This window comes from Rhinoderma darwinii, chromosome 3 (genome assembly GCF_050947455.1).
Source record: "Rhinoderma darwinii isolate aRhiDar2 chromosome 3, aRhiDar2.hap1, whole genome shotgun sequence".
Lineage (NCBI taxonomy): Eukaryota > Metazoa > Chordata > Amphibia > Anura > Rhinodermatidae > Rhinoderma > Rhinoderma darwinii.
The window spans coordinates 304,443,677-304,732,034 of NC_134689.1; the positions used below are offsets into that span (position 1 = coordinate 304,443,677).

The window sequence follows — 288,358 nt, forward strand, 5'->3', positions numbered from 1 at the left end:
AGTGCTTGAGTATTGTGACTTGTTCCAGTCTCCTGCTCCTGAGAACTGTCTTTGCCAGACTGTTCCTACTTCCTTGCTATTGACTACTACTCGTGTTCCACCCTCCAAGCACTGTTCCTGGGGACGTCTCACCGGGTTCTGCACTGTGCTCCGCTCGCTACTTCTGACCATAGGATTCCAGCAGTGTTCGCCAGTATCGTAACAGGATACTCAAGCCATTTCCATGGAATCCGCCAGAGAAGCAAGTTTGGAGGTTCGTGTGAACAATATGAACTGTTTGCTTACTAACATCTTTGCTGACATGCAAACTTTAAAGACTAAATATTTGGCGTTTGAAAATCAAACAACCCATGATGTTCAAGTTTATGGACAAGCTACACAGGGTTTACAAGGCATGGTGGCTCAGCAAGCAGAGCTGATCCGGGAACTTCAGAATCGAGTTGTGACCCCAGCCTCTTCATCTACCCTGCCGCTTCCACCATTCAGGTTTGGTGGGGATCGTGATAAATACCGTGGATTTATAAACCAATGCAAGTTATATTTTGGTGCACATCCTGCTCACTTCCCTACTGATAATTCAAAGGTGCTGTGTATTATTATGCTTCTGACACATAAGGCTGTAGCCTGGGCAAGCCCTCTTATTGAAACCAACGATGCTCGGCTTGATGACTTGGACGCCTTCCTAGCAGCCATGAGCCAAGTATTTGATGATCCTAACCGGTGTACTACAGCAGAAGCAGCGTTGATGGCTCTACGTCAGGGCAGACGCTCTGTTGCCGAATATGCCACAGATTTCAGACAGTGGGTGATGGATACTGAGTGGAATAATGCTGCAAAATTAACATTCTTTAAAAAAGGACTATCTAGTGCACTTAAGGACGAGTTAGCACGGGCTGAAGCTCCCACAGAGTTTGATGATTTTGTACACCATTGTATTCGAATAGACACTCGGCTGTCAGAGCGTCGACAAGAAAAATGGGGTTCTACCTGGTCCCGTAATAATAACTATTACTCGTCTGCTCCAGCTCCCACTCCTAGAGACTCTGAAACAAAGAATTACCAAGAACATCAAGCTGAACCTATGCAAATTGACAGTATACAAAAGCGTGAAAGTGCCGACAGAAGAGAACGAAGGTTTCGAGAAAATCAATGCTTCTATTGTGGTAAAACTGATCACTTCCTTATCAATTGTCCATGTCGTCAACGCAAGATGGTGGCGGTAGTAGCAGATCGTGACTTCTCTGATGTAGAATCTGTTTCTTCTGAACAAGTGCCACCAGTGCATGCACTCATTCATTCAGTCTCCTGCACAGCACCCAATATTAAAAAAGAACACAAAGACACTCATTGCTTTATTCCCATCAAGTTTAGAATTGATTCTCAATGGATATCCGCCTCTGCCATGGTGGACTCTGGAGCAAATGGGAACTTTATGGACATTTCTTTTGCTAATAAACATGGTGTAAAATTTCAAGAGAGACTGTCACCCATTCTTATGGAAACTGTAGACGGATCCCCTCTGAACTCAGGTCCAGTTGATCAAGAGACTGAACCATTGGAGATAATTATGAGACCTAATCATCATGAGGTTCTATCTTTCCTATTAATTTCATCCCCACATTTTCCAATTATTTTTGGACTACCATGGCTGCAGGCTCAGAACCCTACAATTGACTGGGAAACCAAAGAAGTGTCTTTTCCATCGGAGGTCCCCTCCTCAGAGTCTTTACCAGAACAATCTCACGAAAAGATTGAAGGGGAGCTTGAAGTATCTCCTAAATTACCTCCTCTATATGACGAATTTACTGATATATGTGACAAAGAGAATGCTAATAAACTTCCTCCACATCGACCTTACGATTGTCCGATTGAACTGTTGCCTGGAGCAGCTATACCTTTTGGATGCATCTACCCATTAGCAGAGCCGGAACTGAAGGCTCTTAAAGAATACATAGATGAAAATTTAGCTAAAGGTTTTATTCGTCCATCTTCATCGCCAGCAGGTGCACCTATATTTTTTGTTAAAAAGAAAGACGGCTCTTTGAGACCTTGCGTTGACTATAGAGAATTAAACAAAGTCACAATTAAAAACCGTTACCCTCTGCCATTGATTCGGGAGTTGCTGGATAGAGTTCGTCAAGCTAAAATATTCACCAAATTGGATCTTCGAGGTGCATATAATTTGGTTCGCATTAGACCAGGTGATGAATGGAAAATAGCATTTAGATCACGATATGGACATTATGAATATCTAGTGATGTCTTTTGGACTTTGCAATGCTCCTGCAACCTTTCAGCATTTTATTAACGATATCTTCAAGGACTTGTTGGATCAGTTCGTAGTCATCTATCTGGATGACATATTAATCTTTTCTAATTCTGCAGAAGAACATCAGAATCATGTGAGAATGGTGTTGGAGCGTCTGAAAGCATATCAACTCTATATCAAGTTGGAGAAATGTGAATTCCATCAAACGGAAATACAGTTCTTGGGTTATATCATTTCTCCCCTAGGGTTACACATGGATTCTAGCAAGATTCAAGCAATTAGAGACTGGCCAACTCCAAAAAATGTGAAAGAGGTCCAACGATTTGTAGGATTTGCTAATTTCTACAGACGTTTTATCAAGAATTTTTCGGGCATTATTACACCAATTACCCAATTAACAAAGAAAGGGATACCTTTTGTGTGGTCTCCTCAGACACAAGATGCTTTTTTCAATCTGAAAACAAAATTCACAACAGCCCCTATACTGGTTCATCCTAACCCTGAAAAAGCATTTATTGTTGAAGTGGATGCTTCAGACGGTGCAATAGGGGCTATTCTATCACAGAGAACTGGAGAGAAAGATTTGCTGCACCCTTGTGCTTACTTTTCTCGAAGTTTGACTTCTGCTGAAAAGAATTATGACGTGGGGAACAAGGAACTCCTAGCCATCATTGCTGCTTTCAAAGAATGGAGACATCATTTAGAAGGCACAGCTCAACAAATAGTGGTTCTAACTGATCATCGTAACCTTGAATTTGTTAGATCTGCCAAATGTTTGTCTCCCCGCCAAGCCCGGTGGAGTCTGTTTCTAAATCGTTTCAACTTTGTGATCTCTTACAGGCCTGGTTCCCGAAATGGTAAGGCCGATGTCTTATCTAGGTTGTTCTCCAATGACTCCTCCTCGACAGTACCACCAACAACTATTCTTTCCGAGTCCAATTTCCTGGGGGTGATCCATAGCAAGGACTTGCTTGATGAGATAAAGGAAGCCTATGAGACCGACCAAATTCTTTTGCACCCACCAGATGAAGTGTCCCTAACTTTCAAAAATCAAGTATGGACTAACAAGCACTGTATTTATGTTCCAGAAACTGTAAGATTAAACGTGCTAAAATTAATGCATGACTCTAAACTAGCAGGTCACAAGGGGATTCAGAAAACACAAGAATTTCTTTCCCGCTTCTTTTGGTGGCCCAATTATCAAAAAGATGTGAAGAAATATGTTTCTTCTTGCAACACCTGTGCCATGTACAAAACTCCTCGTACCTCACCCATGGGATTATTGCAGCCTCTGTCAATTCCATCTCGTCCTTGGGGATCTATCTCTATGGACTTTATTGTCGACTTACCAGTCTCCAAAGGGAAGAATTCCATCTTAGTAGTGGTTGATCGGCTCACTAAAGCAGCCCATTTTATTCCTTGCCCTGGACTACCTTCTGCTAAAGAGACTGCTGATCTTATAATTCAGAATGTGTTTCGTCTTCATGGAGTACCAGATGAAGTGGTTTCGGATCGCGGAGTACAATTCACATCAAGATTCTGGCGGAGTTTTTGCACAGCACTCGACATAAATGTCAGTTTGTCTTCTGCTTTTCATCCCCAGTCTAATGGTCAGACTGAGCGCACAAATCAAACGTTAGAACAGTATCTCCGATGCTACATCTGCCATTTACAGGATGACTGGGTCGATTTGCTTCCAATGGCGGAGTTCTCCTACAATAATTCTCAGAATGCCTCCACTAAACAAACACCGTTTTTTGCAAATTTGGGTTACCATCCCAGTATTCTTCCTAATCTTCCCAGAGAAACTTTTATTCCTGCAGTGACTGACAGAATACAATCACTTCAACAGAATCTGGAAATGCTAAAAATTACATTATCAATTGCCCAGGAGAAATATAAGGAAACAGCAGATAAATCTTGTAGACCTTCTCCAACCTTCAAAGTGGGAGATGAAGTATGGCTTTCCACCAAGAATCTCAAACTTCACTTACCTTCAGCAAAATTGGGCCAAAAATTTATTGGTCCTTTCAAGATTATTGGACAAGTAAACTCAGTGGCTTTTCGTCTCAAACTTCCCAGACCAATGAGAATACATCCAGTGTTCCATGTATCCCTACTGAAATCTGTTGTTCCAAATCCATTTCCGGGACGCCACCTGCCTCCCCCTGATCCTATCGAAGTTGATGGACAAGAACATTATACTGTTGAAAACATCCTGGACTCCAGGATATTCAGAAATCGGTTGCAATATCTAATAAAATGGCACGGATATGGCCCTGAGGATAATTCGTGGGAACCCGTAGGCAATCTCAATGCTCCTCGACTGGTTAGGGAATTTCACCAAAGATATCCAGATAAACCAAGTCAAACATCGTCCTGAGGCCGCTGTCGAAAGGAGGGAGTAATGTCAGGATTCTGTTGTTGTACTGCAAAATTACCACTAGTGGCCGCTGTTTTACACTTTGAAGAATTGTGCTGCACTTTTACTCCTTACCACTGGAGGCTGCTGTTTTGCCCTTAAACCTGCCCTTAACCAAGATGGCAAATGTTGCATCGTGTGCAACCACCTTGTTTCCTGTTTGGGCCTACTTCAGACCACATGGAATACCAAACAGTGCTTGAGTATTGTGACTTGTTCCAGTCTCCTGCTCCTGAGAACTGTCTTTGCCAGACTGTTCCTACTTCCTTGCTATTGACTACTACTCGTGTTCCACCCTCCAAGCACTGTTCCTGGGGACGTCTCACCGGGTTCTGCACTGTGCTCCGCTCGCTACTTCTGACCATAGGATTCCAGCAGTGTTCGCCAGTATCGTAACACCGAATGTGGCCTGTAGCCTATGGCAGAGCAGGTAGATACCTCCCTGCTCTGTCATAGTGTTCATTAGTATCTGCGTGCGAGGGAAGCAGATATTATTGAATGTGGCGTCGCTGTAGCAGACATAGCGCCTGCTAGCAGAGCCTCCGGGCACGGGGGGACCCATCCCAGCAGGCGGCAGAGGCCACCTCATGCTGCGAGCCTCGTGGCAGCCGCTATGGCTGCTACAGCAGTAGTTGCGCCACTGCCTTTATGACATTCCTGGATTTGTCACTCATTTATTTTGTCTTCCCTGGTTTCTGATTTTGGCCTGTCTTTGTAAATAACTTACATAATTTAAATACAACCATGTCTTAGCTTGCTGCACCCTGTCGCCAATTGAGGACAATCCTCAGGACCGTGATCTGGGGTCTCCCTGCAGTAACCTCGAAATCCCTGTATAAGGGTTCAAGGGTGAAAACCAGGGTGCCTTAGATTCTGCACCTTTGTTTAGCCAGTGCCAATCATATTGCAGATTAGAGAGTCCACTATCTGCATCACACTTACATACATGGAAAGAATAAAAGAAAAAGAACGGGTGCTTTCCAGGCGCTACTGATCGGAGTGATCATCCATAGGAGGTGTAATCCATATGTCTCAAGGATAGAGATGAGGTCAGTAATTGAAGGGTTTATTAGTGCAGGTATATTTAAAATATCACAACAGCAGACTGTTTAACAGCGGACAGCATAACCGCACCAGGTTAGCACCACTTGCACTCTGTTCACACCTGTATATTACAGTTTCATGCACTATTGTGCGCTTTGTTGTTTTTTTCTGCCATTTTCTAGCTACACTTACATACATGACACTTAAAGAGGCTCTGTCACCACATTATAAGTGGCCTATCTTGTACATAATGTGATCGGCGCTGTAATGCAGATTACAGCAGTGTTTTTTATTTAGAAAAACTATCATGTTTGACTGTGTTCTGACCTATTTTAGCTTTATGCTAATGAGTTTCTTAATGGACAACTGGGTGTGTTTTCCTTTTTGACCAATTGGGCGTTATGGAGAGAAGTGTATGACGCTGACCAATCAGCGCCATACACTTCTCTCCATTCATTTACACAGCACATAGTAATCTTACTAGATCACTATGTGCAGCCACACACACACACTTTAACGTTACTCAAGTGTCCTGACAGTGAATATACATTACCTCCAGCCAGGACATGATGTGTATTCAGAATACTGACACTTCGCTAACGTTTGTGTGAGATTTACAGCAAGGCAAGTGTAAATCTCGTTTTAAATGACAGTTTACAGCGTAATCTCGTGAAATTACGCCTGCCTTGCTGTAAATCTCAGACAAACGTTAGCGAAGTGTCAGGATTGTGAATAGACATCACGTCCTGGCTGGAGGTAATGTATATTCACTGTCAGAACACTTGAGTAACGTTAATGTGTGTGTATGTGGCTGCACATAGTGATCTTGTAAGATTACTATGTGCTGTGTAAATGAATGGAGAGAAGTGTATGACGCTGATTGGTCACTGATTGGTCAGCGTGATACACTTCTCTCCACAACGCCCACTTGGTCAAAAAGTAAAACACTCCCAGTTGTCCATTAAGCAACTCATTAGCATAAAGCTAATATAGGTCATAACTCCGTATAAAATTATCGTTTTTCTAAATAAAAAACATTGCTGTAATCTACATTACAGCGCCGATCACATTATGTACAAGATAGGCCACTTATAATGTGTTGGCAGAGCCTCTTTAACATTTGGAAGCAACTAAGGGTCAGAATTATGATGTCATATCACCAGTGGGTGCAAAAGTGCTAAACTCTTACTCCTCTTGGGCAGAGACTACATCAGATTGCTATTCCTTGGCGAATATTCCTATTCCACCAAATAGTTTTCTCCTCAACTCAGAGGCAAAAATACACACTCAGATTCTTAAAAAAGATGCATTGAAACCAGTTCCTATATCCCAGAGAAAATAAGGTATATACTCAAGAATATTTTCAGTAACAAAGCCAGGGGGGAAATGGAGACTCATCACAGATCTTATTATCCTCAACAGGTTTCTTGTGAAAAAGAACTTCAAATAGGCAATATTTTAGCAAAAATTGATCTTATGGACGCTTATCTCCATATTCCTATTTTGGCCTCACACAAGAAATTCCTGAGGATTGCAGTTCCAGGATCAATTCTTTACCTGCAATTCACCTGTCTCCCAGTCTGCATCTCTTCAGCTACCAGTGTTTACAAAGCTTGTCATCATCTGACACTTGTCAGCCCCCATGGGTGCTTTTACACAATAATAGTGTCCCCTGTGTGCCCCTCACAAAGTAATGGTGCCCTCTGTTTGTCACCCCTACAGTAATGGTGCCCCCGCAATTCCCCGTAGTTTACTTTGTGCCCACACACACAGTAAAAGTGAACCGCCTTTTTTCTGTCCCCCTCTTCATAATATTTAGAGATTCTCTAGTGACTGGTATAGTGCCAAGGGACTCTTGCAGGGCAAATGTGGTGCCTATTTTCAAAAAGGGCTCTAGGCCATCCCCAGGTAATTATAGACCAGTAAGCTTAACATCCATCATGGGGAAAATGTTTGAGGGGCTATTGATGGATTATGTGACAAAAAATACAATTAGAAGTGACAGCCAGCACGGTTTTACTAAGGCCAGAAGTTGTCAAACCAACCTGATTTCTTTTTATGAAGAGGTAAGCAGAAGCCTAGACAGAGGGGCCGCTGTGGATATAGTGTTTTTGGACTTTCCAAAGGCATTTGACACTGTCCCTCATAGACGTATAATGGGTAAATTAAGGACTATAGGTTTAGAAAGTATAGTTTGTAATTGGATTGAAAATTGGCTCAAGGACCATATCCAGAGAGTTGTGGTCAATAATTCCTACTCTGAATGGTCCCCGGTTATAAGTGGTGTACCCCAGGGTTCAGTGCTGGGACCACTATTATTCAACTTATTTCTGAAAGCTATAGAGGATGGGATTAATAGCACTATTTCTATTTTTGCAGATGACACCAAGTTATTTAGTAATGTTCAGTCTATGGAAGATGTTTGTGAATTGCAAGTGGATTTAAACAAACTAAGTGTTTGGGCGTCAACTTGGCAAATTAAGTTTAATGTAGATAAATGTAAAGTTATGCATCTGGGTACCTACAACCTGCATGCATCGTATGTCCTAGGGGGAGCTACACTGGGGGACTCACTTGTTGAACTATAATTGTACCTGTGTCTATAGGACACAGGTACAATTAGAAGCAATGAATGACCGGGCACGTTCCGTGCCCGGCCATTCAGCGCCTTTCGACGAGTGAAGCAACTGGTACCTTTTGTACCAGTGAAGCTTCCGTCGATGAAAGGCGCTGACTGACAGGGAAAGTCATCCTGCCCAGCCAATCATCGCCTTTCATAGATGCTGCGTTCAGCCCCCAGGAGACCTGCGCAGAAGAGAGCAGGTCTCCATGGCTGCCAGACGGCGTGGGAGCGGGATTAAGGTGAGTTGAAATATTATTTTTTTTAAATTGTAATGAAAGTGTGGCTGTGGCATTTATCTACGCGGGGGGACTTTATCTATGGGGGGGGGGACTTTATCTACAAGCGGGGGCATTTATCTGCGGGGGGACTTTATCTACACTGGGGGGCTTTATCTACGGAGGGGGGACTTTATCTACACGGGGGGGACTTTATCTACACGGGGGGGGACTTTGTCTACACGGGGGGGCCTTTATCTACAAGCGGGGCCTTTATCTACAAGGGGGGGCCTTTATCCACGGGGGGACTTTATCTACACCGGGGGGGCTTTATCTATGGAGGGGGGGCTTTATCTACACGGAGGGGCTTTATCTATGGGGGGACTTTATCTACGGGGGGGCTTTATCTACACGCGGGGGGCTTTATCTACGGGGGGGGTGTCTATCTACAGGGGGGGCTATCTATGGAGCACCATATACAGGGAACAGGGGTGGGCTATAGCTACAGGGGGGGCTATATAGTATATAGCCCCCTGTAGATATATATCACCCCTGTATATAGCCCACCCCTGTAGATATAGCCCACCCCTGTAGATATAGCCCATCCCTGTAGATATAGTCCACCCCTGGATATAGCCCCCCTGTAGATATAGCCCCCCCTGTAGATATAGCCCCCCTGTAGATATAGCCCACCCCTGGATATAGCCCCCCTGTAGATATAGCCCCCCTGTAGATATAGCCCCCCTGTAGATATAGCCTCCCTGTAGATATAGTCCCCCTGTATATATAGCCCACCCCTGTATATAGCCCCCCTGTAGATATAGCCCCCTGTAGATATAGCCCCCCTGTAGATATAGCCCACCCCTGTAGATATAGACCCCCAGTAGATATAGTCCACCTGTATATAGTCCCCCTGTAGATAGAGCCCACCCCTGTATATAGTCCCCCTGTAGATATAGCCCACCCCTGTATATAGTATCCCACAAATAGCTCCCCCTACAGTGCTCCACAGAAAGCCCACCCGTGTATATAGCCCCCCTGTACATATAGTCCACCCCTGTATATAGTGCTCCACAGATAGCCCACCCCTGTATACAGGGGTGGGCTATCTGTGGAGCACTATATACAGGGGTGGACTATATGTAGAGCACTATATACAGGGGGGACTATATGTGGAGCACTATATACAGGGGTGGGCTATATCTACAGGGGGGCTACATACAGGGGTGGGCTATATACAGGGGTGGGCTATCTGTAGAGCACTATATACAGGGGTGGGCTATATCTACAGGGGGCTATATACAGGGGTGGGGTATCTGTAGAGCACTATAGGGGGAGTTATTTGTGGGACACTATATACAGGGGTGGGCTATATCTACAGGGGGGCTATATACAGGGGTTGGGTATCTGTAGAGCACTATAGGGGGAGTTATTTGTGGGACACTATATACAGGGGTGGGCTATATCTACAGGGGGACTATATACAGGGGTGGGCTATATCTACAGGGGGACTATATCTACAGGGGGACTATATACAGGGGTGGGCTATCTACAGGGGGACCATATATACAGGGGGACCATATCTACAGGGGTGGGCTATATCTACAGGGGTGGGCTATATCTACAGGGGTGGGCTATATATACAGGGGGCTATATACTATATAGCCCCCCTGTAGCTATAGCCCACTCCTGTATATGGTGCTCCATAGATAGCCCACCCCAGTATATAGCCCCCCTGTAGATATAGTCCCCCTGTATATAGCCCACCCCTGTAGATATAGCCCCCCTGTAGATATAGTTCCCCTGTATATAGCCCACCTGTACATAGCCCACCCCCTGTAGATATAGTCCCCCTGTATATAGCCCACGCCCTGTAGATATAGTCCCCCTGTATATAGCCCACCCCCTGTAGATATAGTCCACCTGTATATAGCCCAGCCCTGTAGATATAGTCCCCCTGTATATAGCCCAGCCCTGTAGATATAGTCCCCCTGTATATAGCCCACCCCCTGTAGATATAGCCCCCCTGTAGATATAGTCCCCCTGTATATAGCCCACCCCTGTAGATATAGCCCCCTGTAGATATAGTCCCCCTGTAGATATAGTCCCCCTGTATATAGCCCCCTGTAGATATAGTCCCCCTGTATATAGCCCACCCCTGTAGATATAGCCCCCTGTAGATATAGTCACACTATATACAGGGGTGGACTATATGTAGAGCACTATATACAGGGGGGGGACTATATGCGGAGCACTATATACAGGGGTGGGCTATATCTACAGGGGGGCTACATACAGGGGTGGGCTATATCTACAGGGGGGGCTATATACAGGGGTGGGCTATCTGTAGAGCACTATATACAGGGGTGGGCTATATCTACAGGGGGGCTATATACAGGGGTGGGGTATCTGTAGAGCACTATAGGGGGAGTTATTTGTGGGACACTATATACAGGGGTGGGCTATATGGGCACACTATCTATAGGGGGCACAGTGTGTGTGTGGGACACGGTGTATGGTGCTATTATAATTAGAGGTGCAGTGTATGTCACTATTATATTTAGGGGCGTATACGGTGTGTGGTATAATGAGAACTTTATATTTATTTATAGGTGCAGAAATGTTGGAAAAGTGAGAAGCTGAAGACATCTGAGCGGCAAACTGCAGAAATGGGCTGTGACCGGGAGAATTCATCATAGAGGTCTGGACCGGATGGAGAAAAATAACTAGAATCTGAGACGTCACCGGTGAGTCACTTAATGTAAATGTTTATTCTGCCTCTAATCAGCACTGTAGTCACTGTATGATATGCAGTGAGATGATGGGTGGTGTGATTATGATATGATTTATTTTTTATGAAACAGCATCTCCCAGCATATCCTTACCATTGTTCGGGCCATGCTGGGAGCTGTAGTTTTACGCAGTACAAACCAGTACAGCAGGGGTTGCACTAAATTGAGCTGTATTTGTGCTGGTGCTGTATATATGTACTGAGCTTGGTTCTGGTGTTGTGTATAGAACCATATTGCTTGTAAAATGTACAAATGTTTTTATGCTCGCGTTACATAAAAATAGATGTGGAAAATAAATGACACGTCGATTGGTAGAGAAAACAAACACGGCGGGGAAGGAGATGTCGGGAAAGAGGTTGGGGGGGGGGGGGCGCCAAACTGAATCCTTGCCCCGGGTGCTGGAGAACCTAGCTACGCCTCTGGAGAAGGATCTGGGTGTACTTGTAAATCATAAACTAAATAACAGCATGCAATGTCAATCAGCTGCTTCAAAGGTCAGCAAGATATTGTTGTGTATTAAAAGAGGCATGGACTCGCGGGACAGGGATGTAATATTACCACTTTACAAAGCATTAGTGAGGCCTCATCTAGAATATGCAGTTCAGTTCTGGGCTCCAGTTCATAGAAAGGATGCCCTGGAGTTGTAAAAAATACAAAGAAAAGCAACAAGGCTAATAAGGGGCATGGAGAATCTAAGTTATGAGGAAAGATTAAAAGAATTAAACCTATTTAGCCTTGAAAAAAGACGACTAAGGGGGGGACATGATTAACTTATATAAATATATTAATGGCAAATACAAAAAAATATGGTGAAATCCTGTTCCATGTAAAACTCCTTAAAAAAAAAAGGGTGCACTCCCTATATCTGGAAAAAAAAGTTTCAACCTGCAGAGGCGACAAGCCTTCTTTACTGTGAGAACTGTGAATCTATGGAATAGCCTACCGCAGGAGCTGGTCACAGCAGGGACAGTAGATGGCTTTAATAAAGGCTTAGATCATTTCCTAGAACAAAGAAATATTAGCTCCTATGTGTAGAAATGTTTCCCTTCCCTTTTCCCATCCTTTGGTTGAACTTGTTGGATATGTGTATTTTTCCAACCGTACTAACTATGTAACTATGTAACCCCAGTATTGCTGCTCTTTATTGCCCTTCAAGAAGTAATTGCGCCCCCTACTCAGTAATGCTGCCCTCGAATAACCGCTTCCCAGAGCACCTGCACCCTTCCCTCCGCCCCCCCCCCCTTCACTAGCTATGCCTCTGAGGTTAAATGTTATCCAATACTAACATGTCTAGAAAACAAAAAAAGCTAAGGACTGTGAACCAGCATGCCTTACAATCCTACACTCTCCCCGGTATCATCTCCTCTCTACTACTAGACATCTTACATACCTCCCTAGAATGATGTTCTAAATCTGCCTTCACCTGACAAGGGACCAGTTACTCATTCCTACTCTTTTTGTATGTACCCTGTATTCTTTATATATTTTAAACTTGGGCAGGTTACTTTCTCTCCTAAAGTTAGTTTACACTGTGCTTGCATGTGTACTGACATACTGTGACGTTTATGCTGCACTGTGTTGTGTGTTTGTTTTAAAGGTATTATTATCCGTAAATGTTTTACAGTATTATTATTAAGTTCATTAATTAAAATAATAATCCATTTTTTCCGTTTCCAGCATGCCCTCTTTTTGCTCCACTTATCAGCGAAAAATTGTACTCAGAACTTACACACAAGTGTAGAATTCTTAAAGGAGCTATCAGCTTTTTACGAAAGCCGTTGACTGTGTATTATATGAGTCCAGCAGCAGAATGGTTAAATGTAGAAAAGAAGAGAGCGGAGTTATCCTTTGATGGTAACACAACCCCTACAGTGCATTCATAGAATGAAGTGATAAAAGAGTTAATTAAACCCCTGTTTTGTATTGTTTTTTTTTTTATACTCTGCTGATTTAAGTCAGGGAACCATTTCCTTCCCACATTATCACATGAATAGAGACAGGGCTGTGCTACTCTGAACTAGTCAAACTGTCCACTCAAGCAAACAATTTGGCAAGCAAATTGACATAATTACATGGAGCAGAAGGGTGGGGGAAAGTGCCCTCCCTTCTCTTCTCCTAGAGGTCCAATTTGTCTACCGAGGCTTGTTCCAACCCCTGCCGAGTTATTTAGCCCTTTTGTGAACTTCAATGCCAGGTACTGATTGGCGACCTTATGCCCTTTTCAAGGGCTGTAAGTGATTGGCTTCCCTAATCTGATTAGAATGTACAGAGGATTGATCATAAGCAGCTTTCACACATACACATGCACACACGCACACGCACATGCAAACTTTGCTTGCTCTCTTGCACTTAGGCAGTGGAGCTCTTGTTTTAACCAAAGAGCAAGTGATCTGAGTAGGTCTTCTCAGTTTAAGTAGCTCTGTGGTAGGCTTTTCAATAGATGGAGTATGATCTAAGCCCACCTGCTTGCTTATTAGCCACAGGATTAAAGCCCTTGCCTCCCCCTCTCATCCTTTTACAGCTCAGTATGGAAGCTATCTTTTATATGTGAATTTGTCAACCTCTTTTCTGCTTCTTGCCCTGTGCCACAAGGGATTATAAATAAGGCCAATCCCAATGACTACTTAAACATGAGCCACAAGGCTTGAGCCTTCCCTCACATGGGAACTTGCCTTGTAGTGGTTATGGTCAATTGCTATGTCTCCTCCTACCCAATTTGTATATCTTAATCCTTTAGTGCCTTTAGCCTCCAGTCTGATCCTCTATTTTTCCCACACTTCCTCCCTAGCCTGCAAGTGACTAAGACTTCTGATATTCTATACAATTGCCCTCTCTACTGATCACTACTCTCCTGGTAAGGAATTGCTACAAGCAGACCTTAGGAATCGAAGTGCTCTTTTGATACAGACAGAGAGGTTTAAAGGCTATGTAAATGAAAGGCTAAATTATTTTTTTTTAAAATAATAAAAAGGTGTATAAGTGTGTTTTGTGTAACGTTATAAATACGTTTTATATAAAATAATTTTTACTTTTCTAGATACAACTGCTCTGTAATCTCTATACAGAGCAGCTGTATCGTTCGCTATTCACTGAATCCGTCAGTCCCACGGATCTGCTAGGTTCAGGGACAGCGGGTTCTGCATGTCTGTGACACGCAGGATCCACCTGTAAACTATCACATCTAAGTTCATAACTTAGATGTAATAGATTACAGGTGGATCCTGCGTGTCAGAGACACGCAGGACCCGCAGACACTGAACACTAAATGTCTGATTCTAAGAAGAGATTTTTTTCATCTCAAATAATAAATCAATATTACTCGATTTTCCCACATCATTACCACCTACATGGACAATAAGAACATCTGGCTCAGGATACATAATTAACAGAACTTGATCAATCAAACCATTTGATTTCTGGCCCCTCAAACCAATCCAATACAGTCTAAACAAAACTAAGTGTAGTGACAGGTTCGTATTATAGCATCTCTTAGCTGCTCTCTGTTCAGCCCAGTAAATGAAAGAATGGCCAATGATCCATACTGTATGACTTGTAAAAACTAAAACAAATGTTAGACAACTAATAAAGACAGTCTGACATATCTTTGAAAACATTTAGAATTCCAAATGACCCAACTTCTTAATCAACTGAGGGGCTAAACCAAGCCTATAAGATTCTGTGGCTGCAGCAATTCTAAAAGAATGTGTAGAAAAATGTAGCCCCAATGCACTCGTTAAGTACCATCCTAAACGCAAATTGCGTCACGCATAAACCCATAGCATGCACAAAAAATACCTATTAATTAATCGAACTGAACACACTGGGCAAGTTGGAATTTTCCTTAGCTGTAACCATGTCCCTTTACCTAGTTGATCTGTTTTAGATCTAGCAATGAAAATAAGCATATGATTCTTAAAAACATTTTAACATGACAAAAAGGCAAACCAGAGGTTCACCGCTTATTATGTGTAAAAGTTCACTGATACGCAAATAACAAACACTGCAAAAAACAAAACTGCTATAAACTGTAGTTTTAATAATCTTACTCATGGGTAGCTTAAACTCACAGGCTGTGAAATAACTATATCTAAATACTCAATACGAGGGGTGGGGTACATAGTTTTATCATGCGTTAGTGGTACCCTAAAATCTGCACAGGTATCAATAAAGTAATTCAACAACTGCAAACAAGCAGGGGACTTATAGGGACCTATAAACCAAAAAAAAATCATCCAAATAATGTATAACACCACCTTTCATAACCTTAACTGCAACAAAAAGGGTAGTTGCAGATGAGGATGTTGTAGATGATAGGTTTAAAATTATGTGTGATAAATTCTCAGAAAGAAATTACTCCAAACCAATGCTTACAAGAGCTCTAAATAAGGTTAAAGGACTTGAACGATGTACTTTACTTAAAGAAACAAACAAAACAAAAATAATTCCATTTGTGTTAATTTATGCCCCAATCTTTGGCAAGATTTCCAATATTCTGAGGGAACATTGGGCTGTCTTGAAAAAACACATTTCCTGACACCATAGAATTTAAAAAAACACCTATGATGTCCTATAGAAGACCCACCAACCTGAGAGATTGGTCAGGGCCGATATAGGCTAAAAAAAGACCAAAAAGAATGTGACTAAGGCGGGATTCACACGACCGGGTCGTTCCCGAGCCCGAGTGTCGGCCGGTAAAATCGGCCATTTTGCCCGGCCGGTTTGCATAAAGTTATGCATCCGTGCCGGGCCGGGCAGATCCGGACAGTGACATCAGCGGCAGCTCCTGAAGGGGAATCCCCATGTGTTCGGGGATTCCGCTTCAGGAGTTTCCCCTGATATCACTGCCCAGATATGGACAGAGACATCAAGCGCTCTGTCCAGGAGCGGAATCCCCGAAAACACGGGGATTCCGCTCCTTCAAGGAGCTAAAGTGCTGCTAGCACATAGCAGAGCGGGGAGATACCTCCCCGCTCTGCTATAGTGGCGTCGCTACAGTAGTAGCAGCCGCAGCAGCAGCAGCTGCTGCTACTACTACTAGCGGCGCCATGGAAGGTGTCGCCGAGCCAGGGTGCTTTTAACAAGCAGGGGAAGGGAGCCAGCGCAGCGCTCCCTTCCACCTGCTGTACACCCCGGCCCTGCAACACAGTGTACAGCGATGCCATTCGTCAGAATGGCATCAACTCCTCCTCCTCACATGCACTCTGCGCTGTGAGGAGGAGGAGATAGAGCGTAAGCGCCGGGAAACCCGGCCATCACTCGGAACACATTCCGGTGATGGCCGTGTAATACCCGGCCCCATAGACTTGTATGGGAGCCGGGCGGCCGGGTGCCCGGGCAAAGATAGAGCATGTCCTATTTTTTGACGGCCGGATTTTCCGGCCGTCAAAAAATCGGTCGTGTGAATAGCCCCATTAGGGGTCTATCATTCCTAATGCAGCCGGGTGCCGGCCGATTTATGAACGGCCGGCACCCGGCCGGGAAACCCTGCCGTGTGAATGAGGCCTAAAAAAAGGATGTTTTCCTTGTCTTGAATGTTGCAACTGCAACAGTCTGATCAGGGGCAACACTTTTCTGCATCCCAGAACAGGCAAATTATACAACATTAAATATCACTATAGATGCCAGTCGAGCTATGTCATATATTGTATTCAGTGTCATGTGGCTTACTTTATGTTGGTGAAACGACACAGGAATGTAGAACACGACTGAACCAACATAAGTATATGATCAGAAGTCTAAACAATGATTTGCCATTTCCAGATCACTTTACGAAACATAAACATAACGTCTCACAGTTGCGCTTCAGAATTATAGATGGGGTCCAACCAATGAGGAGTGGTGGTGACAGAGAAAAGGCCCTTGAGAAACGAAAGCTTAAAGAGGCTCTGTCACCACATTATAAGTGCCCTATCTTCTACATAATGTGATCGGCACTGTAATGTAGACAACAGCAGTGTTTTTCATTTAGAAAAACAATCATTTTTGACGGAATTATGACCTATTTTAGCTTTATGCTAATGACTTTCTTAATGGACAACTGGGCGCGTTTTACTTTTTGACCAAGTGGGCGTTGTGGGGAGAATTGTATGACGCTGACCAATCAGCGTCATACACTTCTCCCCATTCATTTACACACCACATAGTGATCTAGCTAGATCACTATGTGCAGCCACATACACACACATTAACGTTACTCAAGTGTCCTGACATTGAATAGAGATCAATACCAACCAGGACGTGATGTCTATTCACAATCCCGACACTTCGCTAACGTTTGTGTGAGATTTACAGCAAGGAAAACGTAATCTTGCGAGATTACGCTGTAAAATGTCATTTAAAACGAGATTACGCTTGCCTTGCTGTAAATCTAACACAAACGTTACTGAAGTTTCAGTATTCTGAATAGACATCACGTCCTGACTGGTAGGCTCCTGGCGACATCATCATCTGAATATTTGATTTAAATGGATTTTCCCATGAGAGACATTTATGACATATCTACAGGATATGTCATATATGTCAGATAGATGCGGGTCCCACCTCTGGGAGCCGCACCTATCTGTAGAACAGTGCCCCCTAAACCCTGTTCTATCTTTGTCTATCACTAACTCCCGGCCACTTCCTGACTTTATGGTCGGGAGTTACGAAAACTGCGTAGCTCGCTGAGCTACGCTATTTCCGTAACTCCCATAGTAGTGAATAGCAGTTACGGAAGCAGTGTAGCATGCAAGCTACACTGTTTCCGTAACAGCCATTCAGTTCTATGGGGCTTACGAAAACAGCATAGCTCAGCAGGGTCGGAAATCAGCCGACACACAAAGAGGTGGAACGGGGTTTATGGGACCCATTCTAGAGATAGGTGCGGGTCCCAGAGGTGGGACCCGCAACTATCTGACATTTATTACATATTGTCGCGACGTGGGGTGTGGACCCACTAGGCCGTACCGCGTAGCGGAGTAGCAGCTGGCCAACAATGTACAAAACAATGTCTACAGTTCAGAACGGGTACCTGAGGCAATGTAGACAGTGGCGGAAGCAGGACTTGACTTTCACAGGAGGTAACGCCGCGGATGCAGCGGGAAGGCACAACTTGACTTTCACAGCAGTTAACGCTGTGGATGCAGCGGGAAGGCACAACTTGACTTTCACTTGTAGATACAATAGCACGGGATACAGTGTACAGGCAGCAGGAACGGGTAACACTGGGAACTGGAAAACACTGGGAGACCTTTTGCAAGACAAACTAGGGTATGCAACAACTGTAATGAATCGGGCTAGGGAGACGGACAGGTGAGCCCTAATCTACCCGCAACTCAGTCCCTGCCTACTTGCACGGCCCGTCCTAAGTGACGGCGTACAACTGGACTACGATCCCTACGCTCAGTAAGTGCAAGACAGACAACACAAGATAAGGGCACACAGAAGCAAGGGGGGGTAGGGGCAGTTGCCCACGGAGACACCATGAGCAACAGACAGTGGTGAACGAGCCGAATCAAACCAGGGGAGTACGTAGTAGCAAAATCAGAGCGGGAGAATAGTCAGGCAAGTCAGGGTCAAGTAAGTAACAGCGGTCAATCGGGTGAATAGCAGGAATCGCAGACCCAGGAAACAAGACAATCACAGGCAAGGAGCATGCTGCAAGTGAGGGTATAAATAGACCAAGGGCGGGAGCTAGAACCGTCAGGCCAGGCTGTGATAGGTTCTCCCTCTCCTCAGCCTGCAAGCCTGAGTGGTAACAGATCGCGTCAATCTAGAAGACCTTGGAGCTGATGAGGGCTGATTAACACCGGGCGTCGACACAGAACCTGTGTCTGGCAAACCCTTTACAGTACTCCCCCCTTTTATGAGGGGCCACTGGACCCTTCCTAGGTGGGCCTGGCTTGTTGGGGAACCAAAGATGAAACTTCCTGAGAAATATACCGACGTGAACATCCCGGGCGGGTACCCAAGTCCTCTCCTCAGGCCAGTATCCTCTCCAATGGACCAGGTACTGGAGGGAGCCTTGGACCATCCTGCTGTCCACAATCTTGGCTACCTCGAATTCTACCCCATCCGGAGTAAGAACAGGGACCGGAGGTTTCCTCGATGAAGCCAAGGACGGGGAGCAGCTTTTCAAGAGGGAGGCATGGAACACGTTGTGTATCTGAAAAGATGGGGGCAACTCCAGCCAGAAGGAGACAGGGTTGAGGACCTCAATGATTTTGTATGGCCCTATATACCGGGGAGCAAATTTCTTGGACGGAACTTTAAGGCGCTCATTTTTAGAAGACAGCCACACCAGATCCCCGACCACAAATAAGGGGTTAGTTGAACGTCTTTTATCTGCTTGAGTCTTTTGGATGTTCTGGAATGCCTCAAGGTTCTTCTGAACCTGGGCCCAGACTGTGCACAGTTCCCGATGAACGACATCTACCTCGGGATTGTTGGAACCACCAGGTGAAACGGAGGAGAACCGTGGATTAAACCCAAAATTACAGAAGAAGGGGGAGACCCCCGACGAGTTACTGACCAGGTTATTAAGGGAAAATTCGTCGAGGGGAATGAGGGAGACCCAATCATTTTGACAGTCTGAGATAAAACACCTTAAGTATTGTTCTAGAGACTGATTAGTCCTCTCAGTTTGGCCATTAGTTTCAGGATGGAAGGCCGAGGAGAAGGACAGATCAATCTCCAACTTCTTACAGAAGGCTCTCCAAAACAATGAAACAAATTGTACCCCTCTGTCAGAAACAATATTGACAGGAACCCCATGGAGATGCAGGATGTGTTTGACAAACAAGATAGCTAACATCTTGGCATTGGGTAGTTTCTTGAGGGGTACAAAGTGGGACATCTTGCTGAAGCGGTCTACTACAACACACACCACCGACTTGACTTGGGATGGAGGCAGATCGGTGATAAAATCCATGGAGATATGGGTCCAAGGTCTCTGGGGAATGGGCAAAGAACATAGTAAGCCCGCAGGTCGGGACCTGGGAGTGTTGGTCCTAGCACAAGTTTCACAATTGGCAACGTAGGCCTTAACGTCTTTAAGCAACGCAGGCCACCAATAGGTTCTAGAAATTAGGTGCTTGGTACCCAGGATGCTTGGATGGCCAGATAGTGCAGAGTCATGATTCTCCCTGAGTACCCTTAGCCGGAATTGCAGGGGAACAAACAGCTTGTTCTCAGGAGGATATGATTATACCTGGGGGCAAAACACAAGCAGGATCCTCCTCAGGAGGAGGGCTGGCCATGAAGCTACGCGATAGTGCATCAGCTATAATATTTTTAGACCCAGCCCTATAGGTGACCACAAAGTTGACTCTAGTAAAAAACAACGCCCATCGAGCTTGTCTCGGGTTTAGCCTCCGGGCAGATTCTAGGAAAAACAGATTGTTGTGGTTGGTAAGGACAATTACCTGGTGCCTAGCCCCCTCCAGGAAGTGGCGGCACTCTTCAAATGCCCATTTAATGGCTAAGAGTTTGCGGTTGCCAACGTCATAGTTACTCTCAGTGGGGGAGAACTTCCTGGAGAAGTAGGCACAAGGACGGAGATGGGTAAGACCCCTGGTACCCTGGGACAAGACAGCACCCACTCCCACCTCGGAGGCGTCAACCTCCACGATGAATGGCTCCATTTGGTTAGGCTGAATCAGCACTGGGGCAGAGACAAAGCACCTCTTAAGGACCTCAAAAGCCTGAACCGCCTCCGGAGGCCAGTGGAGGAGATCAGCACCCTTGCGAGTAAGGTCCGTAAGAGGCTCAGCGATGACCGAGAAGTTAGCAATAAATCTCCTGTAATAATTAGCGAACCCCAGGAAGCACTGTAAAGCCTTCAGGGAGGCAGGTTGGACCCATTCCGCCACAGCCTGAACCTTGGCAGGGTCCATGCGGAATTTGTTAGGAGTGAGAATTTGACCCAAAAATTGTATCTCTTGCACCCCAAACACACATTTTTCAGTTTTAGCAAAGAGTTTGTTTTCCGTAAGGGCCTGGAGCACCTTCCTGACATGCTCAATGTGGGAGGACCAGTCCTTGGAAAACACAAGTATATCATCAAGGTACACTACAAGAAATACCCCCAGGTAGTCTCTTAAAACTTCATTTATGAAATTCTGGAAACCCGTGAGAGCACTACACAACCCAAAAGGCATGACGAGGTATTCGAAATGACCTTCGGGCGTGTTAAACGCAGTCTTCCATTTATCCCCTTCCCTGATTCGGTTAAGGTTATAAGCCCCCCGAAGATCAAACTTAGAGAACCATTGGGCCCCCTGAACCTGATTGAAGAGATCAGGAATCAAAGGAAGGGGATATTGGTTCCTTACAGTGACCTTATTCAAGTTTCGGTAATCGATGCATGGCCTAAGACCACCATCCTTCTTCCCTACGAAGAAGAAGCCAGCACTTACCGGATAAGTAGAGGGGCGGATTTAACCCTTGGCCAGGCTTTCCTGGATATATTCTCTCATGGCCTCACGTTCAGGACAAGAGAGATTAAATATCCTACCCTTAGGGAGTTTAGCTCCTGGTACCAAATCGATTGCACAATTGTACTCTCTATGAGGAGGTAACTCTTCGGAGGCTTTTTTATAAAAAACATCAGCGAAGTCCTGAATAAACTCAGGTAGAGTGTTCACCTCCTCAGCGAGAGAAACCAAATTAATAGAAAAACAGGAAGCCATGCATTCATTACCCCATTTAGTAAGATCCCCAGTATTCCAGTTAAACGTGGGATTATTAATCTGCAACCAAGGAAGGCCTAAAACCAAATCGGACGATAATCCCTGCATCACCAACACAGAACACTGCTCCAAATGTATGGAGCCAACCATGAGTTCAAATACAGGGGTATGCTGTGTAAAATAACCATTAGCGAGTGGAGTGGAGTCGATACCCACTACCGGGACAGGTTTAGGCAAATTAATTAAAGGCATAGCTAGAGACATAGCAAATTCCACAGACATAATATTAGCAGAAGACACTGAGTCCACGAAGGCACTGCCAGAGGCAGACCTACCACCAAAAGAGACATGAAAGGGAAGCAAATTTTATTAGGCTTCATATTTACGGGAAATACCTGTGCGCCCAAGCGACCTCCCCGATGGTCACTTAGAAGCGGAAGTTTTCCGGCTGCTTATTCTTATGCCTAGGTCAGTCGTTCACTTGATGCTTGTCATCCCCACAGTAGAAGCAGAGACCATTCTTCCTGCGGAACTCTCTACGTTGTTGGGGAGACACGGAGGCCCCGAGTTGCATAGGTTCATCCGAGTTTTCCGTGGAAGAACGAAGCAACGGAACCTCGGGAGCCATCATAGGGGAGTCAGAGGAAAAGGTACAAAAAAGTTTGAGTCGTTGTTCCCTGTTACGTCGATCAAGACGTACCGCTAAAGCCATAACCTGATCTAGAGAGTCCGAAAAGGGATAACTAACTAACAGGTCTTTCAGGGAGTTCGACAGACCCAATCTAAACTGACACCTCAGGGCAGGGTCATTTCACCGAGAAGCTACACACCACTTCTTAAAATCACAACAGTACTCCTCAACGGGTCTCTTACCCTGACGTAAGGTCACCAGCTGACTCTCGGCAAAGGCAGTCTAGTCAGTCTCGTCATAGATGAGCCCGAGAGCGGAAAAAAAATAATCAACAGACGAAAGTTCAGGGGCATCAGGAGCCAAGGAGAAGGCCCATCCCTGGGGGCCGTCCTGGAGCCGGGACATAATTATACCCACTCGCTGGTTCTCAGAACATGAGGAGTGGGGCCTTAAACGGAAATAGAGCCTACAACTCTCTCGGAAGGAGAAAAAAGTCTTCCGGTCCCCTTAGAACCGGTCAGGCAACTAGAGGTGGGGTTCTAGAGGTGAGGTGGGGGCACAACCAGGGTAGCATCATGCTGGTTGCACCTCTGAGCCAGGTCTTGGACCTGTAGGGAAATACCCTGCATTTGCTGAGCCAGGGCCTCAAGGGGGTCCATAGTGTGTTAGGGACCAGGGTAGAAAAGGTATTTGGGCCTGTGATTATGTAAGCACGGGGTAAGGAGACAAACAGGTGAGCCCTAATCTACCCGCCACTCAGTCCCTGCCTCCTTGCACGGCCCGACCTAGGCGACGGCGTACAACTGGGCGTGGGTCCCTACACTCAATAAGTGCACGACAGACCAACAGACAAGGGTACACAGAAGCTAAGGGAAATGAGGCAGTTGCCCACGGCAACACCATGAGCAACAAGAGTAGTGAACAAGCTGAGTAAAACCAGGAGTGTACGAGGTACCAAACGCAGAGCAGGAGAGTAGTCAGTAAAGCCAGGGTCAATATGAAGCAGAGGACAATAGTACAAGCAGGAGCAGCAGAGCCAGGAAACCAGACAGAATCACAGGCAAAGGAGGAGCAGGAAATGAAGGTATAAATAGACAGAGGGCGGGAGCTAGCTCCTTCTGGCCAGGCTGTGACAGGTTCTCCCACTCCTCAGCCTCCCAGCCTGAGTGGTAGCAGATCGAGTCACTCTAACAGACCTAGGCACAGATGCAGGCTGATTAACCACGGGCGTCAACAAAGAAGCTGTGTTAGGCAAAACCATTACAGGGTAGTAATCTGTGTTTTGACTACAGCAACCCTCGTTCTGTTTGATGGTTCTTCTCCAAGACTTAAGTATCTTCTTGGATATTCAGGGAACAGATAACACATTTTATCTCCTGCATGATTTCTTGATTATTTTTTTTCTCTGTGATTTAGCTTGTTCTAAAAAAAAATTGTGAAAAAAAGGATAAAACTCACAAGAATTTCCGATCACAAGAAAATACGAAGTTTCTGCCTGGTTCCAATTCTATTTGAATGCTACATGAAAGGTATTTAAGGCAGTGGAACCCTGTTGCAGATTTTACAGTGCTCCAAGTCAGAAAATTGTAGGTACAACTCCTACCTGGCTTGGAAATGTAGCCATGATTGTATAGTGGTAAGTTTTCTGCATTGCATCTGCAGAAACCCTGTTATAAATCTGATCACTGCATTTCCACTTAATTTTCTCAACGGTTCTTCCCCAAGGTTGTAGAATCTTCTTGAATTTTCAGAAAATTTAAAAAAAACACATTTCATCTACTTCGTGGTTTCTTGTTCTCTTTTGCTTTAGAAGGCAATTGCTGCTTCAGTAGACAGTGGCGCAATAGAAATCACATCTGACAATGGATCAGAAGATTGTAGCTGGTTTGTAGAACATTGCCATGATTGTATAGTGGTTAGTACTCTGTGTTGAGGTTGTGACAACCCTGGTTCAAATCTGGGTCATGGCAATTACTCTTTGCTTATAATTTTTGATGGTTCTTCCCCAATCTTTAAGAATCTCCTTGGATTTTCAGGGAAGAGACAACATATTTTATCTACTGCATGATTTCTTGTTCTCTTTGCTCTAGATGACTCCAAATATGTGCTTTATCTCGTTCTAAAAGTTTGTTGTTAAAAAAAAGGCAAAAACCCACATGAATTATGGATCACATAAAAATATTTAGTCTCTGGATTTAGATTGGGTAGGTACTCCACATCAGAAGATTGTAGGGTGGACATCTTGTCACTTTGGGTGCATGGACCCACTGGGCCGTACCACCTTGACCGTATAGCAGCTGGCCAACAGGGTACAAGTCAAAGTCAATAGTTCGGATAGGTGTACCTGTGGTACCTCTGACAGTAGCGAAGCTAGGCTCGGATAGGACCTTGGCAGCAGGCAAACACTAAGCGTGGTGTAAACAGGAAGGCGTAGTACACAGCACGACTCGACTCCAACTCTAAACGACACTAGATTCTGGATAGCACGGGACACAAGCAACAGGTAGCATGAACGGGAACACTGGGAACTAGGAAACACTAAGGGACCATTTTTAGAGAAGAACATAGGTAAACGACAACAATGCTCAGGCAATGCAGGAACGGACAGGGCCCTTCTTATAGTCCAGGGTGCTCATGGACTAATTTGGTTATTTTATTCATTTGCGCGCACTGGCCCTTTAAGAGTGGGCATGGCAGAGTGAATTGGAAGTGAGCGCTGGCGTCTCCTAAGGAGGAGATGCGGGCCAGCGCTCACTAATCCATGGCTGCAGCCATCAGGAGGTGGGTAAACCTGACAGCCCACGGCCATGGGTATTACACTTCTGCTTGGCTAAATGTTTATTCTTTAAGATTTTAGCAAAATATAATAAATTTTTACTAATAAATAGGGATTACATAAGTATAATAACTAGCACAATTCTTCAGCAATAAAAATTAAAAAAAAAAAAAAAAATGCTTCCACATACCTTTTGTATTTATTTAGTATTTTAATCTCATCTTGATTATTTCAGGAGAACATGCGGACAGAATGTGTGCGGGTTGACATTTTAACATTGTGCTCTATCATATAACTAAATTTTATGGTTCATTACTTATATTAATAATTTCAGTAACTATTCTGCCCTCACATGAACCTAAACTAAATGATCTATGCCAAGATGGAGAAGATCCAAAAACATAAAGAGCACAGCATTTATCTAAAGATTCTGTCAAATTTGTATGAAATCACGTGTAAGGGTTTAAACATGAAAACTAAATATAAAGTGAATCTCTGGGTAAATTTTCATAATATAGACCTACAAGGGTCATGTAAGATACCAGAGTTTCTTTCACTCTGCTACCTTTTTTTTGTCAGTGCTCTGCAGCTGTTGGATGAAGCTGTACCCCTCAGACTTTTTGCTCTTCATGTACTCTACTCGTAATACTAACACTTGGCAACCACCAAGGTAGCAGTTCTGAACTAACCAACTCAATGAACTAATACTGCTAAATCTGCTGTCATTTTCTCTTGACTTTTGCCTCTCTGGAATCCTTTACTTGATTGACTGATTGCTCTTAATTTATTTGCTTACTATAAAAGTGTGGCCATTGCACTTCCTGATTGCTATACTATGGAACATACTGCCCGTAGTCTAGTTAATTTCTGCCTTACTCTACAAACTGTTGCTGCTCATTTATGTACCAAACTTGAATGGTTTCCTGACCACGTCTCTGCCTCATGCTGCAATCTGTTGCCGCTTTTCCGTGCACCGAAACTGGACTGTTGCTTAACTACTCTCGCTATTTTCACACCCTGCCAGATTGTTTCTGCTCAATAGTTTGGCAACCAGGAAGTGTGAGGGCCACACTTTTATTGTAAGTAAAAAGCGTGATAACAATCAGGACATCAAGGCAAAAAATCTAGAGGTAAAAGTCAAGAGAAACTAGACAACAATTTTAGCAGTGGATCTGGCCAGCAGCATCGGTTAGTCCAGTGAGAAGATCTGCTGACTGAGACACAGGAGTTTTTTTTGGTTCACATCCTGACACCTATAGTGCACAAAAGCACCTTAGAAACTTGCATCAGAGGGACCAGAGTGAAAAAATTAACAACCCTAGTATGTTATGTGACCCTAGTATATTTATTTGATAAATTCTTAACTTTTTTTTTATTTCATACAAATTTGAAAAACTCTTCAGATTATTGTTGTGGTCTTGATGTTATTGTATCTTCTGTACAGCCCAGTAACATGCAGCCATTTTGTTATTTACTGTGGTCTTTTTTCACTCTGGTTCTTCAAAGGTGAGGTGCTCTGCACACTATATACCTTGTAAACCATTAAAGGACCAGAGTAAAAAAAAGTAACTGGAAAATTCTGGAAGGATCCGGAAAGTTATTTCAACATAGAAGATCCATGGAATTTCACTTTAAATATCTAAAACAAAGCTCATGCGAAACATCCAGACATATATTTCACCCATTGATATTACTTTCCATTTATATATAGTAAAAGTAAACATTTTGTTTGCCATTTTCTAAATCATTATGGCGATAAATTGCCATGGTGATAGTAGCCTCTAACTTCTAGAATACATATAGTAACAGCGCATATAGGGAACACCATATCTTTACTATATAAAACTGAGGAACAAATATAAACACAATGTGATTAAAAAAAAACTAATTAAATCATTATAGTGATAAATTGTCACTATGAGATACCATTTTTTTCACTTTTTCCTGAAGTTTACTTTTAAATTCAACATTCTATTAGAATGATGTTATAAATGAAGATATTAGTGACCTCACAATAACCTGTGATGATGTAGTGTCGACATCTGTAAAGCATTATTCTTATTGGGTATTGTTAATGTGTTCACATGCTTCACTATACGCACTGTTCAGAGCATTAATTGTTTTATCCTCCAATTCATGTTTTCTACACTAAATGTTGTAATTTTTTTATTCTATTTAACCTGTGAACATTTTTAGCAGTACCAGACGAAATAAATGTCTTTTGTTGGTCATAGAAAAAGTATATGATAGTCAGAGAACATAACATAAGAATCAATATTATTATATAATAATCAGCAATTTATTATACTGGTGTCTTCTTATATGGCATTTGTCCCCCTCAGGAACCAGGTCCTGGTTGTGACTGCTACTTCTACACTCTCTATAGCCCCCTACACCCTAGATTCAAGGGTGTAGGGGGGTGGTGATATGTGGTGGTGAAGTCAATCGTATTTGAAATTCTAGTATCTCTTGGAAAGAAAGAGATGAAGGCTGATTTTTCATCCATTTTTTTATAGCTTAGTATAAGCTTTGAGTTGGACAATGGAAAGATATGTTGAGGATTTTATTCAGCAAGTTCACTATTTACTTTCAAAATCTAGTGGCAATGGGGTAAGACCACCAAATGCTTAGGGAGTTCCCACTGTCAGGCATCCGCTAAAGCAGGAGTCCTCAACTGGCAGACCGTGGACTCCAGTTGACCACACCAGTGGCGTCGCTAGCACCGGGCATCCAGACAGAAGCCTGGATTTTTTTGTCCGATGTCCCGGATCCTTGGCAACTGCCACATTCAATTGTATCTGCGTCCTCATGGCGGAGTAGGAAACTATCAGCTCCCTGCTCCATCATTCACCAGTCTACAGGCGATGTTAGGCCTGCAGCCCTTTAAGACAGTGGGACAGGATCCCTGCACAGGCTGGCACAATGACGTCACTGCATCGCGCCCTACACAAGGATCCCGTCTCGGCGTCTCATAGGCTGCAGGCCTAACATGGCTGAGAAGGCCTGTAGACCAGTTCCATTCATCATGGGAATGGGGCTAGGTAAGTGCAAGTTGGTTTCATTTATTTGGGGGGCACTATCTACAGGAGGCACTGTCGCACTATCTACAGGGACACTGTGGCACTATAAACATTTAGATTTTTTTTTTAACCCTTTAGGCATTTCACAAGAATTTAAAGCAAAGTAGAGGTGAAATTTACAAATTTCATTTTTTATGCAAAAAATCCTTTTTATTATTTTTTTTCTGTAAAACAGAAGGTTTTACCGAAGAAACACAACTCAATATTTATTGCCCAGATTCTGCGGTTTTTAGAAATATCCCACATGTGGCCCTATTGTGCTAATGGACTGAAGCACCGGCCTCCGAAGCACAGGACCACCTAGAGATTATGGAGCCTTCTTTTTATTAGAATATATTTTAGGCACCATGTCTGGTTTGAAGAGGTCTTCTGGGGCCAAAACTGTAGAAACCCCCCAAAAGTGACCCCATTTGGCAAACTACACCCCTCAAGGAATTTATCGAGGAGTATAGTGAGGATTTAGACCCCACAGGTTTTTGCTTCATTTAGTGGAATTAGGCGGTGAAATTTAAAATCACGTATTTTTCTGTTAAAACTTCGCATATTTTTCATTTTTACAAGGAATAAAGTAGCCCCCCAACATTTGAAAAGCAATTTCTCCCGATTACGTCAATACGCTATATGTGGTAATAAACTGCTGGTTGGACAAACGGCAGGGCTCAGAAAAGCAGGAGTACTATTTGGCATGTAGATTTTGCTTGATTGGTTACTGGGCACCATGAAAAAATGAAAAAGAGATTTACTAAAAGTTTCGCTCACCTCATAACCACCACGCTATGGTTGCGTTTTCCAATGCATTTTTCATTATACTTGACTGATGCAAATGGATGTGTAGTTAATCCGAATGCTGCAGGTGCTTGTAGATGCAACTAAACTAGTCCTGTGTCGACTGCAGGCAATTGAAGCAATAATGGTGTGTAGAAAAGGCGGATCCAGCACTCAAATATTAAAAGTTCCAAATTTTATTTAGGTCATGTTAAAAACAAGGATAAAACAAAGAATCCCGGGACCACGCTTACGCGTTTCAGACCGCTAGGGTTCTTAATCATAGCCTTTTCTACACACCATTATTGCTTGTGGGCACCATGTCGCATTTGCAGAGCTTCTGAGGTACCAGTACTGGGGAAAAACCTTAAAACCTTTAAAGTGAGGCCATTTTGGAAACCAGACCCCTTGAGGAATTCATTGTAGTTTTCATGGGTTGCATGCAACTTTTTGATCCGTTTTAAACAGCAATTTTACTATTGTTTGTTATTCCTCTTGTTACAGCCTTCACCGTGCGATATAAATGGCATATTCACTTTATTGTGCAGGTTGATACGATTACGGTGATAACATATGTTTATAGTTTTTTATGACTTATGCCGTTTGCACAATAACATAATTTTTTTAAATAATCATTTACTTTTTGTGTTGCATATTCTAAGAGCCATAACTTTTTTATTTTTCCATCAAGAAAGCTGTGTGAGGGGCTTGTTTTTTTGTGTAACAAACTGTAGTTTTGATCAGTGCCATTTTATGGGTACATGTGACTTTTTGATCTCTTTTTATTCCATTTTTTGGGAGGTGAAGTGACCAAAAAATTGTGGTTCGGGTATGGCTTATTATTATTTTCTTTTATGGCAATAAATAACTAAATACTTTTGTTAGTCAGGCCGTTACGGACGCGGCGATACCAATTATGTATAGTTTATTTTATTTATTTATTTTTTTAATAATAAAGGACTGATAAGCGAAAAAGGGTGATTTTTACGTTTATTTTTTTATTTTTACACAACTTTTATAAACTTTTTTATTTTGTCCCACTAGGGGACTTAAAGGCAGGAGGCCTTGATCGCAATTCTAATACACTGCACTACATGTGTAGTGCAGTGTATTAGAGCAGTCAGTTACTCACTGACAGCAAGCATAGTAGGCAAGGACCTACTAGGCTTCCGTAAATAGCAGACCATAGCGACCATCAACAGCCCGAGATTGTGATGCAGGACCGCCGATGGGGTTGTAACCCCTTAGAAGCCGCGATCGCTATTGAACGCGGCTTCGAAGGGGTTAATCGGCGGGGACCACTGCGACCGGGCTCTGCACACTGAGCTGTGATAGCCTGGCGGTGTGCTAAATCAGGTCAGTACTATTACTGAGGTGAGCGCGAACAATGCGCTCAGCCCGACGTAATAGTACTGAGCTGAGCGAGAAGAGGCTACTCACAATCAAATTTCTATGACTATATTTCGGAAACAAACAGCTAACAAATAGTCTTTTGTACTTCTCGAGTTTTCACCCGGACCATCTCACTTGTGGCATTCCAGCCAGATAGTTTATGAGAGTGAGACAATATTTTAGTCAATTTAAGGATTTCAAGGACCATGCACGCAGTCTAACAGTACGGTTCAAGGAGCGGGGTATTCACATCGAGTTATCTCCAAAGACTATAAGAGAGCAAGTGAAGGGGATAGGACTGAGCTCCTTCAACCAAATGTACGATCATCTGATCCTAAGCTACACTTTATTACACCATTCAACAATCAATGGCAGTATATTAGTTTCCTTTTGAAGTCTCACTGGCAAATTCAACAGTCGGATCCAAGTATAAAATCCATAATCCCGGGAAATCCACTACTCACAGTTAAACAGGCTACAAATCTGCGAGTTAAGCTTGTGAGAAGTCACTTTACACGACTCACAACTAAGTTGGGTAGGGGATCACAGTTTATAGGAGCTTTTCCAACAACACACTATCCATTTCCTAAAAGTGGTGAGAAGATTAAATTTAGGCATTATGTCAACTGTAATACCCGTTGGGTCATTTATGTTATTGCCTGTCCTAGTCAGAAGATCTATGCTGGCCAAACCTCTCAGGAATTACGGATACATAAACATGTCTCCACAATTATGTTGGCACAGCAGGATGAGTTGGAGGAGAAAGCTTTGACGTCAGTAGCGGCGCATTTCTTCCGCTTTCATACAGGTAAGCCGTGGGGCATGCAGGTCTTTGGACTTGAAAAAAGTCAAACAAACATTCGGGGAGGTGATTATTGCAATCTACTCCTACGTATGGAATCAAAGTGGATTTAAAACCTCAACAAACTTAGACCACATGGTTAAATGAGGAACTGCTTTTTACAGGCTTTTTGGGCTAGGCACCTTAATGAGGACACTTGATTAGTGTAAAAATACCAATACATGTACCTAGTATCGAACTATTCATATTTTTTCTTATTTGTAGTTACCAGTTCTGTACAATCACCTTTTCCCTTTTGATTGTAGTTACTAGTAGCTTCTACATATATTTTTTTCTTTTGAACACTCATATGGGTTTCTGTCATTTTTTTGTATATGGTTAAACACAATGGCTAGAATAAGTGTTCTTATTTCACATTGGATATCCAGTAATGTATTTCTGGATTCACATATTCTATGTATGATTGTGTTCCTATGAAAGACAATGTTTATCTCATTAAGAAAGTTGAGTATTGTGCTGTGGATTTTTTGGATGGTGTTGTTTTGCCCTGATATATGGTTTGGTTTTACATAATTTTTGCATCCCCCCTTTTTGTTTTTTTACATTCTTGATCCATTTTGCATGCATACGTTAATTATTTTATATTTTCTAGGTTTGTTGCTAATTATACTTCTTGGGTTTTTGGAGGACATATAGTGAAGTGAAGGAATCTGGTGACCTGGTCCAAAAGCTCCGATCAGCTGATGACAGCAGCATACTCTGACTATATCCCCATATCCACGTGGCCTCCTCTATATCTCAAGATTTACAACCTTCTTAGTATTATCATTTTTTTTCCGTTCGGATGAAAAAGGAGTTCCTTACTGACTTCACGGATGTGGCATAAATGGGAAACATAACTTGGGTCCCGTCCCAGTATATACTTTGCTCGGCCAGTTGACTTGGACTATTCAAGATACTACCATGGTTGGACTTACTTGGACCCCTTTGAGATATTTTCTGCTGGATTTTCTTCTGAACATTCATATTGTGGACTCATTTGGAGTCATTTTGACTGCATTTACTTGAATTTACCTTGTTAGACATATATTGCTGATATTTATTTCCATTTACACCTATTTCCATCTCTATTTGAGTTCTTAAGCCTTCTTTAAGAAGGCATTCTGGGGAGTTATTAGCCCCATAAATTACACACAGTCATTGCTACATACTTATGTTGCTACTACCTGGTCACATCTATACTCGGACCAGTGACTGTTTTTTTTCCTCCATCCCCATCCCCCCTCCTTTTCCTTCCCCCCTTTCTTTTTTGTTTTCTCATATGCAATCAGATCCTCTGATATGTAATCTCTTCATTGATAGGCTTTAAGTGTTATAGATAGGTGGCAATACATGTTTCAGCTTTATACTTCATTTATGTGTCAAGTCGTCCATTAAAATTGGAACAAAGTTTATGACACTTGTGTGTTAGCCTGTTTCCCTTCTTTAAAGTGAAATTGCTGATATTTTTATCGTTCAATCAAACATGCATGGTGCAGAGATAATGGGCAGTGGCATAAATAGCGCTGTAGCAGCCATAGTGGCTGCTACGGGGCCTGTGGAATAAGGGGGCATGTGCCGCCCACCAGCACGGGCCCCCCATGCCTGGTGGTGCCACTTGCAGCTGCTATAGTGATAGCGACGCCACAGTCAATAGTATCTGCGTCCTTAGGACGCAGATAGTATTGAACACTATGGCAGAACAGGGAGGTATCTCCCTGCTCTGCCGTTTATTATGCTACAGGGCACATTTGACCTGCAGCCTATCAGGCGCAGGGACAGGATCCTTGCGCAGACCGGCGTGATGACGACACTGGATCACGCCGGCCTACGCAAGGATCCCGTCGGCATTGATGCTTTGAAGCAGCTGTTCGTCACGGGAACGGGGCCTAGGTAAGTATAAAGTATTTTTGTTTTATTTGGGGGCGCTATGGCACTATCTACAGTGGGGGGAGCTGTATGGCACTAGCTACAGTGGGGAGCTGTATTGCCCTACCTACAAGGGGGAGGTGGGGGGCACTATGTATAAGGGGGCTGTATGGCACTGTCTACAAGTGGGAGGAGGGGCACTATCTGCAAGGGGTGTGACACTGTCTACAGGGGCGCTGTATGGCAGAATCTACAGGGGGGGCTGTATGGCAGAATCTACAGGAGGTCTGTATTGCACAATCTACCGGGGTGCACTATATACAAGTAGGGGCTGTGTGTGGCACCCAGGGGAGGGCAGGTCAAAACTTTGCTATGGGGCCCAATCTTTCCTAGTTACGCCCCTGGTAGTGGACTTGTTTTTTGGTTCTGGGGACTCATGCTATGCTTTGACTCGCTCATTCAATACGGTCGCCAATTATATTGTTCCTGATACCGACCATCATATACCATATTGGGCATTCAATTTTCATATTCTTATATTTGGAAAGTTTAGGTGCTGGGGATTTGTAGCTCAGGTTGTCGCCTTTATATTTTCGCCGCTTATGATTGTATATCACATATTGTTGTGACATTTTTCTTATTCTACATATTCACTCCTCTAGATGTCGCATACTCTAATGAATGCCAACATTGTTGCATGTCATATATGTTGGCTTTTTGGCCTACTTAGGTATATATTTTTGCCTTACTATTGAGATTGCTGCGGATGTACTAAACTGTTCTTGGCATCTTCTGCTATAAGCATCATGTTACTATAGCAACCGGTATTCTGTATTCTCTTTACGCGTGTGCCGATCATTTGCTTTCTGGCGTCTGCGTACTAAGGTTCTTTGTTGTGTTCATCTGCGCATGTACCAGCCACAGGTTCTGAGCTTGCCACATATCACTAGTTGTTGCCATGAGTAAAAGGGACAATTATCAGAGTTGCAAAAAGTGATGATTATTGGCTTTCGGGCCAAGGGATGCAGTATTTCTCAAACAGCGCAGTTTGTGAACTGTTCGCATGCTGCTGTGGTGAAAGTGTATTATGAGTGGACAAATGGCACCATTGGGAATAATCGACGTGGAAACTGCGGAGCACCACGTGCCATTGATGTGAGAGCTGAACATTGGCTACAAAGGTGCGTGAGGGCTGAACGACATGCTACAGTGGACAGATCACTGTGAAAATCAAACAGAGGGTTACCAGACGTGTGTCTAAAACAGTTCAGCGCATCCTACTGCGTATGGGGCTCCAAAGCAGACAGACGGTCACTGCTCCTATGCGAATAAAGGTGCATCGGAAAAAAAGGCTTCAATTTGCACGGCAGTATTGGAATTGAACCACCGATGATTGGCAAAGCGTTGCCTTCTCCGATGAGTCACATTTTCTGCTTCTTCGAATGGATGGACGTTGGCGTGTCAGGCGAGAAACATCAGAGAACTAACCCCCTGCAACCATTGCTGGAAGAACACAAGCTGTTGGCCGCAGCGTTATGGTCTGGGAAATGTTTTCATGGCATTCTCTGGGACCACTTATCCATGTGGAAGGAACTCTGAACCGATATGGGTATGAATCCATCGTTTCAGATCACGTCCACCCATATATGCTGTTTGTCTTCGCTGGGGAAGATGGAATCTTCCAACAAGACAATACGAAATGTCACACGGCTAGAAATGTCTGACAGTGGTTGGAAGAGCACGACCAAGACTTCCAAGTACTTCCCTGGTCCCTAATTCGCCAGACTTGAACCCAATTAATAAATTTCCGTGGGGATTAACACAGGAACGGCACAATGCAGAGTTAGATTTTGTTTCTAATATACTTTGTGTTTTAAATAATCTTTCCCATCAACAATATTTGCCACCTCATCGATCAGACATTTATAACCTATCTACAGGATGTTTATGGGAATCCCTATTTAATTTAACACCTCTGCTTGCTTTAAATAAATGGGAACATCAAGAGGCTGAAAACTTGTAAAGACCTAATTGTTTTGACAGCTGAATTTTCTACAATTGTATCTAGTTTGGGCATCCCTAGGATATGCCCTACGTACTGGTTGCAAAGCCCTTTTAATTTCCATAATGCTGACACATTGAAGGTTATTGAAATAAATAGTAAATTTTGAGTCAATATTTCTGAAATTTGTCTATCCCACAGTTTTGTTTGCATGATGCAATACAAATGGTTGCTGAAACTGCAATAAAAAGGTTAGGCAACCATAAGCAAAATGTAAAAATCACACAGTGGAGTAATAACAAACACATTTATTCATGTTCATGTGATGCTCATTTAAAACAACGAAAACCATCATTTCATGTCGAGCACAGTTGTTGGAGGGAAGACAGTTGTCAGCCGGTGGTGGCTGTGTGATTGGATAAAGATGAAGCTGAACAGCAGCAACATTTGCCATGTATCCTAGACACAGACGTATGTACAATATGAACTGAGAGAATATTTCACATTTATTCCTGAATCTGTGGTAGTGTTGAGTGTACTTATATTTAATCATGTCACAGAAAATTCTGCAAGTACATTGGGCACTAATATATACAAAGTTTATATACCTTTATTCATTGAAACTAATGGGCAAAATTGTATTTTGGTAAGTCTCCTTTAAAGAGTTATTCTGATCTTATAAAGTAATGGCATATCCCAAGGATATACCATAAATTTATGACCAGTGGGGGTCTGATCTCTGGGACCCTACTGATCCTGAGAATTACTGGGATGAAGCTCCCTTCTAGGTTTTCCGTGCACAGCGGCTCTCCCGGGCACCAGGCTGAGCAAGTAACTTTAGCCGTCTTCATTCACTTAAATAGGGTCATGCTACTGCAACCTCTGAACACCCTATAGCTATGCCCCTACCGCCACTATGGCATGCCACTCGAGGTTCGTGACTACCATATATCTTAATATAAAATAACTGTGGTGCAGTAATATTTAGACATTGTATAGCACTGCTATTCGATTATTGCTGTTATTAGATTGCTGTTATTTGCTCACTCTATGTTGGCATTTTTTGAGCACTTTGTGGTGGTACTTATGCATTGTGCGTCACTGATACTTACGCACTGTGTTGTCTTTTTACATTGGGCAACGTACAGTATGACACTGTTTTTAGGCACCACCCTTTGTGACACTAATTATTTAGCACTGAATGGTATCGTTATTTGTACTCTGTATGGCAGTACACAATTTGGGGTGGCACCAACAGAAGGTATCGCAAAGGGCACCGTGTAACCTAAGGCCGGGACTGGAGCCACAGCTATACAAATAATTTATTTTTTTAATATGAAGTCCATATACCTTTACTTTGGATGTTAATGCTTAAGAATTCAAAGAATGTACCTGTAATTTTTTATAAATCCGGCTATTGGGATTTCATGTGAATAGTTATTATTATAAACTAGATATGATAAATCAGGGATTATTGAATATTACTGCTACCTAAAGAATTTTCTATTTTTATTCAGCTTTAAAGTTTAGGACATTTGGGAATTTATTTATATATTCTATCAAATAATCAGTCACTGGTTTGCTAAGTTAGTTTTATCTATAATGGATGTCTACTTTCATATATTTGTAATCAGGTCGATAAAAATCACCTAAAATGCAATACCAGGTACTACCAGCAGATGACACAGATCTCTCCATTCACATTGTAAAATGAGGCTCAGTACATAAAATACAATTTTTGTCTGATTCATTTAACTAAAGTGGCTCAACCATTTTCTGAAACACAATAATAGTTTGACACATGCGATGAATCCGTCATAGCGTTGCGGCTTTCGTTACAAACGGAAACCACAAAGCAGATGTGAACAGTGCCTATATCAAATAGAAAAATAACCACAATAAAAGTTGGTGCACAAACAAGACACACTTCCGTTATACCTTGACATGGATTAAAATTATTAGATTTTATCGTTTTCCTTCATTTGCTCAGGAATATGAGCGATATAATGTTTGCCAGCTTCCATGTCTTCACTATCGTCTGTAGGAAGCTATGGAGATAGAGGAACAATAAAAATGAGTAAGGAACTTAGTTGAAAATAGGACAACAACTCAATACTGCGCTTGATTAAGAAAAAAATCACGTATTTTCGAAAGTCAAATACATGACAATGTGAATAATCTGTCCAGGAAAGGTGAACTCCATTTATTATTACTATGTCTAGGGTACGAAAACGAATGGTTTCGACCATAGGTGTAACTTAAAGCTCCTGGGTCCAAATGCAAAAGAACCTCGGCCCTCCTATGGAGCATAGAAACATTTTGGAGATCCTTAGGCTCCATCGCCCAGGTGTGATTACAACATTTGCAACACCTTATAGCTATGCCCGTGGTTCCGATACAAAGAAATTTGTTCCATTGGTCATAAAAGGTATAGGAAATGCTGTATTACATTTGTAGTAATGTACAGGAGACATAATTGTCCCATTGCAATAATTCCCATCATATATCATAGTAAAGAACATTCGGATCAGAGGAAAATTGTCTATGGCCTGTTTACCTGCAATTTCTTAAATACAAGGTCATCCCCGGTCCTTAACCCAGGCAGTGGCGGATTATCATTAAGGCGTTTCGGGCGGTTGCCCGGGGCCCAAGGCTCCCAGGGGGCCCATGACCGCACGAACCCCCTCATGCCAAGTGGCGTCGCTAGCACCGGAGGGAGCCCCGGTGCCAGGACCGCACCTGTCAGGCGAGGGGAGCTTCGCTTCTACTTAGCAGCCGTGGTCTGTGCTGCTTTAGAAGCTCCCCCTCCAGCCCCCCTTCCCTGCTCTAAACATCTCTCCTCTGCTGCTAGCTGTCGGGACATGGGGGAGGGGAGACTGTCGGCGGGCTCTGTGCTGTGAGCAGGAGAAGAGCTGCAGTGAAGACATAAAAGGTAAGTGCATGTGTGTTTAATGTCCATATTCATGTATGTTTAATATCCATATTCATGTGTGTTTAATGTCCATATTCATGTATGTTTAATATCCATATTCATGTATGTTTAATGTCCATATTCATGTATGTTTAATGTCCATATTCATGTATGTTTAATGTCCATATTCATGTGTGTTTAATGTCCATATTCATGTGTTTACAAGGTGTACTTTGTGTATAATGTGCATACTCGTGTGTACTTTGTGTACTATGCATACTTTGTGTATAATGTGCCTACTTTGTGTACTTTGTGCATAATGTGTGTACTTTGTGTACTGTGCGTACTTTGTGCATAATGTGCGTACTTTGTACTGTGCGTACTTTGTGCATAATGTGTGTACTGTGCGTACTTTGTGCATAATGTGTGTACTGTGCGTACTTTGTGCGTACTTTGTATATAATGTGCGTACTTTGTGCATAATGTGCGTACTTTGTGCATAATGTGGTACTTTGTGTACTGTGCGTACTTTGTGCATAATGTGCCTACTTTGTGTACTTTGTGCATAATGTGCGTACTTTGTGCATAATGTGCCTACTTTGTGTACTTTGTGCATAATGTGCGTACTTTGTGCATAATGTGCGTACTTTGAGCATAATGTGGTACTTTGTGCATAATGTGCGTACTTTGTGCACTGTGTGTACTTTGTGCATAATGTGCCTACTTTGTGTACTTTGTGCATAATGTGCCTACTTTGTGCATAATGTGCGTACTTTGTGCATAATGTGCGTACTTTGTGCATAATGTGGTACTTTGTGCATAATGTGCGTACTTTGTGCATAATGTGGTACTTTGTGCATAATGTGCGTACTTTGTGTACTGTGTGTACTTTGTGCATAATGTGCCTACTTTGTGTACTTTGTGCATAATGTGCCTACTTTGTGCATAATGTGCGTACTTTGTGCATAATGTGCGTACTTTGTGCATAATGTGGTACTTTGTGCATAATGTGCGTACTTTGTGTACTGTGTGTACTTTGTGCATAATGTGCCTACTTTGTGTACTAGTGTTTAGGTAGTGTTAGAAATAGTTACGGCGCGGCAGGGTGGTGGTGGAGAAGGGGGGCCCAAGTTTGGGTAACAGCCCAGGGCCCATGGTCTTCTTAATCCGCCACTGAACCCAGGGGCTAACATACTACTTATGTCGGTGCTATTTTTCTGACGTTTTATTGAGGTTGTCAATTATTTTACTAAAAGTTAGTTTATGCCAACAAAAAAATAATATTAATGAATCAAGTGAAACATGACTTGTGTACTTGCCATTATTCTGTATTTGCGTTTAACTTTTTGCCACCTAGAAGATTTTTCGGATGGAATTTCCGCTGCGTAAAGAAGCGCTCATACTTTCCCCCTCCCTCCTTTGACGTCCACTCCGGCCTCCTACAATGATGTTGCAGGCCATGTGACGCTGCAGCCTGTGATTGGCTGCAGCAGTTACATGGGATGAAGCATCATCCCAGGAGGTCGGACTGCAGGAAGTCATTCTGGGTAAGTATGATTTTTTAATTTTTCCGGAGTTGCAATGGGGAAAACCCGCAACAGAAAATCAACAAAAACGCAGCATAAATTGACATGCTGCGGAATTAAATTTTGCACCGCAGGTCAATTTATTAACGTTTACGCTGCGTGGGTATGAGATCTTCTAAATCTCATCCACTTTGCTGCTACTGTAAATCCTGAGGAATTTCCGCACAGAATGCCATTGCGTAAATTCCGCAGCATTACGCTATGTGGGAACCCGGACGTAAGGAGCAAAGTTGTACAACAACCTTTATATAGTTCGGGGAATGTTCTTAGGGTAAGTTCACACTACCATTAGTATACGTTTATCTATCTTCCGTCGGAGGAAGAGAGGATCGAAAGATTAAACGAAAAGCAACGGTTCTGCTAGAATTACCATTCATTTCAATGGTAATTCTTTTGTTTCAGTTGCTTTCCGTTTGTCTCCGTTCACTAGGTTTCTGGTTTTTTTTATGGAAGCAAAAGTGCAGTCTGCAGAACTACACTATAGAGGTAAACGTATACTAACGCTAGTGTGAACTTAGCTTATTCTGCTGGACTACGGGAATTTCATACATAATATTTAGGCCCCATGCACACGGACGTATTTTTGCGGCCACCATTTACCCGCAAATCCGCGGGTGAATTGCGGCTCCATTCATTTCAATGGGCCCATGCACACGACCGTAGTTTCCACGGTCCGTGCGCTGCCCGGGAGCCTTGACCGCAAAAAGATAGGACATGTCTTACTACGGCCGCATTTTGTGGTCGAGGCTCATTGAAATGAATGCACACGGCAGTGTGCACGGCCCATGAGGCCTTATTATTTCAGAAATTGGACAAAGAGAAAATATTGATCTGGCTGCTGCAGGATTTCAAAACTCATTCGATAAATCAGATTAATTTAATCAATTTGCTTTTTACTGTGGTTATTGCACATTATACATTATACAGTAGTTCTCAACAGTAAAAGTAATCTCACCTCCCAGTACACCGCATCATCAAAGCAGTTCTCATCTGATGGATCCCCCCAAAATGGTAACTTCAGGATGAGTCCTAAATGAGTTAAAGGGAATGTGTCATCAAAAAATGACCTATTGTTTTAAGCAAGTTTTATGTTAAACATACTATTTTAAGAATTTCGGGTAATTATATTTTTAATTTTCTTTGTCATTACCTATATTAAAAAAGTGATTCTAAAATCTTGCAGTTTTCACACTGGCCACTGAGCCACACACAAAATTAAAAACTTATGAATATACGGAGCTGTTTTCAAGGGAAAATAGCTCCTGATTTTCAGATGTTTTTTAATCAAACTCACGTTTTTCAGGCGTTTTTGACGGCCGTTTTTGGACCTGTTTTTCTATAGAGTCAATGCAAAACGGCTCCAAAAACGGCTGAAGAAGTGACATGCACTTCTTTTTTGCGGCCATTTTTTTACGCGGCCGTTTTGAAAAATGGCCGCGTAAACAACGCCCCGTCGGAACAGAACGCAGTGGGCAGATGTTTGAAAGGCGTTCTGCTTCCGATTTTTCTGCCATTTTTCGGGACGTTTACGGCCCGAAAAACTGCTGAAAACACTCCGTGTGAACATACCATAAGTATTTCAGCCAGCTTAATTCCATATTAGCACTGAACTGAGGGCAGAGAATGACCAATAAGACTTGGAAACACTAAATTTTCCTTTGCTCTGTTGCTTAAAGAGGATCTGTTACTAGTTTAGTAATGCCCAATCTCCTAGCTAGTAATGCCCAATCGCATACCTAGGCCATACTATACAAGTCTCTGACGTTGTCCTATCAGCATGAAGCTGCTTCACACACAGCGTGAGAGACTGAGGCTGGAGGGAAGGGGATCACTTCAAATAGCCATATCTCAGACAGTGGTTCTGGTGGCATATGAAAGATGAGATTTTAATCTTTCATATGGCACCAGGATTGCAGTTCTAGCTGTGAAACAACCGGAGGTATCACCAGTTGAAAACACAGTCGGGAATGGAAGTTGTGTTCTATATGATCACCTGTGTTGCTGGGCTGGGAAGAGGAGAACTGTATGATTGATCAGCTTCATACAGAAAACTTTACACTGCCCAAAAGGGGCGTAACTAGGAAAGACAGTGTCCCAAAGAAAACATTTGACTGGGTCCCCCCCTAGGTGCCACACACAGCCCGCTTATAGATAGTGCCCACTTTAGATTGTGCCATACAGCCCCCCTGTATACAGTGTCACAACCCACTTGAAGATAGCGCCCCCCACCTCCCCCTTGTAGATTGTGCCATACAGCCCTCCTGTAGATATCGCCATAAAGCTCCCCCTGTATATAGTGCCACACAGCCCCCATCCCTTGTATATAGTGCCACACAGCCCCTCCCTGTAGATAGTGCCACACACAGACCCTTGTAGATTGTGTCACACAGCCCCCTGTAGATAGCGCCACAGCGCCTTTCCCTCGTAAATAGTGCCATACAGCCCCCCTAGTAGATAGTGCCACACAACCCCCCCATTAGTGCCACACAGCTCCCCCTTGTGTATAGTGCCACACAGCCCCCTTGTATATAGTGCCACCCTGCTCCCCCTTGTATATAGTGCCACCCTGTTCCCCCTTGTATATATTACCACCCTGCTCCCCCCTTGTATATAGTGCCACCCTGCTCCCCCTTATATATAGTGCCACCCTACTCCCCCCTTGTATAGTGCCACCCTGCTCCCCCTCTTTGTATATAGTGCCACCCTGTTCACACTTGTATATAGTGCCACCCTGCTCCCCCTTGTATATAGTGCCACCCTGTTCCCCTTTGTATATAGTGCCACCGTGCTCCCCCCCTTGTATATAGTGCCACCCTGTCCCCCTCATATATAGTGCCACCCTGCTCTCCCCTTGTATATAGTGCCTCACAGACCCCCCCCCCCCCCGAAAATTATATTGTACTTACATTGCCCCGTTCCTGCGATGAACAGGCTGGTCGGGAAACATGCGCGGACTAGCGTGATGCATTGACGTCATCATGCCGGCCTGTGCAGGGAGTCTTCCCAGCGACCTTATAGGCTGCAGGCCTAAAGTGGCCTGCAGCCTCATGGCCGATTCTAGCTTTTCTGCTGCCTGAGGCGAAAATTTAAATGGCGCCCCCAGATTTTGATTGACATCCCCTTGGCTATTCTACATCACTACCAGCCTCCTCAAACTCTTTTGGAGGCGCCGTTGCCTAGTACTCCCCTGGCATGCGCAATGCAGTGATGAAGCCGGGCAGAATATACCTCTCTACACGGTGCGTGCCCAAGTAGTACAAGGCAATGGCGCATCCGAGATAGTTGTATCAGCCAGGGGGATGTCAATCAGGCATGGAAAGGTGAGTTTGGAGGCAGGACTATGCGACTCTTCAGTATAGTGGCACCGCCCCCTGACCCTTTAATGGGTAATTAGCATACTGTGTCCGCTGTTTTAAAAGTTGATTTTATAGATTTTGCTGCATCTGAAAAAAACATACAGGGGAATGTTTGGAAATACTGTATTGTCAGGTCATGTATTACCGCATGGTGGCGGTTCAATTGGTTAAAACTACCTGACAGGTTCCCATTAAGCATACAATAAATTGAAAACAACTCCATCTGCCCTTGTTATTATAAATATATCCTATATAATTACAACACCAAAACCAAGCTCTAAGGCCGGGTTTACACGAGCGTGTGCGTTTTGCGCACGCAAAAAACGCGGCGTTTTGCGTGCGTAAAAGGCACTTAACAGCTGTGTGTGTCATCCCCGTATGATGTGCGGCTGCGTGATTTTCGCGCAGCCGCCATCATTATGACACTCCGTTTGGATGTTTGTAAACAGAAAAGCACGTGGTGCTTTTCTGTTTACATTCATAGTTTGACAGCTGTTGCGTGAATCACGCTCGTCCCACGGAAGTGCTTCCATGTGGCATGCGGGATTTTCACGCACCCATTGACTTCAATGGGTGCGTGATGCGCGAACAACGCACAAATGTAGGACATGTTGTGAGTTTTTCGCAACGGACTCACGTTGCGCAAAAATCACGGACTGTCTGCACTGCCCCATAGACTAACATAGGTCCGTACGACACGCACGAAAATCACGCGCGTTGCACGGACGTATTACACGTTTGTCTAAACAAGCCCTTACATATACAGCTCCAGAACCAAGCTCATACATATATACAGCACCAGAACCAACTTCAGTACATATATACAGCCCCAGAACAAAGCTTAGTACATAAATACATCACCAGAACCAAGCTCAGTATATATATACGGCTCCATAACCAAGCTCAGTACATTTATACAGCACCAGAACCAAGCTCATTACATATATACAACACCAGAACAAAGCTCAGTACATATATACAACACCAGAACAAAGCTCAGTACATAATACAGCCCCAGAACAAATCTCAGTACATATATACAGCACCAGAACTAAGCTCAGTACATAAATACAGCACCAGAAAAAAGTTCAGTACATATATACAGCAACAGACCCAAGCTCAGTACATATATACAATACCAGAACCAAGCTCAGTACATACATACAGCACGAGAACCAAGCTCAGTACATAAATACAGCACCAGAACAAAGCTCAGTACATCTATACAGCACCAGAACAAATACAGCTCAATTTAGTGCAACCTCTGCCATATAGGTGTGTATGGCGTAAAACTACAGCTCCCAGCATGGCCCGAACAATGGTAAGGATATGATGGGAGATGCGGTTTCACAAAAATATCATATTATAATCAAACCACCCATCATCTCACTGCAGATCATACAGCGACTACATTACTGATTAGAGGCAGAATAACCTTTTACATTAAGTGATTCACCGGTGACGTCTCAGATTCTAGTTATTTTTCTCTTTTCTTCTCCATCCAGTCCAGACCTCTAGGATGACTTCTCCCGGTCACAACCCATTTCTGCATTTTTCCGCTCAGATGACTCCAGCTTCTCACTTTTAAAACATTTCTGCACCTATAAATGAAGATAAAATTCTCAACGCCCTTAACTATAATAGTACCACACACTGTGTCCCAAACACCGTGCCCCCTCTAGATAGTGCCCCCATAGCTCCCCTGTAGATTGTGCCCCACATAGAAGCCCCTGTAGATAGTGCCCCACATATGGACTTCAGAGCTGCAAGGAAATAGTGCTAACCACTGAGCCACCATGCTGCCCTACATAAAGCTCCCCCTATAGATAGTGCTCCACATAAAGCCCACCTCTGTAGATAGTGCCTCACATATAGCTGACCCTGTATATAGTGCCCTACATATAGCCCACCTGTAGAGAGTGCCCCACAGGTAACCCATCCCGGTATATAGTGTCCCACATATAGCCCTCCCCTGCAGATAGTACCCTACAAATATCTCCCACTATAGATATTGCTCCACATATAGCCCACCCCTGTTGATAGTGCCCTACATATAGCTCCCCCTGTAGATAGTGCTTCACATCCCCACATATAGACCCCCCTGAAGATAGAGCCCCCCCTGTAGATAATGCCGCTCACACTTTTATTACAATAAAACTAAAAAACTTTGCTCACATGATCCCGTTCCCGCACCGTCTGGTGGCAATGCAGACCTGCTCTCTTCTGAGCAGGTCTGTTCGGGCTGAATGACGGAAGCGGCGTGATGATGTCATCGCGCCACTAGCATCGTTGAAAGGCGCTGATTGGCAGGGCAGAATGACTTGCCCCGCCAATCAGCGCCTTTCACTAACGGAATCATCATCGCGCCGCTAGCGTAGTTGAAAGGTGAGTCATTTTGCAAGTCATTTTGCCCTGCCAATCAGCGTCAATGTAAGGCGCTGAATGGTCGGGCCTGGAACGTGCCCGTCCATTCAGCGCTAATTCATGCAATTGTGGCTGCGTGCTATAGACGCAGGTACAATAAGTGCAAGAGGGGCTGGCGGCGGCTGGTTTCAGTGGCGCCACCTCACTGGGGCCCCCTCCGGTGCTAGCGATGCCACCGGGCATGAGGGGGCCCATGCCGCACGGTCCAAAAAAATGTTAGGGCCGGGCGGCGCGGGCCCCATAGTGGTGTCGCTACCGATGTAGCAGCCATAATGGCTAGCGGCTCCACCAGGCATGGGTGGCCCGTGTCGGCGGGTGGCACGGACCTCCTCATGCCGCGGGCCCCATAGCAGCTGCTATGGCTGCTACAGCGGTAGTTATGCCACGGCCGCCCAGAGAGAAAATACTGAGTAACTTCCCATTTGGCAAGTATAACTAAATTACCATCTTTAGAAAAATGCTCATAACTTTGCAAATAATAAACGTTTTTAAAAATAAATTACACTGTAGTTATCAGAATCATAGTGCCTTTTAGATTAGTTAGGAGATGGGGAATTAATAAACTAGTGTCAGATCCTCTTTGAGGCCGGATTCCCACGAGCGCTGCGCATCCGTGCTCAGCGCTGCAGGACGCGATGTCACGCATCCCCCATAGTTGAGAGTCTATGGAGGGATGCGTGATGCGTGAAAAGATAGGTCATGTCCTATTTTCTCACGGACCCTTCACACGGTCCGTTGAAACAACGGCTGTGTGAACGGCCATATTGAATAACATACGCTGTTTCAACGGCCATCCCACGGACTTTTAACACGTTCGTGTGAATCCGGCCTAAGACTCAATTTGAGTCCGTTTTGTAGCTTACTTTTACCTCTTATAAATATTACTTTCATTTTACACATCAGTTACATTAAGATATTTCTAGGTGCGGCACAAACTGCTATAAAGGATTTTTTTAAACGTTTTATGTAAGTAAATAAAAATTTACTAAAAATTTCTGAAACTTTATAATATAGTTTGGGTTTCTCTTTTCAAGATCTCTATTTGCTGTCAGTGAACGGGAACATTCTTGCTTACACCCAGAGGCTTTTCCCTCTATATAATAGCATAGTAGCATACCTAGGCATACAGTAGGCATACAGTAAAAAAAAAAACATATGCTGTTCGGTATACTTTTGGGATCCTGTGGTCATCAGGACGTTTTCCCGATGTATACATCTAACAGAAGACTCTGACGTGATTTGAATAGTGCCTCAAAGTCCGGCTTTATTGTTTGAACAAACTGGCCCATTGACATTTAAAGTTCCTATCTAAATGATCTGGAAGCTTTATATGGTTTATATAGGATTATTGGAATGTGAGTTCTTTCTTACCTACTACAGTACCACCCACGAAGGCAAAGGCCAGGGACACGAAAATCCCGGCTGCCTGATATCCTCCTTGTATGCTGGGAGTTCTGTCCGCATATTCTCCTACAAATCCGAACATCTCTATCAAGCTAAATGAGAAAATATTGTCATTACATTGTAACCAAATTGCATTAATGTGATAAATCCATCAAAAGTGAGATAATGGCAAATTCACAAGCGTACACACACTGAGGCACATTTCTAAAAAGTCAAAGTCAGGCGCAGATGTATAACAGTGTGATGCAATTACAATATATTGATGTACTGTACACTTCCCAAAAATCATAAAAGTAGTAAAGCACATAAATGAAATAAAAAGCACATAAAATACATCTTAAAGTGTTCAAGTGGTCACGTATTGTCAATTTCCTTAACTTTTGGTTACTATGGTTATCTATGATTTCTGCACATTTGCTATTATTGCTATAATTTGGCTGCTGGGCTGATTTCCGGTATTTTTTTTTTTTACAGTAATAACAGCTTTATATATATAAGATGTATATATCTGTTCTTCACAGAAGTACATTATGGTTCCTTGCAGTCGCTTTGGGAAAGGCTTTTCTGATCTTGTAGAGCTAGATCAGATCCCACCCTGTTCTAAATGTACACCTCATGCTTAAACCGCAATGTGAACGCCGTAAAAAAAATACGCAAAAAGTTACGATGGAATTGCTTTTTTTTCTATCCCTTCCCTAAAAAATTTTAATAAAAGTTAATTTAAAAAGTCCCATGTACCCCAAAATGGTACAAATAAAAACTACATCTTGGCCCTCAAAAAACAAACCCACATATGACTATATCAGCAAAAAAATATAAAAAAGTTATGTCTCTTTGAATGAGACGATGAAAAAACGACTAATTACTTGGTTATATAGGGCAGTAATTAAAGGGTTAAATATGCTCCTTTGAAACCAGGCTTATGGATTGTGCGTCTGTTTTCATTATTTTGCATTGCCCCTATTTGGACACTAGATGGTGCAATCCCATAACAAGGCAGAAGATATAACACTACCATATGGACTCTCTTTAACCACTGATTTGACAGAATTGATGCATAAAATAACTCAATAACTTTATCGGGTTCTATAAGAAAAACTAATCCTGACTGAACAGGAGAAAACGAATGCAAACGGGTATGAATGCAGAATATACACACCGATGAACCACCTGCCTAATATTGTGTAGGTTCTTGCATGTGCCTCCATAACAGCTCTGACCCATCGAGGCATGAACTACATAAGAACCCTGAAGTTGTCCAGTGATATCCGACATCAAGACGTTAGAAGCAGAGCCTTTAAAGAGGCTCTGTTACCAGTTTATAACTTCCCTATCTCCTACCTAATCTAATAGGTGCTTTGATGCTGATAACTACTGTGTTTTTTGTTTAAAAAAAACCTTTTATTATTTCCGAAGTTATTTTAATTTTTAGATTTATGCTAATTTTCTCTTAATGGCCAACTGGGTGTTTTTTTTCTTTTCACCATGTAGGCGTTGTATAGAAAACTGTATGACGCTGACCAATCAGCATCGTACACTTCTCTTCAGTCCAGTCCAGTGTGATTCACAGAATCACGAGATCACACTGTGATGTCACTTACTCCTGCAGGTCCTTCACCGGAGCGATTTTATCCAAAGAAATTGTCGGGTTTTATTTTAGTTGGTAAGTTTTTAGTGGGGCCTGTGCTACCATGAACAATGGTCTTTTATTAGGGGTGTCATCTCAAAGAAAAAAGTATACAGAATACTGGTTAATGTGTTTAATGTGGTCAGTAAACGTGCACAGAACATGAATAAACATGTGGGAGGGACTGAAGGTAGAGGCAGAGATTGGGACACCATTCCTTATAAATTCTTTATTTGGGAGACTTGCAATATGGAAGGGTGGCACAAAGGTTTATAGAGTGACCTTACCAAGACTTGGGGACCTCAACTGCCGAGTCCCACCAGGTCCAGTTTGAATCATGATACCCGACAAGGGAGCACTAAAATAAACATGCCTCCCCAAATTCTTGAGGGGAAAACCATGACAGTGCGGAATACCGCAGGGGAAGAAGCTCAGCAAGACATTTGCCCCTGAAGCTGCACCATGTGTTAAGTAAACATTCCACCCTTTCTTCTTTAGATTACGGTTCCGCAGGTCCTTGTTTGTGGACTGGACTCTACTATTGGCAGTAGCTGCCAGACAGTAGACCACCCAAAGAGTAAGCAACAGTAGTATCATACCACATGTTGCGCGCAGCTACTTTTTGAGCTCACTCTTTCACAGTATACTTTTTGCCTGGTTGCAGTAACCTTAGTCATGGCCAACGTTAGGAGGGAGAAAAAGGGCAATTGCCCAGGGTCCCTATCCCCAAAGGGGCCATCTGACTTCAGCACCAACACTGCTGTTTAGCTGCCCGCCTGTCCTTACATGGAAGTAAGCAGGCAGGCGGGAAGCTACATCAGATTGCGAAAGAAAAGCAGCATCAGAAAGGCCCACTGCAGGATCCTCCAGTGGGCCAAGGTGCCGAGCTGCAGCTCTCTCAAGCCACGGGGCAGAGAACCATTGGTCCACTGCCCCCTTGTAGGCCACAGGCTGTTTTAAGTCCTGAGGCCTACTAGAGGTCGGGAGGACGTCAGAGTCCCAGCGCTGGTGACACAATGATGTTACGACGCCGGTGAGTCACGACGCCGGTGACGCAATGACGTCACGACGCTGGGCTACAGAAATGGGCCTATCCGCTCATTATGGGAGCGGGGTTAGGTGAGGGTTCATTAGCCCCAGTACCCCTGAGGACGCTACATATGTAGCGAAACATGTCGGGGGGATTTTTTGAATTTTAAAACGTGCTCTGTTGCTAGATTCATCTTCACTCAGTGTTTATTGTAGCTCAGCGTTCGGCAGCCGCTGGCTTCTCATGTACCTGTCATCTAGTGCGTAGCACCACTCACAATACAAGCATAGCTTTATAGTGACACTACCCTAGCAGCACACATGGTCATTTTATTCATCTATGTGGTTTGTTTAGATGCTTTCATAGCCTAATAAAGATAGTAATCATTGTTATGGTAGTTGGGAAATAGGTTTTTTTCTGCCACTAGGCATCCAGTCATTATATGTTATTAAAGTGCCCGCCAACTCCCAGGGTCTCCTTTTTGTAATTGTGTTTTTTTTTTTATTAGCGCAAAGGGGGCTTATCTACTGTATGGAGGACACAAGGGGGCCTAACTACTACATGGAGGGCACAAGGGGTCTAACTATTATATGGAGTGCAGAATGGGGTCTAACTACTATAAGGAGTGCACAATGCGGCCTAACTATTATATGGAGGGCTCAAGAGCTAATAACTACTATATGGAGGGCACAAGGGAGGCCTAACAAATATATGGAGGGAACAAGGGAGCCGAAGTACTATATGGAGGGCACAAGGGGGGTCTAACAAATATATGGAGGGCACGAAGGGGCCTAACTAGTATATGGAGGGTACAAACGGGCCTAATTACTATATGAAGGGCACAAAGGGAGCCTTACTACTATGTATGGGATAAGGGGGAACAAAGTACTACATGGAGGGCACAGGGGGGATCTAATACATATATGGAGGGCACAAGAAGGCCTAACTACTATATGGAGAGCACAAAAGGGCCTAACTACTATATGGAGGGCACAAAAGGAGCCTAACTACTATATGGGAAAACCAAAGGGCTCTAACTACTATATGGTGATACAAAGGAGGCCTAACTACTATATAGAGGCACAAATTCGGACCTAACTACTATATAGGGGCACAAAGGGGGCCTAACTACTATATAGGGGAACCAAGGGGGTATGACAGCTATATAGGAGCACAAAGGGGGACCTAACGGATATGGGAATACAAAGGGGTCCTAAATACTTTTTAGGGGCAAAAAGGGTTCCTCCCTCTCTGCACATTCACCAATTTAGGCTGCCGGGCAATGGAACAGCATCTGTAATGCGATCTGTTCTTACTGCTGCTCCCTCGCTTTACCCCACAGATACTCAGGAGCAGGTGCAGATATGATGACACTTGCACACACAAGAAGGGACACATACACACTACACCACAAGACACAAGGGAACATAGGAACCAGCCATGAGAAAAGAAGATGAGGGGTTTATGTCCCCCTCCTACAAACACACAAAATGATGGCACATCCTAAATCATGTTATCAATGACACAATTTGCATATAGCAGACAATACTGTATTATGTATTATGACATTTTACACGAATTCCCTGCATCTGGGAAATATTTTCCTGTACCTAGTCTAATTTATATGTTACATATAAACTTAATATCCAAACAATATACCGCAAAGATCTTCCACATGTGGCTTCCCCACAATAGTCTGTAAAAATGTTGGGGATTTTTGTATATGTGGTCCAGCACAAATTCAGGTTACTAACTTTGCTCAGCATGGCTCCACTCCCCTTCTCAGTCCCCGGGATAACCTCCTTCTTAATATAAATCCCCAGGTTGACCCCTATTCTTCTTATTCCCCAGTATGACTCCCCTCTCTTCAGTCCCTAGCATAGACTCCCTTCTCATTCTACCAAACATGGAAACTTCCTTAGCAGGTAGAGGCAGGCTGGGCTGCAGCTTATAGCAAGAGAAGAGTTTCAAATCGTGGCAGCTGCCTCTCCTCCATTGGCTCCCTCCTGTCCTCAGCTAAAGCTTGCTTTTAATTTAATGGCACACAGTAGCGCGAAGAAGGGTCAATCAAGTGACACATTCGTTTTTTACAGAGGGGGTCCAAGCAAAAAAACTGTATAAAAAGGGTGGTCAACATTCTGAATGAAAGGTGGTCTAACTGATTGGTCACTTTCAGTTGCATAAGATTGGTGCTTTATTACCTAATAGGTGCAACCGTAAACATATCTTCAAAATGCTACAGCCCAATAATGATCTGAATATTTGGGCATCACTAATCATAATTCTTCAACAGAAAAACACGCCTGCTACCCAAAGTAACCAATCAGAGCTCAGTTTTCTTTTTAAGTAGTGCAGTTTAAGAAATTAAAGCAGAGTTCCAATTGGTTGCTACGGGTAACAAGGCCAGTTTCTCTGTTAAAGTGTTTAGATAAATCAGGACAAATTTGTTTCCAGGGTTTGGACAAACAAAGTAATTTTTTCAGTTAATTAATGTTTTTATTACATCTCACCCTGCCTCTGTGTAAACACCGATGGTAGCGGAAGCTGCTGTTACTGCTCCGACAATCCCTCCAATTATTCCTGGCATCCCATGGAGATTGTGGATTCCGCAGGTGTCATGGAGGATAAGTTTGGATGATAAAAGTGGCTGCAAAGTATGAAGGTAAAGCTTTAAAATATCATAAACTTTTAACAGTAAACAATAGTACATTTGAGATTATTAAAAAAAAAATAAAAAAAAATAATCATGTTTCTGCATTAAAATGTTCAATCAGTAAGTATTCATTCTTAGGTTTACAATTTACAGAGAACCGGTCAGCCCTCCTGGTATGTGTGTTATAAATTAATGCATTTCCCATAGATTATCAATTCTAAAGAATAATTTTCTTAGAACTCTGTTTTGCGCTATACCTCTATTATTACTCCTGGAAATGTATGAAAAAATGTACAACTGGGTGTACCATTTCCCATGTCAATGGAGAGTGTCCCTAAACACTCTTAGGGCAGATACAGACGCGCAAAAAACATTTGACAGCTGCGTGTGACATCCGTGTATGATGCGCGGCTGCGTGATTTTCGCGCAGCCGCCATCATAGAGATGAGGCTAGTCGACGCCCGTCACTGTCCAAGGTGCTGAAAGAGCTAACTCTTTCAGCACCCTCGACAGTGAATGCCGAACACAATATCTAAAAACCTGTTGAAAAAAAAGAAAAAGTTCGTACTTACCGAGAACTTCCCGGCCGTTGCCTTGGTGACGCGTCCTTGGTGATGCGCCTCTCGACATCGGGCCCCACCTCCCTGGATGACGTGCCAGTCCATGTGACTGCTGCAGCCTGTGCTTGGCCTGTGATTGGCTGGAGCTGTCACTTGGACTGAATTGTCATCCCGGGAGGTCAGACTGGAGGAAGAAGCCGGGAGTTATCGGTAAGTCAGAACTTTGTTTTTTTTTCTACAGGTTCATGTATATTGGGATCGGAAGTCACTGTACATGGTGCTGAAACAGTATAACTCTTTCAGCACCATGGACAGTGACTATCTCCTGACGTCGCGTACCGATAATTTTTTTGCCAAGTTCGGCCAAAACGAGTTCGGCCGAACCCGGTGAAGCTCGGTTCGCTTGTCCGGCTTCGCTCATCGCAAAGACACTCCGTTTGGATGTTCGGAAACAGAAAAGCACGTGGTGCTTTTCTGTTTACATTCATCCTTTTGACAGTTGCTGCGCTGTTTCAGTCGGTTCGCACGGAAGTGCTTCCGTGCGACCTGCGTGGTTTTCACGCACCCATTGACTTCAATGGGTGCGTGATGCGCGAAATACGCAGAGTTATTGAACCTTTCGCGATTTTTGCGCAGCAGACAAACGCTGCGCAAAAAGCACGGACTGTCTGTACTGCCCCATAGACTTGTATTGGTCCATGCGTGCCGCGTGAAAACCACGCGGCCCGCACGGACCGAATACACGCTCATGTGAATCCCCCCTAACACTGTCTAATCTGTGCTGACAAGTAGGGACACACCCCATCGACAAGGGGAATGGTAACACCCAGTTATTAATTTATTTATACATTTCCAGGAGGAATAACAGTGCAAAGTCACATGCAAAGTTCTAAAAAAAAGTTACAGCATTGTTATTTCATGGGGAAAGCAAGTATCAACTAAAGCAAAGCAGACTTGTCAGGAGAGTGTCAGATCCTCTTTAATTAACTGCTTCCATACTGCTCCATTGTTACATAGGGCTTCATTGTTTGATGCACAACTTATGCTTCGTTCACATCTGGGTCAGGGCTCCGTTCCGTCGTTCTGTCTGAGCTTTCCGTCGAAAAGGAGCCCTGACTGACACAAACTGAAATCGTAGCTTTCCGTTTCCATCACCATTGATTTCAACGGTGACGGATCCGGTGCCAATGGTTTCAGTTTGTCTCCGTTGTGCAAGTGTTCCGTCGTTTTGACCAGATGAATAGTATAGTCGACTACGGTATTACATAAATCCACAAAACACAGATCAGTAATACAGCTGTAAGCATGACTCTTAGACTTTGAAAAACATTGTTTTTGTCCATGATACAGAAATTCACTGTCCTCATTGTAAAATGGAAAATACCCAATCTTATAACTTACGGAAAGGTAGGCAAATCCAAGTGTGGAAACTATTCCACATATAAATCCAACTATCAGTGATCCGTATGGTGTCAGAAACATTTCGGCTGCTGTTCCAACTGCTACCCCTCCAGCCAAGGTTGCATTCTGGATATGAACCTGTGAGGAAAGTCATTTATAAATGAGTCTGTATTTTGCTACAAAGAAATACATAGATACAAGACATAATGTAGTAGCAAATCCATTTCAACAATACATAAAAGAAATAATGAACGCATCGTCTAGTAACATAAAATTATGCAGTAACAGCTATGCTATTTTACATGTCCCTACTCCCATATTGCTGCATATCTCGGAAAATTTGTTGTTCAAACTCTGGGTGATTATCCCAGTAAGAGCTGCAGAAACAGCCATGTTGGTTGTCACCCAACTCCGTCTCTTCATTGACAGGATAGTTAGAGAGACTCTGTCACCACATTATAAGTGCCCTGTCTCCTACATAAGGAGATGGGCGCTATAATGTAGGTGACAGCAGTGGTTTTTATTTAGAAAAACTATCAATTTTTACCACGTTAGGAGCGATTTTAGCTTTATGCTAATTACTTTCTTAATGCCCAACTGGGCGTGTTTTTACTTTAGACCAAGTGGGCGTTGTGGAGAGAAGTGAATGACGCTGACCAATCAGTGACCAATCAGCGTCATACACTTCTCCCCATTCATTTAGTCAGCGCATAGTGACACTGCGTTATTCACTATAAAGTGTTTAGACAGTGAATAGACATTCCTTCCAGCCAGGACGGAATGTCTGTTCACAATACCGATACTTCGGTAACGTTTCTATGGTACTTACAGCACAGCAAGCGTAATCTCGCGAGATCACGCTGTAAATGACAGGTTACAGGGAGATTACGCTTTGCTCTGCTGTAAGTACCACAGAAACGTTACGGAAGTGCCGGGATTGTGAATAGACATCTCGTCCTGGCTGGAAGGAATGTCTATTCACTGTCTAAACACTTCAGTAACGTTAATGTGTCAGTATAAGACAGCACATAGTGAACAACGCAGTGTCACTATGCGCTGACTAAATGAATGGAGAGAACTGCATGACGCTGATTGGTCACTGATTGGTCAGCGTCATACACTCCTCTGTACAACGCCCACTTGGTCTAAAGTAAAAACACGCCCACTTGGGCATTAAGAAAGTAATTAGCATAAAGCTAAAATCGCTCCTAATGTGGTGAAAATAGATCGTTTTTCTAAATAAAAAGCACTGCTGTCACCTACATTACAGCGCCGATCTCCTTATGTTGGAGATAGGGCACTTATAATGTGGTGACAGAGTCTCTTTAAGGTGTAGCTAAACATTTGACAAACTTCTGACATGTCAGAAGTTTGGATTGGTGGGGGTCCGAGCACTGAGACCCCCACCAATCACTAGAACGAAGCAGCTGAACTGCTCGTGTGAGCGCTCAGCTGCTTTGTGTCTGTTTGGCTTTTTCCGGAAATAAATGTATCGTGTACGGACGCAATAGAAAGCCTATGAGCCCGTACTCCGATACATCTGCTTTCCAGAAAGAGCTGAACAGAGACGAAGCAGCTGAGCGCTCACACGCTCAGCAATTTAGCTGCTTCGTTCTAGCGATTGGTGGGGGTCTCAGTGCTCGGACCCCCACCAATCCAAACTTCTGACATGTCACTATGACATGTCAGAAGTTTGTCAAATGTTTAACTACACTTTAAGTGTATGAGTGGACAAGGAAACAGAACAATCAATCTATCTATCTATCTATCTATCTATCTATCTATCTATCTATCTATCTATCTATCTATCTATCTATCTATCTATATATATATATATATATATATATATATATATATATATAAAAAGAAACCATAGGACAAAAGAACAGCACCAGGGCTTCAATGAAGATGAAACACGGTTGTTTTATTCACCTCACTTGAGCAATGTTTTGAGAAAGGTTCTGAGGTGAACCAAAACACCGCCCACTTGAGGTGAATAAAACAACCGTGTTTCATCTTCATTGAAGCCCTGGTGCTGTTCCTTTGTCCTATGGTTTCTTCTACATTCAAGTTGGGAAATTGATTCATCCTCTGGTAACGTGCACATGGCCTAATTTTTTGTGGTGTTGGAGTGCGGTGTTCATCTGTGTTTGGACTGTATATTTGCCCTGGTCAACTCTAAATTCTTTAATTGTACTTCTCTCTACGAGGTGGCTTGCCACACAAAAAGAATTAGACCACTTACTGCTGAAGTGGATAAAATTGTATATTATGATCAGAAGATCATCAGGAGCTTCATAGTTTCCATTGCCAAACAACTGTACACTGAGATCAATGTGTGCAACACCATGCATTCAGGGGCATAGCAAGAGGCTTATGTGCGCCGCTGCAAAACTCCTTCTTGGGCCCCCCAACTTCTATTCATGGCCGACGGCCATTTATATATAAATAAAATCAGAGACAGCATACCTATAGGACAACTAAAGCTCCGCCATTACATAGGATGAGATACAGCGGCTCAGCAGACATTATCACACATGAGAGGGTTAGACAAAGCAGCCCAGCAGGCAGTATCATACATTATAGGCTTACAGAGCCCAACAGACAGTATCAAACATAGTAGACTTAGATACAGGTCCCAGTAGACAGTATTGCAAATGGTAGGCTAAGATACAGGGCCCAGCAGACAGTATCACACATGGTAGGTTTAGATACAGGTTACAACAGACAGTATCACACTTGGTAGGCTTAGATACAGGATCCAGCATACAATACCACACATCATGTGTGATGTGATACTGTCTGCTGTTATACAAAAACAGGGAAAAAAGACACAATACAGTGCTTTAATATCCATGTTTGGAATTAGACAACTAATTATTTATAGACTTTTGTGAAAAAAGCATGGTACTTAGGGTGTATTTACACAAATACAACAACCTCGTTATGACAGCATTGTGTGAATTAACCCTAAGGCCTCATGCCCACGACCGTAGCCATGTGCACAGACGTGATTTTCGGGTCGGCCGGCCGCGGAGTGTCATTATTTTCTATGAGCCTGGACCGCACAACACGGCCGTAATAAGACATGTCCGTTCTTTCTGCGGTCCAGGCTCCTGGGCCATAAACGGATTGTGGAAACCGTCGTGTGCATGGGCCTATGGAAATTAATGGGGCTGCAATTCTCCCGTGAATTGCGGCCGCAAAAGCATGTTCGTGTGCATGGGGCCTAAGAGTCAAGTGTAACAAAAACTCATGCAGAACATATCAAACTCCAATGCCCTTGTTCTATTACATTCTTTATGTAAAAAGTTAGAATAGGAAAAGGCAGATTTCCTAATATATAAGTTTCATAGAAAGGTCATTTGTGTTGTTGCCAAGTCATGTAGAGTAGAGGTTAGAAGTGAACCCCTTAAACCTGAACCAAAATAAATCACAGTTTGTGTTCCCGACATGTCAACACAGTATGAATGGGTGTAGAACATTAGAGCATCATAAGCAAGAGTCATTATTTGCCCCAACTCACAGATTGGCTTTCGATTTCCCAGGTTTATTGCTAGTGTTGATTTAGTTTGAGCGTTTTTTCATCATAACTTTTTTTTTTTTTTTGCTTCGGACATATATGGCCATTTTAGTAGAAATATTACAAGTTTCAAATTTATCTTTATTAAAATGCTGACGACTGTCTTACTTCTTACATCTGCCCCCGAATGGCTATGACAGTATTGCAGCCATGGCTTAGCCTCTAAATGGCTCCCCCATTCCTTTCAGAGACCCATACAGAATCACATGACCACTTAAAGGGAATGTGTCGCTAGAAAAACAGTTGGTGTATAAGTGATTAAACATTGTTCTAATTTTTTTATTTTTTTCACGAGTCAGGAAATATTATAAATTAGATTCTAATTTATAATATTTCCCAGCGCTGGTCACTAGATGGAGCAATTCCCAAAATTGCAGCATTGCATGTGGTAAAGCAACCACATTGCTTTATGCTGCAAAATTTGAGAAAACTCACTCGCTCTAGTGAGCTCTCAGAATCCCCCCTCCTTTATCCTGGCTAGTGCCGGGAGTAACGAGGGGATTGAACGGTCTAACCTCCTACACTGTGTGTCGCCATTTTTTGAGCTAACACACAGTGTAGTAGGTTAACATACAGTAGTAAACACACAGTAAAACACGTACATACATAGAACTAACTTACCTGCTCCTGCCGCCGCTGCTCCCTCCGGTCCGTCCGCTCCGTCTGCTACCTCCGCTCCAAGTGCACAAGTCCGGAAGCCGCGACCGGAAGTAGTAATCTTACTGTCCGGCCGCGACTTCCGGTCCACAAGAAAATGGCGCCGGACGTTGCACAGTTCTATTTGGACTGTGTGGGAGCGGCGCATGCGCCGTTCCCACACAGACGGCGTACAGCATAGTGGATGGAACGGGCTCCGTTCGCATTCACTATGGGACTGTATGTGCCGTATTCCATGTCTGTATGTGTCGTTAATTGACACATACAGAGATGGGAAAAAAAATGGCAGCCCCCATGGACAAGAAAAAGTGAAAAAATAAAAAAAAGTTAAACACAAACACACAAATAAATAAAAAAATGTTTAATAAAACACTAAAAGCAAATTGGTCTAAAAATTATTTTTTTGTGACACTGGTCCTTTAATCTAATACCCTGCTCTGTACAATGTAGCGAAGGGGATGAGCCATGTGGGGGCTAAGATATTAAAATCAGATTAATGATAGCGCGGCAGCTAAGACCTGCCTTGTCATATGCATGCATCAGCTTCCACCTCTCCACTGAAACAGCAAACACGAGCAGTGACAGTCAGTGTTGCAATGTATTAGAGGATTGCAAATTCAAGTCCCCTAGTGGGAAAAAAAAAAGTTTGAACAAAGTTTATTGGAAAAAAAAAATCCAAAGTAAAAAAAAATATTTCCCCATTCAATAAAAAAAGGCTTTTATTGTGGAGCAATAGTAAAAGAGAAAAAAAACTATACTCATTTGGTATCGTTTTAAGGGCATGACCACACATGGCGGAATTCCTCCGCAACTGTCCGCATCAATGCCGCACCTAATCCGGGTTGCGGATTACGGCTGCGGATCTGCACAAAATGTGCAGAAAATTGATGCGGACTAGCTGCTGCGGACTGCGGGAAAAGTGCTTCCCTTCTCCCTATCAGTGCAGGATAGAGAGAAGGGACAGCACTTTCCCTAGTGAAAGTAAAAGAAATTCATACTTACCGCCCGTTGTCTTTATGACGCGTCCCTCCTTCGGCATCCAGCCCGACCTCCCTGGATGACGCGCCAGTCCATGTGACCGCTGCAGCCTGTGCTTGGCCTGTGATTGGCTGCAGCCGTCACTTACACTGAAACGTCATCCTGGGAGGCCGGACTGGAGACAGAAACAGGGAGTTCTCGGTAAGTACGAACTTCATTTTTTTTTACAGATACATGTATATTGGGATCGGTAGTCACTGTCCCGGGTGCAGAAACAGTTACTGCCGATCGCTTAACTCTTTCAGCACCCTGGACAGTGACTATTTACAGACGTCTCCTAGCAACGCTCCCGTCATTACGGGAGCCCCATTGACTTCCTCAGTCTGGCTGTAGACCTAGAAATACATAGGTCCAGCCAGAATGAAGAAATGTCAAGTTAAAAAAGCAAGACGCATCCGCAGCACACATGACATGTGCATGACAGCTGCGGACTTCATTGCGGAACTTTGAATCTCCATTGAAGTCAATGGAGAAATTCCGCCATGAGTCCGCCACTGCTCCGCAACAGACAGAGCATGCTGCGGACACCAAATTCCGCTCCGCAGCCTATGCTCCGCAGCGGAATTGTACGCATCGTGTAAACGAACACTGCTAAATTAAAGTGAAAGTCAATGGAGAAACGGCTCCGCTGCGGATTAACGCTGCGGAGTGTCCGCAGCGGAATTTAAGTGAAATTCCGCCATGTGTGAACCCGCCCTAAATCGGCAATACCAACGTTTTTTTCTATCCGAAAAAAAATAAAAGTTATTCAATAAATGATATGTAATCCAAAATGTTGCCATTAAAAAATAAAAATACAACTCATCCCACAAAAAAAGAGAAAATGGAAAAAAAAATTGCTCATGGAATGCGGTGATAAACTAAAAAATATCACTGCGTCCCGAATGGCCAAAAAAGGTATGGTCCTTCCAGGGTTGAGGTCAGTTTAAAAACATTTAATCATAGGGCATAGTTGATGATGTTAAAAGCCAAATTACTAACTTATTATAAGTCATGCATTATTAGGCTCATTGACCAAAGATGGGACTTACCATTTCTAATTTACCCTTTTTGTTTACCACACTGGAAATGGCAACAGTTGTGAGAACACAGGCCGCCAAAGAACAGTATGTGTTAATAGCAGCCCTATGCTGGGCATCTCCATGATTCGATAACGCTGAATTAAAGCTGGGCCAAAACATCCAAAGAAACAGGGTTCCTGTATTGACATAAATGATGCAAGTCATAACAAGTCACTGAATTTCTTTTCGTCCTGTCTTGAATCGAGGCCAAGTTAAAATGCTGCCTGCATTGGTCCGGCTGCAAGCAGAAGCGCACCAAACACAGAGAATTCCCTATGGCTACTACAAAAAGGGTAACCATCAGGAATCTGAATGATCTGTGGCCACCCTTACAGCCCTCCTGCCTAAAATCAGAAAAACCGCCACTAATGACAGTGTATTAGAGAACTACACATAATGCATTTCAGTCTTCTTACCACTATATTGGAGGAACAATTTATAGGGATTGTCCAGGTTGTAAATAAAAAAACATGGCTACTTTCTTCCAAAAACAGAACCACACCTGTCACTACACTTCTATAAATGGTTGATTCACAATGGAAGACTTCTTAATTATTATCTTAGTCTTAATTTGTCCTGCTCATTTCATATGTAATAAAATGGCTGTGCCCAAAGTTCACATCCAAGTAAAGTCGATAGGTGTGTGGAAGTTAAGGGTCAAATAGATAAGTGAGGCATGTAAGTGAATTGTCTTTACTTAGTTTATACCTGCTTGAATCTGCTAGTTAAATAGTAAACTCACACAGGAAATGTTTCTATTCTCTGAGTGTAGGAAATCAAGAAAATGTGAAATTTGTTAGGGTCTGTTCACATCAGTGTTCGGTTTCCGTCAGAAACACCTTTCCGTCGGATGAACCCATCAACGAAAAGGCAGACTGAAACCATAGCTTTTGTTTGCATTACCTTCGATTTCAATAGTAATGCTTCTGTTGCTAATGGTTTCCATTTTTCTCCGTTCCGTAAGGTTTACGTTTTTTTTTTACAGAATCAATAGCGCGTCGATGAAATCAATGGTAATGCAAATGGAAGCTATGGTTTTGGTTTGCCTTTCCGTTGATGGGTTTCTCCGACAGAAAGATCAGGCGGAACACATCAACTGAAACGCTGATGTGAACAGGCCCTTAATGACAAAACATTGTGAACTTTTTTCCCCTTCCACATGAAATATTAAAAAATATCTGAAGATATCATATGGAAAAAAATAAACTCACCAATCATAGAAAACAGATCAGCGTGATACTCTGATCCTTCCTTGTCGTTGTCTTTTTTAAGATTTGGACGGGCTAAGATCCAAGTGACTGTCAGTCCAAAATATGCCCCGAATGTGTGAATTGTCATGGAGCCACCAGCATCAATGACCTATGTTTTGATACAGAACTGACAGGTTAACTTTACAGGCTAGCCTATAAGATATGATGAGATTCCAGAAACATATTAGGACTACGAAGGACTTATTACAAAATATTAAAGGCTGACCAGTTTCAGACCACTAGAGTTCTTTTTGTAGCAGAGGGTCAAAGAAGCATAGTGGGAAAAATGGCAGCCTTGGTCTACCCCAGCCACTGCCCTATACACATGGATGGTCAGTTTGAATTGCCCATATTACCATTGCTGTAGTTCTTCACTGGTGGTGTCCACACCAATAAAGTTACTACTATGTCCTATGCTGCCCACCATTCTTGGCATTCACTTGAAGCTTTATGTTGCTGGCTTCAGCAGGGAGCTGATATTGTCGGCTGACTAGAGCACCTATCAGCTTATAAACTGTATCAACCTAGATACCGGCACTTTTCTGATTTCACCTCCTTGTCTACAAAGACCAAAAGCTGCTCCAAAATCACTAATAGGACTTGTTCACACAGCCCAGATTTGCTGAAGATTTTGCTTGCATTTTTTAAGTCAAAACCAGAATTGGATCCAAGAGAGCAGACCTTTCTTTATATACTTCTTCTGTTTATGCTCCGTTCCTGGTTTTGGCTTGAAAAATACTGGAAAAGTTTGCAGCAAATCTGCACTGTGTGAACAAGGCCAAATAGTTTGCTAATAACTATATATCAGCCTTAGGGTATGTTCACACGCACAATTAAAAACGGCTGAAAATTACGGAGCTGTTTTCAAGGAAAAACAGCCTTTGATTTCCAGCCGTTTTTTAAGCAGAAAATGTTTTTTGATGCTTTTTTCTAGCCATTTTTGGAGCTGTGTTTCAATTGTCCCTATGAAAAACAGCTCCGATAGACGGCTCAATAAGTGACATGCTCCTTCTTTTTACACAGCATTTTTTTTTCGTGCCGTTTTTCAAAACAGCGGCGTAAAAAAACCGCCCCGTCTGAACTAAACGCCATTTTTTCCCATTGATTTGGGAAGCTATTTGTCGGCGTTTAACTAGCGTTTTTAAAGGCACATTTAGAGACGTTTACGCCCCGAAATAAGCCTGAAGACACTGCGTGTGAACATACCCTTAGGGTATGCCTGGCACCCAAGGCTTGTGACCACCACAAATCAATATGAACTATATAGCAGAATCACTTAGACATTGTATATGTATATTATTGTATAATATATTATTATACAGTATGTTGTTAGATTACTTTATATATGGAACTGTTATTTAGTCACTGTATTTTGTAAATATTTGAGTACTGTATGGGGGTATTAACTTAGGTATTTTGAGGCACTGTATAGTGTATCATTTTTGCAGTGTATGAGTTATATTTGCAAATGTATGGAACTGTTATTTAGGCACTATCCTGTATGACAATAATAATTAGTCACCGAATGGTATAGTTATTTGTACCCTGTATGAAAGGATACCATATGGGGGCACCAACAGAAGTTACTACAAAGGGCACCATCCAATCTAATACTGGTCCTGCTATATATTACAAAGTTCCTTCATTTTTACTCCTCCACAATTGGCCAAAGTATCCCAAAATGGAAATTCACTTTAAATCTATGCAACAAATGCTTGAAAAAAATAATTAAATTCCTGTTTAAGTTAAACATGACATCGATTTTCCAGTTTGTAGGCATGTATTTGTTTAAAACATGTTTATGTAGAGATAATCCAACCTCTTATTATGTAACAATTTTATAGTGTTTAATAATTGATTCCAATTTATCATAGGTGTGAAAACTAAATTAATTGCACAAAATTAAAGTTTTATTATCGATAGGTGTAAACTATTACAAATATTACAGATGCTTGACAAGGTGTCAGAAGTGATTTATTTGTACAGGATCAACTCCCAGTCCTTAATAAAAAGAAAATTATTTAAATGAGATGCCAGCATCTAACAATTTGCTCATCTTTCCTCCACCTAAATGACACTCTGCAGTTTGGTGCTGTAATTATTTTTTATGAGACTAGGCCTGTTTTTATCTATTTCAACAGTACAATTTCCATCACCAATAATCATGAGAGATATTGTACCGTTGAAATAGGTAATAAGGGCTCTTGCACACGACAGTGTGTGCCGCCCGAATCCCCTCCGTAATCTGTGGAAAGATAGGACATGTTCTATCTTTCCACAGATTGGAGAGTCGGGTCTGTTTTCATAGACCTGATTCACCCACTGAAGTGAACGGGTCCGTGAAAACTATCGGGTGCTACTCGGATGCCGTGAAAACTATCGGGTTCTACTCGGATAACGTGAAAACAGCCCAAGTGGCACTCGGTCGTGTGCAAGAGCCCTAAGTGGCTCACTATGCCTGTTCATGTGTAATGGTTAATTTCCTGTGTGGTGGCGCTGCTGGGAATTAAACGCTTGCCGTCAGATTCTCCCACAGATTGCAACTGCATGCAGTGTTGTTCTATCTGGATGTGGATGCTGGACCGGTGCACAAAGTCCACAACTTTGTCATCAGTTGTGTCTAGCTCAGGCATAACTCAACTGGCCAGACGCAACTCATGTACATATGTGAACCTGGCCTTAGAGCTAAACTTTCAGATGACTTCTCTTACTGTGAGGTGTAGATAACCTGCTGTCTTTTTCCAAAGGCAAAAACTAGAATTATTAAATCAGCTAAGATTAAGAATTGAGAAGACATGATGTATCAGTACAAAATAAGTAAAGAAAAGTATTTGAAAAATTACTCAACATTTAAAGTAGATTTATATTGGGAAATGTTTTTTAAAGTGGCTGAAGCAGGATTTATAACAAATCAATTTATGAAATAGAGGCTTTAGGTTTACATACATAGAAAAGGGAAATTAAACTTGTATCTTACATGAAGCTTTTCTAGAAGAATGAATTCATTCACAGCGAAGAGGGTCACTTGAAAGAGAGTCATTAGCAGCAGTTGCACAGGGCTAATCTTCCCCAGAACTCCTCCAAATGCAATGCACACAGATCCCACACAGAAGTCGGCATTGATTAGACTGAAAGAGAATACATACAAATGATGAATACAAAGCTCTGAACACAATGGCCCACATCACTAATGCTGTCTAATAATTAGACAGCGAACACTTAGACCAACATTTTAACTCGTTCTCACAAGCCAAACCTATTTCTAGCATTAAAATTGCACCACATGGCTCCAAACTGCGCCAATGTTCCCTAAAATTAGTGCATTTCTCTACACGTTCTAGACCCAGACACAGTAGTAAATCTGCCCTATTAATGTTTAATAGCGAACATATTATTTGCATTTCTGCATTTAACACACTTAGGGCCTGTTCACATCAGTGTTGGCTTTCCTTTCCGGGGGGTTCCGTCGGGTGTACCCCGCAAAGGAAAGTCAAACTGAAACCACAGCTTCCGTTTCCATCACCATTGATATCAATGGTGATGGAAACATTGCTAATGGTTTCCGTTCGTCACCATTCCGGCAGGTTTCCGTTTTAATGACGGAATCAATAGCGGAGTCGAAAAAACGTAAACCTGCCAGAATGGTGACGAATGGAAACCATTAGCAATGTTTCCGTCACCATTGATATCAATGGTGACAGAAACGGAGGCTGTGGTTTCAGTTGGACTTTCCGTTGCGGGGTTCACCCGACGGAAACCTCGGACGGAACCCCGTAACGGAAAGCGAACGGTGATGTGAACAGGCCCTTAAACAGTAGTAGTTTAATAACTTTATAATTATCAGAACTTATGCAAAAGAAAAATGGAGTAGTTGCCTCTAGCAACCAATCAGGTTCAAGCGCTCATTTTTCAGAGGCCTTTTCGAAAATAAAAGAAGAAATCTAATTGGTTTCTATGGGCAACTACTCCACTTTTCTTTTGCTGTAATTTTCATAAATCTCCCACTTTTTCAGTTTCCCTTTGAGCATTCTGAAGGGTGTGTGTTTCGGTTGCCCAGCAACTATTTGACTTGCTGTCTTGGTGACCACCAGTTCAGTACACGGTAGCTATAGTTCTGTACAAGAAATCATGCTTCTTGAGGACACACACATAGAAAGTGCTAGAGCAAGATTGTAAGCTATATGCTATATGTGTACTAAGAGGGTTTGAAATACCCTGCAGCTGCTCTCTTTTATTACCTGAATTGCTCTCACTCACAAAGGGAGCAGTTCAGTCCTCAGGGAATTTCTCTAAGAGGACATTTCTAATTAGCTATAACAACTACGCCTGTTTTGCCTATATTGCATATACAGCATATAGTTAAGTAACATTTAATCTTCTATATATGGACACATAACAAGTTTAAACTTGACATTGTAACCATTGTAATCTCTGCTGCACCTGAGAGTTAACTGTAAACAAAAAGGAGTATCCTTTCATCCTTCAGGTATATTATTTGCGTTTGTGATGAATAAGTATATGCTAATATCCATAATCATGAATTTCTTACATTGTGTAATAAAATGCCTATTAATCCTGTGATAATATCATTATCATCTTCCTGGGTTAAGAACTGGTTCAAAGATCTTTAGTACAACAACAATGCTATTGACCTTTAGAACTAGTAGTAGGTGTCCTGGGGGAGAAAAGTGACCTTTCAGGATGTTACTGGTGACCTGGGGGCAGCTGACATAAACACAGGTACGTACTACTCCACAAGTTGAAGTTGTCAAAGGTAAAGGTTTTCACACGGTGTTGTGCAATTAGTGGAACAGAGGGCAAAGTATTTTTACATTACATAAACAACAGTTTTTTCTCCTCTGTTTTTACCAAAATTATTTTACTGTCCCCGTATCTTGAAGGGGATGTCTATTTTTTTAAAAAAAATTTTTGTAATTCATTGAATAGGAATTCATACCGTTTTCTAATATATATGTACAAGAAATTCTGCTCCAATACCTTTCTTATAAGGGCACGTTCAGACGTGGCAGAGTTTTTCCGCTGCAAATGGTGCAGATTTTGGGCAATTACGTAACGAATCTGCACCAACATTTGCATATTTGACAGGTAATTCAGACGTTGCTGAAAACACAGCGGACTTGCCACAGATTTCAGTTTTTGCATTGCAAAGGCTGAAATCCGCAGTGAAATTCCGCTTCTTCTCCGCAACAGTCAGTGCATGCTGCGGAGGGAAAATTCCGCCCCTGCAGCCTATGGTCCGCAGCGGAGTTTTCCGCAACGTCTCAACTAACTTGCCTCAAAATGTATAGAAACAAATGTCCAAATGTCAAAAACGTCCGCTGGAGAATTCCACAGCAATTTCGCCACGTCTTAACGTGCCCTAACAGTAGAGTTGGCCCCCGTCTCTTCACAGTAGAGTGATAGATTCAACAGATTAGTCCTCTTTAATGCATCCATGAGCTAACTAAATATGACATCAGTCATGTGACAACCCCCATACACACATCATGTGACTACTAGCATTCAATTAACAACAGGGTCACCTGACATACATGTGTTGGGACACATCCATGGAGTAAGTGCATAGGAATAATGAAAAGCAACTATTTCACTGTGCGTATATTTACTTGTATAACATTGCTGTCTATCTCTAGGTCATGTTGTTATGTTGTTAACATAGTTAAAAAGTAACTCGTTTCATAAATCCTTTCACATGTCATAGTGACATATTAGAAATTTTGATCAGTGGGGATTCGGGTGCTGAGACCCCCACAAATCATTAAACCGAAGAGGAAGAAGCACCCAGCCAAGTGCAGTGCCCCATCTGCTGTAATATGATAACTTTGTCTCTTTTCGACTTAACTTGGTAAGACAGAGTTAGCTGAAGATGGGCTGATAGACTTTCTATATGCCCGTCTTCTGCTTACCGCTCCCCTTCGAGAAGAGTCGACGTGAGCCAAAGTTGTCTCATTACAGCTACTGGGGGCGGGGGGGGGGGGGGGAGGATTAATTCTGCTCAGAGCCCAATGCCAGCAGCACAGATTAGCAGCAGCACCAGTGGGAACAGAGAGAAGTAAAAAAAGATGAGAATTTTATTATTATATGAGAGAAACACTACAAATTACTTTAAAACAACATTAACAGCATTTCTGTACATTGGTTTGGAAATGATCTGCGGGATAACCCCTTAAATGTATCTAAAGGACTGTTATGTATAAATACAACTTGACGTTTCCTTTGAGTTCGAGATAGAGGACTGTCTAGGGTGTGATTTAAACTGGACGCCAACTGTACATAAATTCTTGAACAGTCAAAAAAAATTTCGACACTTTTTCCCCAATGTTCGTAAACAAATATATGTGTACTTGATTTTTTTTTTTTAGGCTTGTCGGCCTTGTACAGGTTATTGTAATTATTATCATGTTACAGTTCACAGTATGTGTAGCTCATGTGTTCATATCAGTATTTGATCTATAAACATATATTACTTCTTTATTATTCATTACAATTTTTCAATTTTGTCCATGAACAATGTTGGCTGTCTTTGATTTTTTAATAAATTGTCCAGAAAAAAAAACAAAAAAAGAAAAATCAGGTTGGTCATCCTGCACAAACCCTCATGGTGAACTGTCTATACCAGAATGGCAAGCCACATTTGCCTGCTGTCTCTAGGTTAGGCTAGATCTTGGCCCTTGGTTGCTGTTTGGCCAGGTTGCTGTATCTGGAGACTATAATAATATTTGTGAATAAATGACTGGCCCTTATACCAACTTGGATTGTGGTATTGATGCATTTTTTTTTTATTAAAGAATGTGGCAATCTATGATCTGCAGTGGCTAGCCAAAATATTCCCCCCCCCCCCCCTTTTCATGTTTTGTTGCATTACAACCTGGAATTCAAATGGATTTTAAATTTTATTTTATGCAATGGACTTGGCAAAACAGTCAAAATTGGAGTAAAATGGAAAAAATACCTTGTTTAAAAATATTAATAATAATAACGAACAACTGAAAGTTGTGAGTGCATATATATATATTTCCCTCTTTGCAATGAAACCCCTAAATAAGGTCTGGTCAAGCCAATTAACTTTGGAAGTCACATAATTAGTTGAATAAGTTCCCCCTGTGTGCAATCAAAGTGTCACATGATCTGTCACATGATAGTATAAATACACCTGTTCTGAAAGGTGAGTCAAGGTCAGAGACAAAATTGTGGAGAAGTATAATAGATTATCATTTTTTTTCCAAACTTTGAACATATCACAGTGTACCAATAAATCCAATATAACAAAATGAACAGAATATGGCACAACTACAAACCTGACAAGAGAAGGCCGCCAAAAGTGTTTTTGATATTTGCGAGCGTTTTTTGAAGTGCATTTTGAAGCATTTTTGCAGCATATTTTAAGGCGTATTATCGAAGCGGTTTTTGTAGTGTCAATGGAAAATCAGCTTGTAAAACGCTTCAAGAAGTGACTTGTCACTTCTTTTTTACGAGGCGTATATTTTTGCGAGGCATTTTTTTAATTTAGCAGCTTAAAAATATGCCCCATCTGAACTTCACAGTGTATTTCCCATTGAAATTTATGTAAAACTGTGTGCAGGCATATTTCAAGTGTATTTTGCAGCATAATACAAGTGTTTTACACTCCGAAATATGCCTTAAAATAATCAGTGTGAACATACCCTTAGAATGAGTCCTTAGCTGACATGTTGAAGCAGTCAGTCTGACTTGGTTATTTACTAAAGGCAGTTAATTATTAGGTTATTCAGCTTTGTACTTTATACATTGTTGGAGTTGCAACATGCACGTGTAAAACACAAATTAATTAAAATTGTGAAACTAGATGAGTCTATGATGAGGTGACTCATTAGGGATTAGCTGAAAGGCTTGCACTAATAGGAGGTCATTGAGATAGTAACCTTTCTGTTCTCAAAAAAGTGACATTATTTCTTGTCATAGTGATGTTTGGGCCTCACCATTGGTCTAAGTCCATGCCAGAATTAAAAATGTATCTAAATTTATCTTTCATATGTCTCCTGAACCGAGTATAACATTAACGGGTTTGTCCACTCCCGAAAAATTGATGGCCTATCGTCAGGATAATTTAGTCAACATTTTTCAGTGAAATGAAAAAAAAAATACCTTGTATAATAATAATAATAATAGAAAAAACAGAGAAGTTGTGAGTGAATATTTATTTGCCCCCTAACCCCTAAATAAGGTCTGGTCAAACCATCAGTGGTTGAATAATGTCTACCCTGTGTGCAATCAAAGTGTCACATGATCTGTCACATGATGTCAGTATAAATACACCGATTCCGAAAGGCCCCTGATCTGCAACTCCACTAAGCAAGAAACATAAGGATGAAGGAGCTCCCCAAACAGGTGAGAGACAAAGCTGTGACGTAGTATTGATTAGGGTTCGGTTACAAAAAAATATCCCGAACTCTGAACATCCCATGGAGTACTATTAAATACATGACAGAAGATTCTGTGATCAGATGAGACAAAAAGTACATTTTTTGTCCATCACAGTGAATGCTATGTCTGGTGCAACCCCAACACTTCCCATCATGGTGGTGGCAGCATCATGCTGTGGGATTCTTTTCATCGGTAGAGGTTCACCTTTGAGCAGGTTAATAACCCTAAACATACTGCTAAAATCACACTGGAGTTGTTTTTATGGGAAACATTTAACCCGTTAGGGACCGCCAATACACCTTTTAACGGTGGCCACTAACAGGCTTTATTCTGATGAATATGCTTTTTTACCGGCACTGCATCAGGATAAGTAAATAGAGCAGGGAGCCGTCAAATCTCCCTGCTCTCAGCCGCCAGAGGCAGCAGAGGGCTGGTGGCGTCCCTGCTGTGCCGTGTGAGATCGATATTAGTATCGATCTCACCCGTTTAACCCCTCAGATGCGGTGCACAATAGCGTGCACCGCATCTGAGTGGTTTTGGAGAGAGGGAGGGAGCTCCCTCTCATCCCACTGACACCCGGCGATAAGATCGCCAAGTGTCTGTGTCTCCAATGGCAGCCTGGGGCCTAATAAAAGCCCCCAGGTCTGCCTGGAGCGAATGCCTGCTAGATCATGCCGGAGGCATGACCTAGCAGTTGCCTGTCCGTTTTAAACGGACAGGCAGTAATACACTGCAATACAAAAGTATTGCAGTGTATTATAATAGCGATCGGAGAATCGCATATTAAAGTCCCCTAGTGGGACTAGTAAAAAAGTAAAAAAAAAGTTTAATAAAGTTAATTAAAAACAAAATATGAAAAAAAATGAAAAACACATTATCGCCGCATCCGTAACGACCCCGACTATAAATCTATTACATTATTTAACCCGCACGGTGAACGCCGTAAAAAATGTAATAAAAAACTATGGAAAAATTGCTGTTTTCTGTGAATCCTGACTTAAAAAAAATGTGATAAAAAGTGAGCAAAAAGTCGCATCTACTCCAAAATGGTACCAATAAAAACGACAAGTCTTCCCGCAAAAAAAAAAAAGCCCTCATACAACTGCATCGGCGGAACAGTAAAAAAGTTATGGTTCTTCAAATATGGAGACACAAAAACAAATAATTCTGAAAAAAAAGTGTTTTTACTGTGTAAAAGTAGTAAAACATACAAAAACTATACATATTTGGTATCGTTGCAATCGTAACAACCCGCTGAATAAAGTCATTGTGTTATTTATACCACAAGGTAAACAGTGTAGATTTAAGACGCGAAAAAGAGTGGCGAAATTTCAGGTTTTTTCCTATTCCCCCCCCCAAAAAAAGTTTATAAAAGTTAAAGAGGCTCTGTCACCAGATTTTCAAACCCCTATCTCGTATTGCAGCAGATCGGCGCTGCAATGTAGATTACAGTAAAGTTTTGTTTTTTTTCAAAAACGAGCATTTTTGGCCAAGTTATGAGCATTTTTATATTTATGCAAATGAGCCTTTCTTAAAGGAACAGTGTCATCACAAATAATTTTTTTATATGTTAAAGATGTTAGTGCTTTAATAAAAACGTTTATTTTCATTTGTGTGTTTGTGTTTTACTGTTTCTTATTTTTACACTTTTTTCTTCCCTATGGGGGCTGCCATTTTTTGTTCCATTTCTGTGTGTGTCGATTAACGACACACACAGACATGGAGTACGGCAGCCACAGTCCCATAGGGACTGTGAACGGCTCCCGTCCCATTGACTGCCGTGTACGGCGTCTGTGTGGGAACTGCGCATGCGCCGCTCCCACACAGTCCTATTCGAAATTGGCGCCGTCCGGCGCCATTTTCCTGTGGACCGGAAGTCGCGGCCGGACAGTAATATTACTACTTCCGGTCGCGGCTTCCGGACTTGTGCACATGGAACAGCGGCAGCAAAGGGAGCGGACGGGCCGGAGGGAGCCGCGGCGGCAGGAGCAGGTAAGAGATTTCAATGTATGTTAGTGTTTGTGTGTGTTTACTACTGTATGTAAACCTACTACACTGTGGGTTACCTCAAAAAATGGCGACACACAGTGTAGGAGGTTAAACCTTTCAAACCCCTCGTTTATCCCGGCACTAGCCAGGATAAAGGAGGGGGGGATGCTGAGAGCTCACTAGAGCGAGGGCTTTTAACCCAATGTTGCAATGCTGCAATTTTGGGAACTAGCTCCATCTAGTGACCAAAAATGGGTAGTATTATAAATTAGAATTAATTTATAATATTTCCTGACTATTTCCTGACTCGTGAAAAAAATAAAAAAAATTTGAACCATGTTTAATCACCCACACACTAAATGTTTAATTTTTTAAAAAAAAACATGTTTTTCTGGCAACACATTCCCTTTAAGTACAACTGGGCGTGTTTAAAGTTATGTCCAACTGGGTGTGTATTGTGTGTGTACATCTGGGCGTTTTTACTTGTTTTACTAGCTGGGCGTTGTGAATAGAAGTGTATGATGCTGACGAATCAGCATCATCCACTTCTCTTCGTTACCACCCAGCTTCTGGCAGTTCACAGACACACAGCGTGTTCTCGAGAGATCACGCTGTGACGTCACTTCCTGCCCCAGGTCCTGCATCGTGTCGGACGAGCGAGGACACATCGGCACCAGGCGACAGAGGCTACAGTTGATTCTGCAACAGAATCGGCGTTTGCAGGTAAGTCGATGTAGCCTCTGTCGCCTGGTGCCGATGTGTCCTCGCTCGTCCGACACGATGCAGGACCTGGGGCAGGAAGTGACGTCACAGCGTGATCTCTCGAGAACACGCTGTGTGTCTGTGCACTGCCAGAAGCTGGGTGTTAACGAAGAGAAGTGGATGATGCTGATTCGTCAGCATCATACACTTCCATTCACAACGCCCAGCTAGTAAAACAAGTAAACACACCCAGATGTACACACACAATACACGTCCACTTGGACTTAATCTTAAACACGCCCAGTTGTACTTAAGAAAAGCTCATTTGCATAAATATAAAAATGCTCATAACTTGGCCAAAAATGCTCGTTTTTGAAAAAAAAACAACGTTACTGTAATCTACATTGCAGCGCCGATCTGCTGCAATACGAGATAGGGGTTTGAAAATCTGGTGACAGAGCCTCTTTAATCAATAAATAATATGTACCTCAAAAGGGTGCTATTAAAAAATACAACTTGTCCCGCAAAAAACAAGACCTTATATAGCTATGTCGACCCAAAAATAAAAAAGTTATAGCTCTTGGAATGCGACGATGGAAAACCGTAAAAAATGGCTTGGTCATTACGTTTTAAAATAGGCTGGTCATTAAGGGGTTAAAGGTCTTGGCACTGCCTAGTCAAAGCCCAGACCTCAATACAATTGAGAACTTGTGGCATGACTTGAAGACTGCTGCAACCTATCTAACTTGAAGGATTTGAGCAGTTTTTCCTGCAAGAATGGGCAAAAATCCCAGTGTCTAGATGTGCTAAACTAATAGAGACATATCCCTAGAAACTTGCATCTGTAGTTGCAGCAAAAGGTGACCCCACAAAGTATTGCATTTCTCGGGGTGAATACGCACATTAAGGTTTTCTGTTTTTTTGTCGTAATTATTGTTTACGTCACAGTAGAAAATATTTTGCTCCTTCAAAGTGGTTGCCATGTTCTGTAAATCAAATTGTACAAACCCCCCAAAAATATATTCTAATTCAAGGTTGTAATGCAAGAAAACAGAATAATCACCAAGGGGATGAATACATTCAAAAGGCACTGTAAAACATAACATCCTGTCTGCCTGCAGCCACCACTAGAGGTTGATTAGAAGATCACTGCGTATGTATTATTATTAAGTAAAATGTATAAATAGTACGCAGCAAGATTCAAAGCTCCCCCTAGTGGTGACTGCAGACAGCCAGAATGTTATCTTTTAAATCTATGTTTAAGCAGGGGACTTGTAACTAAAAAGTTTTAACCACCATATTGAAAATATTTAGATAGAAAAAAACAAAACAGTGTTTAAAGATGGACATTTACTTCAATATCAGATTGACCTCATATTTACCTTTATCAATGGTGGAAAATGTACTACATACTCCCTGATTTATTTTAAGAGCCAATCACTATTCCATAGACTTAAATAGAAAATGACCAAAAAAGATAGTCGCAAGCAATACATTTTTTTGCACACTGGCTCTCCAGCTCCTAGGATTTGTTCAGCCTTAACATCGATGTTTTAGACCAATGAGTATACATATAACATATCTTACTCTAACCTTCTGCCATTTTGAAAACCAGCATCATGAATGCCACTTAAAAAGGAAGGAAGTCATCAGGAACGTGACCTAAATATTACCCATAGTGTAATGAAAAAAAGTTAGTGGACAAACAAAGATGACACAGGATCTGGGTCATGCTCACTTAGTTATTGAAGAATTTGAAGGCTCTAGGGTGCCATATGTTGTGCTGTATCACCCAAACAATAGATTTTTGGCTGGACACAATGGAGCTTTGTCTTTTGGCATTGCATTTAATGTTGGAAAAATCTTCTTACAAAGAACTTTGTCACTATTTCCCTAAGTTGACATAGTATTGTAATACTGCAAATCTTAGAAACCACATTGTTAACCCTTTTTCCCTGCATGCATTCTGGGCCTTAATGACCAAGCAATTTTTTTCTTTTTTCCATTCACAGTGCAATAACTTTTTTATTTTCCCATCAACATGGCTGTATGAGGACTTGTTTTTTTGCAGGATGAGTTTTTTTTTTTAATGCCACAATTTTGGGGTATATAGAATTTTTGATGAACTTTTATTAACTTTTTTTGCTGGGTATATAAATAAAAAGCAATTTAGCCATTGTTCTATGCATTTTAAATTTATCTCGTTCAACATGCGGCCTAAATATCATGTTACCTTTATTCTATGGGTTGGTACAATTACGATGATACCAAATATGCATAGTTTTTTTTATGTCTTTTACTACTTTTGCAGAATAAAAACCCTTTTGAACTAAAATAAATTTATTTAGCATCGCCGCTTTCCAAGAGCCATAGCTTTTTAATCTTTCCGTCGATGTCGCCATATGAGGGCTTGTTTTTTGCGGGACTTCATTGCTACCATTTTGGGGTACATGGGACTTATTGATAAGCCTTTATTATTATTTTTTGGGAGGGGATGAAAAAAAATAGCAATTTTGACGTTGTTTTTTTGCGTTTTTTTTTTTACGCCATTCGCCTTGCGGTTTAAATAATATGCAACCTTGCGGCGATAGCATATATGTATAGTTTTAATTAATTTTTTACACTTTTACTAAATAAAACCACTTTTTATGAAAAAAAAAATGGTTTTATTTTTTTTCTGTATACCATTATTAATAATTTTTATTTCACATTAATTCTTTTTTCAGTCCCACAAGGGATCTCACTGTGTGATCTTTTGATCGCCTATATAATGCTTTGGTATACTTAGTATAAAACTGACAGGCAATCAATTAGGCTGTGCCTCTGGCACGGCCTAATAGGCATTTAGGCAGGGCAGGAATGGGGTCTTTTGTTCAGCCCCCGGCTGCCATGGCAACACATTGAAGGCACGCAATCGCACTTGCGAGCCGCCGAATGGTGACTGAGGGAGCTCCCTCCTTCTGTAAACTACTCAGATGCAGCGGTCGCTAATGACCATGGCATCTGAGGTTGTTAAACAGTCACGATCAAAGGAAAGTTCGATCACTACCATTAGAGCAGGAGCCCGGCTGTCAGGAGACAGCCGAGCACCCGCTCCAGCCTGCACAGGACACCCACGCAGGACTTTGTTTAGGCCGCCGTAAAAAGGCGGCAGCAACCTAGAATAAAGCCGCAGATACAACTTATCACGGTGGTAATTAAACCGCCGTGATAAGTTGTATCTGTGGTCATTAAGGGGTTAAAAAGTGCACATGAAGTTATCCGATTGAAACATTGGATAATATGGGAAAACTATCATGGAATAACTGTGGAAGGATTAAAAATCAAAATGGATTTTACTATAAGTGGTTGCATGGCATCCTTTCTATTTGAGATTTTATAGTTGTATTTAAGTTATTGCAACATAGTAATGTAATGATTGAATCAACGTAACGAAGTGCTTCCTGAGTGGTGGCTGCATTATTAACTTTACATATTCAGCTCATTTCAAAATCTTCATCTTTATATGCTATTGATGCCCCTGTGTCCAGCTCAAAATTTCAATTTCTGATATGCACTTATTTAAACGATAATATCTTTGTAACCGCTTTGAATATCACAACTATTTTTACTTTGTTTTTACAAGACTTATGAGGCTTTCATTTTGTAGATTAGTTTAACAAATTCCATGTTTTGAATCTTTATTATGAGCAGACAAATCACGAAAAATTATTACTTTTTGTATATTTTTTATATACAGTATATTTCTCTATAGTATATATATATATATATATATATATATATACATACATACAGTATATACACACACTGTCACCCTGGATCGCTGTGAGCGGATAAGAGGGCTATAAGGCTATATTCACACGACTTTTAAAGAAAGGGCAGTTGACAATGGATCAACTGTCAGTTTTTCAATGTGTCTCAAAATTTGAATCCATTTCCCAGCCACCTGACCGTTTTTCATCGACATTTGTCATCCATTTTTTATGGACGTTAAAAAAAATTATGAATTTAATTTGTTAGAGGTTTTTTTGTCGCAGCCAGTGCCCACATTGATAGTGCCCACTGTAAATAGTGCCACAGTGCCCACATAGTGCCACAGTTCCCACTGTAGATAGTGCCCACTTAGTGCCACACACAGTGCCCATGTAGATAGCACCACAGTGTCCCCTGTAGGTAGTGCCCTCATAATGCAACAGTGCCCATATAAATAGTGCCACACCTCCTGTATATGGCACCCCCCTGTAGACAGCAGCACACCTCCTGTAGATAGTTCCATCCCCTGAAGATAGCACCACCCCCCTGCAGAAATCGCATCCTCCTGCAGATAGCACCTCCCCCTGCAGATTGCACCACCCCCCTGTAGATAGTGCCACCACCCTGTAGATAGCAACGTCCCCTCTGTAGATAGCACCACCCCCTGCATATTTGGCTACTTCTCCTGTAGATAGTGCCCCTTCCCCTGTATGTATCAGCACCCCCTCTCATAATTGTCACCCCCTTCCTGTAAATAGCAACAATGTAGCTCCCTGTAGGAGAAGAATCCATCTGGCTGGGGATTCCGCTCCTAGAGGGAGCCCCTGATGTCTCTGTCCATATATGGACAATGACGTTAGGGGCCAACTCTAGAAGCGGAATCCCCTGCCTCAGCGTGGACAGCACTGTGGCCGGGGATCCGATTCCGCTCCAGGAATAGCCCCTGATGTCACTGTCCATATATGGATAGTGAAGCCAGGGGCTTCTCCAGTAGTAGAATACCCGGCACAGAGCGATCTGACACCGGGGATTCCGCTCCTAGAGAGAGCCGCTGACGTCACTGTGAATATATGGAAAGTCACGCCAAGGGCTTCTCCAGTAGTGGAATTCCCGGTCAGAGTGTAGGCCGGGGATTCCGCTCCCAGAGAGAGCCTCTGAAGTCACTGTCCAAATGGACAGTGATGTCAGGGGCAATCTCTAGAAGTGGAATCCCTGGCACAGAGCGATCTGACACCGGGGATTCCGCTCCTAGAGAGAGCTGCTGACATCACTGTCCATAAATGGATAGTGACGCCAGGGGCTTCTCTAGTAGCGGAATCCCCAGTCAGAGTGTAGGCCGGGGATTCCGCTCCTAGAGAGAGCCCCTGACGGTGGACAGTGACATCAGGGGCTATCTCTACAAGCAAAATCCCCGGCACGGAGCGATCTGACACTGGGTATTCCGCTCCTAGTGGGAGTTTAGGTGGCGCTATCAACAGGGGGGGGATTGCTATCTACAGGGGGGGGCACTATTTACAGCAAGGATGGAGAGACATCGGGAGCTCCTTCTAGGCTGGGGATTCCGCTCCTAGAGGGAGCTTAGGTAGCGCTATCGGCAGGGAATTTTGCGCTATCTGCAGGGGATTGTGTGTGGCGCTATCAACAGCGGGGGTGTAGTCTGTGGCTCTTAAAGCCCCGGCAGACATGAGAGGGCTGTCAATGTTTATACACGTAGCAACTGCACGGGGCATCGACAGTTGGAACGTATATAGCCGTATGGCAGTCGTGAAGGGGTTAAAGGGTACCTGAGTTTTGATGAGTTCAGTAAAATCATGCAGAGACCTCATTGGGCCGTCATTCTGTACCTGTGTAACCCTTTATGAGCGTTGTATCATTGTTTATTCCGGTGCAATTTGCCCTGTTCTGTCTGCACCCCAACTTGTGTTCCTCTCTGGGGCTTGGGTCCTGGACCAAACTTACAAATCTGTCAGTAACACATTGCCACAGACTAATGCCTTACTAATCGCGGGTGGTGGGGTCACTACAAATAGCCATATCTCAGGCTGTGTACTACCTAGACCTGCATTCTGGTGGCATATAAAAACAAATATTCTTATCTTTCCTATGGCATCAGGATCGCAGTTCCAGCTGTGACACAACTGGAAATATCAGCAGTTCAAAATGCAGTCGGAAATTTAAGCTGTAGACTATATGCATATACAGTTCCCATTCGAGACTGTGTCTTTAACTGGTGATATCTCCGGTTGTTTCACAGCTAGAACTGCGATCCTGGTGGCATATGAAAGATAAGAAAATCATCTGTTCTAGGTGAAATCTGGCTATTTGAAGTGAGCCCTTCCATCCAGCCTCAGTCTCTCACAGTGTGCCGATATTTTCCGTCTCTGCATCCTTGCAGCTAAAGACGGAAAATAGTGAGCAATAGTGAGTGAGTTAGCAATAGTAATAGCAATAGTAATAGCAATAGTGAGTTAGCAATAGTGAGTGGACAGCAAGTTACAAAGAAGAGAGACCCCTAGTGGCAGGGATTTCAAACAGGTTTTATCGAGTAAAAAACGTAAACATTTTTAATCATAGTGATTTGCAGATTTGTTCAGGATGATGGATCAAATATACTATGATTTCAGACTAAGTTGTTCCAAAAGTTAGTGGCCATTTAAGCAAAGCAAAGAAACTATGAAATTATGTATTTCAATCAGTAAAGTTAATCGCAGCCAAAAACTAAAACTGGGAAACCTAACTCCACCCTATGCAAGCTTCCAATACAGGCCCTTTCAAGATCAGGTGTGTGGGGCAGGGGTGTTATTGTCTGTGCAGTAAGCCAGTGGTCCCAGTGTAAAAAAGCATATCAGCCTAGACTAGGTACAATTTTCTATGCCTGGAAGTCATAGCAGTAATCAACCTTTTAATCTTATTTTTTATGGGTAGAGTTCTGTATTAATCTATAACATGCCACTAAGTATTTAGGCAAGGGAAGCAAACGGCAAAAATATGAAAGAAACACGTATAGCATTGACTAAAGTTAATAAATCCATGTATATGGTGTCCTAATTGTACTCAAACACGTTACCCCATAAGATTTCTGGCATTGTTCAGTAGCATGCACTGCATTCTCCAACGAGTCTACACTATGTTGGGGATATGGCTACACTACTGTGCCACACATACAAGTATTAGCAAAGGTGCTGTAAGCAATATACTGCAATAACACTGTTTGCACATCCGACCCTGTGGTTACGTTTAGAGGTTGTTTGACAAAGTGGCACTTGGATGGATTTTATCAACGAATCTCGGACGCCAATGTCCCTCAATTGTGAAGTAACTGAAGTTGGATAATATTACAAGTCAATGATCCAAAATATGCTTAAAAATAAACCTTGAACAAGTTAAAGAAATGAAAAATAAAGCTTTTCGAATGGCCTTTATAGTCCCTAAAAAAAACAAAGAACAGAGCTATAGGAGATGCAGGGGTAGGATTCGCACCAGGGATCTGATGCATGAGGGGGCCCAGACACCCCAATGCCACATAAAAAGACTAATATTATATCACTAATTCTCTGCCAGGGAATATTTCTGAAATCTGAGGGGTATGAGTCAATAGAAAAGAAAAGGTAAGACTGAAATTAAGCAACATGTTCCTTTTCGTGACAAGATAATGTAGTCTCTGTGTTCCAAAGAAGGTTGAAAGAGTGCAGAACTGACTTGTGGACAAGAGGGCATAGCAAGGATCATGATAACTCAGGTTTTACTGTCCCAACTTTGGGATAACGAGATGTAGAGGTAATCTGATTGTTCTAATACACGTAGTCCTGTATATTTATATATAGATATGAAACTCAAACTGAAAACACGACTGTGCCCAGGGAAAATGACTACGTGTTACACTGCGCCTTCAGCAAATGATAAAAATCAACATCATTAGGAGATAACATTTTAATATGAATGGAACTGACTTTTGCTTCTGCTGTGGATAAAGAATTTACATGACCTCAGAAAAATGTATTACCTGTAAATTCTGGGTTGCTGTAAACCTGAATATCTCAATCTGCTGTGCTTTTGCCTAAAATGAATGTCCACCTGAAATGACATTCCTCCTTTGCATAAGTGCTCCCTGAAGATATGCATGGTAAAGCAGATGTAAAATTCACTGTACTCTTGCATCTCTCTGTGGTCTGTTTATGCTTCTATCTAAATTTTAACTTGCAATTGCTTATTGGTTGATTATTGTCTGGGGTCTTAATGCCACAACTCAGGGTCAGTGCCAGGATGTGCCCCTTTAGAGAAAAAATGTACCTGAACATTCCTTAAGTGGCATAATTATAGAGATCTCTGCGCTCGCAGTTGTGACTAGAACCCATAGTCTAGGGGGCACACAGGCCCCAATGCCACATCAGGCCCTTCAAAGCGGGGCACAGAATGTCCAAATGCTAACTGGCATCAGGATCCTATGTGCTGGGCCTTGTAGGGAAGCTGGAAGCATACATTTTTAAAATCAGACAACTTTTTATTGAATTACACCACAAAATACACCTGACACATACAGGAAAGAAAATCCATATCCAACAATACACAATACATTCATGACAGTCCGTAACCCTTGTCATATTACATAGAGTCTATACTCCTTATACCACTGAAGAGTACCATTCCCTTCCATGAATTCTCATTTAAGAATCTTTTAGAAACATCATTCCCCCCACCATCTCACATATCTAGTACATTAATATGATTAATCCATGTGCCATAGCTGTATACAATAAAACACATATTCCCATGAACCCCTTATCCCCACCCCCCAAAGCCAACACCCCCCCTGTCCCACCCCGACTGCAGTACTTAACACCCTCTCATTCTCTCTAAGCCGATTATCTTGCCACATTATCGTCCATATTATATGCATTCAGTAAAGGACCTCATGAGACCCCTGCCGGTCCACCAAGGCCATGACTTTGCACCGATTTGCCCCATTGTTTGTCATAATTGTGTAATGCCCCGCGTTTAGGTATATTCGTTTTTCTAATGATACCGTATGATTGACATAACTCACTAGTTCAGGTAGGCCCGGAGGATCCCTTTGTAACCAATATTTGGCAATCAACTGTCTTGCATGATATAACACTTTTTTAAGAGCCATCAGTTCAGCTCGATCTCCCCCTCCCCACCCATACATCCCAGAAGATAAACCTTAGTATCTAACGGAAGATCCCTCCCATACACCCTGAAGAACATACCCCTAACCTCGCCCCAATACCCGTTTAGCGCTGAGCAATCCCAAAACATATGTTTCAAATCAGCCCCATCAGTCGAGCATCTAGGACACTCCATTGATGACCTAAGCCGCATTTGCCGTAACACCTTAGGCGTCCTATACACCCTATGTATCAAAAACAGTTGCGATCGACTATGCGCTATACTAATGGATAACTCTTTTGGAGACTCCAATATTTCTCCCCATTCTTCCGTAGTTAGGGCCCCAACATCACCTTCCCATTTTCCTTTTACCTCTGCGATAGGATCCCCCAAGAATTTGGTGAGCAAAGTGCAATATACTAAAGATATAATACCCTTTGTACCTCTAGCTCCCAGCACCTGTTCCACAACCCCCAAGGGGGAGCAACTCAAGTCCACCGTCCTAGCCTGTGCTTGAGCGGCATGCCACAATTGTAAGTAAAGATAGAAAAGTCTATGTGGAAGCTCAAACCCCTCCTGCAATTGAGAAAATGACTTCAAAATCTCTCCGTCATAAAGCTGACAAACCAATGTAACCCCTTTTTGCTCCCACTCCTGAAAGCCATCCAGAGTAGCAAATTCCCACAGATACGGGTTGTTCCAAATTGGCATATAATTTGAGCATCCTGCAACTCACAACAAATTTTTGCATTTGCATCATATCTTATGTAAAAGTAACAAAGTCGGTTTACCAGCCCCGCCTCCCTCCTCAGTTTATGTGACTCCAATGCTTCCAGCAAATCAGTTTGTTGGCCTAGATAAAATAACAATTTACCACATGAATCCCACCGGTCCCTTTCTTTCCAACCCTTAAGGTGTTGCATTTGAGCCGCTAAATAATATACCCATGCATTCGGTAGAGCTAATCCTCCCTGTTCTATCAGCAATTGCAGTTTTTCTAATTTGATCCTAGGGAACCCCTTTTTCCATACCAAATCTCTAAACAAATTATGTATCCTCCTGAACCAATACTTAGGCAACCACACTGGGGCATTATGCACAACATAAAGAATCTGAGGCATAAGAACCATTTTTATCAGATTTGCGCGGCCCAAAGCCGACAACGGTAGTCCAAGCCACAGCTTAACCTTATCCTTCAATCTCCCCACCAGGGGCTGCACATTCAGAGCTATAAATTCCTGTACTCTTGCCGATACCCAAATTCCCGGGTATTTAAGTTCCTTCACACAAGGTATATTCACTCCTCCCACCACCAGCGGTTTAACCAGTGACGTGATCGGTAACAATGCGGACTTATTCCAATTCTTTAATTCTTTAATTCTCAACCCCGAGAATTTACCAAAACACTCAAGGACATTCATTCATAACCTCAGGCAACGATTTTTCCACACCCCCCAAAAACAACAAAACGTCATCTGCGTATAAGTCTATACGTTCCTCCAACTCTCCAAACTTGAAACCTTCTATATTCAGATGCTGTCTTACCACATTAGCCAATGGCTCTATTGGCCAATGGCCAACATGAACAACAACGGGGAGAGTGGGCACCCCTGACGCGTCCCCCTCCCCAGAGAAAATGTCTCAGACATCATTCCATTAGCCCGTATCCTAGCTACCGGTTCATGATAAAATAATTTCACCCTCTTGATAAAGTTTCTTCCAAATCTGAACCGAGCCAGAACATAGGAACCCCCACTCCACACTATCAAACGCCTTAGCGGCATCCAACGATAAAACAGCTTGAGAGTGAGATCCCCCAGAAGCAGCCTGTATGTTCAAGAACAACCTACGCAGATTAACTGCCGTGGATTTAGATGCCACGAAAACCGACTGATCCGGCGAGACAACGGTAGTCACTACTTTTGTCAGTCTACTAGCTAAAATTTTCGCTAAGATTTTGATGTCAGGTGTTAACAGAGAAATTGGTCTATAAGAGTCAGGTTGCACCAGATCTTTCCCTTCTTTAGGGAGAACCACTATTGCAACTTCATACATCGTCCCTGGCAAGTGTCCCCTCTCAAAACTATCCTGATACACCTCAAGCAAACGGGGCAGAAGCTCATCTCCATATGATTTGTATAGTTCAGTAGGTATACCATCCATCCCCGGAGCTTTTTCGTTTGCCATAGACCTCACCGCCTGCTGTACTTCCTCAAGAGTCAGTGGTTCCTCCAACATTTCCCTCTCCTCCTCCTGCAATGTAACCCATGTCATTTCTGCTAAATACTCCCCCAACAGATCCTCTGAGTAATCTACCCTGGAACGGTACAGCTCCACATAAAAGGATTTCAATATGCTAAGTATATCACAGGTTTCACTAACCATCCTCCCATTACTATCTTGTAAGTTATGACTGAACGCCCCTTCACGCGGAGGTCTAGCTATAATAGCCAGAAGTCTACCAGTCATCTCCCACTCTTCATAGTACCGTTGTTGTAAAAAGAGCCTTTTATTAGCAGCTTGATCTAGCATATATTCCCGTAATAATTTTTGAGCTTCCTTCCACTGATCTAACGTGTCCACAGTATTATGCACAATGCGGCTTTCCTCCGTAACTGTCACCCTCTGTGTCAATTCCACACCCAGTTGTCTAGACTTGTTCTTGATAGCCGTGATCTCTTGTATGTACACACCTCTCATATATGCCTTCATAGCATCCCATAAGACACCTGTGGGAACCGTACCCACATTAAATTCAAAATATTTCTTTAGAAGCGGGACTATTTTTTCTCCTCCCACCAAGTTTATCCAAAACAGATTTAACCGCCAATTCATTCTCACCCCTCCCAGGTGCGGACTAGTTCTAATTTTAAGTAACATCGGGGAATGGTCAGATAATGACCTAAGTAGATACTCCACTCCCTCCACACACGGAACACCCAGGCAATTGCTGAACATCAAATCTATTCTAGACAGCGAACCATGACACGCAAGAATATTGACTAGTAGAGGGCCATTTTGCGCGCCAGACGGAAGCATACATTTTTAAATGTACTTATACGTATAAGTTCTAAATACTCAAAAACTACTTAATGTAACGTCTATGGCCGCGGCCCGTTGTTCTGACTTACGCTCTGACGGGTGCGGCCATGGACATGTGAGTTTTCGGCGGCATCTCCCTCCTAGGAGACGCCGGCACTCACTTCCTGCTTCAGAGATTGTCTCCCGCAGGGCGCGCGCGCGCTTGCGCGTGCATGGCCTTAAAGGGCCAGTGCGCGCACAATTGCAGGAGATCTACAATCATTCCAAAATGCTGCAGGACTATAAAAAGAGCTCTTCCCTCTTGATCATTGCCTGAGCGTTGTTTTATACCAAAAGTTTGTCTTGCAAATGGTCTCCTAGTGTTTTCCAGTTCCCAGTGTTACCCGTTCCTGCTGCCTGTACCCTGTATCCAGTGCTACCTTGCCTCTGTGCCATCTGGAGTTGAAGTCGAGCTTTGTCTTCTGCTGCATCTACTGTGTTACACCCACCGGGTGTCTGCCTGCTGCCGTAGCCTTATCTTAAGCCTGAATCACCGCTACTGTCTACATTGCCACAGGTACCCATTGCATTTGATTTCGGAACTGTTTGATCGCATACGGGGGGTAAAAAATTTTTCTAAACTAGACCTGCGAGGGCCTACAATCTAATCCGGATTCGTCAGGGTGACGAGTGGAAGAATACACGTGATGGGCACTACGAATACCTGGTCATGCCCTTCGGCCTGTGTAACGCCCCGGCGGTGTTTCAAGAATTTGTCAATTACATTTTTCGTGATCTCCTCTGTGTCTGTGTTGTAGTGTATCCCGATGACATTTTGATTTTTTTCCCCAGATCCTGTAACTCATCAGAGTCATGTCCACCAGGGTTTGCTTCGATTAAGGGATAATCATCTTTATGCCAAGCTGGAGAAGTGCATGTTTGAAAAAGAAGTCTCTACCCTTCCTGGGCTATATCATCTCCGATCAGGGCCTCAAAATGGACTCTGAGAAGGTAAAGGCTGTCCTGGAATGGCCATGCCCCCAAGGCTTAAGGGCCATACAACGCTTGGCATTCGCCAACTTCTACCGGCTGTTCATTCCCAACTTCTCTTCATTGGCGGTTCCCATCTCTACCCTCACCAAAAAGGGCATGAATGCCAAGGAGTAGACTCCAGAGGCAGAAGCCGCATTTAAAACCTTAAAAAAGGCCTTCACGTCAGCCTCTATTCTTCATCACCCTGATGTATCCCTACAGTTTTCGTCAGAGGTAGACGCTTCCTCTGTTGGTGCTGGTGCACTTTTGTTACAGAGAGGTTCGAAAGGCAAGGCTGTTGTAAAGGATCTGCCAGGCACAACTTCTGTGTATACGCCCATGGGTAATCAGTCTGCACCTGGTTCTATGTCTCTGAGACTGACTCCATCTTCCACCACTCAGGATGGCAGGCTTAGGAGTGGGAGAGCCTATCGCAGCCTGGCCAGACGGAGCTAGCTCCCGCCCTCTGTCTATTTATACCTGCCTTTCCTGTTCCTCCTTTGCTTGTGATTCTTCTCGTGTGGTTTCCTGGCTTTGCTGCAGCTTCTAGCTATTTGACCTTGCTTTATACTGACCCTGGCTTACTGACTACTCTCCTGCTCTGCGTTTGGTACCTCGTACACTCCTGGTTTGACTCGGCTCGTTCACCTCTCTTGTTGCTCACGGTGTTGCCATGGGCAACTGCCCCATTTCCCTTTGCTTGTGTCCCCTTGTCTGTTTGTCTGTCATGCACCTACTGAGCGTAGGGACCGTCGCCCAGTTGTACCCCGTCGCCTAGGGCGGGTCGTTGCAAGTAGGCAGGGACTGAGTGGTGGGTAGATAAGGGCTCACTGTCTGTTTCCCTACCCCCTGTCATTACATATGTGGTATGTGGCTACTATTCTAAACTGTTTTCTCCCGCAGAGCGCAACTGATTGGGGAACGGTAGTTTACTGGCCATCAAGCTGGCCCTGCAGGAGTGGAGACACCTACTAGAAGGTGCTGCTCATCCTATCCTAGTCTTCACGGACCACAAGAACCTGACCTATCTTCAGACGGCTCAGCGGCTGAATCCTCGTCAAGCCAGGTGGTCGCTGTTCTTTGCTTGGTTCCGGTTCGAACTCCACTACTGACCTGCCGACAAGAATGTGAGGGCCGATGCCTTGTCTAGGTTGTTTGCGTCAGAGGACACTGTGGAGTCCCCACAGAATATTATTGATCCTTCCTGCATCTTCTTTGTCAATCCTCTGCAAGTTATAGACATTCCCCTGGGAAGGACTTTTGTACGTCTGGCAGACAGAGGAAGAATCCTTAGTGGGGTCACAGTTCCAAGCTGGCAGGTCACGCGGGTGCCCGTAAGACCCGAGAACTAATTACCCATCAGTTCTGGTGGCCCACGCTGCCCAAAGACATCATGGACTTTGTTCTCTCCTTTACGGTATGCGCAGCAAATAAAGTTGCTCACTCCAGACCAGCTGGTCTGCTCCAGCCACTGCCTGTGCCCGATGCCCCCTGGCAACATATTGCAATGGACTTTGTCACAGATCTGCCTCTCTCTGCTAGATGCAGTGTGATCTGGGTGGTGGTGGATCGATTTTTCAAAATGGCTCATTTTGTTCCCCTGACTGGCCTACCTTCTGCTGCTCGACTGGCCGATCTCTTCATTCAACACATCTTCCGTCTGCACGGCTTGCCTCTGCATATTTTCTCGGATCGAGGGGACCAGTTCACCTCAAAGTTCTGGAAAGAACTCTGCGGTATCCTCGGTGTAAAGTTGGACTTTTCCTCCGCCTACCATCCCCAGTCTAATGGTCAAGTCGAGAGGGTTAACCAGATTATGGAGAACTATCTGCGGCACTTTGTCTCCAGGCGGCATGATGACTGGGTGCAGCTGCTCCCGTGGGCTGAGTTCTCCTATAATAACCATACTAGTGAGTCTACCATGTCCAGTCCGTACTTCATCGTCTACAGCCAACATCCTCGAATACCTCTTCCTGTCTCTACTATGTCCCAGATGCCTGCAGCCGACTCTACCTTCAGGGATTTTCTGTAGATATGGCAACAGACCCGATCTTCTATTCTGCTGGCGGCAGACCGCATGAAGAGAAAGGCAGACACTAGAAGATGAGGGCCTCCCCAGTTTCTTCCAGGTACGAAGGTCTGGCAGTCTTCCAGGAATATTCGGCTGAGGGTGCCGTCTTGCAAATTTGCTCCCAGGTTCCTCGGACCCTTCGAGATTCTACTACAAATTAAGCCTGTGTCTTACAAACTTCGGCTAACTCCTACCCTCAAGATCCCTAACTCCTTCCATGTCTCCCTGCTGAAGCCATGGTTCTGAACCGCTTACTCCAGGACTCCTAGTTCCGCAGTGGCTCCTGGTGGCTAGTCAGGGATTTTTGAGTAAGGGAAATCCTGGCCACCAAGAAAGCGGGAGGAAGGATGTTTTATCTGGTGGATTGGAGGGGATTTGGTCCAGAAGTGAGGTCTTGGGAGCCAGAGGAGAGTATTGATGCTCCTATCCTCGTGAAGAAGTTTCTGTCCCGCTCTGGCCCCAAGAAGAGGGGGTGTAAGAGGGGGGATACTGTAACGCCTATGGACATGTGAGTTCTCGGCGGTATCTCCCTCCTAGGAGACACCGGCACTCACTTCCTGCTTCAGAGACTGTCTCCTGCAGGGCGCGCGCGCCTGCGCGTCCACGGCCTTAAAGGGCCAGTCCGCACACAATTGCAGGAGATCTGCAATCAGTCCAGAATGCTGCTGGACTATAAAAAGGGCTCTGCCATCTTGATCATTGCCTGAGCGTTGTTGTATACCTAAAGTTTGTCTTGCAAATGGTTTCCTAGTGTTTTCCAGTTTCCAGTGTTACCTGTTCCTGCTGCCTGTTGCCTGTATCCTGTGCTATCGTGCCTCTGTGCCGTCTAGAGTTGAAGTCGAGCTGTGTCTTCCGCTGCATCTACTGTGTTACACCCACCGGGTGTCTGCCTGCTGCCGGAGCCTTATCTTAAGCCTGAATCACCGCTACTGTCTACATTGCCACAGGTACCCTTTCTGGACTATAGGGATTGTATTGTACCTGCTTGGCCAGCTGCCTATCCGCTACGCGGTACGGCCCAGTGAGTCCACACCCCGCACCGTGACACTTAATATTTACTAATAAGTCACAAATATGTCAGATCCACTTTAATACAAAACAAATACAACCTGAGTAAACAAAGTGCCTTAAAGGTTATTTACACCTTTGTAAGCAATTTTTTTTATTAAATGAATATATTTTGGGTGTTTAAGCAACTTTAAATATCACTTTTGTTAAAAAATGTTTTTACTTTTTAAGATATAGCTTTTATATATCCTGTATGCAGAGAAGATGTATTGTTCTGTCTCAGCAGATTCCGTCGGTTCAGCTGAACTGACAGCTTGGCTGAAAGTGGGTCCTGAGTATCTCTGACACATAAGACCCAGCTAATGATCATATCTAAGTTCATAACAGATGGATGCTGCATTACTATGACTCACGCAACCTCAATGTTTCCTTATGAGGTAAAAAGTCTAGCGTGACTTGCCAGGATCTTGAGCATTCCAACCATGTTGGAATTCTTGTAGTTGTTGCAAGATTTTTTTTCTCCAAAGGGAAACCATGAGGTTGCTCAAGAGTCACGGTAAGGCTGTTATTTTCACCATCCACCAAAAGTCAACGAGCAGCCCTAGCCTAAATGAAATGATCAAGCTATATTGTGTGTTTACTTAAAGAGGCTCTGTCACCAGATTTTGCAACCCCTATCTGCTATTGCAGCAGATAGGCGCTGCAATGTAGATTACAGTAACGTTTTTATTTTTAAAAAACAAGCATTTTTGGCCAAGTTATGACCATTTTTGTAGTTATGCAAATGAGGCTTGCAAAAGTCCAAGTGGGTGTGTTTAAAAGTAAAAGTCCAAGTGGGCGTGTATTAGGTGCGTACATCGGGGCGTTTTTAATACTTTTACTAGCTGGGCGCTCTGATGAGAAGTATCATCCACTTCTCTTCAGAACGCCCAGCTTCTGGCAGTGCAGACACAGCGTGTTCTCGAGAGATCATGCTGTGACGTCACTCACAGGTCCTGCATCGTGTCAGACGAGCGAGGACACCGGCACCAGAGGCTTCAGTTGATTCTGCAGCAGCATCGGCGTTAGCAGGTAAGTCGATGTAGCTACTTACCTGCAAACGCTGATGCTGCTGCAGAATCAACTGTAGCCTCTGGTGCCGATGTGGTCGACACGATGCAGGACCTGTGAGTGACGTCACAGATCTGCACTGCCAGAAGCTGGGCGTTCTGAAGAGAAGTGGATGATACTTCTCATCAGAGCGCCCAGCTAGTAAAAGTATTAAAAACGCCCCGATGTACGCACATAATACACGCCCACTTGGACTTTTACTTTTAAACACACCCACTTGGACTTTTGCAAGCCTCATTTGCATAACTACAAAAATGGTCATAACTTGGCCAAAAATGCTCGTTTTTTAAAAATAAAAACGTTACTGTAATCTACATTGCAGCGCCGATCTGCTGCAATAGCAGATAGGGGTTGCAAAATCTGGTGACAGAGCCTCTTTAAGTTAATTTTGTCTTACAGTAAATAATGTTTACAAATGTGAAACAGTTAAAGGATCTATCCAGGATTAGAATTTTTTTTACATTTTGTCCCAGAAAGAGCAGCACACTATAGGCTGTCTTTGCTAATGCAGCTTAGCTTAACTGCATTAACCCCTTAAGGACACAGCCTGTTTTGGCCTTCAGGACACAGCCAATTTTTTCAAATCTGACATGTTTCACTTTATGTGGTAATAACTTCGGAATGCTTTTACCTATCCAAGCGATTCTGAGATTGTTTTCTCGTGACACATTGGACTTTATGTTACTTGCAAAATTTGCTCGATATATTAAGTATTTAATTGTGAAAAACACCAAAATTTAGCGGAAAATTGCAAAAATTTGCATTTTTCTAAATTTATATGTATCTGCTTGTAAGACAGATAGTAATACCACACAAAATTGTTGCTAATTAACATCACCCATATGTCTACTTTAGATTGGCATTGTTTTTAGAACATCTATGACATCACAAGGATTAGAACTTTAGCAGCAATTTCTCACATTTTCAAGAAAATTTTGAAAGGCTATTTTTACAGGGACCAGTTCAGTTGTGAAGTGGATTATAGGGCCTTATATATTAGAAACCCTTTATAAGTCATCTTATTTTAAAAACGTCACCCCTCAAAGTATTCAAAACAGCATTTAGAAAGTTTCTTAACCCTTTAGATGTTTCCCAGGAATTAAGGCAAAGTAGATGTGACATTTTAAAATGTCTTTTTTTTCTGTTGCAGAAATTCATTTTTCATCTATTTTTTTTGTAACACAGAAAGTTTTACCAGAGAAACGCAAATCAATATCTATTGCCCAGGTTCTTAAGTTTTTAGAAATACCCCACATGTGGCCCTAGTGCACTTATTGACTGAAGCACAGGCCTCAGAAACAAAGGTACACCTAGAGGATTTTGGGGCCTCCTTTTTATTAGAAAATATTTTAGGCACCATGTCAGGTCTGAAAGGCTCTTGCGGCGCCAAAACAGTGAAAATCCCCCAAAAGTGACCCCATTTTGGAAACTATACCCCTTGAGGAAATTATCTAGGGGTATAGTGAGAATTTTGATCCTGCAGGTTTTTTGCATAAATTATTGGAAGTAGGCCGTGAAAATGAAAATCTACATTCTTTCAAAGAAAATGTAGGTTTAGCTAATTTTTTCTAATTTCCACAAGGACTAAAAGGAGAAAATGCACCACTACTTTTGTAAAGCAATTTCTCCCGAGTAAAACAATATCCCACATGTGGTCATAAAAGGCTGTTTGTACACACGGCAGGGCTTAGAAGGGAAAGAGCTCAAATTTAGCAGAAATGGTTTGCGGAGACCATGTCGCATTTGCAATGCCCCTAAGGGACTAAAACAGTGAATTCACCAAAAAAGTGACTCCATTTAGAAAATTACACCCCTTGAAAAATCTATCTAGGGGTGTAGTGAGCATTTTCAACCCACAGGGGTTTCATAGATTTTATTAGAATTGGGAAGTGAAGATAAAAAAAATCCTTTTTTTCCAATAAGATGTAGCTTTAGCTCAAAATTTTTCATTTTCTCAACAAATAAAGGAATAAAAGAACCCCAATATTTGTAAAGCAACTTTTCTGGAGTACGGCAATACCCCATTTGTGGTCATTAACTGCTGTTTGGGCACACGGCAAGGATCAGAAGAGAAGGAGCGCCATTTGGCTTTTGGAGCACAGATTTTGCTGGATTGGTTTCTTGACACCATGTCACTTTTGCAAAGCTCCTAAGGTACCAGTACAGTGGAAACTCCCCAAAAGTGACTCCATTCACGAAACTACACCCCTTGAGGAATTCATCTAGGGGTGTAGTGAGCATTTTGACCCCACAGATGTTTCATAAATTTTATTAGAATTGGGCAGTGAAAATAAAAAAAATCATTTTTCTTCATTAAGACGTAGTTTTAGCTGAAAATGTTTCATTTTCTCAACAAATAAATAAAAAAAAGCACCCCAACACTTGTAAAGCAACTTCTCCTGTGTACGGCAATACCACATATGTGGTCATAAACTGCTGTTTGGGCACAGAGTAGGGCTCAGAAGGGAAGGAGCGCCATTTGGCTTTTGGAGTACAGATTTTGCTGGATTGGTTTCTGGGCGCTATGTTGCATTTGCAAAGTCCCTGTGGGACCAAAACAGTGGATCCCCCCCAGAAGTGCCCACATTTTGGAAACTACACCCCTCAAGGTATTCACCTAGGGGTGTACTGTGCATATTAACCCCACAGGTGATTGGCAGAAATTGGTGCGCACTCGATGTTGCAGAGTGAAAAGTGGGATTTTTTTCCATAGATATGCCAATATGTGGCGCCCAGCTTGTGCCACTGGAGACACACACCCCAAAAATTGTTAAAAGGGTTCTCCCGGGTTTGCCGATGCCATATATGTGGAAGTAAACTGCTGTTTGGGCACACTGTAGGGTTCAGAAGGGAGGTAGCGCCATTTGGCTTTTGGAGCGTGGATTTTGCTTGTAGTAGTTTTGTTTGGAGTCTTACTGGTGTTTCCTTTTATAATGTGGGGGTAAATGTAAGCCGGGCGGAGTATATAAGGGGCATAGTCAGGTGGTATAATAATGGGGTAAAAAAAAACAATAAAATAATCCATAGATGTGTGTTACGCTGTGAAACAATCCTCTCTGCACAGGCCGGTGTCGCACTAATAAATGGTCTTTACTTATTCCCCTTTTGGTCCACACTAGGGATCTTTGCAGTTTCAGGAATTTTGCTGGGAAGTGTTGTCCTGGTATAATACGGGCACCCTTACAGCAGATATGTTTGAGCCCTCCCCTTCCAATTTCCCTAATTTTAGGGGCCTTGGTAATTCGCCACTTGAAATAGAAGAAACGTTCCCCTCGGGCCGTCACAACTGCATATTTTTATTTCCTGGCTTATTGGAGCCTTAACTAATTTTATTTTTTCATAGACGTAGTGGTATGACGGCTGTTTTTTTTGCGGGACGAGCTGGAGTTTTTATTGGTACCATTTTGGGGTACATCCGACTTTTTGATCACTTGTTATCCTTTTTTTTTGGGAGGCAACGTGACCAAAAAACAGCAATTCTGGCATATTTGTTAAATACTTTTTATACAGCGTTCACCATGCGTTATAAATTACATGTTACCTTTATTTTGCGGGTCAGTCAATTCTGGCGATACCTAATTTATAGCACTTTTTATGTTTTACAACTTTTTGCACAATAAAATAACTTTTCTGTCGCCAAGTTGTGAGAGCCATAACGGTTTTAATTTTTTAGTCGACAGAGCTGTATGAGGGCTTGTTTTTAGCGAGACGAGTTATAGTTTTTATAGACACCATTTTTGGGTACATGCAACTTTTTGATCACTTTAAATTTCAATTTTTGGAAGACAAAGTGACCAAAAAATAGCAATTATGTCAGTATTTTTTAGTTTTTTTTTACGGCGTTCACTGTGCGGAATAAATAACATAATATTTATATAGTTAAGGTCGTTACGTTTGCAGCGATACCAAATATGTATGGCTTTATTATTTTCTTCAATAATAAATGACTTGATAAGGGAAAAAGGGCGATTGTGTTTTGTGCTATTATTTGAAACTTTTATTGTATTTTTTACAACTCTTATTTTTACTTTTTTTACACTTTTTTTTTTACACTTTTATTTGGTCCCACTAGGGGACTTGAATGGCCAACTGTTTGTTTGATGTTCTAATACATTGCACTACCTATGTAGTGCAATGTATTGGATTTGTCAGTTGTTCACTGACAGCAAGCCGAACAGGCTCCGCCTCTGGGCGGGGCCTAATCAGCTTACGTAATGGCAGACAGGAGTCAATTGTTAGGGCTCCTGTTGCCATAGTAAGGCTGCCGATTTGCTACAAACCTCTAGGATCCAGCGTTCACAATGGATCGCTGCATCGAAGGGGTTAATGCCAGGAATCGGAGCTAGCTCTGGTTCCTGGTGATAGATCGGGGTGTCCGCTGTAACATACAGCGGACACCGACTGCTGATGACGCCGGCTCAGCTTCTGAGCCGGAAGCTGAGCCGGCGCCATCTTGCCGATGGTATCGGAAGCCTCCTGGGCCCCAACGACAACGGGGCATAGGAGGATTCCCTTACTGGCAGACCGGGAGGTAAACATTAGCCCTCCGATCGCCTTTGCAGCCACCGGCAACCCAGCAATCACGTTGCTGGGGTGCCGGTGGCTATAAACTCCTCACATGCTGCGATCTCTATTGAACGCAGCATGTGAGGGGTTAATCGGTCGGATCGGAGGCTAGCTCTGGTCCTGTCTGATACCCCACGGTGCCAGCTGTAACATACAGCTGTCACCCGGCGGTGATGTCGCTGGCTCAGCTCCTGAGCCAGCTCCATCTGTTTCACGTACAGTTACGTGGAGTTGCGGGAAAAGACCATCTCCCATGACGAAACTGTACGTGAAATGGCGGGAAGGGGTTAATAGACACAGCCCATGGAAAAGAGTGGCACCGTTTCTGGGGAAAAAGAAGCAAAGCTTTTTTTCTTTTCCTGGACAAGCTCTTTGTAAGAAATATGCAAAAATGGAAGATGGGGAAATATTTTTCACAGCAATTGTGCATAGCACATCATTGGAGAGCTGATCATTTTTGGAGTTTAGACAATTTGCAGTCTGCCTCCTTTTACTACTATTTCGTGTAGGCGCAATAAAAAATATATTTCTGTTCTCAAACTCTTATTTTTGGGGCTGTTTCTGCACCATGATAAATCTGAGGAGCCAGATTACATCATTAGATTAACCTGCAGTCCTGTGTAGAACCCACATTGATAAAACATGGAACTTCGAAGGGGGTCTGGCAGGGCATGTGGTCTGGGTGCTGGGTGCCAGGAAAGTGGCAACAAGACCCTCTGCCTTGACCAAGATAGTTAGATACAGGGCTAGTGTCACGATCTGTGGGTATGTAGACCCACTGGGCCGTACCGCCGTAGTAGCCGGCCAACAGAGTACCAAGTCAATATATAACTAGTCCAAACACAAGGGTACCTGTAGTGGTTTAGACAGTAGCAACGCCTAGGCACAGATGGGACCTTGACCGCAGACACCAGACGTGGTGTAACACAGCAGGTGGAACTGGTGGCGCAACACGACTCCAACAGGTTTAAGGCAAAATAACAAATATCACAGGATACAGGGTACAGGTAGCAGGGCACGGTAACAACGGGAACAGGATAACACTAAGGGACACTTTACAAGACTAACATAGGAAAACACAACAACGCTCAGGCAATGAGCAAAGGGGCCTTCTTATAGTCCAGGGTGATCATGGGCTACTTAATGATAATTCCCATGTGCGCACGCTGGCCCTTTAAGGCCGGACACGAGCGTGCGCCAGTGGACCGGAGCGGAAGTGAGCGCTGTCGTCTCCTGGGGAGGAGATGTGGGCCAGTGCTCACAGATCCATGGCTGCGGCCGTTGGGGGTTGAGTAATTTCAACGGCCCGCGGCCATGGACGCTACAGAAAGTACAGTTATTTGATTCTTTGCCCTTCAGGTGAAGGAAAGCCTAACTATAACTCTGATAGAGCTATTACAAGTAGTATTGTCAAAAGACAAACTCAGCTTTACTACATCTGTCTCTCAGAAATTAAAGCTATATAATAAAATGCACAGAATGCATCATAATAGATCCAACAGAAACCACCAATAAAATAAATTCTTGTACCTAAATATTGTGTTTATACAAAACATATCCTGTACCCTACTGTTCATTCAGCCTGCTGAAAATAATTAACTGAACCCAATGAAGACTGAACTTGTACACTAGAAATCAAAGTCAAAAACTCATGTATTATAGTGTAAAATGTTTATATTTCTGTAAAACAAGCAAGGTCACACTAGGAATTCTCGTTAAAGTTAGTGATTAATCCAGGCGACCCCTGCAAACAGATTACAATGTTTTCGTATCGCACGTTGTGCAATTTCAACGAAGTTTAAAACTTTTGTTTTATGGTTGTTTACAATATTTAGGAAGTGAGATGTGAAAGGAAACAATGAATGGAATGGGTTCAGCTCTTGTTTAGACAAAATATGGAATTAACTTGCGGAGGTCTTTTAATATACTGTTCATGCAGTTGAAGTTGACATCCTGAAGACTTCAATCTACTGATGTACATTGTACCATAGGAGCTGCTATGTTGAGGTTTACAAGTACTGTAAACGGTGTGTGTGTGTGTGTGTGTGTGTGTGTGTGTGTGTGTGTGTGTGTATATATATATATATCTGTATATATTTATATATGTATATATATGTATATATATATATATATATATATATATATATACATACACACACACACACACACACACACACACAGTTAAGTCCAGAATGATTTGGACAGTGACACAAGTTTTGGCATTTTAGCTGCTTACCAAAACATATTGAGTATACAGTTATATAGCAGACTCTCAGCTTTAATTTGAGGTACTCACATCCTAATTTGAGGAAGGATTTAGGAACAACAGCTCTTTAATATGTAGCTGCCTCTTTTTCAAGGGACCAAAAGTAATTGGACAATTATCTCAAAAGCTATATAATGGGCTGTATGGGCTATTCCCGCTTTAATCCATCATGAATTAAGCAGGTAAAAGGTCTGGAGTTGATTCCAGGTGTGGCATTTGCATTTGGAAGCGGTTACTCTTAACCCACAACATGAGGTCAATGGAGCTCTCAATGCAAGTGAAACAGACCATCGTTAGGCTGAACAAAAATGAAGACATTCATCAGAGAGATAGCACAAATGTTAGGAGTTGCCAAAAGAGCGTACTGGTGATCTCGTGAACCCCAAAAGGTCTGGACGTCCACAGAAGACAACAGTGGTGGATGATAGCACAATCCTTTCCATGGTGAGGGAAAACCCCTTCACAATATCTACCCAAGTGAAGTACACTCTCCTAAAGAGAAGACTTCATGAGAGAAAAAACAGAGAGTTCACCACAAGGTGCAAACCATTAATCAGCCTCAAAAATAGAAAGGCCAGATTAGACTTTGAAAAACAACATCTAAAAAGCCAGCCCAGTTCTGGAACAGCATTCTTTGGACAGATGAAACTAAGATCAACCTGTACCATAATGATGGGAGGAAGGAAGTATGGAGAAGGCTTGGAACGGCTCATGATCCGAAGCACACCACATACTCTGGAGGAGGCAGTGTCATGGCATGGGCATGCATGGCTGCCAAAGGCACTGGGTCACCAGTGTTTATTGATGATGTGACTGAAGACAGAAGCAGCCGGCTGAATTCCGAAGTGTTCAGGGATTTACTTTCTGCTCAGATTCAACCAAATGCAGCAAAGTTGATTGTAGACGTTGCTTCACAGTACAGATGGACAATGACCCAAAACATGCTGCGAAAGCAACCCTGGAGTTTTTTTTAAGGCAAATGAGTGGAATATTCTGCAATGGCCAAGTCAATCACCAGATCTCAAGCCAATCGACCTGCATTTCACTTGCTTAAGACAAAACTTAAGGCAGAAAGACCCACAAACAAGCAACAACTGAAGACAGCTGCAGTAAAGGCCTAGCAAAGCATCGCAAAGGAGGAAACCCAGCGTTTGGTGATGTCCATGGGTTCCAGACTTCAGGCAGTCATTGCCTGCAAAGGATTCTCTACAAAGTATTTAAAAAAACAACATTTTATTTATGGTAATGTTAATTTGTCCAATTACTTTTGAGCCCCTGAAATGAGGAGGCTGTGTAGAAAAAATGGTTGCAATTCCTAAACGTTTCACAGGATATTTTTGTTCAACCCCTTGAATTAAACCTGAAAGTCTACACTTCAATTGCATCTCAGTTGTTTCATTTCAAATCCAATGTGGTGGCATACAGAGCCCAAATCTTGACGTTTTATCAATTCTTTTCAAACAGGATATTCTTTAACCCCTTCCCGCTCCTTGACGTACTATTACGTCATGGCAGCTGTATCGTTCGCGCTCCATGCCGTAATAGTACGTCACGGGAGTAACGGCCGTTTCGGCCGTCCTCCCGACACATACAGGAGCTGTGACGCTGCTGTCTTGTTCAGCAGCTGTCACAGCTCCTACAGCGGGGACCGATCGCTGTGTCCCCGCTGATTAACCCCTTAAAAGCCGCGTTCTATAGAGATCGCGGCTTTTTAGGGGTTAAGCTGCCATCGCCGGCCTGCTACGCGATAGCGGCCGGCGATGGTGACTATGGCAACCGGACACCAAACAATGGCGTCCGGCTATGCCATAGACGGAAGCCTAGTGGGTCCTGACAACGTCAGGACCCACTATGCTTGCTGTCAGTGAGTAGCTGACAGTTCTAATACACTGCACTACGCATGTAGTGCAGTGTATTAGAATAGCGATCAGGGCCTCCTGCCCTCATGTCCCCTAGTGGGACAAAGTAATAAAGTAAAAAAAAAGTTAAAAAAAGATGTGTAAAAATAAGAAAATAAAAGTTTTAAAAGTAATAAAAGTAAAAGTCCCACTTTTTCCCTTATCAGTCCTTTATTATTAATAAAAATATATAAACAAACAAATAAACTATACATAATTGGTATCGCTGCGTCCGTAACGGCCTGAACTACAAAATTATTTTGTTATTTATCCCGCACGGTGAACGCCGTAAAAAAAAATATTAATAAACCGTACCACAATCACAATTGTTTGGTCACTTCACCTCCCAAAAAATGGAATAAAAAGAGATCAAAAAGTCGCATGTACCTAAAAATGGTACTGATGGAAAATACAGTTCGTTACGCAAAAAATAAGTCCTCGCACGGCTTTATTGATTGAAAAATAAAAACGTTATGGCTCTTAGAATAAGGTAACACAAAAAGTGAATGATTGTTTACAAAACGTATTTTATTGTGCAAACGCCATAAGACATAAAAAAAACCTATAAACATCTGGTATCGCCGTAATCGTATCGCCCCGCAGAATAAAGTTAATATATCATTTATAGCGCACGGTGAACGCTGTAAAAAAAAAAGTATACAAAAACAATAGTAGAATTGCTGTTTATTAGTCACCACGCCACCTAAAAATGGAATAAAAACTGATCAAAAAGCCGCATGCACCCCAAGAAAACTACAATGGATTCCTCAAGAGGTCTAGTTTCCAAATTGGGGTCACTTTTGGGGGGTTTCCAATGTTTTGGCACCACAAGACCTCTTCAAACCGGACATGGTGCCTAATAAAAAAGAGGGCTCAAAATCCGCTAGGTGCTCCTTTGCTTCGGAGGCCGGTGCTTCAGTCCATTACCGCCCGAGGGCCACATGTGGGATATTTCTCAAAACTGCAGAATCTGGGCAATAAGTATTAATTTGTGTTTCTCTGATAAATCCTTTTGTGTTATAAAAAAAATGGTATAAAAAGAGTAAATTTCACCTCTACTTTGCTCTAAATTTCTGTGAAACACCTAAAGGGTTCATAAACTTTCTAAATGCTGTTGTGAATACTTTGAGGGGTCTAGTTTCTAAAATGGGGTGTTTGATAGGGGTTTCTAATATATGGGCCCCTCAAAGCAACTTCAGAAATGAACTGGAACCTAAAAAAATAAATAAATGAGGCAATACTTCGCTTCTTACATTATACTGATAATGAGCCGTGCCCACTCCGAGATGACCCCAGTTTTGACCGTTTGTATAAACGGAGACCCCTATTAGACCGTTCCAGTGCCCGGTTTTCCCAAGCATACACCCCCGAGAAGTGTTTTTCTATTGATGAGTCCCTGGTACATTTTAAAGGGAGGGTTCAATTCCGCCAGTACCTGCCAGGTAAGAGGGCAAGGTATGGCGTGAAGATGTATAAGCTGTGCGAGAGTGCATCAGGGTATACCTACAGGTTTAGGATATATGAAGGAAAGGCCACCCCCAAACCAGACTGCATCCTGGACTACAATAGGTACATGGGAGGGATGGACTTGTCAAATCAAGTCCTGAAGCCCTACAGCGCCATGCGGTGTGGTATAAGAAGCTGGCCGGGCACATCATACAGATGGCTTTGTACAATGCGTATGTGCTACGTCGATGTGCAGGCCAGAGGGGAACTTTCCTGGAATTTCAAGATCTAATCTTTAGGGACCAGGAAGGGGGGGCACCCAGTACTTCTGGAAGCGAGGCCACACGCATCGTACCAGGGCAACACTTTCCAGGAGAAGGTCCCCAAACCGGTGGAAAGGGAAAGAGTCAAAAGAGGTGCAGAGTCTGCTATAAGAGGGGGATAAGGAAGAACACAATATACCAATGTGACACGTGTCCCGAAAAACCAGGGCTCTGTATAAAAGATTGTTTTAAAATGTATCATACATCCCTTGATTTTTAATTTACCCTGATGCACTCCGCACAGCTTACCCCCCTCATCTTTCCCTTCTGAGCCCTGCCGTATGCCCAGGCAGCTGATAACAGCCACATGTAGGGTATTGTCGTACCCAGGAGAACCCACATTACAATTTAAGGGGTGTATATCTCCGGTGGCGCATGCTGGGCACACTATATTGGACACTGAAATGGCATATACATATATAAAATTGCAAATCTCACACTGCACCATCTGCTGCGCATTATCTTTTACACAGTACCTGTGGGGTCAAAATGCTCACTACACCTCTAGATGAATGTCTTAAGGGGTGTAGTTTTTAAAATGGGGTCACTTCTCGGGGGTTTCAACTGTACTGGTACCTCAGGGGCTTCTGCACACATGACTTAGCACCAGAAAAGCTCCAGTAGGCCAAATGGTGGTCCTTTCCTTCTGAGCCCTCCCATGGGCCCAAAGGGCAGTTTATCACCACAAGTGGGGTATTGCCGCACTAAGGACAAATTGGGCAACAAAATGGGGTATGTTGTTCCTTGTGAAAATAAGAAATTTTGATCAAAAATGACATCTTATTGGAAAAAATATCATTTTTTTCATTTCACAGCCCAATTCAAATAGGTGCTGTGAAAAAACTGTGCGGTCAAAATGATAACAAAAACCATAAATGAATTCCTTGAGGGGTGGTTTCCAAAATGGGGTCACTTCTGGTGGGTTTCCATTGGTTTGATACCTCCGGGGCTCTGCAAATGCAACATGGCACCCGAAAACCAATCCAGCAAAATCTGGACTCCAACAAACACATAGCGCTCCTTTCCGTCTGAGCCCTCCCATGGGCCCAAACGGCAGTTTATCACCACAAATGGGGTATTGCCGAACTAAGGACAAATTGGGCAACAAAATGGGGTATGTTGTTCCTTGTGAAAATAAGAAATTTTGATCAAAAATGACATCTTATTGGAAAAAATATAATTTTTTTCATTTCACAGCCCAATTCAAATAGGTGCTGTGAAAAACCTGTGCGGTCAAAATGATAACAAAAACCATAAATGAATTCCTTGAGGGGTGTAGTTTCCAAAATGGGGTCACTTCTGGTGGGTTTCCATTGCTTTGATACCTCTGGGGCTCTGCAAATGCGACATGGCACCCGAAAACCAATCCAGCAAAATCTGGACTCCAACAAACACATAGCGCTCCTTTCCTTCTGAGCCCTCCCATGGGCCCAAACGGCAGTTTATCACCACAAATGGGGTATTGCCGCACTAAGGACAAATTGGGCAACAAAATGGGGTATGTTGTTCCCTGTGAAAATAAGAAAATTTGATCAAAAATGACATTTTATTGGAAAAAATATCATTTTTTTCATTTCACAGCCCAATTCAAATAGGTGCTGTGAAAAAACTGTGCGGTCAAAATGATAACAAAAACCATAAATGAATTCCTTGAGGGGTGTAATTTCCAAAATGGGGTCACTTCTGGTGGGTTTCCATTGTTTTGATACCTCAACGCCTCTTCAAACCTGGCATGCTGCCTAAAATATATTCTAATAAAAAAGAGGCCTCAAAATGCACTAGGTGCTTCTTTGCTTCTAGGGCTTGTGTTTTAGTCCACGAGCGCACTAGAGACACATGTGGGACATTTCTAAAAACTGCAGAATCTGGACAATACATATTTAGTAGTGTTTCTCTGGTAAAACCTTCTCTGTTACTAAAAAAAAATTGAATAAAATTGAAATTCAGCAGAAAAAATGAAATTTGCAAATTTCATTTCCACTTTGCTTTAATTCCTGTGAAATGCCTGAAGGGTTAAAAAACTTTCTATATGCTGTTTTGAATACTTTGAGGGGTCTAGTTTTTAAAATGGGGTGTTTTATGGGGGTTTCTAATACATAGGCCCCTCAAATCCACTTCAGAACTGAACTGGCACCTTCAAAAAAAGGCTTTTGAAATTTTCTTAAGAATATGAGAAATTGCTGTTTATGTTCTAAACCTTGTAACGTCCAAGAAAAATAAAATAATGTTCAAAAAACGATGCCAATCTAAAGTAGACATATGGGAAATGTGAACTAGTAACTATTTTGGGTGGTATAACCGTCTGTTTTTCAAGCAGATGCATTTAAATTCTGAAAAATGCTATTTTTTGTAAATTTTCTCTAAATTTTGCAATTTTTCACAAATAAAGACTGAATATATCGACCAAATTTTACCACGAACATGAAGCCCAAAGTGTCACGAGAAAACAATCTCAGAATCGCTTGGATAGGTTTAAGCATTCCGACGTTATTACCACATAAAGTGAAATATGTCAGATTTGAAAAATGGGCTCTGAGCCTTAAGGCCCAAACTAGGCTGCGTCCTTAAGGGGTTAATATGCCCTATGAGAGTCATGTAAATCTGGTTGAAAAGAGTCCCCCCCCCCCCCAACAGGGGGCTGGTTTCCTAGCATCTGCTATGACTGCTATTCTATGCTATGACCAACCTATCTAATCATAGAGACAAGGCTAAACCTAGAATCTATTCTGAGAGGTAATAAATGATGAAGTTGATGGACAAAAAGAGAAGTGTCAACAATGCTAAACTATGTCTGTGGATAGATAGAACAGAATTAATGTCAATATAGTAAGAGAAGAAGAGACCCTCAGGCCTGGTCACCTTGTTACACTGATATGAATCTTGCCACCTTCAAATGTGTGGAGCCATCCCTGCATAAGAAGAGCCCATTGTATTCCAAATGCCGCCAGCAAGAAGTTGAAGGCAACACTGCCAAAGCCATATTTCTTCAGGAAAGTCATAAGGAAGCCAAAGCCAACGAAGATCATGACATGAACATCTTGGAAACCTACAAATAAAGAACAATATATTTTTTTTTTTATCATTTTACATATTGGTAGACAAAGGATATTGGTAGACATGCAAGAAATTCAGATATGGGAGAGAAAAAGCACTATGTCATATTTACGTAATGGCTGCAAATGTGGTATACAGTACTAAACAATATGGATTTACAACTTCTTGCTTTCTTCATGTAACAATTCAATCAGGTCACACATTTTAATGTCATTGTATAAAGCATGCCAAAGAGATCCACTAAGTCATGGAGCCCACACAAGAAACTTTAGTCACAAGTAAAATTCTGGATAGGCTTACTTCTCTTTGATGTTACTAGCACTTGATGACTAAAAATCTACTCTTAAAGGGAACCTGACTCCAGCATTTCACCTATTGAACGTTACTTCTCCCTCACTGGCCGCTGCTATAAAAAGTTCATTGCCATTATCCCCTCTCCTAAACTCCTCCTCCGACTGTAAATAACGGTCTGCAAACATTTTGCGCCTTTTATCGTAATAATCTGGTGTCCTGTTGTATGAACATACCAGAATAGGACATCAATGCGCAACCTCAGGATTTTGTGTGGCGAGAAGCTGTCAATCAAAAGTAAGGAGGGGGGGTAAACTCGGAAAGACTTGAGGAATGGAGATATGACTCTTTTAAAACGAAGATTTGACTCTTTTCAAACGAAGATCTGACTCTTTTCTGCTCATTAGCATACGGTGTGGGAACACTAAAAAACTGAATACTAAAGCTACAGAGCCGACTAAGAAGACAATTATAGGTTATATAGTAATGATTTTTCACCCACTACCACCAGGTATTGCTGGTTTAAGGGCATGACCACACGTGGCGGATTTCCTCCGCAACTGTCCGCATCAATGCCGCACAGAATCTGCGTTGCAGATTCTGCTGCGGATCTGCACAAAATGTGCAGTACATTGATGCGGACTAGCTGCTGCGGACTGCGGGAAAAGTGCTTCCCTTCTCCCTATCAGTGCAGGATAGAGAGAAGGGACAGCACTTTCCCTTGTGAAAGTCAAAGAAATTCATACTTACCGCCCGTTGTCTTGGTGACGCGTCCCTCCTTCGGCATCCAGCCCGACCTCCCTGGATGACGCGGCAGTCCATGTGACCGCTGCAGCCTGTTATTAGCCTGTGATTGGCTGCAGCCGTCACTTAGACTGAAACGTCATCCTGGGAGGCCGGGCTGGAGACAGAAGCAGGGAGTTCTCGGTAAGTAGGAACTTCTATTTTTTTTACAGATAGCTGTATATTGGGATCGGTAGTCACTGTCCCGGGTGCAGAAACAGTTACTGCCGATCGCTTAACTCTTTCAGCACCCTGGACAGTGACTATTTACTGACGTCTCCTAGCAACGCTCCCGTAATTACGGGAGCCCCATTGACTTCCTCAGTCTGGCTGTAGACCTAGAAATACATAGGTCCAGCCAGAATGAAGAAATGTCAAGTTAAAAAAGCAAGACGCATCCGCAGCACACATAACATGTGCATGACAGCTGCGGACTTCATTGCGGAAATTAGAATCTCCATTGAAGTCAATGGAGAAATTCCGCGATGAGTCCGCCACTGCTCCGCAACAGACAGAGCATGCTGCGGACACCAAATTCTGCTCCGCAGCCTATGCTCCGCAGCGGAATTTTACGCCTCGTCTAAACGAACACTGATAAATTAAAGTGTAAGTCAATGGACAAACGGCTCCGCTGCGGATTAACGCTGCGGAGTGTCCGCAGCGGAATTTAAGTGAAATTCCGCCACGTGTGAACCCAGCCTAATAGTTGAAATGCTGGTGACAGGTTCCCTTTAAGGAAAAAAAAATCACTTGAAAGTTATAGGAATTGCTTACTGAATACTTAAAGGGTTTGTATGAGATTAAAAACACATGGCTGCTTCCTTCCAGAAAGAAATAACTGCAATACCACGGGAACAAAAGTCATATTTAAAACAAACCTCTTTAAATTATTGAAATTCAGTTGTTCACCGAAAACTAAATATAGGTGGTTATTATGATTTACTCTTGTAGTTGAGAAGTTAATTTGCATTAATACACACTAGAAGTATGGATAGTATTTGGACAGTGACACAATTTTCCAAATTTAGCATCTGTACACCAGCACAATGGATTTTAAACAAACCATTGAAGATGTGATAAGGTGTAGACTTTCAGCTTTAATTCAAACAAAAATATTGTATTAACCCCTTCAGGACCCAGCCTGTTTTGGCCTTGTGGACACAAATGATTTTTTTCAAATCTGACGTGTCACTTTATGTGGTAATAACTCCGGAATGCTTTTACCTATCCAAGCGATTCTGAGATTGTTTTATCGTGACATATTGTACTTTATGTTAGGGAAAAAATTTGGTCGATAAATTCAATATTTGTTTGTGAAAAACTTCAAAGATTAGCAAAAATTAGCATTTTTCTAAATTTAAATGTATCTGCTTGTAAAACAGATAGTAATACCACACAAAATAGTTACTAGTTAAAATCCCCCATATGTCTACTTTATGTTTGCATTGTTTTTTTTCACGTCCTTTTATTTTTCCGGGACGTTACAAGGCTTAGAACTTTAGCAGCAATTTCTCATATTTTCATGAAAGTTTCAAAAGGCTATTTTTTCAGGGACCAGTTCAGTTAGAAGTTAGAGTAGAGGTGAAATTTACAAATTTCATTTGTTTTGCCAAAATTTATTTGTAATAAAAAAAATTCTGTAACACAGAAGTTTTTACCAGAGAAACGCAACTCAGTATTTATTGCCCAGATTCTGCTGTTTTTCGAAATATCCAACATGTGGCCCTAGTGTTTTAATGGACTGAAGCACCGGCCTCAGAAGCAAAGGAGCACCTAGTGGATTTTGGGGCCTCCTTTTTTTTGGAATATATTTTAGGCACCATGTCAGGTTTGAAGAGGTCTTGTGGTACCTAAACAGTCGAAACCCCCCAAAAGTGACACATTTTGGAAACTACACCCCTCAAGGCATTTTTCTAGGGGTTTAGTTAGCATTTTGATCCCACAGTTTTTTGGCAGAATTTAATGGAATTAGTCTGTGAAGATGAAAATCACCTTTTTTTCTGTGGAAACATAGAATTTTTTACTTTTTACAAGGAATAAAGGATAAAAAGCACCCCAACATTTGTAAAGCAATTTTTTCCCGATTATGGCAATACCCCATATGTGGTAATAAACTGCTGTTTGGTCCCACTGCAGGGCTCAGAAGGGTAGGAGCGCCTTTTGGATTTTGGAGCGCAGATTTTGCTGGATTGGTTTTCATAGCCATGTCGGGTTTGCAACGCCCCGGAGGGACCAAAACAGTAGAACCCCCCAAAAAGTGACCCTATTTTGGAAACTACACCCCTCAAGGAATTTTTCTAGGGGTATAGTGAGCATTTTGAGCACACAGGTGGTAGAATTTTGTGGAATTTAGTGGAATTAGGCCGTGAAAATGAATATCAACATTTTTGTCCACTAAAATGTTGAGTTTTTAATTTTCACAAGGGATAAAAGAGGAAAAGCACCCCAGCATTTGTAAAGCAATTTCTCCAGATTTCGGCAATACCCCATATGTGGCCATAAATGTTGTTTTATTAGAAATTTATTAACCCTTTCAGGACTGATCCTTTTTTGTTTTTTCATTTTCGTTTTTTCGCCCACCTTCCAAGAGCCAACATCTTTTTTTATTTTTCTGTCAATAGAGCGGTGTGAGGGCTTATTTTTTGTGAAAAGAGTTGTAGTTTCTATTAACACCATTTAAAGTACCATAAAATGTACTGGGAAACTGAAAAAAAATAATTTGCGGGCTGAAATTGGAAAAAACTGTGATTCCTCCATTGTTTTTGGGGTTGTGTTTTTAAGTCTTTCACAGTGCGGTAAAAATGACAACTTTAGTTTTATTCTGCGTCTCAATGCGATTACGGTGATACCAAATTTATATAGTTTTTTTTATATTTTACTACTTTTACAAAGAAAAGACTATTTGTTAAAAAAATAAATTGTTTTGTATCATCACATTCTGACATCCAGAACTTTTTTATTTTTTGGCGATTGAGCGCTGTGGGGGCTTATTTTTGGCGGAGGAGCTGTAACTTTTATAGGTACCATTTTATGGTACATACATCTTCCTGATCACTTTTTATGACATCTTTTTTAGAGCTGAGGTGACCAAAAAGCTGCGATTTTGGCGTTTTAAATTCCTTATTTCTTACAGCGTTCACCGTGCACAATAAATTACATTTTACTTTATTCTGCGGGTCGGTACGATTACAGCGATACCATATGTATATAGGTTTTTTTAAGTTTTGCAGCGTTTGCACAATAAAATGACACTTTTATAGAACATTTTTATTAACTTTTTTTTTACTTTTTACACTTTCTGTTTTTTGACCTGCCAGAGGCTGGTCCTCATAGGCTTCCATACATGGCAGACCCGGAGGCCGTTGCCTGGCCTCCGGATGCCAGCAGAAGCATCAGCAACCCCCACAATTGCATGGGGGCTGCTGATGTGCTACAAACCCCCTAAATGTGGTGATCGCAATCGACAGCTGACCTCCCAGTTCCCAATGCACACCTTGTTGCCGACAGTGTGCATCGGGAACGACACAGTGACTTCCTGTCGCTCTTCCGTCCATGGCAGACACGGAGGCTATTGTTTGGCTTCCATTTGCCATGCTAACTATCAGCAAACCCCGCGATTTTGGGCCAGGGTCTGCCGATATGCTAGAAACCCCTAAAATTCGGCAATTGCAACCGATCGCCGAATTTAAGAGGTTCATTTGCCGAAATCAGCGGCAAAGGACCGCTGGCTGGCAAGAGTGGAGTGTCAGCTGTTGGCGACAGCTGATCTCCCAGTTCCCGGTGCACACTGTCGCCGACAGTGTGCATCGGAAACAACTCAGTAACTATACGTCCTCATGCGGGAAGTAACCTCCCGCAACGACGTATAGTTACTTACTCGTGCGGGTAGGGGTTAACAGTTTAGGAATTACAGCCATTGTTTACATAGTTGATAAGGTTGAAAAAGACACAGGTCCATCTAGTCCAGGGGTCTCAAGCACGCGGCCCGCAGGCCACATGCGGCCCCTGGGGCTGTCATCTACAGCCCGCGGGACACAGAGCCGCTAGTATCGGCTCTGCTCCGAGACTCTGGAATTCCCTGACATCGCTGTCCACATATGAACAGCGATGTCTCGGGCTTCCCCAGAGCCAGAGTCCCGGGCAGAGCGCTAGTATCAGCTCTGCTCCGAGACTCTGTGGAATTCCCTGACATCGCTGTCAACATATGGACAGTGTGTCAGGGTCTTCCCCAGAGAGGAGTCCCGGGCAGAGCGCTAGTATCCCTATATGGACAGAGGCCCGGAGCAGAGCCGATACTAGCGCTCTGCCCGGGACTCCGCTCTGGGGAAGACCCTGACACACTGTCCATATATGGGCAGCGATGTCAGGGAATTCCACAGTGTATTAGGGTCTTCCCACAGAGCGGAGTCCCGGGCAGAGCGCTAGTATCGGCTCTGCTCCAGGACTCTGTGGAATTCCCTGACATTGCTGTCCATGTTTGGACACACGATGTCTGGGGCTTCCCCAGAGCCGGAGTCCCGTGCAGAGCGCTAGTATAGGCTCTGCTCCGGGACTCTGTGGAATTCCCTGACATCGCTGTCCATATATGGACAGTGTGTTAGGGTCTTCCCCAGAGCGGAGTCCCGTGCAGAGCGATAGTATAGGCTCTCCTCTGGGACTCTGGGGAAGCCTCTGACATCGCTGTCCATACATCGACTATGATGTCAGGGGCCTCCCCAGAACAGGAGTCCCAGTGATGTCAGGAGCACAGCTGGAGTCCCAGGAAGAGCCTACTAGCGCTCTGCCCGGGACTCCAGCTCTGGGGTTGCCCCTGACATCTCTGTCCATATATGGACAGTGATGTCAGGAGCAGAGCTGGAATCCCAGGCAGAGTGCTAGAATCGGCTCTGCTCTGGGACTCCAGCTCTGGGCAAGCCCCTGACATCACTGTGGCAGCATCTGCGAAGAGCACTGTGGCAGCATCTGCGAAGGGCACTGTGGCAGCATCTGCGGAGGGCACTGTGGCAGCATCTACGGAGGGCACTGTGGCAGCATCTACGGAGGGCACAGTGGCAGCATCTATGGAGGGCACTGTGGCAGCTTCTACAGTGGGCACTGTGACAGCATCTACAGAGGGCACTGTGGCAGCATCTACAGAGGGCACTGCGGCAGTATGTACAGAGGGCACCGTGGCAGTATGTACAGAGGACACTGTGGCAGTATGTACAGAGGACACTGTGGCATTATCTAGGGGTGTGTGGCATTATCTACAGAGGGCACTGTGGGAGCATCTACAGAGGGCACTGTGGCATTATCTACAAGTGGGTGTGTGGCAGTATCTGCAGAGGACACTGGCATTATCTAGGGGTGTGTTGAATTATCTACAGAGGGCACTGTGACATTATCTACAGAGGGCACTGTGGCCTTAGCTACAGAGGGCACTGTGACCTTATCTAGGGGCGTGTTGCATTATCTACAGAGGACACTGTGGCAGCATCTACAGAGGGCACTGTGGCAGCATCTACAGAGGGCACTGTGGCAGCATCTACAGAGGGCACTGTGGCAGCATCTACAGAGGGCACAGCGGCAGCATCTACAGAGGGCACTGCGGCACTATCTAAAAAGGGACTGCCCAATCTTGACATGTGTGCTAACTGAGACGCCGGACTGCATTTAGCGACACTTAAACTAGAAAGCTGGATTGTTGAAATAAGCACGTGGAGAAATATCTCAAATTTTAAACCTAGCGGTATTATTATAGTAATGTAGTATTATTATTATATTAATATAGTGTTATAGTAGTTCAAATAACTAATTGATTAACAATAATTTTGTATTGTATGAAATGTGAAAGTAATGCATCCCGTCAACTTCACATTTTTCTATATGCGGCCCACTTACCCGACCGAGTTCAAGACCCCTGATCTAGTCCAACCTATAATCCTACCGTGTTAATCCAGAGGAAGGCAAAACCCCCATGAGGTTGATGCCAATTTCCTCATTAGGGGAAAATTCCTCCCTGACTCCAAATATGGCAATCAGAATAAATCCCTGGATCAAGTCCTATCTCTAGTCTAGTACCCATAACTTGTAATATTATATTTTTTAAGAAAGGCATCCAGGCCCTCCTTGAATTTGCTCAATTAACCAATAATCACGACATTCTTTGGCAGAGGGTTTCAAAGTCTCACTACTCTTACTGTAAAGAATGCCCTTCTATGATTATGGTGAGACCTTTTTTTCTCATGCGTAGAGGATGCCCCCTTGTCCTTGTTACAAGCCTAGGTGGTAAAATATCATTAGAAGGATCTCTGTGCTGTCCAATTATATATTTGTACATTGTAATTAGATCGCCCCTAAGCCATCTTTTTTTCTAAACTAAATAGCCCCAAGTTTGATAACCTTTTTTTGATACTACAATAAACCCATTCCCTTAATTACCTTGGTCACCCTTCTTTGCACCCGCTCTAATTCAGCCATGTCCTTATACACAGGTGCCCAAAATTGCACAAAATATTCCATATATGGTCTGACTAGTGATTTAAATAGAGGCAAAACTATATTCTTGTCATGAGCATCTATGCCTCTTTTGATGCATTCCATGATTTTATTTACCTTGGCAGCAGCTGCCTGGCACTGGTTGCTAAGAGTGAACAGCAACACAGATTCCCAGCCGGTCTCCCGAGCTGATTCTTGTGAGGCCTTAAGCTGTGTTATGTCTGTAATCTCATGAGGCTAAGCACATTTAGCTTACATATAACCCCTCCATTTTCACAGGTTCAAAAGTAATTGGACAATTGATTGATAAGCAATTTCATGGCCGGATGTGGCTTGTCCCCTCCAAAGTGATCCATGAGAATGGAGCGCTGGTGCGTATACTCTGTCTGCACTCCATTAATTTCTATGCGACTTTCAGGACTGCTGTCTCCAGCAGCTATATAGAAATTCATGGAGCACTTTTCGAGAATGAGCACCACAGCACAGTGTGATTGTGCAGTGAAAGAAGCTGGGCTGGAACAATGAGAAGTGTATGACGCTGATTGGTCACTGATTGGTCAGCGACATACACTCCTCTGTACAACGTCCAGTTGGTAAAAAGTAAAAACACGCCCAGTTGGTCATAAAGAAACGAATTAGCATAAATCTAAAATTGCTCATAACTTGCTAAAAAATTATCGTTTTTCAAAATAAAAACCACTGTTGTTATCTACATTACAGCGCCGATCAGATTATGTAGGAGATAGGGCACTTATAATCTGGTGACAGAGCCTCTTTAAGGCGGCTGCAGTAAAGGCAAAGCATTTCAAGGGAGGAAACTCAGCATGTGGTGATATCCATGGATTTCAGACTTCAGGCAGTCATTTACTGTAAAGAATTTGCATTCCATTTGTAAAAATAATCCTTATATTTATAATGATGTTAGTTTGTCCTATTACTTTTGAGCTTGTGAAAATGGAGGGACTATGTACAAAATGGCTGCAATTCCTAAATGTTTTTTTAAGCTCCTTTGTGTTAGTGCTTTTAACTTGGGAATGTGCTTACAGTTGTAATGTACATACAGTTTCAAAATTGGCCCCGTCTCCCAAAGCTGCCATGGGGCACATGACTGGTGACATCACACTCTGCCCACTGTGGTCCCTGCTGTTCTCTCGTTTGTCTGCTTATCAAACGACAGAACAGCAGGGACCGTGCATGCGCATTCCTGGCTGTATAACAGAACAGCCCATACACGACACATCACTAGTGATGTGTCGTATACCAGGAAGAAAATTTGATAATTTGACAGCATAATAGGTATACGGCTGATAAACACAGCGGGCAGAGAGTGACGTCACCAGTCATGTGCCCCATGGCAGCATCGGGAAACGGGGCCAATTTTGAAGCCAATTACAAATGTAAGCACATTCCCAAGTTAAAAGCACTAACACATAAAAGTTTTAACTCGGAAAAACCCTTTTAAAGCTGAAAGTCTACACTTCAATCACATCTTTATTGCTTTGTTTCAAATCCTTTGTGGTGGTGTTCAGAAACTAAATCATGCAAATTGTGTCACTGTCCAAATACTTCTGGACCTGACTGCATGTTATATTACAGTTTACTGAAGAGGTTTCCTTATTATGATCCCACAAATCTAGAAAATCAAGAATCCAGAAAGTGTCCTCAGAATGCCAAATTATTAAATTTAAATCTGAGATTTCTATAATAAATATCCCAATACTGGGTCAGATATACAAATTGTGCATGTGAACCTGTGTACATGCAAAATGGCCAAAATGGATTGTTATGTAAACTTTGTACAACTGTATGACATACGGGAAATTTACAATCTACTCAAGCTACATGTAACCCCCAAGGTTAACTGAAGGGGACAATGCAACTTAATGCTTTCTCACTCTTATTTCTGATAATAATCAAGCATATTTGGGTTAAGAACAACATAAGTAGTTAGATATTAAATCATTAAACCCAATTCAATTACACCTATGACCCTGTACACAGAGTAACCGGTCAGTCACAGTTAAAAAGTGGCACAAAAGTCGAATTAATGAAAAAAGGAATAAAATCCAAGGTAAAAGGTAAAAAAAATAATAATGCTTCTACATCATGTGTTACGTGAATTATTTATCATAATTATTAATTGTTAAAATCAATTACATTAATGGATCAGTGGGAGAGCCAAAGCGATTCTAAGTAGCACTGACTTGAATAAGGGGAAAAACATCCACTGCCGGACAATCTCTATACTTTTAGGTAGTTAAAGTGGCTGTAGGAATCCAATAGCTGGGACCCCATGATCTCAAGAAAAGACTGTTTTTGATCCTAACCTAGTACTTGGTATCAAGAGGAAGGTAGCCACATGTACAGTCACTGCCCTAATGACTTAAATGGATAAAAGCTACAGAAATCTACTAGCGCTATCGGTTGTAAGTTTTCTTAGTTTCCAATAATTTTTTTTTCCTACCATCAAATTTCATAGCATATTATGTCCCCAATTTCTGATTGGTGTGGGCCTAACATCTGGGACCCCCACAGATTCTTAGAACAAAGGGGCAATGGTGTTTATTAAAGTTCTGGGTGAAGTCCAGCAGCGCCTTTTGGATTTATTCTAAAGTCAGAGGGAGTGAGGGGGTCAGTGATGTAAGGAGCATCCCCAGAGACGGAGTCCTGGTGCAAAGCTGCTTGTAGCGCTCTGCCAGGGAATCCTTCTCTTCCTCTGACATCACTGTCCAGTGATGTCAGGGGCTTCCTCAGATACGGAGTCCCGGAGCAGAGCCGCTAGCGCTCTGCCTGGGACTCCCTCTGACATCAATGTCCATATATGGACAGTGATGTCAGGGACTTCCCCAGAGACGGAGTCCCGGAGCAGAGTCGCTAGCGCTCTGCCTGGGGCTCCTTCTCTCCTCCCGACATCACTGCCCATGTATGCCATGACAATGGCAGCGACAGCACCCGGTGGCCGAGTGGGACCCCCCAAGGGTAGTGGGCCCCGACACTTACCTGCGTTCGCCGGTTGCTGACGCCGGGCCCTGCCTTATGGATTAAATCCTTGATCTAAGACGATTGGTATATGTGGCTTAGTGTATAAGGGGCATAATGTTATTTAATTTATGTTCAATAATAAATAAATCTGTGGCAAATTTTACTCCAAAAAAGACTTGGTGTTAAGACATTATTGTATATAGTGTGATATTCTTCATATGTTAACCTGTAAGGACGGTTTTGCGTTGCTATTGCTCAATTCGACTATATGTATTATTTCTAATTGTTATTCCGATCTGGCTCATTCTTGTTAATGTACTGTGGTTGGTTTCAACTCCCTCACATATAATACTGAGAACGATGATGCACTTGGCACCACTCCATCTTGACAGATTAATGTGCTTTTCACATGTAAAAATAAAGAGGTCAGAACCAGTTTGTGACAAGTACATACTTATTCAAAGTAGCATTTGCCTTAAATGAATAAAAGTTCAGTATGTATGTACAATATATCATGTATTCAATAATTTGTTTATTGTTTCTTTCACAGAGGGTCTTATTCACCATTACTGGGGCTATTCTAAACTTTATATAAGCCCATAGTTTAATGCCATTTTAAAGAAGGGAACTGGGGCAATCCTATAATACAATACTAAAACAACCTGCAGTCTGTATTCTGCTGACTGGTCTGCAATGCAAAGTGTGGGATTCGTGAGACTATAATTGGAATACTCATGCAACCGTAGGGAGCATTGTAAGTATTAATATTATATTGTTTTTTTTAGGCAGTTCTGGAATCTATTATTTAAAATTGCTTCAAACTGGAGTTTTACTTTAAACACGTATTGAAGTAGTCATACTTGTATATTGATGGTTTATATATTTAGTGTAATTTTAAAATTATTATTTTCTATTCGAGAAACATTTTGAAAAATGTTAAGACTGTTTACAGCAGGTTATAAAATTGGTTGGTTATCTGGGTATATTACGATATTAGCATTTGTACAATGTATGTCAGTATTATTTGAGCATTGAATGGCTGTATATGTGGGCACTATACTCCTATTAGCCTGTTTTTTTTCTGAGATCTCCCCTTTCGGTTTATGTTCCTCAAAGAGAAATAATTTGGCTGGAGCCTCCAAAGACTTTTACTTAGGCCTGAATGTATGGTGACCTGATCTACACAGGGTGCAGGCTGTTTTTACATCTGCATCGGAGACTCCGTTAGGAGCCTCAGTTGCAGATTCCATCATTTTTCCCAGATAAAATAATGCAGCATGCAGTGCTATTTTATCCGGCAAAATGCTAAACACCATGATGGAAACCGGACGGAAAGCATTATAGTCATGGTTTCTGTCATGCGACGGATACGGTGCTTCTGGTATTTTCGTTGCTCTGCTCATATCACGCAACAGAACAACAGAAACAATGAACGCAGATGTGAACAGACCCTTATCTATATGGCAGGCTATCGTAAAGTTGAGCTGACATTGTAGTCATGCAGCTTAGACATATAGGGTATACTGTTGTGTAACGTAGACCTTGAAGTGTAGCTAAGCGTTTGACAAACTTCTGACATGTCATAGTGACATGTCAGAAGTTTGGATTGGTGGGGGTCCGAGCATGGAGACCCCCACCAATCGCTAGAACGAAGCAGCTGAAGCTCTCATGTGACCGCTCAGCCGCTTCGTGTCTGTTCGGCTTTTTCCGGAAATAAATGTATCGTGTACGGACTCAATAGAAAGTCTATGAGCCTGTACTCCGATACATCGGCTTTCCGGACCCCCACCAATCCAAACTTCTGACATGTCAGAAGTTTGTCAAACGTTTAGCTACACTTTAACACATCAGCTCTTATTGTAAGGTACGTGTCTTATTGTAAAGTATGTGTCTGACCCCTGCTAATCATATCCTTAGGCCATACATCCTCTTCTTGAATGCTTTGTGTAGCTGGTGAAACCAATCACTCTTCTTGTTGCATACACATTATAGGCTTTTGTTACCCACTAATCTCAGCTTTTAGTTAATGCTGCTGATATTAATACTTGTATTGTATACGCCTCAGGAAGTAAAATCCACTCAGCATATATCATGTGATAAGCCAGGTTACACTGCTGTTTTTTTGGGAGAAGATATTAATAAATGGTAAAAAAAAAAATGTCTGCTTACCTCCCTATCTGCTAGCTAAAAAAAATAAAGGGCTCAGTCAAGTCTGGCAGCCTGGTTGCTAGGGATTAACCCAGAGTCGTGGCTAGACATCCTTCACATGGGGCCAAGGGCCTTTTTAGACTGTCAGCCTGTACCTGCCAAATAGTCGGTCTCAGAAAAGTAGCAATTTTGCTGAGCTAATTGCAGGTTCTGGAATAGTATGTACACAGTCTGTGCTTTTCTGAAAATGCATTCGTGGACACAGCTATGGCTTTATTATAAATTATGAAAGGATGTGGCCTTTAAACAGCCGCGCCAACTGTCAAGCACCATATTTTACTTTCAGCTCCCAGTTGCCAAATACATACGGCTGCCAAAAATATCTACCCCCTCCTCCACCAGAAATTGTCAGAGCTACCAAGCAGGGGCAAACATACCACTGGTGCAACCTGTGTAGCTGCTCACGGGCCCAGTAGGTAAGGGGGCGCACTGTCATCTTAATCAACATTCTGTTAGACTGCATGTAAATGCCTGAGGTAATAGACTTCATGGTTAACAATAAGGGTATGTGCACACACACTAATTACGTCCGTAATTGACGGACGTATTTCGGCCGCAAGTACCGGACTGAACACAGTGCAGGGAGCCGGGCTCCTAGCATCATACTTATGTACGATGCTAGGAGACCCTGCCTCGCTGCAGGACAACTGTCCCGTACTGAAAACATGATTACAGTACGGGACAGTTGTCCTGCAGCGAGGCAGGGACTCCTAGCATCGTACATAAGTATGATGCTAGGAGCCCGGCTCCCTGCACTGTGTTCGGTCCGGTACTTGCGGCCGAAATACGTCCGGCAATTACGGACGTAATTAGTGTGTGTGCACATACCCTAAGGGTATGTTCACACGTAAACTCAAAAACGTCTCAAAATACGGAGCTGTTTTCAAGAGAAAACAGCTCCTGATTTTCAGACTTTTTTTGTGCCACTCGCGTTTTTCGCAGCATTTTTCGTGGCGTTTTTATGGTCGTTTTTGGAGCTTTTGTCAATAGTCTATGGAAAACAGCTCCAAAAACGTCCCAAGAAGTGTCCTGCACTTCTTTTTCGCGGCCATTTTTTTACACGTAAAAAAAGCGCTGCGAAAAAACGCTCCGTCAGAACAGAACGCCGTTTTCCCATTGAAAGGCGTTCTGCTTCTGATTTTTCGGCCATTTTTGGGGCGTTTACGGCCAAAAATAGAGAGACGTAGACGTAGACATGGATTGCTAGAGAGACATAAGTGGGTGATGTATGATGTGATATTGGAGAGTAAGGTACCCATAAACTGCACTTGCACAGGGGCACTTAGCTGTCCGTGTTCGCCCCTGCTACTAAGGTTGTGTTAAACAACACCTGAGCTCTGCTTGCACATCCCTCATGCCTTAACACTGATAGCGATTAATAGCTCACGTGCTAATATTTGGACTCTAAGGGTAAGTGCACACATGCGGATACACAGCGTAAAAGTACACAGCATATTTGTCCTGGAAGCCACAGGAAATTCTACCCCAAAAAAAAGGGCGCAGCTTTTCGGACGTAATCTCCGCTGGAGAAATATTGCTAGAAAAAAAAAAAGTTCATACTTACCCTGTTTTCCTTTGTCATAACGTCGCCTCCCTCTGTTCTAAGTACAACCCGGGCCTCCTAGGATGATGCTGCAGTCCATGTGACTGCTGCTGCCTTTGATTGGCTACAGCAATCACATGGGATGAAACATCATCCCAGGAGGCCTGGCTGCACTCAGAACAGAGGATTGTATTGCTATGACAACGGCCGGGAGTAAGTATAAACCGTTTTAATATTTTTAAACCAAAAAAGCTTTTTTTTCTCATTTTGTGATTTTTTGGGTTTTACCTCCCCATTGAATTCAGTGGGGAAAACCCACAACAGAGAAGTAGCGATTTTGCAGCATTAATTGACACGCTGCGGGACCAAAGAGGCGCACCGCAGGTCAATTTATGAATGGTTTCTCTGCGGAAAATCTGCAGTATTTACGTTATACATGTCCCTGCCCAAAATGTTGTTGTTGCTTTTTTAAACTAATCAGTATTAACCATGTCACAATCACTGGAATCCATAAACAGATTCCATCAAAGTCTTAGTTATGTGGTCAAGTCATAAGAAGAACTTTTCAAAAATACCTTTAAAAAATAAACACAATATAGACTTTTATGAAAAGGTGTTTCGTTCTATGTTCTTTTCCTCACATCCTATACATGGTAGAAGTTTTCTGTATTATTCTACATTGCCTGAGATCTCATCTGAACAGTTTAAACTTAAAGTTGGGAAAAGACTTCATAAATATACTTACTTGCATACCTATAGTAATAATCATTTTCATTGTCACTGGAGATGTCATGAAGAGCCATGTATTCTCTCCAGTGGGGATCAGATTGAAAATCATACCGCACAAAGACTCCAAACAAAACTATCATAGCGATCTCGAACGAGAGGCAGATGATTGGCAGTTTCCATCGCATGCAGGTATTTTTTATCATAGTGGAGGTTTAGTGGTAAGATGTCCTTCCATTCAAAACTTGTGAAATCGTATCACAGCTCTCAATTTTGTAAAGGATCCCTTTTTATATATATAGTGTATTTCTATGGGTGTGACTGCTTTGGATTTTCATCATCCATGTTACACACCTTACTATGAATAGGGAGGAGAGTGGAGACATGCCTTATAGGTTTGGTACGATATATAGACAATTAACAGGTCATTTAAGTATAATAAGGGAGTTGACTTACATTTTGTGCAAAGATGCAACAAGATAATCCTAATTTAATTTACAGTATGTCTAGAGTTGCCAAGAGTGCAGCAATATGTATGGAACCAGAGTTACTACATATTTAATTCCAACTACATGAGTATTCACATAAGTTCAAATATTTACCAATGAAAAGGTATAGCTCAAAATACATGGTCATGAATGGTATCTGGCAGCTGGATCATTTACTAATGAAAAAAAAACAGGCCAGTCCCACTGCTAATCTTTTGTAATACCTTTTCATATCCACTTTTGGGGCATGTTTAGCTAATATCAGGGTCTCCCCATAGGAACATATGCGCTGAATCCAAAACTGACCCTAAACAATAGCATGTAAACAAGAGAGAAAGACATGACTTGTGATTTAGATAGACACAATAGAAGCATACACATGTAGTAGTTTTTATTTGGCCATTTAACCGTTTTTCTTTTGTGTATCGTGATAACAGTTAAAGGCTATGTACACCTTTGAAATCATATTTTTTTTAAATAAAAATGTCAGTGTGATTGGTGCAACTTTCAAAATACTTTTTATTAAAAATTACACTACCGTTCAAAAGTTTAGGGTCACTTAGAAAATTCCTTATTTTTGAAAGGAAAGAACAGTTTTTTCAATGAAGATAACATTAAATTAATCAGAAATACACTCTATACATTGTTAATGTGGTAAATGACTATTCTAGCTGCAAACGTCTGGTTTTTAATGCAATATCTACATAGGTGTATAGAGGCCCATTTCTAGCAACCATCACTCCAGTGTTTTAATGGTACATTGTGTTTGCTAACTGTGTTAGAAGGCTAATGGATGATTAGAAAACACTTGAAAACCCTTGTGCAATTATGTTAGCACTGCTGTAAACAGTTTTGCTGTTTAGAGGAGCTATAAAACTGACCTTCCTTTGAGCTAGTTGAGAATCTGGAGCATTACTTTTGTTGGTTCGATTAAACTCTCCAAATGGCTAGAAAAAGAAAGCTTTCATGTGAAACTCGACAGTCTATTCTTGTTCTTAGAAATGAAGGCTATTCCATGCGAGAAATTGCCAACAAACTGAAGATTTCTTACAACGGTGTGTACTACTCCCTTCAGAGGACAGCACAAACAGGCTCTAACCATAGTAGAAATTGAAGTGGGAGGCCCCGCTGCACAACTGAGCAACAAGACAAGTACATTAGAGTCTCTAGTTTGAGAAATAGACACCTCACAGGTCCTCAACTGGCAGCTTCATTAAATAGTACCCGCAAAACGCCAGTGTCAACGTCTACAGTGAAGAGGCGACTCCGGGATGCTGGCCTTCAGGGCAGAGTGGCAAAGGAAAAGCCATATCTGAGACTGGCTAATAAAAGGAAAAGATTAATATGGGCAAAAGCACACAGACATTGGACAGAGGAAGATTGGAAAAAAGTGTTATGGACAGACGAATCGAAGTTTGAGATGTTTGGATCACACAGAAGAACATTTGTGGACGCAGAATAACTGAAAAGATGCTGGAAGAGTGCCTGACGCCATTTGTCAAGCATGGTGGAGGTAATGTGATGGTCTGGGGTTGCTTTGGTGCTCGTAAAGTGGGAGATTTGTACAAGGTAAAAGGGATTTTGAATAAGGAAGGCTATCACTCCATTTTGCAACGCCATGCCATACCCTGTGGACAGCGCTTGATTGGAGCCAATTTCATCCTACAACAGAACAATGACCCAAAGCACACCTCCAAATTATGCAAGAACTATTTAGGGAAGAAGCAGGCAGCTGGTATTCTATCTGTAATGGAGTGGCCAGCGCAGTCACCAGATCTCAACCCCATAGAGCTGTTGTGGGAGCAGCTTGACCGTATGGTACGCAAGAAGTGCCCATCAAGCCAATCCAACTTGTGGGAGGGGCTTCTGGAAGCATGGGGTGAAATTTCTTCCGATTTACCTCAGCAAATTAACAGCTAGAATGCCAAAGGTCTGCAATGCTGTAATTGCTGCAAATGAAGCATTCTTTGACGAAAGCAAAGTTTGAAGGAGAAAATTATTATTTCAAATAAAAATCATTATTTCTAACATTGTCAATGTCTTGACTATATTTTCTAGTCATTTTGCAACTCATTTGATAAATATAAGTGTGAGTTTTCATGGAAAACACAAAATTGTCTGAGTTACCCCAAACTTTTGAACGGTAGTGTATATTTACTTTTTGAGATACAGCTGTTTTTTTATACTGTATACAGAGCAGCGGTATCTAGCGCTGAAACCTGAATCCGTTAGGTCAGTGGGACTGACGGGTTCAGTGTCAGCAGTTCCTGCATGTCTCTGACACCCAGGATCAAGCTGCTATCGATCACATCTAAGTTCATAACTTAGATATGATCGATTACATGTGGATCCTGCCAGGGCCGCTCAAGATGCTTGAGAAAGGCAGTTGCATCTGCCGAAACGTCGCTTATGGAATAGAGCTCATCACTTGATTTTTTCACTTGGAGATCCAGGAGTGCTGCCTATCTATCTGTGTGGATATATATGATTCTTGTGTACATATGAGACTGTCTGCATGAGAGATCCTACATGAGAGATCCTACATAGAAGGTAAGTGTATGTATGAGTGTGTAAATATGTGTATGAAAGTGTAAATGTATGTGTGTGTGTGTGTGTGTGTGTGTGTGTGTGTCTTTCATGAGACAACTCCTTGAAGTCAGTTTAAGGGATACCATGGACATGCGAGAGTGTGCAGAACTTTTAAATAACACATATAAGTAAGTGATTTATTTTTCTGCTGCCTGCAGCTATCCTATCTTATTTTTGTAACAATCGGATCCCAGAATACTCCTTTAAGACAGAAAACGGTAGAGGCCAACAGACAACTATCCCACAAAACAATGGAGAGAACACATAAATAAATACAGTTTTAAGGCCGAAGTGCTTTTATTTTTTCCTTCCTTTCTTTATCTACTGTTGTGCGAATCACGCGCGACACACGGAAGTGCTTCCGTGTGCCGTGTGCGATTTTCACGCACCCATTGACTTCAATGGGTGCGTGATGCGCGAAAAACAGCCAAGTATAGGACATGCCGTGAGTTTTACGCAGTGGACATACGCTGCGTGAAAATCACGGACTGTCTGAACGGCCCCATTCACTAACATAGGTCCGTGCGACGCGCGTGATTTTCACGCGCGTAACACGGACGTAAAACACGTTCGTGTGAATAAGGCCTAAGAGTCAGAAAAATACAGGTCCCTCTAGTGGTACACAACGTAGGCCAGGCCAGATAATGATTACATTTGGCACTAGGAAGATAAATACTGTATGTACACTATTTTTTGGGTGGTAACTTACTGAAGTGGTTAAAAGTGCCATTGAGACAAATGGGACTTTATAAAATCTTGGTCTCCCAATGCATCTAAAAACTATGTGTTATTTAGGGCAAGCTATGTTTTTTTTTTGTACAAAATCCAATAAATGCCGAATGCCCAAAGTCAGTTGATATTTGTCCTTAGCCTCCCACAAGTCCTGGAGTTGGTTCATCTGGAGGGGTCACTGACTGCTCCACTCTACCAAACAGAACACTTCCCCAGAGCTGATCTCTGCTGAGAGAGACCAATACCAGGAGAGAAAGAACATGTATCAACTTACAGAGGTGATGCAGCGAAGTCGGGGAATTCATTGTTTATGACAGACACTGGTTATGGGGGCACTTTGTCTGGTATTGTTAATAAGGGCATTATTTATGGGGGGCACTCTCTGTATGGAGCACAGTTTATAAGAACATTGTCTGTGGTTCATTGTATGGGAGCACACTCTGACAGACACTATTTAGGAAGTCACTCTGAGGCTGGGTTCACACGACCTATTTTCAGGCGTAAACGAGGCCACGTAATTGGCGTAACAGGCGTAAACGAGGGCACTTCTTTGCCACGTAATTTGAACTCAATGAAGCACAGCTCAAGATTTACGAGCGTCTCAGACGGCTCGCAAAATGCGAGGAGGAGCATTTACGTATGAAACGAGGCAGCTGTTAACAGTCTGTCTTTTCACACGTAAATGCCTCTCATCGTGTGAACATACCCTGACTGTCACTGTTAATGAGGGTACTGTTTATGGTGATGCATTCTAGATGGCAGTGTTTATGGGGCACTCTCTTGCTGGCATTTTAATTTGGGCACTCTGGACGGCACTGTTGATGGGGGCATTCCCTGGCTCGCACTGTGGCACTGTTTAGATGTTTACCTTGGCTCTATTAATGGGGTCACTCTTGTTGTATTTACGGGGGCATATCCATCATTTGCATCTGGAATCTTCATGAACATTTTTCTTAAATGTTTGCATATGTGCTTTAGTTATATGTATATACTAGATGCATGCTTACTGGTACTTTGTGATCCTAAAGAAGACTCATGGTTGGAATAGGGCATAATCCGTCATCAACTATTCTCTCCAACATGGGTGTTTCATATTCTCCCACCTTACATTATAGCAACAGGAAATTAATTATTACCATACTAGTATGATAATATTGAATTCACTATTCCTAGTCTGTATTATATATACCTCTAATGTAACTACAGTTGATCAGGGGTACTCTTCTGGATAAATGATGTTAATGGGATATAGTAGCATGAAAACATTATGATGCTAAGATAAAAGTAGATAAAGGCAGAACAGACATCACTTTGCTAATGTATTAGACCCTAAAGCCACATGTTACACATTTATCTTTCCACTTGTTTACAGCTTACACATACCTGTAGATCACAGCATTTCACAATTTTTTAAACTGCTGCAGGAACAAATTAATCATCAATCACCAAAAATAAAAAGGTCACTACTTTGGAATTTTTTTTAAAATATTTTGTTTCATAACTCACAACTGAGCTGGTTTAAACAGTTCATAACCATAGGCGATCATCTAAAAACGAATGTTTCTAGAAGAAATCTAAGTGCAGTCGATTCTGAAAGAGACTTCAAAGGGAACCGTCAATAGCGCATTAGGACATCTACACAAACACAGCGTTAAGCTATTTTTTTTGACTGTTTTTTTCTGCATCTTTTAGGCTTTTCTTTTAGTGCTAAATTGCTGTGGTCAAGGGCGGACACACCATATGTTAAACCTGTGCAGCTGCACAAGGGTTCTGAAGTCAAAGGAGTTCCCTCCTACTGTAAAAAAAATAATAGTGCTCCCTGTTAGACCTATCTATTTATTCCTATCCGTGTCACAATTATTGATGGATAAAAACATAACGGAGGGGGGGGGGGTTTCTGGAAAGCCATGAATGAGGTGGACAATGGCCAGCACCACACTGCAATCAAATTAGCAACTGGAAAACAAGTGGCCCATATACTGTTCTGCACAGGGGCCCTGTGTTGTCAGTGTCGACGCCAGCTAATGTTAGTTGATGGTGTTTAGTAAAATATGAGAATGTCTACAAACTGAGCATTTTTTACCAAAATGCAGCATTAATAAGGTATGGCTTTTTCTTAAACTTTTTCTATGTAAAAAACAAACAAACCTGGTAAAACACTTAAAACTGTAGGCATTTTAATACGCAGGAAAAAAAACCCTGTGTAAAGTATGTGACCAATTTATTATGATCAGCAGGACATTTTATGAACATTAAAGGAAGACTTAGTTCAAGACACAATGGGTAAAGTATGTGATATCACAAACTTTGAATGTGGCATAATTATAGGGTTGCCAAACCTTCAGTCCATAAAAAAAGAAGACTTTTGGCCAGTGTCCATAGTAAATTATTAGTCCATGATTTTTTCTTTTAGCCAGAGGAGCCTGTGCGGATTATTGCTATGTCATGTGGCACTATCTACTAGGGAGGGATGTGTGGCACTATCTACAGGGGGCAGTGTGTGGCACTATCTACAGGGGTGGTGTGTGGCACTATATAAAGGGGACTGTATGTGGCACTATCTACACGGAGATTGTGTGTGGCACCATACAGGGAAAGGGGTGACGCTATGTACAGGGGGCACTCTCTAGAGGTGTCTTTCATTAGAGCACCCATACATAACTTTGCTTGCTCGTCGAAGAACAGGAGGCGTCGCAAAATCATCCCACACCACTTGAGCCCATATTTGAGGTTTCATGTAGCTAAAAACCGTTATGCCCCTTCCACACGCCTCAGATTGGAGCTAGGTGCTTGAAAATTTTATCACTTGCAGATTTTAGCGACACCTGCTACTTCCTCAATTTGCATAACCTTATGCCTTGCCCTTCTTGATGTTGCAATTTCAATGTTGAGGAGCGTATATTACTTATAATCTTTATGATTCATTTTAGCTACCTGTGAGAAAATACTAATTCCGGTTAAACTTTCTTGTAAAGTTGTGCCCCAGCATGCTGTAATTAAATTATATATTAATTCAATATCTTACCATATATTAAAATAGTTTTCACCAGTAATCTGCCCTTCATTTTAATATAATTTTGCATTTCTAGCTATCAGTGCATGCATTTGGAATTCTTACCACAGCGCAAATGTGTCTTTTTGTGCACTAATTCAAATAAATGAAGTTGAGAAGGTGGAGAATTGGATAGCGAATGACACTTTTCCTTAGCCTTCAAAATGGCCGACAATAGTTGCAGTTTCTTATTACAGCTTATATTAGGAAGAACAGCTCTGAAGCACAAATCACTGCTCTAACAAGTGACATACTAGACTAGTAGAAGTACATTTAAGAGCACAAATCAGTTATATAATTTGGACAGAAGCTCTGTCACCAAATATAACCCCCTCCCGACCTTTGACGTATACTTATGTCATAGCCGTAAAGAGGGAGTATGGAGATCCATACTACGTAGATGTCGGCTGTATGTTGCATCCAACACTTTACTGTAACAGGCGAGACCCCACTCGTTTAACCCCTTAGATGCAAGATCAATAGAATCCGTAGCATCCAAGCTGTAAGGGTATGTTCACACGGCCTATTTACGGACGTAATTCGGGCGTTTTTGCCCCGAATTACGTCTGAAAATAGCGCCTCAATAGCGCTGACAAACATCTGCCCATTGAAAGCAATGGGCAGACGTTTGTCTGTTCACACGAGGCGTATATTTACGCGCCGCTGTCAAATGACGGCGCGTAAATAGACGCCCGAGTAGAAGAAGTGACCTGTCACTTCTTTGGCCGTATTTGGAGCCGCTATTCATTGACTCCAATGAATAGCAGCGCTAATTACGGCCGTATTTGACGCGGCGTTCAAGCGCCTGCACATGCCGGTACGGCTGAATTTACGGGGATGTTTTCAGGCTGAAACATCCCCGTAATTTCAGCCGTTACGGACCCCCGCCGTGTGAACATACCCTAAGAAAGAAGGGAGCAGCCACTTCCGACATCCCAACGGCCCCATTCTATGCGATCACGGGGTGCTGATGGTTGTCATGGTAGCCTGGAGTCCTAATGAAGGCCCCCAGGTCTGCCATCTTTGTACTTCTACTAAGCCCTGACTCCGGCACGGCTTAATTTTTTTCATCACGGCAAACGCCGTAAAAAAAAAAAATTCAATTGCCAGGATTGATGTTTTTTCGTCACCCCCATCTCCCACAAAAATGGAATAAAATTGATCAAAATAATAATAAACTACAGCTCACCCTGCAAAAAATAAGCCCTCATACTGCTCGATCGATGGAAAAATAAAAAAAGCTCTATTAGACCATTTCAGTGCCCGGTTTTCCCAAGCATACACCCCCGAGAAGTGTATTTCTATTGATGAGTCCTTGGTACATTTTAAAGGGAGGCTTCAATTCTGCCAGTACCTGCCGAGTAAGAGGGCAAGATATGGCGTGGAGATGTAGAAGCTGTGCGAGAGTGCATCAGGGTATACCTACAAATTTAGGATATATGAAGGGAAGGACACCAGTATTCAGCCCCCAGAATGCCCCCCTTACTGGGAGTTAATGCAAAAATTGTGTGGGATTTGCTGCACCGACTGCTGGACCAGGGTTACCACCCCTACCTGGATAATTTTTATACCGGCGTCCCAGTCGTCAAGTGCCTCGCTTCCAGAAGTACTGCGGCATGCGGCACTGCTAGAAGAAATCTGGGAGGCCTCCCTAAGACTCTGCTTGGGCAAACACTCAGAAGGGGTGAGAGCATGGCACATTCTAGCAGCAACATATTGTGTGTCAAGTACAAGGACAAGAGAGATGCCACACCAGTACCCATGTACCTGTACGAGGTACCAGTACAGAGACCCCCAAACCAGACTGCATCCTGGACTACAATAGGTACATGGGAGGGGTGGACTTGTCATGTCAAGTCCTGAAGCCCTACAGCGCCATGTGGTGTGGTATAAGAAGCTGGCCGTGCACATCATACAGATGGCATTGTACAATGCGTACGTGCTACGTCGATGTGCAGGCCAGACGGGAACTTTCTTGGAATTTCAAGAGGTGGTTATCAAGAACTTAATCTTTAGGGACCAGGAAGAGGTAGCACCCAGTACTTCTGGAAGCGAGGCCACACGCATCGTACCAGGGCAACACTTTCCAGGAGAAGTTCCCCAAACTGGCAAGAAGGGAAAAAGTCAAAAGAGGTGCAAAGTCTGCTATAAAGGGGGATAAGGAAGGACACAATATATCAATGTGACACGTGTCCCGAAAAACCAGGGTTCTGTATGAAAATGTTTTAACATTTATCATACATCCCTTGATTTTTAATCTACCCCCTGATGAACTCCGCACAGCTTATCCCCTTCATCTTTCCCTTCTGAGCCCTACTGTGTGCCTAGGCAGCTGATAACAGCCACATGTAGGGTATTGCCGTACCCAGGAGAACCCACATTACAATTTATAGGGTGTATATCTCCGGTGGCGCATGCTGGGCACCATATATTTGACACTGAAATGGCATATATATATAGAAAATTGCAAATCTCACTCTGCACCATCTGCTGCGCTTTATCTTTTACACAGTACCTGTGGGGTCAAAATGCTCACTACACCTCTAGATGAATGCCTTAAGGGGTGTAGGTTTTAAAATGGGGTCGCTTCTTGGGGGTTTCCAATGCTTTGATACCTCTGGGGCTCCGCAAAGGCAATATGGCACCCGAAAACCAATCCAGTAAAATCTGGACACCAAAGAACAAATAGCGCTCCTTTCCTTCTGAGACATCCCATCGTGTAGCAGGCCGGCGATGGTAGCTTAACCCCTAAAAAGCCGAGATCGCTATTGAACACGGCTTTTAAGGGGTTAATCAGTGGGGACATAGCGATCGATCCCCGGTAAAGGAGCTGCGGCAACCTCTGTACAAGACAGCAGCTGTCACAGCTCCTGTATGTGTCGGGAAGACAGCCGAAATGGCCGTTACTCCCGTGACGTACTATTCCGTCATGGAGCGCGAACGGGATGGTTTTCATGACGGAATAGTACGTCACTGAGTGTTAAGGGGTTAAAAAAAAAAGGCTTTTGAAATTTTCTTAAAAATATGAAGTACAGTAAAAAATAGTGTAGTACCGTGTTAGCCAGAAACAATATGCAATGTTTAAATACATTTGTTTCAAAAAAGACAAAAGTATAGTAGGTATGATACCTTTATTGGCTAACCATAAAAATTATATATGCGGCTTTCATAGCACAGAGGCTCCTTCTTCAGGCAGTTTACAAATGAATGACTTAGAAAAAAGCACAACATTTAGATGTTACACAAAGACAATTAGTACATTAGGTGATATATCATTAAGATAAGCCGGGGCAATAAAACAGAGGTTATTTTCATCTTCACAGACTAATTCCAACATATTCTGCAAAAAAACTGTGGGGTCAAAATGCTAACTATACCCCTAGAAAAATGCCTTGAGGGGTGTAGTTTCCCAAATGGGGTCACTTTTGGGGGGTTTCGACTGTTTAGGTACAACAAGACCTCTTCAAACCTGACAAGGTGCCTAAAATATATTCCTAAAACAAAGGAGGCCCCAAAATCCACTAGGTGCTCCTTTGCTTCTGAGGCCTGTGTTTCAGTCCATTAGGACACTAGGGCCACATGTTGGATATTTCTAAAAACTTCAGAATCTGAGCAATAAATATTGAGTTGCATTTCTCTAGTAAAACCTTCTCTGTTACAGATTTTTTTTTATTACAAATGAATTTCGGCAAAAAAAATGAAATTTGAAAATGTCACTTCTACTTTGCCTTAATTCCTGTGAAACGCCTGAAGGGTTAAAATACTTTCTGAATGTGGTTTTGAATACCTTGAGGGGTGCAGTTTTCAAAATGGGGTTATTTATGGGGACTTTCTAATATAGAAGGCCCTCAAAGCCACTTCAGAACTGAACTGGTCCCTGAAAAAATGGCCTATTGAAATTTTCTTGAAAATATGAGAAATTGCTGCTAAAGTTCTAAGCCTTGTAAAGTCCTAGAAAAATAAAACTATGTGAAAAAAAAAACCGATGCAAACATAAAGTAGACATATGGAGGATGTTAACTAGTAACTATTTTGTGTGGTATTACTATCTGTTTTACAAGCAAATACATTTAAATTTAGAAAAATGCTAATTTTTGCTAAAATTTTAAGTTTTTCACAAATAAATATTGATTATATCGACCAAATTTTTTCACTAACATAAAGTACAATATGTCACGAGAAAACAATCTCAGAATCGCTTGGATAGGCAAAAACATTCCAGAGTTATTGCCACATAAAGTGACACATGTCAGATTTGAAAAAATCATCTGTGTCCTAAAGGGGTTAAACCAGGTATTGGTACGTTTGGCAGGGTGGGCAGGTGCCGAGTCCTGCTGGAAAATGAAATCAGTATCTCCATAAAGCTTGTCAGCAGATTGAAGCATGAAGTGATGTAAAATGTCCTGGTAGACGGCTGCGTTGACTCTGGATTTGATGTAACACAGTGGACAGAAACCAGCAGATAACATGGCTCCCCAAACCATCACTGACTGTGGAAACTTCACACTGGACTGCAAGCAACTTGGATTGATGCCTCTCCACTCGTCCTCCAGACTCTGGGACCTTGATTTCCAAATGAAATGCAAAATTTACTTTCATCTGAAAACAGGACTTTGGACCAACAGACCAGTCCTTTTAACCCTTTCAAGACCGAGCTCATTTTGGCCTTCATGACCAGCCCCATTTTCTCAAATCTGACATGTGTCAATTTATGTGTTAATAACTCTGGAATGCTTTTGCCTATCCAAGCGATTCTGAGATTGTTTTCTCGTGACATATTGTACTTTGTGTTAAGGGGTTAAAAAAAAAAGGCTTTTGAAATTTTCTTAAAAATATGAAGTACAGTAAAAAATAGTGTAGTACCGTGTTAGCCAGAAACAATATGCAATGTTTAAATACATTTGTTTCAAAAAAGACAAAAGTATAATAGGTATGATACCTTTATTGGCTAACCATAAAAGTTCTATATGCGGCTTTCAGAGAGCAGAGGCTCCTTCTTCAGGCAGTTTAAAATGAATGACTTAGAAAAAAGCACAACATTTAGATGTTACACAAAGACAATTAGTACATGAGGTGATACATCATTAAGATAAGCCGCTGCAGATACGCAGCAAAAGTGGCAACACTGGGCTCTCTGTTGTGGGTTTTGCATCTCCTTTGAATTCAATGGCGAAAACCTGCAACGGAAAATCAACAAAAACGTAGCATAAATTAACATGCTGCGGAGTTAAATTCCGCACTACAGGTCAATTTATTAACGTCTATGCTGCAGTCTTTTTCCACAGCGTGGGCATGAGATTTTCTGAATCTCATCCACTTTGCTGCTACTGTAAATTCTGCAGAATTTCCGCACAGAATTCCGTTGCGGAAATTCTGCAGTGTTTACGCTACGTGGGAACCTGGCCCTATACCAAGTAGACACCTGCCTAGAGCAGCCTAATACCAAGGGGGCAATAGAGGGGTGTTCCATTAATATAAAATACATACATTAGGGATGCAGATAACAGTTTAAAGTGCATTCATGTACAGTGCCATCATACAGCTCTAACTTCAGTATGCTATGTTTTCATACCCATATTTAGAATCCTGACCACTATATGAGGTTATCAATTACACTGACATCAGCAACACTTTTATTAATCTTCACGAAAGTTAAAGGATTATTCCCATCTCAGACATTTATGGCATATCCACAGGACTGCACCTATATTGAGAATGGTGGTCATCTGACAGCGGCGGCTGGCCGTCAATTCCAGGTGAGACTTTCTGTTCTATGAGAGTTACGGAAACAGCCGAGCAGTGTTTGGATATGCCTGTTGATATGCCATTAATGTCTGAGATGGGAATAACAATTTAAAGAGGACCTGTCAGCTCTCCTTACATGTCTGTTTTAGTAAATAATGGTAAATAGTTCTGGAGCATGGGCTTGGGAGGTTCCCCTGTTATTCCTCTTGGAAATGTATGAATACATTGGCAACTGGGTGTTATCATGTCCCTACACACGCTGACACTGTAGGAACTTTACATTATTGGCAGGGAGAATAACAATTCCTACATATATTTCCAGGAGAAATGGCACAACATAGAGTTCTAAGAAAAGATACTCCAGAATATTATTTTAATGTGGAAAAAAATTATTTACCAAAAGAGATGCTCGGAGAGTTGACACGTGACAGCCACTAGAGGGAAGTTCGGCTTGGGCTCACGGGCTGAGCGTGACAATACTCAACGGGTGTCGACTGTATGTAACAGTCAACACTTCACTGCAATGGGTGGGATCAGAAATAGCTTAGATCCCGCCCATTTAACCACCATGATGCCGGCAATCGTGGTGGGCCAATGGTTGTTAGGGCAGCCTAATAAGGGCCCCCAGGTCTGCTATCTTTGTGCTCCTATTTTAGCCCCGCCAAGCCGGGAAAAAATACAAAATACATCAATACATAAGCATTGCAGTATATAGTGCAAGTGATCCAATGATCGCTAGTTCAAGTAATTCACATAATTGGTATAACGGTGTCCATAAAAGTCTGAACTATTCTAAGGTAACGTTATTTAATCCGCACTGTGAATGCTGAGCAGGAGCATTTCCAGCACCACGGAGCATCATAGGAAAGGTGGGAGGAAGAGATGGATGGGGTGGCGAAAGAAAAGTGGCGGGTGCGGCAGTGTAAGAGTACTGTTTATTTGTGTGTTATACATGTTTGCTGACTCTATTACACACTTTAGCCTGCATTTTGTGTACTTTTTGCTCTGAGAGGACCACCCCCATAATGGACTATTTTTCTGTGCAATTTTGGGTGGTCAGCACAAAGAGCTTTCACTGTATAAAGGAAAGAAAAACCTTCATGTAGAGGGGTGGTGTGTCATTTCAGTCTGCCTAGGGCAGCAGAAAACTGAGATTACCCCTGTCTTTACCACCAAAGATAAAAGATTAAGGCCTCATGCACACGAACGTGCTATTGAGGCTGCAATTCCCCCCGAAAATCCATGGGAGAATTGCGGCCCCATTTATTCCTATGGGGCCATGCACACGACCATGGTTTTCACGGTCCGTGCATGGCCCATGAGCCTGCACCGCAGAAAGAATGGGCAAGCCTTATTACGGCCGTGTTCTGTGGTCCGGGCTCATTGGAAATAATGGCCGCAGCCATGTGCACAGCCCGCGATTTGCGTGCGGCTCACGGCTGTCTCTCCGTGGCCGGCCGGCCGGCCGACCCGAAAATCACAGCCGTGCACATGGCTACGGTCGTGTGCATGAGGCCTATGCTTTTTATTTCAAGACACAGCATTCTTCTGGTGTTTTTCCTATAGGCTTTTCTACAGTACTTGAAACACTCCAGGAAACGAAAATGACACAAATAAAAAAACTGCTACTAAAACGCATGTAAAAACACCATAAAAAAAACACATGTTACATTTACATGTAAAGGAAGCCAAATAGTGACATAATTCAATGACCTTTGCTGATATCTGACAAAACAGAAATGCTAATCCCTGTTTAGTGACACAGGAAGGACAGTTTAATAAAGTTTATAATAAATAAATAAAAATCCCAAGTAAAAAAATTAAAAACACACTTTTTCCACTTACAAAATGCTCCATTATGAAAAAAACGAAAGAAATTACACATATTTGGTATCGCCATGTCCATAACAACCCCAAACTATAAAGCTATTACATTATTTAACACGAACTGTGAACGCCGTAAAAAAATAAGAGAAAAACAATGCCAGAATTACTCTTTTCTGTTCATCCTGCCTTTAAAAAGCCGCATGTACTCCAAATTGGTACTAAATTGGTACCAATAAAAGTCATCCTGCAAAAAAAAAAAAAAAAGCCATCATACCGCTGCATTGGCAGAAAAATAAAAAGTTGTGGCTCCTAAAGTATGGTGACACAATCACAAATAATTTTGAAATAAGTCTATAAAAGTAGTAAAACATAGAAAAAAACTATATGAATTTGGTATCATAACGACCGGCTGAATAAAGTTATTATATTATTAATACCACACGGTAAACAGTGTAAATTTAGGATGCAAAAAAGTGTGGCGAAATTGCTGTTTTTTTTCTATCCCCCCCAAGAAACAAGTTAATCAATAAATTTTATGTACCCCAAAATGGTGCTATTAAAAAATAAAACTTGTCCCGCAAAAAAACAAGACCTTATACAGCTATGTCGACGCAAAAATAAAGAAGTTATAGCTCTTTGAATGCGACAATGGAAAAACGTAAAAAATTGCTTGGTCATTAAGGCCTAAAATAGACTGGTCACTAAGTGGTTAATGAATCCAGCCTTTCCAGTCCATTATTGATTAACATTGCTGACATACCATTGCTTACCTGGGCAGATTTACCATTCAAGCATCTGGAAAAGCTGGGTGACAGACCCGTTGGGAACTGTACCCAGCCTTCTAAGAAGCAGATATAACTTAGGAACAAGTTATTCAAATTTTTAACAACTTTAAGCGCAAGCAAATGGAGTTATGTTTTTTTGTTTGTTTTTTTTAAAGAAATTTTAGGCGGAGAGGTCACATCTTAAGTTCACCTGCAAATAATTATAAAGTGAAAGATAAAGGTAAACTGCACTACAATGTATATTTAAGGAAACTTGCCGAGACTAGTATATATCCAGAAACGCATACGCCACCTACTCCTCCCTTAGCTGAGAAATGACGGCTTTACTCTTTCTTGAAGGAAAGCAAACAATAAATCATGACATTTTGCAATGCTATTAGTGGCTGGGAATGTGCTGTCAGCAGAAGGTAATCTGTTTGTTTCTGTATGAACACTCACTAATGGATGAGGTAGTACAGGCTACACGTGTGACAGAACTGTTGCTATTTCACAAGGTACAAAGGGTCTGCAGAAAAAGTTTACAACTTTTTCTATCACTGGAAGGCCTGGTTTACACGAGCGTGTGCGTTTTGCGCGCGTAAAAAACGCAGCGTATTGCGCGCGTTGCCATTGCGTTTGGCATGCGTATACGCTGCGTTTCTGCGTTTTTAACGCGCGCGCTACCTGCGTTTAAAACGCACGTAAAAAACGCAGGGGTAGTTAATGCGAGGCCAGCCTACAAATAGGCAGGCTGGCCCAACCCCTGCTTGAGGGTGAACAGGTTGTGCGCCTTATTGCAGCCTCTGCTGAAACCCCAGTGTGTGTTTAAACAGTTGACACGTGTTTTGCCTTGCAAGCCACATTTATGCCTTCTCAGTCGCTGGCACGTGTGCTGCTTGCGTGGATGATTTTGCGTCGTTTTGGCGAACAGCGAGCCATGCTGCACCAGCGGCGTAGAAGAAGTCAGATTTGGGTTCATCCACTTGTGGCCCAACGAACCTCCTAAGGGCACTTTCATACTCTCTATGAGGACATACGGCATCACCCCGTAAAATTTCGAGTTTTCTGCCGCATGTCTGTGTCCACCTTTGATCTTCTGCTTGCGCAGATTCGCCCTGGAATCACCTACCAGAATACCAACATGAGACGCTGCATTTCCCCTGAAGAACGCCTGCTTGTGACCTTGAGGTATGTGTGCAGTTGCAATTACTTTTTTGAGGACGCTGTATGTTTTACAAGTCCGCCCTAACATGTGTTGTTTATTGTTTCGGTTTTATCTTGCCTTTAGATTTCTGGCCACAGGCAATAGTTACCATTCGTTACATTTTGAATTTCTTTTGGGAGTGACCACCATTTCCTTCATTGTGACATCCACCTGTGTTGTTCTGTGGCAGAGATTAAAGACCACGGTCATGCCTCAGCCCACGACAGAACAGTGGCTTCGAATTTCGGACGGATTTCTTCGAGCAACTCAATTTCCGAATTGTATTGGTACCCTAGACGGCAAGCACATTCGTGTGAAGAAGCCCCCACGCAGTGGCTCGCGATACTATAACTACAAACAGTTTTTTTCCATCGTGTTGTTGGCCTTGGCGGACAGTAATTATTGTTTCACGATTGTAGACATAGGCTCGTATGGAAGCTCTGCTGATGCCCACATATTCCGTTCATCCAGAATGGGTAAACTACTTTGGAATAATCAACTGGCGGTGCCGGAACCTTCCATCCTCCCTGGCTCCAGCGGCCCACCAATCCCATATGTCATAGTTGCAGATGAGGGGTTTGCCCTGACAAGGCAAGTAATGCGGCCTTTTTGCAAGAAGGGGCTTGGATGATCGTCGACGCATGTTCAATTTCCGTCTATGCCAAGCTTGAAGATGTGTGGAATGTGCCTTTGGCATTATGTCTAACAGGTGGCGGGTGTTTCTGTCTACAATGCAATTGTCACCGCAGAATGTGACACGTGTCATACAAGCATGTGTAGTTCTGCATAACTTCTTCCGCATTCATGATGCAACGTTTCATGCGGGAATATATACTAACACATGCACCCACCAGCAACACTGTCCCGGCAATTCCACTAGGGAGATCTCTCACATCCGGACTCCGAGTGCGGGAAAGTTTGGCTGCATATTTTGAGAGCCCATCAGGAGCCGCACCATGGCCGCTTGATGACATTTAAAGGCTCGCATATTTCTTTGTTTATTGTGTCCACAGGTCCTAAGTGGCCAGTGTTTGTTGTTTTCGGTTAGGGGCTTGTAGTGTTAGGAACTTGCAATACATGAGGACCCTTGACGTGGGTTGCGAGCTTACATCTGTTGGGGTTTGTACTTGCCATTTGCCAGTCCTGAAACTGTTTGCATGAGAATGAATTATGTTCGCCAAATTTAAATTCTCCTCCAATCGCGACTGTCCTTTCTGTGGCTATTGCCACAAGACAGCACGCCAACATTCACATCTGTTCGAAACAATGGCAAACCCCTACAGATGAACTAATACCTCATTGAACATGTGCAATTATTTTGGGCCAAGCCCAGCAGTGTGTGAGTGTACAGTAATATACATTGTAGGTAATCATTTTGGTGAGTGGGTATTAAAAATAACACGACGCAATTGCAACAATAAACACCTTCGTTTTAATGTTTAATGCACAACAAAAACGGGGTGCAAAAGAACCAAACAAAAACAATTAAACGGCACACCAACATGGTGCAAAACATATGTGGGCAGACAATGTAGGCCTTAAAAAATGACCGTTGGTCGGCTCAGCACACAGCCACTTTTATAAGTGGTGGTATTGGTGGCCCGGGGAAGAATAAGCGGGCATTTCAGCACCACTATTTTGGCCATGGAGCTGCTGAAGATGTTCCTCTCCAGCATAGTGGTGCTGATGATGGGCCTGGTAACTGGGTCCAGGTAAAGGGGGAGCGAAGGGTTCTGGACCTCTGCTGTATTGCGGCAACTGGTGCTCGCGGGCAGGCAGAGGACCAGGGGAAAAACGGGCAGGCCCAGGTCGATAAGGGTGTGGCCGAGCGCTGGGGGTGGGTGGTATGTGGCAGTATAATTTGTGGTTGTGGGGGGTGTGGCGCTATCGATGAGGGAAATAATGGCAGAGTGGAGGTCTGCCACCCTATCCACTGGTACCCTCCGCAGCAGTGGCACTATTCCCCTCGCAAAAAAATCCTGGCCGTCTGCGTCGGCCACTCGATGCAGGAGTTGTAGGACCCGAGAATCCACCTGGGCCCCAGCGGATGGCTGATGACTGCGTCGGCGTCTGGCTTGTGGTTCGGGGGGGGGGGGGGTTTCTGCCGGAGAGAGTTCGGCAGGGGCGAACTCTACTGGGGCCGGGTCCTGGGGTGTTGGGTCCGAGGTTAGGGGCACCACTCGACTGCTGGGAGGATGCGGCAGGGACTCGGGATGCTCACTCTCCTCCTCCGTGTCGTTCAAATTGTCTGTAGTTCTGTAATCGAAAAACATAATGAGCAACCAATAGTCATCATTGCACAAAAATGCTTTAGGGCGACCATGACATGTGCAAACAAACATTTACACAGGCAATAGCACATTTACTTACAATCGCATCTCCATGATATCCTTCAGGAACATGAGCTGCTTTGAGTAGATATAGGGACGTTTTTGTGAAGCCCGATCCCCACTTCGGCCTCTGTCGCCCATCTCATGCTGGAATTGGTCCCGGCAGCTCCGCCAGCGAGTTTTAATATCCTGGACTGTGGGATGAACACTAAAAACATGGTCACACATTGTGGTAACACACAAACAAATCGGCCCTCAAATACATGACGGGCCCTACACAGCAAAGTACATTCTACACGGTGATGCGGCAGCGACACAAAACGAAAGTTGGCCATTTAGCAAAAGACCAAGACAGGGACACACTACTTCAATAGGGGTGACATTGCATCGTTTATAAAGGCATGTACTCACCCATTCTAGTGCGACCGCGGGTCCTGCTTCTCTCCCATTCAGTGCTGAACAGCGCCTGGGCTATATGGTCCCATGCGTCCTCCTTTGCCTAGCGGTGTCCCATATTTCGGCCCTCTCCTGGACAAGGCAGATCAGTCTCTCCACGTCCATCCCACGCGGCATGCCTGCAGTTGTCTGGGTGGAGTTTTCACTGTGGTAAATTCGCAGAGGAAACTCAAGCACTTCCTGGTTTGTGCTTGTTTGGTCCAGTTTTATAAAGTCATTTGCATGGACGGGAAAAACGCGCATCCAACGCAGGTGCTTCCGTGTGGCATGCGTGATTTTCACGCACCCATTGACTTCAATGGGTGCCTGATGCGCGAACGACGCACGAATAAAGGACATGTCGTGAGTTTTACGCAACGCACTCGCGCTGCGCAAAATTCACGCAATGTCTGCACTGCCCCATAGACTAATATAGGTGGGTACGACACGCGTGAAAAGCACGCGCGTATCACGCTTGTGTAAATGATGCCGAACAATCATCACATGTAACAGATTACCATAGTAAATGTAGTATCATGCACTGATTTTTTTAAGGGGTATTTTATAGTAGGACTTGGAAGGGTTCAGCTCTTTATATATTGCATTTATCTGTTTTATGTGCTGTATAATAGCATTATGTATCCAGAGCACATGGGCTCAGTATAAGGAAACCTGTGTAAGGCCTCATGCACACTTCAGTTTTTTCCTTCAGGGTGCTATCCGTTTTTGTCACTGATAGCACCCTGAACCCATTCATTGCAATGGCCCCATGCACACTTCCGTTATTTAAACTGATCCGTTGTTCCGTTCCGTGCAAAGTAGAGCATGTCCTACTTTGCTCAGTGATTCAGTGACCGTGTGGCCCATAGAAGTCAATGGGTCAGTGAAAAAAACGGATGGCACGCTGAAGGCTTCCGTGTGCTGTCCGTTTTTGACTGATCCATTGCCATAGCAACGGCTGGGTGGGACAAAGTTCACAGATTCACAGTCTACAGTAGCCAGTCAGTTCTGAAGATGGATGTGGAAAGAATGATAGCATTGGTGCAGGATCACCCAGAACTGTGGGATACGCGCACAGAATGCTACCACGACCATTATAAAAAGGACGCCGCGTGGGAGGAGCTTGCCAAGGAGCTTTTGACACGCAGATGGCAGAAGGGAACTAGTGCCCAGCGTCACAAAATAAGTAAGTAAGGCCTCATGCACTCTTCCATCACCGTTTTACCGGCCGTTTTTGATGGATCCGTGTGTCTGTTTTTGTTTCCGTGTGCACTCCGTTTCCGTTCCGTGTTTCCGTTTAAAAAACGGATGTGAACTTCACTTGAACCTGTCACATGTCCCAGGAAACACCAATAGAAAGGTTACAAGAAGTTTTTGGTGCTGTTTTCTTAGCTTTCAGAGCATAGAGAACAGTTTGAGATTACTCTGCTTGGCTTACTTTGGATTTACGGGTCGTAATTACGACCCGAAATAGCGGGCCCATAGACTTCTGTTAGCCACGGGTACCTTCCCGTTTTCTCACGGGAAGGTGCACGAGCCGTTAAAAAGCTAGAACATGTTCTATTTTTTTATTTTACGGGCCGTGCTCCTATACTTTATAATGGGAGCACGGCTCGGAAAAACGACCGGCTGCCCGTGGCCAGCCGTGCTCATCTCCTGAAATACTCTGTGCTGCCTTAAACTCTGTGGACAGGTCAGGATCCTGTTTCTTTTAAATGCTGCTGGGGAACACGCTCGATCCACGATATAAGGGTGGATTCACACGAACGTGTATTGGGTCCGTGCGGGCCGCGTGGTTTTGACGCGCCACGCACAGACCAATACAAGTCTAAGGGGCAGTACAGACAGTCCGTGCTTTTTGCGCAGCGTTTGTCCGCTGCGCAAAAACCGCGACATGGTCAATATCTCCGCGTATTTCGCGGATCACGCACCCATTGAAGTCAATGGGTGCGTGAAAACCACGCAGGTCGCACGGAAGCACTTCCGTGCGAACTGCCTGTTTCGCGCACCAGCTGTCAAAAGGATGAATGTAAACAGAAAAGCACCACGTGCTTTTCTGTTTACAAACATCCAAACGGTCTGTCTTTGAGATGAGCGAACCCGGACAACCGAACCGAACTTCACCGGGTTCGGCCGAACTCGTTTTTGCCGAACCCGGCAAAAAAAATTCCGGTACTCGACGTCAGGAGATAGTCACTGTCCAGGGTGCTGAAAGAGTTAAACTGTTTCAGCACCCTGGACAGTGACTTCCGATCCCAATATACATGAACGTGTAAAAAAAAAAGAAGTTCTGACTTACCGATAACTCCCGGCTTCTTCCTCCAGTCTGACCTCCCGGGATGACAATTCAGTCCAAGTGACAGCTCCAGCCAATCACAGGCCAAGCACAGGCTGCAGCGGTCACATGGACTGCGGCGTCATCCAGGGAGGTGAGGCCAGATGTCAAGAGAGGCGCGTCACCAAGGCAACGGCCGGGAGGGAAGTTCTCGGTAAGTACGAACTTTTTCTTTTTTTTTTTACAGGTTTCTCGATATTGTGATCGGCATTCACTGTCGAGGGTGCTGAAAGAGTTAACTGACGATTAGTTAACTCTTTCAGCACCCTGGACAGTGACTGACGTCGACTAGACTCATCTCTATGAAGGCGGCTGCGTGAAAATCACGCAGCCGCGCATCATACACGGATGACACACGGAGCTGTCAAGTGTTTTTTGCGCGCGCAAAACGCCGCGTTTTTTGCGCGCAAAAACGCAACGTTCGTCTGAATAAGCCCTAAGGCTGCGCTACAGTGCAGCATTTAAAAGAAACAGGATCCTGACCTGTCCACAGAGTTTAAGGCAGCACAGAGTATTTCAGGAGAGGAGCGTGTGATTGGCTGCAGAGGCCGCAGCAGCCTGTGATTGGCTGCAGAGGCCGCAGCAGCCTGTGATTGGCTGCAGAGGCGGTCACGTGACGAGCGTGACCGCCACTACAGCCTGTGATTGGCTGCAGCGAGCGGTGACATGGATGAAACAGGAGGAATGTAAGTATGAACGTATTTATATATTTTTTTTATTACATTAAAATTTTATTTTCCGCGCGCCGAGCATGGTACTGTCAAGGTTGCTGAAAGAGTTAGTGCAGCCCATTAACTCTATCAGCACCCTGGACAGTACCATGCTCGAAGCACGGAAATTACAGGTTCGGTCCAAATCTAACTTTTTCGTGAAATTCGGCGAACTAGCCGAACCGAACTTTTCATAAGTTCGCTCATCTCTACTAGAAATAATACAGAATACAACTGTGCAAGGTCTACGCTACCCTCTGACACACTTGAAACTGCGCAAAGTCTATACCGGTCAGAATTTTGGGATTGCAAAGCACATGTTATAAGACAGCAGGTCAATGCGAAAATAACATTACTGTGGGTGTGTAAAGTTTACCTACTGAGAATTACATACAATGGAACAAAAGAAAAGCATGCTCAGAAAACAAGCAGTGCAATGTGTGCATTAATATGTCTTTTACCAGTTTATTAAATAGCAAGCTATGAAGGAAGCATGATATGTGTATGGGGAATAGGTTACTAGCTTTGTAGTATTTATGTGGCCACAGCTCATACAGATGTAGCAGGTGCGATTTTTTAAATGTTTAGGACTGCATCATTGGTGTGTTGTGATAACTTTATAGAGATGTCTCAGTAGGTTTACCTGCAGCGCTACATAAAGCCACAGAGAAGCTTAAAGAGGCTCTGTCACCAGATTTTGCAACCCCTATCTGCTATTGCAGCAGATCGGCGCTGCAATGTAGATAAGAGTAACGTTTTTATTTTTTTAAAACGAGCATTTTTGGCCAAGTTATAGCCATTTTTGTATTTATGCAAATGTGGCTTGCTAAAGTCCAACTGGGCGTGTTTAAAGTAAAAGTCCAACTGGGCGTGTATTATGTGTGTTACATCGGGCGTTTTTACTTCTTTTACTAGCTGGGCGTTCTCACAAGAAGTATCATCCACTTCTCTTCAGAACGCCCAGCTTCTGGCAGTGCAGACACAGCGTGTTCTCGAGAGATCACGCTGTGTCGTCACTCACTTCCTGCCCCAGGTCCCGCATCGTGTCGGACGAGCGAGGACACATCGGCACCAGAGGCTACAGTTGATTCTGCAGCAGCATCGGCGTTTGCAGGTAAGTCGATGTAGCTACTTACCTGCAAACGCTGATGCTGCTGCAGAATCAACTGTAGCCTCTGGTGCCGATGTGGCCGACACGATGCAGGACCTGGGGCAGGAAGTGAGTGACGTCACAGCGTGATCTCTCTAGAACACGCTGTGTGTCTGCACTGCCAGAAGCTGGGTGTAAACGAACAGAAGTGGATGATGCTGATTCGTCAGCATCATACACTCCCATTCCTAACGCCCAGCTAGTAAAAGAAGTAAAAACGCCCCGATGTACGCACATAATACACGCCCAGTTGTACTTTTACTGTAAACACGCCCAGTTGTACTTTTGCAAGCCTCATTTGCATAAATACAAAAATGGTCATAACTTGGACAAAAATGCTCGTTTTTTTTTTCAAAAAAACGGTACTCTTATCTACATTGCAGCGCCTATCTGCTGCAATAGCAGATAGGGGTTGCAAAATCTGGTGACAGAGCCTCTTTAATATATTGACAGCAAAGGGTCCCTGTGCAGGAAATTTGGATAGATAGATAGATAGATAGATAGATAGATAGATAGATAGATAGATAGATAGATAGATAGATAGATAGATAGATAGATAGACACACACCAGACATGAGATTTGGGGGATTGCAAGATCAGTGGTCTGTAGATTATTATCACGCTGCAGACTGCAAAAGAGTACGCTACTGATGAGACACAGCCACAATACATAACTACTACATCCACTGACTCACAGGTGACGTCTTCTCTGATTGTTGACGTTCTTCCTTTTCTTCTCCATCCAGCCCACCCGACTACTATGTGGCTGACACTTTTGTATGAGCATTATGAGATGATTATTTTTTAGGCACTGCTTTATTGATGGCACATTATTATGGGTACTACTATTTAGCTGGCACTACTGGGTTGACAGTATTGTTGTGTCGGCACAGCTACTTGTCTGACACTTTGTTATGGGGATGGCCACTGTTTGTGTCAACTGCTATCCTGCTGCCTTTAATGGGAAGGTGAGGATGTCTTCTTCAGCTCGGGCAAGAGAAGAGAGGGAGAGGAGATGGAGCCAGCGGGCCGACAGACAGTATTGAGCTCCGCACAAACCTCACGACGCTGGCCAGATTTAGGACCTTGTGTGCCGGGCCAGGGGGATCACTATGTAAGCGGCCATCAGAGATCTGCCCACTATGGCAGATAGTTAGTCTGGGCTTCTCTTCTCACTCATACTGATGTAGACGGTCATTGGTTGATGAGCGCTTTAAGGAAAGAGGCGCTCAATGTGGACATTGTTCTGCTGGATTAAGAGGTGACCTTAGCAGACAATAAGTCTGCATGGCACGCCCCCATACAAGGTTAAGGAGCATTCAATTTTTTTCTGCTTACTACTTATTTTTTTATCCCTTGCCCCTGATGGTTAATAATGCTATTAAACATGACTTGTATTTGTATCTTCCCAGTATGAGATCTGTCAATTAACACGATCACATCTAGTGTAAATATTATTTGGTGACACATGGTAGTATAGTAATTGAGCAAGTACCAGATTGTGTAAACCTTGTAGAATACTGATCATCAGGGGCGTTGCTAGGGTCTTAAACAATCAGGGGCACAAGACCCGAGACATATATTTACCACCACCCCCACTGAAAAAAAAAGACTAATGACTAATACGTCCGTGCAACGCGCATGCTTTTCACGCGCATCGCACGGACCTATGCGTAAAACTTACGACAGGTCCTATATTTCTGCGTTTTTCGCGCATCACGCACCCATTGAAGTCAATGGGTGCGTGAAAATCACGCATGCCACACGGAGGCACCTCCGTGGGACGTGCGTGATTCGTGCAACAGCAGTCAAACTATGATTGCAAACAGAAAAGCACCACGTGCTTTTCTGTTTACAAACATACAAACAGAGTGTCATAATGATGGCGGCTGTGCAAAAAGCACTCAGCCGCGCACCATATGATCATGACACACGGAGCTGTCAGGTACCTTTTGTGCGCGCAAAACGCCGCGTTTTTTGCGCGCGCAAAATGCACACACTCGTGTAAATCCTCCCTAAGGCTCCTATAGCTACACCACTGGATAGAATTGGATACATTGTCTCAGCAGACAGTATTATACATGATAGGCTTAGGGTATGTTCTACGTTAGCGTATGTTCTACATTATTATAATAATACTACATTACTATAACAATACTACATTACTATAATAACAGCGCTAGGTTTAAATTTACTGGAAATTTGCGAGTTTACTCCACGAGTATTTTAACAATCCAGTTTTCCAGTTTAAGTGTCACTAAATGCAGTCCGGCGGCTCAGTTGGCAGACACAAGAATGTCAAAATTTGGCAGCCCCTCCTTAGATAGTACCACAATGCCCTTGTAGATAGTGCCACAGTGCCCTCTTTAGATAATGCCACCGTGCCCTCTTTAGCTAGTGCCACAGTGCCCTCTGGAGATAATGGCACACACACCCCCTTGTATATAGTGGCACATACACCCCCCCCTATAGATAGTGCCACACACACACAGACACCCCTGTAGATAGCTCCATTGGGACTCCCTCTAGGAGTGGAATCCCCAGCCAGAGCATTTTCAATGCATTGGCCTGGGATTCCTCTGCTGGAGGAGCCCCTGACGTCACTGCCCATAGACAGTGACCTCAGGGGATACTCATGGACTGGAATGTGATGTCAGGGGCAACCCCAGAGTAGGACTACCGAGCTAGTGATACTAGCTCTGCTCTGGGACTCCAGTTCTGCTCCGGACATCCCTGTCCATATATGGACAGTGATGTCAGGGGTTCCCCTAGTGCCGGAGTCCCAGAGCGGAGTGCTACTTGCACTCTGCCTGGGACTCCAGCTCTGCTCCTAACATCACAGTCCATATATGGACAGTGACATCAGGAGTTCCCCTAGTGCCGGAGTTCCAGAGCAGAGTGCTACTAGCACTCTGCCTGGGACTCTGGTTCTGCTCCTGACATCACTGTCCATATATGGACAGTGATTTCAGGGGCTTCCCCAGAGCAGGAGTCTCGGAGCAGAGCACTAGTATAGTCTCTGCTCTGGGACTATATGGACACTGACTTCAGTGGCTCCTCCAGCAGAGGAATCGCCGGCCAAAGCATCCTAGAGTGAGCCCCAATAGAGCTATCTACAGGGAGGGAAGGTGTAGCACTATCAAACCCGCTGGGGTGTGCACTATCTACAGGGGGCTGTGTGACGGCATGAAGGTGCGCCGGCCCGCTCCTCTTTCAGATTGCCGTCTCCTCTTTCTAGGGAGCTACGGTACGCCACGAGCCATAGATGACAGCCTCAGGGGCCGCATGCGGCCCGCATATTTGAGACCCTTGGTTTAAATATAAAAATTGAGGCATACTGAGACTGAATATTAATATTTTTCAGTATGCTTCAATTTTTATTAATCAGCTAGTTGATGTACATTTATTATGCCCTCATTTTTATTAGCTGTGCATAGGCAGGGGCTAGGCATAGGTTACACAAAAAAATATAACCTAACCTACCAAGCAAGTAGAACTCTCCTGTCCTATCCCTGTCCAGAAATGTGCTGCCTGTTAGCCGGGAGGGACACTTGCTCCTCTCTGTGCTGATGGCTGACTGACATCACGTGCCTACACTCCCTGTCTCACTGCACTATGGAGCGCTGCGCCAGAAAGGAGGAGTCAAGCCAGGTACCCACTTCGCTTGCTGCCGCAAGCCGGAGGCAACAGTGCGTTAAGGAAAAAACTATTAAAAAAAAATGTTTTTCTCTTAAAGAGGCTCTGTCACCAGATTTTGCAGCCCCTATCTGCTATTGCACCAGATAGGCGCTGCAATGTAGATGACAGTAACGTTTTTATTTTAAAAAAACGAGCATTTTTGGCCAAGTTATGACCATTTTCGTATTTATGCAAATGAGGCTTGCAAAAGTACAACTGGGCGTGTTGAAAAGTAAAAGTACAACTGGGCGTGTATTATGTGCGTACATCGGGGCGTGTTTACTACTTTTACTAGCTGGGCGTTGTGTATAGAAGTGTCATCCACTTCTCTTCACAACGCCCAGCTTCTGGCAGTGCAGCACTGTGACGTCACTCACAGGTCCTGCATCGTGTCGGCACCAGAGGCTACAGTTGATTCTGCAGCAGCATCAGCATTTGCAGGTAAGTAGCTACATCGACTTACCTGCAAACGCCGATGCTGCTGCAGAATCATCTGTAGCCTCTGGTGCCGACACGATGCAGGACCTGTGAGTGACGTCACAGTGCTGCACTGCCAGAAGCTGGGCGTTGTGAAGAGAAGTGGATGACACTTCTATACACAACGCCCAGCTAGTAAAAGTAGTAAACACGCCCCGATGTACGCACATAATACACGCCCAGTTGTACTTTTACTTTTCAACACGCCCAGTTGTACTTTTGCAAGCCTCATTTGCATAAATACGAAAATGGTCATAACTTGGCCAAAAATGCTTGTTTTTTAAAAATAAAAACGTTACTGTAATCTACATTGCAGCGCCTATCTGCTGCAATAGCAGATAGGGGCTGCAAAATCTGGTGACAGAGCCTCTTTAAGGCGCTTGTCAGCGGTTCAGGGCAGTCGAGTTTTTATCCAGGGCACAAGCCCCGGTTCTAAATGCCTAGCAACACCACTGCTGATCATGTAGGGGAACAAACACAATGTATGTTGTATATACTGTAGATAATGTACACTTCTAGATAGTTACTGATGATACACAGTGAAAAATATATGGTCTTGAGTCAATGGCTAGTTGTAGCTGGTAGATACATAATTGTGCCCCTGATATTCCTGTCATAATGTATAAACCCCATAAGAGAAAGAATCATCAGTGAATTTAGGACTTCTCAGCTTTAGAAGAATTATATTAATGATAATAGGTGACAAACTGTTAAAAAGCTATTAGAAAACTGTGCCTTATTTTTCTATATGGGAGGGGGGGGGGTTACTAAGCAAAACAAGCTTTTTTATTCTAGCTACTGCCAATGAATGTAAAACTACTTGGGATAACAAAATATGAAAAAGCCTAAAATCTATCTTTATAGTACTGCCCAAATACAATGTAGTAACACAGCTAATGTGTATATGGCGGGTTGTATGTTGCCTATGACATTTATTTCCAGAACTCTTTTTTTACCCCCTGATATGATGATATAAACAGGAACTTAACTGCTACAAAAATGTAAGCTTAGAGCTGAGCAAATTTGTGCAAATTTGATTCACTAGTGTGTCGTCAATAAGCAAACGTTCTCTTATAGAGCTCTATTCCCCTATATAACGCAATGGAGGCTGAGATATAGATCTATATTTTCGCTTTCCAGCCTTAATTGTTTCAAATCCAAGAAATGTCTCCATATGGAGTCGTGGTATTGACTCCACACTGATTCACAAACAATAAAATCACGTAGTTCTTATGCATTCCAAACCCAGACTTGTGTCTCTATCAATGTGTCTTGTTTTTTATTCTAGAAATACTTTAGAAATGACATTTCCTTTGGCATTGTACTGTAGAAAATCTTGTTTCCAAGACTGTGAAATAGTTTTAAACAAATTATTTCAAGATATGCAATACCAGGTACTAAACAATTGTTATACATGAGTAAGAAGCCAAGAAATGACCTCTGAGATGTACTTACTGGGATACCTGTAGTAGAAATTATTTTCAATATTACTGCTGATATTTTGTTGTTTTTTCTCCTCACTCCAATGGGGATCGGCTTCGATATCATACCGAACAAAAACTCCAAACAATATTATCATAGCAATTTCCCAAAGAAAGCAAATTAAGGGCAGTTTCCATCGCATGTAGCTGTTCTTTGTCATCTTGGATGTGTAATATGTTACAAGAGAATACTTGCTTATTATATCTGTTTGTCCATTCAGCTCTTATATTTTTTCAAATGTAGACTCAGGTTTTATGTGTTTGTATAGTAGAACTTAGGGGTGGGAAAATTGTGCTTTAACAAGACAGACCACTCCTGAGGTACAGGTGGAGCTACAATAATTTCTGTGGCAGCTCTCATAGTACTCCTGTCTGTCAGAAACTTTTTAAGATGAATACTAGTCAAGAACAAGTGAGAGGCTGCAGTTAGTTACTCATTGCCTTGTAAAGGTTGGATTCACACACAGCGTTTTGCTGCGTTTTGTGTGTGTGTGTGTGTGTGTGTGTGTGTTTGTGGGGGGGGGGGGGGGGTTAAAGCTGTTTTTTGCAGCATTTTTTGTTGAAGTTTTATAGTCTGTAGTAAAAAAAAACGCATGTTACATTTCAATACTGATAACCTTTTTTTAACCCCTTCAGGACTGAGCCTGTTTTGGCCTTGTGGACGCAGGCGATTTTTTCAAATCTGACATGTGTCACTTTATGTGGTAATAGCTTGGGAATGCTTTTACCTATCCAAGCGATTCTGAGATTGTTTTCTCGTGACATATTGTACTTTACGTCTGTGAAAAAATTTGGTCGATAAATTCAGTATTTATTTATAAAAAACACCAAAATGTAGAGAAAATTTGCAAAAAATTGCATTTTTCTAAATTTGAATGTATCTGCTTGTAAAACAGACAGTAATACCACACACAATAGTTACTAGTTAACATTCCCCATATGTCTACTTTATGTTTGCATCGTTTTTTGAACGTCCTTTTATTTTTCTAGGACGTTACGAGGCTTTGATCTTTAGCAGCAATTTCTCACATTTTCAAGAAATTTCCAAAACCTATTTTCTCATGGACCAGTTCAGTTCTGAAGTAGCTTTGAGGGCCTTATATATTAGAAACTCCCCATAAATCACCCCATTTTAAAAACTTCACCCCTCAAAGTATTCAAAATAGCATTCAGAAAGTTTCTTAACCCTTTAGGCGTTTCACAGGAATTAAAGCAATGTAGAGGTGTGATTTACAAATGTAATTTTTTTTGCAGAAATTAATTTGTAATAGAAAAATTTCTGTAACACAGAAGGTTTTACCCGAGAAACGCAACTCAATATTTATTGCCCAGATTCTGCAGTTTTTACAAATATCCCACATGTGGCACTAGTGTCCTAATGGACTGAAACACCGGCCTCCGAAGCAAAGGAGCACCTAGTGGATTTTGAAGCCTCCTTTTTATTACAATATATTTTAAGCTCTAAGGGCGGGTTCACACATGGCGGAATTTCACTTAAATTCCGCTGCGGACACTCCGCAGCGTTAATCCGCAGCGGAGCCGTTTCTCCATTGACTTTCACTTTAATTTAGCAGTGTTCGTTTACACGATGCGTACAATTCCGCTGCGGAGCATAGGCTGCGGAGCGGAATTTGGTGTCCGCAGCATGCTCTGTCTGTTGCGGAGCAGTGGCGGACTGGTTGCGGACTCATGGCGGAATTTCTCCATTGACTTCAATGGAGAGTCAAAATTCCGCAATGAAGTCCGCAGATCTTATGTGTGCTGCGGAGCGTATTGTTTTTACTACCATGACATTTCTTCATTCTGGCTGGACCTATGTATTTCTAGGTCTACAGCCAGACTGAGGAAGTCAATGGGGCTCCCGTAATGACGGGAGCGTTGCTAGGAGACGTCTGTAAATAGTCACTGTCCAGGGTGCTGAAAGAGTTACGCGATCGGCAGTAACTGTTTCTGCACCCGGGACAGTGACTACCGATCTCAATATACATGTATCTGTAAAAAAAAATATAAGTTCATACTTACCGAGAACTCCCTGCGTCTGTCTCCAGTCCGGCCTCCCAGGATGACGTTTCAGTGTAAGTGACGGCTGCAGCCAATCACAGGCCAAGCACAGGCTGCAGCGGTCACATGGACTGGAGCGTCATCCAGGGAGGTCGGGCTGGATGCCGAAAGAGGGACGCGTCACCAAGACAACGGCCGGTAAGTATGAATTTCTTTGACTTTCACTAGGGAAAGTGCTGTCCCTTCTCTCTATCCTGCACTGAATAGGGAGAAGAGAAGCACTTTTCCTGCAGTCCGCAGCAGCCAGTCCGCATCAATTTTCTGCACATTTTGTGCAGATCCGCTGCAGAATCTGCAACGCAGATTCTGTGCGGCATTGATGCGGACAGTTGCGGAGGAATTCCGCCATGTGTGGTCATGCCCTAAGTCTGGTTTGAAGAGGTCTTGTGGTACCTAAACAGTGGAAACCCCCAAAAAGTGACCCCATTTTGGAAACTAGACCCCTCAAGGAATTTATCTAGTTGTATAGTGAGCATTTTAACCCCACCGGTTTTTTGCTGAATTTATTGGCGTTAGTCTGTGAAAATGAAAATCTACATTTCTTCTGAAGAAACATAGACATTTTTAATTTTTGCAAGGAATAAAGGAGAAAAAGCACCCCAACATTTGTAAAGAAATTTATCCTGATTACGGCAATACCCCATATGTGGTCATAAACTTATATTTGAACGCATTACAGCCCTCAGAAGGGAAGGAGCGCCATTTGGGTTTTGGAGCTCAAATTTTGCTATAATGGTTTTCGGTGCCATGTCCCATTTGCAACGCCCTGGAGGGACCAAAACAGCAGAAACCCCCCAAAAGTGACCCCATTCACTATCAGAATCCAAGAGAGCAAATGCCTCTTCAGTGGTATATAACTTGCGTGCCATTTTTTACGTTTTTTTTTTTACTTATTTTTTGTAACAGTTTTAATAAAAGTAACAAAGAAAAAGTCCACTAATCCATTGATCAATAAATTTATTAACAACCCTAAGGCCCTGTTCACACAGAGTTTTTTTACGAGTTTTTCGGCGCGGAAACCGCTCCGCAAAACTCGTCAAAAACCGCCCAAAAATGTCTCCCATTGATTTCAATGGGAGTTGGACGAGCTTTTTTACCGTGAGCAAAAAAAACGCATCGCGGTAAAAAGAAGCGACATGACCTATCTTGAGGCGGTTTCCGCCTCCAAAACCCCACTTCAATCAGTCAGAAGGGTAAAAAATACACCTCGACGAGTGTTTTGGCAAGTTTTTGTCAAACCACTGTGCAAAAAACGTCTGGAGCAGTTTTTGCAAGAGGAATTTTTCTCCTGCAAAAAACTCCGTGTGAACACAGCCTAACAATGAATCAATGTATTTAGAATTTACATACAATTTAATTTTTTGACGTGTAAAATATATGAAGAGATTTATATAAGTATATGTGTGTATACGTATATATTACATGTACGTATATATCTATATGATGTTATAGATATATAACATCCCTAATTATTAATTTTTAGTATTAACAAATTTGAAATATATGTCTATATATAATATATATATTACGTGTGTGTGGGTGTGTGTGTGTGTGTGTGTATATATATATATATATATATATATATATAATATAGACGTGTGTATGTATATTTATATATATATATATATATATATATACATACACACACAGTATAAGCCCTAATTGATTACTAACTGATTAATTGTCCTAGTCTGAGTACTATCTACCTGAACTATAACTAGCTGCCTACACTAAACTATCTATGTGGAGGTGTTTTTGTGTGTTTTTACAGTCGGTGTGTCTTTATAGGAGACACACAGCAGCTGCTCGGCACAGCTTCTTCTCCCCCACTGTCTCAGAACGATCTGACAGGGAGGGAGGAGAAACATTGTAAGGAACAGCACAGAAAGTTTGTTGCTGCAACAAACTTTGCTGTGAACACCATGATAGCTTTATCATGGTGATCACGTCATCAGGACCGACACCAATCCGGTCCTGATGTCTTCTCTCAGCACTTAGGCTGCTACGGTAGTAGCAGCGTGTGCTGAGAGATTCAGAGCACAGGGAGAGCGCTGTGCACTCTGTTCCGGCACCACGTGAATTAACGGGCTGCAGGAGAAAAGCCCAGCACGGCAGCCCGTTAATCTACGTGGGCTGGTCGTGAAGGGGTTAAAGCATTTTTTCATGTATTTTAAAATTGCCAGAAAGTTCGGTGGGAGAAAGAAGCCTATGAGCGGGTTCCCACATAGAGTAAACGCTGCGGCATTTCCGCAACGGAATTATGTGCGGAAGTTCCACAGCATTTACAGTAGCAGCAAAGTGGATGAGATGTAGAAAATCTCATGCCCATGCTGCGGAAAAAAAAAAAGCAGCGTGAACGTTAATAAATTGACCTGCGGTTTGGAATTTAATTCCGCAACATGTCAATTTATGCTGCGTCTTTGTTGATTTTCTGTTGCGGGTTTTCCCCATGAATTCAATGGGGATGCAAAACCCGCAACAGAAAGCCAAGTGTTGCGACTTTTGCGGCGGATTAGCATAGATTACGCCGTAAAAATCAAACTCTGGAAAAAAAAAAAAAAAAACGTCAACGTAGGAGACTGCACTCCGCGCAGAGAGGACGGAGGGGGTAAGTATGAGCACTCTCTTCTGCAGCGGAGATTTCGTTCGAAAAACCGCACCACAATGTGGAATGTACAGCGGGTTCCAGGTTGGACACACTACGTGATTTTTACGCAGTGTATCCGACCCGTGGGAAACTAGCCTAAGTGTACGTTCCCAAACACAATATATGCCGCTAAATTTCTTCAACAGAAAATCTGCAGTGGAATCGAAAAAAAATGCAGATAAATCTTGTCACAGAAATACGCAGCAGATAGGATGAATTTGCTGCGCATATTGCTACAGAAAAGCTGCATTTTTTCCTCAGTTTTTTGACTTGTGTATTTTATTGTTAAATATTGATTATAGCAAAGTATATGCGCACCAGCGGATTTGCAGCATTTTTACTGCATTTCCGGTGTGTTTCCGCTGTACAAACAGCACCAAAATAAATCGATTGCTGGATTTGTGCTTTTCATTCAAGTTTATGGGCCAAACACGCAGCATCTTCGCATAGAGTACGCAGCATAAATTGTAGCAGAATTTAAACACTTTCTGCACAACTTCTCTGCGTGGATGAGATTTGCAAGATCTCATTCAGGCGAAATTCACACGAACATGTGCGTTTTGTGCGTGCAAAAAATGCAGCGTTTTGCGTGCGTTGCAGTTCCGTGTAGCATCAGTGAATGGTGCGTGGCTACGTGATTTTCACGCATATGCCATCCTTATAACACGTGGTTTGGATGCTTAGAAACTGCAATGAATGTGGTGCTTTTTTTTTCCCTTCAATTATTTAACAACTGTAGCGCGAATGACGCGCGACACACGGAAGTGGTTCCGTGTGCTGTGCACAATTTTCACGCACCCATTGACTTCAATGGGTGCGTGGTGCACGAAAAATGCTCAAGTGTAGGACATGTCGTGAGTTTTACGCAGCGGACACACGCTGCGTGAAAATCACGGAACGTCTGAACGGCCCCATTGACTTACATCGGTCTGTGCGATGCGCGTGATTTTCACGCGCGTATCACGGACATTAAATACGCTTGAGTAAATAAGGCCTCACTTTGCTGCTACTGTAAATGCTGAGTCATTTCCGCACAGAATTCCGTTGTGGAAATTCCGCAGCTTTTACGCTATGTGAGAACCCAGCCTCAAGGTTTGGTCACACGCAACAGATTTTGCTGCAGTAAATCCTGTGACTGAAAATCAGTTCTATTCATTTGAATGGAACTTGCAGAAATCCATGCACCTGCTGCAGAAACAACCCCATTCAGATGAATGAAACAGATTTTCAGTGCCTTAAATTGTTGCAACAAAATCTGTCACGTGTGTTTTGCACCCTAAACTGACTATTTATTGCTGCGAAAAAATATAACTAAATACCATGTGCACTGCATAAAAGTCATAAATATATCACAATTATTTATGATCGAATGTGTCTGAGGTCACCAGACCTTTCTACTTCAGAAAAATGCAATATATTCAGTAAATGCAATATAAACCTTTATTAAAGTACACTATATGGACAAAAGTGTTGGGACACCTACACATTACACCTACAGCATAACATCCCATTCTAAATCCATAGGCATTAATATGAAGTCGGTTCCGCATTTGCAGCTAAAACAGCTACGACCCTTCTGGGAAGGCTTCTACAAGATTTTGGAGTATGTCTATGGGAATTTTTGCTTATTCATCCAGAAGAGAATTTGTGAGGTCAGGCACATCCGTTGGACGAGTGGGCCTGGCTCATAATCTCCATTCTAGTTCATCCCACAGGCTTTTGATGGGGTTAAGGTCAGGGCTGTGTGCGGGCGAGTCATGTTCTTCCACACCAAACTCACCCAACCATGACTTTATGAACCTCGCTTTGTGCACTGGGGCACAGACATGTTGGAACAGAAAAGATCCTTCCTCAAACTGTTCTCACAAAGTTGGAAGCATACAATTGTTCATAATGTCGTGGTATGCTGAAGCAAAAAGATTTTCCTTTACTGTAACTAAGGGGCCTAGGCAAACCCCTTAAGAAACAACCCAATAGCATTACCCCTCCCCCACCAAACTTTACAGTTGGCACAATGCAGTCCGGCAGTTAACATTCTGGCATTTGCCAAACCCAGACTCGGCCATCAGACTGCCAGATAGAGAAGAGTGATTCATCACTCTACAGAACAAGTTTCTATTGCTCCAGAGTTCAGTAGCAGCGTGCTTTACACCACTCCATCCACCGCTTAGCATTGTGCACACTGGCGTAGCTATAGGGGTCGCAGCCGTCGCAATTGCGACCGGGCCCCAAAGCCAGGGGGCCCACAGCCCCCCGCACCACATCAATAAAAAGTTACTATAGTAACTCGGGCCGCGTGCCCCTGTTACTATAGTAACAGACTGTACTTACCTTCCTGGTTCCGGATCGCAGCGGAGGTCCTGACGTCAAGCGCTGTGCGCAGCGCATGACGTCACAGCGCTATGCGCCGCGCACAACATCGAGAGGACAGGACTTCCGCCGCGGCTGAAGAGGAAGGTAAGATTAGTAGCCCTGACTGCTAAAGCAGACTGGCGGGGTCCGACTCCCGGGACCCGCCAATCAGCTGTTTTGAAGGGGCCGCAGCACTCGTACGAGAGCTGCTTCCCCTTCATTCCGGTCACTTCATTCCGGTCACACTGTGAATCGGTGTCGGCGATTCACAGTGTGAGAGAGTAGTGAAATGAAGGGGAAGCAGCTATCGTACGAGTGCTGCGGCCCCTTCAAAACAGCTGATTGGCGGGTCCCAGGAGACGGACCCCGACACATCAGCTATTGATGGCCTGTCCTGAGGATAGGCCATCAATGTTTAGGGACTGCACAACCCCTTTAAAGAGGCTCTGTCACCAGATTTTGCAACCCCTATCTGCTATTGCAGCAGATAGGCGCTGCAATGTAGATTACAGTAACGTTTTTATTTTTAAAAAACGAGCATTTTTGGCCAAGTTATGACCATTTTTGTAATTATGCAAACGAGGCTTGCAAAAGTCCAAGTGGGTGTGTTTAAAAGTAAAAGTCCAAGTGGGCGTGTATTAGGTGCGTACATCGGGGCGTTTTTAATACTTTTACTAGCTGGGCGCTGTGAAGAGAAGTAACATCCTCTTCTCTTCAGAACGCCCAGCTTGTGACAGTGCAGATCTGTGACGTCACTCACAGGTCCTGCATCGTGACGGCCACATCGGCAGCAGAGGCTACAGTTGATTCTGCAGCAGCATCAGCGTTTGCAGGTAAGATCGACTTACCTGCAAACGCTGTTGCTGCTGCAGAATCAACTGTAGCCTCTGCTGCCGATGTGGCCGTCACGATGCAGGACCTGTGAGTGACGTCACAGATCTGCACTGTCACAAGCTGGGCGTTCTGAAGAGAAGAGGATGTTACTTCTCTTCACAGCGCCCAGCTAGTAAAAGTATTAAAAACGCCCCGATGTACGCACATAATACACGCCCACTTGGACTTTTGCAAGCCTCATTTGCATAATTACAAAAATGGTCATAACTTGGCCAAAAATGATCGTTTTTTTAAAATAAAAACGTTACTGTAATCTACATTGCAGCGCCTATCTGCTGCAATAGCAGATGGGGTTGCAAAATCTGGTGACAGAGCCTCTTTAAGCCTACGATGTAGCAGGCTTAGAGGGCCCATGAGACAGGATCACAGATTGTGTGATCCTGTCTGCTGGGCCCTGTATCTAAGCCAATCACATGGTAGGCTTAGATACAGGGCCCATGTGTGATCCTGTCTGATGGGCCCTGTATATAAGCCTACCACACTGTAGGTTTATATACAGGGCCCCAGCACAAAGTAATCTTATACTGTATAAGATTACTGTCTGCTGGACTCTGTATCTAAGCCTACCTTGTGGTAGGCTTAGATACAGGGTCCCACAGACAGTATCACACATGGGCCCTGTATCTAAGCCTAACACATGTGTTACTAATCGTTTTTTTGTGTGTTTTCTTACAGGTTCGGTCGTTGGACTACGTCGGATTCCAGCACTACTTCGATGACGGCTTTTTTTTTATTCTCAATAAAATGGTTAATGAGGGTTGTGTGTTTTTTTTATTTTATTTCAATAAAATATTTTTTCTATGTCTTTGTGTTTTTTTTTAAACTATATTACTACCGCCTTAGTAATGGCCGCCGGCTGATTGACAGCATCCATTGCTAAGGCGGGGCTTAGTGTTAGCCGGTGCAAAGGCTAACACTAACCCCCATTATTACCCCGGTACCCACCGCCACCAGGGGTGCTGGGAAGAGCCGGGTACGATCCAGTACCTGACCATCTGTAGTGATGGTCGGCCACTGGGGCGGCCGCAGGCTGGTATTATCAGGAGGGGAAAGGCCAAAAACAGTGGCCCTTCCCGCCCTGGTAATGCTAGGCTGCTGCTGCTTTATTGTATCTGGCTGGTTATGAAAAATTGGGGGGACCCCACGTCATTTAAAAAAATAAAAATAATAATTGGAAAGAACGATGTGGGGTCCCCCCTAATTTTCATAACCAGCCAGATACAACACAGCAGCAGCAGGCAGCATTACCTGGGTGGTAGGTGCCACTGTTTTTGGCCTTCCCCAGCCTAATACTACCAGACTGCGGCCGCCCCGATGTCTGACCTTCACTACAGATGGTCGGGTACTGGTTCGTACCCGGCTCTTCCCAGTACCCCTGGTGGCAGTCGGTACCGGAGTAATAATGGGGGTTAGTGTTGGCCTTTGCACCGGCTAACATTAAGCCCCGCCTTAGTAATGGAGGTTGTCAATCAGCCAGCGGCCATTACTAAGGCGGTGATAATAAAGTTTAAAAAGATACAAGCACATAGAAAAAATATTTTATTTAAATAAAAAAACACAACCCTCATTAACCATTTTATTGAGAATAAAAAAACGCTGTCATTGAAGTCGTCCTCGTATCCGAAGTAGTCCAACAACCGAACCTGTAAAAAAAACACAAACACACAAAAATAATCAGTAACACATAAAGAAGCAAAATTATTATTCTTACCTTTCCTGGGTCCAGCACTGGAGCCGCAATGTCAGCGAGCTGAGCCACTGTATCTAATCCTATCATGTGTGATACTGTCTGCTGGGCCCTATATCTAATCCAATCATGTGTGATACTGTCTGCTGAGCCACTGTATCTAATCCTATCATGTGTGATACTGCCTTCAGAGCCACTGTATCTAATCCTATCATGTGTGATACTGTCTGCTGAGTCATTGTATCTAATCCTATCATGTGTGATACTGTCTGCTGGGCCACTGCATCTAATCCCATCATGTGTGATACTGTCTGCTGGGCCACTGCATCTAATCCTATCATGTGTGATACTGTCTGCTGAGCCAATGTATCTAATCCTATCCATAGTTTATAGGGTCGTAGTGCTATAGATATGCTGTCTGCTATACACACATTTTTTTTTGGGCGGACACATATGTATTGGGGCTATTTCCCCTGACATTTTAAGCCCTGAGGGTATGTTCACATGGCAGCCTCCGTTACGGCTGAAGTTACGGTGCTGTTTTCAAGAGAAAACAGCCCCGTAATTTCAGCCGTAATGGCATGTGCAGGCGTCTTTTGCTGCGTCCATTACGGACATAATTGGAGCTGTTTTTCCATGGAGTCCATGGAAAACGGCTCCATTTACGTCTGAAGAAGTGACAGGCACTTCTTTGACGCGAGCGTCTTTTTTACGCGCCGCCTTTGGACAGCGGCGCGTAAAAAAAATGACCGTTGGCAAAGTAAATCGTAAGACCCATTCTAATAAATGGGCAGATGTTTGCCGACGCTTTTGAGCCGCATTTTCGGACGTAATTCGGGGCTAAAATGCCCGAATTATGTCCGTAAATAGTGTGTGTGAACCCAGCCTTAGTGACGCCCCCGGCTGCTAGTGCAGCATTGTTGGGTCACTTAGGAGACCCAGCGATGCAGCTGAAGTTGAGAAGTTTGCGGGGGGGGGGGGGGGGGGGGCAATAAGAACTTTTGCATCGGGGCCCATGAGCCTTTAGCTACGCCCCTGATTGTGCATGTTGATGTAAGGATTGCATGCTGCTGCTCGGCCATGAAAATTCATGCCATGAAACTCCCGACGCACAGTTTTTGTGCTACTGTTAATGCTAGAGGAGGATTGAAACTCTGCAGTCATTGAGTCAGCAGAGCATTGGCGACTGTTAAGCACTCAGAACCCCTGCTCCGTAACTTTAAGTGGTCTGCCACTTCGTGGTTGAGTTGCTGTGGTTCCTATATGCTTCCACTTTGTAATAATACCACTCACAGTTGATCATGGAATATCTTGGCAGGGAAGAAATATCCCTAAGGCCGGATTCAAACGAACGTGTGCGTTTGCGCGCGCAAAAAATGCTGCGTTTTGCACGCGCAAAAGGCACTTGACAAATTCTCTGTGTCATAACCATATGATGCGCGGCTGCATGCTTTTCGCGCAGCCGCCATCATTATGACACTCCGCTTGGATGTTTGTAAACAGAGAAGCACGTGGTGCTTTTCTGTTTTCATTCATCCTTTTCACAGCTGTTGCGCGAATCACGCTTGTCCCACGGAAGTGCTTCCGTGTGGCATGCGTGGTTTTCACACACCCATTGACTTCAATGGGTGCGTGATGCGCGAAAAACTCTCAAAGAATGGACATGCCGTGTCTTTGACACAGGGGACCGACTCTGCGTAAAAATCACGCACATGTCTGCACAGCCCCATAGACTAATATAAGTCCGTGCGACGCGCATGAAAATCACGCGCGTTGCACGGACGTATATCCCGTTCGTTTGAATAAGCCCTAACTGACTTGTTGCAATGGTGACATCCTATTACGGTATCACGCTGTAATTCAGCAAACTCTTTAGAACGACCCATTCTTTCACAAACGTTTGTAGACGCAGACTGCATGGCTAGGTGTTGGATTTTATACACCTGTAGCAATGGGACTGAATGAAACACCTGAATTAAATGATTAAGGCCTCATTCACACGGCAGGGTTTCCCGGCCGGGTGCCGGCCGTTCATAAATCGGCCGGCACCCGGCTGCATTAGGAATGATAGACCCCTAATGGGGCTATTCACACGACCGATTTTTTGACGGCCGGGAAATCCGGCCGTCAAAAAATAGGACATGCTCTATCTTTGCCCGGGCACCCGGCCGCCCGGCTCCCATAGAAGTCTATGGGGCCGGGTATTACACGGCCATCACCGGAATGTGTTCCGAGTGATGGCCGTTTTTCCCGGCGCTTGCGCTCTATCTCCTCCTCCTCACAGCGCAGAGTGCATGTGAGGAGGAGGAGTTGATGCCATTCTGACGAATGGCATCGCTGTACACTGTGTTGCAGGGCCGGGGTGTACAGCAGGTGGAGGGAGCGCTGCGCTGGCTCCCTTCCCCTGCTTGTTAAAAGCACCCTGGCTCGGCGACACCTTCGATGGCGCCGCTAGTAGCAGCAGCTGCTGCTGCGGCTGCGGCTGCTACTACTGCAGCGACGCCACTATAGCAGAGCAGGGAGGTATCTCCCCGCTCTGCTATGTGCTAGCCGCACTTAAGCTCCTTAAAGGAGCGGAATCCCCGTGTGTTCGGGGATTCCGCTCCTGGACAGAGCGCTTGATGTCTCTGTCCATATCTGGGCAGTGACATCAGGGGAAACTCCTGAAGCGGAATCCCCGAACACATGGGGATTCCCGTTCAGGAGCTGCCGCTGATGTCACTGTCCGGATCTGCCCGGCCCGGCACGGATGCATAACTTTATGCAAACCGGCCGGGCAGAATGGCCGGTTTTACCGGCCGGCACTCGGGCTCGGGAACGACCCGGTCGTGTGAATCCCGCCTAAGCGGTGTGTCCGAATACTTTTGTCCTTATAGTGCATATACTCCACAAAAGTTGGCCTTAGGGCTGAACACAGATTAATTTAGTTAAGATATGCCTCCAGTGCATCTGGTACCTGCCAACACCCTTTTAAAAAGAAAAAAGGTAGTATATCTTAGAACCTGTTGCGTGTTTAAAAAAGCATGTGGGCTACTTGTCATAATTGGCATTTAAGGGTGTGGGATTGGGGCTTAGTTCCTAGAATGGATGAAAAATGTGTGTGAACAGTCTTGATGGTTACTAGTCATTAAACTGAAAAAAAAAGTGGCATTCTCCATTGGGTTCAGTATTTACGGAGGTATTTTCCCCAGAAGCATTGCTTTTAGGGGAGAATATTTTGCCCTCATTAGATTATTTCCTTTAAAAAAGCATTTTTAAAAAAAAATTCCAATCACTGATATCTTACTCCTTTAGGCCCAGTTCATACTGAGTTTTTTTGCGCTGTTTTTGATGCGGAAACCACGTCGAAAATCGCGTCAATAAAACGCTCGTGGGGAAACAAAGCGTCATGCTCTTTCTTCCCGCGGTTCCGTCTCTGATCTCCCATTCTAATGAATGGGAGGAAGAGAAAGCGTTTTTTTGCTGTGCTTTTTGCCAGCGGCGCTCAATGGCTGTGGCCGAAAAACGCTGCAAAAAACTCTGCAAAATGCAGGCAGGTCAAAATCTGCCTCAGATTTTTCTGCCTGCAAAAAACTCAGTGTGAACATACTCTAAGTGTCCTATTGAGCTGATTTCCTGGAAATTATTCGTAGGAGCGAATGAGTCTAAGAGGTGTGTCTATCTCTAAATGAGTCTAAAGGCTAGAGCTTCAGTGATGTCCTTGACCAATCACATTGACTGTTACACAGAATTGATTGGGCCAATCAGCTGTAAGCGTGTAGAGGAAGTTGTCAAATTATCTATTATAAAAAGAAGCAACTTCAAATAAATATTCATTAGGGGTTCCGTATTATTAGAATACCTAATTGAACAGTTTTTAAATTCATAGGCTGTCCTTATGATTAAGATACACAGATTACATTTTCTGCAGCAATTCCATTGTGTGTGGACAAGCCCCCTCAGAGAAAATGCTGAAGGGGCCCATCCTTTGCTCATAGGGGCTTGTGGGATCTCACAGGCCAGATCTCCATGATCAATATGTTATGGCAGATACATGTAATACATCACAAATATTTTTCAGACTATAAGACGCACCCAGGTTTTAGACAACAGCAAATCGGAAAAAAATAATTTCATATTTTACTACTTTTAGGCCTCATTTACACGAACGTGATATACGTCCGTGTGACTCGCGTGCTTTTCACGCGGGTCGCACGGACCTATACAAGTCTATGGGGGCATGCAGACAGTCCGTGAGTTTTGCTCAGCGTGAGTGCGCTGATAAAAACTCACGACATGTTCTAAATTTCTGCGTTTTTCGCGCATCACGCACCCATTGAAGTCAATGGGTGCGTGAAAACCATGCAGGTCGCACGGAAGCACTTCCGTGCGAACTGCGTGATTCGCGCAAGAGCTGTCAAACTCTGAATGTAAACAGAAAAGCACCACGTGCTTTTCTGTTTACTAACATCCAAACGGAGTGTCTTAGAGATGAGCGAACCGTCCGAACCGAACTTCACCGGGTTCGGCCGAACTCGTTTTGACCGAACCCGGCAAAAAATGTTCCGGTACGCGACGTCAGGAGACAGTCACTGTCCAGGGTGCTGAAAGAGTTAAACTGGTTCAGCACCCTGGACAGTGACTTCCGATCACAATATAAATGAACGTGTAAAAAAAAAAAGAAGTTCTGACTTACCGATAACTCCCAGCTTCTTCCTCCAGTCTGACCTTCCGGGATGACGATTCAGTCCAAGTGACAGCTGCAGCCAATCACAGGCCAAGCACAGGCTGCAGCGGTCACATGGACTGCCGCATCATCCAGGGAGGTGGGGCCGGATGTCAAGAGAGGGACGCGTCACCAAGGCAACGGCCGGGAGACCGGACTGGAGGAAGCAGGAAGTTCTTGGTAAGTATGAACGTCTTTTTTTTATTCACAGGTTGATGTATATTGTGATCGGAATTCACTGTCGAGGGTGCTGAAAGAGTTACTGCCGATCAGTTAACTCTTTCAGCACCCTGGACAGTGACTGACGTCGACTAGCCTCATCTCTATGATGGCGGCTGCGTGAAAATCACGCAGCCGCGCATCATACACTGATGACAGACGGAGCTGTCAAGTGCCTTTTGCGCACACAAAAGGCTGCGTTTTTTTGCGTGCGCAAAACGCACACGCTCGTGTAAATGAGGCCTTACAACGAAAAAAGTATTTGTTCAAAAATAATTTGTTCTGTTTCACCACATTCTGAGAGCCATAACTTTTTTAAAAATTTTTCACCGATTGAGCGGTGTAAGGGATTATTTTATGCGGGCCGAGTTGTAGTTTTTATTGGCACCATTTTTTGGTACATACAATTTTTTTATCTCGTTTTATTACATTTTTTTAAATGCTAAGGTGACCAAAAAACGATTCTGATGTTTTAAAAAACATTTTTTACGCCGTTCACCGTGCCAGTTAAATAATGGTATATTGTAATAGATCAGACTTTTACGGATGCAGCGATACCAATTTTTTTTATTTTTTACATTGTGCTTGGGGAAAAATTGGGAAAAGGTTTTTTTTTTAATTTTTCATTTACACGCCTGAAAATTTATCTAACTTTTTATTAGTTCCCTAGGGGACTTTGAACCAGCGGCCACATGGTTACATGTGGTGTTACTGAAACAGCATAACTCACTGAGCTACGCTGTTTCCATAGCTCTCATAGTAGTGAATGGCAGTTACGGCTGCAGCGTAGCATGCGAGCTACGCTGTTTCCGTAACTACTGTTCAGTTCTATGGGAGTTACGGAACCAGCGTAGCTCAGCATTACGCTGTTTCAGTGACTCGACATGGAATCATGTGGCCGGGAGAGCACGGAAAGCTAGAACGGGGTTTAGGGGGCCCCCGTTTTAGAGATAGGTGCGGGTCCCAGAGGTGGGACCCACATCTATCTGACATTTATGAAATATCCTGTGGATATGTCATAAATGTCCTTCATGGAAAAACCCCCATAAACGCCGTGGTCGCTATTGATCGCGGCATTTAGCTGGTTAAAGGGGTTTGCCATAAAACACATGTATCCCCTATCCACAGGATAGGGGATACATGTGTGAGGGGATACATGTGTGATCGCTGGGGGTCTGACCGCTGGGACCCCCAGTGATAAGGAGAACGGGGGACCGAAAGTCACCCAGAGTACTACATGAGAAGCTTGGACTTCCGGGTTTTGTGTCTGGCTTATTTGTTCGGCAGCTCCATAGAAATCAATGGAGAGCACAGAAGAATCCCATTCATGTCTATGGAGCTGCCGAACACAGAACCCAGAAGTCCAAGCTTCTCATGTAGCGCTCTTGGTCCTGTTCTCCTTATCGCTGGGGTCCCATCAGTCAGACCCCAGCGATCACACATGTATCCCCTATCCTGTGGGTAGGGGATACTGGTGTTTCATGGCACAATCCCCTTAAACGACCAGGAACAGCGCAATCGCTGCTCCTGGCCGTTAGAGCAGGGTGTCAGCTGTAAAACACAGCTAACACCTGCAGTGTATCGAGTGGGCTCATTGCGTGAGCCCGCTCCATACATCATCCTCCCCCCACTCCATGTACTGACGGATAAGATGCAGGGACTTTTTAGCAAGATTTATTCTCGCTAAAAACTACGTCTTAGTCAGAAAAATTTGGTATATTGGTGGAAAAACCCCTTTAGGTGTATTTTTAAGGATATTATTGAATGTTATGCGCACCTACTCCATTTACATGACTAAGTTAATAGTTAATAATTATATTTAATTTAATATTATTATATTTAATATCATATTATATACTTTATTTATTTTAATGTATTAAGTTCTAAATGTAAAATGTTTGCCGATTTATTTGAACTTGAGCTGGGCTAACATGTGCGACTCTTGATGGGGGTCAAACTTCACAGTAATTGGTGGTGAAGCATATTTTTTAAACATTGTTTGGTCTATAGACTAAATAAACACCAGAAAGAGGAATGTTACCTGTAATGGATGACTGAAACAGGTGATAGATAAACTACGGTATATGTAATGGCATGACATAACGTGTTCTGTAACATATTTGCCGATACTGTATTTCATATACAAATTTTATGCAAAGTAAATTTGATTCATTTGGAGAAGTGTTGAAGACTAGTTTAATACAAAGAAAGCCGGTAACACGGCGATACGCATGGGGTCCTTGTTCCCTCTTGGAGCCACAGTCATGAACCCATTCCCTATCTTCTTATAACCTTTGTGAGATTGTATACATTGTCATATTTGTCTCCACTTGTTCTTCTTGTATTTGAAGGATATTTATATAGTTTTTGAGCTTACAGGTTTATCTGTTTAGGAGGTCAAATCTTTGTTATTTTTGGGCACGTGTTCATATATACAGTATATTTTTGTGATCCATAATTCATGACTCATTATAACCTGTCCCTCTCAAGAGTGATTTGTCTTTGAGCCTTTCCAGGGGCCAGGACTAGGGTCCAGGGTATGGTTGTGTTCTTTAAATGTTCTTAAATTTGTTTGTCTTTTTAAGTATAATTTAATGTCGCAATAAAGTGATTTCATTCATACTAGAGGTGCAGTCTGTTATATGTGTTTTCCTGTTCTATATTCTTGCTTTGTTCCTATACATGTCAAGGGGGCAGTATCTACAGAGGGCACTATCTATAAGGGGGACTGCGTGTGGCACCTAGGGGGGCCAGTCTTTTGTAGTTACGACCCTAAATAGTGCCCCTCCACACGTATACGTACATGATAGCCCATTCTGAAAAGCCGCCAAAATGCCAGGTACACTTTAAGAACGGGGTTGTTGTTCTCATAGTGTCATGTGGTTTGATGTATTACAAGTTTTATTGATAGGTTGGGAGGTGTTATGTACAGAACGACTGTTACAGTGAAGGAAATAAGTATTTGATCCCTTGCTGATTTTGTAAGTTTGCCCACTGTCAAAGACATGAACAGTCTTGAATTTTTTAGGCTAGGTTAATTTTACCAGTGAGAGATAGATTATATATATATATATATATATATATATATATATATATATATAAAAAAACAAAAAAAAAAAACAGAAAATCACATAGTCAAAATTATATATATTTATTTGCATTGTGCACAGACAAATAAGTATTTGATCCCCTACCAACCATTAAGAGTTCAGCCTCCTCCAGACCAGTTACACGCTCCAAATCAACTTGGTGCCTGCATTAAAGACAGCTGTCTTAAATGGTCACCTGTATAAAAGACTCCTGTCCACAAACTCAATTAATCAGTCTGACTCTAACCTCTACAACAAGGGCAAGACCAAAGAGCTTTCTAAGGATGTCAGGGACAAGATCATAGACCTGCACAAGGCTGGAATGGGCTACAAAACCATAAGTAAGACGCTGGGTGAGAAGGAGACAACTGTTGGTGCAATAGTAAGAAAATGGAAGACATACAAAATGACTGTGAATCGACATCGATCTGGGGCTCCATGCAAAATCTCACCTCGTGGGGTATCCTTGATCCTGAGGAAGGTGAGAGCTCAGCCGAAAACTACACGGGGGGAACTTGTTAATGATCTCAAGGCAGCTGGGACCACAGTCACCAAGAAAACCATTGGTAACACATTACGCCGTAATGGATTAAAATATTGCAGTGCCCGCAAGTTCCCTCTGCTCAAGAAGGCACATGCACAGGCCTGTCTGAAGTTTGCAAATAAACATCTGGATGATTCTGAGAGTGATTGGGAGAAGGTGCTGTGGTCAGATGAGACTAAAATTGAGCTCTTTGGCATTAACTCAACTCGCCGTGTTTGGAGGAAGAGAAATGCTGCCTATGACCCAAAGAGCACCATCCCCACTGTCAAGCATGGAAGTGGAAACATTATGTTTTGGGGGTGTTTCAAATCCTGAGTGACAACCTCCTTCCCTCCACCAGGACAACCTCCTTCCCTCCACCAGGACATTAAAAATGGCTCGTGGCTGGGTCTTCCAGCACGGCAATGACCCGAAACATACAGCCAAGGCAACAAAGGAGTGGCTCAAAAAGAAGCACATTAAGGTCATGGAGTGGCCTAGCCAGTCTCCAGACCTTAATCCCTTAGAAAACTTATGGAGGCAGCTGAAGATCCGAGTTGCCAAGCGACAGCCTCGAAATCTTAATGATTTACAGATGATCTTCAAAGAGGAGTGGCCCAAAATTCCATATAACATGTGTGCAAACCTCATCATCAACTACAAAAAACGTCTGACTGCTGTGCTTGCCAACAAGGGTTTTGCAACCAAGTATTAAGTCTTGTTTGCCAAAGGGATAAAATACTTATTTATCTGTGCACAATGCAAATAAATATATATAATTTTGACTATGTGATTTCCTGTTTTTTTTAAATATATAATCTATCTCTCACTGGTAAAATTAACCTAGCCTAAAAATGCTAGACTGTTCATGTCTTTGACAGTGGGCAAACTTACAAAATCAGCAAGGGATCAAATACTTATTTCCTTCACTGTATATGATGCTCTCAGGTTTAACATCAGGTCTCTTGTGAATGCCGATATGTTTTGCAGGGTTTCAAAAGTGTGAGAATCGCATTGGTTGGATATGGACATAAATTTACAGTACGGCTGCAGAATGCTACGTGTTTTGGTCTGTAGGAGGTTGTTATGGTATCCCATAGTCAGGAAGGGAAAGGAATATACACTCCATGAAGTTCAGAGGATTGCTGAGGATCGCTTCTCCTAGAAGGGGACATGCTGATGTTGGTAAGTATACAGATTTTACTGCTCATAGCCATTTGACTAATAGATGATAGGGAAACTGTTGCGTTAGTTGGTTTCGGATATCTCATTCAGGCCCTGGGGTCGTAGTGTCTGAAGTTTGAACATCCAGTAAATCTCCCTTTTTTAAGGGTTTCAAATCTGTTGTGGATTTTGGGCAGTGGCGGATTAAGTAGACCATAGGTCCTGGGCTGTTACCCAAATTTGGGCCCCCTTTCCGCACCGCTGCCCTGCCGCGCCGTAACTATTGTTAGTACTACCTTTTTGTGCAAGCATTAACAAATAGGTGTTACGAATCCATTAGTCACAGGGCTGGGTCCCTACATACTGACAGTATCACACTGTGCAGAGACACATCCTCCTTACAAGGGGAATTGTCTATAAGTCCTGGACTCGACAAAGACTTTTTGTGAAATACAAGGATTTCCTATAATAAACATGTCAGGAGCGGTGACATAAATCTAGTGTAAAGGATCTGACAGACACAGCTTCTGTGTCGACGCCTGTGGGTAATCAGTCTGCACCTGCTCCTATGTCTGTGAGACTGACTCCATCTTCCACCACTCAGGATGGCAGGCTTAGGAGTGGGAGAGTCTATCACAGCCTGGCCAGACGGAGCTAGCTCCCGCCCACTGTCTATTTATACCTGCTTTTCCTGTTCCTCCTTTGCCTGTGATTCTGCTCTGCTTGTTTCCTGGCTCTGCTGCTGCTGCTTGAACTACTGATCCTCTGCTTGTTATTGACCTTGGCTTGCTGACCACTCTCCTGCTCTGCGTTTTGTACCTCGTGCATTCCTGGTTTTACTCAGCTCGTTCACTACTCTCGTTGCGCACGGTGTCTCCGTGGGCAGCTGCCCCATTTCCCTAGCTTCTGTGTACCCTTGTCTGTTTGTCTGTAGTGCACTTACTGAGCGTAGGGACCGTCGCCCAGTTGTACCCCATCGCCTAGGACGGGTCGTTGCAAGTAGGCAGGGACTGAGTGGCGGGTAGATTAGGGCTCACCTGTCTGTCTCCCTACCCCGTCATTACATTTTCACAGGCTCATATACCTAGTCTACCCTGGTCCCTGACACAACAATGGACCCCCTTGAGACCCTGGCTCAGCAAATGCAGGGCCTCTCCCTACAGGTCCAAACCCTGGCTCAGAGGGACAACCTGCAAGATGCTACCCTGATAGTGCCCCCCACCTCACCTCTTGAACCCCACCTCAAGTTGCCTGACCGGTTCTCAGGGGACCGGAAGACATTTTTCTCCTTTCGGGAGAGTTGTAGGCTCTATTTTTGCTTAAAGCCCCACTCCTCAGGTTCTGAGAGCCAGCGGGTGGGTATAATTATGTCCCGGCTCCAGGACGGGCCCCAAGAATGGGCCTTCTCCTTGGCTCCTGACGCCCCTGAACTTTCCTCCGTTGATCTTTTCTTTTCTGCTCTCGGGCTAATTTATGACGAGACTGACAAGACTGCCTTTGCCGAGAGTCAGCTGGTGACCTTACGTCAGGGTAAGAGACCTGTTGAGGAGTATTGTTCTGACTTTAGGAAGTGGTGTGTAGCTTCTCGGTGGAATGACCCTGCCTTGAGGTGCCAGTTTAGATTGGGTCTGTCGAACTCCCTGAAAGACCTGCTAGTTAGCTATCCCTCTTCTGACTCCCTAGATCAGGTTATGGCTTTAGCGGTACGACTTGACCGACGTCTCAGGAAACGACGACTTGAACGTTTTTGTGCCTTCTCCTCTGACTCCCCCATGATGCCTCCCGAGGTTCCGTTGCTTCGTTCCTCCACGGAAGACTCGGATGTACCTATGCAACTCGGGGCCTCCGCGTCCCCCCAACAACGTAGAGAGTTCCGCAGGAAGAATGGTTTCTGCTTCTACTGTGGGGATGACAGGCATCAAGTGAACAACTGTCCTAGGCGTAAGAATAAGCAGCCAGAAAACTTCCGCGCCTAAGTGATCATCGGGGAGGTCACTTGGTCGCACAGGTATTTCCCGTAAATATGAAACCTAATAAAATCTTGCTTCCCTTTCAGGTCTCTTTTGGTGGTAGGTCTGCTACCGGCAGTGCCTTCGTGGATTCAGGGTCTTCTGCTAATATTATGTCTGTGGAATTTGCTATGTCTCTAGCTATGCCATTGATTGATTTGCCTAAACCTGTCCCGGTAGTGGGTATCGACTCCACTCCTCTTGCTAATGGTTATTTTACACAGCATACCCCTGTTTTTTAACTCCTTGTTGGCTCCATGCATTTGGAGCAGTGCTCTGTACTGGTGATGCAGGGATTATCGTCCGATTTGGTTTTAGGCCTTCCCTGGTTGCAGTTGCATAATCCCACGTTTAACTGGAATACTGGGGATCTTACCAAATGGGGTAATGAATACATGATGTCATGTTTTTCTGTTAATTCTATTTCTCTCCCTGAGGAGGTGAACACTCTACCTGAGTTTGTTCAGGACTTCGCTGATGTATTCTCTAAAGAGGCCTCCGAAGTGTTAACTCCTCATAGAGAATACGATTGCGCAATCGATTTGGTACCAGGAGCTAAGCTCCCTAAGGGTAGGATATTTAATCTCTCTTGTCCCGAACGTGAAGCCATGAGAGAGTATATCCAGGAATGCCTGGCCAAGGGTTACATTTGCCCCTCTACTTCTCTGGTAGGTGCTGGCTTCTTCTTCGTAGGGAAGAAGGATGGTGGTCTTAGGTCGTGCATTGACTACCGGAACTTGAATAAGGTCACTGTAAGGAACCAGTACCCCCTTCCTTTGATTCCTGATCTCTTCAATCAGGTTCAGGTGGCCCAATGGTTCTGTAAGTTTGATCTACGGGGGGCTTATAACCTTATCCGCATCAAAGAGGGGGATGAGTGGAAGACTGCGTTTAACACGCCCGAAGGTCATTTCGAATACCTCGTCATGCCCTTTGGGTTGTGTAATGCTCCTGCAGTCTTCCAGAATTTCATAAATTAAATTTTAAGAGACTACCTGTGTAAAGGATCTGCCAGGCACAGCTTCGGGGTTAACGCCCATAGATAATCAGTCTGCACCTGCTTCTATGTCTGTGAGACTGACTCCATCTTCCACCACTCAGGGTGGCAGGCTTAGGAGTGGGAGAACCTATCACAGCCTGGTCAGACAGAGCTAGCTCCCGCCCTCTGTCTTTTTATACCTGCCTTTCCTGTTCCTCCTTTGCTTGTGATTCTTCTCGTTTGGTTTCCTGGCCCTGCTGCAGCTTCTTGTACCATTGTCCTTGCTTCATATTGACCCCGGCTTGCTGACTACTCTCCTGCTCTGCGTTTGGTACCTCGTACACTCCTGGTTTGACTTGGCTTGTTTACTACTCTTCTGCTCTGCGTTTGGCACCTCGTACTCTCCTGGTTTGTCTCGGCTTTTTCACTTCTCTTGTTGCTCACGGTGTTGCCGTGAGCAACTGCCCCTTTCTCCCCCTAGCTCTGTGTACCCTTGTCTGTTTGTCTGTCGTGCACTTATTGAGCGTAGGGACCGTCGCCCAGTTGTACCCCGTCGCCTAGGGCGGGTCGTTGCAAGTAGGCAGGGACTGAGTGGTGGGTAGATTAGGGCTCACTTGTCTGTCTCCCCACCCCCGTCATTACAACCTGGGGGTATTTCTAGTATTGTACCTTGATGACATACTTGTGTTTTCCAAGGACTGGTCCTCCCACATTGAGCATGTCAGGAAGGTGCTCCAGGCCCTTCGGGAAAACAAACTGTTTGCGAAGACTGAAAAATGTGTGTTTGGGGTGCAGGAGATACCATTTTTGGGTCAAATCCTCACTCCTCATGAATTCCGCATGGACCCTGCCAAGGTCCAGGCTGTGGCGGAATGGGTCCAACCTGCCTCTCTGAAGGCGTTACAGTGCTTCCTGGGGTTCGCTAATTATTACAGGAGATTTATTGCTAACTTTTCGGTCATCGCTCAGCCTCTTACGGATCTCACTCGCAAAGGTGCTGATCTCCTCCACTGGCCTCCTGAGGCTGTCCAGGCTTTTGAGGTCCTTAAGAAGTGCTTTATCTCGGCCCAAGTTCTGGTTCAGCCCAACCAAATGGAGCCATTCATCGTGGAGGTTGACGCCTACGAGGTGGGAGTGGGTGCTGGCTTGTCCCAGGGTACCAGGTCCCTCACCCATCTCCGTCCCTGTGCCTACTTCTCCAGGAAGCTTTTCACCCACTGAGAGTAACTATGATATTGGCAACCGCAAACTCTTAGCCATTAAATGGGCATTTGAAGAGTGGCGCCACTTCCTGGAGGGGGCTAGGCACCAGGTAACGGTCCTTACTGACCACAAGAATCTGGTTTTCTTAGAATCTGCCCGGAGGCTAAACCCGAGACAAGCTCGATGGGCATTATTTTTTACCAGATTCAACTTTTTAGTCACCTATAGAGCTGGGTCTATAAATATTCAGACTGATGCACTGTCGCGTAGCTTCATGGCCAGCCCTCCTTCGGAGGAAGATCCTGCTTGTGTTTTGCCTCCAGGTCTAATCATTTCCTCTATTGATTCTGATTTAGTCTCCGAAATTGCGGCTGATCAAGGTTCAGCTCCCGGGAACCTTCCTGAGAACAAGCTGTTTGTTCCCCTGCAATTCCGGCTAAGGGTACTTAGGGAAAATCATGACTCTGCACTATCTGGCCATCCAGGCATCCTGGGTACCAAGCACCTCATTGCCAGAAACTACTGGTGGCCTGGGTTGCTTAAAGACGTTAAGGCCTACGTCGCCGCTTGTGAGGTTTGTGCTAGGTCCAAGACTCCCAGGTCCTGACCAGCGGGCTTACTATGTTCTTTGCCCATTCCCCAGAGACCTTGGACCCATATCTCCATGGATTTTATCACCGATTTGCCTCCATCTCAAGGCAAGTCGGTGGTGTGGGTTGTAGTAGACCGCTTCAGAAAGATGTGCCACTTTGTGCCCCTCAAGAAACTACCCAATGCGAAGACGTTAGCTACCTTGTTTGTCAAACACATCCTGCGTCTCCATGGGGTTCCTGTCAATATTGTTTCTGACAGAGGGGTACAATTTCTTTCATTGTTTTGGAGAGCCTTCTGTAAAAAGTTGGAGATTGATCTGTCCTTCTCCTCGGCTTTTCATTCTGAAACTAATGGCCAAACGGAGTGGACTAATGAGTCTCTAGAACAATATTTAAGGTGTTTTATCTCTGACTGTCAACATGATTGGGTCTCATTCATTCCCCTCGCCGAATTTTCCCTTAATAACAGGGTCAGTAACTCGTCAGGGCTCTCCCCCTTTTTCTGTAATTTTGGGTTTAATCCACGGTTCTCCTCCGTTTCACCTGGTAGTTCCAACAATCCCGAGGTAGATGTCGTTCATCAGGAACTGTGCACAGTCTGGGCCCAGGTTCAGAAGAACCTAGAGGCGTCCCAGAGCATACAAAAGACTCAGGCAGATAGATGACGTACTGCTAACCCCTTGTTTGTGGTCGGGGATCTGGTGTGGCTGTCTTTAAAAAATTTGCGACTTAAGGTTCCATCTAAAAAATTTGCTCCCCGGTTTATAGGGCTGTACAAGGTCATTGAGGTCCTTAACCCTGTCTCCTTCCGGCTGGAGTTACCCCGTCTTTTCGAGTACACGATGTGTTTCATGCCTCCCTCCTTAAACGCTGCTCCCCGTCCTTGGCTCCCTCGAGGAAACCTCCGGTCCCTGTTCTCACCCCTGAGGGGGTAGAATTCGAGGTGGCCAAGATTGTGGACAGAAGGATGGTACAAGGCTCCCTCCAGTACCTGGTCCATTGGAGAGGATACGGGCCTGAGGAGAGGACTTGGGTACCCGCCCGGGATGTTCACGCTGGGGTATTGCTCAGGAGGTTCCACCTTAGTTTCCCCAATAAACCAGGTCCACCTAGAAAGGGTCCGGTGGCCCCTCATAAAAGGGGGGGTACTGTAAAGGATCTGCCAGACACAGCTTCTGTGTGGACGCCCGTGGGTAATCAGTCTGCACCTGCTCCTATGTCTGTGAGACTAACTCCATCTTCCACCACTCAGGATGGCAGGCTTAGGAGTGGGAGAGCCTATCACAGCCTGGCCAGACGGAGCTAGCTCCTGCCCACTGTCTATTTATACCTGCCTTTCCTGTTCCTCCTTTGCCTGTGATTCTGCTCTGCTTGTTTCCTGGCTCTGCTGCTGCTTGAACTACTGATCCTCTGCTTGTTATTGACCTTGGCTTGCTGACCACTCTCCTGCTCTGCGTTTTGTACCTCGTGCACTCCTGGTTTTACTCGGCTCGTTCACTACTCTTGTTGCTCACGGTGTCTCCGTGGGCAGCTGCCCCGTTTCCCTAGCTTCTGTGTGCCCTTGTCTGTTTGTCTGTCATGCACTTACTGAGTGTAGGGACCGTCGCCCAGTTGTACCCCGTCGCCTAGGATGGGTCGTTGCAAGTAGACACGGACTGAGTGGCGGGTAGATTACGGCTCACCTGTCTGTCTCCCTACCCCGTCATTACATCTAGGCGATGACATCTCAGATTCTAGTAGCTTTTTTTTCCACTTTTCTTCTCCATCCGGTCCAGAGTTCGTGACGACTTCTCCCAGCCATGGGCCATTTCTGCAGAATTTGCCACTCAGATGTCTTCGGCTCCTCACTTTTCCAACAGTTCCACACCTATAAATGAAAATAAAATTATCATGGTGCCACACACTGTGCCCTTAAATATAAAAGCACCATACACTGTGCCCCTGAATAAAATAGTGCCAAACACTGTGCCCTTGAATATAATAATGCCATACACTGTACTCCTGAATATAATTGTGTCATACACTGTAAAATAATGCACCACATACACAGTGCCCCCTGTACATAGTGCCACACACAGCCACCTGTATATATCACACCTCCCCCATAGATAGCACCACACACAGCCCCTGTAGATAGCGTCACACACCCCCCTCTATAGATATCACACATCCCCCTATAGCTAGCACCACACATATCTCTCGTAGAGAGCGTTACACACAGCCCCCTATAGATAGCGTCACACACAGCCCCCTATAGATAGCGTCACACACACCTCCCTGTCGATACCACATACACCCCTGTAGATATCACACATAGCACCACACACATCCCCCCCATAGAGCGTTACACACAGCCCCCTATAGATAGTACTACACAGCTCCCCCTGTAGAGAGAGTCACACACAGCCCCCCCTGTAGAGAGCACCACACACATACCCCTGTGGATAGCACCACACAGCCCTCCCTCTCATGTAAATAGTACCACACAGCCCCTCCTGGAACGTGTAATTGTTTACAGCATAGACAGAGCTGATGACCACATTTGTAGCTTCCTGTGCGTGTTTCCTCTTTTGTATTTTGATTATGTTGTTTAAGGCCGCTGGGGGGCTAGTAGTTTTATTATGGAAGGAGCGCTTATTTAGGTGACCATTGGTCGTTCTGGGATGTTGGGATTCAGATAGGGATCGTGTTTAAAGGATATGGCAGTTGTTCTGGAGGATTTTTGCTATACTGACGTGGGCTTCATTAAAAGTTGTAATAAAATACATTTTAATGTTTTCAGCATTTTTTGAAGAATTTCATTTGTATTTCTCGATTTCATTTCTAGACAGGATTTCTGGTTTAATTTTATCGTCTGATTGAACGCATGTGACGTTAGTTTTTTTGGAAAACACTTCTCATGGAAGCGTTTCTCAAGGATTTTTTCCTGCCTTTTGAAGGTGTTGCCCAGAGTGCAGTTTTCTAACCATTTTTTATAGTGTCCACTGGTAAAGTTTAAATAGTTATTAATATCAACTTCTTTGAAATAGGTAGATGTAGTGATGGTACCTATTTTTTGTGAAATGGCGTGTTCTAGGAATTGAATCTCGTTTTTATTACTTTTCAGGGTGAAATTGATCCCCCAAAGGTTTTGATTTAGGCGGGATTCACACGACCGGGTCCTGCCCGAGCCCGAGTGTCGGCCGGTAAAATCGGCCATTTTGCCCGGCCGGTTTGCATAAAGTTTTGCATCCGTTCCGGGCCGGGCAGATCTGGACAGTGACATCAGCGGCAACTCCTGAAGGGGAATCCCCATGTGTTCGGGGATTCCGCTTCAGGAGTTTCCCCTGATGTCACTGCCCAGATATGGACAGAGACATCAAGCGCTCTGTCCAGAAGTGGAATCCACGAAAACACGGGGATTCCGCTCCTTCAAGGAGCTAAAGTGGGGCTAGCACATAGCAGAGCGGGGAAATACCTCCCCGCTCTGCTATAGTGGCGTCGCTACAGTAGTAGCAGCCGCAGCAGCAGCAGCTGCTAGCGGCGCCATGGAAGGTGTCGCCGGGCCAGGGCGCTTTTAAAACAAGCAGGGGAAGGGAGCCAGCGCAGCGCTCGCTTCCACCAGCTGTACACCTCGGCACTGCCACACAGTATCTCCAGCGCAGCCATTCATCCGAATGGCATAAACTCCTCCTCCTCACATGCACTCTGCGCTGTGAGGAGGAGGAGATAGAGCGCAAGCCACGGAAAACCCGGCCATCACTCGGGACACATTCCGGTGATGGCCGTGTATTACCCAGCCCCATAGACTTCTATGGGAGCCGGGCGGCCAGGTACCCGGCCGAAAATAGAGCATGTCCTATTTTTTGATGGCCGGTTTTCCCGGCCGTCAAAAAATCGGTCGTGTGAATAGCCCCATTAGGGGTCTATTATTCCTAATGCAGCCGGGTGCCGGCCGATTTATGAACGGCCGGCACCCGGACGGGAAACCCTGTCGTGTGAATGAGGCCTTTGTTTTTCGCAGAATTCTTCCGCATTAGTTGCATCCCTACAAAGGAAAGGTCGTCAATATAATGTGATTTGACCAAATATGCTGTCTCTCAAAACACACCATGAATAGATTTGTGTACACCGGTACCACTTTCTTGCCCATCGCCATCCTGCATTGCTGGTAATATATCTGTTTGCCAAATGTAAAAAAGTTGTTTTTAAGGATACAATGTAGGTATTTTCCGAGGAACGCTTTTTGCTCTGATGGTAGGGCGGGGTCGTTTTCTAGGTAGTTTTTGGTGCACTCTAGCTCAATGTTATGTCTCATGTTTGTGTAGAGTGATGTCACATCCATAATTAAAAATAAGTAGTCATTCTGCCACTTTAAAGTTTGGAGTTCCCTTATTAGAGCATCTAAGTCCTTTAGGTAGCATGGTAATATCACTATATATTCCTGTAGGAAGAAGTCAAGGTAATGTGAAAGGTGGAGCGTTGCTGCATTTGCATTGGAAATGATAGGTCTTCCTGGTGGATTTTGTATGCTCTTATGGATTTTGAGAAGGTGATAAAAAAAAAAACAGTCTGCACACGTGTTGGGTGGTGAGAAAGTTATTTTTGTCTTTGGTAAGTATATATTTGTTGGTGGCTTCTATGATCAATTATTGTAAACGCTCCTCTAAGGCAGAACAGGGGTCGTGGGTGATAAGTTGGTAATAATTAGTTTTGCATTATAGCCCCCCCCCCCCTCCTGTATCAGCTCCACTAAACACTATTTGTTTTTTGAAGATTTTTAAGGGTCACATACTCCCCTTGGGTGAGGTTGCTCTTTTTGGGTTTCTGTCTGGAATTTAGGGAGTTGAATTCTTTAGATACTATATCATGTAAGGTTTGAATATGAGTAAAATCTTGATGTTGCTTTCAACTCTTGGTGTTGGATTTGTGGGGTTGGTTCACTCTTGGTGGTCTCTAGGGGTGTTAATGAGTTAGTCTTCTCTATAGATTTTTTCTTTGTTTCTCTTTAGCTTGGATTACGAAATGTCTCTGAAGTGTAGGTTTCCTTGTGAATCTGTGAAGATCCAAAGATAGGTCAAAGTTGTCCATGAGGTTTGTGAGACAAAAGGAAAGTCCTTTTTCCAAAAAGGAAGTTTCGTATGGATTTAGTTTGTAATCATACAAGGTTTATGTGTGTGGTTTTCACGCTTTTATTTCCCATTTTTGTTCCCTCGTTTTCCTCTTCTGGATAGAGGAGGGTGGGTTCTGAACTTGTTGAAGAAATGGTACAGAGGCGTAGGGCCTGCTTGGGTGTTATCAATTATGACCAGCAACGTTGATTGAGTATAAGTTATGGATATGTCATGTGTATTAAGTAGAGATATATTCAGGAGGTCTGTACTGTATCGGAAGTTTTGGTGGGGAACTCTGCTTTCAAGATGGAGGAATAGTGTGAGAGCGGGGGTGGGATCGTTAGAAAGTTGCGATTGTTGTTACCTCCATGGGACCTCGGGTTGTTAACGGGGGTTGGGTATGGAAGTGTACTGGTTGTCAAGGGTGGTCGTACATTCAGAGGGAAGGATTAGTGTGTTTTGTTTTCATTATCTTGTCTCTTTTATTTGCAGGGGAATTAAGTTTATCTGTGTTTAGATTTCTGTTGTATTTGCTGTTCAAGTATTGTTTCCCTTTATGTATACTTTTGGTTCTGTTATCTGATCTGTGTGGTACATTATAGAAATAACAAAACCGTGTTAACAGTGTTAATGTGTACGTGGTGGGGGTAGTCTGGGGGATGGTTGTATTTGTCTTTTGCTTTTTGGTTTGGCCAGATATTCTTTTGTCCAGACTAATAGTCAAGTCTATTTCTTGCTAATTTGCAGGCTTTTTTTTCTATTTTATCTTGTTCAGTTTTAAGCACTCAAATAGTTCAATTCTGATTGATATGATAATAGTCTTTATGTGTTGTATATTCTTTTTGTTTCTTTATGGTGTCTTGAATTTCAGTCTGTAACTTATTGCAGAGACTGCTGCGTTTGTTATGTAGCCTGTGTAGCATACCCCTGGAGCACTCCTCCATGTACTTGTCCCAGTCTGTAGTAAGACCTCTTTAATAGAGGATAAAAACATCACACATAAACCTCTAGGGGAAATGTTCTCCTTGACGTAAATATTAATGAATAAAACATCAATTTCATAGTACATCTACTCTTTGAGTTTGTTCTCTAGGAGCTTAAATAAGGCAGTAATTTCTTTTGTATGTTCTTCCATGAAAATCTCACTTATTCGACTATCTTTAAAGAGGCTCTGTCACCACATTATAAGTGCCCTATCTCCTAGACTTACTCACACATTAACTTTACTGAAGTGTCTTGAGTAGCCAGCCAGGACGCGATGTCTATTCACAATCCCAACACTTCAGTAACGTTTGTGTTGGACAGCACATCGTGATCTCGCAAGATTTCTATTAAGAAAGTCATTTGCATAAATCTAAAATAGTTCATAACTTGGTCAAAATTTATTGTTTTTCTAAATAAAAACTGCTGCTGTTATCTACATTACAGTGCCGATCACATTATGTAGGAGATAGGCCTCCGATGATGTTTTTCTCATAGTGTCAATCTGTTTGGGAAGTAAATTATAATTTTTTTTCTCCAAGTCCTCACTGATGCTGCTTCTGGCTTTTGGATCCTAGATCCATCAGGGTCTTTCATAGTACCCGTTAAAAAAAATTTGTTAGGGAGAAAAAAAAGAGAGAGAAGCGCTTTATGTGTGGGGACCTTAGGTTGTTCAGGGGAAGTGTTGCAGTTATGCTTACCTTTTTTAGTTGTGCAGTGAGGCACAACTACCGAACGCATGTTATAGTTAATGTATCCCATCCATGGTACTGTCAGCTTTGAGTCATTCCCGGATCCCTCGAATGGAGCCTGTAAAACAATAGGAATAAATAGGTTGAAAAATTTGTAGTTACTCTGAGAATCTCTGTGGCGCTGTAACTCAGGGAAAAATATGAAGGCCCTTTTGTCTTTATGTATAAAAGAGTTTTATGACATAAAAAGTAGATGCAGTGCACAAGATTATGCGCTTCGGGCTCTTTATCAGATTAAAACACTGTGAGAGACTAACTGCAACACCCCCCCCCCCCAAACAACCTAAGGTCCCCATACATAAAGCCCTGAAATGTATGGAATATCCACGCACACGTCTGGCCACCTTTCCATTTATTCTACGCCTCAAAGCTGCAGCACGGTGGTTGGGAGATCTCCATTCTCTACATAGGTGGGACCTGCATCTATCAGACATTTATGGCATATCCCGCGGACTGGGAATAACCCTTTACCTATGGACACACTTTTCTTAAGATATTCAGAATCTTGTTGCAGGTAAACCAGGGAAATTACCACTGACATTCACTTTGGATACAATAATCTTTCCCTTCAACTCTGTCTCTTCTTCCTCCATACACTCTTCTTCATTTTCAAGCAAATGGCCCACAGTTGGTCCAAACAGCATTTCTAATGCAAACATCTCTGATTCTATAGGGTAAAATAGAAAAGATCCGTGTGGCGGAAGTTTGCTCAAATCACCACAAAGAGGGTTCACACTTCCAAATACAAGTAAAAAAAAAAAATTATAATATGCACAGCTCATGATTCAGATAAAATGTGACAATCTCCCAGTTTTTAAATGGGCACTCATGCATATGCAATGGTTATTTGTTTTTGTATGTTTTTTTTTTAAATTCTTTGTTTTTTTCAGGAAGTAGAAAATGTACGTCATACAAAAACACAATATACTGTACAATCACAAAAAAGATCAAGCAGTTATTTCTACTTTCCACCCCTAGCCTGTCCCGTACTCCCCTTTCCCGTTCCTAGGTATGGATAAACAAGAGGAGGAAGAAGAAGAGAAAAAAAAGGAGAAAGGTAGATCCTAATTGTTTCTATAATCAGAGACCAAATAGAGATTTCTGTTGGTCCTTGAGAGAGCCTATACAGCTTTCCCACTTCTCAAGGAACTTTGAGATTTTCTCCGTTCACTGGTAGTGGCTTTTTTTCGATGAGCATGATCCTATTCAGTTGGTGTTTCCATTCCAACACAGATAGTGGTTTACTGGTCGTCCATTTATATAATATTACTAGCGTAGCTATGAATAGTAAATAGAGTATAAGCAGCTTAATCAATTTCAGCAGCTTCAGTGGCGCTTGATCACATAAAATACATTTTTGTATGGTATTTATTAAAGTGGATTTAACAGTTTAAAAACAATAGTTTTTCATTTTTTCTTGATGCATTTAGATAGATCGATAGTGAATGGTTTTATGTTGAAAACGGTCTGATTGTCTAATGGACATAGATAATATTGTTGGCTTTTGGATAAAAGTAGAGCAATACTTTATGGTATCACATGCACAAAAAGAAGCCATTTGACGAAACTCTAATCGGGCCATGTGATTTGAACTTGGCATTTGTCCATTAATTTTATATAGATATATATATTCCTCCAATAGTAGAATGCAGATGGGAAGAGACTGCTCCACAGCACTGCCATTGTGCAAGGGAAAATAGAAGCCATATAAATTAAGAGGCCATTAATGTAAAAGAGATACATAGAACTTCATCTGTCAGGTGTCTCAGTGCTAAGCATTACACTACTTGTTAAAGTGATCATAGTGACCACAAAGGGAGCCAAATTGGCGTGTGCTCTGGCGCCAAACACTTTAAAAGGACAGCAAGCCAACCGCCCTTCGCTTTACTTATTAAAAAACAAAAAAGTTATAATGCAACATAGCAACACCAGCACAACATGTACATATGCAAATCAAATATACAGTGTAGTATTGTCAATGAAGGGTGGACTAGCCCTGCAGAGCGGGATCACCTATTGAAGAAACACAACAAAATAACTCAAGCATACAGGCCATTGCTGGCCACATAAATGCAACACAATACAGTGGCCGGACTGAGCGCTAGTCCTCAGGACTGGGGGGGGGGGGGACAGCAGATAGCCACAAACAACAGCACTGTTAAAAGTACAGTGCACACATTAACCTCCAAGTTCTCCAGATGTAGACCTCATCACCCGTTGCGTCCAGGAGTTGTCCCTTTTATGTTCTAGATCAGGGTTCTCGAGCACAAGGCCCGCGGGCCGCATGTGGCCCCTGGGGCTGTCATCTGCGGCCCGCGGGACAGAGAGCCACTAGTATCGACTCTGCTCCGAGACTCTGGAATTCCCTGACATCGCTGTCCACATATGAACAGCGATGTCTGGGGCTTCCCCTGAGCCGGAGTCCCGTGCAGAGCGCTAGTACAAGCTCTGCTCCAGGACTCTGTGGAATTACCTGACATCGCTGTCCATATATGGACAGTGTGTCAGGGTCTTCCCCAGAGTGGAGTCCCGTGCAGAGCGCAAGTATCGGCTCTGCTCCGGGACTCTGTGGAATTCCTTGACATCGCTGTCCATATATGGACAGTGTGTCAGGGTCTTCCCCAGAGCAGAGTCCCGGGCAGAGCGCTAGGATAGGCTCTGCTCCGGGACCCTGTGGAATTCCCTGACATCACTGTCCATATATGGACAGTGTGGCAGGGTCTTCCCCAGAGCGGAGACCCGGGCAGAGCGCTAGTGTCGGCTCTGTTCCAGGACTCTGTGGAATTCCCTGACATCGGTGTCCATACAATCGACAATGATGTCAGGGGCTTCCCCAGAGCAGGAGTCCCAGTGATGTCAGGAGCACAGCTGAAGTCCCAGGAAGAGCTTACTAGCGCTCTGCCGGGACTCCAGCTCTGGGGTTGCCCCTGACATCTCTGTCCATATATGGACAGTGATGTCAGGAGCAGAGCTGGAATCCCAGGCAGAGTGCTAGAAGCGGCTCTGCTCCGGGACTCCAGCTCTGGGCAAGCCCCTGACATCACTGTGGCAGCATCTGCAGAGGGCACTGTGGCAGCATCTGCGGAGGGCACTGTGGCAGCATCTACGGAAGGCACTGTGGCAGCATCTATGGAGGGCACTGTGGCAGCATCTATGGAGGGCACTGTGGCAGCATCTACAGAGGGCACTGTGGCAGCATCTACAGAGGGCATTATGGCAGCATCTACAGAGGGCACTGTGGCAGCATCTACAGAGGGCACTGTGGCAGCATCTACAGAGGGCACTGTGGCAGCATCTACAGAGGACATTGTGGCAGCATCTACAGAGGGCACTGTGGCATTATCCACAGAGTGCACTGTGGCATTATCTACAGACGGCACTGTGGCATTATCTACAGAGGGCACTGTGGCAGTATGTACAGAGGACACTGTAGCATTATCTAGGGGTGTGTTGCATTATCTACAGAGGGAACTGTGGCATTATCTACAGAGGGCACTGTGGCAGTATGTACAGAGGACACTGGCATTTTCTAGGGGTGTGTTGCATTATCTACAGAGGGCACTGTGGCATTATCTAGGGGTGTGTTGAATTATCTACAGAGGGCACTGTGGCATTATCTACAGAGGACTTTGCGGCAGCATCCACAGAGGGCACTGCGGCAGCATCCACAGAGGGCACTGCGGCAGCATCCACAGAGGGCACTGCGGCAGCATCCACAGAGGGCACTGCGGCAGCATCCGCAGAGGGCACTGCATCTTTATGCATTTTACCAACATAGTCTAGGTGACATGAACAACTGCATAGATTTGCAACCCCTTTTGACTTGCAGTTTATGTCACAAATAAAATACTTTTTAGTCAGAGCATTCACTATTATTTAGTAACATTCGCCTAGCAACAGGTTTTACAGCCCCTACATTTATACATACCTATTATCCTGTGATCCAACCAGGTACCATGCTGTTTAAGACAGGTATAATAGCTATGTACAAACCTGTCATACAGGCTTTACAATATGTCACACTTGGATAATCAGTGAAGACATCAAATTAATCCCTACCTGCGGAAAAAAATTGCAGAGAGTATGCATAAGCTCCCTTGCACATACGTCAAAATTACCTATTAGCCTTATTATCTTTTTATCCTTCTCTCCTGATGTCAGTGCAATCAGTTGTTACCTGTCTTGTGCCCATTAAAACTTTAATGCATCTTGTAAAATAGTTTGTGGGTACCCTCTTCCAGGAATCTCTTCTGTAAAGACATGGGCTGCATATAAAAGTCCCTATCGGAGTAGCAATTCCCGATGGACAATTAAATATTGCCCTTTAGGAATGCCCCTCCCTAGGGCAGGTGAATAGTGGGTTTACGATAGACATAGAGAGTAGCCTCCAATCCTCCTCATAGATCCGCAAATGTCGGAAGGAAATCTGATCTAGAATAATCTCGGATGTAAATCTAAGACCTATAACAGTTATCATTGAGCAAGCTGATAAACTGCTGTTTCGTTTCTGTCCAGAGTAACATGACCTTATCAATATTGTGTGTCAAAAATACCACCTTTTATATCCACCACGTGTCACTAACTTGAAACACTATAATATATTACCACCAGCCTAGGAGGAGGTAAGCATAAGTGGGGGATACAAGGGACCCCCATCACTGCCCCCTTAGCTGGTTGTAGTATGTGGAGTCATATAAGAAATAGTTATGGGTGAGTATGAATTCCATCAATCTAAGAATAAAGGAATTATGTGCAGCTGAAAAAATTTCCTCTGGGACTTCAAGAAATATTCAACTGCCAATAACGCAAAATGATGTGTGATTGTACTGTAGTGCGATTTAACAGCAATTATCACCAACAAGGTAGTTAGTTGGAAATCAAAGCATTCAAGTACATAAGTAGATCTATGCTGTCATGGGTAAAGGATGGTAGGGCTGGGACAAATTGTCTCAATATCTGATCAATATAGATACTAGCATTTTGTGTTAACGAGTCAACCCCAGAAACTATAGGTCTGCAATACAATGGAGCAACCTCCTTGTGCTTGTCCGGCAGCCCAAATATCGTAAACTGGGTGGAACTCGATAACATAAATGGCAACTCGTCCTTACTAATACGTTTGGTGCCCAAACCCCACTTAAGGAGATCTTTTAGTTGTTTAAGATAAATTGTTTTGGATCAGTATCAAGTATAATAAATAAAATATAACTTTTATTTGATCTGCCTTAAAAACCGTGTATTATATTCAAGCTCAAATAACTAGCGTGAAAAAATAGACCCCTTATTAAGGTAGTCAAAGGTATATCAATATATAAAGTCATGGCACATAGGGATAATTATTAATATCATACAGAAATAACGCTTAATGCGCCTATTGACCTTTTGAATGCACATGAAACAGAACAGGTCTATTGATAATAAAGCAGCAGCCACACAAGCAAGTACACTTTCTGTGCCTGTAAAGGTTGCCACGTCTCAACGCGTTTCTTCACCGCTATTGCGCATTGACTCACCCGGAGACAATATTCAAAAAGTCATGCGACTGCAATGAATGTGCTGAGGAGGTTGGATGATATACTGGTAACCCCTGACACCCTTCTAGCTAGCTTGGACGTCAAAGCCTTGTACAGCTCAATACCACATGAGAGAGGGTGACAGGCAGTTGACCATTTTCTCAGCATTCGAGGCCTACACATGGTGGCACATAACCATCTGGTACTATCCCTTGTGGATTTTGTGTTGAAACACAATTTTTTCCGCTTTGACGGGCACGTCTACCACCAGCTCAGGGGCACCGCTATGGGGAGCCCCAGTGTGCCTGCATATACAAATTTGCTCCTGGGCTGGTGGGAGGATAGGATTGTTTTCTCGGAGGGGTGTGAACATTGGACAGGAATGATATCTTTATGGATAAGGTACATAGAAGATATCCTGATCTTTCGGACAGGCACCCGTCAGATTTTCAGCGAATTTAGGGATTATTTAAATAGAAATGAGATGGGCCTCCATTTTACATCGGAGGTTCAGGAAAATCATATCTCATTTCTGGATGTCAGTATCATCAAACTGGGTGATGGGAGTCTTTCTACAACAGTTTTTTTAGAAAGACTACAGCCACTTAATGTGGGAGAAACCACCACTGAATGCAGGGTCAGATTAAACAAGCATAAATCTACTATATATACCAAAAAATTTGAATTGCCGATACCTAGACATTTTTGTGAATTATCACATAGCGTCAAACAACTCAGATTCTGGATTGGTTATCATGTACCTGTATTAAGACGTGGTAGAGATAGGGAAAAACTGCTGAAAAGGCATGCGATTAAGTGGATCTGTAAACTTAATACTCTTCAACCTAGTGGATTTAAAGAGGCTCTGTCACCAGATTATAAATGACCTATCTCCTACATAATCTGATCGGCTCTGTAATGTAGATAACAACAGTGGTTTTTATTTTGCTAAACGATCATTTTTGAGCAAGTTATAAACAATTTTAGATTTATGCTAATTAGTTTCTTAATAGACAAATAGGTGTGTTTTTTACTTTTTACCAACTGGGCATTGTGAAGAGAAGTGTATGACGCTGACCAGTCAGTGATTGTGCACAGTGTGATTGTGCAGTGAAAGAAGCTGGGCTGGAACAATGTGAAGTGTATGATGCTGATTGGTCACTGATTGGTCAGCGTCATACACTCCTCTTCATAATGCCCAGTTGGTAAAAAGTAAAAACTCACCCAGTTGTCTATTAAGAAACTGATTAGAATAAATCTAAAATTGCAAGTGATCATTTTTCAAAATAAAAACCACTGTTGTTATCTACATTACAGCGCCGATCAGATTATGTAGGAGATATAACTTTAACTTTGAATATGGCTTGAAAGCATTTAGCTAAGTTTTAGGGTTCCATTGGCTCTGTAGACCTGGTGGTTCCCACTCAATATTTCTAGATCTTGGTTCTTTCAGTAGTAGTGAGCTCGCATTTTTATTTATTTTTTTATTGGTTTTTATATTGATAACACATTGTCACTATTTTTGTGTTTGAGGGATCACCTGTATTGTCTATATTTTTGTATCTAATCCTATTTTCCTACTTTTTTATAGATCGATAAATATCGATTGAATGGAGTTATGAATGTGGTCACTCACCCATCCCTGAGACTCCCATCGTGGCCTTATTTGCTATATTGTATCATCATATTTTTTTTTTTCGTTTCTATGTTATTTACCTTGTGGTTACCAGTTATGTAGTTTGACAACCTTTGAGCATTGGTTTTGAATTTTGTAGTCTATGTAGTGCCACATAGCCTATTTGTAGTATATCTATTTGCAGGCACGCCTTCACATTAATAATAGCTGTTTTCAGCTATTTCATTTTCACCCATAATACGATATTAGATTGTCATCAGCTATCAGCAGAGCGATGCTTTGTTCATTTGCACGCAAGCACTGTTTTGTTTAACAGGGTTACTTGGTGATAATGATGACGGTTTACGACGTTGCGGTCACGTGTTCTCTGAGAACCACATGACTTTGATGGTTGCATAGGCAACATGTTATGCTGAATGCTGTTATTCACACAGCTGACCACATTGAATTGAGTGAGTGCCAGGTTTATTTGAATACTTCACACCTATTTTAAATACTTAATGACTACAGGTGATTTCCACAGTCTAGGGATATAATGGTTTTTGCACCTTTATCCACTTGTACCTTTGATCCATTGTTCATTTGTTACTGGAACACTTTGAACTACTATGATGACAGAGTTGTTTGTCTTAAACTATTTGACATTATGTACTTTATTTTGATCACTATGTTAATTTTTGTTGTGATCCCACCCACAAGGGTGTGTATAAAAGTCTATGCTTCACCTGTATATTGATGCTTGACAAAGGCTGCATTGAGCAGCTGAAACGTTGCACTGTTTACTGCACTGATTGGAGAATAAATCCATTTTCTGACGACATCTGTTTGGAGTGCTGCCTCTCATTTCTACTTCTTGTTTGGACATTGTGGGATTTACAAGTCAGATCCCTGGAGGTCGGCACCCATCTGGGCCCTGGAGGCTTCTTTTGTTCTGCTGTGCTGCTCACACTCTCTTTCCGTATCTCATTTCTGGACGTCAGTATCATCAAACAGGTTGATGGGAGTCTTTCTACAACAGTTTTTTAGAAAGACTACAGCCACTTAAAATTTGCTACAATGACGTAGTCATCACCCACTTCCACTCAAAAGAGTGATCCCCAAGGCACAGCTCCTCCATTTGAGGAGGAACTGTTCATCCCTGAGTGACTTTACATCTCAGGGAATTACTAGTAGGAGTAGGGGGTACTCATCTAACATCATACAATCCTCTGCCCAACATGCTCTGGCACAACCAAGAGGGGATCTTTTGATGTGGGGGAACGGGTCAGGCTAATAGAGACCTTTGATAATAGATCACGCCAAGTTGTGTAGGGGCTTTGGTTCTATTGGCATATTTTACAACTTGACCATGATGTGAGTGGAATGATTACGATCATACCAACGTGCCAGGAATTTGAGACCGTTTAGTGCACAGCCATCTAGCCCAACAATATCACAGACCAACGGTTAGGCAGAAGTGTTTGAAAAAGACTTATATTGAATATAGTGCACTGATTTACCCATGATTTTCCTATATCATCCCACCCTATATACCCTTGACATACAACTGCATTAACCTGTCCCTGTTTCTCATTTGTTTCTGCCACAGTATTCATTCTGGCTGATGCATACAAACCAACACAGAAAAAGTGTCTGGAGCGTCTCACAGCTGTCTTTAGCTGTGTCTACGTATATGAGAGCAGCCGTGTCAGCCCCCTGAATAATGTTTAAGAGACTTGTCTCTGGAGCTGTGATCTGATTGGATCTTAATTACCAATTGGATCGCCTGGGAGACTATTGAATACTATTGAATGTGCCATAGCGGCTGCTACGGGCCCGCGGCCAGCCATCACGGGTCCCCCATGCCCAGTGGTGCTGCTAGCAGCCACTATGGCTCCTACAGACGAAGCGATGCCACATTCAATAGTATCTGCTTCCTTAAGACGCAGATACAATTCAACACTACGGCAGAGCAGGGAGGTATCTCCCCGCTCTGCCATTAAAGGGGTTGTCCCACAAAACACATGTATCCCCTATCCACAGGATACTTGCATACTTGCCAACTGTCCCGAATTTGTTGTGACTGTCCCGAATTTACTAAGACAGTCCCGGCAAATTACTGTCCGGGACTTGTCCCGGAAACTGCTACATTCAATAGTATCTGCGTCCTCAGGACACAGATACAATTGAATACTATGGCAGAGAAGGAAACTATCCGCTTCTTGCTCTGCCATTCACTCCTCCTGGAGCGAAAACCCCGGCCAAAGCATTGCCGATGCCCTGGCCGGGGATTCTGCTGCAGGAGGTGCCACTGACGTCACTGCCCTTATATGGACAGTGAAGTCAGGGCTCTCTCTATGATGTAATTCCCAGCCAGGCGTCAGCAACGCTTTGGCCGGGGAATTCGGTGATATAGGAGTAGGCCATGACTTCACTGTTCATATAAGGGCAGTGACGTCAGGCCACTTGTAGATAGCGCCATACACCCCCACTCCTATAGATAGCGCCATACACTGCCCCTCCTGTAGATCGTGCCATACAGCCCCCTCCTGTAGATAGCGCCATACACCCCTCTCCTATAGATAGCGCCATACAGCCCACCCTCCTGTAGATAGCGCCATACAGCCCCCCTCCTGTAGTTAGCGCCATACAATCCTAACCCCCCCCCCCCCCCCAAACGGGCTGCTAGTGAACGGATTGTAGCGAATAGAATGGAGAGAGTTCTTTGCGTTAGCCACACACTCTCTGTTACTGTTACTATCATCGGAGCCGGCCTTTGGGGTGTGCGACCGGTGCCATCACAGGGCGCATCACTCCAGCACGTGGAAGAGGGCGCTGCGCTGGCTCCCTACCCCTGCTTGTGAAGCGCCTGGGCCTGGTGACACTGCAGCTGCCTTTCCGCCCGGGCGCTGCTTCTCTGGTCAGTGGTATAACTACCACAGTAGCAGCCATACTGGCTGTAGCAGCGCCACTGGGCATGAGGGTGCTCCCCAGTATGGGCTCCCACATGGCCGGTATCGCCGCTATCAGCCGCTATGTCTGCTAGTGGTAGTGACGCTACATTCAATAGTATTTGCGTCCTTAGGATGCAGATACCATTGAATCTTATGACAGAGCAAGGAGGTATCTCCCTGCTCTGCCATAGGCTACAAGCCGTTCTGCCTGCAGCCTATCCTTGTGCAGGCTGGTGAGAGGATGCTACTGGATCGCGCCGGCCTACGCAAGGCTCCGGTCTGCGTTGTGGAGCAGCTCCATTTATCGCGGGACCGGGGCCTAGAATAGTACAATTCTATTGTTTTTTTGTTTGGGGGGCACTGTTTACAAGGGGGAGGTGGGGGCTGTATGGCACGATCTACAAAGGCGAGGTGGAGGCTTTATGGCACTATCTACAAAAGGGATGTGGGAGGTTGTATGGCACGATCTTCAAAGGGGAGGTGGGGTGCTGAATGGCACTATCTACAAAGGGGAGGTAGGGAGCTGTATGGCACGATTTACAAGGGGGAGGTGGGAGCTGTATGGCAGAATCTACAGGGGGAGGTGGGGGCTGTATAGCACTGTTTACAAGTGGGAGGTGGGGGGCTGTGTGGCACTATCTACAAAGGGGAGGTGGGGGGCACTGTCTACAAGGGGGAGGTTGGGGCTCTATGGCAGAATCTACAGGGTGGAACTATCTACAAGAGGGGGCTGCGTGTGGCACCCAGGGGAGGGGTGACATACTGTGGATGGGGCATTATACTGTGTGGGGGCCACTAAGGGGACATTATACTGTGTAGGGGCACTACAGGGGGCAATATACTGTGTGTGGCCCTTAGGGGCATTATACTGTATGGGTTCACTATAAAGAGCATTATACTGTGTGGGGGCACTAAAAAGGGCATTAATCTGTGGGGGGGGGGGCATTATCCTAAGGCCCGCCCTGACTGTTATCAGCTGTTTAGGGTGACAGTGTAGTGTATATCAGGGGAGCAGTCCTCTCTATTCAAATAGCATCTGTTACAGTGCCAGATTTACTAGCACTGTTCATACTACCAGTATTTACTACTGTGAGAGCGTAGACATTGCTGTTTGTACTACTAGCTAATTTCCTGTCATTCTAATAGAGTGCTGGTGCAGCTATTTCAGGTGACTGAATACATTGCGGTAAAGAAACGCGTCGAGACGTGGTAACCTTTACAGGCACAGAAGGTGTACTTGCTTGTGTGGCTGCTGATTTATTATCAATAGACCTGTTCTGTTTTATGTGCATTCAAAAGGTCTGTAGGTGCATAAAGGGATATTTCTGTGTGATATTAATAATTAGCCCTATGTGCCGTGAACATATATTGACATACCCTTGGAGTATGGATATTACTGGCGCCCTTTTTCTATTGATCTAGTGACTTTGTTAGTTAGCATCCTACTTGTAGTAAGGGGTGTATTTTTTTTTGCTAGCTATTTGAGCTTGAATATAATACACAGTTTTTAAAGCAGATCAAATAAAAGCTATATTTTATTTATCATAATTCATATTTAGTCAGTGACCTGTTTTGTACTAGTGAATTACACATCAGAGAGTCAACTATCTCTAATATCTCTAATTTTTTGGACCAATATCAAGAATCCACTATAGTCAGATCTTGGGATGTGATCTCCTTTATTTGGGATTGATGTTTTTTCACTGATGTTTAGAGGGTAGATTCCTTACTTTAGCTTGAGAGTTGTCTCAGTTAGCTCTTTGAGCTTTTTAGCTGTAGCCTCAAAGATTACTTCCCAAGAAGCATCTGCATGAGACACAATGACTTCTCAATTGATTCATCCCATCTTTCAAGCAGATGTGGGAAACATGATTAAGAGGCAGCCAAAATCTGAATTCTCAGACCTTTAGAGACAATACTGTTTTCAATATAAACTGGAATCTCCCAGCAGGATTTGATATCATCAAGATATCCCTGGTAAATTCCTTAAAGATTAATTTGATGGAAGAAGTGCACAGGATGATGTTGGGTCACGTTCAGAGAAGACCCCCTTGGCCTCATTCAATAATCCCTCTGTATCAATCATTCCAGACCAGAAACCAACCATAACCCATAAGAACAGCTAACACTGAATAAAAGTAAAATCAAAACATAAAGACGACGTAATTCATGTACCATATCACTGAATATGCAATAAAATCAATAAAAAAATAATAAAGAAAACCACAAAAATGGGCTTGTTATACCATTGGCATGATATACATAACTACACAAGTGATCCCTAGTGCGGACAGACATACATACAGCATGACATGGGTCAACGCCGGGCTACATAGTACAGATTTCACACGTGTGCTGGTTGGTCCCAGAAAGAGGGAATATCTATTTATTACCTAGTCGGCTTCCTGCTTAACTAGATACCTCTGCATCGGCGCAGGGTCTGAGTGAGTGGCTCGATTGTGGGCGTGTTTATTAACATTTTTTATCTGCTTTTGGCTGTATTGTTATTGTGCCATATAGGTTCTGATTTAATCTATATGGGTCTGTTTAGCTTTTATCCCTTTTATGTCCCCTGATGAACCCCAATTGACAGGGGAAATACATTAGGCTGTAAGAATTGGGAATTCCGAGGGTGCACTAGGGTGAGGTTGAAGGACAGGGTCGCCCTATTCAGGGCAGGTGCTTTGTATGGTTAGGCATCTTTGTTACAGTTAATGGACAGCGGTAGCATACCTTATGCAGTCTTAGTCCTGCAGCCCTGTCCTATCATACCAGTGGTAGAATAGACCCATTTTTGTGATTTTCTATATTTTATGTTTTTGGATTGATTTTATTGCATATTTAGTAAAAGTTATGTATTTTTGACCTACGGTTCAGGGATATAAAAAGTATGCTATTTTACTGCACATGTGAAGAGAGCCATGAGATGGAACTCAATCAGTGGTTGATATTAGGAGAAACTCAAGTACTCACCATGTAGTGGAAGAATTATGAACTTAATAATAAGATTTAACAATGAACTTTAGAAAAATAAAGTAAAAAGAAGAATATTTAAAAAAATAAAAATAAAAAATGTAAGCAGGTATGATACGGTCTAGTGGTTGTCATCAGAAATAAAAAAAATACGGTAATACTAAGGCCATGTTTACATGCAGAGGAAAATATTCACTGCAGAATTTGTCTGCAAACCTGCAGCAAAAACAATTTTCCTAATTTGGATCCACTTCTGGATAAGGCAAAAAAAAAATAAAGTGCATTGTGTAAACCTGATCTCAATACCTCCCAACATTTGAATTCCAATTTGCAGGACATTTGTTGCATCCCAATCTGCCCAAAAACTCAAACTAGTTTTGTCAAATTTGCATAAACCAGGCCACTTTGCGGTCCAGTCCAGTAGACTGCCCCACGAAAAATGGTTCTGTTAGAAGTAGTTATTTCAATGGACTATACTAAATGTTAAAACCTGTATCACAAATTTTTTATATCAGAGATTGACAAGTTGCTCCTGTAGGAAGTAATGAAAATACAAACACTTGTGATTTTTGGAGACTTTAATGTAGCCAAATGTCTTAGTAGTTTAGCACGAAGCTAAAGTAGCTTAAAGGGGTTATTCGACTTATGAAAAAAAAAATGTTAGCAAATGTTATAAAATAATAAAAAAGCAAAACAACTCATCTCTCCGATCTCCCGCTGATCCAGTGCAGGCGGTCCACCTGGTCTTTGTTTACAAGCGGTCAGTATGTGATGGCAGTAACTAAACAGTGGCCTCACGGGTCACATACTGTAATTCTGGCATCATGGCTGACATCGTTGAGCGATGAGGTTAGTAACACGGCACATGACTGCTGAGGCCACTGATTGGCTGCAGCGGTTACGTGACGGCCAATTGTAAATGAAGACCAGGGGGACCTCTAGATCATCTGCACTGGAAAGGCAGGGGATCGAAGAGGTGAGTATTATTTTTTAGTTACTTTTTAACATTTGTTGTAGTTAATATTTTTTTTTTCAGAACTCAGGTAACACATCTTTTGCGTTATGCAATGGTTTGACCCACCCTTGTGAGCAACTGAATAGAATATATTTTTACATTTAGGCTGGATTCAAAGAGATCACATTTTCAGTGGTGTTTTTTTGCATGTTTTATTTAAACCCAAAAAATGCTGTGACCAGATAGTAAAATATAAGAACTCCTACATACATATTGTTTTGGTTTGTGGAATTTTTGTAACAATTTTGGGGTCAGTGGCTTTTTTTCCAAATGCAGTATGCTCTGGTTATTGCGTTTTTTCCTTAGGATTCGCTATAAGAATTTAAAACACCAGAAAAAACTCATGTACAATATGACACTAAACTAAAACACCCACATGACTTAGTTCTTACTGTCACTTAGTTACCAGTTAGTCATTATAATCCAATTCAGACACATTTCAGACTGGTTGATTGCTCCATGTATACAACTACAAACTTTTACACTTATTTTTTTTACAAACTTGACATAATCTAGCTTTCCTGCTGTGTCTCCGCACGCACTGGCTGTTTAAGGCATCCTGTTTTGCTGTGCAATATAACAAAATGTTTCTATTGTTGGGTTTGCTGGCCAACAGGGGGTTACATTTAATTTCCTTACCACTACTCCGTTCCATTATTGGATCATTCCCACTCACAATTATCTTAAAGGGTACTTAAATGTTTGACAAACCCCTGACATGTCATAGTGACATGTCAAAAGTTTTGATTGATGGTTGTCCGAGCACTGAGACCCCCACAAATCTCTAAAACACAGCGACTGAAGCGCTCGTGTCTGTTCGGCTTTTCCTGGAAATCAATGTATCGGGGTATAGGCTCAATAGAAAGTCTATGATCCGTACTTCGATACATCGGTTTTCTAGAAAAAGCCAAACAGAAAGTAAGCCACCGAGCGCTCACCCGAGCGTTTCTGCTGCGTCGTTTTAGTGATTGGTGGGGGTCAATATAAGATGAGACATAAATAAATGTTTATTCCTCCTGTGCTAAACTAAAAGGACATGAAGCCTCTTCTTGCATAATTTCAGTGTAGTTCCTGTTTCTATAATAGAATATTTCATACTTTAAAACTAGAATGACAAATATTATGTTACACAAACATGTATTATCTTCCTTCAGCATTGCTGATAGATGAAGTGTCTAACAAAGTACACGACAAACAAAATTGTTCTGGGTGCAAGTTCAGTGAAAGGTAACAACTTTCCCTATTTTAGAGATCTCAGTCAACCCGGTTGTGATATTACTGACTGCTGGGAAAAAGTTTAAACACCAACATATAAATTCCATTTCAGTCATTTGCGTTTAGATTACGAACAGTAAAACAAAAGGTTAGCTACTATTAACAGAGAACATTAAACTATTTTAGTCATTAAAATTATATATTGAATTCAACTCCTTGTATAATCTGTTTTTATTATATAATTTTATATATAATTTTCTTTACATGATTATGAGGGCAGCCATCCTGCTTCTGCTCTAAACTGTCAATACAGCTCCAGAAATTTGTTTTACAGCAGGCATCTGGACATCAGAAAACCATCTATGGACTTTTAATGGAGAGTGTTGTGGGCATGCTCTGTGACATGTGTAGAGGACTAAATAGGTAGGGGGAAAGGGAGGAAGAGCGTATCTGCCCACTGTGGTGATAATGAAATGACTGCTTAAAATGATCTTTACAGAAATGTCAGTCTATAGAAGTTGTGACGTGACCAAGGGGAGGACGGTCTAAGTTATTAGAGCCATTATTGTCACGACGCGGGGTGTGGAACTACTGGGCTGTACCAGTATAGCAGCTGGCCGAAAAGGTACAGTACAAAGTCTACACCATATTCCAAATTATTATGAACATTTGATTTAAGTGTCATAAACATTTAATTATTCGTTTTTCAATGAAACTCATGGCTGGTATTGTGTCTTAGGGCTCTTTGGATCATTGTAATCAATCTCAGACACCTGTGATAATTAGTTTGCCAGGTGTGCCCAATCAAAGGAAAACTACTTAAGGAGGACGTTCCACATTATTAAGCAGGCCGCAGGTTTCAAGCAATATGGGAAAGAAAAAAGATCTCTCTGCTGCCGAAAAGCGTGAAATAGTGTAATACCTTGGACAAGGTATGAAAACATTGGATATTTAAAGAAAACTTAAGTGTGATCATCGTACTGTGAAAAGATTTGTGGATGATTCAGAGCACAGAAAGGTTCATTCAGATAAAGGCATAATGAGGAAGGTTTCTGCCAAACAAATGAATAGGATTAGGAGAGCTGCTGCTAAAATGCCATTGCAAAGCAGCAAACAGGTATTTTAAGCCGCTGGTGCCTCTGGAGTCCCGTGAACCTCAAGGTGTAGGATCCTCCAGAGGTTTGCAAGTGTGCATAAAGCTATTATTCGGCCACCCCTAAACAATGCTCACAAGCAGAAACAGTTGCAGTGGGCTCAGAAATACATGAAGACTAATTTTCAAACCGTGTTGTTTACTGATGAGTGCCGTGCAACCCTGGATGGTCCAGATGGATGGAGTAGTGGATGGTTGGTGAATGGCCACCATGTCCCAACAAGTCTGCGACGTCAGCAAGGAGGTGGCGGAGTCATGTTTTGGGCTGGAATCATGGGAAAAGAGCTGGTAGGCCCCATTAGGGTCCTTGACGGTGTGAAAATGATGTCTGCAAAGTACGTAGAGTTTATGACTGACCACTTCCTTCCGTGGTACAAAAAGTAGAACCGTGCCTTCCGTAGCAAAATTATCTTCATGCATGACAATGCACCATCTCATGCGGCAAAGAATACCTCTGTGTCATTGGCTGCTATGGGCATAAAAGGAGAGAAACTCATGGTGTGGCCCCCATGTTCCCCTGACCTCAACCCTATTGAGAACCTTTGGATCATCCTCAAGCAAAATATCTATGAGGGTGGGAGGCAGTCCACATCAAAACAGAAGCTCTGGGAGGCTGTTCTGACATCCTGCAAAGATATTCAAGCAGAAACTCTCCAAATACTCACAAATTCAATGGATGCAAGAATTGTGAAGGTGATATCAAAGAAGGGGTCCTATGTTAATATGTAACTTTCGCGTGTTAAGTTTTTTTTGATTGAAAGAGCTTTTGATTTCTGTAAATATTACCTCCTGATGCTGCAAATTCAACAAATTACCATTTTAGTTCTCTTTATAACCTTTAAAATGTTTTGATCTCTGTTGTGCATAATAATTTGAAACAGTGCATTTTGAGTTTTTTACTTCTAAAAAAAATTAGGATATCCTATTATTAGGAGATTTGTTCAATAAAATTTGAATTATACTCCAACGGTTGATGGCTTGAAGATTATACTGACTGTCATTTGCATAGACTAATTAGGAAAATCAGCGAAAAATAACATTTGCATAATAATTTGTAATGCGGTGTATAGTCCAGAAAGGGTACCTGAGGCAATGTAGACAGTAGCGATGATTCAGGCTGAAGATAAGGCTCCGGCCGTAGACGGACACCCGGCAGGGTGTGACACAGTAGATGCAGCAGAAGACACAACTTGACCTCAACTGTAGACGGCACAGAAACACGGTAGCACGGGATACAGGGTACAGGCAGCAGGAACGGGTAACACAGGGAACTGGAAAACACTAGACGACCATTTGCAAGACAAACTTAGGTACACAACAACGCTCAGGCACTGATCAAGAGGGCAGAGTCCTTTTTATAGTCCAGCAGGACTCTGGGCTTGATTGCAGATTTCCTCCAATTGTGCGCGCACTGGCCCTTTAAGGGGGTGCACGCGCCCTTCGGGAGAGAGTCTCTGGACCAGGAAGTGAGTGCCGGCGTCTCTCAGGAGGGTGATGCCGCCTCACACGTCCATGGCAGCGGCCGTCAGAGGGTAAGTCAGAACGATGGGCCGCAGCCATAGACGTTACAATTGCTAGTGTCCTAAAAGACATTGTCCCTGGGAATGGATATCACTTTTTTAATTAAATTCAGGATGACAGAACATACAGGAGAATTCAGTACTGATCAAGCATAGTCACAGGCAAAATACACAATAATTACATCCAGTGACTCACAGATGGCGTCTTCTGTGATTAACCCAATAATAGCGGAAGAAATATACAGCGAATAACACAACCATTTGGTTGTGGGAATTTCTCTCTGCAACGTATATGACATAAGGGTATTAGCAACATTTCACACCATTACATTAACCTACAACAAAATTGAAGTGTGAAATTATCACGATCTAGGGGTATGTAGACCCATTAGGCCACTCCGCCATAGCGGAGACGCAGCTGGCCAAGTGACGGTCTATGCAATGTCTCTACAAGGAGATAGTCCCGACGGTGGCAGAGGCTCTGGCACGGATGGAGCTAGATGTGGCAGGTTGCGCCAGATGCGGCGGATGATACCAGATGACACCAGACGTGTATACCAGCAGGCATGGTAGGTTGCACCACATGTGGCGGATGGTACCAGGGATAGCGGATGACACCAGACGTAGTGTATAACAGCAGGCGGCAACACACAACTCCAACACTAGACAGGCTCAGGAACAAAACATAGCATGGGAAACATGTAGCAGAAAACGGGAACACTGGCTAGCAGGTTAACACTAAGGGACTATTTGCAATATGAACATGGGAAAACTACAACAATGCTCAGGCGGAGCCCTTTTTATAGTCCAGGATGATCAGGAAATTTTTAACAGGTACCCCAACATTAAGAGCAGGGCCGGGCTAGGAGGGAGAAGCTGGCACTATGCCAGCGGTCTGTGGTCTCAGCCGTCACAAGGTGAGGAATGGCGACGGTTTGTGACCACGGCCGTGACAGTGCCCCCCTCACGCCCCCTCTTCTTGGGTCCGGAGCGTAAGAGGAATTTTGTTATGAGGGTAGGGGCATTGAGGTTCTCTTCTGGCTCCCATGACCTCTCCTCAGGACCAAACCCTCTCCAGTCCACTAGATAGAAAGTTCTTCCTCCTACTCTCTTATTCTCTTATAGTCCAGAATCTCCTTTACCTCGAACACATCAGAAGTACCGCTGGGAGCGACTGCAGACCTAGGAGCTTTACTGAAGCGGTTCAGAACCATAGGCTTAAGGAGAGACACGTGGAACTAGTTGGGAATCTTGAGAGTGGGAGAAAACCATCGTTTATAGGATAGAGGGTTAATTAGTTGCAGAACTTCGAAAAGACTGAGAAACCTGGGAGCGACTTTGTGGGAGGGCATCTTGAGACAAATATTTCTTGAGGATAGCCAGACTTTGACTCAAGGAGAGAATTGAGGAGGAACTTGTCTTCTTTTATCGGCATGCTTTTTCATGTGGTCCACTGCCTGGGGGATCGCAGACTTAGTTTGCTGTCAGATGTGCTACTGGTACCTGAGTCATGGCTGGCACAGGAAGAGGAACTTGAGGATGCTGGCTGTACACAATGTAGAAAGGAGATGAGGCAGTAGATTCACTCGTGTGATTGTTGTACGAGAACTCCGCCTAAGGCAGAAGTTGTACCCAATTGTCATGTTGGGTGGAAACGAAACGACAGAGATAATTCTCCAAAATTTGATTGGTCCTCTCCACTTGACGATTGGACAGTGGGTGATAGGCAGAAGAGAAGTCCAGATTAACATCTAGCAGGTTGCACAGCGCTCTCCAGAACTTGGACGTGAACTGTACACCCCGATCCGAGACAATATGAAGAGACAGTCGGAAGATGTTTAGAATGAACAGTTTTGCCAGGCGAGGAGCAGATGGAAGACCAGACAACAGACTAAAGTGTGCCATTTTAGAGAAACGAGCCACCACTACCCAGACCGTAGTACATCCAGCTGAGGGGGATGGTCTGTAAAGAAGTCCATAGAGATATGATGCTAAAGGGCATCAGGAACAGGCAGGGGTAGGAGCAGACCAGTAGGCTTGGAGTGGGTAGACTTGTTTGAAGCACAGTTTATACATGAGGAGACATAGTCCGCAACATCTTTAGGCAGTGTGGGCCACCAGTACTAACGGGCTAGGTGAGGATTTAGTATTTGTGCTGACTGTAAGTACGTAAGTTTCTTGTGATCCATATAAATGATAATAGGATGAACCATGCCCTCCAGCAAGTGCTCCGTTCCTCTAATGCCAACTTGACAGCCAGCAACTTCTGATTCCCGATGGAATAGTTGCGTTCTGCCGGAGAGGATAGTGAAGAGAAGAAGCCGCAGGCTACCATCTTGCCCTTAGAGTTCTTTTGACATAGTAGTGCTCCAGCACCAACGGAAAATGCATCCACTTCCAGAAAGAACTGCAGAGAAGCACCAGGGTGACGGAGAAAAGATGCTAAGGTGAAAGCGCTCTTGAGCTTAGTAAATGCGGATTCTGCCTCCGGAGACCAAACCTTGGCGTTCACCCCCTTCTTGGTGAGGGCCAAGATTGGAGTAGTCAGAGATGAGAAGTTTGCGGTAAATTGCTGATAGAATTTTGCGAATCCCAGAAATCTTTGTATGGACCGAAGACCCTGTGGACGTGGACACTGTAAGATGGATCTTACCTTCTCTGGGTCCATCTTGAGGTCACGGTCAGATACAATGTAGCCCAGGAAGGGCAGAGAGTTTCTCTCGAACACACATTTATAGATTTTAGCATATAGGTGATTCTCCCTTAACCGCGACAGAACTTGGCGAACATGCTTCCGATGTGTCATCAAATCAGGTGAGTAAATCAGGATGTCACCCAGATAGACCACCACACAGACATACAGCAAATCCCAGTAAAATGTAATTTACAAACTCCTGGAACACATCTGGAGCGTTACACATTCCAAAGGGCATCACAAGGTATTCGTAATGGCCGTCTCAGGTGTTAAATGCGGTTTTCTATTCATCTCCATTCCGTATACGGATCAAGTTATATGCTCCGAGTAGATCCAGCTTTGTGAATACCTTGGCCCCACAAATTCTATCAAAAAGTTCTGAGATGAGCAGCAGAGGATACTTATTCTATACCAGAATTTGGTTCAGACCCCGGTAGTCGATACATGGATGAAGAGATCCGTCCTTCTTCACGAAGAAGATTTCCGGATGAACCCTCTTTCTCAAGGTTCTCCCTTACGTAGGCAGACATGGATAGGGTCTCTGGCAGGAAGAGAGGATAAACTCGCCCTCGAGGTGTTGAAGCATCAGGGAGTAAATCAACAGGGCAGTCATGGATGCGATGAGGAGGAAGAGTCCCTGCTTCCCTCTTACTGAAGACGTCTGAAAAACTAGTATAATGAGACAATAGATCGTAGAGTGACTAAGGCAGTGGAGGCAAAACAGGACGAACCTGTGGCAGCCAGCGGCTAAGGCATCTGGGCCCCCATTGGAGGACCTCTCCAGAATTCCAGTCGAGAACCAGAGCGTGTAGATGAAGCCAAGGCAGGCCCAGCAGAATAGAATAGATTGCTTTAGGCAGGACGAGGAAGGTGATCTGTTCCGAATGAAGGGCTCCAATTTGTAACATCAGTGGTTTAGTGACGGACACAATAGGGTCGAGTAATGGTAATCCATTCACAGAGACAACAGCCAGGGGTCTCTCCAGAAGAACCATGGGGAGATGTAGATGATCCAACAGATCCTGCTGGATAAAATTTTTAGCTGCTCCAGAATTCAGATAGGCAGAGGAGGAGTGTGATGTCTCACCCGAGATGATGGTCACAGGAATGGATAACTTGGGAGAGGCTTTGACGTTTAGCGTCATCCCACCTAGTATTGTCTCCCCAACCAACCCCAGGTGCTGGAGTTCCCCGGCTTTTGTGGGCATTGGCGCACAAAATAGCCTTTAAGACCGCAATACAGACACAGACCTGAAGAGCGTCTGCTCTGTTTCTTCTGCTCGGACAGTTTGATTCTGTCTACCTGAATAGATTCTTCAGGTAGTGCAACAGGAGGAGGCAATAGTGGTCTCTGGAACGAGGATGCCATTCTGTCAAAACGGCTCTCCCGCCGAACCTCCAGAGCGTGTTCCTGGATCCTCATGTCGACCCCGGTAGCCAACAGGATCAGAGCATCCAGGGTAGAGGGAAGATCGCGGGCTGCTAGCTCATTTTTGATGTGCGAGGACAGTCCCTGGCAAAAGATCGCCACCAACGCCTCATTGTTCCATGCCAACTCTGGTGCCAGGGTATGAAAGAAAATAGCATACTCTCCTACTGTGGACGCTCCTTACTTGAGGGTTAGCAAAGTGGCCACTGCAGAGGATGTTCGACCCGGCTCCTCGAACACAGTACGAAAAGTCTGTAATAATAAAGCTGGGTCCGAGAAGTCAGGTCCCTGTCGTTCCAAGATGGGTTCGCCCATGTGAGGGCCTTGCCAGCGAGAAGGGAAATAATGAACGCTACCTTGGCCTCATCAGAGGGGAAGAGATGAGCTTGTAGTCTAAAATTAATGATACATTGGTTGATGAACCCTTTACATGCTCTAGCGTGACCGTCATAGTGAGGATGAAGAGGCAGCCAAAATGTGGATCCGGAACAGACAGGTGGAGTAATGGGCACTGGAACGGTAGCAGCCTCCGAAAGAGAAGCAGGAGGTTGACCCAGTCAGGCAATGATGGAGTTTACAGCCTCGAGGAGTTTATCCTAGCGTTCACGTAGGTCACCCATATCCGCTTGTATCACCTGAACTGCGGACAGATTAGCCAGCGGGTTCCATGGCCTGAGCGTACTGTCATGATCTAGGGGTATATGGACCCACTAGCCTGCTCCACCAAAGTGGAGAGGCAGCTGGCCAAGTCACAGTCTATGCAAAGTCTCTACAAGAAGATTGTAGCACAAGGGTACCTGAGATAGTCCAGACGGTGGCAGAGGCTCTGGCTAGATGTGGCAGGTTGCGCCAGACGTGGCAGATGATACTAGATGACACCAGACGTTGTGTATACCAGCAGGCGTGGCAGGTTGCGCCACACGTGGTGGATGATACCAGGTATTGCGGATGATACCAGACATGGTGTATAACAGCAGGCGGCAAAACACGACTCCAACACTAGACAGGCTCAGGAACAAAATACAGCACGGGATAGAGGACACAGGTAGTAGGGAACGGGAACACTGACAAGCAGGATAACACTAAGGGACCATTTGCAATACGAACATGGGAAAACTACAAAAACGCTCAGGCAAGGACTGGAGGGGCAGAGCCCTTTTTATAGTCCAGGGTGATCAGGCATAGATTAGGGAACTTTTAACAGGTGCGCTTGCTGGCCCTTAAAGGCCGGGATCGAGCATGCGTGCGCACCCTAATATTAAGAGCAGGGCCGGACGGCTGTGAATGCCGGCGTCTCCTAGGAGGGAGACGCTGGCAGAATGCCAGCGGTCTGTGGTCGCGGCCGTCACAAGGTAAGGAATGGAGGCGGTCCGCGACCACTGCCGTGACAGAAAGCAGCCATTTAAAAAAGGTGTATCTTTATTTAAAAACATTAGAGAAAACACATAAAAAAAATTCTCCTGTAACAAAAACAGGACAGAATCCAAGGGTCATATTACATCATTACAAAACATGATATGATATTATATAAGATTTACTAGCACTAGTGCCAAACAGATTGTATATCATTACATTTACACCAAACAACGGGTGCATTCCAAAGCATGTCGCACTACCAATTCATATTGAAAGGACACACTGGATGACGTCCGCCCCGACGTGCGTTTCGGCAAGAATGCCAAATTAACAGAATCGACCACTATTTAAATGATCCACATCCTATGAATGGAATGCTAAACAGCTACAAAATAATTTACTGTGCCTTGTATTATGTAATGTACTTTATGTTGGATGCCATAAACTCTTTGTATATCCAGAGGTATTCCGGAATCGGCATCCCAGGCGCCAGACGCTGGGACACTTGATCATCCATATCATGTATGTTGCATGGTGTGCAGCGTCTGACATCATCCATAGATACTGAGCTGGAGTGTCATTGTCAAGGACGAGTGAGAATGCCTGGTGCCCTAAAAGTGTCATCCTGCTGGTACCCATAATACTGTGCATGCTGTGCTGCCCAGTACCCCCAAATCCAGTAGTGCAGAAATAATAGCGACATAGCTATAGTCAAGTTCCCTGTTCAATGTCCCAAGGCAGAAAATAATTGAAAGACAATAGACGCATTTAATAAATTTTACATTAAGCAGGTCTAGCAGGTAAAAGGCTGAATCAACAATTGTATGATACTGTGATGCAGCACAGACTAGTGGCGATATGTATGCTCCATTGCCCCTATTAACCAATTTGCTGGCCTTATAAAGTACAATATAAGTAAACACCTATTTCTATGCTGATTGATTTTAATATCTTCCCCTGTATTAGCAGTTTATAAACTCATATTTTATGTTATTAAATAAGTACTGTCAGCGTTGTATTCTGTAAATTAAAATTTTTCACCTCTGCCATGGCATAGCCTCAGACCACACACTGCCCACTTCCAAACTTGGACGTAACCAGCGACGCAGTGTTGGATGTCTGACTCAGTAATTCCGGAACTCTGCTGCATTTGTGCTCATGCTGCATCTTTCTCTGCTCAGTATAAATGCAGGCTGTAGCCTGAGTGGATCCCGAGCTCAACCGCAGTTTTAAACTTTATCCACATGTGAGGATGGAGAAAAATTTCAAAAGAACGCTGGGGCCGTGATCTATGGGGGACCCGTCTAAGATCCACCTCTTGATCGTGATCGATGGGTTGAGGACTACTGGTTTATAGTTAGAGTTCAGTGTCCAGTGTCAATATGTCCAGATATTTTTTTTAATATAGATTCTTAATAAAAATCTTTTTTTTCAAAGAGTTTTCGGATTATAGGATCCCTTTAAATTGTGCAATATTTATAATTCAAATTAAAAACAAATAAATTGCAGCCAACATAAAGAGTGCAAAGAATATTAACATAAAGCCTGGAAATATTGACCATATTTTCAGACATACAATCATCCATTGCAATCTTCTATTGAGCTTTTAATACCATAAAATGAGGAAGCCATTAAATACTAGCATTCTAAGTTTTAATTCAGACAATGTCCCACACACATTGTCAATGGCTACGCCAATAACATGTAAGAGTGAAAGTGATTTTTCAGGGACTGTGGCAGATTCGGGGGCCAATAGCTGAAGGAATCAGGCCAGAGTACTTATCAAGTAACAGTCCAGGTTCGGCAGACAGATAAACAGCACTGGGTAGTTACATAAGGCAGAGACGTGGTTAGGAAACAGTCCAAGTTCAGTACACAAATAAACTGCATTTAGTAGTAACATGAGGTAGAGAGGAACCAGACCACAAGCAGGAAGCTTAATAGTCTGGCAAAGAGTTACTATAAGGTCCAGGCTTATGTAGGAGCCACAATGGTTAAACCAATCAAGGCAGACAAGGCAAGGAATCCAGATAGGCAGGATTTAATGGCTTAACCAGTGGCTTAACGAGAAGAACTTGTGCCAAGGACACAGGAATCTCCAGAACTCAATCGTGACAAGATTCTTAGTCTACACTACTTTTTTGAAAGAAGTAATTAATACCTCTGTCCAAGACAGGAATAGAAATAGTTTGACTTTTTGGTAACTTCTTAACTTTTGTTCTGTCAGCACAGTGACATCGTTTTTCATCATGTCTGACAAACGGGTTGTTAAGTATACGCTGCCTAATAGCCATAATATTTTTTATTGAATTGGCTGGCAGAACTAATCCAGCCACCATTGAGCAGTACCTGAAACAAAGATTAGGATAACCAAATACATGGGCAGTCCTAAATGGAAGTAGAGCTATCTGAAGAGGGTGTTGTGAATGAAATTAAAGAGACGAACTATACATCCTTTCGATCACTATCATCCAATGAAAAAACAAGTTCTGTTGATCATTTAGTAATAGCATAACACCACCCACAACCTGTATAATGCTGTGTTACAGTTTGATACATTTTTGTAGTTGTACAGGGCCACAATAGGGCTCCTATAACCATCTGTGGGGACCCATTGTAGCTTCAAATGTCCATTTTTTACACAGTTTATTTTTCTGTTGGATAGCTTACGAATGTGGCAGAAAGAAAATGTTGCCATGTTTCAATAGATGCTATATTATGGAGCTGTGGGTTGCAATGTGTGCCACCCTACATTCTCCTGTACATGGTGTGCCATAATAAATCTGGCTTTTGGAGGTTGCTTAACAACGGATCCATTAGAAAAAAGGAATTGGGTGGATAAATATATATTTTTTTCTATTCACCTAGATATACCCCAAAACTTGTTTCAATTGGAAATTAGCTTTCATTGTTTACAGGTTAAATACATACTCTTATGTTCTATTATTGTACTTAAAAAAACATTAAGATATTTAAAAAAAATAGATAAACCTCTCTATGAACCATAGTTCTCAATTTCCATTGAAGCCCTATTATGTCAAAACAATGTTTTTGGCTTGAGGTTATCTAGGTACAATGAAATAACAGGGACATTCCAAGTTCTAAAGACAGTAGAAAAGGTCAAACCATAGTGTTGCATATTTTGTAAGAGAACCAGCTGCATGTTAATGTAAAAAATCTATAGGCTTCTGTAATGACTTACTGCTACCATAGGGCAGAGCAGAGAATAGCAAATGCAGTAGTTCATATGTTATGGTATTGAAGAATAAAGAATGTGAACATACAGTATGCCATGGTCATGTAGACATAAATGTTCTCATCTTTCCTATAAAATATTAACAGAATGTTACATAAATCTTCTCAATCAAGCGATACAAAAAATGTCCGGAAACATAAATCTGAGGAAAATACATTTTTTGCCTGCTCTGCATGAGAATACACTGAGAAATTTGCCCCTTGTATCTATTTTATTCGGGTTGTATTAGCCTCTATTGCGGAACAAATAATTAAATAAAAATTTGCTCCTGGATTTGTATAATTGGCTTCAACTATCTAAGTTATTATGTCCATCCTGAAACACAAACATGCAAAACCCGCAAAAATGTTATTATATGTACATGTATAACACATATGTGTATTATTCCTGCAGGTATATCACACTGTACTCTGCATTTGGACCCTGAAAATGCTAATTGCTTGGGCAATTCCCAGCTAATCTATTATTAGGACTGCTGGTCGAATACTAGAGAAGCAGGGATGTAGTCATTTGTGACCAACATTGTATTACATCTTAATACCTTTTTACATTTTCAGTCATTTTAGGTAGAAGAGGCTGTCGGCATAATACAAGCTTCGTTTAGTCGTTTTATTAAAACATTTAATTAGAGCTGTACCCTTTCTGCCAGATGTACCACAATATCAGAATGTCAAAACTGACATCTATGGAAAAGTTCTCTGGGCTAGTCCTTTCTTGCCTAATCGGGGAGGTCTTTGCCCCTCTATTCCCAGAAATATTAACATGTATATTTAGCTGGGGAGGGGGGGGGGGATTGGGAGGGACAACGCTAAGCCATTGATAAAGCCAGCAACTATATTCTGTCTATGCACACTATTAGTTTTGGAGACCATTATTTCTAACAAATGGTTTTCTCATCTGTGGGAGAAGTTTTTCAGTATTGAGTGACAATGCTTACACTCATCATTTACCAGACCAAAGTAGTCCAACTATTTCTCATATCAAAGCACCTTATTATCCAGATCCAATCATGACCAATTCAATTATACTGGTCAGAATAGAACATGCTGCATATAAAAAACACAATGATGGTGGCATATCTCCCAACATCTTCTTCCCAATCAGGATTTGAAGCCTCTCTGATCACCAAACACAATCTGATTAGAGATGAGAAAATTTCCCAAAATTCATTTGCCATCCGATTTGATCAACCCCTTTCAAGGTCCTTAACATCAAGCCAGCAGTAGAAATGTCATTAATCTATATCCCTCATGATTAGCTTTGCATGTGAAGACTGCCTGCGAAGCATTATGGGAAGGCACACCCAAGGTCATGTGATCCTTTTTCTAATCTGCAAATGGCAGCTTGCCAGTAACCGCGATTTGCCACGATTTGATTACCCCGAAGCCCAAAAGTTTCAGATGTTGAAGAATCCCTAACTTTTGGAAAATTTGGACCGAATTTGATACATGTACAATTGATTTACTCATCTCTATCCCTGATTATAGGCCATATTAACCAGTTAGTGACCGGCCCATAGCCTTTTTACGTCGGTCACTAACGGGCCTTATTCCGATGCCATAGACTTTTTACGTTGCGGCATCTGAATAAGTAAATAGAGCAGGGAGCTGTCAAATCTCCCTGCTCTCAGCTGCCTGAGGCAGCTGAGGGCTGGGAGCGTCCCTGCTCTGCTGGGTGAGATCGATATTGGTATTGATCTCACCCGTTTAACCCCTCAGATGCGGTGCTCAATAGCGAGCACCGCATCTGAGTGGTTTTGGAGAGAGGGAGGGAGCTCCCTCTCTCTCCCACCGACACCCGGCGATAAGATCGCTGAGTGTCAGTGTCTCCCATGGCAGCCGGGGGCCTAATAAAGGCCCCCAGGTCTGCCTGTAATGAATGCCTGCTAGATCATGCCTCTGGCATGACCTAGCAGATGCCTGTCCGTTTTAAACGGACAGGCATAATACACTGCAATACAGAAGTATTGCAGTGTATTATAATAGCGATCGCAGAATCGCATATTATAGTCCCCTAGTGGGACTAGTAAAAAAGTAAAAAAAAAAGTTTAATAAAGTTAATAATAAAAAATGTGAAAAAAAAAATGAAAAACCCACTTTTTCCCCTTACAAACTGCTTTAGTATTAAAAAAACAAAATAAAGTAAAAAAGTTACACATATTTGGTATCGCCGCGTCCGTAACGACCCCGACTATAAATCTATTACATTATTTAACCCGCACGGTGAACGCCGTAAAAAATTTAATAAAAAAAGATGGAAAAATTGCTGTTTCTGTGAATCCTGACTTTAAAAAAATGTGATTAAAAAGTGATCAAAAAGTCGCATCTACTCCAAAATGGTACCAATAAATACTACAAGTCGTCCTGCAAAAAAAAAAGCCCTCATACAACTACATCGGCGAAAAAATAAAAAACATTACGGCTCTTCAAATATGGAGGCACAAAAACAAATCATTTTGAAAAAAAAGCGTTTTTACTGTGTAAAAGTAGTAAAACATACAAAAACTATACAAATTTGGTATCGTTGCAATCGTAACAATCTGCTGAATAAAGTTAGTGTTATTTATAGCACACGGTAAACGGCGTAGATTTAGGACGCAAAAAAGGGTGGCGAAATTTCAGATTTTTTTCTATCCCCCCCCCCAAAAAAGTTAATAAAAGTTAATCAATAAATAATATGTACCTCAAAATGGTGCTATTAAAAAATACAACTTGTCCAGCAAAAAACAAGACCTTATACAGCTATGTCGACGCAAAAATAAAAAAGTTAGAGCTCTTGGAATGCGACGATGGAAAAACTAAAAAAATAGCTCGGTCATTAACGTCTAAAATAGGCTGGCCATTAAGGGGTTAAACTCAGCTAGTACAAAGAGCTAGTGGGCTTCTTAGATCTGGGACAAATCAAAGTGTGCATAGACACTTTGGACTTTAGAGCAGACATATAAATACTTGTGGCAGGAAAGAACCCCTAATAAAATATGACTTTTAATAATTATGAAAATAAAATGTAACAAAAGAAAGAAAAAACACCCTGCTTCGTGTTTTTATAAAAATATTTACGGTGATTAGGACCTTTAGATCTCCAGAGGAAATGCAACACTTTATTCCATTTGTATTAATAAGTGTGCACTTTAGTATAGTATTTCACATGCAAAGTATTGCTGCTCCTAATTTAATAGACCCTGCTTTCTGGGCTATTGGAGACCCACTGTTGCTTGTGACAGCACTGTCCCTAAAGATAACATACCAGAGGCTATTCATGCACTTTGAAAAGAGTGACCCCTGGTTGACTTGAATCTAAGTCCTAATCTATATTCTATAGCCCTAAATCAACATGCTTCACCATTGTCTTAACTGGCTTTCCAGGAAGAGAACTGATATAGTAACGGGATGCAGTTATTATTGGCAATACCACTCTATCTCTGCGTTTCCGCCGTTAAATACCCTGATTCACGCCCACTGCAAATTCACACCCCCTTATCCACAAATCAGAAGCAGGGTAGGCCCAGCTTAGATCCTAACGCCTCCCTACTTCCTTTGACAGAGGGCAGGTCTGGAATGGTAACGTAACATTGCTGTGAGAACCTAACAGGCTGTCAGATCATTAAGACGGAGCACATGTGCAAGAGACGTCCAAACATATGTTATATCTCTGTATTTCAAAACAGTTAGAAATGTATCATATAGGGTCAAGAAGCAGCACATTAGTAGACTGATGTAAATTAAATTCCTACTCCATTAACCCTAGGAATATTCATGATTATTACAAAATGTCTACGGTTCATGTCAGAATGTCCGCGACTCACTGAATATCGTCAGAGGAGCTATATTTGACAATCTAGCCCTAATGTAAATAAAAAGTTAGAACTTACACAGAAAAATATCATAATTTTTCATATAAAGCAGCTAAAACTCAGATTTTCATTCCACCCAGCCGGGTTCACTGATTTCATTCTATGGATCCATCGACTCTCTATCTGTAGGATCCCCTTATTCCAGTCACCTGCCCTATAATGTTGGGGAACAATTTGGATACCAATAAATTTAATTGATCTGGGATCTCCATTATGTACCAGGTGTACATGTCATGACACTAATAATATAATTAATGAAAGAGATACAGCAAAGTGGTCCCTCATTTTACGTCGAAACTCACGTTTTGTTTTTCCTACGTAGTCCATAGGACAACCACATTTAGCTAGGTAAACTGTTTCCCAGTGGATGACTTGTAAAAAGTCTGTGAGGGTAAGACCTGGTTACATGCGATACACGTGCCACATTTAAATGTGCCCAAAGGTCTTAGTGTCAACCAATTGTCTTGTCGCAGTGGGGGAAAAAGGTGACTATTAACTAGTCTATCCTTAAGGCTCCTCCCTTTCCGAAAGGTTATTTGAGGTTTTGAAATCAAGACAATATCTAGATCATTGTATATCTTAGTAAGTGAACAGAAAGGTGCCAGAACTGGGGATGTTAGATATAAAAAAAATCATATTCATCTTTGATGATTAATTTGGAGAACAAGGCTCTTAGGAGACCTGCAGACATGCCCACCATCTATTGTATATAATTTCAGTACTGATCATACATAAGCACACATTTGCTGCCTGATACTCAGGTGAATTGGAAAATGCTGCTTTGTTCTGCCAAAAACTCAATGTGATGTCACTAACAACTAATTGAAGTGCTGAATACGGCTATTTTATTATAGTGTGTCATAAACTGAATTCCTAAAACCTAATGAACCTCCAGTTGTTCTTGCTTGAATGTCACACTTTTTTTAAACCAAACACAAACAATTACAGTACGTTGCGTACATGAGCTCGAAATGAGTTTCTGTTTTCTGTCACTTCTATAAATGACCTCTAGAAGTCCTTGCCATTCAGGACCTCAGATAGAGCAAGTTTTACCTAAAACAATTTTAATTGTAGCTAACTGCCTTCAATGATGAAACCAGAAATGTAAGAATAATCTGGCTCGACATAGAATCAATTAAACAGTAATTTAATGTCCCAGGAAAAGAGAAAACATAACTACAAACAAGGACTGGATTATACACAGCGATCAGCTTTAGATATACAAGGTGATCATACACCTAGGCCTGAGCTTAGAAGAGTTAGAGCTGTTTGAAGGTAGACATGCAGCCAAGACAAAGATTCAGCAACAAGATACAGATCTCAACTCCGAAAGTAAACCTCCATGTTTACAAGAGAAGAGGCGTAGTTCCTATTCTTTGCTTGACACTACGGTATCTTGGAGGTGTTCTGCACCTTTAAAAACTGCATCTCAATAGATTTTATATACCTGTAGGGGAAATGCTGTATTACATGTCAACCATTGAAAAGAATGGTCGACCATGTAATACATGCTCTTGCTCACATAAAAAGGTACTCCCCCACCCCCTTATGATGTCCATATGCCCTAAAAGAACATTTACAGGGGTTATCTTTATGAGGAAAACTGCACTCCAACACCAAAACCTCATCCTGTAGCGTTTTGGACTCCAACTGTAAAGCATGTTGGAGTCCAAAACACAATGACACAAATTACATTGAACCATGTATTATCACTGTGTAAAAGTTTAATATCTCTTTACTCAATAATTCTTGATCGGACGGCTGTACTGCTGCCTTACTTCCTAGTTGGGAGTGGGATTTGGACTTATAGTGCGTGCTCCTCTTTCCCCTCTACCTACAATGCTACATTGACAGTATAGCCTTGTGCACCTCTAAGGGTATGTTCACACGGCCAAATTTCAGACGTATACGAGGCGTATTATGCCTCGTTTTACGTCTGAAAATAGGGCTACAATACGTCGGCAAACATCTGCCCATTCATTTGAATGGGTTTGCCGACGTACTGTGCAGACGACCTGTTATTTACGCGTCGTCGTTTGACAGCTGTCAAACGACGACTCGTAAAAATACAGCCTCGTCAAAAGAAGTGCAGGACACTTCTTTCAGACGTTTTTGGAGCTGTTTTCTCATAGACTCCAATGAAAACAGCTCCAAAAACGAGTTGGTAAAAAAATGAGTTGGTAAAAATGCGAGTTGGTAAAAAACGTCTGAAAAGCAGGGTCTGTTTTCCCTTGAAAACAGCTCTGGATTTTCAGACGTTTTGGTTGACTACGTGTGAACATACCCTTATAAACACCCTGTCCTTCATGCTATTCCTGTGCGAGACAAGGCTTTCCTGGCATAGTATAGCAGTGTAGGTGCAGACGGGGAAAGCGTAGAGTATGATCCTGCTCCTTCTCCTCAAGTAGTGAGGGAGCTGCCAGCGTTGCTAGGAAGGGGAGTGTACTCGGTTCAGGGATGCAGCCTCCCCTCTTCAGCACTAAACTTCCCTTCATACTCAGGGTGTCACCTCTTGCTACTTATCCTCCTCTTGAAGGACACAGTGACACGCACTCTTGCCTCCCCCTCCTGGTGCTGTCACTCACCCTTGCCTTCCCCTTCTGTTAGTGGCGGGATGTTACCATGTGACCGCTGGGGGCTGGCAATCTTACGCTGTTTAAACCCCTTGCGGTCATGTGATCAGTGACAAGCCGACACCAACAGGAGGAAAGGCAGCCCTCAGTCACGTGGTGCTGTGTCAATACGTCACAGCACAGAAAAAAACTACAGTACTTCCTGTGCCACGTGACTGATGTTCAGAATGGGGGATCAATGCAACTTTGAAATGGGAGTGAATTAGTAAATTCTATTATTTCTTTGTCTAAAATCAATGGTGCATAGTATTTGTCCGCCGGAGAACCCCTTTCACCCTACTGAGATGCTGCGCACTGACCTGAAGAGGGCTGTGCACAAAAAGCATCCCAGAAATATTCATGAATTTGCAGGGAAGAATGGTCCAAAAAATTACTTATTTGCACCTATAGAAAACTTTTGGTGGAGGCGATAGCTGCTACAGGCTACTAAATTCAAGGGAAAATCGCAGTGGATTTTGGGGAGACTGCCTGCATGTCATTATGGGGTAGCCCTCATGAGGTCATGTGATTCTTTTTCTAATCTTTAAATTGTCAGATAGCAGTTGCCGACGTACAGAATTGTGTCGAGATTTATGCGCCATAAATCCCAAAAGTTTGGTCATTTCCTGAATCCAAAACTTTTGGAAAATTCGGACCAAATTAGATTAGTGTAGAATCGATTCACTCATCTCTACGAAATGATCTTATCAAATCAGGAAAATGTGTTTAGGCAGTACAGAAACCTGACAAATGGCAGAATCTTTTAGTAGTTCCCCACCACACAGTGTCAATGGGGCGTGAACCTAGGCTGCTCTGACAGTGGCTGTTGCACTGGAAATCTAGTATTCCATGGTGCCCATGCAAATAAATGAGAGACCATGTAATACAGGGTCACGTTGAGTCCGCCAGAGCAGGAGCCGCTCTTTGTAGCATCTCTCTTCTGTAACTCACAGCGTTTAAGGTGGGATTATTTAAGTATATCACTTCAACATGCCCTAATAGGGCATTTGGAAATGGGATGTCCAGATGGGAAAACGTTTTCTAGTGCAGTGGATCAAGTGGCAAGTAATGGCCTTGTCTAATTTGCCTCAACAGTCCCTCACTGTTGTTTCTCATGGCCCTATACCAAAAGATAAATATGGAAACCCTTTTTGGCTACATCCTGTATAGATATTTTCAACCCTACATTAAGACTATGGGGGTGAAAGGAAGCAGAGGAGTAGCTAGGTTCTCCAGCACCCGGGGCAAAGATTCAGTTTGGCAACCCCCCCAACCTCTTTCCCGATATCTCCTTCACCCTCGCCATGTTTGTTTTCGCTACCAATCAATGACGTGTCATTTCTTTTCCACATTTCTTTTTATGTAACTCGAACATAAAAACATTTGTACATTTTATAAGCAATATAGTTCTATACACAACACCAGAACCAAGCTCATTACATATATACAGCACCAGAACAAATCTCACTACAAAAATAGTGCAGACCAGTGCAGAGAGTGACGTCACCCGTCAAGTACCCCATGGCAGGATTTGAAAACGGGGCCAATTTGGAAAATGTAAGTATATTAGAAATGTATTTACATTTATAAATTACAAGCATTATCACATAGTCATTTTATCTCGGACAACCCCTTTAATGTATATGTGTTAATGCTCGTAATTTATAAATGTAAATACATTTCTAATATACTTACATTTTCCATAGTGGCCCGGTTTTCAGATCCTGCCATGGGGTACTTGATGGGTGACGTCACTCTCTGCACTGGATATGGCCGCTGTGTTGATGTTCAATTTTTTTACAGGTATATGACACGTCACTTGTGACGTGCCGTGTATGGGCTGTTCTGTTGTAATGCGCATGCGCGACTCCTGCTGTTGTATACCCGGCAAAGAATTGAAGATCAACACAGCAGCCAGAGCCGGTGCAGAGAGTGACGTCACCCGTCAAGTACCCCATGCCAGGATCTGGAAATGGGGCCACTTTGGAAAATGTAAGTATATTACAAATGTACAAATGTATTTACATTTATAAATTACAAGCATTAACACATAGTCATTTAATCTCGGACAACCCCTTTAAGTGACTCACCGGTGACGTCTCAGATTCTAGTTCTTTTTCTCCATCCGGTCCAGATCTCTATGATGACTTCTCCCGGTCTCTGCACATTTCTCCAGTTTGCCACTCAGATGTCTTCAGCTTCTCACTTTTCAAACATTTCTACACCTATAAACAAAGATAAAGTTCTCATTATACCACACACTATGCTCCTAAATATAATAGCGCCATACACTGTGTCACACACACACACACACACCGTGCCCCCTGTAGATAGTGCCTGCCATAGAGCCCCCTGTATATAGTGCCCCCCATGTAGCCCACCCCTGTATATAGTGTCCCACATACAGCTCCCCCTATAGTGCTCCACAGATAGCCCACCACTGTATATAGCCCCCACTGTAGATATAGCCCACCCCTGTATATAGTGCTCCACATATAGCCCATCCCTGTATATAGTGCTCCACATATAGCCCACCCCAGTATATAGCCCCCACTGTAGATAAAGCCCCCCCCCCTAGATAAAGACCCCCCTGTAGATAAAGCTACCCCAGTAGATAATGCCACACACTTTTTTATTAGGATAAAAAAACAAACTATACAAACTCACCTTAATCCGTCCGGCGGCAATGGAGACCTGCTCTCTTCTGCGCAGGTCTCCTGAGCTTGAACGACGTATGCAGCGCGATGACGTGATTGCGCAGATTGCGTTTATGAAAGGCACTGATTGGCAGGACAGAATGACTTTCCCTGTCAATCAGCGCCTTTCAACGATGCAAGCGGCGCAAAGTATCGCATCGCTTCACTCGTAGAAAGGTGCTGGATGGCCGGACACGGAACGTACCCAGCCATTCATTGCTTCTAATTGTATCTGTGTCCTACACACGCAGGTACAATTATAGTGCAGGAAGGGGTGGCAGCGGCTGGTTTCAGTGGCACTGCCGACCCCTCAGAGAGGCAGCAGGCCGCCGTCATGGACGGTGCGGCCCTGGCGCCCCCTCTAAGTTGCGCCCGGGGGAACATGCCCCGCCTGCCCCCCCTAGCTACGCCCCAGAAGGCAGTGTCATAAACATACCTGCATGGAAGGCATGCATTGGAGACTCAATAGTATAGGTTCTCAAAGGCGAGACACACTATTTGTAGCTGCTCTCCATTCTGATCAAGAGATGAGGATCCTGAAAAAAGGACCCCCTTATTAACTCCAAAATAGGGTATATGAAAATTTGTTTTATAAACCAGACAACCCCTTTAAACAGTTGTAATGTTATCAGGGGTATTTATAGTATTGTTCTCCAGGGAAGACATAATACAGTAAAATTGCTTACACTATTTTACTGCAAGAATGAATGAGGACTAAGCTGTGCCTCATGCATGGTGCACGAAGTGTAAGTTCACTTGTAGCGTAATCACTGCAGAATAAGATATACTGTGCGAAAATTCCACAGCGTTTTTGCAACATAAATTTACATGCTGCAGATTAAATATCTAAACAGCAAGATCATTGCAAATACGTCTTTTGTGCAGGTTTTATCTGTAGCGTGTGGATGAGATTAGTTGAAATTTCATCCATTTTGCTGCTACTGTAAACCTGTAAATGCTGCAGAATTTCCGCACAGAAAATCCTGATGGAAATTCCACAGTGTTTACGCTACCCATAGAAGTGTACAGTAAATTGTTCAACTACTTAATATCTAGCTAGTGATTAAATTAGCAGCAACATCCCATTTTTAGTGCAATACTAGAACTAGTAAAAAGATTTTTACCAATACTTGAAATTCAATGTTTGTGTGATACTTATGACCAGTATTGGACTGGCCCAACGGAGCACCAGAGTATCATCCGGTGGGCCTAGGTACCGAGCTGCTTCTTTCTGGCTGCGTAGAAGAGAGCCATTGGCTCCCTGACCCGCCGCTTACTCTTATAGGCCACAGATTGTTAAAGGCTGGAGGCCTACTAGAGGTCGAACGAAAGCAGAAGTCGTTTGCATCCCGATGCAGGTAATGCGTTGACGTCACTGCATCGGGCCATGGACAGCAAGCAGATGACATATCCGCTCATTAAACAACAATATCGGTGGCACAAAGGGTGTCTAACAACAATATCAGTGACATAAAGGGGGCCTAACTACTATAGGAACAGCACAAAAAGGGACATTGCTATATGGGGAGAACAAAAGGGGCCTAACTACTATATAAGGGTACACAGGGGGTCTACTCTATTGGGGCGCAAAAATTAACAAACTACTATAAAGGTGCACGCAAGAGCTAACTACTATAAATCAGAAAAGTCAGTCCTAACTACTATACAGGGGTACCTAAATATATAGGGGTACAAAGGGGGCCTTACTATAATATAGTGGTACACGGGGACTAACTACTATATTGGGGCACAAAGGGGATATAACTACTATATAGGGGAATAAAGAGGAACTAACTACTTTATAGGTATCACAAAGGGGTCCTAACTACTATATAGAGGCACACAGGGTCCTAACTACTATATAGGGTACAAATGGGTACTAACTACTATATGGGGGGCACAAAGGGGCCTAACAAAAATATAGGGATACACAGGGGGACTACTATATGGGGGTGCAAAAATGACCAAACTACTATATAGGGGCATAAAGGGGGCCTAACTATTATGTAGGGGCACAAAGGGGGCCTAACTACTATATAGGGGAACAAAGGGGATTAACCCATTATATGAGGCCACAAAGAAGGACCTAACTATTATAGGTGGTATTAAGGGGACCTAACTACTGTAAGGGGGAAAAAGAGCGGCATTGCTACTGTATGGGAGCACATATGGAGGCATTTCTTTTGAGGGAGTACAAAGGGGCACTATTACTGTGTGGGGTCTAAAGGGGGCACTTACTATTTGAGGGGCACCATTCATGTGTTGGGTACTAAGAGAAGCAATATTTTTGTGTGGGGCCTAAAGGGGGTACTATTACAGTGTGGGTACCAAGAGGGGGCATTATTTCCATCTGGGGCATTATAAATGGAAAGTGTTTGTATAGGGTAGGAAGGGTGCTGGAAGCGAGGAACCAACGCGGTTATTGTTGCAAATCCTGCAGAGGCAATTTGTGGCTGGAAGAAGTTGACACGGCGTTCTGGGTCAGATAAAAAAGAAAAGGGAAAGTGAACGACTCAAATCTGAGAAGATGTCACTAAATTTCACTGTTATGTATTATGGTCTGCAGAGCGCCTGTGGAGAACTAGTATCTACCACTATATGGTCACTATATCGAGGGAATATTGATCGGTTTTACTACACACGTTTTACTTTCAAGTATATACTACACACGTTTTACTACACAATCAAGAGTGGGCGCATTATTTCTATATAGCTGAAGGGTCGGCCCAATGTACTCCAGTCCAACACTGCTCCTGACAGCCGGTACATAGTTGTTATAATAAAACAGTATACCACAGCTTTGTTGACATCTCAGCAAAACAGTGTATGCTTGGCCACACACATACCTAATGTTTTTGCAAGAACATTGTGGAAATTCTGCTGGGTGATTCAGATAAGAGATATCTGTTTATAATTGACACAATATAATAGGGGCATCTGTAATGGAATAAGGCATGAAGGTATGAATGATGGTAAGAAAAATATTTGCACTCCGTATGCCAATGAGCTAGCAGACAAGTCTGTGCATAGGTGCAGTAAAGGAAATGGATGTTGAATAAATTCCTGATAGGGGTTTGTCCCATTTATCAGACGAACATGTCTTGAGCACCCCTGACGTTTCAAAGGAGCTACTGTCATGTTGTGTGACACTACTAGTACATTACTTGTCTAGTAAATGCCCTGCTTGTAAGGTTCCCCACACTGCCCTTAGTTCTCTGAGATTTGATGAGCGGGTTTTTATATTTTGTGGCCGGCCACCTTCCCTGAAAGGTAAAGTTCTGCACCTACGCTCCCCAGCCCCATCACTGGGGTCTGTAGTGACAATTATTTTGGGTGATTGGTGCCATTCTACACCTCTTTTTAGATTCCTTAGGTTTTGCCACCAGTAAAGGGATCTCGTGGTATGAATCGGCAGATTTATCCTTGATTCCAATCCCCATCTGCTTTTGTCCCAGCGTGAAAGAATTAGCTTCTGCAGATCTCTTGAGTGAGCCTGGCTCCATGGAACTGCTGGAATGCACGCGGTCATGGATCCTAGTAAAGACATCAACTGTCTTATTGTACAGGTGCTCTTTCTCCTCTGGAAGTGCCTGCATCTCTGTATCATGTCTTGTCTTTTTTGTGATGGTAGGAAAGACATCTGTTTGAGAATTCAGAAGAATTCCTAAGAAGATTTTCCGATGTGAAGGAGTAAGGTCTGATTTTTTTCCCAGTTTACGATCCATCCTAGACTTTGTAGTGTCTGACACGTTATATTGAGGTGGTCTAAAAGAATAACAGTAGAATCTGCTATGATCAGGAAATCGGCCAGATATGGTATGATGTTTATTCCGCTTAGATGTAGGACTGCTACTGCCTCTCCGATAAGCTTTGAGAAGGTTCGTGGGGCGGATGAAATTCCAAATGGAAGAGCCCTGAATTGGAAGTGTAGTCGTGTAGAACATGATAGTACGTGTTCTTTTGGTCGATTGTGGCCATGACTGCAGTTTTGAAATAAGAGGAGTAGTGGAGCGAATAGATTCCATCTTAAACCATCTGTATCTTATAAACTTGTTCAGAGGTTTTAAGTTTATGATGGTCCGATATGTTGCGTCCCGTTTTCTGACAAGACATGAATAATGTAATTCACTGTGAATATTGGTTTCCTTATAGTTTTCCCTTCACTTTCAAAACGAAAATTCACTGTATTTTATATCTCAAGGGATATGTTATATATTACCATCTAAATGTGGTTCATTCATTTGTCATTTTGGCATGAATAGATTATGGCAATGATATGCCTTTATTTCTGGTGCCTGTGCACTTTACATTGACACCATAAATGTAGTAAAGTAGATCAAAGAGGTTCAAATTCTGCCTGTCTGGATGAAAAGATCTCTTGATATTATTTATATTTTTATTATATTTTTTATATTTTCATATAAATTTTTCACCCTTTTGATATTTTTATACGTATATTCTTGATATTTTTGTCATATTTTTATCTATCAGTGCAGTAGATACGCTTATTCTTCAGCTCCATTCCTGGTATCTATGGATCGGAGGTGACAGGAGGTCAGGGAGTAAACCACTAGTGCATTCAGACAGTACTAACTCTATCTACCTTCTACCAGCCCTACGCGTTTCTTTACTAGATTATGTCTCTGCCGTAAATCATCAGGGACTTGCAGAGTCAGAGTATTATAACTTTTAGCATTCTAGAAGTGTGCAATGTATTAGATCAATGTAAATTGCAGCGTGGATAACAATGCCAGCCGCCATTAGCGGCAAAACACCCCATCTTATAAAGGTGGAGTCCCCACCCCCTTTCAGAGTCAGTCTGCTTCAGTCAATGAGAGACGCCGCATAGGGGGTGTGTCCCGCCCCGTTGGAAAAGGGGGCTCATCAGCCTAAGCGAATAGAAGGCCGGTCTTAGGCTCGCCCTCCCTCGATGATGTGAGGGATGTAAACACAGGAACTAAAATGCACCATGATCAGTGCACTGTTCCTGTGTTATCCGCAGATTGAATCACACCATATATCATCTTCACCCCCACGTGGAAGAAGATGAGTTGGCGCCGGAACATGTCTATCATTCTATATGGAGTGACTCCCATTCCTGGGATTTCCGTCTCTGTGTTCTGTTCGGAGGGGGTGGATATAATTGCATTATGTCATTGTGAGCAAGTTTTAATTAAAATTGTGAACCAATGCCTCAGTGTTTTAAGTAATAATCAATAGAGGTTATCTAAACCCATCAATCCTTCCTTTGGACCAGATGGCCAGTCAGTTGGGCACAAAATGGGAAGCCTTGGTATAGATGTTAATGATAAAAATGAGCCACACCTCAAGTGTGTGGGAATTTCAGGGATACCAATCACCAATATTTTAATTAGTTTATTTTAATGGTCTAAGGAGTAGTCCATAGAGGTGATGTAGATCCATCTATCCTCTCTTTAGACTATGTAGCCAATAAATTCGGAACAAAAAAATCGGAACAAAACTTGAAATAACAAGACTTGAATAATGTCCCCTCATTTCTGGAGCAACTGGAGTAATAACGTTTATGTGAAGAAGTTTGAAGACTCCTTCCCCGAGTTTCTTTTGAAGATTTGATGATGGTTGTTTTATAAAGAGGAATTTTGTAGGAGGGTAAGAAAAATTATATTCTGTATCCTGTCTGGATTGTGTTCAACACCCAGGGGTTGGTAGTTATTTTTTGCTAATCCTGGAGAACATCGAGATTCTGCCTCCTACTGTATTGGCATCATTGCTTATCCTGAGGGCCTCTCCCCGGATTAAAGAAGATGTTCTTGCCTTTTCCTCCTTTTGGGTAGCACCATTTACCAGTCTTGACTTTACCCCTGAAATTCTCCTGGTTTCTAGGAGGACAAAAGCATTCCCTCTTTTTAAAGAGCCTGCCTTCAGGGAGAGAATTTTTCTTGTCTGAGGTTTTTTCAAGTATTTTTTTTTATGCTGGTCCGAACACATAATTTTCTTCAAATGGAATGCCGCATAAATTTGATTTTGAGACATTATCTCCTAACCACATTTTTAACTATAAGGCTCGTCTAGCAGAATTGGTGAGGGCAACCGATTTCCCAGCCACACTAACCGACTCGGCTGAAGCATCCGCCATGAAGTGTCAGTAGGGGAACAGACACAAAGGTTTGATCCCTTTGTGTTCGGTCATTTAAATGGTCTTCCAGCTGGTGAAGCTATATACACATGGATCTAGCAACACAGGTGGTGGAAATATTTGTTTTCAAGAAGGCCGATGAGGTTTCCCATGAACTTCTGAATTCCTGTAGTGATCAGATTCAGAATCTGAGGATACCACTTATTTCCTTTTCTTTGTTTTTGATCCAGATGTTTTTTTCGCTGTGGGTGCCGGGGATACAGCAGATATAGAAGTCTAGATCTCTTCCCATACTATCTGTCTTAATGCCTGAACTAAGGATGGTCTTTCATCCTCCAGTATTTTGGAAGTACATATCTGACAAACATTTTTTGTACATAGCAGATCATTGTTTAGAACAGATGGCGCATTTGCGTCCCTGTCGTTTCTGCGAGGGTTCCTTGTTTGCCTAATAAAAAAAAGCACAGGATGGTATATATAAATAAATGTCCCACTATACACTATACACAGAAAATTAACCCCCAGACATAATAGTGACTGGGCTGGTAGTAGCGCAGGTCTCGGCTAACTCAGAGCGAGAGGTCATGTCAGTCTCAGGCATACTGAGACCAGAAACAGAAAACAGGAAAAGAATTAGACTGAGCCATTTTTCATTTTCAACTCCCCGCCTTCCAAGAGCCATAACTTTTTTATTTTTTGGTCAATAAAGTGGTGTGAGGGCTTTTTTTTTTGCAAGGCTAGTTGTAGTTCTTATTGGTAGCATTTAAAGTACCATATAATGTTTGGGGAAACTGAAATAAAAAAAATCTTTGCGGTCTGAATTTGGAGAAAACAGATTCCTCCATTGTATTTTCGGTTTCGTTTTTACGGCTTTTACCGTGCGGTAAAAACGACACCTTAACTTTATTCTGTGGGTCAATACGATTATGGTGATACTAAATTTTTATATTTTACTACTTTAATACGTGGATTGAACTATGTGAGAGCCTATTTTCTGCGGGACGAACTGTAGTTTTTATTGGTACCATTTTTTTGTACATACAAATTTTTGATCACTTTTTATTACATTATTTTTGAGGGCTAAGTTGACCAATAAACATCGATACAGACTTTTACGGACGCAGTGATACCAATTTTGTTTACTTTTTACATTACTTTAGCGGATAAATAGGAAAAGATTATTTTTTTTAACTTTAAATATTTTTTCACTACTGGAAACTTTATTTTACTTTTTTTTTTTACATATTCTATTAGTCCCCCAGGGGACTTGAACCAGAGATCGTTGCTGCTGAGGAGGATAATCGTCCTGGCACGGCTGGAGGCAGTCTGGTTCGTCTTCCGTCGCTCCGGTGAAGGACCTGCCGGAGTAAGTGAAGTTACAGTGTGATCTTGTGATTCTAGCTGAGATCACGCTGGGCTGTGAATGAAGAGGGGCTGGACTGAAGTGATGTGTATGACGATGATTGGTTAGCGTAATACACTTTTCTATGCAACGCCCACATGGTAAAATGTAAAAAAAAACGCCCAGTTGGTCATTAAGAAAAAATTTGCATAAATCTAAAAATGATCATAACTTTGTAAATAATAAACGTTTTTTTTAAAGAAGAAAAAAACACAGGAGTTATCAGCATCAAAGCACCTATTAGATTAGGTAGGGGAAAGGGAAGTTATAAAATGGTGACAGAGCCTCTTTAAAGAGACTCTGTCACCACATTATAAGTGCCATATCTCCTACATAAGGAGATCGGCACTATAATGTAGGTGACAGCAGTGGTTTTTATTTTTAAAAAAAACTATCTGTTGTCACCACTTTATTAGCGATTTTAGATTTATGCTAATGAGTTGCTTAATGCCCAAGTGGGCGTGTTTTTACTTTAAACTTGGTGGACGTTGTACAGGGGAGTGTATGACGCTGACCAATCAGCGTCATGCACTCCTCTCCATTCATTTAGGCAGCGCATAGGGATCCTTTTAGATCACTATGTGCTGTCTTATACTAACACATTAACGATACTGAAGTGTTTAGACAGTGAATAGACATTCTACGGGATGTCTATTCACAATCTCTGCACTTCGTTAATGTTTCTGTGGTAGTTACAGCAGAGCAAGAGTAATCTCAGTGTAACCTGTCATCTACAGCGTAATCTCGCGAGATTATGCTTGCTCTGCTGTAACTACCACAGAAACAGTAACGAAGTGCAGGGATTGTGAATTGACATCCCGTGGAATGTCTATTCACTGTCTAAACACTTCAGTATCGTTAATGTGTTAGTATAAGACAGCACATAGTGATCTAAAAGGATCCCTATGCACTGACTAAATGAATGGAGAGAAGTGCATGACTCTGATTGGTCAGCGTCATACACTCCCCTGTACAATGCCCACTTGGTCTAAAGTAAAAACACGCCCACTTGGGCATTGAGAAACTCATTAGCATAAAGTAGTGAAAATAGATCGTTTTCTAAATAAAAAGCACTGCTGTCACCTACATTATAGCGCTGATCTCCTTATGTAGGAGATAGGGCACTTATAATGTGGTGACAGAGCCTCTTTAAGCCCTGCCACAGGCAGGGCTTAAAAGAGGCAGAGTAAAGGCAGTCCTGGGAGTCTTCTTTAGGCCCTTGGGCTGCCATGACAACCATCGGCACCCCACGATCACGAAATAAAGGTGCCGATCAGCTGTCTTTTTAACGTCTCAGATGCTGCGGTCGCGATTCCTGTCTGTTAGTCCCCCCGATAAAACACAGCTGACACCCGCAGCGTATGGAGCGCCCTCCATACATCCCCCTCTGCACCGAGAGGTAATGGCACGTCGTGGTGCGCGAAGGGGTTAATAGGTTCCATCGGATTTTCGTTGTGGTGTCCATGATTTTACTGGACACAATAGCACAGCATGCTGCGCAGTAATTTCCGGTAATCCCTGCCGGGTCTGTGACGGAGGCCCCTAACGGAGCCTTTGACGCAGATGTGAACGAAGCCTAAACAGTTGTCTGTCAGTTTTTTCTGCATAGCCAATAATGCATTGGAATACAAAAGTATTCCAATAAATAATAGTTTAAAAACATCAAAGCAGAGTAAAATTCCCCCAGTGAGGCAAAAAAAATAAAATGTTTGGTAAGGTTCACAAAAAGTTACCACAGTAAAGTAATGACAATTATTTCACAAAATACTTTATTAAATAAAAGTCATAAAACAAAAAAAACAACAACATTTGTTATCCCAATAATCGAAACAACTTTGACAAAAATGTCAACACCTCATTTATAGTGCATGGTGACTAAATGAACACAAAAAAACAACATAATGGCAGAAGGAATCTCACATTTCGCATTAGACTCACATTCCATCTATGACAGTTGTCTTATGTTTGGTGCATGCTAGAATAGCTGTTGTGTTTTACGCCTAAATTTTTTTCATGCTTGTATATCATGACCTGCCTAAGTAGAGTCGTGTGTTAGTGAACCTTCGCTTATCCCTTCCTATCCCCCCACCCCCACCATTTAGAAAGACACGTGACACCGAGGTTGGATGTGAAATGGCCACAGCAGCCGTTTATTAATTTCACAGTTTTATAAAATACAATTTACATCCGAAACATTCGGATAACTAATTAGGAATCCAACCAGATAATTCCTCCTAATAATTCACATGACCCAACATGGGTCAGAATCATAAATAACAATTTAACGTTAACCTTAATCCGAGCAGGGGAAGTCCTTGAAGCCATTTTAGATATTCCTTTTTAAACACCCCGAGTTAGCCATCTGCAACCACCACCAACTAATTACCTCCAGCTGTAAACCAGCTCGGAGGCACCGCTCACCTCTGCAGATGGCTCCAACCACCAGAAGACCACTTCAAAGGGATAACACCCGATGAAGTCTTCAACCATGTACCTTTTTTGGGGGATGCATACCCCCGATGCGACCCCCCCACCATTTTGTACTGACTGACCTCAAGGACTCCCCCCGCCACAGCGAAACAGGCCTTGACCACCTTAAGCCTGTGAGTTCCGCCACACCACCACCGCCCTTTCAATTCCCTCAGCTATTGCCAGGCTCCACAGATCAATCCCAACCTCGGTCAAATGAACCCCATCACTCCTCCAATAGTTCCCCATTCCTGACTACAAATCCCTATGCCGCACGCAAATGCCCCCATTTTTGGCTACAAAACGGGACACCGCCCGGTTAACTTTAATCCGAGCCTTATTGACTCTTTCCACTGACCTAGCCAGTCGCCAATGTTTCCTTGGGACAATGTCCGACCACACTATCACCAACCTGGGATAAGAAACCCACAAACACAACATATCGTGTTTAATATCCCGCACCAACTCACGAAAGGGGCGGACTCGCAAATCATTCCCACCCACGTGCAATACCAAGACCTCTGGGACCCTATCAAGCCGGGCATATGTCTGGAATTCAGCTAACACCCTGCTCCATGACATACCTCTAAATCCCAGCCAATGCAAAACCGCATCCCGCCGCGGAATGCGCAACTGGCGACTGTCCGGGCGGACGTCCGCCCTCAAAGCCCCCCAATGCACGTAAGAGTGGCCCAGCAACCACACCAAACACGGAGGCGGATCTGAAACGGAAAAGAAAGTTAGATACCAGCACACAAACATGTTTTTTAACCGCTAACAACAAGACTCATAACAGATGGGGTAGGACATAAGACCTAAATCTGTTGGACTCCCAACGACCGATGCGCCGCACCCTTCATCATCCAACCCCCAGCGCCCTGCTTCTGTTGCTGCGCCAATCCTGAAGGAATGAGATGAATACGAGCCCGCCGAAACACCGACCGCCGCCAAACATTTTTTAAATACAGCTCCAAATTGAAATCTGGACAAAAATGATCCGTCCTCGTGACATAGCAATGGCAATTCCTGAGACCCCTCTCGTGGCTTAAAACCCCGCATGCACGCGACCGGGCACATAGCCGAACCCGGGAGGGCAAATAAAACTATCAGCTTTCCCTTTCCTACTTGGTCAGTTTTAGACCGGCGCAACCATACCTCAAGCCGATCCGCATATAGGCTCACCTCCCCCAGTCTCAACCCCCCTGCCCGCTTGGTACTAGGCGACACCAGCTCGCCAATTCTAAATGCCCCAAAGAACGCTAAAGAAAAAGCTAACCGAAACAACTCCATCTCAGCTGAAGAACGACAGACCGATGCCAATGATCCGCCCAAAGAGCCAAGCAGAGAAAACGACACAGGCCTTCTACGATCCGCCTCGACCCTACCTCGGCGCAAACCCTTCAAAGCCTGTCCCACTACAAATTCCTTAGATACATCCCGAAAGCCTCGCAACTTAAAACCAAACGCCACCGCAGACATGAAACGATTAACCTTTGCCAATGAAAACCCCGCCCCCCAGGCGTCCCCTAACCAGTACAAAAGTGCCACCAACCTGTCTCTATTCGTGTTGACGTCACCCAACTCTCTTACCCACTCCTCCCACTGCCTCCAACAAGCAGAATAAGCTCTCCACGTTGTGCACGCCAAGAACCTCTCCACCAGTCGTTCTACGGGACCGAGACCAGATCCCAGAGATGTTCCGGACAAGCCAAACCGAGACGGTCCGCTCCCGGTGCCAATTGCCGAAACCGGTCCCACTGCGAGCGAGAAAGAGCATCAGAGATACAATTCCGTACCCCCGGCACATGAACCGCCACCACCCACGCGTTCAATGACAAGCACACCAACACTAAATGTCGCAACAACTGAACTACCGGCGGAGATGATGCCGTGATATTATTAATGGCCAGCACCACCCCCATGTTGTCGCAGTAGAAACAAACCTTCTTATCCCTGAGCCTGTCCCCCCAAATGGTCGCCGCGACCACGATGGGGAACAGCTTGAGCAGGGCCAGATTCCGCGTGAGTCCACTGGACACCCAGCTAGCCGGCCATTGACCTGCGCACCACGGACCTCCCCCGTACGCTCCAAAACCGCCCGCCCCAGCCGCATCCGTAAAAATATTTAAATCACTCGTATCCTGTGCCGGAGCCATCCATAGCGAGCGACCGTTATACTGGCCCAAGAAGTCATCTCATACCTGCAGGTCAGCTCGATGCTCCTCCTTGAGCCGCACGAAATGATGTGCCGCGCGCACCCCCGCTGTTGCCGCCGCCAAACGTCTACCAAATACCCTCCCCATTGGCATAATCCGGCAAGCGAAATTCAACTTCCCCAGCAACGACTGAAGCTCACGCAGCGTAATTTTCTTTAACCTACAAGCCCGACGTACCTCCTGAATCAAAGCCCCCAACTTCTCCGCAGGAAGACGACACTCCATTGCCACCGAGTCAATTTCGATACCCAAAAAGCAAATAGTCGATACCGGGCCCTCAGTCTTTTCTGGCGCCAAAGGGATCCCGAAATCCCCCGCCACCTTCTGCAATGCATGAAGCAAATTACCGCAAACCGACGAACCCCCCGGGCCGACGCACAAGAAATGGTCCAAGTAATGTATCAGCGAATCGACCCCAGCTACTCCCTTCATCACCCACTCAACGAAACTACTAAACGCCTCGAAGTATGCGCAAGAAAGGGAACATCCCATCGGAAGGCACCTATCCATGTAAAAGGCCCCCTTCCAAAAACAACCCAACAGCCGTTGGCTCTTTGGATGAACTGGCAACAACCTGAAAGCCGCCTCGATGTCGATTTTTGCTAACAGCGCACCGGGACCCGAAGCCCGAACTAACCCCACCGCCTTATCGAATGAGGTATACACTACGGAGCACAACTCGTGATCAATCCTGTCATTCACCGACGAACCCCTGGGAAACGATAAGTGCTGAATCAAACGAAATTTCCGAGGCTCGCGCTTTGGAACAATACCCAACGGGGACACCACTAAATCTTTTGTTGGCCGATCAACAAAAGGCCCCGCCATACGGCCCAACGAAACTTCTTTAAACAATTTTTCCGACACATCCTGAGCATGCAAATAGGCCGACTTAAGGTTCCTCCGGGACCTCATAAGGAGGCGGAGGAATAATAAAACCAGCAGAAAACCCTTCGTAAAGTAACTTGGCCGCCGCCCTATCCGGATACTCATTTAGATAAGGGACCATCCTTTCCACCCACACCGGTGACGACCCCTTGACTAACCGAGGAGGACTGGTTCCCTGACCTCTTCTTTCGCATACATTTTGCAGCGCCGTGGGATGCACCATTACACTCTGAACACACGTGCTTGAACTTGCACGTGGCCCCGAACTTACACTGGCCATCGTTGAATTGCCAGCAGAATCACAACTTTGCCCCGGCGCCTTGCCCGACCTGACTGGACTGGCCTCCCTGGCCGACGCTCCCGGGAAAGGACTGCCTAACCGGAGCCGTAACCCTTAACCAGAGAGCAATATCCTTCTGTTCCCACCGAATCGCTGGCCGAACCGCTTTCCGCTGACGGAATTGCTTGTCGTATCTTAGCCACGCCTGCCCCCCGTACACCCTATGAGCCTCCCCAATGGCATCAAAATAGCAAAACAACGCCGAACAATTTTCCGGCGCCTTTTCCCCTATCACACTGGCCAATATTGCAAACGCCTGCGACCAATTGACAAACGTCTGCGGGATAAGCCTATACCGCCGACGTTCCTCCTCATCCTTCTTACTCTCGTCCCGCTTGCTCTTATCCAAATTGAATTTAGCAAGCGGCAGGAGAGAAAAAATCTCGACGTATTCGTCCTTCCATATTCGCTCGCGCACCTCATGCTTTAAATGCGCCCCCAACGGACCCTCGAAGCAAACATACACCTCCCCACGAGCACGATCATCAATACGCACCCTATCGCCTTCCTTTTGCGCCTCGGTCTGTACTGACACCGTGACCGCCTCTTTCGCCGCCATCCCTGGCCGCGCCTGTAACGATCCCCCTTCACGGGGGCCTTCCCAAACTACCGCCGGGGACACCTCCGTAACTACCGGAACCGCCGCCTTATCTAAACGCCCGACCAGCTCCCGCAAGCAACCCACTAAGTCCGCTAGACTCGCGCCGTTGCGCCCGACCGCGTCGCTACCGGCCGCCGACACTACGCTAGCAGCCCCCCCCCCGCCGACACCCGACATAAAAATCGCAGGATATGGCAAAGACGGAGTTATGCACTCACCGGGCTGCACAGGCGCTGTGTTCCCGTCAGCCGGACCATCCTGACCTCGCCGATAAACGTCCAGTTCACCTTCCTCCAGCTCCTCTCTCGCAGACGACTGGCCACCCCACCGACATCTCCTACACGGTGACGACGACGCGCTGACAGATGGGCCGGCAACCTGCCGCCCGACCGCTGGGACCCAGACTTCTGACCGGACCTGTTGCCTCGTCGTCGCTGCAGCTCTAGGCGTCCGTCTAGACGATCCCGATGAAGCCTGCCCCCTGGCCGGAGCATCACCAGGCGGGGCGGCCGTAGATTGTCCTCCAAATCTTCCATCCGATGGGGGAGGGGTGACAGGGAGCCCGGCCTGCGACTCCCTGGTTGCCGCCGGACCCCGTCGCGGCCGGGGATTCTTGCCAGGACGCAGGGCCTGGGAAGAGGCGGCCCCCCCAGCTGCCTGGCCTGCAGCGTCCTTTGTAGGGCTCCCTCTGCGACGCCGTGTCCGCGGGACCACCTCAGGGCTGAGGCGTTCTGGAGGGCGAGACCGCCGGGAGCAACGGGTAGACCCGGCCTGAGTAGGAGCGGGGGTTGCCGACTCCCCCCCCGCCGCCATATTACAGCTAGGAAGTGGGCCGGGGGAGGGGAGCCTATCTCCTTCAGCCACAGACCTCGGGTGCCGTGCCTGACGTGGCGACGATTCGGCATCCGGGATCGCGGTGAGTGCCGCCACGGTCTCCTCCAACCATCCGGGACCGTGGTGCACAGCTGCGGCTCGCAGCCGCGCAAGTATGTCGGCCTCTGACATAAAACCAAACGGGACAGCGGAGGAGCTTATGCAGTGCGTGTTACTCCTCCCGCTGCTTCCGGCTCAATGCCGAAAACAGCGGGAAGCTTGGTAACGGCGCCTAACTCCTCCCTGTCCCCAATACACCCCCTCCTAACTCTCCCTCATAATTAACCCTTCATTAACCCCTTTCCCTACTATGTCCGTCATGGAGGCTTCCCTCCTAAGCCCTGCGGGCTGTGTCCAGCCTCTTCTTTCCATTGATCCCTGATGACAAAATTGATTACTTTTGAAAACTATGAATTTACATACTGTACTAACTTTATGTATCTTATATTGAAACCCACATATAATTAGTCAGCTAATACAAAATGTATGGGATATGTCAACTGTTACCTCCGGAGATGGTGTTGAACTTTACAATTAGGGTCAATTTACACGTAGCGTAAATACTGCAGATTTTCCGCAACGGAATTTGTTGCGGAAAATCAGCAGCAAATACAGTAGCAGCAAAGTGGATGAGATAAAACAAATCTCATCCACACGCTGCGTAAATACTGACCTGTGGTGCGGAATTTTATTCCACAGTATGTCAATTGTATTTGAGTAAACGCTGCTTATTTGTTGCGATTTTGCAGCGGGTTTGTAGCGATTCCCCCGCCAAAAACACATCTTTTCTTCTTCCAGGCTAGCCTCCTGGGATGACGTTTCATCCCATGTGACCTTCCGGACGAAAAACTGCATCACAGTTTGGTGCAGTTTTTTGCCCGGAATTCCCTGCGGCGCACAGGGCACAAACTCGGCGTGCTATTACTCAGTGTATCTGCCCTCTGTGAACTCAAAGAGATTGTTCAGTTTCCGAAAATTTATGTTATTTTCTTTGTATAATCAAAATTTATACAATTTTCCTAAAATACTTTCTGTATGAATTACTCACAGTTTTCAAGATCTCTGCTTGTTGTTATTCAGTGGGAACATTTATTGTTTACTTCCAGTGGATAATATTCTGTTCATGGTCATGTGATGGACGCACAGGTGCACGGCTCGTTACAGTTACATTATGTATATCAGAGACCTGTCTTCTAATGCTCACAACACCTGTGTGTCCATCACATGACCATGGACAGAATTTTACCCACTGGAAGTAAACAATGAATGTTCCTACTGAACAACAACAAGCAGAGATCTTGAAAACTGAGGATTTAATACAGAAAATATATGGGAAAATTGTATAACTTAATTATACATAAAATAACATAAATATGCTGAAACTGAATAACCCCTATACGAATATTGTTTGAACCTAGACCGTGTTTTTTTTAAAAATATTAATTAACCTGTCTGAACTATACAATCACACCAAAATTGCCGACCATACTACAAATAACAGGCTACCCCGTGAGCAATATTAAAATGAGACTAAGCATGACAGGACATCATTTAGGGTAAGTTCACACGGAAGATTTTATGTGGTGGGTCCAGCCACAAAATCCACCGCGGAATTATTCCTCCTCCCACTAACTTCACGGGGAGGTTCGGGTGGAATTTCCCGAAGATTTGTCAAGACGCCTCTTTTTCCCCAGTAGCTGAAAAAAAACGACTAGCGGGAAAAAGATGTGCCCGACTCTCATTGAAATAAATAGGAGGCAGAATGTTGCAGCGGGTCCAACTGCAAAAATTCCACCGTGTGAATAGGGCCTAACATTTAATCAGTTGAAGATATATGACGAATATTCATGAGCGTCAGGCAGCAGCTGCGTCATGACAAGCACATCTGTCATGACGATGGTGTGAGCACTACGGTTGTGCTCACATGATCATGAACGGGACAACGGTTGTAACATGCATCTCTATTTGCAGAAATCAGAAAAACCTCAGATCTCTACTATTTAACCCGTTGTATGATGCGATCAATGTAGAATGCCTGTGATGTGATCAGCTGCCCTACCATATATGGGCAGACTGCCCAGGTCTATTGAAGGACCCTAGTGCTGTCTGGCCATATTGCCTGTTAGGGCAAACTCAGTTATGCTATAACAACCACCTGTGTTCTATTAGCATACAGGCTAAATGTACTGGCATATGGATTCCAGTGAATTGTTGTAAAAATAAAAAATGGGTTCTCCTGGTATTTTATATTACTGGCCTATCCTTAGGATAGTTCATCAATATCAGATCACTGTAAACTGTGAACTTGTGGAATATCTAGGAGAGATAGGATGCAACGGTGGCATCCTATTACGGTACCACGCTGGAATTCAGTGAGCTCTTTGGAACGACCCATTCTTTCACTAATGTTTGTAATGGCAGACTGCATGGCTAGGTGCTGGATTTTATACATCTGTAGCAATAGGACTGTAGGAAAGACCTGAATTCAATGATTAAGGGTGCGTTCACATATATCAGTTACATCAGCATCACTTTTTTGTCTCTCAAGTGATTACAACTGATGCAAAAACTGATGCAAAAATGTATCAGTTTCCTTCAGGCTTTTTCACAATTTTTACTACAAAACCATCAGTGGTCATTGGTTGTCGTTCATTATAATCAATATTTAGCATCTGTTAACACAATGGTTCACCAAAAAGGTCGTCTAGGGTCTGAAAATGTGCCAATTTTATCAGAGTGGTGCATAGTTTGTGATAGATTGGATACATGATAGATTAGTTATATGTTGTATACTTATCATTTCACAAAACTTCTGACGTGATCCTGGCATGTCAGGGCTCTCCTTCTCTCCTCCGACCTCAGCGCTACACTGAAGTTTGACACACACATTGTAATCCATGTAGATGAAAATAACTGCAGCACTCTGAAGTTCCAAAAGGGTGTTGGTCTTTATTCACCAAGCATAAAAAACTTGCAACATTTCAACCCATATTGGGTTTTTATCAAGCATACAATGATTAAGTGCACACTTTATATAGTACATCGCTTGTGACATCATTTCCTGTGTATAATTTAGTATAAACAAAGAATATAGTACAATAAGAAATACATTATAAGACCTATACATATCCCCCACAGTGCATGTGTAGTATAAAATGTTCAAATATGTGACGATCGCCATGAAATACAGTTGCACAGAGAGACAGTCTAACCTGTTTTGTATACAGCTTCCACAGCTCCCTATTGCGCATGCCCAGCCCTCTCCGATCCTCATTCTACATGTCTAGCATCCCTCATTTCCACGGGCAGCAGATCGCAGCGTAAAGGGAACTGCATATATACAAATTAATTGCGCATACGTCCAATGAAAGACCTCTACGTAACCCACTACATCATCTAGTTACTAGGGGACAACAGACGCTAATGTTTCGTCGGTGGGGCATAAATATATATCCCTTCAATGAATTGATCATCAATAGGGAATAACAATATTGGGCTAGACTAACTAGCTACTAAACTCGGACCCCTTAAGGATTCTACCTACCCCGTCTGTCACGGCGTGGGGTGTGGACCCACTGGGCCGTACCGCTTAGCGGGATAGCAGCTGGCCAAATAGGTACAAAAGTCTATAGTCCAGAAAGGGTACCTGAGGCAGTTAGATAGTAGCAGAGACACAACTTGACTTTCACCGTAGATGGCACAGTAGATGCAGCGGAAGACACAACTTGACTCTCACTGTAGAAGGCACAGTAGAGACGATAGCACTGGATACAGGGTACAGGCAGCAGGAACGGGTAACACTGGGAACTGGAAAACACTGGAAGACCATTTACAAGACAAACTTTAGGTATACAACAACGCTCAGGCAAGGAACAAGTGGGCAGATCCCTTTTTATAGTCCAACAGCATTGTGGGCTAATTACTGATAATAGACAGCTGGATGCGTACTGGCCCTTTAAGTTCGTGCACGCGCGAGCGCCTTGCGGAAACCAGTCACAGAACCCGGAAGTGAGTGCCGGCGTCTCCCTGGAGGGAGATGCCGCCGGTAACATAGACGTCCATGGCCAGAGCGGTCAGATGGTAAGTCTGAATGACGGTCCGCAGCCACGAACGTTACAGTCTCAATATTAAACATTATATATAATATAATAATGGGGTTATGCCTATAACGGACTGAGGGGAAAAATTTACAGAGTCATCATGAGTCGTTTTTAGTACCTCTAAAGCTTTTAAGTCTAGAATGTTTTCGCCATGAGAACATGGTCTAACAAGAAGTCCAGACTCTATGCTCGATATAGGTTGTCTTAAATGCCCGGACACATTTCAATCTCCAGCAATGGACAAAGAACCACACCAGGCAGCAACCTTCAAAACTATTTGTTTGACCATCGGACATACTATCCCCATATATGATGGGAATAGTTGTCCAATATATGGTCACATCCAACCACTGTTTTTAAATATATTAACAGCATCCAACCCCAATTGCCCTGGCAAAAACCCATAGAAAAAATAAAACTGCTTCATATTCTATAAATGCCTCCAAAGCAGAACAGGCAGACAACCCAAGGAGACAAGAGGATAAAAAAAATTCTAGACCGGTCTCAATTCTCAAAACTTCATGCACACTGTATTCAACGCCTAAGAAAGATACATAAAATCAAGTATATAATCACTCCAAAACATCTGATCATTATTTGACAAAAACACAACCTCTGGTTGGGCACTTAATCATCAATACGACATCTGCGATGATGTTTCTAGAATTACGTCGAGAACACCTGACTAACCAATGCATGTAGTCTTAAACTCCCTGTTTAATCCTTTAGGTTCAAGGGTGCCAAGCTCATAAATCCACTTCAATTCAAGTTTTTTCAGGGAACAGACAGGGACAACGGACATATGTGAATGGCCCAGAAGAGGGGTGTCATAGTACTTTTGTCTAAATAGTGTATATACACACACATACAAAATCTTTAAATTATACAAACCAATAGTCAGAAAACATGCTATGTGCTAAACCAACTAATCCATACAATTATAATGATATAAAATATAAACCAAAATGCCTAATAATGTTATAGCCCAATGCAAGAAAGAATGGGAGAATATAAATAATATGAAGCCAGGCTATATTGTGACTGCTGCCCCCCCCCCCACTTATCGCTGAACCAATGCACCCAAGGGTCTTTACCGTAATCTACAAAATAGGGTTAAATACTGTGTAATAATAAATAAATTATATATGTATATTTATATACATACATACACACACACACACACACACACACACACACACACACACACATATATACGCACAGAATAATACTAGAGCTTAAAATTACACAATGTGCATGTCATGCCAAAATGAAGGATGGGCAAACTCTGGCATCTTTGCCTGGGGTGCATTGTCAATCTTATGCATTCTACTTGAACATCTTCAGAGAATTCGCCTATCTACGTTCAGAGATTTCCACATTTTGAGCCTCCTGGCAAATTATCAAGTCTATTTAAAGGAAAGGTGTCGCGAAAATTGTTTTTTTAATATAAATTAGCTTTTAGTATATTATAAAATTAAATTTTATTTATTTGTGTTTTTGTGTTGTACTTTTTTTTTTATTACTTTTACTTCACTATGGGGGCTGCCATTTTTTTTTTCATCTCTGTATGTGTCGATTAACTAGCCGTTTCATTCACTATGGTGTACGCCGTCTGTGTGGGAACGGCGCATGCGCCACTCCCACACAGTCCAAAAGGAAGGTCTTCGGCCGAGCGACATCCGGCGCCATTTTCTTGTGGACCGGAAGCCGCGGCCGGACAGTAAAATGACTACTTCCGTTCGCGGTTTCCGTCCATATGTTCCAGGCCGCGAAGACGCGAGGAATAGGATCGTAGGCAGCAGCGGTGGCAAGAGCAGGTAAGTTATGTTTGTGTATGTGGTGTGTGTATTATATTCGTGTTATACTGTCTGGTTACCACTGTATGTAATCCTCCTACACTGTGTGCTGCCATTTTCGAAGCGAACGCACAGTGTAGGACGATTAGAAGATTCAACCACCTCCTTCTCCTGGCACTAGCCAGGATAAGGGAGGGGGGATTGTGTGAGGACACTAGAGCAAGTGTGTCTACACCAAATTTGCAGCATAAAGCAATGAGGTTGCTTTACCACATTGCAATGCTGCAATTTTGGGAATTGCTCCCTCTAGTGACCAGCACATGGAAATGTTATAAATTAGAATCTAATTTATAATATTTCCTGACTTGTGAAAAAATTAAAAATATTAAAACAATGTTTAATCACTTAAATACTAACTGTTTAACTGGGGGAAAAAAATAATTCTAGCGATGCATTCCGTTTAATGAGTACAGTGGGCGTTCACTCCTATTTATGTGTTTCCAAAAATTTGACCCCTGGTGTCTTCTAGGAACCATCCAGTGCAGAAGAACAACAAACCGGATCTCTGAAAATCAGCAACTTATTCTAGAAAGAGCATAGGAATTCCAAATAGGTTGCCGTAATACATGGTACAATTAACATATAAAAGGTTACTTACATTGTTTACACGGTATTCTAAACATCTAGAATTTATGTAATCATTTTAGAACATAATCCTGAAATATTTACTAAAGGGCATTTCTACCCCAAAATAATAACAAAAAAACATGGTAATTATTATTGCATAACTAGCAGAATTGCCAATAAAGAGCCTCAGAATGTGAATGGCATCCCCTCCGGGAACTGTAAAGGTGGTCTTATTGTTTGGATCCCAACCTTTAACTTAGCTGGAGAGGTGGAGACACTTGGACAGAACTTACAAAGAGGACACATTTTATAAAGGCATCACTTACTCTTTAAAAGTTTAGTGGTCATTGTAGCACCTTGCGGTAAGTGGTCAATATTCCAGACAAACCATCTGCTTGATACCAGTGAACTGCTTCTGCCACGGTATGTGCGCTTCCCATGCAGCCTGGCCAACTTCAGGCCCTCTGGATCTCAACACCAACACGACAAAACTCGGAGTTGACAAATATCTTAGGCTCTTCTTTTAAACTACTCGTACACAGTTTATGAACAAAACAGAGTTGCTAATGGATAAGACCAGCTGGATGTTCATTTAAGAGCCTGACCAACCAATGAGGCCAGGCATTGCAGGATAGCAAAAAAGTACAGACTTTAAAACAGACAAAAACACACTAGGTCCATCATACGGCTGCCACCTTGATCTTTTCAAACAACCTAGGACTTACAACTAAGGGCCTGTTCACATAACCGTTCGCTTTCCGTTCCGGGGTTCCGTCGGTGTTCACCCGACGGAAACCTCCGACGGAACCTTGGAACGGAAAGCGAACGGTGATGTGAACAAGCCCTTAGATACTGCTTGTCCAACTCACTCTGAGAACTCTGTACACATAAGACATAAAGTCATCCTTTGGTGTCTCCATTGAGGGATACAATCTTTCCATGGTGCCTACGTATCTGTTCTACTCTACTGGAGTTACAGAAGATATGCCTCACGTGTTCTTATTTCTCTTACATCTGCAAGATGTCAAAGTCTGGTGGACTGTATTCATGTGGGGAGCGCTTCCTTTGTCTCCTATACAGGGCATTATAGTATTATAACCGATTGATTTTAAAACTCTAGACCAGAGGCAATAGCCCCTCAATGGACTCAGAGAACTGTACACCTGGGAAGTCCTACTCAATTGGGATCTGCAAATATTACTATATAACAAATCTGGTATAATCTCGCCTTGTCGATTTTTACCAAACTCTTTGAAGCTTTTCAGTCACTCCCAATCCTTTTCAGAAGTAGAGAAGAAAAACAAATTAAGGCTGCGTTCACATCTGCGTCAGGGCTCCATTCCGAAGTTCCGTCTGAGCTTTCTGTCGGAACGAAGCCCTGACTGACACAAACAGAAACAAGAGGTTTCCGTTTCCATTGATTTCAATGGTGACGGTCCGGTGCAAATTGTACCGGTCGTCTCCGTTGTGCAGGGGTTCCATTGTTTTGACGCAATCAAACGGAAACCATTTGCACCATATCTATTACCATTGAAATTAATGGTGATGGAAACGGAAACCTCCAATTTCCGTTTGTGTCAGTCAGGGCTCCGTTCCGACGGAAAATTTAGACGGAACGTCAGCATGGAGCCCTGACGCAGATGTGAACGCAGCCTAAGGCTTCCTTCACACAGGGGTTTTTGCCGGGAGCTTTAAACTGCATACAAAAAAACAACAAGTAAAAATACCAGCGTTTTTTAAACATTACATGTGTTTTGGTGGGGGTTTATTTAGTGTTGTTGTGTATATTATTTTTTCCTGGAGTTTTCAAGTCCTGCAGCGAAACCTATGGGAAAAATGCCAGAAAACCCAATGAACGCCCTAGCCAGAACATGCTGCATTTTTTAAAACGGATCCCAAAAACATCACAACCCAAAACGCTTTGTATATAACATCTGGGCGCAGCATTATTTACTTATAAAAACTGAAAACACCATGAAAAACACAGCAAAACGCTGTGTGTGAATTTAGCCTAAGGCAATATTCTGCATCTTCATTTAGAAAGAGTATGGGTATATTTACACGTAGCAGAGTTAAAGGGGTTTTCCGGTCTCAGAAAATTAATGTTATCTGTTTGTATAAATAAAAGTGATACAATTTTCCAATATACTTTCTGTATTAATTATTTATTTTCAAGATCTCCACTTGCTGTTATTCAGTAGGAACATTGATTGTTTACTTCCAATAGATCCAATTCTGTCCATGGTCATGTGATGGACACACAGGTGCACGGCTCGTTACAGTATGTATATCAGAGCTGGGTCTTCTAACGATCCCCGCACCTGGGTGTCCATTACGTGATTATGGACAGATTTGTATCCACTCGAAGTAAACAATGAATGTTCCTACGAAATAACAACAAGCAGAGATCTTGAATACCATGAGAAATTAGTACAGAAAGTATATTGGAAAATGTTATACCTTATTATACAAAAAATAACATTAATTGGCTAAAACCGGACAACCCCTTTTACCCTAAGGACCTTGTATACAAAAAAATTGGATACTTTGTATTATGTACTTGGAAGCCCAACTGATCTAATAGTATGGGTCAGCATGGTGCACTACACGTAATTGTGTGAATGGCCCCTTATAGAAACCTTATCTGTGTGCACTGATATAACTAAGCAGCCCTCTCCCCCAATAAATGGTAGTTGTGAGAGTGGCTGTTTATCAGTATTGTGCACCTGTGTGATCACCCTCATATAACACTGTAGCTCGTCTGCATTCTGCTGGGAACTGGTACTGTAAAAACCTTTTCTGTGATATTAAATAACGTTGGTCCCATTTTCTGTAATTTGTTTGCAATGCAGGAACTCACAAGACAACGTGGACCCTTGACATGGGTCGCGAGTTTGAGTATTTTGGCCAAAATATATATTAATTACATGACAAGAACCAAAACATGAGAGAAACATTAACCTTCAAAATCTTAAATCTTGCTGCATTATTGTGGATCAAACCACCCTGATTTGGCTTCTTCATATGCCATATACGAACATACCTGAAGCAAACTGGAAAACCAATGACCCATCTCTGATAAAGGATACTATATTAAAAAAAAAAAAAAAGGGTTGCGTCAGCCATTACTCAATAACCCTTCAGAATGTGCTGTGAAATTACATCTAAACTTGTGAACATGGTTACATAGCTGAGAAACAAGATTACTTGTCACACTCCCTTATACCAGTGATCTTTTAACCCTGTCACACCCAGCTATACAATGTTACTACAAATAAGTTAAAGAGGCTCTGTCACCACATTATAAGTGCCCTATCTCCTACATAAGGAGATTGGCGCTATAATGTAGGTGACAGTAATGCTTTTTATTTAAAAAAACGATCTGTTTTCACAACGTTAGGAGCGATTTTAGATTTATGCTAATGAGTTGCTTAATGCCCAAGTGGGCGTATTTTTACTTTAGCCCAAGTGGGCGTTGTACAGGGGAATGTGTGACGCTGATCAATCAGCCTCATGCACTCCTCTCCATTCATTTACTCAGCGCATAGGGATCCTGCTAGATCCTTATGTGCTGTCTTATACTAACACATTAACAATACTGAAGTGTTTAGACAGTGAATAGACATTCCACGGCATGTCTATTCACAATCCCTGCACTTCATTACTGTTTCTGTGGTAGTTACAGCAGAGGAAGCGCAATCTCGTTGTAACCTGTCATCTACATCGTAATCTCACGAGATTACGCTTGCTCTGCTGTAACTACCACAGAAACGTTAATGAAGTGTCGGGATTGTGAATAGACATTCCAAGTTAACCCCGCCTCCTTACTTTTGATTGACAGCTCCTCCCCCCAGCACACACAAAATCCTGCGCTTGCGCATCGATGTCCTGTTCTGGTCCGTGCGCACAACGGGGCACCATAGCGGCGCATACGCAGTAACTAGATTTGAAGCCCGGAAGAAGCAGGGAAGGGTATCAAACCATATATGACGGGAGCATAGACAAGATTTTGGCATTCAGGGCGGGGCAGTTTTCGGTGCTGGACGGGCATAAGAGGAACGAACGAGACTGCCGGATTATTACCATAAAAGGCCTAAAATGCTTGAAGGCCGTTATTTTCGGTCAGAGGAGAAATTTAGAAATTTAGTAGGGGGGATAACGGCAATGAACTTTTAACAGCAGCGGCCAGCGAGGGGTGAGAAGAGTTCAATAGGTGAAATGCTGGTAACAGGTTCCCTTTAAGGGTATGTTCACACGCTTACTAAAAAACGTCTGAAAATACGGAGCTGTTTTCAGAGAAAACAGCCACTGTTTTTCAGGCATTTTTGCAGATGAAAATGAAGCTTCTTTTAATTTTGAGCTTCTTTTGAGGTGTTTTTTGAGGCGTTTTTCATAGTGTTCAATGGAAAATCAGCTAAAAAAAAAAGTAAAAAAACGCCCCGTATGAACTAAATGCTGTTTTTCTCAATGATTTTGATGGGCAGATGTTTGTAGGCATTCAGCTTCCGTTTTTTCAGGCGTTTGAGGCGTAAACGTCACGAAATATGCCTGAAAACACTGCGTGTGAACATACCCTAAGGCTGAACACAATAAGAGAAAAGGCATTAAGACTGCGCCAGTCCTAATAAAAATAAAGATGTAGTAAGGCTGCGTTCACATCTGCGTTAGGCTCCCGTTCTGACGTTCTGTCTGAGCTTAGCGTCAGAACGGGACCCTGACTGAAACAAACGGAAACCATAGGTTTCCGTTTGCATCTCCATTGATTTCAATGGTGACGGATCCGATGCCAATGGTTCCCGTTTGTCTCAGTTATGCATGGGTTACGTCATTTTGACGGAATCAATACCATAGTCGACTACGCTATTCCTCTTGTCAAAACGACGGAACCCTTGCACAACTAAGACAGACAGAAACCATTGGCACCGTATCACCATTGAAAACAGAATGACATTTTTTTTAAATGGCGAGCACGGGGGGATGGCCGAGAAGTTGCAATTTTTTACGCCTTTTGGGACGTTTGCAATATTTCTATGCCAGAAAACTGGTACAGAAGCATTGTTACATTTCCCTAATAGATGTGTGCCTTTGTTGGATACCAGACCCCGGAAGAATAAAACAAGACACAAGGAGGTTATGAAGGGTGTGAATCAATGCTGAGGCTGAATCCCATTTAGCTGGCTAGGGGACTGCTGAAGCATTTAGTTCTGTCATTCCACACGTCCCACCTGTAAAATACGGTTTGTTAAGGAGCCGAGAAATTTCAAGTAGGAGTTTATACAAGAAGCTAAGTGTAGAAAGTGCCAAGAAGAAGCCACCATGTTATATGTAAAAAGAACCACCTGCCGGAGAAATGAGAGAGCATCTGCAAATGCAAAATGTTTCTGCCACCTTCTGGAAAAATAAAGTCATGCAGAGAAACTGCTTTTTTATTTGTTTTTATTGTACAGTTTCCATCACATTGTAAAAAGCAGCAAATAAACCCAAGGATTCAGAAGAAGGCCAATGGGCAGGACATCAACATACATTTCTATTACACTGTTCAAATGCAAGTGCTATAAAACATAAGAATGAACGTCAGATCTGTCACATACACATGCTGCACTATCTGAGGACATCATGTAATAATGGCAGATGCAGGCTCAGATAGTATTCATACTTGCCTACTAGATGCGGTGCGCTTAGACTCTGTTCACATCTTGTTATATAAACACGATCAGCAGTTGCACCAGAAAAAAAAACTCCCATTACATAGGCTGAACCTATCCATAGGACCTTATTCACCCGATGGAGGCCAAGAGCGTGCTTTTGGCCTGTCGGGCTGGTATGCTTCAGGGTGCCCTTTTTTTTTTTTAACTATATATGAATGTGTAGCAGACTTTACTGTGGAGCCAATTGGCGACGTATCCTACTCCATCGCTATACAGCAGCATATGCCAGAGTCTTTCGTAGAGGTTATACCTCCGATAGAATGCTCTGACGAGATGGGAACTTACTATGGTGAAATTTTCCATAAAAGCAGGCCAGGAACTATAGCCATTTGTTGGAGGGCTGAGCGAGCCCCCTCGATTTTACAGTGGAAGAAACTTGAGAATTCGGTTCAATATAGTTTAGAAGCATCGTGATTGCCAGCATAAGTTTATCTGGGGTGGGTGGTGTTCATCTCCACATACCTCTCTCAATCTGAGTAACCTTCGGGTTTTGTTACCATAGGATTTGATGGCAACCCGTTAATTCTTTTCCTAGGACACCTATTGTGGATTACTCTTTAGTGATAAAGGTTTTATATACCATTTTATTTCTGTGATTACTGTTCCGCCTGTCAGCGGTAACTTTTGCGTGCAAATATTTTCATATGATTTATTTTTTATTTATCTCTTATTGAGAGTTTGTAAAGAAGAAATTGAATGCTATCACACAGTCATTTATTGCTTTGTGTTTGTGTTATTTCACATTTGTTAGGGCTTATTCAGACGAACGTAGACTACGTCTGTGACAGCCGTTAAAACAACGGCCATCACACGGACGCATGTATTTCAATGGGGCCGTTCACATGGCCGTTGTTTCAATGGACCGTGTGAAGGGTCAGTTGAAAAATAGAACATGCCCTATTTTCTTACGTTTTCTTGGATCCCTCCATAGACTCAAGTCTATGGGGATCTGTCAAAACGGGACCCGCACGGGGGACGTTTTTCACATCCGAGTTTCCCAACGTTCGTCAGAATAAGGCCTTATACGGTTTGATAGGGTAATCATAGAAGTACTATGTCATTTGTATCTTTCAATAAACAGAGTTTAAAAAAAAAACAACAATTAACAATTTGCTAGAACCATTCCTTTAAAACAAAAAAGCTACAATTGTGGTAAAAGTGCTGTCAAATCTACCTGTATTTTTGCTGTGGTTTTATCCAGTAGGAGTAGTCATCCAGTAGGTGTGAAGTAGTGCTGGAGTAGTCATCCAGTAGGTGTGGAGTAGTGATCCAGTAGGTATGGAGTAGTGCTGGAGTAGTCATCCAATAGGTGTGGAGTAGTGATCCAGTAGGTGTGGAGTAGTGCTGGAGTAGTCATCCATTAGGTGTGGAGTAGTGATCCAGTAGGTGTGGAGTAGTGCTGGAGTAGTCATCCAGTAGGTGTGGAGTAGTGATCCAGTAGGTGTGCAGTAGTGCTGGCGTAGTCATCCAGTAGGTGTGGAGTAGTGCTGGCGTAGTCATCCAGTAGGTGTGGAGTAGTGCTGGAGTAGTCATCCAGTAGGTGTGGAGTAGCGCTGGAGTAGTCATCCAGTAGGTGTGGAGTAGTGATCCAGTAGGTGTGGAGTAGTGCTGGAGTAGTCATCCAGTAGGTGTGGAGTAGTGATCCAGTAGGTGTGGAGTAGTGCTGGTGTAGTCATCCAGTAGGTGTAGGTAATAAGCAGACAAATACATTAGCCATTCCTTCTGATGTAAACTTTAAGGGACAAAATAAACCTGATGGTTTTATCTGGACCCATCTGTCATTTCTCATCATATATTTGGATGTCTGATTTTCTAATTCTTCCATGTTTTTAATGTGATTACATTTTTACTATAGGGAAAGTTTCCAGGTGCCCCTATAGAATTGACAGTAAGGCCGGATTCACACGAGCATGTTCAGTCCGTGATATACAGTACGCAGGTCGGCCGCATTTCCCAGACTGAGTACACTGCAGGGAGCTGGGCTCTTATCGTCATCGTTAACTATGACGCTAGAAGTCGCTGCTTCGCTGTGGGAAAACTGTCCCGTACTGAAAACATGTTTTCAGTACGGGACAGTAGTTCCGCAGAGAGTCAGGGACTCCTAGCGCCATAGTTAACTATGATGCTAGGAGCCCAGCTCCCTGCAGTGTACTCAGTCCGGGAAATGTGGCCGACCTGCGGACTGTATATCACGGACTGAATACGCTCGTGTGAATCCGGCCTAACATTGGAGCACCTTATTTTTTCACTTGGAGAATATAAGTTTGCATATTTTATATGAGCCATGTTATGCAGATATACTACGGCCGCTCACGTGGCAGAAGTGTTGTAGAAATTTCTATGACTGTCCCAGTCACCTGAATTGGGTTTGTAAAAATCCATGCACATGCTGCAGAAACCCAATTCAAAAAAATTCAAATGTATGGGCCAGACATTTCTGCAACAAATCTGCCACATGGGAACATACCATTAGACAATAGTTTGATTAAGGGCAGATTCACACGAACGTTGCGTTTTTGCGCGCGCAAACAACGCAGCGTTTTGTGAGCGCAAAAACCATTTGACAGCTGCGTGTGTCATGCGTGTCTGATGCGCGGCTGCGTGATTTTCGCTCAGCCGGCATCATAGAGATGAGGCTTGTCGACGCCCGTCACTGTCCAAGGTGCTGAAAGAGCTAAATCTTTCAGCACCCTCGACAGTGAATGCCGAACACAACAGCAAAAAACCTGTAAAAAAAAAGATAAAGTTCCTACTTACCGAGAACTTCCCGGCCGTTGCCTTGGTGACGCGTCCTTGGTGACGCGCCTCTCTTGACATCGGGCCTCACCTCCCTGGATGACACGGCAGTCCAAGTGACCGCTGCAGCCTGTGATTGGCTGCAGCCTGTGCTTGGCTGGAGCTGTCACTTGAACTGAAGTGTCATCCCGGGAGGTCGGACTGCAGGAAGGAGACAGGAGTAATCGGTAAGTTAGAACTTCGTTTTTTTTTACAGGTTCATGTATTTTGGGATCGCAAGTCACTGTCCATGGTGCTGAAACAGTTTAACTCTTTCAGCACCATGCACAGTGAATGTCTCCCGACGTCGCGGACCGGAAATTTTTTGGCCGGGTTCGGCCAAAACGAGTTTGGCCGAACCCGGTGAAGTTAGCTTCGGTTGTCGGGGTTCGCTCCTCGCAAAGACACTCCGTTTGGATGCTTGGAAACAGAAAAGCACGTGGTGCTTTTCTGTTTCCATTCATCCTTTTGACAGCTCATGCACTGCTTCCGTGCGACCTGCCTGGTTTTCACGCACCCATTGACTTCAATGGGTGCGTGATGCGTGAAATACGCAGAGTTATTGAACCTGTCGCGTATTTTGCGCAGCGAACAAACGCTGCGCAAAATACACAGACTGTGTGTACTGCCCCATAGACTTCTATAGGGCATTGCGTGCCGCGCGAAAACCACGCGCCCTACACGCTGCCAAATCACGCTCGTGTGAATCCCCCCTTAAAGGGATTATCCAGTCCCAAAAAAATTGATTGCCTATCCTCATGTTAGGCCATCAATATGTGGTCGGTCGGTGTCCGACTCCCGGCACCCTGCCGATCAGTTGTTTTGAAGGAGGCCTTCACTTCAAGTGCTCACACTGTGAATCGCCAACACACTTACACAGTATTACAGCCATGAACGAGTGCTGAAGCCCCTTCAAAACAGCTGAACAGTGGGGTGCCAGAGTCGGACCCCGACTGATCACATATTGATGGCCTATCCAGAGGACAAGGGTAAGACTGGGTTCTTACTCGACATTGGTTTGCATCCATGTGGTTTCCATTTTTGTTTCTCGGACACCCAATGGTCTCAATGATAACAAAAAAAAAAACAATAGATGAGTTATGATAAGAAAAATAAAATTTAACTTGTTCCACCCAATCTGCAGGTTTTTTATTTGGACTGTTTTACAGGATCTGTCATGATCTATTTCTTTATTATTGAGGTGTACAGGTGATGGGCTTGTAAGTGTGGTCAATACCACCGAAGACTTACCTGTCCGGAGCGGGTCGGCGTCGGCGGCTGTGAGACGCGCGGATGCGCCGGAAGTGGGGCGCGCGCATGCGCCGGAAGGAGGAGGACGCGCGGACGGAAGTGGGGACAAGGGCGCGAGCAGGTCGGAGGAGGAGGAGAGAGAGGAGAGACCGGAAGCTGGAGAACGGGCGCGAAGAGAAGGGGAAGAAGGGCGGTAAGGAAGAGAGAAGAGGGGAGGAAAGAGCGGCGGAGTGTGGCAAAGAGGGAGCGGTAGAGAGAGAGAAATGGCAGTGAGACTGGGGGAGCAGAGAGACAAGGCAGGCAGCCTTGGAGTGTGACAGAAAGAAGAGGCAGGCCGGACTAGTGTGAAGAAGTGGGGAGCAGTGAGTGCCAAAGCCACCCCCCAGCAACACTAACCACCCAGCCCCCAGAAGTACTAGCCACCCCAGCAGCCAGAAGCACTAGCCACCCAGCCCCCAGCAGTACCTGCTGCCCCAGCAGCCAGCAGCACTATCTGCCCAGCAGCCAGAAGCACTAGCCACCCAGCCACCAGCAGTACCAGCCGCCCCAGCAGCCAGCAGCACTATCCGCCCAGCCGTGCAGAGGTCCAGCCACGCAGAGGACCAGCCGTGCAGTGGCCAAGCCGCGGAAACAATAGCGTAGTTTACTACGGTATTCATTTAGTCAAAACGACGGAACCTTTGCACAACGGAGACAAACCATTGGCACTAGATCCGTTACTGTAAAGGATCTGCCAGGCACAGCTTCTTTATCAACGCCCATAGGTAATCAGTCTGCACCTGCTTCTAGGTCTGTGAGACTGACTCCATCTTCCACCACTCAGGGTGGCAGGCTTAGGAGTGGCAGAGCCTATCACAGCCTGGCCAGACGGAGCTAGCTCCCGCCCTCTGTCTATTTATACCTGCCTTTCCTGTTCCTCCTTGCTTGTGAATCTTCTCTGTTGGTTTCCTGGCCCTGCTGCAGCTTCTTGTACTATTTGTCCCTTCTTCGTATTGACCCTGGCTTGTTGACTACTCTCCTGCTCTGCGTTTGGCACCTCGTACTCTCCTGGTTTGACTCGGCTCGTTTACTACTCTTGTTGCTCACGGTGTTGCCGTGGGCAACTGCCCCGTTTCTCTTAGGTTCTGTGTTCCCTTGTCTGTTTGTCTGTCGTTCACTTATTGAGTGTAGGGACCGTCGCCCAGTTGTACCCCGTCGCCTAGGGCGGGTCGTTGCAAGTAGGCAGGGACTGAGTGGCGGGTAGATTAGGGCTCACTTGTCTGTTTCCCTACCCCCTTCATTACAGTTACCATTTAAATCAATGGTGTTGGAAACGGAAACCTATGGTCTTCATTTGTGTCAGTCAGGGCTCCGTTCTGACAGAAAGCTCAGATGGAACTTCGGAACGGAGACCTGACGCAGATGTGAACGCAGCCTTACTTTGATAAACTCAATGGTTTTTATAGAATCACAGTTTGTCTCCTGCAGCGCAAGGCGAGCGCATTCATGAGCTGCGGCTACCCCCACTGGTTGACCTACTGTGCATAGGGAAAAAACTGTCAATCAGCAGGGGGAACTGCAGCTCATGAATATTGAGAGCTCCTGAGCACGTGCACATTCATTAGAGGACTCCTGGCTCAGCTCACGCTGCAGAAGATAAACAACAATTATGGGAGAACCGCGATATATTGCAAAGTAAGTGATCCGGCGCAGGAATCAGGATCTCTGGAACTACTATGTTGTCCTGAAGCAAACTGGAAAACGAATGACCCATCTCTGATAAAGGATACTTTATTAAAAAAAAAAAAAAAAAGGGCTGGCGTCAGCCATTACTCAATAACCCTTCAGAATGTGCTGGGAAAATACATCTAAACTTGTGAAAATGGTTTACATAGCTGAGAAACAAGATTACTTGTCACTCTCCCTTATACCAGTGATCTTTTAACCCTGTCACACCCAGCCATACAATGTTACTACAAATAAGGCCGGGTTTACACGAGCGTGAGCGTTTTGCGCACGCAAAAAACGCGGCGTTTTGTGTGTGCAAAAGGTACTTAACAGCTCCGTGTGTCAGCCCCGTATGATGCGCGGCTGCGTGATTTTCGCTCAGCCGCCATCATTATGACACTCCGTTTGGATGTTTGTAAACAGAAAAGCACGTGGTGCTTTTCTGTTTACATTCATAGTTTGACAACTGTTGCGCGAATCACGCTCATCCCACGGAAGTGCTTCCGTGTGGCATGCATGATTTTCACGCACCCATTGACTTCAATGGCTGCGTGATGCGCGAACAACGCACAAATATAGGACATGTCAGGAGTTTTACGCAACGGACTCACGTTGCGCTAAAATCACGGACTGTCTGCACGGCCCCATAGACTAACATAGGTCCCTACAACACGCGTGAAAATCACGCGCGTCGCACGGACGTATAACACGCTCGTGTAAATGAGCCCTAAGTTAAATACTATAGCACCACACTACTCCAGGCCATCCTGATTATATCAGCCAGGATAAACTCACTGGCACAGCAGTCTAATCTCAACCTGACCATAAGGAAAGTGGGTTGGGTGGAGGTAGGCCATTTGTATCTACACCCCGAGTTTCCGCCAAGGCTTCATGCTAAAAGACTTGCACTTGTTTCATGTCAGATGACCCGAGCAATAAACTCAGTCTCTAAAAATATAACGTTCTGAGGTTTCTATGGTTTATTCCAACTAAAGACGTTCTTGAAACACATTCCACTTACATCCAAGATATACTGAAGAAGCCCCCAAACTGCTCTGGTGCGTATTGATAAGGTCCAAAATACTTTATCTTGGGCGCTGCATGATTCAATATGTGGTCTCCATCATCTGATTAACCAAGGGCCAATTCTGAAGACTTCCCAAAAGATAAATTCTACAAATACTGTATATATTCTACACATTATCCTACTATTCTACATATTGTACATTGGTCACTATTATTATGTTATGCTTACTGAATGTACTAAGTGGCAATGCATTGTGGAGAAACAGCCATAAGACGAGCAGCCCTTTTTAGTTTCTGGACTACACATAGCCCACATACACGGACATCTAGAAACAATAGCTTCTCAGCAGGGTGCTGGACGGCGTGTTACTGGTCGGAAGGGGATGTGCTGGAAAGCACAAATCCCATAACTAAACCTACGGTAGGTTTACACAGGTATATATGTGCCCATAACAAGCGCCGAAAGTTACAGGTCTTTCGGCACTCAGTTTAAAGGCCCATTACACAGGCCAATGTAAACTGTATGGGGACGAATGATCGTTAATATGATTGTTCACTCCCTATACAGTTTACATAATGTCAGCAACACATCAACTTTTTACACAGGAAGATGAGCGGACGGCAACGATGAATTTCAGGGCAGCATAAAAGATTAAATCTGCCGACAATCGAGCGCTTGCTCATTCATCAACTGATTACTGCCCTGTTTACAGGGAAATGATAGTCAACGACCGGTCACCCGATCATTGTCCCGTGTAAATGGGCTTTAAAGGGAACCTGTGAAACGCATTTCAACATGTGAAATGCTGGTGACAGTTTCCCTTTAAGGCTGAACACAATAAGGGAAATGTATTAAGACTGCGCCAGTCCTAATAAAGATCAAGATGGAGTAAGGCTTCGTTAACATCTGCATTAGGGTCCCGTTCTGTCAGAGAGTCAGAAAGTGTTTTAACCCTTCAGGCGTTTCACAGGAATTAAAGCAAAGTATAGGTGAAATTTACAAATTTAATTTTGTTTTTTGACGAAATTAATTTGTAATACATTTTCATCTGTAACACAGAAAGTTTTATCAGAGAAACGCAACTCAATATTTATTGCCCAGATTCTGAAGTTTTTAGAAATATCCCACATGTGTCCCTAGTGCGCTAATGGACTGAAACACAGGCCTCAGAAGCAAAGGAGAACCTAGTGGATTTTGGGGCCTCCTTTTTTTTTAGAATATATTTTAGACACAATGTCAGGTTTGAAGAGGTCTTGTGGTGCCAAAACAGTGGAAACCCCCCAAAAGTGACCCCATTTTGGAAACAACACCCCTCAAAGAATGTATCTAGGGCTATAGTTAGCATTTTGACCCCACAGTTTTTTTGCTAAATTTATTTGAATTAGTCTGTAAAAATGAAACTTAATTTTTTTCTGAAAAAAAAAAGAATTTTCTAATTTGTAAGAAAGCAATTTCCCCTGATTACGGCAATACTCAATATGTTGTCATAAACTGCTGTTTAGACCCGCAGCAGAGCTCAGAAGGGAAGGAGCGACATTTGGATTTGGGAGCGCAGATTTTGCTCGAATCGTTTTCGGTGCCATGTCGCGTTTGCAACTCACTGGAGGGACCAGAAACAGTGAAAACCCCCCAAAAGTGACCACATTTTGGAAACTACACCCCTCAAGGGATTTTTTTTAGGGGTATAGTTAGCATTTTGACCACACAGGGTTTTTGCTGATTTTTTTGGTATTAGTCTGTGAAGATGAAAATCTACTTTTTTTTCTGAAAAAACATAGAATTTTCAAATTTTACAAGGACTAAAAGGAGAAAAAGCACCCCAACATTTGTAAAGAAATTTCTCCCAAGTACGTCAATACCCCACATGTGGTGATAAACTTTTGTTTGGACACACGGCAGGGCTCAGAATGGCAGGAGCGCTACTTGGCATGCAGGCTTTGCTTGATTGGTTTTTAGGTGCCATGTTGCATTTTGCAGAGCACCTGAAGTACCAGTTGTAATGTCCATGAACATGTGAGTTCTCGGCGGCATCTCCCTCCTAGGAGAAGCCGGCACTCACTTCCTGCTTCAGAGACTGTCTCCCGCAGGGCGCGCGCGCCCCGGCCTTAAAGGGCCAGTGCGTGCACAAATGAAGGAGATCTGGAATCAGTCCAGAATGCTGCTGGACTATAAAAAGGGCTCCGCCCTCTTGAGCATTGCCTGAGCGTTGTTGTATACCTAAAGTTTGTCTTGCAAATGGTCTCCTTGTGTTTTCCAGTTCCCAGTGTTACCTGTTACTGCTGCCTGTACCCTGTGCTACCGTGCCTCTGTGCCGTCTAGATTTGAAGTCGAGCTGTGTCTTCTGCTGCATCTACTGTGTTACACTCACCGGGTGTCTGCCTGCTGCTGGAGCCTTATCTTAAGCCTGAATCACCGCTACTGTCTACATTGCCACAGGTACCCTTTCTGGACTATAGACATTGTATTGTACCTGGTTGGCCAGCTGACTATGCGCAACGCGGTACGGCCCAGTGGGTCCACACCCCACACCGTGACAGTACGCTCAGGCCATGGATCCTGCTGGTCAATTCAAAGGTCTGTCCCCCTCCTGTCGTGGAAGTCAATGGCTCAAAATATATTAGAATGAAATTTAGACGAGTGTTCCAACAGACACTCACACCAGGCACTTTATCCAGCATCCTAATCAGGATATTTCATACCGATATATATCGAGAGAGGAGAAATGACACACAGATGCTGATATGCTCAAAATACTCCTCTGGAGGTTTATTTCCAAACTCAACTATAATAATATCATTCAAATGGGGTGTAGACTTGAGGTTAACCAATCAGAGGCAATGTAACAATAACTCTTATTCAGCCAATAGCAGACCATAAGAATATTTCAAATACATAATTCTAATTCTTCATTAAAATGCTGACATCAGGTAACACCTGGAGACAAGCATATAATGGGCAGTTGTTAGTGATTTTTTTCTCATGGGGGAGTTTGTTGCAATAATGAGAAATAGTTGCACTTTATGTCTGGGCGTTCAGATATGATAAGACATTTCTTTGAATTATATAGAGGCAAGTTTATTACAAAATGGACAATGCATATCTTAGTAATTCGGCATCCTGCTTGATAATTCATAATGTAATTTCATACAGAGAATATAAGCAAATAAACCATCCTTCACAAGCCCCCCCCCCCCTCATATTAAATTACAGAAATTATATATTATGATTATAAAACTCAAACAATATATCAATAGGGCCACAACTAATATGATGCGATCACCAATGTCCGGTTTGGGTATAGGGTCCCACCAGTGCATTGACAAGTCCTGTACATCATCATCATCATCCTTTTCTCTCTTCTGCTCTTCACTGACTGTCACCCTCAGGGTAACCCACACAATTATGGTGTCAGACTGTACGGTGGTGTCCAGTGGGCGATTTATTATTACCCTCCTCCTGGTCACTTATCTTTGGTTGTAGAAAACTTGGATGTTACTGAGAGGTTCACTCAGGTTTTTGATCTTTGCTTTCTGATGTCATCAGGACTTGGTTTGATCCTTCTCATCTGTCAGTCACTGTAGCTTGTTGGTGTACGTCACCGGGCTGTACTGTGAGCCTGGGGTGAGTTCCCACGTAGACGTATTAGTGGAGTTTTATTGTGACTACCACAAACCCTCCGCATCTGTCCTCTTCCTCCGGTAATTTACTTGTCTGCGCGGCTGCTTAGAATTGTGACACTGCCGTCAGTTCAGGACAAGCGCGTTGTATTGGCCCTGGCTGCGCCTGCCGCATCTCAGTGATGGAGTTCATCAAGTTAAAATCTTTTAGTTCATGTTTACTGGCACTTGCTGGGGACCCCCAACCCTGGTCAATTGTTAAAATAAATACTAATCTGGTGATATCATCTACGTAATATAAAAGTTGTTCTAAGTACATACAATAACAATGTCAGGCACTTAAACTAAATCAAACACTCACCTTTATAGAAGAAAAACTCCTCCGTCCCAATGGACAGGGCACCTAGAATATGTGTAGTTACTGGGTACATTGTATTTGCACTTGGTGTTACACTTTTCAGCAGGATTTGTACCTTGATCTGAGCGGATTGCCTGGAACAGCTCCAACTCACAAAAATATACACAGATTCCACATGTGTATCTGACAAATGTCGCAAACCAATTTTTCTTACTCTGATTTGTATTGCCTGGGAAGGCCTCTCAAGGTCTGTTCTCTTCGTGGGAGGCGGGAGTGATGACAAGGTTGGCACCGGTCTGCCAGGACTGTTCTGCAGGCAAATCAAACAGCTCTAACAGAATTTAGCAGCATCAGCTGTAAAAACCTGGGACATACCAATTAGATCTTACCAAAACGATCCTTGCAGTCTTGAGGCATATTTGAGGTCATACACCATCAATGCAAGTGCTATCAAGAGTGGCTTGGCTGCTACCGATTTACCTTCCTTTATCCTTCCACATTCTGTTAGAATCTGGTTCTCACGCCTTCCGCTCCCAGTTGGACTCTTCCTGTGGAGAACAATCTTTTTCATCGTAAAATCATTAATTGATCTTAATCAGATAATTCAATTGAAGAAAAACATTAACAAATAACATCTTTACATTAAACGTTCACATTGAGCAGTAACTAGAAGTGATACATGCAAACTCATTTTTCTTTTTATATATATATATATATATATATATATATATATATATACATACACACACACACACACTGAACAGAATTTTCTGCTCTAAAGTTTTCCTTTCACAACAACAACAAAAAAAATAATAAATAAAAATGTTTTCAAATGGGAATATTCCGCTTCTGTACCTTTTATCTGACGCATGCCTCCAATAGTCCAATGCTAAGGCTGGTCTAGAACTTTACATAAAACTTAACCTCAGTATTTAATATTCCCACAACACTTCTTGAATACAGTTATTAAACAAACTAACTTTGGGATAACATCTGGAGAACTGCTTATATCTTATTGTACAAACAACAGTTCAATACTTGGGATAAAAACTATTCCCCTGAAGATACAGGCCAGGCTTCAGGCCACACTGAGAACAGGTCTACACATACAAGCACATATTCATACACACCTACCTCAGGTAGTAGTATGTTCTGCAGTCGCTGGGATGGGTAATCTGGCCGAGGTGCACTTTTCACAGTTACCTTTGCTCTTTTACCTATGTCATGCCGTGCACACATCATGCAGGCTGCTACAAACCTAGTGGTGGCATTATTGTATGCAGGGACAAGCCAATTTACTGATACCTGGCTGCACATACTCTTGTTGTCAGGTATGTCATCTCATTGGCTTACCCGATGATCCAACAACGTTCCTACTACCAATGGGCCCATAATTGTGGGCGATGCCAAAAGCGTACCTAGAGTCAGTGTAAATGTCGGCCTTCTTAACTTTTGCCAGGTTACAAGCCTCAGCGAGCACCTCCAGCTCCGCTTCTTGAGATTAACAAGAAGGTGAGAGTGGTTTCTGGATGATTTACCTTGTGCCTCGTATCCTGTCTTGTACATACTGTATATGATGAAGTATTTCTACATTCCAAATTTACATTGGAAACCCATGTCACATATAGATAGAACATTTCAAAAGGATGGAGTTTTATTTTTCCACATTCATCTGATGATCCAGGACACTTGTAAATCCCACCCACCAGGTCCTGTAAATACCTGATTAGTACAAAAACAAATTATGTTACTGAAATCTGGCATAAAACGAACAATGTTCAGACAAATTTTTTTGTTTTGCCTTCTCCCCCATCTAAATCTGTAAAGACTCATCTGTGAGTGACATCACCTGTGTAAATTTGCTGGAGGGGGATGGTCTCTTACACAATACCTCATATTGGGTGGAAACTACAGCACAGCATACCCAGTGCCATATTTACCGTTCTAGAAAAATCTGGAACCATCTATACAGAAAAAACTCAAAATGTAGGTTACTGTCATACACATTTAATCTGGATTACTCATTGGGGTCTCATACACATTTTGTAGACCTCCTAGAACCAAATTCATTAATTCAAAACAAAATAAAACACAAAACAAAATTGTACCTGATCAGTCCCCCAACTACTCCCTACTCTGCGAAAGTAATGTAGCAGGGTTCAAAATTACATATCTCAACATAATAAGGGCGGGCACTCTATCTGGGGGGCACTAGTTTGGCCCCCTGTAATACACAATAGCCTGGAACAAAAAATGCATTTCTCCTGACAAAAATACATTTTATCTTTAAAATGACTTGCAATCATTTACCTGTAAAACATCTCACATTTTCAAAAATAACATTGAGGCAGCACTAGAACACGTGCCTCGTGTGTAAAAACAAAAAAATTGTAATTATTTATTCAATAAAACAGAAAATAATATATCTGCTTACTGCAAACCAATAAACTATATATAAAAATAGGGAACAGTAGGGGTACATACATTTTCAAGACCCCGTGTCTCACAATATCTGTATTTTAATTCATTTGAATTAACATCAAAACATTACAATATTAAATCTAATCACATCATAACACATAAATATGCAGCGTAACTTTTATCTTTTTGCATTTGTAAACTGCCTAAAGAAGGAGCCTCTGTGCTCTGAAAGCTTGCATATAAAACTTTTATGGTTAGCCAATAAAGGTATCATACCTTCTATACTTTTGTCTTTTTTGACACAAAGGTATTTAACATTGCATCTTTTTGCAGACAAATCCAGCCGGCTGTAATATTTTTCCCGCTTGGTGTAGTTACGGACAACAGCACATGCGCAGAGATAAGAAACATTCTTTTACACAGAGGAGAGGAACTGATTTTAACCCTATACACAAGACACTAACATTTCTATTTTTTTTTTAGACATTACTGCTATTAAAAATAAGAACATACAATATAGATGTTAAGGATCTGCCAGGCACAGCTTCTGTATCTACGCCCATAGGTAATCAGTCTGCACCTGCTTCTATGTCTGTGAGACTGACTCCATCTTCCACCACTCAGGATGGCAGGCTTAGGAGTGGGAGAGCCTATCACAGCCTGGCCAGACGGAGCTAGCTCCCGCCCTCTGTCTATTTATACCTGCCTTTCCTGTTCCTCCTTGCTTGTGATTCTTCTCATTTGGTTTCCTGGCCCTGCTGCAGCTTCTTGTACTATTTGACCCTGCTTCATATTGACCCTGGCTTACTGACTACTCTCCTGCTCTGCGTTTGGTACCTCGTACACTTCTGGTTTGACTCTGCTCGTTCACCACTCTTGTTGCTCACGGTGTTGCCGTGGGCAACTGCCCCTTTTCCCTTGCTTCTGTGTACCCTTGTCTGTTTGTCTGTCGTGCACTTATTGAGCGTAGGGACTGTCGCCCAGTTGTACCCCGTCGCCTAGGGCGGGTCGTTGCAAGTAGGCAGGGACTGAGTGGCGGGTAGATTAGGGCTCACTTGTCTGTTTCCTTACCCCCATCATTACATAATCACAAGCCCATATACCTAGTCTACCCTGGTCCCTCACACTACTATGGACCCCCTTGAGACCCTGGCTCAGCAAATGCAGGGTCTCTCCTTACAGGTCCAGGCCCTGGCTCAGAGGGTCAACCAGCCTGATGCTACCATGGTAGTGCCCCTCACCTCACCTCTTGAACCCCACCTCAAGTTGCCTGACCGGTTCTCAGGGGACTGGAAGACTTTGCTCTCCTTTCGGGAGAGTTGTAGGCTCTATTTTCGCTTAAAGCCCCACTCCTCAGGTTCTGAGAGCCAGCGGGTGGGTATAGTTATGTCCCGGCTCCAGGAAGGGCCCCAAGAATGAGCCTTCTCCTTGGCTCCTGACGCCCCTGAACTTTCCTCCGTTGATCTTTTCTGCTCTCGGAATCCTTTTTATGACGAGACTGACAGGACTGCCTTTGCCGAGAGTCAGCTGGTGACCTTACGTCAGTGTAAGAAACCTGTTGAGGAGTATTGCTCTGACTTTAGGAAGTGGTGCGTAGTTTCTCAGTGGAATGACCCTGCCTTAAGGTGCCAGTTTAGGTTGGGTCTGTCGAATGCCCTGAAAGACCTGCTAGTTAGCTATCCCTCTTCTGACTCCCTAGACCAGGTTATGGCTTTAGCGGTACGACTTGACCGACGTCTCAGGGAACGACAACGTGAACGTTTTTGTGTTTTCTCATCTGACTCCCCCATGATGCCTCCCGAGGTTCCGTTGCTTCATTCTTCCACGGAAGACTCGGAGGTACCTATGCAACTCGGGGCTTCCGTGTCCCCCCAACAACGTAGAGAGTTCCGCAGGAAGAATGGTCTCTGCTTCTATTGTGGGGATGACAAGCATCAAGTGAACACCTGTCCTAGGCGTAAGAATAAGCAGCCGGAAAACTTGAAAGTGCCACGTCCAGAAGATGTGACGTCATGACAGCTAAATTCCGAGGCTTATGCAATACATGTGTGAATGGTGTAAGAATAATCTCCTTACCTATCGCGGTTTTTTGTAATTCACAGATGTAAGGCGCCATACCTCTCAAGCGACAGCTATCAGACGTGCAATCTCCCGGGTTTTTTCGGCACCATTACTGTCGTGGAAGTCAATGGCTCAAAATATATTAGACTGAAATTTAGACGAGTGTTCCAACAGACACTCCCGCCAGGCACATTATCCAGCATCCTAATCAGGATATTTCATACCAATATATATCGAGAGAGGAGAAATGGAGAAAAAAAAGGAGGATAGAATTCTCCAGCGCTGTCCGAATGTTGTGGAATTGAAGGATTCAATCCAAGGCAAGAAGTTTAAATGAGATGTATGTTTAATGGATAAGAATGCTACGCGTTACGAGATCGGACCGATCTCTTAAGCAGGCAAAGAAACATACATGATGTTTCTTTGCCTGATGAAGAGATCGGTCCGATCTCGTAACGGGTAGCATACTTATCCATTGAACATACATCTCATTTAAACTTCTTGCCTTGGATTGAATCCTTCAATTCCACAACATTTGGACAGTGCTGGAGAATTTTATCCTACTTTTTTTCTCCATTTATTTTGATCTACTGAGGGAGCCCTGACAGCCCCTGCACGGATTTACCAGCTGCAGTCCTTTGAGACCTTACAGGCACTTCTGGGTGTTGTGCTCCTAGCACAACACCACAAGGTAAGCACAACCGCTTACCCCAGACCTTTTGTCACTTTAAACAAGAGATGATGCACGAGGTGCGCCGGGTGTTTTTTTCTCTCCTTGTCTTTAGAGAGAGGAGAAATGACACACAGATGCTGCTGATATGCTCAAAATACTCCTCTGGAGGTTTATTTCCAAACTCATCTATAATAATATCATTCAAATGGGGTGTAGACTTGAGGTTAACCAATCAGAGGCAATGTGACAATAACTCATATTCAGCCAATAGCAGACCATAATAATTTTTCAAATACATAATTCTAATTCTTCATTCAAATGCTGACATCAGGTAACACCTGGAGACAAACATATAATGGGCAGTTGTTAGTGATTTGTTCTCATGGGGGGAGTTTGTTGCAATAATGAGAGATAGTTGCACTTTATGTCTGGGCGTTCAGCCAACCCGCTACAATGGGGCTATGAAGGCCATATTATGATAAGACATTTCTTTGAATTATATAGAGGAAAGTTCATTACAAAATGGAGAATGCATAACTTAGTAATTCAGCATCCTGCTTGATAATTCATAATGTAATTTCATACAGAGACTATAAGCAAATAAACCATCCTTCACACTCCCAAGCCATGCAGGCGGACCGGCAGGATCTGCGAGCACGACAGGATCAACTTCTTGTGGCAGTAGATTCCATGGCACAGCAGCTTAGGGCGCTAGCCGCTTCCTTCTCTGTTCCTGTTCAAGTTCCTGCGATTGAACCTCCTGGCAGCTCCGGTTCTGATCCTCGGTTCTCGCTGCCACCTCGTTTTCATGGAGACGCAAGCGCGTGCAGGGGATTTCTTAACCAGTGTCATATCCACTTCACCCTGAACGCCAGAGCTTTTCCTTCAGACGGAGCCGGGATTGCCTTCATTATCTCCTTACTTGCCAGCAAGGCCTTGGCAGGGGCGAACCCAATCTGGGAATGACAGGGACCCGAGACCCAAGACTTCCAGGGGTTCGTGCAGTTATTTCGTATGGTGTTCGAGGAGCCTGGACGAGTCTCGTCGGCAACCACTGCTATGCTGAACCTTCGCCAGGGATACGCCTCTGTGGGCGAGTACACCATCCAATTCCGGAGATTCAAGAGCGACGGCTTCCTAGACTGGCGCCCAACTTCCAGCAACCCCTCTTGCCTGCTTCTACTGCTCCACCCAAGGTCCCAATGCAGGTGGACCGGATTAAACTGTCAGTCCAGGAGAAGCAACGCAGGCGTACCTCTGGACTCTGCCTATATTGCGGCCTCACTGGCCATGTCATGCGTCTGTGTCCCCAGAAGCCAAAAAAATCGCTACGCCTAGGATTGGTTGGAGAGACAACCCGGGGCGATACAGCATTTAATAGATAACTCTCCTCCAAACTGTTCATTCCTGTGACCATTGTCACTGGCGAGAGTCCCCATCCAGTCTCTGCCTACCTGGACTCTAGCTCTGCAGCCAATTTAATCTGCCAAGACCTTGTGGATCTTCTTCAGTTGCCCACTGTTCTGCTGGAAAGGCCATTGATCGTTGCCTCGGTAGATGGACTGCCGCTGCCTGACCCAATTTTGTCTGTGACCAAGCCATTGAGGCCTCAAGTGTGAGCCCTTCACTATGAGCTTATCTCCTTGTTTGTCCTGCCCAAGGCCGTCAACCCCATGCTGCTGGGTTTGCCTTGGCTCTGTCTACACGCCCCTGTCCTGGATTGGAACTCTGGTGAAGTTCTCCAGTGGGGTCCCAAGTGTCTCAACCGCTGTCTGGGGCATATCCATCCACCTCAGTCATTGGCAGGGTTGCTTCCTTGTTACTCTCTGTTCTCAGACGTCTTCGACAAGAAGGAAGCAGAGACGTTGTCACCACATCGAGCATATGATTGTCCTATCGACTTGGTTCCTGATTCGCCCCCTCCTTACCTGAAACCCAGTCTATGTCGGCCTACATTAAGGAGAATCTGGAGAGGGGCTTCATAGGTAAATCCTCATCCCCAGCCGGAGCAGAGTTTTTCTTGGTCAAGAAAAAAGATGGATCCCTCCGACCCTGCATTGACTACCAGGGCCTCAACCAGATCACGGTGAAGAACAGGTACCCATTGCCTTTGATTTCGGAACTGTTTGATCGCATACGGGGGGACATTTTTTTTTCTTGACTAGACCTACATGGGGCCTACAATCTTATCCGGATTCATCAGGGTGACGAGTGGAAGACTGCATTTAATACATGTGATGGGCACTACGAATACCTGGTCATGCCCTTCGGCCTGTGTAATGCCCCGCGGTGTTTCAAGAATTTGTCAATGACATTTTTCGTGATCTCCTCTATGTCTGTGTTGTGGTGTATCTCGATGACAATTTGAATTTTTCCCCAGACCCTGTAACTCATCAGAGTCATGTCCGCCAGGTTTTGCTTAGATTAAGGGAGAATCATCTTGATGCCAAGCTGGAGAAGTGCATGTTTGAAAAAAAGTCTCTACCCTTCCCGGGCTATATCATCTCTGATCAGGGCCTCAAAATGGACCCTGAGAAGGTAAAGGCTGTCCCAGAATGGTCACGCCCCCAAGGCTTAAGGGCTGTACAACACTTCCGGGGATTCGCTAACTTCTACCGGCTGTTCATTCCCAACTTCTCTTCATTGGCGGCTCCCATCTCTACCCTTACCAAACAGGGCATGAATGCCAAGGAGTGGACTCCAGAGGCAAAAGCAGCATTTAAAACCTTAAAAAAGGCCTTCACATCAGCCTCTATTCTTCATCACCCTGATGTATCCCTACAGTTTTCGTTAGAGGTAGACGCTTCCTCTGTTGGTGCTGGTGCACTTTTGTTCCAGAGAGGTTCGAAAGGCAAGACTGTGGTATGTGGCTACTATTCTAAACTGTTTTCTCCCGCAGAGCGCAACTACTCAATTGGGGATCGGGAGTTACTGGCCATCAAACTGGCCCTGCAGGAGTGGAGACACCTACTAAAAGGCGCAGCTCATCCTATCCTGGTCTTCACGGACCACAAGAACCTGACCTATCTTCAGACGGCTCAGTGGCTGAATCCTCGTCAAGCTAGGTGGTCGCTGTTCTTTGCTCGGTTCCGGTTCAAACTCCACTACCGACAAGAATGTGAGGGCCGATGCCTTGTCTAGGTCGTTTGAGACAGAGGACACAGTGGAGTCCCCACAGAATATTATTGATCCTTACTGCATCTTCTCTGTCAATCCTCTGCAAGTTAGAGACATTGCCCCGGGAAGAACTTTTGTACGTCTGGCAGACAGAGGAAGAATCCTTCGCTGGGGACAAAGTTCCAAGCTGGCAGGTCACGCGGGTGCCCATAAGACCCGAGACCTAATTACCCGTCAGTTCTGGTGGCCCACGCTGCCCAAAGACGTCATGGACTTAGTCTCCTCCTGTAAGGTATGTACAGCAAATAAAGTTGCCTACTCCAGACCAGCTTGTCTGCTCCAACCACTGCCTGTGCCCGATGCCCCCTGGCAACATATTGCAATGGACTTCGTCACAGATCTGCCTCTCTCTGCTGGATGCAGTGTAATCTGGATGGTGGTGGATCGATTTTCCAAAACGGCTCATTTTGTTCCCCTGACTGGCCTGCTTTCTGCTGCTCGACTGGCCGATCTCTACGTTCAACACATCTTCCATCTGCACGGCTTGCCTCTGCATATTGTCTCGGATCGAGGGGTCCAGTTCACCTCGAAGTTCTGGAGAGCACTCTGCAGTCTCCTCGGTGTAAAGTTGGACTTTCCCTCTGCTTACCATCCCCAGTCCAATGGTCAAGTCGAGAGGGTTAACCAGATTATGGAGAACTATCTGCGGCACTTTCCTCCAGGCGGCATGATGACTGGGTGCAGCTGCTCCCGTGGGCCGAGTTCTCCTATAATAACCATACTAGTGAGTCCACCACCTCCAGTCCCATCTTCATCATCTACGACCAACATCATCGAATACCTTTTCCTGTCTCTACTATGTCCCAGGTGCCTGCAGCCAACTCTACCTTCAGGTATTTTCTGCAGATATGGCAACAGACCCGATCTTCTATTCTGCTGGCGGTGGACTGCATGAAGAGAAAGGCAGACACTAGAAGACGAGAGAATCCCCAGTCTCTTCCAGGTACGAAGGCCTGGCTGTCTTCCAGGAATATCCGGCTGAGGGTGCCGTCTTGCAAATTTGCTCCCAGGTTCCTCTGACCCTTCGAGATTCTGCTAACCGTGTGTCTTACAAACTTTGGCTACCTCCTACACTCAAGATGCCTAACTCCTTCCATGTCTCCCTACTGAAGCCCGTGGTTCTGAACCGCTACTCCAGGACTCCTCGTTCCGCAGCGGCCCTGGCGGCTTGTCTTGGACTTTCGAAGTAAGGGAGATCCTGGCCACCAAGAAAGTGGGAGAAAGGACGTTTTATCTGGTGGATTGGAAGGGATTTGGTCCAGAAGAGAGGTCTTGGGAGCCAGAGGGGAACATCCTGCTTCAGAGACTGTCAACCGCAAGGGGGCGAGTGCGCACCGGCGTGTGCACAGTCTTAAAAGGCCAATGCGCGTACAATTGCAGGAGATCTGGAATCAGTCCAGAATGCTGCTGGACTATAAAAAGGGCTCTGTCCTCTTGATTATTGCCTGAGCGTTGTTGTATACCTAAAGTTTGTCTTGCAAATGGTCTCCTAGTGTTTTCCAGTTCCCAGTGTTACCTGTTCCTGCTGCCTGTACCCTGTATCCAGTGCTACCGTGCCTCTGTGCCGCCTAGAGTTGAAGTCGAGCTGTGTCTTCCGCGGCATCTACTGTGTTACACCCACCAGGTGTCTGCCTGCTGCCGGAGACTTATCTTAAGCCTGAATCACCGCTACTGTCTACATTGCCACAGGTACCCTTTCTGGACTATAGACATTGTATTGTACCTGGTTGGCGAGCTGCCTATCCGCTACGCGGTACGGCCCAGTGGGTCCACACCCCGCACCGTGACACCAGTACAGTAGAAACCCCAGAGAAGTGACTCCATTTTGGAAACTACACATCTCAGGGCATTAATCTAGGGGTGTAGTGAGCATTTTGACTCCACAGATGTTTCATAGATTTTATTAGAATTAGGCAGTAAAAATGAAAAATATATTTTTTTTCCAATTTTTTATTTTCACAAATAGTAATAATAGAAAAAACACTACACAATTTGTTACTCAATTTCTCCCGAGTATAGCAATACCCCACGTGTGGCCCTAAACTGCTGTTTGGGCACATGGCAGAACTCAAAATGGTAGGAGCGCCATTTGGCTTCTAGAGCGCAGATTTTGCTGGATTGGTGTACGGGCACCATGTCGCGTTTGCAGAGCACCTGAGGCCCCAGAGTACAGTAGAAACCCCTGAGAAGTGACCCCATTTTGGAAACTACACTCCTCAAGGCATTTATAATTTGCCTGGACAGGGCTCAGAATTGAAGTGCACCATGCGCATTTGAGGTTTATTTTGGTGATTTTCACACCATTGACCCACAATTGCAGGGCTCTGAGGTCAAATAGTACAACAAATACTCAAGTAGTGACCTCTATTTTGGAAACTGCACCCCTTATGGCATTTTGTTAATGGGTGTAGTGAGCATTTTGACCCCACAGGGATTTTTTTATTTATTAGAAATGAACACTCAGCGGATGGTGCAAATTGCAATTTTCCACGGATATGCCATTTTAGTGCCCAATATGTGGTGCTCAGTTTGTACCGCTGCAGACAAATATCTAATAAACTGTTAAGCGGATTCTCGCGGTATGGTGATGACATATATGTGGACGTAAACTGCTGTTTGGGCACGCTATAAGGTTCAGAACGGAGGGAGCGCTATTTGGCTTTTGGGGCGCAGATTTAGCTTGGTAGTTCTGTTTGGGGTATTGCTGGTATTTCAGTTTATAATGCGGGGGTATATGTATCTGTGCGGAGTACATCAGGGTGTAATAAGAGGGTATAATAATGCAGTAAATAAATAATAATCCACAGTTGTGTGGCCAGTGTCGCACTGATAAACGGTGCCCAATCTTATCCCCCTTTTGGAACGTTCTGCACATTTTGTGTCGCCATATTTTGAGAGCCAGAACGTTATTTTTTTTTCTCCACCGGAGCTGTGTGAGGGCTTATTTGTTGCGGGACAATCTGTAGTTTTCATTGGTATCATTTTAGGGTACACTGCAATTTTTTTTATCACTTTCTATTACATTTTTTGGCAAGCAAGTTGACCAAAAACAAGCACTTCTGACAATGTTTTTATTTTTATTTTTTTTACAACGGTCACCATTCGTTATAAATGACATATTTACTTTATTCTACGAGTCTATATGATTATGGCGATATGTATATAGTTTTTTTTATATTTTACATCGTTTGTAAAATAAAATCTTTTTTTTTTTTAAAAATTACTTATTTTTTGTATCACCATATTCTGAGAGCGATATGTTTTTTATTTTTCCATCAAAAAAGCTGTGGGAGGGCTTGTTTTTTTTTTGTGGGATGGGCTGTAGATTTTCTTGGTACAATTTTGGTACCATGGAACATTTTGATCACTTTTTATTCCATGTTTTGGAAGGGGCGGTGAACAAAAAACAGCGATTCTGGAATTGTTTTCTATTTTTTTTTTTACGCTGTTTACCATGCGGGGAAAATAATGTGATATCTTTATATTTTGGGTCGTTACGGACATGGCGATACCAAATATGTGTACTTTTTTTAATGTTTTCAGTTTTTTCCTATAATAAAAGACTTATTATGGGAAAAAAGGCAGTTTTTGTTTTTTTAACTTTTTACATTTTTATTAACTTTCTTTGAACTTTTTTTTTTGCTCACTAGGGGACTTTAAGGCATGAAGCCCTGATCGCTATTCTAATACACTGCACTACCTACATAGTGCAATGTATTAGAGCTGTCAGTTATTCACTGACTGCAAGCCTATTAGGCTTCGCCTGTGGGCGGGGCTGAATAGGCTTCTGTACTAGGCAGACCAGAAGGCCATTGTTAGGGCTCTGGTTGCCATAGCAACCATTGGCACCGCCGCAGGTGCCGATCATTGCCATAGCAAACATCGGGTGCGATCTAACCACCTAGATGCAGCGATCGCTTTTGATCGCTGCATCTAATGGCTTAATCGGCCAGATCGGAGGCTAGCTCTGGTCCTGGCTGTTACAAGTAATATGCAGTAATATACAGCTGACACAAGGGGAAGATGGGGCAGGCTCAGCTGCTCAGCCTGCACCATCTTCTTGGCCCTGATTGTAAGCCTTTTAGGCCTCGCCTCCGGGCGGGGTCTAAAAGGCTTCCGTGCTTGGCAGACCAGGAGGCCATTGTTAGACCTTCGGTTGCCATAGCAACCACCGGCATTCTGGCAACTGCGACGCAGGGATGCCGACAGGCTAAAAACCACCTAGATTCCACGATTGCTTGATCGCTGCATCTAAGGGGTTAATCGGCAGGATCAGAGCCTAGCTCCGGTCATGGCCATTACAGTGGGATATCAGCTGTAATATACAGCTCACACCCGCTGGCGATGAAGCTGGCTCAGTCTCTGAGCCCGCTCCATCACCATCATGTACAGTTACGTGAGAAGGCGCTAACACATTAGTGGTGATGATGTACCTTTACATGATTGGGTGGGAAGAGGTGAAACATTCTTAAAACAACAGTAGGTTTTGGGTCTGCTTAAAACTACATACAACATTTTGTCCTAACTCTTGAGGATTTTTTTTTAAATTTACTTACATTTAAAGCCTGGTTAATAGAGGTTCCAATGCTAATCATTTAAATTATGAGGTCCAATGGGGACCGGGACCGATGTGTGTGATGACAATCTCTGTACAGCGCTGCAGAATATGTTGGCGCTATAAAAATTTGTAAAATAACAATTCAATAAAATTGTACTAACATAGCTAAGAAACTCGGTGGACAGTTCAGGCCAAGCATTGTTTATATTTAATGCCCAGCGACTGAGCATCTCACCACCTGAATTATTTTCCTCAGTCTTTAGATTTCATTGAATCTACATAATTAGAGAAGAGCAGGGAAAGCATTCCCTGCTGTGGTAATTAACGAAGGCAGAACAATTTGCAACCCCCATCATGGCTTTTACTTTACAGCCTCTTGACTTTAGTAAGGTTCAAGCAATAATGGACTTAGATAGGCAAAGAACCAGCCAAGTGGAAAAGCACATGTGTTATTGGCTTCTTCCTTCATGGTAAATTATTTCTGCCTAATCAACCTTAGCATTCAGCAGGTGCACCTTTATAACCCCTAGGGACTAGATGTGTAAGGAATCATTAGGGGTAAGATACAGGCCTTGTGTCCCTTGAAAGTCTCAACCGTCACATCACCTACAAAATAGCACAGATTGGCACCCCCAAGCAAACTCAACTGTCTACTATTACTGTTTACTGGAGTCTTATATGGTTATATGGTTGAATATAGGATAAACCATAAATGGTTTTTTTTATGAGGGTACTGAAGGTGCATATAAAATTGGTTCATCATTTCAATTAAAAACTTGAAGATAGGACATTAAACTAAATCCCAGAGAAACTATACATATGTAAATAAAAAATAATCGGACAATTCAGGACCTCTATAATAGTAAATCAGGAAATAGAACTGCTGAGGTCAACGGAAAGGCCGATATGCAAAATATATAATTTTGTGCCAGATTTTATGCCAGTCATTACTGTACTCAGGGTTCTCCATTCAATATTACTTTATAAGCTATGAAAGAAATTGTTATGTTTTAATAAAGAACTAGCTCCAGGTGGTTTCCATCTATGTGTACTAAAGGTATTAAAGAGGCTCTGTCACCACATTATAAGTGCCCTATCTCCTACATAAGGAGATGGGCGCTGTAATGTAGGTGACAGTAATGCTTTTTATTTAAAAAGACGATCTGTTTTCACCACTTTATTAGAGATTTTAGATTTATGCTAATGAGTTGCTTAATGCCCAAGTGGGCGTGTTTTTACTTTAGACCAAGTGGGTGTTGTACAGAGGAGTGTATGACGCTGACCAATCAGCGTCATGCACTCCTCTCCATTCATTTAGGCAGCGCATAGGACTAAAGGGATATAAATGAACAGTCTGTCTTCTCCAAATAACTGACACAATAGACTGAGCGTGAGTATAAAGTGGGGGTAGGCCACAGCTTTATTATTATAGCATGGAGGGAAAAAACCTTGTCTGCAGCTAAAACCGGAAGATCTTGATCTTGTTGACAATAACCGTCACCTCGCATGCCACGCCACCATTGCCGCGGTGGGCACGTCCTAGTTGATACGGCAGGTGACTGTTCTCCCGTCGTCCCTAGCTTGAACGGACAAGGCCCCTCCACACCGCCACAGGAGTGAGGTGTAGCCCTATACCTAGCTCCTACCCCCACCAGCCAAATGGAAAAGCGCCCTATCAATGGCATCCTGAAGGCCTGACAGGAAGATGTCCAGTCCTATGTCATTTAAATGGACACCATCCTGTAACATCAACCCCTTGTTATCCTCCTCCAATTGTTGATGGCGTATAACCACTCCTCCTATAGACCTAACATGCCGGGACACCCACATGTTGACCATACGCCTTGCCCTTTCAATGGCCGAATGGTTGCGAGCACCATTCCACAACACCCTTGGGACTATCTCGGACCACACTATAGCCAATTCGGGAAAAAAGGTGGCAAAACTATTAAAATCAGCCGTAATGATAGAAATGAGTTACATCACCCTAACAGAACATAGGTCGTTTCCCCCAGCATGCACGACCACGACTGCTGGTCCATTCGTGACCTTGCTTAAGTTAACCGCCTCAGGGAGAACCTGGAGCCATTTAAGGCCCCTAAAACCCTTCCAATGCACATCCGCTTGACGGAAGCCGAGAATGGTACCCCCGGGCCGATAAGAAGCTCGTTGTGCAGCCCAATAAATGTATGAGTGGCCCAGCAGCCACACCACAGGCCTCCTGAAACCTCGAAAGAAAGCAGAAATAATTATCAAATCAACAAATGAGGGTGAATATAACGGCGGAAAGCATCTGACTTCCAACGCCCCAACCTTTTAACCTCCGCATCAGACATGCCCCCAGCCTCCGCTACTGTCGCAGCGCCAATGCGGAATGAGTGAGTACCATACTCCAACAGATTTACCCCAGCGACACTCAAACAACGCTTGAATACCCACGTAAACTGGAATTTTGGTAAGGGGGTGCTATCAGTGTGTACCAAGAAACAAGGACCGGAGGGACGAACTGCAACATATCTCGCGATAACGTCCACCGGGCACAATGATGAAGGAAGACTAAAAATGGACAACCACGCGCCCTGCCCATATAAGTCTGTTTTGGAACGACTAACCCTCACCTTGATTGAATCGGGCAGCAAAACTACATCCTCTCTGAGGAGGCCCGCTACAAGCATGCGCGAAGGGGAGACTAACTAACTCATTTATGCGCAACGCGCCAAAGAATGCTGACATAAAAGCACATTTGAAACAATAAACCCTAGTACTCAGATGCGCAGATCTCCGCCGTGCTACCTACAATTCGCTGCAATAATGAGAAAGAAACAGGCCGGCGCATGTCAACAGTTGGTTTTTCTTTCTTCCAACCCCGCAAGATCAACGAGAAAACCGGACCATTAGTGGCGTCCAGCAAACCCAACAACTTGAAAGCAAAGCCTACCCCAGACAAACGCTTTTGAGCCACCCCGGCAGACACCCCTTTATCCCGCAACCAAGACAGGTAAGTAACAGTAATACCATGGCAATTCTGAGGAGAGGAGCACATCCTCCTCCGCACAGGCTAACCACTCTCGCCACGCCTTACCATGCCCGCTCCATGTAGCAGGAGCAACCGAGGACTGCACCAATGGTATTAGATGTTCCCCGGCAGATCCCAAAGGAAAGAGGGGCATGGGTAACCCTCCTGTTCTGCCAGCGGGTGCAGGTCCCTGAAATGATGCCACTGGAAATGAGATAGAGTCAGCAATCTCATTACATACACCAAGAACATGACGTGCCTTGACAACCATATTAAACGACAAACACAAGAAAACAAGATGACGTAACAAAGCCAGAACTGGCGGAGAACTCGAGGTAAGTTTGTTAATGGCTATGACAGTGCTCTCATTATCTGACCAAAACAATATCCTCTTATTGCGCATGTCGCCTCCCCATATTTCTAAGGGAATAACTCCAACAGTGTCAAATTCCCAGTGAGACCCGCTGCAAACCAATCCTGGGGCCACTGATGGGTCGACCATTTATTGCCAAAAATCGCGCCATAACCCAAAGACCCTGCAGCATCGGTGAACAATTTGAAATCTGCATTGCAACACTCCCGTTCAGGAAAACAGGAGAGACCGTCGTAATCCGACAAGAATTTTAACCACAAACGCAGGTCGTCCTTCAAGGCTGCCGGCAGCTGGATGAAGTGATGAGGTTGTTTAACTCCCGCCGTAGCCAGTGATAGACGACGCGAAAAAACTCTACCCATGGGGAATATCCTACAAGCAAAAGCCAATTGACCCAAAAGGGATTGTAAGTCCTTCAAAGAAACTTTCTTTACCTTAATACACGAAACTATACAGTTCTGAAGCCGGGCTAATTTGTCCTGTGGTAAACTAAGAATCATTCGTTCGGTGTCAATCATGATACCTAGAAAAGACAAGGAAGTAGAGGGAACTTCCATTTTGTCCTCTGCCAATGGGACCCCGAACAGGGACATGAAATAACGAAAACAGTCTAACGTAGAACGACAAACCGGCGAATCAACTGGGTCGACGAACAAGAAATCATTGAGATAATGCAATACCGCAGCATTACCCGATTCCGACCTCACCACCCATTCGAGAAAAGTGTAAAACATCTCAAAATAGCGGCAAGATATGGAACACCCCATTGGTAAACAAAAATCGACATAATATAGCCGATCCAATTGACAACCAAGCAGGTGAAAACAGTCAGGATGTACTGGAAGGAGACGGAAAGCAGACTCAATGTCGGACTTAGCCAACAGGGCACCCTGGCCCGCCTTTGATACTACTTGGATGGCCCAGTCAAAAGACATGTAAGACACAGCCGCCTCCTCTTTAGGTATACCATCATTGACTGAATCACCCTCAGGGAAAGAGAAATGATGGACGAGTCTGTATTTGCTGAGTTCTTTCTTGGGGACCACACCCAAAGGAGAAATCCGAAGATTCTCCAAAGGTGGAGCGGTGAAAGGGCCAGCGACGCTGCCCAGGCTAACCTCTTTATCCAACTTTTCCTGCACCACTGAGGGGAATTCCGCAACAAATTTTAAATTTGCGGCAAAAACAATCGCCGCTTGCTTAACGTGCGGAATATAAAAAGCATCTGAAAAACCTTCAATTAGCATTACGGCTTCCTCGGTCCTGTGATACCTGTCCAGCCATGGGCGCATCTTTTTGACGCTCACTGGTGTCCTCTGGCTTACATGAAGGCAGAAGTCTGTCAGGCATCTTCCCCTTTTTGAAACAGCGCAAGGCTGTATGCGAACCACCGCAGAATGAACATTTGTGCTTAAATTTACATGAGTTAAAGAACCTGCAATGACCCTCGTTAAAGAGCCAGCACGCTCTGGGACGTCTCCCCACCGCTGCGGACTGTCCGGAATGTCCCGCAGCGGCGGATGACTGAAAGGAGTTAGACGGTTTTTGAGACAACATAAGTTGAATCCAAACATCCGTAGCCTTTGAAGACCAGCCGACCTCCGGCCTCAGCGCCAGACGTCGTCTGAATTCCTCATCGTATCTCCACCAAGCCGTACCACCATGTAATTTATAAGCAGAATATATCGTATCCAAATATGTAAACAACTCAAAACTTTTCTCCGGGTGCTTTTTGCTAAACACACTCGCTAAAACAGCAAAAGCTTGAACCCAATTCCCAAATGTTTTAGCCACTTTAGGCTTTTTATCCTCCGTTCTTTCAAACCGTCTCTCCTTATCCACTGTTAACTGTTACGGGGACAACAATGCCCATATATCCACAAATTCACATTTCTCCACTTTTTCCGAGGACAAATGCTTCCCCAAGGGGGCGACGCCACAAAAATAAGAATCCCGAAATAATAAATACGGATAAGCCGGGGCCAGCTCAGACGGTGCAATTGGCACCCCTGGAGAATGCACTGAGGGGCTAGGACCCTCCATTTTAGCCAATATACATTTTAAAATATCCAACATTTCACCCCCGCCACTCAAGGCTGCCTTACCCCAAGCTGGAACGCAGGACAACTCACAAGTCATATGCGTCTAGGGAAGTGCATCAGGAGTCTACACAGTAGGCAGCGGAGGAACTACGGTAACCGCAGCAGCAGATGGATGTCTCTCCTGCCCTCGGTCGTGTGACCGCCTGCTCCGCCCATGTCTCAGGCTCCTATGTGAACATCTCGTAAAATGACTGTCCCTACTGCTCACAGATGATGACGATGAATGGTGACCAGACCAGCCCCTGCGGGAACGACTCCTACTATGCTTGCTCCTGGAATGGCGTCTATAACCGCTCCGGCGTTCCCCGCTACGAGAACGCCCAGGTGATCGACTGCGCCTCCTACGCCTATTATCCAAGCAGCGACTTGACCCAGCCACAGATGGGGAAACGCTACGCCCACCGCGGGGCCCATCTATCTGGCATGATACACGGGCCCTGTGATGCTGTCCAGCAATGGGGACCTAAGCGCCATATGTAGGCATGCCTGGCACGCAATCAAAAAGCTCATCTGAGCTGTTAAAGGCCTGAGAGCCAAGCTCTTCTTGGGGAGCTACATCACTATAGATTCTTCCCTGTTGAGCCTGCAGTTCCGCAGAAACTACACTAGGTGGCAGTGTTGCTGCATTTACTGTGGGAAGCTGTACTGTAGGGGGAGGGGGATCTGTTTTACGCCCGAATCATTGAGCTAAACAACCTGGTGGCCTGGCGACTGGCTGCTCTGCAGCAGCCTCCAAAGCTACCGCACTACCAGTAATCTGTGGACTAGCAGCAGGGGAACTTGCCCTAGAAATCCCCTGCTGCCCTGAACGCCGCTCTGCTGCTAATGCAAAGCAGTCACGTGACAGGGCTCCCCCAGCTGCCAGAGCTGTACTAGGCAGCGCCTGGGGGTTTCTAGATGGAGCTCTGCCTCTCTGACGAGGCAGAGCAGGAGAGAGACTCAGACAAGAGGGGGGACGGCAGCGCAGCGCAGGCCGCGCCTGCCTACCTGTTGGACGCCCAGCGACATCAGATGGCTGATCAGCGGGAGACAAGCAGAGAGGAGAGCCATCCAGCTCCCTCCCTCTCAATCTGCTCCTTCAGGAGTGCCATCAACGCTGCGTCCGCCATGTTACTACTCTAACAAGGTTAGTAGGACAATCTCTAGGGTTCCTTCCACGATCCAAAGGCGGGTCCAAGAGGAAGCAATTCCCCCGTGTAGCCTAATTTATATGGGTGGGAGGGCACCCAGGATACTCCCAAAAACCCCACCCTACCTAGAGGATAAGCCTGCTGGGTAAATCCCTTAAGGGGACATACCCTATAGTCACCAACTCCCAAGCCTAAATTACAGCATGGGAGCTGTGTGGATCCTTTTAGATCCCTATGTGCTTTCTTATACTAACACATTAACGATAGTGAAGTGTTTAGACAGTGAATGGACATTTCACGGGATGTCTATTCACAATCTCTGCACTTCGTTACTCTGTCTGTGGTAGTTACAGCAGAGGAAGCGTAATCTCGCGAGATTACGCTTCCTCTGCTGTAACTACCACAGACAGAGTAACGAAGTGCAGAGATTGTGAATAGACATCCCATGGAATGTCTATTCACTGTCTAAACACTTCAGTATTGTTAATGTGTTAGTATAAGACAGCATAGGAGGATCTAGCAGGATCCCTATGTGCTGCCTAAATGAATGGAGAGGAGTGCATGATGCTGATTGGTCAGCGTCATACACTCCTCTGTACAACGCCCACTTGGTCTAAAGTAAAAATACGCCCACTTGGGCATTAAGCAACTCATTAGCATAAATCTAAAATCGCTAATAAAGTGGTGAAAACAGATCGTTTTATTAACCCCTTCAGGACTGAGCCTGTTTTGGCCTTCAGGACGAAGCCGATTTTTAAAATCTGACATGTGTCACTTTATGTGGTAATAACTCCGGAATGCTTTTACCTATCCAAGCGATTCTGAGATTGTTTTCTCGTGACACATTGGACTTTATGTTACTGCCAAAATTTGCCCGATAGATTCAGTATTTAATTGTGAAAAACACCAAAATTTAGCGAAAAATTGCAAAAATTAGCATTTTTCTAAATTTAAATGTATCTGCTTGTAAAACCGATAGTAATACCACACAAAATAGTTACTAGTTACCATCCCCCACATGTCTACTTTAGTTTGGCATCGTTTTTTGAACATTATTTTATTTTTCTAGGACGTTACAAGGCTTAGAACTTTAGCAGCGATTTCTCATATTTTCAAGAAAATTTCAAGTCGATTTTTACAAGGACAAGTTCAGTTCTGAAGTGGCTTTGAGAGTCTTATATATTAGAAAGTCCCCATAAATCACTCCATTTTGAAAACGGCACCCCTCAAAGTATTCAAAACAGCATTCAGAAAGTGTATTAACCCTTTAGGCGTTTCACAGGAATTAAAGCAAAGTAGAGGTGAAAGTTACAAATTTCATTTTTTTTATACAAAATTCATTTGCAATACATTTTTTTCTATACCACAGAAGGTTTTTCCCAAAAAATGTAACTTATTATTTATTGCCCAGATTCTGCAGTTTTTAGAAATACCCCACATGTGGCCCTAGTTCGGTCATGGACTGAAACACAGGCCTCAGAAGCAAAGGAGCACCTAGTGGATTTTGGGGCCTTCTTTTTTTAGCATATATTTTAGGTACCATGTCAGGTTTGAAGAGGTCTTGTGGGGCCAAAACAATAAAGACCCCCAAAAGTGACCTCATTTTGGAAACTACACCCCTCAGGGAATTTATCTAGGGGTATAGTTAGCATTTTGAACCCACAGTTTTTTTGCTAAATTTATTTGAATTAGTTTGTGAAGATGAAAATCTACTTTTTTCTGAAAAAACGTAGAAATTTTTAATTTTTTCAAGGTATAAAAGAGAAAAAACACCCCAACATATGTAAAGCAATTTCTCCTGATTATAGCAATACCCCATATGTGGTAATAAACTGCTGTTTGGACCCACAGCAGGACTCAGAAGGAAAGGAGCACCATTTGGATTTTGAAATTCTGATTTTGCTGGAATGGTTTTCAGTGCCATGTCGCGTTTGAAATGCACTGGAGGGAACAAAATAGTGGAAACCCCCAGAAAGTGACCCCATTTTGGAAACTACACCCCTCAAGGAATTTTTCTAGGGGTAAAGTTAGCATTTTGACCCCACGGTTGTTTTGCTGAATTCATTGAAATTATTCTGTAAAGGTAAAAATCGACTTTTTTTCTGAAAAAAGGTAGCCATTTTTAATTTTTACAAGGAATAAAGGAGAAAAAGCACCCCAACATTTGTAAAACAATTTCTCCCGATTACGGAAATATGCCATATGTAGTAATAAACTTCTGTTTGGACCCACAGCAAGGCTTAGAAGGGAAGGAGCGCTATTTGGCTTTTGGAGCTCAAATTTAGCTGAAATGGTTTTTGGGTGCCATGTCGCATTTGCAAAGCCCCTTTGAGGCCAAAACAGGGGAAACCCCCCAAAAGTGGAAGTTACACCACTTAAAGAATCTATCTAGGGATATAGTGGGCATTTAGACCCCACAAGTCTTTTGCAGGATTTATTAGAATTAGGCAGTGAAAATGAATATCAACATTTCTTCCACTAAAATGTTGCATTTTTTTCAATTTCACAAAGGATAAAGGGGGTAAAAGCTGCCCAACATTTGTAAAGCAATTTCTCCCGAGTACGGCAATACCCCACGTGTGGTCATAAATGGTTTTTCATTAGAAAGTAATTAACCCTTTCTGGAGTGATCCATTTTTTTCTTTTCCTTCTTAGTTTTTTCCTCCACGCGTTCCAAGAGCCACAACTTTTTTATTTTTCAGTCAATAGAGCGGTATGAGGGCTTATTTATTGAGGGACGAGCGGTCGTTTTTATTGGTGCAACTTTTCGGTACATACAACTTTTTGAGCACTTTTTATTACATTTTTAGGTAGAGCCAAGGTGACCAAAAAAACAGCGATTTTGCCGTTCTAAATTCTTTATTTTTTACGTGAGACGCTCCATACATCACCCCCCACACTACGACATGCTATGTCATGGTGCGCGCAGGGGTTAATGCGCAGCGCATGGTGCGGAGTGAAAATTACAATTTTCCACTCATATGCCATTTTAGTGCACTATATGTTATGCCCAGTTTGTGCCACTGAAGACAAATAACTCAAAATATTAACCGGGTTCTCCCGGGTATGGCGATGCCATATCTGTGGACGTAAATTGGTGTTTAGGCACGCTGCAGGGCTCAGAAGGGAGGGACGCCATTTGGCTTTTGGGGCACAGAGTTTGCTTGGTAGTTGTTCTGTTTGGGGTTTTACTGGTGTTTCAGTTTATAATGTGGGGGCATATGTAATCTGTGCGGGGTACATCAGGGTACATGTTATCTATGCGGAGTACATCAGGGTACATGTTATCTGTGCGGGGTACATCAGGGTATAATAAGAGGGTATAATAATGGTGTAAATAAATAATAATCCGCAGATATGTGGCCGGTGTCGCACTGATAAATGGCACCCGATCTTATCTGCTTTTGGAACACTCTGCACATTTTGCATCGCCATATTCTGAGAGCCAGAACTGTTTTCTTTTTTCTCCGCCGGAGCCGTGTGAGGGTTTATTCTTTGCGGGACAATCTGTAGTTTTCATTGGTACCATTTTGGGGTACCAGAAATTTTTTTGATCACGTTTTATTCCATTTTTTGGCAAGCAAGGTGACCAAAAACCATCAATTCTGACAATGTTTTTTATTTGTTTTTTTTATGGCCTTCACCCTGGGCTATAAATGACCATTATACTTTATTCTGCGGGTCGATACGATTACGGCGATACCAGATGTATATAATTTTTTTATGTTTTGCAGCGTTTGTGCAATAAAATCACTTATTTATAAAATAAATTAATTTTTGTGTCACCATATTCTTAGAGCCATAACGTTTTAATTTTTCAGTCAAAAAAGCGGTGTAAGGGCTTGTTTTTTGCGGGACGGGATGTAGTTTGTATTGGTACCATTTTGGCGTACATGCGACTTTTTGATCACTTTTTATTGTATATTTTGGGAGGGTTGGTAACCAAAAAATTGTGATTCGGGCACTGTTTTTCGTTTATTTTTTTCGCGGTGTTCACCGCGCGGGAAAAATAATATTACAGTTTTATAGTTGGGGTCGTTACGAACGCGGCGATACCAAATATGTGTACTTTTTTTAACGTGTTAATTTTTTTCCTATAATAAAAGTCTTATTATAGGAAAAAAAGCATTCTTTGTTTATGTCACTTCTAACTTTGATTTTTACACTTTTTCAAAACATTTTTATTATCTTTTTTTTACTTTTTTCACTTGTCCCACTAGGGGACACTTAGACTTGCAGCTCTGATCGCTGCTGGAACACATTACACTACACACGTAGTGTAATGTGTTCTAACTGTCATTGTGACGTAACTGTCACACTGACAGGAAGCAGAGGAGGAACGGCCGGAGGCTGATCCTCCGAGGCTTCCATACATGGCAACCCGGAGGTCATTGTCTGGCCTCTGGTTGCCATGATAAGGATCGCCAGCCCCCGCAAATACATGTGGGGGGCTGCCGATCCGCTGTAAACCTCTTCGATGTGGTGATCGCAATCGACCACCGCATCGAAGGGGTTAATTGCCGATTTCAGCGGCGACAGGCCGCTGATCGGCAACGGGGAGAGCAGGGCTGACACCCTGCACAGTTAACCGCCGCTGCGGTGTAGCGCCGCGCGGCGGTTAACTTTTAAAGCGCGGACGTGACTGTACGCCCAGGTGCGCGAAGTTACTGCTTATCTGGACGTACAGTTACGCCAAGGTGCGGGAAGGGGTTAAATAAAAAGCATTGCTGTCACCTACATTATAGCACCGATCTCCTTATGTAGGAGATAGGGCACTTATGTGGTGACAGAGCCTCTTTAAGCTCAGTAAATGAAAGACCATTGTATCTTATTTTCTTAGATTTCCCTTTACTTCAGCAGGATTGACCTATTGCTCACTTTCTACCATTATTCCGTAGGGATAAAACTAGAACACGATATATCGAACATTTACTGCCTGTAAATTATTTGAAAGCATAATAATTATTAGTCTGAGTACCAAATAATCAGATATCAGAGAAACTAAATGGACTTATGGGCGGAAAAAAAACAAAAAAAATGCATTCATGTGACCCAACAGCCTTCATCTCTTCTCCCACAACGTACTGCTCTTTGGTAATACAAATCCAAAAGAATTTTCAGCATGAAGGAAAAAAACAAAACATTATATAATTGAAAAGCCGTGTGAGTTAAATAAAACAAAACAGTTGCAAAAATGTTACATAGACTAACTACGGAATGTTGCAAATGCCGTGCACAAGTGCGTTTTTCTTTTAAGGTACCTGTATTCTTTGAGGAGAATGGATGTCATTTTTAACTGACAGCCATCATGACTAATAAGAACCTTGTTCTGGAAGAAATACCTTTTTTGTATCAATTGTATCAGAATATATTATTGAGGAAATCACTGAATACAACCTATTATGAATATCAAACAGGAATACTTCCAAAATCAATGGAAGAGGCACTGGTTATACCGCAAAGATCCACTCTGCTGAATGCTATCCCTAAAAGCGAACCTAACTTCTCAGGAGATTTTCAGAATAAGTTGTCACATGTGTGTACATGAGGAATAACACTATTTCTGACTTGTATGTGGCATTATTTAACAGTTTTCCTCTCTGCAGGCACTCTCTCTAATTCTCAGTTGTCTCTGAGCTAGTGGGTGGAGCCTTACTGCTATCTAGTCTTCTATACATGCACATAGGATTGCAGGATTCCCCTCTTCTATATCTCTATAACATATATAGAGGCAGCAGCAGCATGGAGGAGATTATTGAGCAGTAATGAGCAGTGTAGCTGAGAATCCAGCACTGGGGTAACAGACGTGATGGGAAGATTTCTGTGTTTTTCTCTGCTCCTACTTCCTCCCCCTGCTCCTCCCATCCCCTTCCATAGACTAAGGCCTCATTCACACGACAGGGTCCGAGTGTCGCCCGGGAAAATCGGACGTTTTTGGCCGCTTTTCCCGGCCGGTTTGCATATATGGACAATGTAGTCACTCACTTCTTCTGTAGCGGAATCCCCGGCCATAGAGTCGGGGATTCCGCTTCAGAAGTGAGTGACGTACGTCGCTGTGTCCATATATGGACAGTGTAGTCACTCACTTCTCCTGTAGCAGAATCCCCGGCCATAGAGTCGGGGATTCCGCTGCAGAAGTGAGTGACATCGCTGTGTCTATATATGGACAGTGTAGTCACTCACTTCTCCTGTAGCGGAATCCCCGGCCATAGAGTCGGGGATTCCGCTGCAGAAGTGAGTGACATCGCTGTGTCTATATATGGATAGTGTAGTCACTCACTTCTCCTGTAGCGGAATCCCCAGCCATAGAGTCGGGGATTCCGCTGCAGAAGTGAGTGACATCGCTGTGTCCATATATGGACAGTGTAGTCACTCACTTCTCCTGTAGCGGAATCCCCGGCCATAGAGTCGGGGATTCCGCTGCAGAAGTGAGTGACATCGCTGTGTCCATATATGGACAGTGTAGTCACGCACTTCTCCTGTAGCGGAATCCCCGGCCATAGAGTACAAGCAAAAAAACTACAAACTACAGGGAGCAAAAAAAGACCCTCCTCCTCCTCACATGCACTCTGCACTGTGAGGAGGAGGAGGAGAGAGAGTGCGCGAGCGACGGTAGACCCGGCCATCACTCGGGACACATTCCGGTGATGGCCGTGTATTACCCGGCCCCCTAGACCTCTATGGGAGCCGGGCGGCCGGGTACCCGGTCGAAAATAGGGCATGTCCCATTTTTTGACGGCCGGTTTTCCCAGCCCATCAAAAAATCGGTCGTGTGAATAGCCCCATTAGGGGTCTATTGTTCCTAATGCAGCCGGGTGACGGCCGATTTATGAACGGCCGGGAAACCCTGTCGTGTGAATTCCGCCTTACATGTAGCATGTGTTGCTGAGTCACACTCTCTTTGCTTCCTCCCGCTCCATAGAAAGTTATAGCCAGGAAGAGAAGAGACACCCCCACCTTCTGCAGCCCGTCTATAACCGGGGACGGATAATGAGTGACAACAGGGGGTGGACAGCAGATTACAGGAAAGGAAACACCTAGTGGCAGTAACTTCACATAGAATTTGCATGGATAAAATAACAATTTCTACAGTAAGTAAAATACAAAGTTGCTATATATCAGGTATACTATTAGATCAGAATAAGTTAGTGTCCATTTCAATCATTCAGACCAATCGGTTTGTATTTATTTAGGCGTTTTTCGCATATTTTTTGAGGATCAACGATACACTTTAGAAAATCGGATACTGGCGGCTTCTTATCGCTTAATGCCGTGAAAGCTTCTGATTCTGTAAAATAGGGATTTTTCTGGGACGTTATGCATAGATTCGGCCTTGGGAATTAGGTGTTTACGGATAGTGTGTCTTAGTCCTAAAGTGAGAGTGGGTATTGACGAGAAATTCTCTGGCTTTTTATTTGGCAGTCATCATGACAGCTTCTTCAATGCTTGCATTTAGTAAATACTGCTGACAGCATTGAACAGTGAAACCGCTAGGAATTTGATGTCCCTACAGCGGTCCTCTTATCTGAATTGCTCCTATTCATAAAGGGAGTGATTCCGATAGCTGAAGTATACTTGAGAATTTATGCAGTAGCCTCACCCCATTTTTTAAACTGACATTATGCATAACAAAAGCAACTGACGCAATTTATTTTTTTTACACTGTTGACCGATAACTTTATTGCAAAGGGTTTTTAAATGTATATGGACTTTTATTAAATGAAATTGATATATTTAAAAATAACATTAAAAATGTATATAATAAAGTATTCTAATATCATACTGCTGCATGACATGACACTCCTACCTGTGCATACAATGGGCAGGTAGCCTGCAAGAGGATACATAGGTATACTCTAGCAGGCAGCAGCACTGGACAGACATAGTGGCTTTATTAGGTCCCTTTCTGCCAGTGTACAATTGCTGGTACCAGCAAACGGAGAGCTGGAGCAATGATCGTTATTTAAAGAAAGCTTTCTCCCTTACACAGGTCTGTTGAAGAAAATAAACTGCTGGGATTTGATTTCTCCGATCCTGATTGTTGCCATAGTAGAATGACTGTCAGTCCCAGTCGCTCTCCTGGGCACGTGGGCACAGCTCCTGTGTCCGCGAGCACACTATCACGTACATTAGGATGCAGTTATTTACTTCTTCCCCCCATGTACATGATGATAATTCTCTTATGGGTTAAAATACATGTGGAAATTCACTTAAAGGGAATGTGTCGAGAATTAAAACATTTATTTATTTTTTTAAGTAAGTTACTTATTTTTATTATATTTTTTAAAACATTTTTCTGTATTTTTTTTTTCTTCCACAAGGTGGAGTGTATTAAAAATGAAATAATAATTTTACATGTTTTCCTATGTTGGCCACTGGAGGGAGCACTTCCCAGACTTAGAGCAAGGTGAATCAGGCAGAAGCAACCTGACTTACAGCTGATGTAAATGTGGGAGGGAGACTCACCACCCCCCCCCCCACTCCCTATTTTTGGGTAGAAGCCAGGAAAAGGTGTCTTCAAATTGCTAAGCACTGTCTAGCTTCATTTTGGGAGTGTTTTTGGCAGAAGTTGCAGGACACACCAAAAGGCTAAGAATGATGAAAGTCAAGAAGGAAGCCCCTGTGGTGAATGACTTTTCAGTTGACAGGTTCACACAGCGTGTATTTGACTCGGCTTTTGACGCATTCTACACGCCGAAAAACGTGTCAAATGCTTGATTAAGCTTCCCGTTTACATCAATGGGAAAGCGCGCCGTTAGTACATACAACACGATTTTTTCCGCGAGTGTTTTGAAGAATGCGTTGCAGGAAAAAAAGAAGTGTCGTCAATTCTTTGGCACGTAAATCACGCCAAATGTTCTCAGTCAATGGGGCTCCTAATTACGAAAATGCGTAAAAAAACACGTGAAAAACACGTAAAAGACGCTTCACAAAAAACACTAATGCATTTTTCATGTCGTTTGTTTTTTTGAGCAGCGTGTGAACATACCCTAAGGGAATTATTTTTCATTGGCCTGTAGTTTCTATTGCGGTGCAGGGAGAAGCCAGAAGTCGCTGTAGGTGAGAAGATTTAAATTTTTTGTATTACTAACTTTATTTTTTAAATTTTGCAGGTTCTGCTAGAACGTAGATATGCTGGACTACTTCGATGATCTAAGTTTTTTTTAAAAAAATAAAATGGTTAACGAACGTTGTGCGGGGGAGTTTTTGTTTGAATGAAAAAAATAGGGTGTATTCAAACAGCACGATTTTGCCACGCAACCGAAAACTGCATTGAAAAAATTGCGGTAAAAACGCATGCGCTATTCGATGTGGTTTTCGGCTGCGTGTGAAAGACGCGGTAAAACTGCAATGTGAATACATCCTTTGGCCCTGTTCACACAGATTTTTGCAGGCAGAAAAAATATATATGTGTTGAAGCCGATTTTAAACTGCCTGCACTTTTTTTCCGCGGCCATTAAAGCTAATTCAAGGACTATGCGCAAAAACGCCACGCAAAATGCCTCCGAAAAGGATTTCAATTGGAGATCAGAGGCGGGAAAAGCCTTAGGGTACATTACAAACCGAACTGTATTAGTGAAGCGGTCACCCGTAGGATTCCATTATTGGGGCTCTTTTAATTAGACAATAAAGAGACTTTTTTTTGCCATATGTGCCCAGCAGCAGATTGCTGGCTGGACCGATGCCAATATTAGAATTAGAAGGATATAGATGGGCAACAAAGGCACAGTTGAAGATCATGTCTGTCTTGCAATACAAAGAATGATTGAATTTGGCATCCAGAATTTTTTTAATTCAACATTGTAATCCTACCCTACATACAGTATGGAATTAGGTTTGTATAACATAATGTGACGAGATATGGAGAGGATTGCTTCCACCATGGTTGAATTAAGTGGATCTGATAACAGTACTGCACAGCAATGTAGAAAAAGAATGATCCAGCGCTGATGATGGTTTTAAAAGGGAAATGAGAGTCCCATGTTTATTTGGAAAAATAATTAAAGAGGCTCTGTCACCAGATTTTTGGAACACTAAACTCCAGCTGCATAATGACATGCTGATGGGTTAGTGGCTCCAAATCTACGGACAGGTTCCCTTTAAAGGACATTTTAAAATATTGTGAAAAAGTTGTAATAAATTCCTATCAAAGGAACTGGGGTAATGTAGCTTCTCGGTGGCATTGCCTTTTAAATTATGCTGAGACAATTTGGCATGTACCTAGTGCATCTATGGTACAATTGCTATTAATCATATTAATTGCATCTAGATATGTTGTTGCAGAAGCCAAATATCTTCCTGTATCCATAATACCTCCTATGCCCCATGGTGGAAGCATCCAGTGAAGTATACTGTGCAGTAACTTCTTTCTTGCCATGATTAAGAACGCAGATCGCGTTCGAAACGCGTAGGCTCAGGTATATACCCTGACTACTTGCTTCTTGGGACTGCGTCTCCCTTTCGATTTTAAAGAGGCTCTGTCACCAGATTTTGCAAGCCCTATCTGCTATTGCCGCAGATAGGCGCTGCAATGTAGATTACAGTAACGTTTTTATTTTTAAAAAACGAGCATTTTTGGCCAAGTTATGACCATTTTCGTATTTATGCAAATGAGGCTTGCAAAAGAACAACTGGGCGTGTTGAAAAGTAAAAGTACAACTGGGCGTGTATTATGTGCGTACATCGGGGCGTGTTTACTACTTTTACTAGCTGGGCATTCTGATGAGAAGTATCATCCACTTCTCTTCAGAACGCCCAGCTTCTGGCAGTGCACAGACACACAGCGTGTTCTCGAGAGATCACGCTGTGTCGTCACTCACAGGTCCTGCATCGTGTCAGACGAGCGAGGACACATCGGCACCAGAGGCTACAGATGATTCTGCAGCAGCATCGGCGTTTGCAGGTAAGTCGATGTAGCTACTTACCTACAAATGCTGATGCTGCTGCAGAATCAACTGTAGCCTCTGGTGCCGACACGATGCAGGACCTGTGAGTGACGTCACAGATCTGCACTGCCAGAAGCTGGGCGTTCTGAAGAGAAGTGGATGATACTTCTCATCAGAACGCCCAGCTAGTAAAAGAAGTAAACACGCCCCGATGTACGCACATAATACACGCCCAGTTGTACTTTTACTTTTCAACACGCCCAGTTGTACTTTTGCAAGCCTCATTTGCATAAATACGAAAATGGTCATAACTTGGCCAAAAATGCTCGTTTTTTAAAAATAAAAACGTTACTGTAATCTACATTGCAGCGCCTATCTGCTGCAATAGCAGATAGGGCTTGCAAAATCTGGTGACAGAGCCTCTTTAAAATCGAAAGGGAGACGCAGTCCCAAGAAGCAAGTAGTCAGGGTATATACCTGAGCCTACGCGTTTCGAACGCGATCTGCGTTCTTAATCATGGCAAGAAAGAAGTTACTGCACAGTATACTTCACTGGATGCTTCCACCATGGGGCATAGGAGGTATTATGGATACAGGAAGATATTTGGCTTCTGCAACAACATATCTAGATGCAATTAATATGATTAATAGCAATTGTACCATAGATGCACTAGGTACATGCCAAATTGTCTCAGCATAATTTAAAAGGCAATGCCACCGAGAAGCTACATTACCCCAGTTCCTTTGATAGGAATTTATTACAACTTTTTCACAATATTTTAAAATGTCCTTTAAAGGGAACCTGTCCGTAGATTTGGAGCCACTAACCCACCAGCATGTCATTATGCAGCTGGAGTTTAGTGTTCCAAAACTGCCCACGTCAAACACGGAAGTTTCGGGAATGTTTAGTAAAATTTTTAAAAAAAACGTACAACTTACTGAGATTAACTGAAGAGTGGCATTGGGTGCAAGCACATATGAAACAGTACACTGCCCATGTGCAGTAAAGAAAGGTGCACTATCCTCAACTTCATGTGTGCAATGCGTACGCGCCCAATGCCATCGGACTCCTCTTGGTAAGTTGTAATTTACTTTACTAACTATTCCCAAAACGTCTGTTTTTGACATGGGCAGGTTTGGAACACTAAACTCCAGCTACATAAACAGCATGCGGGTGGTTTAGTGGCTTCAAACATAGTGTCAGGTTACCTTTAAACCATAATGAGAACCATACACCTTATACTTGTGACTGCTGATGTATTTCTATTTAGGTTTTGCCAGAAGGGGAAGAATGAGGCAGACTCATGAGATGAGCCTGCTCCATACTCAGTGGCTATCGGTTGTATGTTACAGTCAACACCTCCCTACAACCATTAACTATTCAACCAGTTGGATGCCACGGTCAATAGCGACCGCAGCATCTAAGCCATTAGAAAGAGGCGACAACAGGTCCCCACGTGGTGCTTTTCTGTTTACATTCAGTTTGACAGCTCTTGCGCGAATCACGCAGTTCGCACGGAAATGCTTCCGTGCGACCTTCGTGGTTTTCACGCACCCATTGACTTCAATGGGTGCGTGATGCGCGAAAAACTCACGATTATAGAACGTCGTGAGTTTTACGCAACGCACTCGCGCTGCGCAAAATTCACGCATTGTCTGCACTGCCCCATAGAGTAATATAGGTGCGTACGACACGCGTGAAAAGCACGTGCGTCGCACGCGCGTATATTACGCTCGTGTATATGAGGCCTAACAGTTTAGGAAATGGCTTTGCTTGGGTTTTCAAATACTGTGCTGAGGATGTCAAGCTAGGTATTGCCAATAATGTGCCACATAGATTCCTAGTGCACAGCTGACCCTCTAAGAGGCTGAAAAATAGTTAGTAAGTTGATTTTCTAATATATTGTATAGCGATGTCAGAATATCACATTAGCTCAGTGCAGACTACTGACAAATTTCCAGCTCAAGAGTATCCTAACCTCTTCTCCGTTGGTCAGAGATTTCTATTGCTACTTTCCAGTAACTGAAAAGTTGGAGCAATACCATATGGGTTCACATTCTTTATCGTGTACTACAGCCCTTTTATTCTGGATATCGGCAGTGGTCTGAGATCAGAACTTTTCATCAATGTATTTATGTAAAAATACGTTTTGTATTCTCCTTGACACCAGCAACTGTTACACTAGATCCTGTTCAAGGATGCATATTTACACAACTGAGTAAAGAATAAAGATTGTGCTTAGATTTATTCAATTTACTTGTTTGTTGCCTCGGACTACAAATGTTTCAATTGGGATATACTTAGGTGGCCGCCTTCTTCCCGACTAGGACCTCTCAACGCATTGTTCAGTAATCCTTAGTTCCCTGCTAGTTCCTTGAGGACATATGCCTTAGAGACACCTGCCCACTTAGGTGTAAGGCTTAGGAATGTCCTCTACAGAGGTCAAACGTTTAGCTGAGCTCTTCATTACTCCATGCAGGATCAGCCCCCATATGGTCATCTTCTCCATTTCTACACTTCCTTCACTCCTAAGACTAATTACCATGTAAAGCAACATATAAAAAGTAATGTAACGTTAATTGGTAAGTACTTGTATGCATACCAGCTTTTAACATTAAAAAGTTGTTAACTACTAGAAGGTTTTAGTGGAAATCCCATCTTAAAGAGGAAAACTGGTAACAACTCTGGCTAGTGTAACAGGGCCACATTGATTAGTTACCATCACCGTTCAGGAGTAATTACAATCATCAGACCTGAAACAACTTTTTTCCCAGCATAATTTGGATTAATTTTAAGGGGTTTTTAAAATTTTAGCAAATGTAAAAGGGGGTTTCTCCACAATTAAATATTACAATTCTCATTTACACTACCGTTCAAAAGTTTAGGGTCACTTAGAAATTTCCTTATTTTTGCAAGAAAAGCAGTTTTTTCAATGAAGATAACATTAAATTAATCAGAAATACACTCTATACATTGTTAATGTGCTAAATGACTATTCTAGCTGCAAACGTCTGGTTTTTAATGCAATATCTACATAGGTGTATAGAGGCCCATTTCCAGCAACCATCACTCCAGTGTTCTAATGGTACATTGTGTTTGCTAACTGTGTTAGAAGGCTAATGAATGATTAGAAAACACTTGAAAACCCTTGTGCAATTATGTTAGCACCGCTGTAAACAGTTTTGCTGTTTAGAGGAGCTATAAAACTGACCTTCCTTTGAGCTAGTTGATAATCTGGAGCATTACATTTGTGGGTTCGATTAAACTCTCAAAATGGCTAGAAAAAGAGAGCTTTTATGTGAAACTCGACAGTCTATTCTTGTTCTTAGAAATGAAGGCTATTCCATGCGAGAAATTGCCAAGAAACTGAAGATTTCCTACAACGGTGTGTACTACTCCCTTCAGAGGACAACACACACAGGCTCTAACCAGAGAGTAGAAAGAGAAGTGGGAAGCCCCGCTGCACAACTGAGCAACAAGACAAGTACATTAGAGTCTCTAGTTTGAGAAATAGACGCCTCACAGGTCCTCAACTGGCAGCTTCATTAAATAGTACCCACAAAACACCAGTGTCAACGTCTACAGTGAAGAGGCTACTCCGGGATGCTGGCCTTCAGGGCAGAGTGGCAAAGAAAAAGCCATATCTGAGACTGGCTAATAAAAGGAAAAGATTAATATGGGCAAAAGCACACAGGCATTGGACAGAGGAAGATTGGAAAAAAGTGTTATGGACAGACGAATCGAAGTTTGAGGTGTTTGGATCACACAGAAGAACATTTGTGAGACGCAGAACAACTGAAAAGATGCTGGAAGAGTGCCTGACGTCATCTGTCAAGCATGGTGGAGGTAATGTGATGGTCTGGGGTTGCTTTGGTGCTGGTAAAGTGGGAGATTTGTACAAGGTAAAAGGGATTTTGAATAAGGAAGGCTATCACTCCATTTTGCAATGCCATGCCATACCCTGTGGACAGTGCTTGATTGGAGCCAATTGTATCCTACAACAGGACAATGACCCAAAGCACACCTCCAAATTATGCAAGAACTTTTTAGGGAAGAAGCAGGCAGCTGGTATTCTATCTGTAATGGAGTGGCCAGCGCAGTCACAAGATCTCAACCCCATAGAGCTGTTGTAGGAGGAGCTTGACCGTATGGTACGCAAGAAGTGCCCATCAAGCCAATCCAACTTGTGGGAGGGGCTTCTGGAAGCATGGGGTGAAATTTCCTCCGATTACCTCAGCAAATTAACAGCTAGAATGCCAAAGGTCTGCAATGCTGTAATTGCTGCAAATGGAGCATTCTTTGACGAAAGCAAAGTTTGAAGGAGAAAATTATTATTTCAAATAAAAATCATTATTTCTAACCTTGTCAATGTCTTGACTATATTTTCTAGTCATTTTGCAACTCATTTGATAAATATAAGTGTGAGTTTTCATGGAAAACACAAAATTGTCTGGGTGACCCCAAACTTTTGAACGGTAGTGTAGATTACGCAAAACATTAAATTGTTTCAATTTGAATAATTTAACTCCTTCCCGAACAGATGCTTTGCAATGTATTTGGTAAACGATCAGAGGATCAGATGGTCAAGTCCCATATTCTGAATAAATAAAGAAAAAAAAAAAAAAAAAGGGTTTGATAAAAAACAGCTTACAGAAAAAAAAATTCCCCTTACAACATGCTTTATAATAAAATAAAAAAAATAAACGTTACGGCTTTCAGAAAGCATTGAAAACCATAACTTTCACGGCACCGCTGTGTCCTTAAAGGGGTTTTCCCATCATCAATATTTATCACCTATTCACAGGATAGGTGATAAATATCTGATCGGTTGGGTCCAACCACTGGGAACCCCATCGATCACAAGAATGGGCTTACCTTGCCATTCCTGGGAGCCCCACAGTACTGGAGCGGTAGTTCTCATGCTTGGCCATCCTGCCAGTCATTTCTATGGAGCTGCCAAAGAAAGCCCTAAGCAGCTCCATAGGAATTAATGGAACGGTGGTAGAGCATACGCATTACTGCTCCAATTCTATGGAGCTCCCAGGAACGGCAAGGTAAGCCCGTTCTTCTGATCGGTGTGGGCCCCAGCTGTCGGACCCCCACCAATCAGATCCTGTGGATAGGTGATAAATAATGATTATGGGAAAACCCCTTTAACAAGCAGCTACTGTGAAAGATCTGCCAGACAAAGCTTCTGTGTCGACGCCCGTGGTTAATCAGTCTGCATCTGCTCCTAGGTCTGATAGAGTGACTTGATCTGCTACCACTCAGCCTGGTAGGCTGAGGAGTTGGAGAACCTATCACAGTCTGGCCAGACGGAGCTAGCTCCCGCCCTCGGTCTATTTATACCTTCATTTCTTGCTCTTCCTTTGCCTGTGATTCTGTCTTGTTTCCTGGCTCTGCTGTTCCTGCTAGTACTATTGACCTCTGCTTCAAATTGACCATGGCTTTACTGACTACGCTCCTGCTCTGTGTTTGGTACCTCGTACACTCCTGGTTTGACTCGGCTCGTTCACTACTCTTGTTGCTTACGGTGTTGCCGTGTGCAACTGCCCC

At 43.4% G+C, this 288,358-nt stretch overlaps 1 protein-coding gene across 2 annotated transcripts; it reads right to left on the bottom strand.

Moving 5' to 3' along the window:
* Window positions 1–35,679: 35,679 nt before the first annotated feature.
* RHCG (Rh family C glycoprotein) lies at window positions 35,680–173,707 on the bottom strand. Of its 2 annotated transcripts, none has more exons than XM_075855271.1 (10): window positions 173,533–173,707; window positions 103,524–103,710; window positions 64,906–65,056; window positions 61,890–62,037; window positions 60,649–60,815; window positions 54,340–54,477; window positions 52,236–52,372; window positions 47,036–47,160; window positions 40,840–40,913; window positions 35,680–37,435 (listed from the first exon to the last, which is right to left on the bottom strand). In XM_075855271.1, exons 1-10 carry the CDS (start codon window positions 173,573–173,575, stop codon window positions 37,346–37,348), a joined length of 1,260 nt encoding a protein of 419 aa, XP_075711386.1. In that variant the 5' UTR covers window positions 173,576–173,707; the 3' UTR covers window positions 35,680–37,345. The 2 variants fall into 2 exon arrangements, with proteins under 2 accessions (XP_075711386.1, XP_075711387.1); XM_075855272.1 differs by lacking the exon at window positions 173,533–173,707 and adding an exon at window positions 145,573–145,754.
* Window positions 173,708–288,358: the final 114,651 nt, after the last annotated feature.

What these genes read in the sequence shown, in the direction of transcription:
- RHCG (XM_075855271.1), bottom strand. Translation starts at nt 173,575, where the DNA reads ATGTCATCGCCTAGATGTAATGACGGGGTAGGGAGACAGACAG. An exon ending in CGGGGTAGGGAGACAGACAG is followed by an intron (nt 103,711 to 173,532) that starts GTGAGCCGTAAT and finishes CTTTATTTGTAG; the next exon opens with GTTTCCAAGATGTTCATGTC. An exon ending in GGTGTTTACACAGAGGCAGG is followed by an intron (nt 47,161 to 52,235) that starts GTGAGATGTAAT and finishes TTTCTCATTTAG; the next exon opens with CTTGATAGAGATGTTCGGAT.